We start from the raw sequence: 286,884 nt of genomic DNA, 5'->3' as shown, positions 1-286,884 counted from the left end.
TGGCGTTTGGTTCTTTGATCCTGGCTGTGGTCCAGTTCATCAGGTTTCTTCTGGAGTACATCGAGCAGAGGTTGCAAGGTAGTAGGATTTAACATCTCGACAAACTCAATCCACATGAATCATATTTACTTCTTTACACATTTGTATAAGTTTTCTGCAGTGTGATGCAAAGTAAGGCCTGAGGCCCATTAGCTGCCCGCAGCTTGATTTTTATTGTGCCGCATGTACACTAAAAGACAAAAGTTTGGATGGCCACAATCAGTCACATTCACTTAATGTCAGAATGGCGTGCCATCACAACTCCATCTTGAAAATGGCCTCATCATTCTGTGCTGTACGAAGCACTTGAACTTGTACAAGGAAGGCGGTCCTCCATTTGCAATTGATGGCCAACAACTTGTTTGACAACACAGTGCAAACAAGACAATGATACATCGAACAGGTCAAGGCAGCTTGATGGCGCTTCAGCTGAACCCCCAGGAAAAACTTTTTTTCCTCCAGTCTGATGAATCCAACCACTTTTCGCCCGCCTCTCCCGGGCCCCTCCAGCCGCACTTGACCCCCTCTTCTGTGTCCTCGGCATCCCGGAGACCAAATTCCAGCATTTATCCGGCAGCTTGGACCCACTGCAGAAATCAGTGCTTGCAATGCGTCCTCCTGCAGGGCTGAAGCACTCAATCGGCACAGTCCACGCAAGCTCTGGCGCTCATTGGACAGCCTGACTGGGGATGGATGCCGTACCCACCACGTGGTTGGCCGTATGCTGTGCACTCAATGGCTGCAGAGGGCCAACCGCAGCTTAAGTGTCTTCTGTACTAAAAGTGCTCCCAAATCCGTAATGAGGCAGTACTCACAATGAATTTTGCCCAGTTTTGCAAGTCAACAGCACGTACTTGAAAGTACAGCGGGTTGGAATAGGTTCTTTCGCCGCCGCTTGATGGATGATCACATCATGACTCTCAAACCACCACACCATGCCAAGTGCCTCCCTAAATGCCACACCAAAATACGACCGGTAGCTTGTCATTGACATAACGAGCACCCCTGATTTTAAACCATTAATTGGAGTTCTGACGTAAAGGAGCTGTCATGAGATTAGAGTTCAAAGTGTTTTTTTTAAAGTAGCGGCTTATACACTGGAAATTATGATATATTGACATTAAAATGTTGATTTGTATACCAACATATTCTAACCTCTGGTGTCACTGTCCCCTTGTCTTAGGTGCTGAAAACAGGTTTACTAAATTTCTACTCAAGTGCATGAAACTTTGCTTTTGGTGTCTGGAGAAATGCATCAGGTTCATAAACAGGAACGCATACATCATGGTGAGTGTGCAAAAGCAGAGAAAACTGAGCTGTGAGAGGTGTCAGTGTCACAAGGAGGTTCATAATATGTGTCTCCAGGTCGCCATCTATGGGAAGAATTTCTGTTCAGCCGCCAAAGACTCCTTCTTCCTTCTCATGAGAAACTTCATCAGGTTGGATTGTATTAGACATGTGTTTTTAGACAAATGAAGTACAGTAAACCTCGGATATATCGGATTCAATTGTTCCCACTGGTTTTGTCCGATATAAGTGAAATCCGTTATATGCGTATACCGGAAAATGTCCGTTTTACGCATATATCGGATTTATATCCGGTATATGCGTAAATCGGATTTTATCCGTTATAAAAAGGCACTTCCTTGACTATGTTTCCAATGTACCTGGACGCGCAGGCAACGCTGCAAACGCTGCAAATGACGTCGTATAGCGGCCTGTCACGATTCGGCGAATCGGAGCGCCACGATGCGGCCATCCGATATATGTGAGGGAAATATAATGGAAATGCATTGGAACGGGACTGGAGATTTTGTCCGAAATAGGCGAAATCCGTTATAAAAAATCCGATATATGCAATGAATTTTTATTGGAAATGCATTACAGAAAAATCGGTTCTTTTTTATCTGTCCGTTGTGAGCGAATTTCCGATATATCCAAGTCCGATATATCAGAGGTTTACTGTACATCTACACCATCGCAAAGATTCAGTAGAAGAGCTGTATCAACATTTCTACCTTTTACGAATATGATGCTCACTTGATTGACATCACATATGAAGCACAAACTGTACATAACATACATATTGCACTGCTCATATTGTACTGAGAAGACACTTTCCCATTCTGTTACTGCTTCTATGGTTAGCATCACACGTTTTTTTGCCATCACTGGTACTCTTCCGTGATAGAATCACATTAGACACACAAAAAAAACCTTTCATAATCCTTTAAATGGTGAGTGAGTATCATATAAAACGATGCACAATAATGCTTACACTAAAACAATATAAATGACATGTTCCCTTCACTTACACCCCCCCACTCCACTCCTTTTACTCCAATTTACTTGTTTCGACACAGGGTGGTTGTGTTGGGAGGAGTGACCGACTACCTTTTGTTTCTTGGAAAACTGCTCATTATTGGAATTGTGGGTGAGCAACAAGTAACTGTTGTATATTTCCACAAGTGGCACATTATAAACATACTGAAATTAAGTACTGTACTTTTTCCGCGCAGGCATCTGCTCGTTCTACTTCTTTACTGGAAAAATGAAATACGCAGAGTATGCAGCTCCTTCTCTCAACTACTACTGGGTGCCAATACTGGTGAGAAATTCATATTTTCAGACTTCTGCTATGGTTTTGACACTGGCTAAAATGTTTTGTTTTTTTGATGGTTCCAAATCAACTCAAAAATGTAAGCATATCCTATAAAACACAGCCTGAAGTGTATACTCACAAATATACCTCACAAAAAATGAGTAAATGTACCTCACAAAAGTGCAAATACTATGAACTCAAACAAACAAAATCTAAAGTAGTGGGCATACAGTTTTTAGTTCAGTGTAAATTTACCAAGTGTGTTAAACGGGAGGGTCATGGTCTGTGGCCGCATGTGTGCTGCTGGCACTGTGGAGCTATGGTTCACCGAGGGCTGTCATGACTATGTCATCGTGACATACTGAAGCAGAACAAGAGACACCACACCTCCAAGGCAACCACTGCGTTGCTAAAGCAGTTGAGGGTGAAGGTGATGGTAGTGGCCAAGCATACTTCAGACCTAAACCTTATTTAGCAGCTTTACGGGAGGTCCAGTGAACTCCCAAGCCCAAAGAAAGTTACGTTTAATTTCCGCAATACAAAAATTAATGTTAATGAACATTTTTTGTTAGAAGTTAGAACATACAAAGCAAGTTTATGACTTTGTAAATATAGGTTTTAACATCATTAGATCCCTGTGGACATGAAATAACACCCCAATAGTTACTCTCATGATCCTATTTTTTGTATCCATCACATTGCTCAGCCGGTCAGAGGAGTGAAATACTTCGTAGGTTGACCTTTACAAACAAGAGATACTAAATGTGAGAAAATGTCCTGGGAATGCCTGTCTGAGAAAAGTGTATGAAATGTATAACGATGGGTTTAATATAATTGGCTACTTTGCGGATTTCACTTATTGTGGGCTATTTTGTCCCCTGATAAACAAGGGAATGCTATATTTGTGTTCCTTCGTTGTGTACGTTTGTGAGGTACAGTACCATGTAGGCCTCTGACATCTTCTATCATTATCACAGGTTAGCATAAGTGGTGCATAAGTGGTGCAACATAAATAACATAAATGGAACTGTTGACATAAAGTCGCACACAAAGGAGACGAGTGTATTTGTGTTTTAACGTGTGTTTTAAGCTTTTAACGTGATTTTCTGTACCAAGACGGTCGTAGTTGGATCCTATCTCATCAGCACTGGCTTCTTCAGTGTGTATGCTATGTGTGTGGACACACTCTTCCTCTGCTTCTGTGAGTAATTGACATCAACCTGGTGATTAATCGTCTATATTCCTCCTCCTTCTAACATATCTACTAAAACTGAGTGGCTTTCTTCTTTTCAAACTCACCACACTCACAAGGCGAGGACATGGAAAGGAACGACGGCTCCGCTGAAAGGCCTTACTACATGTCGCCCGAGCTGCATGAAATCCTCTCCAAAACCAAAAGGCTGCCGAAACGTACAGAACCTGCCGCCAAACCAGACGACGTGGTGGTGGAGCTGGAGGAGGGAAGTAATGTTCAACATCAACCAGACGGAATGATTCAACTGAGGCAGCAGCCTGCGCTCAACCAGATGAACCTGGCCCTTTAGGGGGAAACCAAGGAGCGAGTCGTTAGTGAAGGAGAGAAAGAGGTGTAGGGGTGGGTAGTTGCATTAGAGCAGGAGGAGAGCATGATGGAGGAGTTTTGAGAAGATAAAGTAAACGGGGGAATGCAAAGGAAATAGTGTCTTAAATAGGGCTGCACAATATTTTTTTGCTTCAACAATATCCATTATATAAATTTATATAATTTATAATTTTTTTCCATTTAGTCTAGGTATTTTGTAAAAAAAAATCAGATTTTTTTTTCTTAACCAAATAGTACAAACAATGACTCCAAGGGGTTTACGAGCCGTGTCCAATGTCCAAGTCACAGCACTTTCGGTTTGAATAAGATTTGATGCATTACTTTTTTTGTTGCTAAACAATACAAAATCCCACTCCCACTCGTTTGTATACGAGTGAATTCGCACATGTCAGAGGCAGGTGGAAAAGAGCGCTTGATTTGCTCATAACCTAATCTATAGCACCTTTTTTTTTTTTAAATGGAGCTATTTTTTTTTAGCAGATTAATTGCATGATGTCATCATTTTGCAATATCACCATCAATGATTGTTGTCTACTGGTGTCATTTACATTTAACAGAGATTTTTTTTTTAACCCCACTTTACGCAAAAACGCTCCACACGGTTGATATACTTTATGAATCGTGGATTTTTCATGTATTTTTTATCATTGTATTGCCACCGATTTGCCTTAGTATATTTGACACAGCCATTGTGACCTTTTGGACTCCACTTAGCCCACCTACCTTGCTGCACCCACACAAAAATGTATATATATATTACTGTATAATGATGTATAAAAATTGCTGGCTTTCTAAAAAAAAATGATACATGTATCCTGTACAATTTACCTGCGCTGTTATCAGATGTAAATGATGACCTACTTAGGGTGAATGACATGTTTTTGGAAATCACTGCTATGTATAGCGAATGGAATACGAACACGAGTGATGAATTTTGTGTAAATATCTTTTTTTTTAAGTATGCACAGCTAGCAGAAAGCTGCATCAGATATAGTTGTCCCTCACAAATGAGCGCCGTTTCGTGATAGACATGGCCTATTGATGAAAATATTGATATATGTTGTATTCTGTTCATGGGACTTGGCCTATTGATGAAAATATATGTAATATTCTGTTTATGAGACACTATCGTGGCGAAGTCTAAAGGTGACTATAGGCGTGTTATTTCATGTCTACAGGGCAAAGTTAACCAGTAACTGAAAATATAGCATTTATTGTTAGTGTTGAATGCTATTATCGCAGAAGCAGTCTGGTCTTGAACAAAGTAACCGCTATCAATGAGGGACAACTGTACATGTTAAAAGCTGTACAGAGTTCATTGTTGATAATTTAAATAAATGCATGTTTTAAAAGGCATGAATATGTATTTTTGTATCGAAAAAATACTGAATTGACAACCATTTTCTGAATTGCACCCCCAGTGTGCATAGCCTTGCTGAACCAGCCTAAATTTGACTTTCAATAATTAAATCATTAAGCCACAGGATCAGGAAGATGTGGATACTCCGGTTTCCTCCCACATTCCAAAAACATGCTAGGCTAATTGGCGACTCCAAATTGTCCATAGTTATGAATGTGAGTGTGAATGGTTGTTTGTCTATATGTGCCCTGTGATTGGCTGGCCACCAGTCCAGGGTGTACCTGGCATCTCAGCTGAAGTCAGCTGGGAACTTAATGAAGATAAGCGGCATAGAAGATGGATAGAACCTTTCTAAATCAGTCAGTGGAACTGTCACAGAACCTGCTAAGGAACAATGAACTACATCCGCAGACCAATGGACGCCACACGGGAGGCCCTGTCCATTCATTTTCAATGGAACCTGAGCGATCGTGCGTTATGAGTCACCCACGCTGGCTTGCGACGCAACAATGTTCACCTTTTCATCACTGTCCCCCAGACGAGGACCAATAAGTGGGGTATAAAAAAGCCACATGGGTGCTCATTGCTCTGGTAAATTCACATTCCTTTCCACAGACATGTAAGTTAATCTTCAAGTCAAGCATTTTCCTACTCCGAACTACTTTGATATTCCCAAAATTCCCTCCACATCTGACAGCCAATTAAAACCGTGGGAGACTCATACAAAACACCTCCTGTGTTCATAGTTTGCTACATGTTGGCGATGAGTTACGCCGAGTGGGGTGCCCATCATCGTGTATTGCATACTTGAGATACTCAAATGCACCAGATTGTTAATAGTTAATGTACACACTGCATACAGCCATGTACAGTACCATTTACTTTTGGGGCTGCCAGAGGTTAAACTATTTACATCTTGGGTGTCATGGGGTGCAAGTTGCCGTCTGGTTTGGTAGTTTTGACTGATGGCGTTTCCGGTATGAATTGGTAGTGACCATGGATTTAACTTGCCTTGTACACAAACTACACTCCCAACCTGACTGCTTTATGGGCCCCCTAGTGTACACCAAAATATCAGAAATGTATCAATAATAACTTTGTGAACACATTTGTGAAAGTAAACAGATGAGATAATTCCCACCTTCAAAAAACAACTCAAAACCCACCTCTTTAAATCTGTTTTTAATGTCTAACCTTCTATATCTGATTGCTGTGCCCCGCCCCGCTTTTTTAACTGTGTACTAACCAATGAATGTTGTATTTTGGTGTGTCTTTTATTCTGTTTACTTGTTCTATTCAACTTCATTCTTTTGTAAAGTGTCTTTGAGTATCTTGAAAAGCGCTATACAAATAAAATGTATTATTATTATTATTATTATTATTATTATTATTATTATTGGAGTTTTACCCCACTGTAGTGAGTGATGGCCGTAAAGGATAGCTAGCTTAGCAGTTAGCTATTCATTTCATTTTATTTTGGCACTTCCTGTGAAAACTGAAGTTTATTTTGAAAGAATACCGGGAAATTATATTAGAACGATTTTATTTAATTCACATAATTGACGGGAGATTAAGAAAGAATGAAACACTGTAACCCTTACATAACATAGCCTGGTTGAAATTGCCATGAGTTTGTGTTCATGTTTGCTTTGGAACTTCCGTTATATTTATGGGACAATTGTTTTTGTGTAGGCAAATACTAGCTAAAACAGTTACAGAAATAACAGAAATAATTCATTTTCTGTTTTAACGGTGATTGTATTTTCTTTGTGCAGCGTGCAACAATGTATACGTCATTACAAAGTATTGTCATCAGAAAAAAACACCATCAAGGGACTGAGCTTCGCCGTGAGTTGACTCGTTGCTAGGCAACGTGCCTCCAATTCCAAAGCTTGCTTTGACGGCGGTCAATTTTTGCTCAATGGGAAGTTCAAACGAAAAATATGTTGTTTGAATCGGATACCAAACCTTCCATATATGACCAAATAGCGGATCTGCAGCGGAAACTTCAACTGTTGGGTAAGTTTGCTCCGATTGATCAATCGATCGATTCCATCCATACACATCTTAAAAGTTTCACTGATGTAAAAAAATTGTTCATGAACCAAATGTGCCTCTAAGAAAGTGATAGGAGCGCCTACTATGAGAGCTCTCATTCCGCCCTTGAGAAGAACCGCCAGGCCATCTTGCAGCTGAGGGAGGAGAACAGGGAGCTACAGAAAAGAGTGACAGATGCCGAGGCCGTAAGGACAATTAAATCAACCCACTATACCTTTTTAAACCTTGGAACCGAAGCCCAATCCACTCTGGTTCTCTTTTAGGGTGAACAACAATTGGTCCAGGCAGCCTTACATGGCCGCGGTGCTGAGAAGGACACTGGCTCCCAAATGTCAGGGAAGGTTGTATACCCTTCATTCCTGCATTGGCTTAGCTACTGTATGCAGCTACAATTTTTATTTCAAGTTGACATGTATGCAAACGTAACTCAGAATTACTACGCTGGTCGGGTACCTGAATGTGTCACGGCAGCCATTTAGCTTCGGGAGTCGTTGTATTCACACTGACTTTAGGTTGATGCTATATATATTTGTGTGCGTCTATAAACGTGAGTAAGTCTTATTCACACTTGTTTTTAATGTTAGCCGGAGTTTGATCCATATTATTGTGTTGTATAGTTTAATGTGCCTTCACATCCAACTACCAAGCTGGTTGCTAACTGCTTGGCTAGTTAGCATCGCCACTAGACGTGTGTTGCTGTTTAATTGTGCTCATGTTGCTAACTAATGTGCACTGTTGTAGGCTTTGTGCCCCTGTATATACTGTAATGACCTTTAGAGGTGTTATATGATACGTGTTTTTAAATATTTATATTTTTAAATGTGTTGCCATGGAGAGAGATGTTCCGGGTTTGGGGACGGAAAAGGGGTGACGGACAGGAAGTGACGGAGAAAAAGGCATGTGTGAGTTAGTTGTGGCGTGGGTTATATCCGCGATAGTAGCCCTTGTAGGAATTGTTTCTTCTTGGACATTAATAAAAAAAACCTGTTGTTCCGCCTATCTTGTCTAGTGTTTGGCTAAGCGCAGAGTGTTACATTACTTATTGTGAAACCTGGTCGTGTTTTCAGGACGCCCTAGCCAAACTTGAGCATCGGGTGGCGTCCAAGATGAAGCGTCTCAATGCCCTCAGGCACACAACTCAGACCCAGCAGCGCCGCCTGGATGACCTGAAGAGAGAGTGCCTCAGAATGGAAGCAGTGGGCTCCAATCTTGCAATGACTGAAAAGGAGGAAGTTACAATGGTAATGAAACTATACGGCGTCCTATACGTACAACCAGTGCCAGGTGACGTGTCTGCACTGTGCGCCTGTCAGCCAATTGACCATTATGCAGGCTGCGCTTCGCCTGCGCCCCGAATAGACCAGGTCGGACTGGTGATTTTTCTCCGCACCTTTACCGAGCTGTTTTGTCACGAAATTGTCACTGCGCCAAAATGAAAATGTGGACTCCTGCACTCGTGCGCCGCCACGCTCATCTCGGCGCAGTCTAGTCTACCAAATTGGCTGCACACAGTGGTGCACTGGACCAAATTCCCACTGTGTTGGCTGCGCCACACTCCGACATCTTGCGCTGCGCCACGAATTTAGAGCGCTGCATGTTCTCCCCGTGCATGCGTGGGTTTTCTCCGGGTACTCCGGTTTCCTCCCACATTCCAAAAACATGTTAGGTTAATTGGCGACTCCAAATTGTCCATAGGTATGAATGTGAGTGTGAATGGTTGTTTGTCTATATGTGAATGTAGGTGGGATAGGTGACTCTAATGAGGATGAGTGGCATAGAAAATACTGCAGGTGGATGGATAACCCTGTTCTGGTGATCACTTCTCACATTCTAGCGACATCAAGTGGCCAATGTAGAATACTACATTCACAAGTAGAATGCACCTTATGCCTTGTATTTGTATTTTACTTATTTTGGTTTAGTGTTTGTTGAATGCCATTTTTATGCTTGGGAAAAAAAAGCATAAAATTACATTCATACTGTTGGATTGAATTTGGCTCATTTGAGAATATATTACCAAATGAGCATCACATGACTCAACTTATATTGATCAACGAATATGACAATTCTTATCATTATGATGCCTTTCAAATCTGATAAAAATATGCAAAATCCAATTTTGCTGTCAACAATATCTGACTGTGTGTGTACATGTGCATGCACTTGTGTGTATTTGCAGAAGTTGAGGTCGCTACAGAACTGTCTGGAGAAGAACCAGCTCAAATGCAAGGAGGCCGCGAACATCATGACCAACTATCTGAAGCTTAAGCGTCACTTGCAGGTTAGTGGTGGTGAACCTCAAGCTCTACTCTTCATCCTGCCAGCACATTGTATGAATGCGAATGAATGAATGAATGGTGGAGAGGCCGTAGACACAAATTGGCAGCCACGTTTCAGTCAGTCTACCCCAGGGCAGCTGTGGATACAGATGTAGATTACCTCCACCAGTGTGTGATTGAGGTGTGAATGAGTCGTGGGCTTGCTTCACTGTGAAGCACTGTGGGTACCTTGAAAAGCACTATATAAAATCCAATCCATCATTATTAGTAGGCGAGAGCCCAATGTTCATGTTGACTGTTGTAGGCAATAAAAATACACAGAAACATTACCAAGAGCCCAATACCAACGTCTCTTCCTTTACAGCAAAATGACATTTCCCAGTTGAACATTTCCATGTTAGGTTAATGGGGCTCCACGGCAACCAAGTGGTTAGCGCGGAGGCGTTTGTAGTTTTTCCCGTGCATGCGTGGGTTTTCTCTGGATACTCCGGTTTCCTCCCACATTCCAAAAACATGCTAGGTTAATTGGTGACTCCAAATTGTCCATAGGTATGAATGTGAGTGTGAATGGTTGTTTGTCTATATGTGCCCTGTGATTGGCTGGCGACCAGTCTCGCCCGAAGACGGCGAGGATAAGCGGTAGAAAATGAATGAATGAAAGTACAAATACACACAATCAGTCCCAGAAAAGTGATGACCAATTTGCTGTAATGTTGATGTTATGGTACCCTGTACATTCAATGATAGCTAAACTTGTGATAGCCACATCTCCACTGTTAGCGGATAATACACATAACTAGTTGGGGTGTCATACTTTTGAGCCAATACCAATCAATATTGCAACATTGAATATTGTCATCGGGAGAAAAAATACATACTTATTTAGTAGTATGGAATATTGGAAAAAAGCATGATCAAGTGATATTTCTCACACAGAACAATAATCAGCGACCTGTTTACTTCTTTAAGCATCAAGTTTTTTTTTATCCACAATGCAGTAGCGGCTAGGCACATAATAGCAAGGATGGAGGTCCTGTGGTAATGAAAAGCATATTTTTGTAGTTTATTTTTAATGGTAGCCCATAACCAACCACCAAACAGAGACCATTTATCCATGTTTTAAAAACCACGATAGTGAGGGAGCAATGTTTGAATTGTGATGTCGCGAGGGACGACCTCGTCATTCTTTTTATGTGTTTATAATCACCTCTGCATCTCACCCATCATTTGACAGGAGGAGAGCTTGACTTTCCAAGGTCAGATAGACGGTCTGGAAGCAGAAATTCTGAAGTACAAGAAGGAACTTCAGGAAGTGCAGGAAATGAACAGCAAAGCCCAGCTCTCGAAAGAAACCGCTATTGTAAATTGTCTCATTTTACATTATTACCAATTACATCAGATAAAATAACCATAACACCACGTTCATGTACTAGTTCCTCTGACTATTTTATGTCCTGCTTTTGTTGTTGCTCATCTTCCCAGACTGAGTTACAGCAGCAGGAGGAACTCTTCTACAAGGAGCACCGAGAAAAAGATTTACTTTTAGCCATCTATCGAAAAAGGGTGCAGGAGATCAAGGCCCGGGCTGAAAAGTTAGATGTGAGTCCCCTCAAAAACAACATATAAATATCACTTTATTATCGAGGATCTTAAGTTTGGAGTGCTCACCTAGATCATTCTGACCTCAAGGCCCAGAGGAAAACAGTACAACAGGATGAGCTAAACAGCGAGGCAGAGTGCTACGCTGCCAGAATGGCTGCTGAAATGGACAGGAACATCAACGCCTTTGAGGAGACCCTACAAAGGATGAAAGAAGCTACTGGTTATACGAATACAGAGGTAAAAATATGGGAAAAACTGAATATATGCTTTTGTTTGAATTTTGTACAACCATGTTTGTGTGTGTTTGCATAGGAGGTCATGGGTCGTTACATCGCCCAGAAGGAGACTCACAAACATCTGCAGCAGCTCAAAGCAGAGAATGAAAATGTTCTCCTGCAGCTGAAGGAGCAGAAGGAGTGCCTGAAGCAGCAGTTTGAGGACATGAAGTATTCGGGAGAGACACAACTGTCCAGGTCAGTTAGGCAACAAACAGGAAATACTAGCACTATACAGTAAACCTCGGATATATCGGACTCGGATATATCGGAAATTCGCTCACAACGGACAGATAAAAAAGAACCAATTTTTCTGTAATGCATTTCCAATAAAAATTCATTGCATATATCGGATTTTTTATAACGGATTTCGCCTATTTCGGACAAAATCTCCAGTCCCGTTCCAATGCATTTCCATTAAATTTCCCTCGCATATATCGGATGGCCGCATCGTGGCGCTCCAATTCACCGAATCGTGACAGGCCGCTATACGACGTCATTTGCAGCGTTTGCAGCGTTTGCAGCGTTGCCTGCGCGTCCAGGTACATTGGAAACATAGTCAAGGAAGTGCCTTTTTATAACGGATAAAATCCGATTTACGCATATACCGGATATAAATCCGATATATGCGTAAAACGGACATTTTCCGGTAACGGATTTCGCTTATATCGGACAAAACCAGTGGGAACGTTCATTCATTCATTCATTTTCTACCGCTTTTTCCTCACGAGGGTCGCGGGGGGTGCTGGAGCCTATCCCAGCTGTCTTCGGGCGTAAGGCGGGGTACACCCTGGACTGGTCGCCAGCCAATCACAGGGCACACATAGACAAACAACCATTCACACTCACATTCATACCTATGGACAATTTGGAGTCACCAATTAACCTAGCATGTTTTTGGAATGTGGGAGGAAACCGGAGTACCCGGAGAAAACCCACGCATGCACGGGGGGAACATGCAAACTCCACACAGAGATGCCCGAGGGTGGAATTGAACCCTGGTCTCCTAGCTGTGAGGTCTGTGCGCTAACCCCTAGACCACCGTGCCGCCCCCAGTGGGAACAATTGAATCCGATATATCCAAGGTTTATTGTACTAGCATATTTCTAGTTTGCAGTGGCGCATGATTGCACTGCATCATACTGAAGGATTGTTGGAATATTTTGGTTACATAATGTAACACTTCTGAAGTGTAATTCCTTTTCACCATTTGTAGTGAACAGAGGTTGCTGGAGGAGTGCGAACAGGGTCTGCTGGCTAAACAGCAGGCCTGCGAAGCAGCCAAGGAACGTCTGGCTTCTCTGGTTAAAACCTTAGGCACCATCCAAGCTGGAGTGGAATACCTAGCAGACAAACTCGGTCACATCTCCCTGGTAAATAAAAAAAAACTTGCTTTGAAACTCTGCGTGCCTTAAAAATGAATATATAAACATTTCTATGGCGCCTTTTCCTATCCTTGAAGAATCAGGCACCGTCAGATGTGTCTCCAAACTCAGAAGAGTTTGTGGTGGAGCTGCTGAGCCAGTGTCAGCGAAAGCTGCAGTTACTGCAAGATAAGCTTCACGGAAAAGACCTCAATGAGATTGCGAAGGACATGGAGGAAGAGGAGGTGAGACAAAACACTTGGTACAGAATCGTGTGCAGGTTTGCGGAGATCATAATACACTGGAAGTCGTTAAAGATGTCCCATCCTCCTCCGATGCACAATTATAAAGTCACCTTTAACCATAACATGCATATTTTTGGGATGTGCAGGAAGCTGGAGATGGTAGAAACAGTTTAGTTAAGTTCCCCATATTCAGTGACAGGACAAAGCCAAAACATTGAGAGAAATATACAACCATGTCTTCACTCATTTCTTCTTGTCTTTGAACTAGTTTTATTTCATGATTGAGAAACAACTGCCGGCTTACAACAAACGAGTCACCGCGTCTGAGGACCAAGAGATGGACCTCCAAAATATGGGTGAGTTATAAACACACACACACACACACATACCATTATTTCTAACTGGGAATGTTGGTTTTCAGAGGACGAGAGCGAAGAGGATGACGGTGTGCTCTCTCGAGAGGCACTGAAGCGCCGCTCGCAATTTATTATTGACTCCATGTCCAATAAGAAGTCCTGGAAGATGAAAAAGAAGTGATGAGATCCTGAGAGCCCGGTGATAAACAAATGGCTGGTGAGATTAGAAGACAATAAATGATCTTTTCCTGTTCAGGCATCATTTAACACGGCTCTTCAAGGAACCAAACAATCCAAAATATAGCTACACTAGTAGGTAGGTAGGTAGGTAGGTAGACAATTGCAAAGGTATACACAGGTTATCTAGATCACTAGGGAGAGTTCTAGAACAATGTAAAAAGGAATTCCATACCCGACTGAGGTAGTCAACCAAACAGACAAGTTTTTACAGTGAACAAAACCCTCATTGACTCGCCCACTGAGTCGCTGGTTCACTTGGATGCTTGGATTTGTGCATATGTACTTTACAGGGCTCCAGACTCAAACGTTTGTTTTTTTTTCCTATAAACACAGTGGCTCCTAACACAAAATTTACTTTTGCAAAGTAAATCTTCACATTTCCTCCCATTTTCACTGCATTACTGATAAAACAATTGAGCAATAAATGGCAACTGTCTTCTCTCTAACCATCCTGTGTCTGTCCTTAGCTTATAGCTTAGCTTATAATAATTAGCTTATAATATCATTACACATTTTTTAAAAACCCGGTTGGACCATTGACTGTGTGGAAAAAGGCTATTAGCAACTCCTGTCTTTTGCATCGCAGTCCCTGTATGCACACGCTATAATGCTACACAGACCACATAAACAAAATAATAAACACAGGACACTGATACATTTTTACTTCCAGCTTGGCGCCTCTGACTCTTTTTCTTGGCCAGCTTTTTTGACAGCAGCACCACCAGCTGGAGAGTAGTCAAATGCATTAGTTCTGTCTATGCGGCTGTTGAATGATTGACAGCTAAGATTGTTTATTACATATCCAAATGCAACACAAGGGGATGGGTTTTACAAGTATTCAGTATCAAGTATCAGAAGTAGAGAAGGTGGATGTGCAGGTGTTTCATATACAAATAAAAGGTAAGATGACAATATTTGTGTTATCCTGTTATCCTTGTTTGAGCAAATCTTCTAAAAAAATGTCAGTTTCTCACCAGCCATTCGACATGTTTTTTTGCAATAAATGTGTTTGCATATGATGTCACTTAAGTCGATTCACTTCCCGTAAGTATATTTACGGCTTATGGAATACGTTTTTGTAAGCAATTAGTTATTTGTGTGGCCTATTGCAGCGTTTTGCAACGTTTTTTAAAACGTTTTTTTAACGTCGAAAAAATCTTGCGGCACACCACTAACCAGTAACCAATAAGTCAATTGGAGGAACGAAACAATCGGCTTCGTTTTAATAACAAAAATGATTTTGGATAATTTCTCACCGCACACCTGACGAAATCACTGGCCTATTACAACAAACGAATTGTATAAAGATAATAATCCATTTCTGAATATTTCACTGATTTCATTCATATATTTCATTTGGTGAAACTTAGACTTCAGTATCAATAGAATGGGAGTTTATCGACCAATCAAAATAAGGGATGTCTCACAACACGCCCCCTCACTTCCTGGTGCTGGGTGAGGAACGAATGGGAGTTTATCGACCAATCAAAATAAGGGAATGTATCACGACACGCCCCCTCACTTCCTGGTGTTGGCTGAGGAACGAATGGGAGTTTATCGACCAATCAAAATAAGGGATGTCTCACAACACGCCCCCTCACTTCCTGGTGCTGGGTGAGGAACGAATGGGAGTTTATCGACCAATCAAAATAAGGGATGTCTCACGACACGCCCCCTCACTTCCTGGTGCTGGCTGAAGAACAAATGGGCGTTTATCGACCAATCAAAATAAGGGATGTCTCACGACACGCCCCCTCACTTCCTGGTGCTGGGGATGAGCGATTCTGAAAATGTTGATATCAATCTGATACCAAGTAATTACAGGCGAAGCAATACTGATACTGTTTTATCCAATAATATTTTGAACCTTAATTGAATGAAAATTAATTGAAAAATGAATAAATACAACTCATTTGATAGTGTAGAAGAACAATACGACTAAAGTCCCGAATCAATACTGATACTATAAATGGAATCACTATTTGAATCGATCCACCCGCCTCAACTACTACCACTACTACTTGGTGTAGCACAGAAATTAGCGTTTGTGTGTTCGAAACATGCAATACAATACATCCGCATTGTGCTTTTGAAATGACGCTTGACTTGAATCCACGATATGTGATTAAGATGGACAGCCACTGCTTGTTCTTCACATTTTAATGAGGAATGACGCCATATGAAGGGGAGCATGATGATGATATTGATGATGTAGGCAAGCAGGGAGGAGTATGGGAGGCCATTCCAGCACTGAGCATCATCACCCACCCACAGTCTAAACACGACACTCCACAGTCGTCCTCTCCATACAGGATCCACCAGAAGTTGATTCGACAAACAAATGTAAGTTGCCGGCATGTTTTATTTCATTTTTGAATGCCGCTTTAATTTACACAAATGTATCAGTAACTAAAATGTGTACTCTTTACATTTGAACAGACATAATAGTTGTGTACTATTTGAATGAATGATTAGAAGTAAACCTAATCTGATGAAACACGTGTCGATTATTTGCAAACATTACTGCAAAATCTAACACTGGGAAGTTAATGTTTTATTAAAAGAGGTCCTAAACTTAAGTTAGTAATAAAACTATATTAATTAAGTTGCTTTTCTCTCAGTAAAAGGTGAAACTTAACTGTATGTTATGCAGATAAGTTCAAAATCATGCACAGAAAAGATGTGATCATGAGAAAATCATGCTGCTGATGAATACACCAGCATTCCAGTCTTCACTTTATTTTCTTTGCTATTTCAGCTCTGCAACAACATGTAATGTACAAGTATTTTGCATCCAATTAATCTACCAATCACTTGTTTTTATGAAATGATTTATAATAAAGTAGTTGCTGAAGCCTCTCAGAACAATATGCGTTCAAAAGAGTAATATATTTGTGATTGATTTTGAATAAACGTTGAACTAAAGCAGAGAATCGTGTTAGGAATAGTGCCGCACTCTTTTTTTCACACTATTTGAAATGGTGATGAATTGAATGATTAGAACTAAACCTAATCTGATAAAACACGTGTCGATTATCTGCAAACATTACTGCAAAATCTAACACTGGGAAGTTCATGTTTTATTAAAAGAGGTCCTAAATTAAAGTTAGTAATAAAACTATCAATAAAACTACCAATCACTTGTTTATATGAAATTATTTCTAATAAAGGGGCGGCACGGTGGGCGAGTGGTTAGCGCGCAGACCTCACAGCTAGGAGACCAGGGTTCAATCCCACCCTCGGGCATCTCTGTGTAGAGTTTGCATGTTCTCCCCGTGCATGCGTGGGTTTTCTCCGGGTACTCCGGTTTCCTCCCACATTCAAAAACATGCTAGGTTAATTGGCGACTCCAAATTGTCCATAGGTATGAATGTGAGTGTGAATGGTTGTTTGTCTATATGTGCCCTGGGATTGGCTGGCGACCAGTCTAGGGTGTACCTCGCCTTACGCCAGAAGACAGCTGGGATAGGCTCCAGCACCCTCCGCGACCCTTGTGAGGAAAAGCGGTAGAAAATGAATGAATGATTTCTAATAAAGTAGTTGCTGAGTCCTCTCAGAACAATATGCGTTCAAAAGAGTAATATATTTGTGATTGATTTGGAATAAACGTTGAACTAAAGCAGAGAATCGTGTTTGGAATACTGCCGCGCTCTTTTTCACACTCTTCTCTCCGACACAGATGACGCAGCAGGTGTGGGCGAGATGTGCTGAGGCGAGCCGGCCTGTGTAGTGTCGACACCGTGTGGGAGATGAAGACGGTTCTTCCGGTGAGCGGAGGTAGTGATGGCGGGGAGTCCCACAGGCTCCGCTCAAAGGTAGGCAGGATGAAGAAGCTGCTCGGGCTGAGGCTGAATCGTTGCGTGGACGCCCATGTGGACACGGAACCTGGCGTGTGGCTTCGGAGCTTCCAGTTCTTGGATACCGATGGGCAGTGTGAGGTGAGCTTAAAGTGAAGCAACCAACTCTGAGGTGTGTGTTCAGTTCACAATGTCACATTGGCTATATTCAATTCAAGCTAAATGTTATCCATACTACAAATATATAGTGTATCCTGTATGTATGGGTGATTATCCTGAAAGGGGTGCTGAAGAGAGGAAGAGATAACAGACTACTACAGTTATTGGCAGCTCTAAGCAAGTAAAAATATACTGCAAGTACAAGGAATAAACACAGGAAACTGTCAAATAGTTTATTCGGATTTAATTGGTTAATTGGCAACTCCAAATTAGGTATGAATGTGAGTGTGAATGGTTGTTTGTCTATATGTGCCCTGTGATTGGCTGGTGACCTGTCCAGAGTGTATCCTGTTGTCACGAAATATACCAAAATGTGATATTTTCTTTGCAGTTTTACTTCATAAACAGAAGTACTTTGTTTTAATATGCATAAAAAACTTCAATTTTTACTTGCTATGTCCCACTTTTGGTACCCATTTTCAGGAGATTAGCCAATATAAATGAGAAATTGAGCTAAAATTCAGTGTTTTTCTTCTGGAACTCTCATTGTTGAGCCCCTTGAACGCAACTTTTATTTTTCACACACCTATTCTTATGGTGCCATGGTTTTTTTTCAGCTTAAGTAAGCAGTTAGAGTTACTTCCATGAAGTTATTTGGGAATAAACGTGTTATCCTCCTGTCACTTTGTCACCAGTCATGTGACTAATCGGGAATAATTGCAATCTTTTCTGCACTTTTGTTCCTATTAGCTGAAAAAAAAAAGGGTGCATGGGCAAACTTGAATACGTGATGCTTGTTTTGCTGCCATTCATGGGATGGAATCTCATTAGGCGAACAAAAAGCTCATTCTTGGACTCGGTGGTTGAGTGCCTAATTATGTTTGTCTTCTCTGTTCATTAGTGTGTTGATGCAGTCTACCGGCTCAGTTATGCACTACATGTAGTGTCATACAGTTATAAGATGAGTTTTTTAAAAAATAGTTTATTAAAGTTTGTTAGTTCACACAGAACTGTAACAAAGATGATGCCCGGGCAGTAATTGGTAATGTCACTTTAATAACAAACTCGACTCAGAAAAGTGAAATGCGTCAGATTTCAGCAAACGTTTTTATTATATATGTTAGCATAGACCAGGGGTGCTCATTAAGTCGATCGCGAGCTACCGGTCGATCGCGGAGGTGGTACTGGTCGATCGCTGGTCGATCGCGGCGTGACATTAAAAAAATATCATCCTCGCATCAATGCCGTCACTTGATTGATATACAGGGCAGCCATTCAGATGACAACTGAATGTTGCCCTTCGGGCGACCAATCAAATCAAACAACGTCTCTAAGTGCAGCAGAACTTACGATGTCAGCCTATCATCCATCCCCGTTACTTGATTGACATACAGGACAACCAATCAGATGACAACTGAATTTTGACCCTTAGGTCACCGCTCATGCGTAAACAACGATGCAAAGTGCTAAGCTAGTCGGCGAATTGCGAGATTTTAAGCCCTCGCTAAAGTTTATGGTCACTAAAATGAGTGAAGTAGCTGGACCAAGTAAAAAGGCAAAAACATATCACTTCCATACGGATATGGAATATTATGCGGATATTATGATACGGATATTATCCATGACTGATAAACATTTGGAAGTGTGCTTGAGGCTGGCTATCAGCAGCTACTGTCCGGACTATGCATCCCTGGCTGGTTCAATTCAGTGCAAGTCATCAAAGTAAACTCAGGTAATTACAAAAAATGTTAATAGTTAATTATGTGTGTTTTGCAATATTGGCTCATTTGGTTATGTAAGGTACATCAACATACATTGTACGTACAAACAATCCTCAATACATTTGAAAATAAATAGATGTTTTGCATTTTTGTAGTGGGTAGATCATTTTGACTCGGTCATTTTAAAAGTAGCTCGCATGCTGAAAAAGTGTGAGCACCCCTGGCATAGACATTTTACCATAGAATACCAAGATACTGCATGACTTCTGCCGTCATAAAAACATGAATTTCAACATATTCTGCGACATTCTGAAGCAGAGCATGATTCCCTCTCGTGGCAAATCGGGCCAGAGGGCGGAGTCAAAACACAATCAGTTCCGTTCAATTGCCTCAGTTGACTATTATGTCAACCCCTACAAAGGACACAGTCATCAGAGCACAAAGCCGATGTTACGCACGCAGATGGTAACATACCTTTTTCATGCAGTATGTACGTCCCCGCCCTGACACGAGGAACATAAGTGTCCCAACCGGATTCTTTCTAGGCAGCAGTGCTGAAATGATGCTTGCTTCATACCACCCTGTCACTGAACCTTGCCCTTTTTAAGATGAATTTCTCCCTCAATCTTCACTAATATACACTGTAAGGACGATTATTGTACTGCAAGGTGACTGTTGACATGGTGACCCTAATGGGTACAGTGTATTTGTAGTGAAGGTATTATTATTTAACTTCAAATTGTTCATAGTTGAGCATGAATAACTGTAGTAGTTGCTGGGGTCTCTTAAGTCAAAAGGTTGGCCTCTCGAAACAATATGCGTTCAAAAGAGCAATACGTTGCTAATACAATCTCTCAGTCACTCTGCATTACTATTTCCTCCCCATTCTTATGACTACGCACTCTCACCTGTTTATTGTCTATTGTGCAAAACACAAACAATGGAGATAAGAATGCAAGACAAAAGTCCAGATGTACTTATTATGCTGTCTAGAGGCGCTGGCCTAGATAAAATATTAGAATTCAAAGAAGTCAATTGAGGCCAATTTGAAATGAGCAAACAGTTTATTTGTACTTGTACACATAATTTGTGTTTTTACTCACTTTTTTGTCTGGGGAAAAAAGTGATTGAATAGTGACAACATATTTTCTCAGTATTTCTCAGTTATAGTTTTTTTCTCAGTCTCCATATAGTTTTTGCTGGAGCCTATCCCAGCTGTCTTTGGGCCAAGAGGTGGGGAACACCCTGGACTGGTGCCATGATGTTGATGAAAGTACACATTCCTATTACATATATTCACCAGAAGAGTGTACTACTCACAAACCACACCGAGTCGTGTTAATGTGAGTCATAGAATAAACACAGCGTAATCTGTTATCAGTTTTGATAATTTAAAAAAGCAAGATTTTTGAGTGGCGCTGGTTGAAAATTTATTTTATTTTACTGAAATGATGGTCAATTTTAAATTAACAAAGCAAGAATCGACGTTTTTGTAGTTTTTCCTACGTTTTACAACATAATATGCAAATGATATGCCAATTAAACAGTGACGTCATTGCTGACCTCCATTACAGCCAATAGCTACTTTTCTTACTGAAAGGTTCGCCACAAGGCTGCCAACACCTGTCACTCCTACCTCGCGCTGACTTCCTCATTTGGACACTACCTTCAACGCCTTTATTATTACCTATTTGCACCAGTAAACACATTTTTTAAAAAGACTGAACTAAGATGAAAGCATATATTTCATGGCTTGTAAACTATCCGAGGACAGACTCGACTCCTAACTGATCATCCGACGCCACAATGGGAGAGTGTCAGTTTGCACTGGTAAGTTAAGCTAACTGTCAATCGGCAACTGTGATTCATTGTCAAAAAAGGCTCTGTCGGTAAGACAATTATTCACGTAAATGCTAAAAAACGTGCTAAATCCACTACTGCCTGGTTACTATAGCGGTTTTATTGCTGATGCTTGTCACTTTTTTCTTCAGCGTACATCAGACGTGTCTACAGTACAGTGACCCTCAGCAGACAGTAAAAATTCAAATAGCGCAAAATGAAATATATTAGTATATTACACAAATTTTATTTATCACTTATAACACAAAATTAAAACGTGGGTGTCTTATTTTAACGGCTTAGCATACTGTATATTACATTGGAATGGTTTTAGCATATTTAATATACCAAAATGTGCCAACAGCGCCCCCTGTTGGCTTTAGCATGTCACGATCCTTTTGGGTGTGAATTTTGAGCTTTGACATTGTTCTTGTCTCATAACAACTTGTTTTTCTGTTTTGTCAATGCACACATTATTCATTGGACAAGTGGTGACAGTGCTGAACATTTAATACTCTTTTACGGTCCGGTCGTAGTCATGGTTTCAGGACGAGGCCACAAGCTGAATGACAAGAATTTGTCTAAATGTGTCAGTTTAAGCAATGTAATGAATGGGTCAGTTTGTCATGAGGTTTGTATCGCATATATGTGGCATTGTCACCGTAATTCAACCAAGCAGAAGGTTTAACTGAGGTCCTTTTTTTAAATTGAAGCCGACAATGATTGTATCCACAGCAAGTATCGGCAAAATATAGAAAAGCATGTTTTGTATTTCGATGTTTGTTATATACAGTGACATGTTTTGTATACACTAATATGAACTCTTGAATTTCCTCTCCAGGATCCAGTGCAGGAATGGGGGGAGGAGGAAGAAGATGGTGTTGTGTTTGGCATCACACTGCGTCGGGAGCCTGCCCTGCCAAGCTTGGACATGGCGGATGCCTGCGTGGGCTTCAGCAATTCCCAGTACCGCACAGTGAAGTTGCGCAGAGTTAAAGCCGGCACCCTTGAGCGACTGGTCACCCACCTGCTGGATCCCAAGCATCGGGAGCCTGACTACGTCCATGTTTTCCTGTCCACCTACAGAACCTTCACCTCTCCAAATAATTTCATTCAGCTACTCTTTCAGAGGTGAGACTTTTTTTCATGACATAAGGGTTAGATACAGTAGCTTTTCAACAATGAATGTTTGTAGCTCCCTGGTACCCTGGTAAGCCCTGAAATGGAACCCCCAAGGAAAAAACAAAGCTTTTAGAGGCAGAAATGGCAGAAACTTGACTCAACTGGGGAGCGCTGGAGCGAAAAGCCATAAGAATGGAGGATGAAATGGAGGATATTGGTCAGCCAATATCCACCCAAGTGGAGCAAATGATTTAAGTTAAATTAAATTTATAGTTTGAAATATTTCCCAGATTTTATTTTCCTTAACTTACTTGTTTTCTGGGTGACACGTGCTATCGCTGATGATATGTTATTTGACAAACAGTCACCCTCATACCAGCGATACTGGTGGCAACAGGCTTGCTGTCCATTCAAGGACACTCTTGAAACAGGACACACAGGATTCTGTGTAGGATGTTGTTAAATTTAATACCAACTGCGTAATATCTTCCTCATAAATCAATCTTGAATTAATTCCCATTCTTCCAAAACCACATGGTCTGCCATTATTGTTTTGTATGGAATGGAATGGCCTTTATTGTCATTATACAAGATGTACAACGAGATTGGAGAGCTTCTCCTTTCAGTGCAGTAGTCATATATACAATATATACAAGATATACAAAATATACACATAGTATTGCACAGGAGCAGACATATTGCAGATATATTAATTTTAGTGCAATGATAAATTTGGATGTCATAAAGTAAGACCACATTGTAACACGGGTGCGGTTTCATTGTTATGATGACACTTATTCCCGAGGGGGACATTTGTCTTTTGACACGCTCAAGGCCAATGTCGCTGCAGTCAGTAAGGAATCAGAGTGTTGCAGGACATTTCCGAAGAACAAACCGTCCTAGAGGATCAACACCTGGCTTCATTTATTACTGTTGTCACCATACACACTTCCGCAAGAAGATGTACAAATGCTACTTTGTACTTCACTTTAAATGTAAACTATCTACATTAAAGTAGTCTACTTGACTAACAATAGGTTGAGCCTGCACATCTTCAATAATGAATGTTAATAAGTTTAACAATGTACATAAACTGGCAACATGTGATGATGATAATGTCCAAAGTAAGCACCACTGCGTATTTTGTGAGAATAACAAAAATTGTGTTTTTGAACCTAATAGTGATTGTTTCCCTTTTCTCACAGAGATGACTCAAACACCAGTCATGATAAAATTGTCTCCTCGCAAAGGTGAGTGTACTTCTTAAATTCGACTTTGGCTTAAATTCACACTACACAAGCGTGAAGTGGCAAACCCTACATGTCTGCTCTGTTCATAGGCTCGCCAACTGATTCATAACATGTTTAGAAACACGGGACGGAGCTGATAAGGGCATGCACTTTGTCCCGTATTGCCATGAGAATCAAAACCAGTCTGTAAAATGTCAATGGCTTCAGTTTGACAGCTTGCCACAGGCTATGCCACTCGATGCCGGCGTGTCTGATCACTCCCCTGGACGTTCAACTTTTCTGGCATATTTGAACGTTTTTCCGATCTGTTATTCAACCTTACATTGGCGACAGCGAGCTAGCTTGCCAAAGTTATTCACCTAGCTTCTGGTCTTCTGACTCAAAATGTTTTTTTTTTTAAACAAGCAATGCAGCTGGTTTGGAGCTTGTTTTTGTCCCACGAATATCACATTCATGGGGTACATACTAACTGAACAGCTTTACTCTCTTGTTATTCTAATTATATCTTGTCTTCAAGACACTGGTAGTGTGTGATTGAGTAGCTCGTCAAAGGGTCAAAGAATATTTGATGATGATGGCCTGACATGTTGCCAGTCACTAATAAAACACAAATGGCTGACAGCTCTGATAATGATATTTGTTTATATAGTTTTATTATGTATAATTTTATCCTGTTAATTTTGTTATCTTGAGTTAAACAGTTTATTTCCCATCTATTCCCATTACTACAAAACATGCATCAAATTCAATTCAGGTTTGTGTCAAATAGTACAAATATCGTTTCAAACAAATAATGACCCAAAAAAAGCCGCCCAAATGTTGTTTTTTTTTATGCTTACCCATTCTCTAGGGACCCTTGGAATTAATTGTCCAACATTTCCCTGCATATGGCGCCATATACTGAATATCAAAACAAATAATTGGAATATGTACAATTAATCCATGTGATCGTTTATCTGAATTGGCAGCGTAAAACCCTGATTGGAGCATCCCTTCTTTTTCTCACCCTCTCTTCAGTGCTTTACTCCCAGTGATCAAAACATGGCTGATGGAATACAGCGCCGACTTCAATGAGCCTCCTCAGTTCCAGGCCCTGCGGCAGTTATGTGTTCACCTGCGACGTCGCCTCTGCTTTAGACGCTTGGCTCAGACTGCGGAGAGCCTTCTCAAGTCGCTCCAGGAACAAGGTACCAGGGTCTCATTATTTAGATTTCTGTACTTTAGAACTGGCTGTAACAGGCCATCTACGTATTCACCGTTACAGTTGGCATACAGCGCTTGCACAAGCTAATGAAATACCATGAAAAACTATCAATTTTGTTTTTGTTTTGGGATGTCACTGTTGGTGAGTCATTATGGAAGCGCATCTATGATGATGGGTATCTTTGAAGCTATACAGCAGGGGTCGGGAACCTTTTTGGCTTCGAGAGCCATGAAGGTATTTTCTATATTATATATATTTATATATTATAGATATTTTAAAATGTGTATCAGTGAGAGCCATACACATTTTTTTAAACATTGAATGCAATAAAATGTGTGCATTTTTATGTAAGACCAACAGTTTTAGATATAATGGGCTCTAATTACGTAGACCGGGCACACTACCCCACGCCAAGGGGGTGTGGCCAGCACACTTTAGTGAGCAGCGCAGTGTCTAACAATAAATCAAATACTTGCTGCCATTAATGCAACTTCTGCTGCTGCATGGTTTTGCACCGTACTCAGTATATTTCATTCTTTTGGCCATCTTCACCAGAAGGCTTGGTTCTGCAGCTTTAGCTAGGTGACTATTTGACTAAAGGAGGAAAGTTTACATTTACATCTTAATGACCGAGGTACACTACCGCATTACCCAGTAATAATCGAGTTTTGGTGTTTGACCTGGAAAATATCATGAAAGATAGATATGGTCGGCCGTATTGCAGTAGAAAATGGATGGACGGATTAAAATGCATAAGAAAGTTGTTGATTTTTAATATTTTTAACAGTGATTTCTGTGTTGTTTACTTTAAAATGTTAGCAAACATACATTTTTATTGTGGTAAATGCTTGAGAGCCAGATACAGTCATCAAAAGATGACTGTATGGCTCCCGAGCCATAGGTTCCCTACCTCTGCTATACAGTATGGCGCTGTGCCAGATATGTGTGCCCTATTAAGAGACCATGGAGTTACTTCTTTAACGCCTACAGGTCTGGTTACCATTACATTGTGCTGGTGTATCGAATGCTATGTTGTCAGGATGATGAATAATTGTCTTTTCACACTCTTTGCTTGACGTTTGACATTGTGTGTGTATGTCGTTCATATGTGTGTGTTTGATAGATTGCAGCCAGTCTGCATCAGTGGACGACACCGACTCACTGCAGCGGGACCACAGAGAGCTGCTCTGCAATGAGGAAGACAAACACATCTTTATGAACTTCCCTGTCAGGGACTTAGCGGAACAGCTCACCAGATTGGACATGGTGAATTTTCTCACCAGTCATTTCTGCCCCCCTTGTGAAATCGCTTATATTCAACCTTCTACCTGACTATTATTGTTTCTTTTACAGGAACTGTTTGTCCAAGTGGTGCCTTTCCACTGCCTGGGCTGTGTGTGGTCTCAACGGGACAAGAAGGAAAACCGGAATCTGGCACCAACCATCCGTGCCACCATCTCCCAGTTCAATGCCGTGACCAACCGTGTCATCACTTCACTGCTTTGCCCGTCCTCTCTGTGCCCCTCCACTTCCTCTCCAATCTCATCACCTGGCTCCTCTTTGAGGTTCCTTTACCCTTTGAGTGGTCCAGGTTCACCTCAGCCCCCTCACACCAGTCCTTCCCGTAGAGCATGCATCATTGAGTGGTGGATCAGTGTTGCACAGGTCAGTATAGTGGGGGGGGGCAAGTGAGTGCCATAAATGTTTATTTTCAAAGGGACAGAAGCTTATGGTGATTTTTCTTTCCTCATACTGGACTCATGCAGGAGTGCAGGCGATTGAAGAATTTTTCTTCCTTGCGGGCCATCCTCTCAGCCCTGCAGTCCAACGCTGTGTACCGCCTCAAGAAGACCTGGGCGGCTGTCAGCAAGTAAGCTGCTTGCAAAACACACCCTGGGGTTCATCTATGGATTTTGCACAGCGTAAACACAACACATAAACAGACAAAGCGGATTGATTTGATTGGAGTTCTCCAGAAGTATTGAAACATTGAGGTCAATTCTCTTATTTTTGATGAATATGATTTCAGCTTGTATTTCCATCTGGATTGGATGCACAACGTAGAAGATAGTACCTTTTCTTTTTTTATAGGTTGATAGGTTTTGCCTTTGTAGACTGCATTCAGAAGTAAAAACAACATGAAAACCAGAGGATGGGAAAACATCCATCCTTTTTCTATACTGCTCGTCCTCACTAGTTCCAGGTAGGCTGGGGCCGGTTACTGGTTTCAAGATATGCAACAATATGAAAAAGTCACGGTTTCAAAACTGCTAAAATTGTCCGTCAGTTGTTTGGCCAGTCATCCCGGCCATTTTGTAGTTCATATTTCCCAGCTTCACTCTATCACAGTTTTGAAAATATATTAATTAATAAATTGCAGCAGGTTCGAATTATCTCACAACAGCACAGCCTCCTTGGCGTAGGTTATTGCAAACCTTTGCCCCTCAAAACCCGATTACAGTAAACCTCGGATATATCGGACTCGGATATATCGGAAATTCGCTCACAACGGACAGATAAAAAAGAACCGATTTTTCTGTAATGCATTTCCAATAAAAATTCATTGCATATATCGGATTTTTTATAACCGATTTCGCCTATTTCGGACAAAATCTCCAGTCCAGTTCCAATGCATTTCCATTAAATTTCCCTTGCATATATCGGATGGCCGCATCGTGGCGCTCCGATTCGCCGAATCGTGACAGGCCGCTATACGACGTCATTTGCAGCGTTGCCACGGCCTAGCTTAATTAACAATTTGTTATGCTCAGAGTGCAATAAAGTGAAATTCTCATTACCTTACGTCTCTTTTCATTGCCCAGTCCAGGTACATTGGAAACATAAACCTATTGGAAGTGCCTTTTTATAACGGATAAAATCCGATATATGCGTAAAACGGACATTTTACGGTATACGCATATAACGGATTTCGCTTATATCGGACAAAACCAGTGGGAACAATTGAATCCGATATATCCGAGGTTTACTGTATTTCCATTTTCAGCTAAGGTTGCGCAGATTATGTCAAAGGACGTACCGTAAAGGCCATTCTGATTCCGATGGACAAAATTAACATTTGTTTACAGGGGAAGCATGGCCGCCTTTGACCATCTGTGTGAGACGTTTCCTGATGAGAACTGCGTGCTGGCCACCAGAGAGATCAAGAAAGAGGTAGTAACACTGTGACCTTGGATAGCTATAAGAATGGCGCTTTTTTGTTGTGGTTTTAAAAATATATAGATTTTTCGGTTTGTTTTTCTGCCTGTTGACATGCTAGCCGGTGGTGCTTTTCTAATTCTAGAAAATACGTAGAATTATGAACCAATTGCATGTTTGTCACACTCCCGTAAATGTTCCATATCATCAAATACACTAGTCATTACAACAGAAAATGCAGTTTTTAAATGAAACTTTTAAATATTAAGGGAGAAAAATCCAAACCTATATGGCCCTGTGTGGAAAAAGTGATTGCGCCCTAAAATTAATAACTGGTTGGGCCACCTTTAGCCGCAACAACTGCAATCAACCGTCTCTTACAGCGCTTTGTAATTCAGCCACATTGGAGGTTTTTCCAGTCCAATTTGACTAGGCCACTCCAAAGCAGCAGTCACTTTTTCACACAGCGCCATGTAGATTTTGATTTTTTCTTCCTTAAAAATAAAAAGTTTAATAAAAAAAACTGTATTTGTGTTCAATTCTGTTTTCAGCGCCTAATATATAATTTTGTTTGATGATCTGAAACATTTAAGTGTGACAAACATGAAAAAAAAAAAGAAATCAAGGGGGCCAAAAACACTTTTCACACCACTGCATGCTGGTGTATTTAGCGAGGACAGCCTTTATCAGCAGCCAATAAAATAACCAAGACTGCAAACATTGGGTGTGAGTCCCTTTCCTGTCCGAGACAGACACCTTTTTCTAAACTGTCAGCAGAGGGCTCAACCAAGGACGTTTATGTAATATAGGTCTGCTGTGCTGTCATGTGCTCCATGCAGCACTCACTGTCACATGGACATTCTTACACCCGAAGTTGACTCGTTACTGTGTTTTTTCTACAGGATGGGATTCAGTCAGAGGGTTGCATTACTCCCAGCTCAAAATCACCACCTTTCTGTTCCAAACAAATGGTGAGGGACAATTCTTCACCAAAATGAATGAATGTTGACCTGAGTCACTAAAGTCGGATGTGTTTATCCTATACACTTTTTCACATAATGACAAATTGGTTATGGCTAGGCGGCACGGCGGTGGAGTGGTTAGCGCGCAGACCTCACAGCTAGGAGACCAGGGTTCAATTCCACCCTCGGCCATCTCTGTGTGGAGTTTGCATGTTCTCCCCGTGCATGCGTGGGTTTTTTCCGGGTACTCCGGTTTCCTCCCACATTCCAAAAACATGCTAGGTTAATTAGCGACTCCAAATTATCCATAGGTATGAATGTGAGTGTGAATGGTTGTTTGTCTATATGTGCCCTGTGATTGGCTGGCGACCAGTCCAGGGTGTCCCCCGCCTCTCGCCCAAAGACAGCTGGGATAGGCTCCAGCACCTCCCACGACCCTCGTGAGGAAAAGCGGTAGAAAATGAATGAAATTAATGGTTATGGCTAACATACGAAGCAATCACACGGTCTACAAAGTTTATTTTTTTTTATTTGATCTAGCAGGGAGATAGATAGATAGATAGATAGATAGATAGATAGATAGACTCCCTTTATTGTCATTGCACAAAAACACAGTAGTGAAATTGCCAACGAAATGTCGTTGCCTGGCTACCATATAACAACAGACACAAAAGAAGATAAGTAATAATAAATAATAATAATAATAATAATGTGGAGAATAAATAGATAGAATAGACACCAAATATGAACAACATAATGTAAAGTGCAGCGTGAACAGTAAATTGCCCAAATAATTTAAATAATATAAATAAATAATAATAGCGTAAGTAAAGGTAGAGGGGCTTATTTGGCATTGTATGTTAAGTTAACTTTGTCTTTCACCTTGAAAGCAGAAAGGTGGTATCATACCTTACCTGGGCTCTTACCTGACTATGCTCATGATGCTGGACACAGCTTTCACTGACACTGTGGAGGTGAGTAAAAACTACACACACAAACCCCACTGCTAGTAGTACTTATCATGTGTACATGCATTTGTTTAAGTCCTCTTTTTTCTCTTCTATCCAAAGGGTGGACTGATCAACTTTGAGAAGCGCAGGCGGGTAAGTACAGCCCCCTAGTGGCAGCTCATTTAAATGCCCTTTTTTTTCCAACTTGATTTTATTCCCTTCTGTCCTGTGTGCTTCAGGAGTTTGAGATTCTCGCTCAGATTCGACAGCTTCAAGCTTCCTGTTCCCACTACCAACTTCCCGTCGACCCTCACATCACCAACTGGCTGGAGACACACACACTCCTCACCGATCAGGAGAGGTTAGAACGCCGTTTGTGTGTCAGTTACATTGCTAAGGAAACAACTGTGGCGGCAGCATAGCGTTGATTAAGCATCTTGTTTTTAAGCTACGAACTGTCTCGTGAGCTGGAACCTCCTATTGATCCTTGTCCCAGCTCCCCCAACCTGTGGAGCAGTCGACTGCTGACTAAGAAGCTCACTTCGTAAGTATGACAATATTTAGAAATACAGTAAAGTCTCGTTATATCGATATTGTCGGGAGTCGGAAAAAATATCGATATAACCGGACTGTCGATATATCCGATCCTGCGCCGAACTGCATTAAAAGTGGGCAATAATGCACACGACAGCTTAAATCAATCTTTGCTTAAGGATTTCAATACCAAAAAAGAACACGGCGAACGGCTGCTTCCAGTCAACTTTATTTTTCACACTTCCACCACCAGAGCACAGCACACACACCGATTCCCGCACTTCCTGGTTCACAGGTCATGCTCAACCCGCCCCACATAGCTGGCCAAACACATGCCTGCAACAGAAGAACCAACTGCGTTCGTGGTTTCTCTCGTGTGTATAGAATAAAAAGATATCTGAATACAACACAATTAAATACATGTATTTGTACGCTTGTGTCTTCGTTGGAATAGGTGTGTATGCTATGTCAGTTGGTTCTTCTGTTGCAGGCATGTGTTTGGCCAGCTATGTGGGGCGGGTTGAGCATGACCTGTGAACCAGGAAGTGCGGGAATCGGTGTGTGTGCTGCGCTCTGGTGGTGGAAGTGTGAAAAATAAAGTTGACTGGAAGCAGCCGTTCGCCGTGTTCTTTTTTGGTATTGAAATCCTTAAGCAAAGATTGATTTAAGCTGCTTTTGTATCGATATAAGCAGACCAAATTGGCTGGCGGGAGATGAAAAGGACATCGTAGTAACCGGGTATCGTACTAACGGAACTAATTATATCATAAAAGACTAGAAATTTGCCGGGAAATGAAAATAGTATCGTAATAAGCAGTAATTCGTTATAACCGATATCGATATAACGAGACTTTACTGTACATTACAAAAATATTCAAAACTTAAAAAAACAAATCCAGGATTCTATTTTGCAATGCAATTGCAACTGGTACATACAACTGGATTGAATGAATTTGACAGAAAATGTTTTTCAGTTAAGAAAAAGTAAATAAATGGGACTAAGAAATGTAGAAAACATGTTTTTAACAAAGCGAAATTTGTTGTTTTTTTTGGTTAATCTCTAACTGACTAACATGAATTACAGTATATTAACAAAAACAACTCCTTTGGAGTCTGACGCCGCCATGAACCTCACTGAACATCACATGTTGGTATCATTCTTGAACCGATATGGTCACGTGTATTTAAAAATACCTTTCGGCTCGGTGTGCAGATTGCGCAAAAGCAGCGACAGTTCTCTGGAGAAGACTCACGCCGACCAGATCAGCGTGTCATCTTCCAGCTCCAGCAGCTCAGACATGGACGACCTCAGCGCCTCCCCACTCGGACTCAAACTCAAGGTGTGAATTTTTTTTTATTACTTCAAGTACACACACACATTGTACTGCATTACAGTCATCACAATTCAGCCTCTCCAGAACGAAATGTTTAACATTGTACCTCGTCCATAGTCCCTCTCCAGCTCTCTGCACAACGTCACCGAGGGCTACGCTTCCATGTCCTCCTCCTCCAGTCTCTGCAGCTCCCCCTGCAGCTCCTCTCACCCGGACCTGAGTTGCTCCTCCATGGCGCCTAGCCCCGACTCCCCCGGTATCTCCACGCTGTCTGTGCTGCCAGTCTACAACAAACAGCTTGCTGACTCGTGCATCATCAGAGTCAGCGTGGAGTGCGTCAGCAATGGCAATGTCTACAAAAGCATTCTGGTAAGCAAGCACATGTTCACATTGACAAAAATATTGCTTGCACTATTTTGGTTACATTTTTTCTGTAACGTAATCATGTAGTTACAAAATTGTACAAATTTTTCACTCCTTTACATTACTGTGCAGTAAAACAGGAAATATTAGCAACTAACAATAGTCTGTGTATTATCCTTTATGACCCAGAAAGACCGATGAAGCGGCTCCAAATAACCCAATCAAAGAGATATTTTTCTCCATTGAACAGGGGCTCACAATAGCGAACAAGCTATAGCAGTAATACTGAATTCAACCTAAATTACAGGATGTCTTTGAGCGCTCATAATAACACGGTTAAAGTGTGATGCTAAGGTTCGGCTACTGTAAAGAAGCTAGTGTTACAATTGGTAAATAGATATTTAGACATGCGTGGTGTCTTTTAGCTTGATTTAATTTTATAAATTTAAACACAATTTATGTCTTCTCTGTGTTCGTGTATGTGTTGCGTGAAAGATTCAGTATTCCAGTATTGTAGTCTTATCTGTGCAGCATGGAAATCTAGAAGGTGCATTTCAGGACTGTCAAATAGCTGTTGGCATATTCAAAATTCGAACATTGTACATTCAAAAACTAAGGGATTTCTAACTATGTTATTTTTGAATAAAATACTGTCCTGTATTTCCAAAATTTATATCCCTATACATAAAATGTTATGCATGCGTATCGAATCATTTACTATAAAGAGATTTACATCTCTACGCTATAGATAAAAACAGAAGATGTGGACTTTGATGGATTTGAGGGAGAAGATTAATTAAAAAAAATACACTGAGCGTGTTGTGTACAGGGAGTGTGTAGACTAAAGTTCAACTAAACTTGCTGTTTAAGTACAGAAATAGACGCCATATTTGAGACTGTACCTTATGGTGTAGAAAATGGGGTATATCCTTGTGATGTTTGTTTTTGTCCCTCAGCTGACCAGCCAGGATCACACACCTCAGGTCATTCAGAGAGCTCTTGACAAACACAACCTTGGCAATTTCAACTGTCAGGATTTCAGCCTCTGCCAGATGCTCAACAACGGAAAAGGTAAAATATACTCAATACATGAAATATAGAAATGGCATAGATAACACTGTATGATTTTTCATTTTTGTGATTCAGAGCTCCACATTCCTGACAAAGCCAACGTTTATTACGCTATGTGTACGAAAGCCAACTATGACTTTGTCCTGCACCAACGCTGGAGAAGCCACGGTAGACATCAGGGCTCCTCCTCCAAGCCCTGGAGCGCAACCCAGGTTCCGCCACACTAAGTGAAAGGCATGCGTCCTAGCTAAAACAGAAAACCACACCCCAAAACAAAAACAACCTGTTCTGGATCTTTTCTTCTCGACTATTTTTCATGGATTGGAAGAACAGAACATGGATTAAAAGTACACACAGTGCTTGAATGAATGGATGTTGGTGCAACTTCCTAAACCTTCACTGCAGCTTCATCCAAGCAACCATGGTAACGCCAGAACTGCGTCACCTCAGCAAGCTTTAGGCTGTCTTTGTAAGGATGGATCAGACTGGACCTTTTTGCACAGGTACACTCAAGTATTCTCTCAAGAGGACAGGAAGTAGAAGCGCTCTGAGACATAGCTCACAAGGCAATGTGCAATATCTGCACGCTTTCTTCGGATTTTAATATTTAGTCACCTGTCTTTCTTTTTAAATGTTAATTTATCAACTAAACTCTCATGTTGACGTCAGTATTCTGATTCACAGCATTATTTGTTTTAACTATGTATTTGAAATCTCCATGAGACAGTTTTAGTACAAAGTCAATGTTGAAGTTCATGTGTGCCATTGTCACATGAAGGAGACCATGTGGATGATCAAGGTCGTCCGTTCAATATGAAGAACGGTTCTCGTATGTGAAAGTGCAAGTGTCCGAGTATGTGTGTTGACATGTCAAATGATGCGGAAGTGGAATCAGTGCACCGTGATTCACATCGCTGGTCAGCGTTGTGTTGTGTGCACGGGTCAACACGGGGTCAGGCTTGACAATGACTCATGTGGAAGAGCTAGAAATGAAACAGGAAGTTGTTTTGTTTCTCTCCTGTCTGTGTTTTATATATGTAGTGACGTCATATGTGTTACTGTTTGCACATCTTTTTATTTAAGGTCATCAAATGATATACATTTTTATCTATGCACTTACTGTTTTGATGTTAATATGAAACATCTGCTAATAAAGACATTTTATTATTTATCATAATGCTGGGAATGGAATTTGAAATTAGGTCAAAGTGCAACATTTTTTTATTGAGCCTCTGAAAATCTCATTGTTGGATTATGAGAACACTACGGTTGTCAAATGATTAATGTTTTCAGTTAGTTTAATCACCATTTGCAACTGTTTGAAATATGTCCATTTTATGAACAGAAATATTATTGATATTGGTATTCTTGAACAGCTCCAAATGACCTGAAAATGAATCTCAAGCTGCAAATACACACAAAGTCTCTTTAACGGTAGCACAACATTTGAATCACACTGTAAACGGGTTATTATGAGGTGTTGTGTTCAAAGACACTGCGTAATTTAAGTACAGTTTCCATTTTGAATGTATTTTGAGGGATTTCTGAGCATACTTAGGCGCTGATAAGAATGTCCACTTAGTCCTTTATTTTATGACAAGCAAATGTTATGCAAAACCTGAAGGTGTTATGCGCTAAAAGCAATAAATTAGAACCCAAACGCATGGAAATGAATGTCTATCATTAAACACATGATTGATAAACAAAACGCTAGTTTTTTTGCTTATCGAAAACTATAAGTGCACTCACAACCCCATTGGAAAACAGACGAGGTCATTATATATAACAGTATAACAACAAAATAGTAAATAACAACAAATAACACTGAGTCATCTTACCAAAATCACTTTACTAACAACAATAAACTGATCATGTACTCGAAAGGACCTCAGAAATATGCAAACATGTGTCAATACAAGTTTTGAAATGAAAAACAACTCTTTTTTTTCCCCCATAATGCATTACATCCGAGTAACCATTCATTGGGGCACTGCAATGACTTTAGCCTCCCACTGGGCTCCGGGTCTTCTGGCTCCCTCTAGTGGACCAAGGCAATATTGCAGTGCCAGCCACCATTTTTTATGCTCCTTGTCCTCCAAAGAAATTGTTTTCTCAAACAAAATGGGGGAAAGGATCCCCGTTTTTTAACTTGTGTTTACACATGTTTGACGGCCATTACTGTCCTTCAATAATAATTTTAAAAAATCAAACGTCTTCTGCGAGGGAAGGGCTTCAAAAAAACCTTCATATTAAATGATCACATGAGAAAGTGTGTCCAAACGTTTGACTGAATCTGTATTTCCTTTTGTTTTTCAGAATAAAACGATATCTGTGTGTGCTTCTTCTCCACAAACATTACATCTGTCATATACGAGGGACAGTGAATGTGTCTTAATTATAATAACAACACGGACAAATGACATTTCATGAATGTATGCTGTTGCTGTTGGTGACAGTGAAAGCAACATCAATTTCATGTTAGCAGGTGTGACTGCTCACGTGATGTCTACACGCTTCCAGTTAGTCACGATGACGTCATCAGGAGGTTAAAGACTTTGACCACAAGAGGGCGCAATCTACCGTAGTATGGCTTTCCATGCGGGCAAAAGTAGGAAGAGATGAGCTAGTCGATACTAGCCTGATAGTGAGCGATATTCTCTTCTGTGTTTATTTTTTTTTTTTTTTACAAATATCTGTGTACTTCCAAGAAGTATTCTGGCAAAATTAAGTCGAGTCGTAATGTTCTTTTTGTTCAGCAGTAGTTTTGGTCTTGGAACGTGTGTGTGTGCTGTAACAGCAGACAGATGGGCTAAACTAAATGGGTTAATCCACTTAATGACTGCAGGTTAATTACCTCACTCATCTTGTTGTTGTTTGTCTGCCTTGAGGGTCGACATGATTAGTCATACCTAATCAATCGGACCCATACATGATGGAGTCAAAGGTCCAACTCAGTTTGTTCCCAATATAATATAATGGAAGGTGCTTGTCAATGCCGTCCTTTCATAGAGAGGAAAAGTTGGCGTATTTAGAGCAGCTTTTTATCAACAAGTCAAATGCATGACATATGTACGTATATTGTATGCTCTGCTGAATGAATGAATGAATGAATGAATGAATGGATGATCTTGACTGCCAAGATGGTGGATTATATACCCAAGCTCAACAGAAGGCATTCTGACTTTTACAACAAAGTATCCTTTTCCTGGAGAAGGATCGGGTTCATTTTTTGTCTTTGAGTATTTTGAAAAGTGCTATACAAATGAAATGTATTATTATTATTATTATTATTATTATTATTATTATTATTATTATTATTATTGTTGTTGTTGTTGTTGTTGTTGTTGTTATTATTTTTATTTTTATTTTTATTTTTATTTTTATTTTTATTTTTATTTTTATTTTTATTTTTATTTTTATTTTTATTTTTATTTTTATTTTTATTTTTATTTTTATTTTTATTATAAATAATAATGTTAATATTATTATTATTATTATTATGTACTTCATAGACACCTAAAAGAAAATGTCGCCGGTCCTGAGCTGGAGGATCTGATTGGCTGTCCGTCAAGACAAGGGATGATTTTCGGCCCAAATTACGGGGGAACAAGGGGAACTGCACTTTTTTTTTTTTTTAATCTTGCTCATCATTCACAATCCTTATGTGAAACATGAACACATATTTCTTTCCTTTTTCTGTGCATTATAAGCGAAAACATGTCAATTTCAGCTAGCTTACAATGCTGTCATTGGAATACACCACTTTTCCACTATGAAGCCCGATAAAAAAAAACTAAACCATGGTTTGATATACATGATATGCTACTACACTGATAATAACATGTACTTGTTGCAGTATCTTGCTTTATTTTGATGATTTAAAACACTACCAAAACTTTGTTTCTAGGCTCATTGATACAAGTACTGGATGGCTGTGTCTTCCAGCACAAGACGTGTGCTCCAGTCCTCAGGTAAAAGCGACCATCTTGTTGAGTCGTTGTAGCGAAATGGCGAGCTAGGTATCCACTTGTCCATCTGTGACTAGTAATTCATTCATTCATTCATTCAGAGGTGGGGTACACCCTGGATTGGTGGCCAGCCAATCACAGGGCACATATAGACAAACAACCATTCACACTCACATTCATACCTATGGACAATTTGGAGTCGCTAATTAACCTAGCATGTTTTTGGAATGTGGGAGGAAACCGGAGTACCCGGAGAAAACGGGGAGGGAACAAACTCAGAGAGGGTGGAATTGAACGACTAGTTATTCAAATAACGTTATGTTTGTCCGTGAGCTAAAAATAGTTTTTCATGCTAGCTGCAACAATAATAATATCTCTGTAGTTTAGTTAATATAGTGTTTTTATGTGGGTTCTAGCATCAAAATAGATATTTCCCATGACGCCTTTTGCTAGCTAGCTTATATAAACTTGTTTTTTTTACGCTAACATGCACAGAAAAAGGAAAAAAATATGTATTCATGTTTCGCATGAGGATTGGGAATAATGGGCACATAAAAAAAAAAGTGCACTTCCCCTTTAAGATCTTTGTGTTCATTCATTCATTCATTTTCTACCGCTTTTCCTCACAAGGGTCACGGGGGTGCTGGAGCCTATCCCAGCTGTCTTCGGGCGTGAGGCGGGATACACCCTGGACTGGTCGCCAGCCAATCACAGGGCACATATAGACAAACAACCATTCACACTCACATTCATATTTGGAGTCGCCAATTAACCTAGCATGTTTTTGGAATGTGGGAGGAAGCCGGGTGGAATTGAACCCTGGTCTCCTAGCTGTGTGGTCTGCGCGCTAACCACTAGACCGCCGTGCCGCGGATTGAAGGACTAGTTATTCGAATAACGTTATGTTTGTCCGTGATCTAAAAATAGTTTTTCATGCTAGCTGCTACAATAATAATATCTCTGTAGTTTAGTTAATATACAAGTCTGTTATGTAAGTGTTTTTTATGTGGGTTCTAGCATCAAAATAGGTATTTCCCATGATGCCCGTTGCTAGCTAGCTTATATAAACTCATTTTCTCACGCTAGAATGCACAGAAAAGGGAAAGAAATATGGAGTGGGAATAATGGGCATTTTTTAAAAAAAGTGCACTTCCCCTTTAAGATCTTTGTGTTCCGCTCATGAAAAAAGGAACAAAAGTGTTGCATTGATATTTTGTTAAAAATAAGAAAAGTGTTTGAAACCAACAATGAATGTAAAAAGTAGCATAAGATGAATTGCGTGCCACTTTCCACTCGTACTCCCATAGACCAGCAGGTCACTTCCTGCAGCACAAGGCCACAAGATATGCTAATAGGGGCCCCCGGGGGTGGTTTTGGTATTGCATAACATGACGCTGATTCATCTCTCACGCACGCATACACACACAGACTTATTCCGAGTGGCCTACTTTTTATTGTACATGTGCACAACATTCATGTGGCCTATTTTTATGTCTTGCATTTGAAGAGGTCAGTGTGTGTTTGTGTGTGTGTGTGTGTGTATGTGTGCGTGTCGGTGAGATCACGCTTCCTCAAATGATTGTTCTGCACACACCCTGAGTAGTGTATAAACACACACATCGACACACTGACCTATTTTACAGCGGCGTGTGCGGAAGCGATGCGGCGCGACGGCATGGGTCACGACAGGCAAACGTAACTCTCTGCTGAAACGCCGCCAAGCCTGATGAACACGTAACTTATGTTACATTCACTTTCAATCCAGTGTTTGTTCGACTTGGAACGTACGTATGTTGGCAAAAATCACAGATAAAAAAAAATATACATTCATGGAGCCGTACTAAATGTGTTAAATTAGACATAATTAGGTCAACATTCTGCCTTGCATAATTAGTATTTAATGTAAAACTGCACGACATCATACGTTTATGTCCATCCACTGTAATGGTACAGTCATATCCTATATATTGTAAGGTAACCCAAATACAGTCCGGATGCACTTTTTGTGTTTCAGTAATATTTTTCACATTTTTTTTAACCAGCATATTTGGTAATGGTAATGGTAATGGTTTTATTTCATTTAAACATGCATCAGATTACAATTGAATGCATCCCATAATCAGTTCCCAGTTCCACATGTCCAAAAGGAGTAGGAAGAAGCAAAGCTTATTAAATCCTACCCCTCCATCTGGTACTTTTACAATCAGTAACTGTTACATTTGTTCACTTCCTGCTTTCTATAATACAGTTTAAGTTTTTTTTGTGTGTTTTTTTTTAAATAATGCACCTCGTACCGTATTTGTAAGTATTTGTGATTTTAGAAATAAGGAGTTAGTACAGGGGTGGGCAAACTACGGCCCGGGGGCCACATCCGGCCCGCCAAGTGTTTGAATACGGCCCGCCCAATCTTTCAAAAGTATTTAATTTAAACTCAACATACAACCTGGCATCATGGCCTGAGCCAACCTTTTGATGGTTGTATCAATTTCGTTGTTTGACATGGTCTGTTGTTTACAAAGTGCTCCTGAAAAAAGAGACACAAGCACATAATAATAATAAAAATTAAAATAATAATTATTATATTATTATTATAACTATTATGATTATTATATTTATTATATTAATGCTAATTATTATATTAATTATATATAACAATATTGTTATAGTTGCATATTTTACATAATAATAATATAATAATTATTATTTTCTTTTATTTTAATTATTATAATATTTTATTATTAAAATATTTAAATATAAATATAAAATAATAAATAATAATAGCAGATTGCATGACAAATTGCCCAGAAATTTTGTTATATCAATGCGGCCCGCGAGTCAAAAAGTTTGCCCACCCCTGAGTTAGTATGTTTTCTGTAGGCGGCATTATGAATTATCCTGACTGACCTTTTTAGCAGTACATTTAGCGAGTGAAGATATTTCAAGCGTGACAAATTTTACGAGTATAGTAATCATCAACATTTACAGTTAATTAGTACCAGAAAAAAAATAGAGCTGGGATATTTTACATAGGAAAATCTGTTTATGACTTTTTTTCAATATGATTTGTAACATTCTTAGAGCCCTCCAGACATAAAATAACACCCCTATAGTCACTTTTACACTTGTACTATCAAATTTAGCCAACATAATAAGAGTAAATAAGGAATTTAAGGCATAAATAAGACTGATACTGATGTATCTGTATCTGTATCTGTATGTACTGTGTGTTGCTATAAATGTGTGCCTTGCGGGCAGACAGGAAGTGAAGTCGGGGGCTCTGAATTGAGTTTTAACGATTTCAAAAGTAGTTTGTGTTTTTATTAGGGATTATTCTAATTGTGAGATAATTGTGAGAGAATTCAAACCTCCAATAAAAGCCTGTTGTTCTCCGGCTAGCAAGTCTGGGCCAACATTACAGTAACATTACTGACACCTAGTGACCAATTTAGACTACTACATGCTTTTGCTTCTGCTATACCCTACACTTTTTCAGTACTTTGGTTCCGGTTTTCCACACCAAAATATCTGATAAAACATTCCACTGTTCTCAAATATCTTAATTTTTATTTTTCTATACACAAAATAAGATAAAAATAAATAAATAAACAAATTAAGAATAAAGACAATCAATCAATCAGTAATAAATAAGTAAAATAATAATAAAACAGCAAATAAGAAAAACGTAAGAAAACACATACAGTTGGTAGAGAAATTATTTTTTTCATATACAAATGTACAATATTAACAGTTATTTAACCTTTAACATGAACATTAATGACACTTAATAATTTGACCCAATTAGCAAGTTAGCATCGTAGCATCTCAGTTCCATCTGGGAGCAGCGTCGTAACTTTAACAACATGTTTTAATGAGATGCTTTATCTTGACGTGTATTTATCATTTCCTGCATTTATTTGTACCCGGCGTCATATAAGCCTTTAGCTTCATTGCTAATCCAAAGCAAAACAGGGGGCGGGGTAACAGAGTAGGGTAACAGTATGGGCGGGGCAAAAATCATGTTAATTGTGTCCGGTGTGCACACAGCTTTAAGCTGTCATTTCAACATTAAACTTTGGTATCAAGGTGGGGACCTCAAAATAGCGTCTCGTGGGCCGCGTTTGGCCCGCGGGCCGCGAGTTTGAGACACTATTTTTTTCAGTGGGCACATAGGGGGCATACTGTAGGGCCTATTCTCTAGCATTCCCTTAAATTATTGACATCACAAATTAATTTTGGTCTTGTAAACATGAGACTCATCATGTCATCATGTCCACGGGCCGCAAGTTTGAGACCCCTGTCCTAAATGCATGATGTGCTTGTCTAAATCCGGTGTCCAGATGAACTAATGGGACATTGAAGTCATACAAGGGATAATATGTTCTTTTGGCAATGCAATGGCATTCACAGTCTGTTCAAGACGTTTAGCTTATATGACACACACACACACACACACACACACACACACACACATGCATTCTTTTACACACTCTTACCCCATCTCTGCGTCTCTCCGTGCTGCTGACCTACATACAGCAACATCCGAGTTACATAACCGGGTTGTTGATGACTGCAGGCGATGCAGGGCAAACACACAATACACACACACACACACACACACACACACACACACGCAAACATACACACTTTTGGTTACACAAACTTTATTCTTACATTGTGAATCTCATCATCTTAACAATCATCATGACATAACACAACTCAGGACTCGCTTCTCAATTATTTGCCTGACCGTTTACTCTCTAGAGTGAAATGATGTAACCCCCCCCACCCCCCCACCCCCACCTGCTCCACCACTCCTCTATTTCGTCCTCTTCAATCCCTTCTCACTGACCTACTTTTACTCCCCTGGCCCTTTTTTTTTCCATCAGCCTCGACATAAGTACACAACCACGCATGGTCGCCTCTAGCCAAATTGGGACATTAGTTATAGAATATCATTTTACAAAATGACACTAGCATGAACGTAATCACACTAGGGATCCCGGGCGCTTAGAAAAAAAAAATTCACAATTGCAGAATGTGTATCATTTCCAAGATACAGTATTGCAGGGGTCTCAAACATGCGGCCCGCGGGCCAAATGTGGCCCGCAGGACACTCGTTTGAGGCCCCCCGCCTTGATACGAAAGTTTAATGTTAATGCGGCCCCGCGCAAGTTTGATATGGATGCTGTATGGTATCATGTACCCAGAAAAAATTATTACGTTTGATTAATGTTCATGTTAAAGGTTAAATAACTGTTAATAGTTATCCTCACTATCCGTGTGGAAGTGGTAAGTTTTTGGCTATTTAAGTTTAAAGGAAATAACTTGAAGGCTACCGTTTAGGTCGCTTAGCTCTCTAGTTTGCGAGTTAGCATGTGTCTCAAGACCCTGCAGTTGCGCAATATGTTGTAAATAAAAAGAGTATAAATGTGACTATAGTCGTGTTTTGTCATGTCTACAGGGCTCTAATAATGCTTTGTTCATTTTAATCTGAAAAAAATAATTTGTCTACCCACCAACTATATGTGGTTTCTTAAGTTTTTTATTATTTGCCGTTTTATTATTATTATTATTATATTTTTTTTTACTGATTGATTTTCTTTATTCTTGATTTATTTATTTTTCATCCTATTTTGTGCAGAAAAATAAAAATTAAGATATTTGAGAACAGTGGAATGTTTTATCAGAGCTTTTCTTGTAGAAAATCGGAACCAAAGCACTGAAAAAGTTTGTATATTTTTCTGTTTTTAATAAATGCGTTTTTTGTTTTTTTTTAGAAAACCTGATGTGGCCCAGCCTTGCCCAGACCCTAGCTCCAGTGGCCCCCAGGTAAATTGAGTTTGAGACCCCTGCAGTATTGGGTCAAAATAAGACATGTATGCAAAATAAGGCAAATACTGTACTTTATCAGAATGTACAGTGTGTCTACAAGCAAGCAGTTCTACCGGAAAGCCTGTCTGAACATTCCAATACATTCATTTTAATATGTATTTTATGTTTTCATATCATTTTTATTTACTGAACACTCTCTTGGAAGTGCATGTAATGACATTAAAAAAAACGGTATTAGAAATTGACTTTTGCATCACAGTTTCTTAGGCTGATAATAATAAGCAGCTGGTGGCAAACCTCCTGAAGTCCTACAAAGCCCTTGGCTGCAATATGTCACTGAAGACCACCACCAACCTGACCCGGGTCACTGGCACCTCAGGTCCTTGCCATCATCTCCTGATCCATGAGAGCCAGTTGGACGCTTTTATCATCAGAACTGTTGTGTAACTGTTCCGGTTGCTCAGTAACAATAAAGTTATGACGTTGCACTTGGGCAATTCTTTCAGTCTTACTTATGCGGAAATGAGTTTTCTTTGTACTCACAAGGTTGTGTAATTTGCATCTAATTACATTCCATGTGTGTTTTTAAGGACTGCACAGTGGATAGTGGTTAGCACGTAGGCCACACAGCTCGGAGACCGGGGTTCAATTCCCCGCTTGGGCATCTCTGTGTGGAGTTTCCATGTTCTTCGGTTTACTCCCACAACTCGAGTTCTGTAAATTTCTGTATTTATTTTTAATCTCAGTTAATGGATATTTTTGCAAACCTTTGTAATGTTAATCACATTTATAGCATTATTAGCTTGAAGAGAATGGTATTTGAGTTGCTGTGATTGGCTGGCGACCAGTCCAGGGTGTAGCCTGTCCAGTTGGGATAGGCTCCAGCGTACCCCCGCGACCCCATTGATAGAAAATGGATATTTGAATGATGGTCAGTTTACCTTACCCATGTCTATTTGTTGTACATTGTGTTTATACAGTGAGGTCCATTATGTGTTGGCTTGGGTCTTTCAAATGAAATTTGAAATAACTTGAGATTGTGATTACTACTAAAAAATTAAAACTACAAAAACGTGATTAATCACAATTAAATATTTTAATCGACGGCCCTTATGTTAGTCCTACAAATGCCTACTTCCAGTTTTTAAAGGCATTTTAAACATTAAAGCAATAGTGCAGATATTTTGACATGAAGTTCCCCATCAGTAGTGTAGTGATCAAACAATATGGGTTCAAAAGAGTAATACATGTGCATTAGTGTCAAATGACTGCGATGCCTGAGTATTCGGACGCTAAGAAGTATCAGGAGTCAAACCAGAAGAAACATTTCAACAACCTTTTATTTTCTTCCCCCTTTTCCAACCTTTACAATCAAAAATAAGGTTTTTTTTTTCTCCCCTCCGCAACCATTGCTCAAACCCATGTGAAGCATATCCATAAATGATGATAACATATGGACAAGCTTATCTTCTGTCTCATCTCATGTCAACGATATACGTAATACAGTAACACAGAGTACAAATAGTTGCATGGGGGGGTAGCATGGGGGGGGGGGAAATTACACAGCACAACCAGGAAGAGCATCGATCAAAAATGACAACAAGGACAATAAAATTACATGTAATAGACAAAAAAAAATAATAAGCCAATATAATAGAAAATAATAATAAAAAAAAATAACAGCAGTATACAAGTGATAGAGACAACTTTACATTTATACAGTGGCCAGAGGCAGGCACCAGGAAGTGAAACTGTCGACTTAATATTGACGTAGACCGCTAAAAAGCTCAGTGCACGGGCGAGTGGGCTTGATAAGACGTCGGCCAATTTGGGGGGGGGGGGGGGGGGGGGGGGGGGGGGGGGTGGGACAGGAAGAGACGACACAGATTCAAAAGAGGCACCTTATGAGAAGCGAGAGCAGCTTTGCTGGTTAGCGATGGGAGAATCATCGTTTTATTAGACACCCGGCGACGCAAAAGGTGTACGGATTCGAATGCGGCAAAGGAGGCGGGGCTCACCTTTTGTGCTTGTCAGCATTGTAAGACTGCATAGTCTTGACCAGGGGTGGGCAAACTACGGCCCGGGGTCCACATCCGGCCCGGCAAGTGTTTGAATACGGCCCGCCCAATCTTTCCAAAGTATTTCATCTAAAGTCAACATACAACCTGGCATCATGGCCTGAGCCAACCTTTTGATGGTTGTATCAATTTCGTTGTTTGACATGGTCTGTTGTTTACAAAGTGCTCCTGAAAAAAGGGACACAAGCACATAATAATAATAATAATAATATTATTATTAGATTATTATAATATTATTAGAACTATTGATTATTATAATTATTATATTAATGCTAATTATTATATTAATTATATATAATATTATTGCTATATTTGCATATTTTACATAATAATATAATAATTATTATTTTAATTTTATTGTAATTATTATAATATTTTATTATTTTTAAAATATTTAAATATAAATATAAAATAATAAATAATGATAGCAGATTGCATGACAATTTTACAGATACAATAATACCAGGTGGACTGTTACGTGTAAAATATATAGTCTGCCCCCCCCCCCCCCCCCCCCCCCCGTAAATTTTGTCATATCAATGCGGCCCGCAAGTCAAAAAGTTTGCCCACCCCTGGTCTTGACTGATATGACAACCGGACTCAGTTTAGGATGTTTTGTTTTTTTTTTTTTTAGTGTTGAGATTAAATCTTCCCAAAACAGGAAGCCAAAGGGGTCGGTTATTATTTAACATAAAAGTTGTTTTGAAATTTTTGAGGCATTTTACGAGTTGTCTGAATAACAAACTGAGTGCTTTAAAACTTTATTATTTTTTTTTGTGTTGTTTTTGCCACTTTTTCTTTGTAAAATATATACGTCATATGTCACAACAATATACAATCTAAGTGCTTGAGAGGTGAAGAGGTTCACACAGAGGAACAATGGTATATGTATTAAAAGAAAAAAAATGAATATTCTTTGGTCAAATAAATGTTCTTATAATGCCACAATTAAAATGTGAGCGCTGGCCAGAATCAAAAAAAAAAAAATATTCCAAAAATGTAAATATTTCTTTGTGTTCGCTCCTTCAGTAAATGATTCAACTGGAGGAGTATGTGGGAGGTAGGAGAGAATAAAGGGAAATTGATGAAAGTGAAAGTGAAAAGGGTCGACTACTTGTTAACTGGAACTGGAGCACCCCCCCCCCAGTTTTTAGTTTTGTTTTTTTTTTTTAGACACATCTCTTACTGCCTCTTCCGCCAATGGAGGACTTCTCCGACTCCAATGTCTCCTCCGATTGAGCTTTAACCTCCTCGGTGTACTCCGCTTCATTTTCTGTCTCTCGGCTCTCATTGCTAGCTTGGCCACTATTTGGCAGCGCCAGGTAAGGGTGCTGGGGCAGGGTGGGCGACGGAGACATTGATGCGGCTTCCATGTGTGCTTTCGTCACCATGGTGCTCAGCGCTCGGTTCTTAAGGCGCAGCTTGTGGGGCAGTGCTGTACCTTTGACCTCGGTCGGGCATTCTGCAGCTTCTGAACCTTTCTGGTGGTAGCTGCTGATGTCAGAGGACGACGACGAGGGGGATTCGTCGTCAGTGGAAGCCTCCTTGTCGGAGCTCCGAGGGTCCCCGTCGCTGGACGATGTGTCTTTAGTGGAGGAATTCTCTTGGTAGAAGGCGTCGTCAGCTCTGGGGCCTCCTTCGTAGGTAAGAACTGGAGGTTCTTCATCCAGTGTGTTGAGGTAGCCGTTGTGCTGCGTGAACACCGACATGCCCTCCTCGGTGCTGTGGATCAGATTGGGGGCAAAGGGGTTCTGGGTGTCGGCTCGCTCGAGGATGTTCTCCTGAACCCGGTAGCTGTAAGGTCCGTGATGGTTCTCACGCTGCTGCTGCTGCTGCTGGCTATTGTAGCGTTCTTGCAGCTCCTCGCTGGCGTAGTCATACTGCTCACAGTCTACAGTCTTTGTCCTCTGGAGCTTCTCCGCGACCTCCGTGATCGTCGCCGAGCAGTCAGAGAACTTGGAGTGCTGCGGCCTGATCTGCTGTTCGCTCGACCTCTGGTTCTCCATGGGGTAACAACCGCTGCTAGAACGATACAAGATGACACTCCTTTGTGAGGAAGTGCTTTGGGGCGCGGAGATGGGGGCTTCCATGTACCCCTGCTGCTGCTGCTGCTGCGGCTGCTGGTAGTCTGAGTTATCTTCAGCCAGCGACACGGTCTGCTGGTGAGGGGACACCAAAGCCGGGTGGTTGCCGTGGTAGACCCGACTGCCCCCATTGCTTTCCATTCTAACCATCTCCATGCTTGAAGGTTCCTTCTTTATATTGTAGCCCAACGGTTCCGGACTGTCCCGGGAGGAACCGTCAGACATGTCCGACACGGAGCCCCTCGGAGAGTACTTGTGGAGCGTATTGTGGCGCTCGCCGCGGACGGACTGCTCCGTTTCAGAAGAGTCCGAGTTGAGCATCACCTGCGAGGCACTGGAGTAGCCGCTACTTGAGAGGTAGGCGTTACTGTTGGGGGTGCCGTTGGTGCTGCTCAGATTGCTACTCGCGTTCCCGCCGGCAGCGCCGCTGGAGATCTGCTGGCTTTTCTCCACGTAGGACGCGGTGCTGATGAGGCCGAAGCGCAACTTGAGCTGAAGTAGTTCCGTTTTTAGACGTACATTCTCCTCGTTCAGGGCCATGACACGGTTCTCCAGGACCATGTCATTTAGGCGCCGCTTCTCCCGCGAACGTTTCGCCGCTTCGTTATTCTTCCTCCGTTTTTCCCAGTACGAATCATCCTTTTTCTCATCGGAGATGAACTCCCGCTTGCGACGAGACGTCACAGTGGGCTTGGAACCTTTACTCGGGCGGCTGGCCCGCGCCCCGCCCTCGGGAGCAGGGGATGGGAGGCCATTGCTGTAGGTAGTATAAGTGTCCACTTCCATGGCGTTGTTGGTGCTGGCTGATGGGTGGTGTAGACTCTGGTTTTCCATTTTTGCCCAAGTAGGGCCAGAGTGAAACTCCAGCAAGGTGACGAAACGGAAAAAACAGGAATAGCAAAAAGTTTTGTTATAAAGAGCGTTTCAACTTATGTTGTGGGACCAGCAAAAACTTCAAAATGAGGTATATGTGTACTTCTGAAAGACAGCCTCATTGATATTTATGCGTTTATGCCAATTCTTTTTCTCGATTGCAATGCTCAAGTATCCAAATTTGCCAAGAAGATTAAAAAAAGATGGACTTCCATGAACATTTTAGACATTGAACTAGACTTCAACAAAAAAGCTAAGAAAAATAAACTTTTATATTTGGAGTTCCAAAGGTTGTATCGCCACACACACACAACTAGTCTCTGGGGTCCTTCAGGAGGTGAACTGGAGTTTATATAGACGTCTTCTCAAAATGTTCTTAGACAGCTTAGAAGCTCGTCAGCTCCTCACAGTGTCTTGCAGAGGAGATGTAGGTCAGGATGTCTACTTCTTAGCTCCCTGAGGATCCAGCGTCAGTGCTGCTGCACGATGGAGGTACTGTGAAGAGACACATGGAGAGGAGGAGAAAGAGTCAGATTTGAGTAAAAGTTGGATTTTGAACATCTGGAATAATAATTATGTTACGTAGAAGCTTCATCACTACGTCTATCAAGTCTTTATGTTGTAATATGCTAAAAGATATGTGGATGCAAAGCGTAGGCAGCAGTATAAAAAACGTGGTTCTGGTTTTTCCGGCTCCGTCTCGTCACGTAAGAACAGGGAATCTGACCTTGGTGCTGACAGAATACAATAAAAAGAACAACAGGCAGTATTTTTTAAGTAATTACAGTACGTGTCGTAACAACTGCTGTATTTCACGCCGCCGTTGCTTTGTCCTGACTGGCATTCGATCACAGGCTTCTGAACAACTATTACCATAGGTGCTCGACAGGAAGTCCCACCCTGCACGCAATACATCTTGTGGCAATGTTAATATTGTTGCTGAATTGCAGTCCACGGTTATGTAACGCCTGTCTTACATGAATTACACTAATAACATATCAATAATAATCGACAATAATCAAATAACTGAAAAAATCTGTTTTTAATGTCTAACTTTTTTTATACAGTAAACCTCGGATATATCGGATTCAATTGTTCCCACTGGTTTTGTCCGATATAAGCGAAATCCGTTATATGCGTGTACCGGAAAATGTCCGTTTTACGCATATATCGGATTTATATCCGGTATATGCGTAAATCGGATTTTATCCGTTATAAAAAGGCACTTCCTTGACTATGTTTCCAATGTACCTGGACGCGCAGGCAACGCTGCAAACGCTGCAAATGACGTCGTATAGCGGCCTGTCACGATTCGGCGAATCGGAGCGCCACGATGCGGCCATCCGATATATGCGAGGGAAATTTAATGGAAATGCATTGGAACGGGACTGGAGATTTTGTCCGAAATAGGCGAAATCCGTTATAAAAAATCCGATATATGCAATGAATTTTTATTGGAAATGCATTACAGAAAAATCGGTTCTTTTTTTATCTGTCTGTTGTGAGCGAATTTCCGATATATCCGAGGTTTACTGTATCTGACTGCTGTGCCCCGCCCCGCTTTTACTCATGTTTTAACTGTGTATTAACCAATTAATGTTGGATTTTGGTGTGTCTTCTATTCTGTTTACTTGCTTTATTCAACTTCATTCTTCTGTAAAGTGAGTATTTTGAAAAGCGCTATACAACTAAAATGTATTATTATTATTATTATTATTATAGTGGATATCTGCACACTTGTGTTTCAGCATTCAAAACACCACAAATTCAGATATTTTTGGTCAAATCTTTTTTTTTCCCCTCTGAAAATTTGCCATTTTCCCCATAGAGAATACATCACACCCTATGTTGGTAATCATTAAAAATTAAGTGATAATAAAGGTAAATAAGGTACAGCATACATGTACCGCTGTTATAGAAAAGTCCACCACGCAAAAAAAGAGGAGAAGTGATGGCGACATGGACGACTATTGGTTCAATTAAGGCCCTATTCTATGACTGCAATGTCAAAATCGGCCAATATAAACTAAATTTACTGTTAACCCGGCAAAAGTTAGCGGGAAAACTGCTCTTATAGAGCGTGCCTGGGAGCTAGCCGTGTTAGCTTAGTTTATCAAGGCATGCTTGTGCTGCTATATGCGAGCGACTCGGGCTTTGTGTGTGTTTTTTTACTGCTTTATTGTAAGACGAGAAGACCTTTTTTGCAGCTCGTCTTAACCGTCAACACGTATAACGCACACATCCAGCCTTCAAAAAAAAAAACAGCACCGTTTGCCAAATCTTGTTTAATTGTGTAAACAAAATCGAGGGTGTCATAAAAAATATCTTACATGAATAATGCAATTGGAATTGTGACTTAATCACTAGCATGGGCATTACACTGTGTTGGGGATGTGTGCCCTGTGATTGGCTGGCAACCTCGCCTCTTGTCCGAAGACAGCTGGGATAAGCTCCAGCACCCCCGTGACTGAAAATTAATGAATTAAAAATGGAAATTGGAGTAAAATAAAACATTTCATAAGAGGGAGGCACTGTTCTAAAGCAATAGTTTTTTTTTAACATTTTAATAATGAAGCAGGGCGGTCTAGTAGTTAGCGCGCAGACCTCACAGCTAGGAGACCAGGGTTCAATTCCACCCTCTGTGTGGAGTTTGCATACGGGTACTCCGGTTTCCTCCCACATTCCAAAAACATTCTAGTTTTTAACGTTAATTAGCGACTCCAAATTGTCCATAGGTATGAATGTGAGTGTGAATGGTTGTTTGTCTATATGTGCCCTGTGATTGGCTGGCCACCAGTCCAGGGTGTACCCCGCCTCTCGCCCATAGACAGCTGGGATAGGCGACCCTCGTGAGGAAAAAGCGGTAGAAAATGAATGAATGAAAGAATGAGCTGGGTATATTATAATAAATATTTCATATTAAATATCTCAGTTGGTGATAATTTATTTTTAATATTTATGATAAATTATTAGTTTAAAAGAAATATATGTGCCCTTGAAATGACATCGATATAACAGCGTCTATGCCACGTAAGTATTAAAACGCACGCTTAGTTCCTGCCTTACTCGGCTTAAGCTTGAGATTCAACGAACATGTTACATCATCTAGCAGCGGAAAAGAACAGTAACATGACGTGACCTTGAAACAGCAGCAGCAACAACAACAACAACAAGAGCTATGCCCTGAATACCGCAGCATAGCACTCATGTACACACACTGTTTTTATTATAACACAGTAGGGGGGTGGGGCTTAGACTAACCAAACTAGTATGACTACTGAAGTGAAGTAACGCTACGCAGACAAAATGGATTTGGATACCTGCCAACGGATGTGAATCCCCCCCGCCCCCAGGAATATTTTCAAATATTTTCATCAAGACCAATGAGGGAGGAGGAACGAACAAAGGCAGCTGGGTAGGAAACACGCGTGTACGTCTGCGCTGTCCCACTGACCTAGAAACGACGCTGAGCAGTAAACACTCCGCCCGTCTTTGACAGTGCGCCATAAAATAGGTCAGTGGGACTGCAGGAGAGGGAGGGCCGGGCCGGGCCGGGGAAGGTAGGAGAGTATTAGAGTGCATTCTATAAATAGTCCGATAGAAAGAGGTGGGGGCGGGGAGGGGGTTGAATGACAGGAGGAACGCAAGAGCTGGAAATGAGATTCCTCCTGCGGTAAGAGGAGAAGACACAAACCTGGATGCGTCATGAGCCTAAAAAATTATAATTTTTCACGCGGCAATCAATCTCTAACGTGCTCGAGACGGAGCCTGTAAAGCTTCACAGAAAAATTAGCATCATAAAAATATGAAAAATTATAGCGACGGTGTTGACGTCAGAGCGCACACCCATCGCTGCAGCCAAACTCACACATAACAGCCTCTCTCTAGACGGCGTGGGGAGGGGCTGTGCCCCCCCCCCCCACCCCCTTCTCCTTATGTACGTGCTCTGAATTACTTCTGTTGCACTGCAAAGCTTGTGTAACGCTCACATTCGGTCACAGCGCAAGTTGCTGTTCGATTCCTTTGAATTGCTGCAACGTCTTGTCTGCGTTTGTCGTCGCAGTTAGCAGTTCCCAGACACTTTCTACTAAGGGGGGGTGTGTGTGTTTCACCTTTGACCCCAACTGAGAGCAAATGTGAGTCAACAGTCAGACACCCTTGCACCCCTCCTCCAAGCTTTTAAGCGATACAACCCACACACACACGTGGAGGGGGGCCCCTAGCTCGGAGCGTCCATTTTGCCGTATAGCTTTGTGTCAACTGAACAAACAGGGAGACTGGAATTCGGACATCCAGATCATTTCTATAGTAACAGTACAGTAAGCGGGCCTGCGGTTGCGGGTTCGCGGCAGGTTCTAAATTAAAAAAAGGAGAGTGTCTTTGCAATTTTTAATATGAATGTCCTTATAATGAAAGATTCAACTTTCGGTAACGAGATGTGGAATTTGTGTTTATCACTTTTTTAGAAAATAAGCGAATCCTACATAAATATGGCCGACTTGTGTTCTCTAGATCAGCCAGACTTTGCGCTCAAAGTCATCCAGAGTTGCCTTGGATGCCGTCACCCACATTCAGGTCTGACCTACATTCAGAAATCTGGCCTTGTAACGAGCAACGCAGATGCTCTGAACTCAGACCAGCTGGCAGCAGGTGGACTAAAAAAGGGCTCACCAAAAAACTGTCTCGCCAGATTGAGTTTTTTTGGGTTTTTTTCCACGCATCGCATCACATCACATCACATCCTGAATGTTTCTAATTTCAGTAAAGTCACAACAAGGCCATGGCGGGCATCTTTAGATGCTTCTCCATAGCCTCTGGGTTAAAATGTGGATTACATAAAATTTTGGCAAGCTTATTTATAAAAAAAAAAAAAGTGGGTGTGAGCAGGAATCAATTACAGTCCAGAACGTTTTGTCCCAGGAGAGAGATGCTGTTTATATGCAGAGCTCCCTGCTGTGTTCTGGTTATGTCATCCCCAAGCAACACTCTTGCCTTACTTAACAGCCATTTCTCATGGACATGGGCACCAGAATCGCAGTAATTATGACAAATAAACAGTTTCAGGCTTTAAGCGTTATCTTTATACGACCCCCTTTGTTGTTAATGCCATGATAAGCTAGTAGTATTTAAATGACCTCCATTGCGCTAGCTAAACAGAAGCTGCCATGTGCATAGCCGTAATAAGCATTATTAGCCTCATAACAGCTGGAAAACAACACCAGCTCGATTTAACATTGAGGATATTTCATTAATATTGTTTAGCAGGATTTTTAACCACAAAACTAAAAAAAAATGAGGTCTAAATGTACACAAGGCGTAACATTGTGTTACGCGACCAGCCTATGGCTAAGTCGCCATGTGAACAATAACCGGCCATGACCGGTGTGTCCTCGCCCCTAAACACACTCAATAAAAGTCATGAAACAGGAAAAAAAATAATACATTTTATGAATTATTACACGTATAGAAAGAAAAGAGTGCCGCTCCCGCCGTCAAACATACCTTCGATATGGTGGAGGAGGGGAACACAACGTTCAGGCTTCCCCGACACAAAAGCTGTCTCGCTGCCGTTTCCTCCTTCTCCGTAGACAAAAAGCTCCACAGGATAAAAAAAAAAGTTGCTATTTCTAAGCTCTCGGCGCTCGGCTAAGTCGATTTTGTGTGTCCGTGTGTGTCCACTTTCCGTGTCTTGGCTCAGGCCGCCCCGGTGTTGTGTGGTGTCGGACACTTTGCTCTACTTTGTGCTGCTGCCTTTCTAGAAATATGTGTTAGTAGGTCAATGGTTGCGTAACAGCTCCTCTGCTGCCTCGTCACGTTTGTGTCCTCTGTGTTCTCGCGAGACGATGCGAGGACCTGACATAGAAGTGGGCAACACTGCACATTTTGGTATCGATCCGGTAGCAAGTTGTTGATTATGTTAATCATGATTATAGTATTTTTTGAAAGCTAAAAAAAAAAACATTTTTGAACAACTCATAAAAATACAAGTATTATTTAATAATATAATGATATAATGATATAATAATATAATAATATAATAATATAATAATATAATCATATAATCATATAATCATATAATCATATAATCATAATAAACAGTAAAATAATAATATAATAATAATATAATTATTATATTATTATTATATTATTATTATATTATTATTATTATACGACGTATAAACGTGTTATTATTATAATCATATAATCATAATAAACAGTAAAATAATAATTATATTATTATATTATTATTTTACTGTTTATTATGATTATATGATTATATAATTATATAATCATATAATCATAATAAACAGTAAAATAATAATATAATAATAATAATAATATAATAATAATAATAAACAGTAAAATAATAAATAATAAATAATAAATAATAAATAATAAATAATAAATAATAAATAATAAATAATAAATAATAAATAATAAATAATAAATAATAAATAATAAATAATAAATAATAAATAATGCAATTATTTCCTTATTCCCTTTTTATCACATACAGTTACTTGAGCAAAACAATAATGTAAAAAAAATAAACTAAAAAACTAAAATGTAAACTATTGGCTCTCATTCAAATCCTTTGACTTTGTATGGAGTTTGCATGTTCTCCCTGTGTGTGGATATTCCGGTTTCCTCCCACATTGTATATGTATATGTATATGTCCATATGTATGAATGTGAACGTCAATGTTTTTTTTGCCTGTATGTGCTCTGGGATAGGCTCCAGCATACCTTCTCGATCCTAATGAGGAAAAATATCACAAATGCAATTTTGTGGGAAAATAACTATATAGCAACAATAACTATAGCAACAATAACAACTAATTATTTTTTTCAAGGAGATTGCCCCAAGTGGTTAATTTATCAGTAATATTGATGATTATGGCTTAGAGCTGATAAAGATAAATCTCCTATCTCATAAAATATAAAAAATTGTGAGAAAGTGGGACACACCGGGGAAAGCGTGTTACATATATACTCCATTCTCCTATTATTCAACACCACTATCCTCACCACCACTGGTTACATCAGCGCCGCTTCATCCCGCATTCTCTCACAAATCCCCCCCCCCCCTACTTTGTCTCCTCCCTCTCTCGCCGTCTACACACATCCACTCATTAGACCATGTCAGAAACAGTGGCCTTGAACTTGTCTCCTCCCCCCATTATTAGTATGTTGTTAAAACCACCAACCCCCAACACTCAGTCGACATTCCCATGGTTACCGTGATATGGTGCCTGCCTAGCAACCAAGCCTTTTGTAATGGCTTATAGTGGGGGGGGGGGTCGTTTCACTACACCCCATGAAGATGGATCACATAGAGACATGAGTATGAATGAACCAATGTGTCCAAGATACAAGAAGAAAATATAATATACTGCTTTTGCGGCATCTTATATAATTTAAACGTGTTTAGAATGCGTGACCAATACCTCACTCCTGTGCCGTCGCAATATGGACAAAAGTATCGGGACACTGGCCATTACGGCGACACACCGTGTCGGTTCACACCAATTGATTGATGATCAGGTTCTCCTCCAAGTATGCCTTTATCTACATTGAGAAGATAATACATTGGCTCTTGCATCAAGCTCTCAGAATGGAGCTGTCCTATCTCGTCTGACCAATGTGTGTCCTACCTAGTCTTTTAGCATATCGGTTCAATTGTGATTAATTCAATGCATACATTCGTATACATTCGTACCTTTCTCACTCTGGAATAGACCTCCTGCAGGGAGGCTGAGAAGTGTGACTTCCACGCAATGCTGACGAGACATTTCAACCAAGGTGTTTGGTACCTAAATCTGGATCTGGATCAGATAAATGAGCATAAATCGACCTAAATTAGAAGAAAATGATGTTGTCTTATGACTGATTGATGAATCGATGAAGTCTCTGAGAATTGGTGTCCTCTCTCCAGGTGTTAATATCTTCTCAAGCTGCATCCTTCCCATTGGCAGCCGGCACAAAAAAAACTGCTTGAAAGCTAAAAATAGCTTTTGTGCAAATGACGTGATTGATGACTCATGCAGTTTTTTTTTTGTTTTTTTTTTGCTCCTCTCCCTGAGTCTATGCTCCATTGCTTCTTTCTCTTTTGGTTTCAGCTGCAAGGATAGTTGAAAAACAGAACTTTGTTCCTGACAGTTCAACATGTTTGGTGATATAGGCTTTTTTAATATATTTCAATATACAGATAATACTACATTACAGTTTCTACTACAGTATTATCTAATGTGTACACTTATTTTACACTCCAAATGATCTAAAACCAAAGGAGCAAAAAACGTTTCCTATGTTAAACCAATATGGTTATGTGAAGTAATATGTACAAAAATAACTTGCCATTCTACTTTGGTAATTTTAAGTGATTTATAAGATTTTAGTATACACAGTCGTACCTTGTTAATCGCAGTTGATTAGTTCCAGACCCAACTGCAAGAAGTGAATTTCCTAAGTAGGATTCAATATTAATAAATGTAATGTTTTCGTAGTTACAGCATACAAAACCTGTTTACCACCTTCGAAATACTATTTTTAACATTCTTAAAATCCTCCAAACATGAAATAACATCCATATAGTCATCTTTACATTTGTATTACCCAATAAAGTAGATATAATCAGAGAAAATAAGACATATTGAGACTCACACGTTAGTAGTTCCTTGTTGTTTTTATTCCGGACAGCGTACTTCCTGCGGTGGCTATTGTCTCATCAATGTGTTATAATGGTGGCTTTACATGCCTGTACACTTGTATTACGCAATATAGTAGACATAATAATAGTAAATAAGACGTAAGATTGGCATTTAAGATGTAAATAAAACTCCTGCGTCTGCGTGTCACACTAAATGTGTTCCCCAGGTAATGTAAGTGGCAGGTGGGCAAACGTGTGTACGACAGGAAGTGACGTCAGACGTTCAGAATTGGGTTATGGTCCCAACATTTTATTGTTGTTATTATTTATTGTTGTTAACATGTTATTATTATATGATTATTATGTTATTGTGGGATAATTTAAACCTGGTTCCTCTCACCGAACAATTACTGGCACCTAGTGGCCAATGTAGACTACTACATTCACCATTAAAATGTTTCTTCTGCTTTGTATTTCTAATTTAGCTTCTTTAGTTAGTCCAGTTAGCCATTTTTTATGTTAGAAAATGCTTAATTTAGGCCACAAAAAGTACAATTGGTTAATAAAGTAGAGTGCAATTTAAATGTTGCCAGTCGCAGATAAAACACAAATAGTTGACAGCTAGTGATGAAAGTTGGAGACCTGGCCTGCGATTGGTTGTCAACCAGGCTATTGTGTACATTAGTTCTCGCACGAAGTCAGCTGGGATAGGCCCCAGCATGCCCCCGCCACCCTTGTGAGGAAAAGCGGTAGAAAATGAATGAATGAATGAAATGTTATTGTGACTGTTGTGGGATAATTTAAACCTGGTTCCTCTCACCGAACAATTACTGGCACCTAGTGGCCAATGTAGACTACTACATTCACCATTAAAATGTTTCTTCTGCTTTGTATTTCTAATTTAGCTTCTTTAGTTAGTCCAGTTAGCCATTTTTTATGTTAGAAAATGCTTAATTTAGGCCACAAAAAGTACAATTGGTTAATAAAGTAGAGTGCAATTTAAATGTTGCCAGTCGCAGATAAAACACAAATAGTTGACAGCTAGTGATGAAAGTTGGAGACCTGGTTGTTGTTGACCTGGCCATTGTGTACATCACCTCTTGCACGAAGTCAGCTGGGATAGGCCCCAGCACCCCCGCGACCCTTGTGAGGAAAAGCGGTAGAAAATGAATGAATGAATGAATGTTATTGTTTATTTATTATGTTATTGTGACTGTTGTGGGATAATTTAAACCTGCAATAAATGCCTGGTTCCTCTCATTGAACAATTACTGGCACCTAGTGGCCAATGTAGACTACTACATTCACAATTAAAATGATTCTTCTGCTTCGGATTTCTAATTTAGTTTCTTTAGTTCGTCCAGTTAGCCATTTTTATGTTGGAAAATGCTCAATTTAGGCCACAAAAAGTACAATTAAAATGTTGCCAGTCGCAGATAAAACACAAATAGTTGACAGCTAGTGAAAGCCTGCAATTGGTTGTCGACCAGGCCATTGTGCACAAAGTCAGCTGGGATAGGCCCCAGCATGCCTTCGCCACCCTAGTGAGGATAAGCGGCATAGAAAATGGATGGATGGAAGTCAGAGACATTGAAGTAAGAAAAAAAAAATTATTTAACAATTTATTTTCTTTGTATTTGTATTACTCCAAAACATACATCAAATTAAATTCAGGTTTGTGGCAAATAGTACAAAAATTGTTTCATTCACACAAATAAAGGCCTGATATTAATTTTTTTAAATAATTATCTATTTCCCAGGGGCCCTTGGAATAGTCTAACGGCGGCCTTGGCCAATACCACTCATCATAAATAATTTAAACATGTACAGTTAATCCCTGTGGTCGGTATGGGCAGATCTCGTTCATGGATGAGAATCAGCAGAATCATATCATAAAGTCATTGATTGGCGCATCCCTACTTTGGATTGCTACTAGCATCCGTAATGTAGATAACGTATCATAAATCAAAAATCATAAGTGCAAATGCTGACCTAGGTGGAAAAAGTTTGGGCACCCCTGCCATAATGAGCTGAAAGCATCAGCATGAAGATAGTGTCCAGCATGAAGATAGTGTCCAGCATGAAGATACTGTCAGCGTTCAAACGTTCTTAGTGAGCATCTGGTTGGAGAAAAGCTGCTTCAGTCGAGCGACTTCCTGAGACAAGCAGCTGATCTGAGACCTGAGACTGACGTTCTCTGCTGGATCACCTACTACACACGCCTCCTCACCGCACCAGACCTCCTGACCAAAATTTGGAGCACCCCGTGCTGAATGTTGGTGCTTCCTCTCAACGATGTTTGGCCCACTACACAATATCGGAGATGTTTCCCCACCAGGAGCTTTGAAGCGGAGCTTGAGTGGAAGGCTCCTTGGGTCTTGGATGTTTGCATGTTCATCTCCTGCAGATGGCGCTGGCTTTGTCTTTTCACATGTGGTGTCTTGCTGATGGCTGCCACTCAAATATGATGGCTCATCAGAGTCAAGTTGAGTCGACTGAGTGAGCGGCAGGATGGAAACGTCAGAAAAGTCTTTAACCAGGCCAAAGCGGAACTTGATGGCAAGCATCTCCGCTCTCAGACGGGCGTTCTCCTCCAGCAGGCTCAGGACACGCGTCTCCAGGACCATGTCATTGGCACGCCGCTTCTCTCGGGAACGCTTGGCTGCTTCGTTGTTTTTTCGCCGCTTGTCCCAGTAGCCTTCATCTTTCTCCTTGCTTTCGATCGAGTGACGCTTACGCCGTTCAGTGTTAACGCCGTGTTTATTTAGCTCTTTGGGCTTCAGGGCAGGGCCGCAACCCAGCAGGCCTCTGGTCAAGATGGCGTCACTGTGATCATCGATCGAGACCTGGTGAGATCGAGTGTGCGGTCCCTCCTCTCTGAGGCGAGATGGGGCAAACCTGTCACCCTTGGTGCCCCCCGCAGTGTCTCCTTTCATGCTCACAAAGGGACAGCTCAGAGACACCAATTCAGTGAGGACTGCAGGCTGAGGCTGGTGTAATGTCGCCATCTAGTGGCGATAAGAAAAAGTCACCACAAGGTTGTGAAAAAGTCATGTAAACTGATGTTGGTCAAAGTCAATGTAATATTCGTTTTATATGTCACTCAATAATAATCACTATAATGACTTAATACAGTGACTATATAATAATAATAATAATGACTAAATAATAATCAACACCAAGATGCCTTTATTACAGTTCATTACAACTTTGACTGATATTTACTAACAATATGGCATTCAATGTTAGCAATGTCTAATTTTAGAGGAACAACATTAAAATAATAAATTATTAATAAATAATAAATTGCTCATCTCCGCCACAGAAGCATGTATGATCATTATTACAATTACAACATACTTATTAATTGTTATTCATAAGTTTGTTTACATTTGCATTTAGTTATAAATGTATAAATATTTTGTATTTATTGGCACTTATTGAAGTCAATTTTATTTTATTTATCACTTTTTTTTATCACTACACAACTTATACCCTACTTCCATTTGATTTTTTTGGTATTTTAAATCTTACCTTTTCACTTTTATTGTTCTCTATTGTTTTCTCTTCATTTAGAAAACTGACACCTAAAGACAGGAAGTGAAGAAACAAAACTATCACATATAATGTACGCTGTTAAATTAGAGCATTAATTAATTAAATTAATGCAAAAACGGTCATTTCCAATCCCAACGCGTGAAAGATATCATAAATTCATAAACGTTTACTCACCAGTGACCCGATCGTTGGAGCTTGGGAAGGACTCTCCAGTCATGTGGAGACGTCTGCTGCATCGGAGTCTCCACATCAAACCTTCTCCTCCTCCTTCTCCTCCTACTGTTCTGCCCCTCAGCCCCACTCCTCCCTCTTCAACTCCCCCTCCTATAAGAACACAAAACATCCCATAGACTACTTCTAAATGATCATGAACATAAATGCACCTCAACATGTTATAATGTTTGCATACAGTATGTATGCATATATGGAAATTCATATTCGCCCCTTTCAGAATACATTGGATAAGATTGTGTAATGGCATGCCGTTGTCACAGCGATGGAATAGCACTTAATGATAATGTAAAGACTATTCAGACAAGGCTTCTATTAAAGAATTCAATGGAAAGGAACTGAAAGCCAATTAATGGTCTGAACAGGCCAGCAGTTACGTAACAGATAAAAACACAACGTGAGGGAAAGAGCAAGCGAGGACAAGGTAGTGTGGAAAGAGCATCTGAGGTTACACACACACACACACACACACACACACAAGCTTCATTGTTGTTCCACAAACAAGCAGCCGGTTGTCCAGCTCTAGTCCTCTGGTCGTGTCCAAACTGCGGCGCAGGGGTCATTTGTGGGCTGCAGCTATTTTTTTTTTTGGCTAATGACAAAATTAAGCACGGCCCACATTAAAACATTACAAATAAAAAACAGAAATAGTGGGGCGGCACGGTGGGCGAGTGGTTAGCGCGCAGACCTCACAGCTAGGAGGACCAGGGTTCGATTCCACATCGGCATGTTCTCCCCGTGCATGCGTGGGTTTTCTCCGAGTACTCCGGTTTCCTCCCACATTCCAAAAACATGCTAGGTTAATTAGCGACTCCAAATTGTCCATAGGTATGAATGTGAGTGTGAATGGTTGTTTGTCTATATGTGCCCTGTGATTGGCTGGCCACCAGTCCAGGGTGTACCCCGCCTCTCGCCCGAAGACAGCTGGGATAGGCTCCAGCATCCCCCGCAACCCTCGTGATGAAAAAACGGTAGAAAATGAATGAATGAATGGGCGGTACGGTGATCAAGTGGTCAGCGTGCAGGCGACACAGCTAGGAGACCTGAGTTTGATTCCACCCTCGGCCATCTCTGTGTGAGGTTTGCATGTGTGGGTTTTCTCCGGGTACTCCGGTTTCCTCCCACATTCCAAAAAACATGCTAGGTTAATTAGCGACTCCAAATTGTCCATAGGTATGAATGTGAGTGTGAATGGTTGTTTGTCTATATGTGCCCTGTGATTGGCTGGCGACCAGTCCAGGGTGTACCCCACCTCTCGCCCGAAGACAGCTGGCATAGGCTCCAGCATCCCCCGCGACCCTCGTGATGAAAAAACGGTAGAAAATGAATGAATGAATGAATGGGCTGCACGGTGATCAAGTGGTTAGCGCGCAGGCGACACAGCTAGGAGACCTGAGTTTGATTCCACCCTCGGACATCTCCGTGCGAGGTTTGCATGCGTGGGTTTTCTCCGGGTACTCCGGTTTCCTCCCACATTCCAAAAACATGCTAGGTTAATTAGCGACTCCAAATTGTCCATATAGGTATGAATGTGAGTGTGAATGGTTGTTTGTCTATATGTGTCCTGTGATTGGCTGGCGACCAGTCCAGGGTGTACCCCACCTCTCGCCCGAAGACAGCTGGCATAGGCTCAATCATCCCCCGCGACCCTCGTGATGAAAAAACGGTAGAAAATGAATGAATGAATGAATGGGCGGCACGGTGATCAAGTGGTTAGCGCGCAGGCGACACAGCTAGGAGACCTGAGTTTGATTCCACCCTCGGCCATCTCTGTGTGAGGTTTGCATGTGTGGGTTTTCTCCGGGTACTCCGGTTTCCTCCCACATTCCAAAAACATGCTAGGTTAATTAGCGACTCCAAATTGTCCATAGGTATGAATGTGAGTGTGAATGGTTGTTTGTCTATATGTGCCCTGTGATTGGCTGGCGACCAGTCCAGGGTGTACCCCGCCTCTTGCCTGAAGACAGCTGGGATAGGCTCCAGCACCCCCGCGACCCACATGAGGATAAGCAGTAGAAAATGAATGAATGAATAAATAATTGTAGGTCAGTGTTTCTGGTAGCGATTAGGCCAGCAGAGAAGCATTTGCTGGCCCTGAGTGCACACCAGTGATTAAAAAATATGATTATTAATTATAACCAAAGGGGTAATGTATATGTAAGAGAACCCAAAAATGTAACTAAAATGTTACTATAAAATTAAAATGGCCTTTCAAATTGCAACACACACACAGATCCTGTGTCATATCAGCCTGTGAATGTGTGTCTGTCTGTGTGTGTGTGTGTGTGTGTGTGTGCATGTCCAAGTTCAAATCAGGACACCCCCCCCACCCCCACCCCCACCCCCACCATGTAGCTCCCCATGCACTTGGGATCACAGTTCCTGTCGTCTCACTGCTGCAGCTGCTTTTAGCGCTCTAATCCTGCCTTTGACATCTGGCCAACTTTCCCATTACATGAAATTGTGTAACAGCACTAAAAATATTTAGTCTTCTGCCCATGAAAGCGACTTTTAGTCTGTAACACAACCTGGAAATATCATAATTTAGGATAAATGAATGTTTCACGTGCATCTGTACCGCCACACAAAATTATTGTTGACATTTCTTCACTATGATGCAACAAATTTTACAAACAGGTGACAAACAGTGACAAATACATAATAACGAATGACTAGTAAATGACTAATGGAATGGATAAATGATCATTTTCCTTCATTGAAAAGTCATATGGAAGATGTCAAGGAGAGGAGAATAAGGAGAATAGTTAATGACTTGGAAGGGGAATCCTATTCATAAGGACTTTTCAACATCAAGTAGTGACATTTTTTATTGGTTTGGGTCACTAATGCAGATTGGCTATACTTTCCAATATACAGTATTGTCTCAAAATAGAAAATGTATACAAAATAAGCAAAAAATAAGCAAAAAATAAGCAAAAAATGAGCAAAAAATAAGCAAAAAATTAGCAAAAAAAAAAGCAAAAAATAAGCAAAAATTAGCAAAAAAATAAGCACAAAATTAGCAAAAAATAAGCAAAAAATGAGCACAAAATAAGCACAAAAATAAGCAAAAAAAGCAAAAAGTAAGCAAAAAATAAGCAAAAAATTAGCAAAAAATAAGCAAAAAATAAGCAAAAAATTAGCAAAAAATAAGCAAAAAATAAGCAAAAATTAGCAAAAAATTAGCAAAAAATAAGCAAAAAATAAGCAAAAATTAGCAAAAAATAAGCAAAAATTAGCAAAAAATAAGCAAAAAATGAGCACAAAATAAGCACAAAAATAAGCAAAAAAAGCAAAAAATAAGCAAAAAATAAGCAAAAATAAGCAAAAAATAAGCAAAAAATGAGCAAAAATAAGAAAAAAATTAGCAAAAAATAGGCAAAAAATAAGAAAAAAATAAGCAAAAAATGAGCAAAAAATGAGCAAAAAATAAGCAAAAAACTAAGGAAGCGGTTCCATCTGTAAGCCTGTCAGCACATTCCAATACACTCATTTAAATATGTCTAGAGTTTTGATATAAAATGTTTTGTTTTTATTTACACAAATCTCTCTTATATATCTCTTTCATCCAAGTTTTTAGTAAACTAGGTGTCACGCCCTGTGTGGGTTCGTGCGTGACAGTTTATGTATGTTCCCTGTCTGGGCTTTGGTTTCCCTTTTGGGACACTCTTATTTTGTATTGGACTTCCTGTTTTTGCCCTGTCTTCCTTCGTTGTCCCAATCATCCACACCTGTCCCTAATTTGTGTCTATTTAGTTCAGGTGTGTGCGTCTCCCTGTGTTGGATCATTATTGTTTGTCCGTCAGCTACCTGAGTTGCTTTGTTCTTCTGTTGCTATTAATGCACAGAATAAATATTATTTACCTGCACTTGGTCCTGTTCTCTGCATCCTGGGGTCGAACCGTAAAGCAATGAAGCCGAACCGTGACACTAGGCAGATAATTATAAGCAGCTGGTGGCAAAACTCCTGAAGTCCTACAAAGAAGATACACTTTTTTCCTATCTAGATTTCTTTCCATTGAACTGTGGAGAAGTAAGTGATGAGTACGGGGGTACGGATTCCAGCTGGACATTGCAGCTATGGAGAATAGAATTCCGGGAAAGTGGAATCCATCTAGGCTCGCTGACTACTGTTGGAATCTGCCACTGAGTATAAGAGACAAGCCAAAAATCATCTTAAATCATCTCAGTTTATTTTAAGTGATACTTAAAATCAATCTATTCAATCATCTGATATCTTAAGATTTTTCTTCTTTATTTTTTTGACAGACAAAGAGATTCATCAGGGGTCCCGGCAGGAACCAAAAATGGAAAAAAAAATCCCACTTTTCCAAGAGGTCGTGTTTTGCCCGTTTTTCGGGTCCACGACGGTCGCAAATTCTCATTTTTAGAGGTGCTGAAAGGACACTTTTCTGGTATCGGGAGGTGGACCAAATCCACTACACATTCATCACGGAGTCCGGCAGGACCCAAAAATGGCAAATAAATTAAAAAATTTCCCACAGGTTGATTTTGGGCTGTTTTTTTTTACTTGTTTTTTGAGGTGCTGAAATGACTTCAAAAATATATAAATTAATATAAATATGATTTTAAAGTAAAAATGCCAAAATCTGTTATATAAATAGATCAAGTCCAAAAATTAGTAGTCGAGTATTATTTGTGATCTTGGTTTCACCTTTAAACACCTTTACCCCTTTCACATTAGCGTTCATGTAGACTTCTTTCTTAGGTCATGATCGATGCAGACAAACAAAGAAAACACATTTTTCTTGAATTCAATCGTTTTTGGCAACTATTTCAGTCCAGAAAAATTATTTTTTGTTGTTGTTTGTTTTGTCAATTCAGTGAAATAATATGTAGGCAAAGACGCTAATTTGTTACCAGCAATTTGACTGTACATGTTTGAAAAACTGGGGTAAAAGTTTGTCCAAAAAATGGCTTTGAAAAACAAATTGGATGAAAAGACAGGAATACAAAAATTGAGGCTTACTTGTGGTGACATTTTTGTAATTATATATTTTTAGTTTAAAAATACATTTGGTGATGGAGTTAATCCCTCATTTAAAAGTCGGGTTCCCTTTTTATATTAATGCAATATGTTTGTCGTTAGAGGTGAGAACACCTGTTTACGACCTCCTAAAGACAATTTTTAACATTATTAGAGCCCTCTAGACAAGAAGTAACACCCAACACCCATAATAGCCAAGATAGTAAACCTAAACATAAATAACACTCATGCTCGTGTCTATAATAGGGATTATTGTGGGATAATTCCAATCGATGACAGTGTTATTTGCCCATTTTCTTGTCTTCCTACTCAAGCAATGCAGTTTTGTTCGGAGCTTGTTTTTATTCCACGGGCAAACTAGGAGTGGATATCATATTCATGTACTAACTTTTTCAAGTGAGAATAACTTTACTCTGTAGAAAAAGTGAAACACAGCTAGCCTGTTTGCTTTTTTGTGGGTCACACCGGGTCAAAACGCCTCCTCTGTCCTCGTGTCACCTTTAATTCCAATCCCCGATGAGCAAATCAGTACACGGAACCTTTTAGGGAGGAGTCATGAGGAATATTCTCCTGCATCAAACATTAAAAAGGATGTAAATGTAAAGATCTGCTATTCTTAATTTCCTTTCATGTACATATTTAGCTATGTGGTGCCGGTGTGCGTACTTTGGGTCACATGTTCACCTCGCCGCTTGTTTGCAAGTCAGTGTGTACAGTTCACATTTTTAACTGGATGCAATCCGTTACCAGTCAGTGGATGTTGAAATTGGCTGGCACAGTTGTCATATAGTTCTATGAAAAGTTGGAAATTAATGGGAATATATGGGAATTTATAGGAATAATGGTAACAGACTGGGGGTTACCATAACAACATAGTAGACATACGTATATATACAGTAAACCTCGGATATATCGGATTCAATTGTTCCCACTGGTTTTGTCCGATATAAGCGAAATGTCCGTTTTACGCATATATCGGATTTATATCCGGTATATGTGTAAATCGGATTTTATCCGTTATAAAAAGGCACTTCCTTGACTATGTTTCCAATGTACCTGGACGCGCAGGCAACGCTGCAAACGCTGCAAATGACGTCGTATAGCGGCCTGTCACGATTCGGCGAATCGGAGCGCCACGATGCGGCCATCCGATATATGCGAGGGAAATTTCATGGAAATGCATTGGAACGGGACTGGAGATTTTGTCCGAAATAGGCGAAATCCGTTATAAAAAATCCGATATATGCAATGAATTTTTATTGGAAATGCATTACAGAAAAATCGGTTCTTTTTTATCTGTCCGTTGTGAGCGAATTTCCGATATATCCGAGTCCGATATATCCGAGGTTTACTGTATTATATATATTAGGGCTGTCAAATGATGAACGCTTTAAATCAGATTATTCATAGTTTTCAAATTAATTAATCATGATTAATCACCATGTCGCACTATGTCTGAAATTTTTACCAATTTTTACCATATTATATATATATGTGTGTGTGGGCGGCACGGCGGTCGAGTGGTTAGCGCGCAGACCTCACAGCTAGGAGACCAGGGTTCAATTCCACCCTCGGCCATCTCTGTGTGGAGTTTGCATGTTCTCCCCGTGCATGCGTGGGTTTTCTACGGGGACTCCGGTTTCCTCCCACATTCCAAAAACATGCTAGGTTAATTGGCGACTCCAAATTGTCCATAGGTATGAATGTGAGTGTGAATGGTTGTTTGTCTATATGTGCCCTGTGATTGGCTGGCCACCAGTCCAGGGTGTACCCCGCCTCTCGCCTGAAGACAGCTGGGATAGGCTCCTTGTGAGGAAAAGCGGTAGAAAATGAATGAATGAATGAATGTATGTGTGTGTGTGTGTGTACTTTATGTTATCAAAATTACATTATCTTTTCTTGTAATATTACAAGTTTATTCTTGTTGATTCTTTTTTACCTTAATATTTAGATTTATTCTTGTTGCTGATTTTTTTTGTATTTCTGCTGTTTTGATTTTGTTCAATTATATATTTTTAATGTGCGACTAAAAAAAAAAAACCTGAAAATGTCCGTGGGCTGCACTTGGAACGTCCCTGATTTAGACAACAAAATGGCTGTTATTGTGGTTGTACAGTAAACCTCGGATATATCGGACTCGGATATATCGGAAATTCGCTCACAACGGACGGATAAAAAATAACCGATTTTTCTGTAATGCATTTCCAATAAAAATTCATTGCATATATCGGATTTTTTATAACGGATTTCGCCTATTTCGGACAAAATCTCCAGTCCCGTTCCAATGCATTTCCATGAAATTTCCCTCGCATATATCGGATGGCCGCATCGTGGCGCTCCGATTCGCCGAATCTTGACAGGCCGCTATACGACGTCATTTGCAGCGTTTGCAGCGTTGCCTGCGCGTCCAGGTACATTGGAAACATAGTCAAGGAAGTGCCTTTTTATAACGGATAAAATCCGATTTACGCATATACCGGATATAAATCCGATATATGTGTAAAACGGACATTTTCCGGTATACGCATATAACAGATTTCGCTTATATCGGACAAAACCAGTGGGAACAATTGAATCCGATATATCCGAGGTTTACTGTAGTTCGAGACGTTTATAATAATATTTCATCTGTATCAAAAATCAAAATATGCGGCTACATTAAAAATAACCAACAATTTATTGTCTTTTTAAAGTCATGGATCGCTCCGTCATTGGATGGCTTGCTGTTCCTAATGAAGTGTCTGGACACCATGCTGAGCTTTAAGTGTGTCTCTTCATATGCAGCGCCAAGTGATCGGAGCGGGAGAAGGCCCTCGGGCAAAGCACGCATTTGTAGGGTTTTTCACCCGTGTGCTTGCGGTAGTGACGGGTCAGCTCATCAGAACGGGCAAACTTCCAGCTGCAGCCCTCCCACGAACAGCGGTAAGGTTTCTCCCCTGAAAAAAAAGGACCAATTCCCTCGGTAAATAATCATCGGAATCAGTACGGCGTTGAGGTTACCTGTGTGTGTGCGGAGGTGAGCCTTGAGATGCGAGCTCTTGGTGTAGGTCTTGCTGCATCCTGGGTATTCGCAGCTGTGAATGGCCGCCTTTTTTTTCCCGGTCGACCTCCGCCCGCGCTTCACCTCCGCACCACTAGGGGGCAACTGCGGTGCAACTCTTTCTTGATGAAGTACCAAACGTGTTGTCGCTTGAGTGTTGGTGTGGTCACAAAAAAGGCTAGCGTTATAGTTGAAGTGAAACGGATAGCTGTAGCGGCGGGGGTCGGAGGTCACGGATTGGTTCGCGTCAAATCTGCCGTCGGGAAAAGACACCAAAGAAGGATGCTGCGAGGGGTAATAGGGGTTCAGGTCCCATGATGGTACCTCACTGAGGGCCCCTCTGTTGTGTCTCTCCTGGGGGAACCCAAACTGATTGTTGTAACTTTGGAGGTACGCTTCCTGCTGTGTTGTTGACTTCATGAACCCGGTCATCATGTGATCCTGGTCCACTTGGTCCCTAAGCATGCCTCCTTCCTGGTACGCTCTATCTAGGTCCACCTGTTGTTGTAATGTGTCATCATTGTGGTCCACGGAGAAACTGAGTTCAGGTGACGGGCTGCTCCACTCGGACAGAAGCAGCTCAATATCCCAGCTCGCCTGGCTGTCGTCATCCAGGATCTCCTCGGTCATCTGCTGGGGGGGCTGCAGCTGCTCAGGGCAGCCCTCAGAATTCCACTCCTAGCATGATTGGGTGCATGGGAAGGAAAACTTGAACCATACAGGACATCGTTACACACCACTGTTATATGTCATTGAAACATTTCTAAAAATGTTTTTTTTTGGGGGGGGGTGAAAATCATTGCTGAAGGGTTGTAGTCAGAAGCAGCGACTAACTTGCAACCGTGAATGTAACGTGTTGTATAACAAACGCCTCAGAAATGGAACTCATATGCCTCAATAAGAGGCAACTGTGAATGAGGGCAAAGTGCTGCTATGCCTCATCAGATCCAGCACTCTATTTTTTCATATTTTATATTTAATACAGAGCAGCGATTCAAACCAGAAAATATATAAATAACATTCATTCATTCATTTTCTACAGCTTATTCTCACAAGGGTCGCGGGGGTGCTGGAGCCTATCCCAGCTGTCTTCAGGCGAGAGGCGGGGTACACCCTGGACTGGTGGCCAGCCAATCACAGGGCACATATAGACAAACAACCATTCACACTCACATCCATACCTATGGACAATTTGGAGTCGCTAATTAACCTAGCATGTTTTTGGAATGTGGGAGGAAACCGGAGTACCCGGAGAAAACCCACACAGAGATGGCCGAGGGTGGAATTGAACCCTGGTCCTCCTAGCTGGGAGGTCTGCGCGCTAACCACTTGCCCACCGTGCCGCCGACAAACAACATAAGTATAATAATGTGTAATATAATATGAGTAAGGCTGCACGGTGGAGGAGTGGTTAGCGAGTAGGCCCCAGAGTCGGGAAAACGGGAAGACCTGGGTTCGATTCTCCGTGTGGAGTTTGCATGTTCTCCCCGTGCATGTGTGGGTTTTCTTCGGGTACTCCGGTTTCCTCCCACATTCCAAAAACATGCTAGGTTAATTAGCGACTCCAAATTGTCCATAGGTATGAATGTGAGTGTGAATGGTTGTTTGTCTATATGTGCCCTGTGATTGGCTGTCCAGTCCAGTCCAGTTTGTAGCTCGTTTCTCGCCCAAAGACAGCTGGGATAGGCTCCAGCAAGCCCATGAGGATAAGCGGTAAAAAATAAATGAATGAATGTTATTATTGTTCCTGTCTTTAAACCTGCAATAAAATCCTATTGTTTCGGTGATCAAGTCTGGTCACAAATTACTGACACCTAGTGTGCAAAGTGGGATACTACATTCACAACTTCAATGCATCTTGTTAATTCCTTGTATTTGTGTTCCAGTTCACTTATATTTAAGTTGTTTGCTCCCAAATATGTATTTATATGTCTTTTATGTTTTGGAGAGCACATTTTGTGTGTTTTTAAGCGGGAAAAATAGTAGTTCATGCTGTTATATATATAAATAAATTGGTATTCTCATGTAAAACAAAAATTTTTTGTGTTATGTATGTTGTAGCACAGGGGTGGGCAAACTTTTTGACCCGCATTGATATGACAAAATTTACGGGGGGGGGGGGGGGGGGGGGGGGGGGGGGGGGGCAGACTATATATTTTACACGTAACAGTCCACCTGGTATTATTGTATCTGTAAAATTGTCATGCAATCTGCTATTATTATTTATTATTTTATATTTATTTATTTATTTATTTATTTATTTATTTATTTATTTATTTATTTATTTATTATTATTATTATTATGTGCTTGTGTCTCTTTTTTCAGGAGCTCTTTGTAAACAACAGACCATGTCAAACAACGAAATTGATACAACCATCAAAAGGTTGGCTCAGGCCATGATGCCAGGTTGTATGTTGAGTTTAAATTAAATACTTTGGAAAGATTGGGCGGGCCGTATTCAAACACTTGGCGGGCCGGATGTGGCCCCCGGGCTGTAGTTTGCCCACCCCTGTTGTAGCATATATTTCTTTATATATCATGGCTAAATATACATGGCTAAATTTGTGTCAAAATCAAAGTTATGCATGAAATGTATCTTTTCACAAAAAATTCCCTTTTTTGTTGAAAAGTGATTTTTGCTGAAACTTACCGATGTTCTACTGCTGTTTACTAAAGAACAGAAGAAAGTAGAAAAAAAAAAGTTCTAATGAGAGTCTAATCTTTCTGCGATTAAATGAGTAAAAACGCTTGGTTTAAAAACACATAAAATATGCATATTTTTAAATAATAGTCCATATTCAACCACAAAACAGCATGATTTATTTATTGATATAGGTTTGAAAAACCATAACATAAACACGCAAATTCAAACCGCAATTTATATGCATTTATAAATGATTACTGACTTGAATGAGATGTGTTTTATGCGATAAAAGTACTATTTTGTACTTATTGAATTCATATCATATCAATGTTATTTCTTTAACGGTATCTCATAGCTCTTTCCACATGAAGCACATTCGGCATGGATAATATTAGCATTACAATTAATTTTGCTAATGTTTAATTAACAATAATTCATGGTGTTGTTCTGGGCTGCACCTCTCCTACTTGAATTCTGCCTAGCAACAGGCTGTCACCCGGCTTTATGTGAGTCCCCAGTCCCCCAGCTGGAACAAATACATATATTAAAAAAAAAAAAACACGTATTATGAGTGAATCTACTGAGTGAAATCCAAGCGATACTTACTTTCATATCAGTGAGGTTTGAGAAGGAGCTGAAGGAAGGGAGCACAGCTTGGATGGCGGCCATTGAGCAGCCACTTTACTTTTCCTTTTCCTTTTCTTTAACTTTTCTTTTTATCCAGTCGGGCCCTTGGCGAGAAGACCGCCACTCACAAGTTCACGACAAGACACCCTTCATACACTAACTAAAGATGCCCCTCCGTGCCCCCCCCCCCCCATCCCCCATTCCTCACTGCTATCTCTCCCTCCTTGAGCTTGTCTATCTCTGTCAGCTGGGTCTTCGATTCCAAATCTCTCGTTTTTACATCGCTGTTAACCGTTAGGAGGTGGAGCATCGCCGTGGCCAAGAAAACTCGAATGTAATTCTGCAGCCTTTACGCCACAAAAATGATCCAGCACTATTTTTCCATATTTTATATTTAATACAGAACAGCGATTCAACCCAGAAAATATATAAATAAGTATAATAATTCATTCATTCATTTTCTACGGCTTATCCTCACAAGGGTCGCGCGGGGGTGCTGGAGCCTATCCCAGGTGTCTTCAGGCGGGGTACACCGTGGACTGGTCGCCATCCAATCACAGGGCACATATAGACAAACAACCATTCACACTCACATTCATACCTATGGACAATTTGGAGTCGCTAATTAACCTAGCATGTTTTTGGAATGTGGGAGGAAACCGGAGTACCCGGAGAAAACCCACGCATGCACGGGTAGAACATGCAAACTCCACACAGAGATGCCCGAGGGTGGAATTGAACCCTGGTCTCCTAGCTGTGAGGTCTGCGCGCTAACCACTAGACCGCCGTGCCGCCCACACACACACATATATATATAATATGGTAAAAATTGGTATATTTCAGACATAGTGCGACATGGTGATTAATCATGATTAATTAATTTGAAAACTATGATTAATCTGATTAATAGTTTTCATCATTTGACAGCCCTAATATATATAATATATATATATATGTCTATGTTGTTATGGTGCCGCTGTGCCACCCCAAACTGTATATTATTTTTTGGAATAAAATAATAGCTCATATTTCCAAAACAGATATGCATTTACATGAAATTCAATGTAGTTTACCTTTTTAAAGTATTACGTTATTTATTGAGTTTATTACGTAAACATCAAAGTTTTCCGACCACTATTTTATCAGTAAATCAGCAGTTACAGATCACAAGCATCTGGCAACATGATTTCTACTACGTATTTGCAATAAACGTCACCCTCCCCCCCCCGCCCGATTCCTAAAAAATGTTATTTAATTCATCTTTTTTTTTTTCTTATGTCATATCTTTGAGGCAAGTGGATAAATTTTAAGCCCTATTTTCTTGGTTGCATGAATTATTTGACGTTTTTGAATGAATTGTCTGAACGTCTGAAACAAATAAAGTTGTTTTTGGAGGTGCTTTTGGGCTCCTGAGTGGAGCTTGCGGGTCACCTGGTTGGTGACCCCCTGTTTTAAGTCGAATATTCATTCGAATATGAAAATGAAAAGTGATCAAGATTGTACCATTCTGACGACACGGGGGACTACCGAGTCAATAACTACGTCTTTCAATGTGTCTTCTGAATGCCTTTTATATGCATTTCAGTTGATTTAGCTATAAAATGCTCAATTATGGCTACAAAATAAATGTTCTAAATGTGCTTAACCATGCATATTATTTGACTAATAGGCCATATCCATTCACAGTATAAGTACTACAAAAATATTGATAATTAATAAACACACTTAATGGGAACGTGTACTGTGGTGCCTTTTCTAGTATGAAAATATCAATGAATAAAGGATAATTTGAAGTTTCGACATTCAGGTAGCCCACATGAAGACACGTAGACTACCGAGAAGAACTGTGTGTGAGAGATGATTATGTTCTCTCTAATGTCTATCTTCTGCTGACATGGAGTCAAGGTAAGCAGCTGCCTCTATACAGATAATGGATGTCCAGCCCTTCATTGACTACAGATAAAACACACTCTGCCTGCCTCCTCCTCAACACACACACTTTTATTATTGACTTATTTGCCACAGGAGAACATCTCAACGAGATTATTGTCGTTTCCTTGTTTTACCTCACAATTAGCGACGAGAGATATGATAATATATATATCAACATAGTGCACTGTGTCTCCCTCTAGTGGTTATGTATAGCTCTGCTAGGCTAAAACATAACCAAGTATAAATACTGTAATGCACTGAGTGATATTCAAATTTTGTAATATTGTGATTCTTTTTAAAAACACAGTTCGAAACAAAAAGTGAAAATATTTATGTTGCATTATTGTCTTGTTTATTGGTTGCTATGGTGACGACTACTCGGCTGTTGTGTACGTACAGCGACAGCAGAAAACCAAAACAGGTAAATTACAGCATTACTGCAACTGTATTGTTATCTTTGTTTGTTTATTTCTGTGTTTTTCCTGATTATGGAGTCGCCACAGTGGACTTATCGTATTATAATTCAATATTTGGGCTTTGGTCAACTTTAGTCGATTAGTCAACCTTGCATAAAACAACATAACATAAAAAACGCCGATATTAAGCTATTATTTATAACTGTGGTAGTACTACTATAATCATTTCTAACATTATTTACTGTAATTTTGCAGAATTAAATTGCAGTATAGAGTCTAGTTTGGAGACGTGTTCCGCACAGATGGACGGGTCCTCACAGTTCACCGTCAATGGCGGACGATGGAGGAGACCAAGTTGCAGCCAGTATAGCAAGAACACCCAAGACCTGCTGAGATGTAAGATGCACACAGACACAAATAAGAAGGTTGGGACGTTACTTGTACTTGTCTGTAACAGAAGTGTATCATATTTGATAGTACATCTGTTTACAATTTACAATTAATGTTTACAATGCAATGTTTCTGGCTTCCGCTCACCATCATGGCGGCCAAACCCGTGCAGGGCAACCTACGGATAATGTGACCGTAATTATGCAAATGTATAGCAAGACAACACATTTTCCCACCGAATCTGCTTCATTGAATGCATCTGTTAACGTCCAATTAGGTTCAAGAACAAGTAATAAGGGCGTGGCTTACATTTCTTTGCTGCCAGACTGCTGGGTAGCAAAGACACTCATTGATTAATACAATGACTTCTGTATTATGCCCTGCACGGGTTTGGCCGCCATGATGGTGAGCGGAAGCCAGAAACATTGCATTGTAAACATCAATTGTAAATTGTAAACAGCCATTAAAAGAACGAGACAAGATGAGATTAATTAGTAAATTAATGACACTGAAATTAAATCAGTAAAAGTTGTGAAAAATTATTAAAAAGTACAATTAAAAAATATGACTAGGAAAACTTTTTATTTAACCACGTCACAAAACAATGCAGGTGTCTTTTGAAATGTTTTGAAAGACGTTTTTCAAATGGTCTTAAAATTCAGCAGTGTAGTGCAGCTGTAGCATGTAGCATGTAGCATGCACTTGGTAGTATGCACTAGGTCAGGGGTGTAATGAGGGTCACATACAGACAAAGTAAACAAACGCTTCTTGAGGTAGATATTCAACTTGGTTCAGTATATTTTTAATCAAAATAGTACTCATGCCAAAAACATCGTGTTGCTGCTGGATGTTTACAGTATCCAAGTGATGCTGAAAGTTTGTTTTCATTTCCTACACAGGAAGGTTTCATTTCACTAATGACTGCTATGAAGGAACATCTTTACAAGAAGAATTTGTCTTGAAAGTAGTAAAAATTTGGGATGAAAAACTTGAGCACTGACATTCTCCCACCTTGTTTGTATTACTTTGTATGTGCACAGCAATGATGCGGGACTTGAGCCTCACCAACCTCCAAAGAAAACACATCGATGAGTGCTTAAAGAGTAAGTTTGAAACTTCTTTTAATTATAATAATTACCATAGAGTCACTTTATGTTGCCGGGAAGTATAGTCATTGGGGGTGTCACCAGACACACGGTACATGAGACGAGATGATACACAGATTTTTACTTTGTACTTAAGTACAATGAAAAAAAGTATATCACCGTATATGTAAGTAAGTAAGTATATTAAGTAAGTATATTAAGTAAGTATATTAATAAGTATATTACAATATTTTGATGTGTACTACTATTAATGGGACCTAATGACTATTGGGAGTGTCACAAGATTTCACAAGATTAAAATATGACAAGATTGTTGTTCAGAAAAAAAGGCCAGGGAGGATAATAAATGAATTAATCACATAATAAATAAAAATGAAATTGATCATTTTTCCCACAAACAGAGTAGAACAGCCCCATCTTAAATATTGCTGCATTAAAAACACGGCCTTCCACCACAGATGGATCTGCTTTGCCACGGACCACTCAGCCCGCAGCATCAATTTCCCCCCGTCAGCCGAAAGGCAGCAAATGCATCCCTAAGCTTCTTTCTGGTCGGCCGCAAAGACGCAGTGCTGCTTCCTGCCGTTCTGGGAACAATATCAGAGAAAAGTTCTGCCCTGCACCGACAAGTACGCTACTATAATGTAAATGCATTTTCAAAGCTTTTTTTTTTTTTTTTTTTTGGTGAATTCCTTGTAAAATTGTTGCATTTTATCTGTATTCTCCCGTGATGTAATTTAGGAGACTTAGAAAAAGAGAAGAGGAGGCTTCAAAGTATCTTGGCCACAGGACAAGAAGAAGCAGCAGATGATGCGCCTTCGGAAAATGTTATGTGTGTGAAAGCTGCAGTGACAGAGGAGAGGGACCGTTATCAAGAAGGTAAGGCTAGAACTTCAATTGGGACACATTCATGACAAACCGACATGGAACTGTCAAACTGGTTGGGCCACCCTTAGTACCAACAACTGTTTGCGATAACTTATAATAAGTCTCTAACAGCGCTGTGGAGGAATATTGGCCCACTCATCTTTGCAGAATTGTTGTAATTCAGTCACATTGGAGGGTTTTCCAGTATAAAGTGCCTTTTTAAGATCATGCCAAAGCATCTCAAAAGGGTTCAGGTCAGGACTTTTTTTTTTTATTTGGGCAAATATATGAAACAGTACAGTGCATTTCTTACATCAATCAAAATATAACTTTCCATTATTTACATTTGGGGTGGAAATATGGGCTATTATTTTATTCCAAAAAATAAAAAATAATATACAGTTTGGGGCGGCACGGCAGCACCATAACAACATAGACATATATATATATTATATATATTAGGGCTGTCAAATGATGAAAACTATTAATCAGATTAATCATAGTTTTCAAATTAATTAATCATGATTAATCACCATGTCGCACTATGTCTGAAATATACCAATTTTTACCATATTATATATATATATATATATATATATATATATATATGGTCTAGTGGTTAGCGCGCAGACCTCACAGCTAGGAGACCAGGGTTCAATTCCACCCTCGGGCATCTCTGCGTGGAGTTTGCATGTTCTCCCCGTGCATGCGTGGGTTTTCTCCGGGTACTCCGGTTTCCTCCCACATTCCAAAAACATGCTAGGTTAATTAGCGACTCCAAATTGTCCATAGATATGAATGTGAGTGTGAATGGTTGTTTGTCTATATGTGCCCTGTGATTGGCTGGCGACCAGTCCAGGGTGTACCCCGCCTTACGCCCGAAGACAGCTGGGATAGGCTCCAGCACCCCCGCGAATTATTTACATTTGTATTCAACTATCTGATCACAAGCCCTGAAGCAAAAGCTTATTAATGCCTACCCCTTTTTACTAGATATAATCATGTTCAAGGATGTCCTTGTGGGGTCTTTTGTGACCCCTTGGATGAGTCGTTGCTGCTCTCTTGGTGGCATTTTGATCGGCCGGCCACTACTGGGAAGGTTCACCACTGATCCATGTTTTCGCCGTTTCGCTCTGTGGTCCGATGGAGTCCCAAAACTTAAGAATGGCTTTATAATCTTTTCTATATGGATCTCTGATAGCTCTCAATTATTTTCTTTTTAATTTGTTCCTCTGCATGATTTTGGGAACTACTGAAGTAGAGTCTTTTTATTTTGCAGTTCTGGATGAGATTGAGGAAAGGAGACAATTCCTGGCAGATATGGCCTCTGTAGGACAGGAGAAGCAGTACATCCACATCATCAACACGGAAATATCACAGGTAAATAATTTGGATGGAATATAATGATATACCTTTGGAGTTGTTGAACACATTGATGTTAAAATAATCAAAATATGTAATAATATAGGGGAACAGAAGCTGTGATTATTAAACCGTTTTTTTTTCTTTTCTGAACTCTAATTTAGAAAATCCGTGAACTGGAGAAATTAGCTGAAGCCCAAAAACCAAACAAGGAAGTGATGGCACCTGAGAGGCCCGTGGATGCAAGCTAGTGCTAAAAGGTTAAACAAAGAATAAACAACTGCAGTATCTGTATTAACTTGTTTTATTTACCTGCCTTAGACTGTAAACATTTCTTATAATCCTATTTTTGGGGGTTAAAAACCATCTGACAGGCATTGCAGAAGTTCCTTGATATGTTTTAGAAGGAAGACGACATGATTGAGGACAAATCCAGTCAACACATAAAATGAGTCACACAAACAAATTCCCACTTGGAGGTGAAACGCACATGTATAGTAAAATATAAATTAACAAAGTTTTTTTATCTTAAAACTTCTATTTCGCCATTTTTAAAAACTGCAAATGCAGCCTTCATGAATACAATTCTCAGGCAGGCGTCTCTGCAAATAAATTATGTCTCTCTTCTCTGCGAACACAAAGAAAACAAGGCGATATAAAGTATTACAGTATACTCGGTATACTACAGAGTATCTTCGCTATGGATTGTTTTAAAACATCCTCTCAACGTCGGGTATGAGGAGTTCAGGAGTATTGGAGGAGAGCCATTCAGGTTCACTGGCTTCAACAAGGCAGTCATGAGAGTCAGGACACATCATGTTTTTACAAAAATCCCCATTGTCTTTTAGCGTGTTTGATCCTTTGTGTGGATCAGCTGTGCTCCTTACGAGGACTTTTACCAGGTTCTCCTTTCTGGCTCAGTCTCTTCAGAACCTTCATGGGTTTGAACTTTGAACCTTTTCTCTTTTGTTGTCCTCCATCCGATTCCTTATGGAAGTCTGATGTAGAAAATTGACAATGAGTGACATAGGCTTTCGTAGAGGAAGAATGACATTTTATATGTTTTATGTATAAATATCATGAACTGAAAGTGCTCTTTTATGATATAAGAAATGTTTGTGCAAAAAACTTTCAGGAGTATAAACTGCAAGCAAAAAATTTAGAGGAAATACATGATATACATGACATATTGTAGTATGTGAAGACCAGGCAGCTCATGAAAATACTCATGGCGAGCTTGTCAATCTGCTGGAAATTGCAGGAGGTCATTAAAGAACACTAAACTCATCACACAGCAGCTTAACACTCAAAAGATATACCTAATATATATGTAAAAATGTACCAATAAGAGTTTAAAGAGTTTGAGGGGGAAAACAACTATAGATTTCCACAATGCATTTCATCTGAGCAAAGCATTTCATTGGAGGATAAGTGACATAAAAAAGATGGATGATGCTGCAATGTTGCCTCTGTTCACCAAAGGGAGCCCGGAGGGAAGCTGATGTCATTGCAGCGCCCCGGTGCGTACCAATAAATGCGATGCGCAATGCAGTATGGGAAAACCTTAAATGTGTTTTTATTTTCATTTTAAACTCGGATTGGTACACGTTTGCCAATTTTTAGGTGTGCCTTTTGAGTGTTAAGTTGCTGTGTGATGAGTTTAGTGTTCTTTGTAAGATGACACCATGAGTGGGGTGACAATTGTTGATTGTTGAGTGGATTCACTCCTGCCAAAGAAAGCGCAACTATTTCCTCAGTGACTCGTGAGCGGTACAGTATTTAAACAATTAGTAGTAGTTCTGAAGTAAGGGGGATGTCACGAGATTAGAACTTACAACTTAGCCGTACAGCTGCATAAGCAGCCGGGTTCAATATTTAAGAAAAAATTACCGCAAATCACAGTAACAGACTTGTTGTCCTTCATTGATAATCAGTATTCAGATGCAAATAATCTTAATGCAATAAAAAATGGAGGAATTGTGGCATCCAACCTTTTTTCTTCAGCACAGCTTCCATGAACTTATCTTCCTCCTCCTCCCTGTGAGAGAGGTGTCGTTAGTGTTGACAATGGTAAAAGACCATTATGGAGGTTTTAAGGTGTTGAAAATGAATTACCGTTGTCTGTCCTGGTCCATGTTGTTGACTATTTGGTTGCGTTGTTCAATGATGGTGACCAGCTCGGCCATCAGCTGCTGCTCACGGCTTTTGTCCTCCTCTGTCCAGTCTTTCTCTGATGGAAGTTGGTCAATTACATTTTTTTTTCTTACAATTAAGACAATATTTAAATTAAAATGACAGGCAACTAGTAGTGAATTTGGTGACTGAAAACGGTGAAAACTGATATATATACAGTAGATCCCTGTTTTTCACAAGGGTTGCTTTCAGGGAACACAAGCAAATGGTGAAAAAAAACGCATTGATATGGCAATTAAAAAGGACTATTTTTCACACCCAGCTCACTCCCCCTCCTGCTACCTTCATGTTGACATCCTCCTCCAATTTTGCATCAACATTTGCACAAAAGATTAGATTAAGCTCTAGAACAGGGGTGGGCAAACTTTTTGACTGGCGGGCCGCATTGATTTAACAAAATTGACGAGGGGCCAGACTCGATATTTTACACGTAAGAGGCCACCTGGAATGATTGAATGATTACAAATTTCCCCACTGAGGGACAAATAAAGGCATATCTTAAAATATCTTAATTGTATCTGTAAAAGTGTCATGCAATCTGCTTTATGGGCACTTTGAGATCATTTATTGGATGTAAAGTGCATTATAAATGTATAATAATAAATGCATTATTATTTATATTATTATTATTTATTATTATTAATTGTATTATTATTATTATTATTATTATATGCTTGTGTCCCTTTTTTCAGGAGCACTTTGTAAACAACAGACCGCATCAAATAACGAAATTATTATATCTGTAAAAGTGTTATGCAATCTGCTATATGTGCACTTTGAGATCATTTATTTGATGTAAAGTGCGTTATCAATTTATAACAAGAAGAATACATTTATTATTTAATATTATTATTATGTGCTCGTGTCCCTTTTTTTCAGGAGCACTTTGTAAACAACAGACCGCATCAAATAACAAAATTGATAAAACAGCCAAACCATGAAAATGTCGTCTCAAGCCATGATGCCAGCTTGTATGTTGACTTTAAATGAAATACTTTGGAAAGAACGGGCGGGCCGTATTCAAACACTTGGCGGGCCGGATGTGGCCCCCGGGCCGTAGTTTGCCCACCCCTGCTCTAGAACCACCCCCTACTCTCTTCAATTGCCATTGCTCACCTGCAGCACAATCAAGTTATATGTCCGAAACGTGCGTCACGCATCTATTAAACACATTTCAATGATTAAATGTACCCAATGCACTAATAAATTATTATGTAAGATGATCGATTAACAAACTGAATCAAAGTCAAGCTGTTGCCAGTCACGGTGCACGGCTATGGTGCGTTCAAGTACCACCAAACAAAGTGAGAAAACTCAACGCATTATGAAAAAAGCATTAACATTCATTCATTCATTCATTCATTCGCTTAGTGAAGCATAATGAGAGAAACATGTAAAAACATTATTTCTGCCAAAAAACATTTTGATTATTTTAAGAGAAAAAAAAATACATTTTTAACCAAAAATCAGATAATTTTTGGAGCCATGAATGCTGAATTGCAAAAGTGTTGGGATCCACTGTACTGTAAAATAAACAAAATTAGGCTTAAGGTTTTTGGGTACAGTAATACCTTATTTATCGTGGTTAATTGTAGACCCAAACACTGTGTAGAATTCAATATTAATACATTTATTATTTAGTTGGAGCATAGAAAATCTGTTTATGAAATAAACATAAGTCACCTTTACATTCATATTACCCGATATAGTAGATACAATCAGAGAAAATAAGCCATTTAAGACATAAGACTCATGTTTGAGTCTTATTTTTGAGTTGAGTATGTGTTATGATAATTATGTTGATTATTATTATTGTTCTAGCGGTGAGATAATTATAAAATAATATAAAGGCTGTAGTTGTCTATCAAGTAGTGACACCTAGTGGCAATTCATAAAATTTTTGTATTTCCTTAAACTGTGTTTTTGTTCATTTAGAAATGTTTTTTGCTTGGATGCTTAATTTAACCCAAATTTGAAATTTGCTTAAATATATATTTTTGATCATGAAACAAATAATTTATTAATACATTTTAAAAAACCATAATGGAGTGAGGGAGAGATATTGTAACCGCAATGTGGCGGCATAAATGCAGTAGGTGATACAGGAACTTCCTGTGCTTCTACACAGGAAGCCTGTGGTCAAGCTCTACTGGAGCACATGAGCACACCCCAATTTTAGGTTAACACATGGTGGTCTTCCCTTGGGCACCTCAAAACCAACCTGGTTTATTGAGAAGACACCTCAGCTCATACTCCACATCAGCCTGCCTCTCCTCAAGGTTCTGCTGCTTCGCTCTGCGGGGAGCATAAAATACACGTTGTGATGTGTTGTCTTATTTGCCGCTGAGGTGACTTGCTGCAGTAGACTCACGTGTAGACCAGCTCAGCTTCTCGTCGGACTAACTGGTTTTTCTCATGAATGAGTAGGAACCAGTCGACCAACAGGCGCTCCTCATCCTCATCTGAAAACACAGGCAATGGAGTATTGTGGTTTTATTCCACTTCATTTGCATAATAGTCTGCAAACAAATTGCTTTGTTTCCGTTTAGGAGGCACCGTGGGTTTCATACCATTTGGGTTGTCTCTGAGTTTTTTCTCCATCCCTACGCCTCTTAGCTCCAACTCATCCAGCTGTTTCTCCAGCTGACTCATCTCCCAGTGGATGTCGTCCACTGGGATGTACTGGTCTGACTGCACCTGCATCAATGTTTGCACATGAAACCACTTAAGTACCAGAAGCTGGAATCTTCTATTTCAATTCCATCATCAAAAGGTTTATTATACCTTGCGTTTGATAAGAGGGAAGCCATGACCTGGGGCCGGAGGTCTAGAAGGACGAGGACCTTTTGGGGGTTTGCTTTTGGATTTAGCAGGGGAAGGAGACGCTTTCCTGTTGAATGGATTTTCCTTGCAAATTCGCTAAAATGAAAAGAGATCGTAATAAAATCCATTGTTTTAATTCATGCTGAATGTTTGTGGTTCTGTCACCTTGTTATGTGAAGAGGTGGCTCCCACGGCTAATGGGCTGGGGGTGGTCGTGGGTCGGGGCGGAGAAGGTCCACTCCCTTTGGTGTCATGGCTGCGACTGATTTGTGGAGTAGCAGGGGCGGAGCTTGCATTTGACGATTCCGACAAAGAGGGGCCGAGGAACGATTGAGGCAGACGCTCAGCGGAAGAAGAGGAAGGTGGAGAGGCGGGAGACGGTGTGCAGATGGAAGGCTCCGATAAGCTTTTGGAGAAGCCGAGTTCCTGGTTGCTGCCTTCACCGGTGGCCGAGGGGCGATGGGAGGAGCTGTGGTCGGACCCAGAAGACAAGCTCTCCACACTGAGAGCCAGAGAGCAGGAAGACTGCTGAGAATGAGGAGGAGCTGAAGAGGGAACATACAAAATAACATCAATGAAATCATGTCAATCATGAGTTTCCGTTCTTAGACGGTGATGTAAGTTGTGTTTTAGTGTAAGTTGGAACTTATACCCAAATTTAACTCTTTAAGTCACACACAGTGTACTCATAAATTGACATCTAAAATTCAGTAATAAACAAATGGAATGAAATAAACAGTAATAAAAAGCGACTCCTCACTTTTCTTCCACGCACTACAACTACTTCTCAAATGAGTCTCATGTTTACAAGACCAAAATTAATTTGTGATGTCAATAATTTAAGGGAATGCTGGAGAATAGGCCTTACGGTATGCCCCCTATATGCCCACTGAAAAAAATTGTGTCTTAAGCAGGGGACTCAAACTTGCGGCCCATGGGCCAAATGTGGCCCGCGAGACGCTAGTTTGAGGCCCCCGCCTTGATACCAAAGTTTAATGTTGAAATGACAGCTGTGTGCACACCGGACACACCGGACACAATTAACATGATTTTGCCCCACCCATACTGTTACCCCGCCCTGTTTTGCTTTGGATTAGCAATGAAGCTAAAGGCTTATGACGCTGGGTACAAATAAATGCAGGAAATGATTTGGAATAAAACGGAAAATACACGTCACGATAAAGCATCTCATCAAACATGTTGTTAAAGTTACGACGCTGCTCCCAGATGGAACTGAGATGCTACGATGCTAACTTGCTAATTGGGTCAAATGATTAAGTTTCATTAATGTTCATGTTAAAGGTTAAATAAGTGTTAATACTGTACATTTGAATCTGAAAAAAATAATTTCTCTACCAACTGTATGTGGTTTCTTACGTTTTTTCTTATTTGCTGTTTTATTATTATTTTACTTATTTATTACTGATTGATTTATTGTCTTTATTCTTAATTTGTTTATTTATTTATTTTTATCTTATTTTGTGTATAAAAAAAATAAAAATTAAGATATTTGAGAACAGTGGAATATTTTAATCAGATATTTTGGTGTGGAAAACCGGAACCAAAGTACTGAAAAAGTGTAGGGTATAGCAGAAGCAAAATCATTGAAGATAGTTTTTTTTATTGATTTTTTTCCCAGTTTTTAATAAATGCGTTTTGGGTTTTTTTTTTTTTTGAAAACCTGATGCGGCCCGGCTTCACCCAGAACCTAGCTCAGGTGGCCCCCGGGTAAATTGAGTTTGAGACCCCTGGTCTTAAGGATACTGCGTCTGCATTAGTGTTATTTCATTTCAAAACATGTTGTGCAGCGACATTTTCTCACCTTGGTTTGCTACACGTGGCTGTGGGACACGAGGTGCTGGTCGCTTTTTGCTTTTAGCACTTCCTGGGCTCGCCGAGCGGGAGGAGCTTCTTGTGCCTGGGGGCGTGACCGCACCCGGGACATCCGCCACCTGTGTGATACTGTACCACGGATGACTCGCCGCCATTGTGGCCGGAATGGCATCGGCTTCCTCGTCTTCCTCTGCTTCGTTCGGTTCATCGTCATCATCCTCAAAGGGGTTAGAGGGCAAAGGAGGCGTAGTGGATCTGGAGCCCTCGTCTTTAAGAGAAGACACAGAGCCTGTATTGGGAGGTGTTGCCACTCCTGCAGAGGGAGGGGGAGGAGCTTTCTTCTTCTTGGTCTCTGATTGGACCAGGGCAAGCCAGGGTGGGTCTTTGGGTTTATGTGAGCCACTGGACAAGCTGGACAGTGAGACAGACATATGGCGGTGTCACAGAGGGGAACAAGACACATCCCAACAGAGGCATGGAGTGGCGAACATTTAATATGATGTCAACAGGGAAAGCCAGGGATGTGACGATGAAGGAACAACAAAGTGGGTTACATAGAATTCAGCTACCTTCTCGGAGACTGGGATCTCTCTCTGGGTTTTGGAGGGGTGGGCTGCTTCTGAAGGTCACCTGTGATTTCAGATCAAATGTAAGCCTCACTCATCTTTTATCACCTTTACAATAATTTTCACCTGATAGTGATAGCGCGCCAGCCGCAACGCGGTCTGCTGTTCGGGGTAGTTTCACTCGTGGGGAAGGCCGAGGTGGTGGGGTTATCTCAGCAACTCGACGAGGGGCTGGCACCGGTCGGGGCGCGGCTTCATTTTGATTGACAAGTGTACAGGAGAAGTCACTATTGGCTTCATTGTTATTGGTTAGTGATTCTTCTGCCTCAGTTTGCTCGTCATCTTCATCGTCACTCTCATCAAAAGGATTTGGAGGAGACGAGGAACGGTCTTTCTCTTCTGTCTGTTCACCGTCATCAAGTTTGTCTGTGTCTTCTAAGGAGACCTCGGTGTTTGTTGGCACAGGAGTGACTAAGACAATCGGGTTGGTGGGCATGTCAGCATCATTCACTTTGCCTACTGGGGAAGGGGTCTTTTGTCGGTCCGTCTCAGGGGTCGAGGCGTAGGGCGTCTTGCTGCGACCGTTCCGAGCCGACTGCACAACGACAGGTCCCTGGCTAAGATCTGTCCGGCCATTCTGATTTGCTGAAACTTGCCGTGTAAGGTGGTGGGTGCAAACCAAGACCCCAGAATCACTTTCTAGTTTGTAGGATCCGGGTAGCAAAGTGCTACGACACTCTGTGCACCTGAAAGTTCAACAAATGGAGAAAGGAGAAAGTTATATCATCATCACGACCTGTTCGGTATACAGACCCAGATCTTAATCTTTGCAAAACTTCAGTGCAAAACCCCAACAACCCCAAAATAAGATAATACATGGTTAAAGGCCCAATCATAAATATCCATAATCAGTGTTTGTGTCTTATGACTGTGCTCACCTGAAGCAGTTTCGATGGTACAATTTGCCGTCCACCAGAAATCGCTGCACCAGATGGACGTGCTTCTGACAGGCGGTGCAGGTGCTACTAAGCGTGCTGCGCTTAGCCACTTCTAGATCCCCTTCCTTGGCCCGGCTCGGCTAGAGCAAGTGACCGGGACGTCATTTCCACAGGGAGAGGACAGGGAGGAGATGTCAGGGGCGGGAGGGAGATGCAGAGCAATGAAGGAGGGGAAAATCAAACATGGAGTCAGGATTTGAGGATGTGGATTCTTCATTGTGTTTCACTAATCATCTATTTGGTCACCAAAAGTAAATAGCAACAGCGACAGTACTTTTCAAGCTATTCAACACATCATTATTGATGTAAAGTCATTAAGTCATTTTAAAACACTCCTTAATTCATGATGATAACATTTTAATTCATTTTTTTAAGTTCACATGGATTTGGTTAGTAATGGTAGTTCCCTATTTTCCATATGTAAGACAGATTTTCTGTGTGAGCTTTAAGCTTGTGGTAAAGCAGATTAGTGGTTTAGCAGCAGCTACATACGTATATGAAATCTTGGCACGCAGTGTTATGGGAGTACAAAACTTAGTATACTGTGGTATGTACAAGGGAGTGTTAACATGGCTGATCTATCTGCTTTACTTCCACCTCCTAACCCCCTAACCTATTGCCTCGGCTCATGACCAGAGGGGAGACGGGGTTCAGATGTGGGGGAGGAGGGAGTACATAAAGAGGGAATGGAATGGCTTTCCATCTGAAGGAGGAGTGAAGATGCCAGTACATGGTTGTGTGGGGACGGAGGTAAGAAGATGAAGGCCGGCCAAAAAGAAGAGAGACAGGATACAGATGCTATCTTTGCAGACTACGACTGCTGTTTCACTTCTTTTCTGATGTTTTTTTATCCCCACCGTGCAACACAAAACCACAGATATTAAATACTTACTCATAAACTGAGAAGGAAGGACAATTTTTTGTGTTTTGGGGAGCTCTAATAACTTTGTTCCCCCAACTAACACATGCAAATACTACAAGGCTGTATGATCCACCAAAATATTCAACAATTAGTAACATTCAGGCATGAGATTACCAACTGACCTGGAAAGTAAAACATGCAGAAGAGAAAACACCAGGCATCAGAAATTCAGAATCAAGACATGCATGAGGAGAATAACAGAACCATCGGTCTTGATTACTTTGTTCTGGTGCCAAATTTAGTTCTTACCTCAGACTCAACGTCTCTGTCCTCAAGAGGGGTTGAAGGCCTTTTCTGTGCCGGCTCATTGGGACTAACAGAGCCTAGTCTCTTCAGAGAGGGAGGGTTTGCTGTAGAAATGCAAGAGAAACACTGTACTACCTTGGTAACTTGTCACAAAACGTTGCATTGGGATGTAACAGTTGCTATGGATACAAACATACAACACAATTAAAACAGTGAAATATGATGGAGACTACTGATCGCTGCTTTGGTCCAGTGGATGCACCGCTAGTAGCGGCATTTCGCACATTTCCGCCATGTTTGATTGAATAAACATCCTACCAGCTGATCACCGTAGTTGACCAAAAATGTATCACCAGTACCCAGTACTAGTCAGTAGCTCTTCCAATAACGCCGTGGGCAGAAAATTTGGACAGTATCAGACTGATGCCGAAGTATCGAATCGGAACATCCCGAGTACAAACCTTGACACTTGTTGTTAAAGAAGTTGTAGTACTGAGAGACATAGGTGATGATGCTGAGCCTGTCAGGAACCTTCATTGATACCATGTCTTCTGGGTCCAACAAGGCTGGAATCCCCAGCTGTGTCTCAGCCACCTCGAAGGCCTACGGTGAAGCAAAAGGAGAACACTGAAGAAAAACAAACCAATCGCCAACCCGCTGCAGACATGTACTTCCTATACTACTTCCAAAACCACAACCATATAAAGAAGTGCTTTGTTCCTTTGTGTCAACCAGCCCTACTGGAGGAAATTAGAAGTCACCGTTATAGAACAATAAATCCTGGGCAGACGCACGCACAAGAGCACATATAATCCAGCAAGTATAGCTTGGATAAGGCACAGCAATTCCAAACCTGATTACACACAGTCAACTTGTCAATGTTGGGGGCAAAGGGGGCACTAAGCTATTATGAAATGTGGTAGTAGTATGATGAAGTACGATGAAAAGAGATTAACATGTGACAGCAGTCTTATGAAAAGGCTCAGATAGTGTATGATTGCTTGTTGACAAGAATGGGGGAATAAATAGCACACTACTTATTTGCAGCCCAAATGGCTTACTTGCGCTTAACCATTAAGGATATAATGAACTATTTGCTGGGACTGATTAGTCAGCAGATTGTTTTGGGGTTTTTTTTTTTTTTTGGTCTTCAGTTTCTTGTAGGCTGGGCGCTAAAAAGCAGTCCTGCCAAACCTTTACTTTCTGAACAAGAAAAACTTGAAGAAAAGTGTTTAAATGTTGGTTTCACGGTCTAATCTTCTGTACCTCCAAACAGGCATTAAGAAGGTTCACTCTGTACTTATTTTCAACCCCAAGCCTTTGCACCATGAAGCACAGACTTGAGCAAAGTGAGCCCTCTTATTAGTGCAGTAAACCTCGGATATATCGGACTCGGATATATCGGAAATTCGCTCACAACGGACAGATAAAAAAAGAACCGATTTTTCTGTCATGCATTTCCAATAAAAATTCATTGCATATATCGGATTTTTTATAACGGATTTCGCCTATTTCGGACAAAATCTCCAGTCCCGTTCCAATGCATTTCCATTAAATTTCCCTCGCATATATCGGATGGCCGCATCGTGGCGCTCCGATTCGCCGAATCGTGACAGGCCGCTATACGACGTCATTTGCAGCGTTTGCAGCGTTGCCTGCGCGTCCAGGTACATTGGAAACATAGTCAAGGAAGTGCCTTTTTATAACGGATAAAATCCGATTTACGCATATACCGGATATAAATCCGATATATGCGTAAAACTGACATTTTCCGGTATACGCATATAACGGATTTCACTTATATCGGACAAAACCAGTGGGAACAATTGAATCCAATATATCCGAGGTTTACTGTAATACAGTCTCCTTTGCCTCTGTGAGGGGAGACAAGGCAGCTAGCATAGCAAAGAAGGCTGTCTCATGAGGAGCAATGCAAGATAACAGAGGTGAGCCTATCGACGTTGTTTCGCCAGTAAGTTGAATTTGTCCAAATGTGGTGGCAACAAAAAAGGCAATGCAAAGAACTTCTCTACTGAAAACAATACCACCGGTCGGTTTCGGTCCTGGAACTCTGCCATGCAGGACGTTTTTGCCCAGTATCTCAAGAGCACTGACCTTGACTGAGGCAAATGAGGCCTGCAGGTCTTTGGATGTTGTTGTGGGGTGTTTTGTATAATTAAGTAAATTATTGTATGACTGCAGCATAGAATACCCAACTAACACAAAGCTCTAAAATTAACTCACCAGTCGGTTGTTTTCATAGACGTCATCTTTTGACAGCGAGTCAAAGTCTCTGCAACAACACACACACACACATAAAAAAGTGGGTGAAGAAGTGATCATATTTTTGGAGAACATTTGAGGTAAGGATAATTGGCTATAAGTGTAGTTAGCTAGTTAACCCGTTTCTCTTACAAACCATCAAAATGCTAATGTCCAGATGAACAGGCAAGCATGATTAGCAGTAAAGATTCTCAGCTGACAAACCCCAAACTACACCCAAGTATTTTAAGTAAAAAACCTCATAGTACAACAGGAAAGAAGCTTTGGAACACAACGTGCGTGATGATTAACAGCTTTGAAAGGGCCTACGGTGAGGAACTAAAGCCATGGTCCAACCAGTAAACATCCTGCAGTCAGCCTGGAAAATCTGAGGCGTTCCAGGTTGAAAATGTTGTTGCTTGCACATCTGCAAAGGTATGTTGGAAAGTGTCCAGATGTTTAAAGAACACTGCAGTGGGAAACACACCTAGAGGGGGCTTGCATGGACGATGTGAAATGTGAAAACCCCAGGAAAGCAAAAACCCAAAACAAGCCCCTGTGACCCGTGCTCTCTCTAATCTGGTTCCCAAAGTCGTAAACACAATGAGCAGCAGCTCTAACTTAATGACTGGTCCTGCTGGGTCTTATTCCGTCACTTAGCTGGCACAGGATAATTTTAGAGCGTCACTGAGCTTGCACACCATCAGACAGATGATGAATAGTGAGGAGTCCACCATGACTGTGTTTCATTCCATGGTTTATTTTTGGGCAAGGGGACAACTGTGAAAGGAAGATCGTGTATGTCAGGGGTCTCAAACTCAATTTACTTGGGGGGCACTGGAGCTAGGGTCTGGGTGAGACTGGGCCACATCAGGTTTTCCCAAAAAAATGCATTTATTAAAAACAGAAAAATATACAAACTTTTTCAGTGCTTTGGTTCCGATTTTCTACAATAAAAGCTCTGATAAAACATTCCACTGTTCTCAAATATCTTGATATTTATTTTTCTGCTGAATAGAAATTTTTTCTGCTGATAAGATGAAAAATAAACAAATCAAAGAAAATCAATCAATCAGTAATAAATAAATATAATAACAATAATAAAACAGCAAATAATAAAAACTTAAGAAACCACATACAGTTGGTGGGTAGACAAATTATTTTTTTTCAGATTAAAATGAACAAAGCATTATTAGAGCCCTGTAGACATGACAAAACACGACTATAGTCACATTTATACTATTTTTATTTACAACATATTGCGCAACTGCAGGGTCTTGAGACACATGCTAACTCGCTAACTAGAGAGCTAGCGACCTAAACGGTAGCCTTCAAGTTATTTCCTTTAAACTTAAAAAAAAAAACTTACCACTTCCACATGGATAGGGAGGATAACTATTAACAGTTATTTAACCTTTAACATGAACATTAATCAAACGTAATAATTTTTTCTGGGTACATGATACCATACAGCATCCATATCAAACTTGCGCGGGCCGCACTAACATTTAACTTTCATATCAAGGCGGGGGCCTCAAACTAGTGTCCTGCGGGCCACATTTGGCCCGCGGGCCGCGTGTTTGAGACCCCTGGTGTATGTGCTTGCAGATGGTTCAATGTTTACAAAGGTTAAAAAATGTTACCAAAAGTATCCACTCCCGTCCTGTGGGTGGGAGAATTGTGCATATTCTTCTCAGGGTACACCATCCATTTTCTATACTGTTTATCTTGATTTAATATGATGCCGTGACCAACTCCTCTCTACAGGCAAGTATGATGATGTAGCAATCTGGAAATTCGGTGTCCAATTGCGAGTTTGTAATGTCTGACTGTTGTGTGCGGCTGTGAACGAGCCAGGCAGAGCTCACGGCTCATGGATCGTTAATCTCCACATCTCTACGTGTTTTATGCTGGTATCGGAACCCGATACACACAATGAATCGTATCAACCTCATCCCTAGTAACTGAGTTGTCATTTTAGTGTCATCCTTGTAGCAACATTTAAAAAATGCAACATGAACCAAAATATTGAAAAGCATCAAACTCTTTACATTTTGTAAGTGCGCTGTCATATTGATTTTGCAATCTCTAGGTCGCAGGGGATTAGTGAGATTTCCATGAGAACACACTGGCTGCAGAATAGCAGTACAATGACTGTGCCCCATATTAGAAAACTAAATCCAGTTTGACAGGCGTAGGAATCGGCTGCAGATTACTCTGACAAACTGTCTGTCTGGATCAGAGCGAACTGGACTGTCTGGTTGACTGCAGCTACTGTACACAACAATGGGAGCTGAATGGAGAGCCACGCTGGGAATCAAACTGAAAAAATAAGACCCCAAACACTATTTAGGGTTTATCCACTGCGCTACTTGCGGCTTTACTGCTGCGCAGAGTTCTGATATTTTCCACTTCATTTATTGCCAACTCTATTGTGGCAGGGCTTGTATGACACATTAAATAAACTCTATTTGTCACGACTCACTGACTTGGTCCTCATTTCTGTCTGTCCCGCTGTTACCCTACCGTTACATTTTTGTTTCTATATAATGCCATATAACAGCAGAAATCATTTGAGAATACCATTCATATTCCTTGTCCTTTGATGAAACAAATTATTTCCTTATTTACACATGTCATTTATGTCTCTATATAGTCGTGCATTAACAATTTATTTTCTACTTACTGTAACAGGTGCATTAATTACATGACACGTACTGTAATCTGTAGTCATAAGGTTTTCCGCTACATTTAAGACTGTGGTGCACCGCCACACCTTGAAAATTAGTTTTTTAACTTGAAAACAATATTAAGTAAATAAAGTGCAATTAAAATGTTGGCAGTTTTATATTGCTCTTGATTCATGTTCTGCTAGTTGTTGAAATTTTTTATAAACAAGTTCATTCATTCATTCATTTTCTACCGCTTTTTCCCCACGAGGGTCGCGGGGGGTGCTGGAGCCTATCCCAGCTGTCTTCGGGCGTAAGGCGGGGTACACCCTGGACTGGTCACCAGCCAATCACAGGGCACATATAGACAAACAACCATTCACACTCACATTCATACCTATGGACAATCCGGAGTACCCGGAGAAAACCCACGCATGCACTCCACACAGAGATAGCCGAGGGTGGAATTGAACCCTGGTCTCCTAGCTGTGAGGTCTGCGCGCTAACCCCTAGATCACCGTGCCGCCTATAAACAAGTTAATACAATTTGTATTCAATTTTTTTTCTGCAGAAGTAGCAGCGGCAATCCACCATCCCATACAGCCCACCACCACAGCTTCCTGGGGGAAACCCAGTTCAGGGTTAGCGGAACATTACGGTAACGTTAAAATAACCCAGCATGGAATCAACACATACATTTGAAAAGTTGCCTCTGCAACCAAAGTGTAGCCAACTGATAATAATAATAAAAAAAAAACATTCCCAGAACTGGCTAGTAGGGATGTGGCATAAAACTAACTGTGTGAATGCTGAGATTTAAAAAAAAATGCTACTCTATGCCATTATCTTGCCATTTTGTAAACACAAAATTGTTATTGGAGATGGGTGACTTTATGAAATATTGCTAATTGTTCCTTTAAGAGTTCAAATGTGAGACAGAAAAGCTATGATGCAAAAATAACGTCATTTGATGTCAATGATGCCACTTAGCCATTTGGGTCATATTTGCTGTCACTGACATTCTGTCATTTTCTAGTTTTAATAAAGTGTGTCTTTCTTTATTTCATTGTCTGCATAACACTTATTCTGGCTATTTTAGGTTACGTGTTAACAACATATCTCATTGGAAGTATCATAATTCAAAAAGTTGAATCACTTCATTCCATAGCCACAGTAATGTGTAGTTACGAGATAGCGATGTTACTTACATCAACTCCGGCCTGTAGCGATGTATTATGGCACAGAACGCCAAGCCGTCCCGGAAAGACCTCGACATGTCCTTTATTTCCACATCGTGGTAATCTTCACATTGTAACCGACACCACTCCTGGAGTGCCTTCAGAGAGCCCATCATGATGTTGTGGAGTTCCAGAGGTCTGGCCGAGGACCATACGTCACTTTCTAACACGACGCTTCGCAAGCTAGCCAAATATTAGCCAACTTTTCCGCGTATAAGTTGCATTGTAGTCTTACATGATATCGCTCCGGGGTCATTCAAGAAGGATGATAAGTAGAAACGGAACTTTGACCAGAGCCATCAGATGGAAAAACATCTGATATATACCAAGTTGCTAATTACAGGCTTGGCAGTAAACTTCATAGAGTAGCCAACTTTGCTAACAAGCTAGCGTCCCGCTTTGCATCTGAAAAATGATGCTTTTTTCTCGTTAATGGAAATAAAATCCAATTTCCACGCAAGCAGAGGTAACAATTCCCTCCTGGTTTGAGGTGTGGACCGCAACACGTTTTCTGTGCGTCGGTAGCGATTCCCGTTAGAAGTGGAAGAGATACAAAGAAAAGTCCATTCGTATGGTACGACACGGTGTTAAAATCTAAAACTCAATCGACGACAAAGCTTGTCGCCGATGATAATCCATCCTGAATGAATGCGTTGACCACACCACCCCTCTAACCTCCACAATGTCACACTGTCGTTTGAATCCGCAGCCCAACCGGGGCGCTGCGGAGGCACGCTTAGAGAACACATACGCCCATGGAGCGTTCACGCGATAGTTCAAAAGCACGCGAGATTTGACCTCTTGTTTGGAATTCCCAAAAGATGGCGACGGCGCCTCTAGCTGAGGAGAGCCTACAGTCGCGTATCAGTAAGTCGTTGTTTGACAATCAATGCTTTAATTTTAAACATAACGAGGTGACATATTAAGTATATAGGTTTGTTTTCTAGCATTCTTTCGGAATTATTTTTTAGCTAATCAAGAAGGCGAGTCATCAAAAAGTGCTTTCGGAGACCTAATACATACTCAGAAGCATTTTTGAGTGACATTGTTTACAAGCATTTTACACGACTTTGTAATTCCCATTTACCGATTTAAACACGTTGGAAAGGCGATTTAATTTAAACTTTGTCTCTTTCCTCAATGCCGGTTGAATGGAATCAAATAATGTGCTGTCATATTCTGCATACTTGACAACTTGCTTTCGAAAACAAAACTATTAAACAATCAAAAGGAATTACAAACATTACAGCAGCGTCAGTGTTGGTGTTTAACTTTGAGTTGAACAACAGGAAGGTGGGTATGGCTTAATGTAAATATTATTAATTTTTTTTTTACAGACAAGGCCACCAATCCTCTGAATAAGGAGACTGATTGGGATAATATCAAGGTTTTTTGTGATCAACTCAACAATGAACCAGAAGGGTGAATATGTTAACTAATCACAGTGGTGTGATCAAGTTATTAGTTACCTCGTAACAATAATTATTCAACAATTTTAGTCTAAAAGATATAATATCTATGTTTGCATTTACATGGTCTCATCTCTCAGGCCCCAACTTGCTACCAGACTTCTGGCCCACAAAATCCAATCTCCTCAGGAATGGGAGGCCATGCAAGCACTTCTGGTAAGACCTGACCTTTCCGTATTGACTTGATCTAATTCTCTAATTTCTACACACATTGTACTAACAGGTTTTGGTTGATCACCAGGTTCTGGAAACCTGTATGAAGAACTGTGGGAAGCCATTTCACAGTGAAGTGGGAAAGTTCCGCTTTCTCAATGAGCTCATAAAGGTGGTCTCACCCAAGGTAATGATTGCTCGGGTTCATAACGTAATGATTGATTTCTTCTATGTATCAATAGAAATATGAATAGGAAAGTGGCGTACCCAACTACTGGCGTGGAATTCATATTAACTTCATATGGGTTCAGGCCAGATGTTGACATTGCTCATAAAATATATGAAAATAAAATGCAAAGAAAAACATTTTCGTGGGTATTTTTTTAAAGTAATGATCATGCAACAACGCTGTTGCTGTGCATTAGGTAGGGTTAGGCGATATGAACCTAAACACACACTATCTTGATATATTTAGTTTGAATATCAATATACTGACACAACACAAAACAATTAGCATTTCAGTTAACACAATTACACTAAGCGGAAAGGGAATATAGCAATAACAGTGCACGTCATTGAAAACAAGGCTAACTAATAAGCGGGGAACTTGTCCTCCGCATCAGGCGTAATAAATGTAGCGGATGAAAATGGCGCTACAAACTTGTCTACCTACGTTCTTACACCAAATCAGCCTGCCTGAATACATATTTGCATGTCCTTCATTGTGTTACTGCACCGTTATTCCATTGGTTGTCATGTATGAACATTAATTTGTTGCAGAGGACGCCATCCCGATCGTTGATTCATTAACTTGTACTGCTTTGTGTAGAAGATATGTCGCCTCGTAGTGTAGTGGTTCGTGTCTAGAGCAACTTTATTATGTGTCACGGGTTAGATGGGATATGGCTGTTGCACTTCCCATACCGAATTGATCAAAAATATCGCTTCCTGACCAATGAAACAAGTGTATAACTTTGTTTTTTTGGAAAAAAAAACTCTTTATAGTACTTGGGAAGTCGTGCTCCAGAGCCAGTGAAGACAAAAGTTCAAGAAATGATGTTTAGCTGGACAGTGACGCTTCCAGAAGAGATCAAGATCGCTGATGCTTATCAGATGTTGAAGAAACAAGGTGAGAACCGTACTAGAAGTTGTTTTCCTTCCAGGATACTTAACTTATTTTCAAAGTAGGGGAAGATGCCATGTTGTAATTCCAATAATTCCCCGTAGTTTGTGCTTTCATATCAGTTCTCCCTTTTGGTAATGGTGAACCACAAGCATTAGACCAGTAATCTTTGTTTATTCATGGTATGATACAACAGTTGAAATAACCCATCTGTAATGTTTGGTAACAGCTGTGTTTATACACAATAACAAGTCTAGATGGTTGCAGTGTAAAAATGTTGAGAAGGTTTCTTCTGAAACGGGGTAGGTGTAGATAGAGGAGCTGTACTAAATGTTTATTCCACTCGGTTGACATACGTCCTTGTTCTCTTCCAGGTATTGTCAAACAGGATCCCATTCTTCCTGATGACAAGCCCCTTCCTCCCCCTCCACCTAGAACCAAAAGTGCCATCTTTGAGGATGAAGAGAAGTCTAAGGTATGTAACTTGAAGAATAAGAAGAAGTATAGATCCAAAAAGAAAGAAAGAAACATTGTGATGAACAAGTGATGTGTGAAGGTGTTTAACCTCCCGTGAACTTTAATGAGTTTTTGACTTCAGGGACCAACAGTTGACAAAGCTGCCATCCTCTTCCCCTCCGCTGTCCTATCCTGTCTTTGTAGATGTTGTCTCGCTTATTGAATAGCTGTCACCCTGAAGATCTAAGAGCCGCAAACCAGCTCATTAAGGAAATGGTCCAGGAGGTGAGTCATTGTTGCTTTGCACCTCACGCAGCGTATCTGCACTTTTTGTATTTGTGTATTTATTGGAAATAACATGATTCAGTTTTAAAAGGGGCTGCTCTATTCTTCTTCTAGGACCAGAAGCGTGTAGAGAAGGTTTCAAAGCGTGTAAACGCCATTCAGGAGGTGGAAGAGAGTGTGAGCCTGCTGAGCCAGCTCTTGGAAGGTTACAGCAAGGAAGGCAGCTCACCGTGCAACCAGGAGCTCATTAAGGTTGGGAAAACTCAGCACGTCAACGAAGGTCACGGACACAAATGTGAGAAGTGTGTACTTTGTTTAATTAAGCATCTGTATTTTTTAAAAAGGATCTTTACCAGCGTTGTGAAAAAATGAGACCCACGCTATTCCGGTTAGCCAGTGATACGGAGGACAACGATGAAGCTTTGGGTAAGCATACGAGCAATGCAAGGTCCTCAGAAGCAGAAGCGCTAAAACCATATGGAATAATGTAAAAGCATATAAATATGTGTGCTTCCAGCGGCTATCTTACAGGCCAATGACAGCTTGACACAGGTGATTAACCTCTACAGGGAGCTGGTGATGGGTGAAAAGCTGGCTAAAGATTGTATAAACACACACTCGCAACCAGGTATCTTTCTTCAGCTCATTGGCAGATTTAGAAGCATCTTCTAGACAACTCTTGATTAGCACGTTGTTTCTATTTAACCCAGGCAGCAGCGGCTCAGCCCTGTTAGAACTGGCAGAATTGAGTGCACCAGCAGCCAACACGGCACCATTCAACGCAAAACCCTCCAACTTGGAGATCCTGAGTCAAAACATGGGCATCAGCCTCCTGGACGATGAGCTCATGTCACTCGGTAAGCACAAAAGCCTCACCTCGCTTATACAGTAAACCTCGGATATATCGGATTCAATTGTTCCCACTGGTTTTGTCCGATATAAGCGAAATCCGTTATATGCGTATACCGGAAAATGTCCGTTTTACGCATATATCGGATTTATATCCGGTATATGCGTAAATCGGATTTTATCCGTTATAAAAAGTCACTTCCTTGACTATGTTTCCAATGTACCTGGACGCACAGGCAACGCTGCAAATGACGTCGTATAGCGGCCTGTCACGATTCGGCGAATCGGAGCGCCACGATGAGGCTATCCGATATATGCGAGGGAAATTTAATGGAAATGCATTGGAACGGGACTGGAGATTTTGTCCGAAATAGGCGAAATCCGTTATAAAAAAATCCGATACATGCAATGAATTTTTATTGGAAATGCATTACAGAAAAATCGTTTCTTTTTTATCTGTCCGTTGTGAGCGAATTTCCGATATATCCGAGTCCGATATATACGAGGTTTACTTAAATAACAAGCTAGAGCAGTGATTTTCAAGCACTGTGCCACGGGCACACTAGTGTACCTTGAGAAACCGTCAGGTGTGCCGTGAGGAATTATCCAATATCACTTTTTATAATTAACATTTATTAATCATCATTTGCAATGTTATGTCAATAGCCATTATGTCAATAGTATACATGGACCCAAATATTCCAATTGAATTTGGTTTATTTGCTCAAACGGAAAGAATTGAACAGGGATGGAATATTCCTTTAACCAATCCGATTGAGGTATCTTGTACCCGCTCAAACGGAAAGTTGTCAGACTGCGTTCTTCTTCTTCTGTTGTTTATTGGCGGTTGGCAAGCAGCTTTCGTGTGCATTAGCGCCATCTGTGAAACAGAATCTAAACCCTTCTATACTTTATTCACAAGTGCAGTTTTATTAAAAAAAGAATATATATATATACGTATATATATATAAAACATGTCCTGAGTTTAATTATAAAATATACTTTTCCTGTTTAAATTGATCCCGGGTGCGTTCTTTCAGCGCATGCTCAGATATGACGTAACACGCAGATCCAGACGTTCTTCACTTTTAAAAATGGAGGCCAGCAATCGGCACTGGACTAAGCAAAGTTTGTTTTTGATTCAAACTAAATTTCAAGACCGGACAGACGAAAAAACTGGCAATAGAAAAACTCGGGGAAGCCGGTATCACTTGATTCTTGATGTTTACGTTTTACTGGGCATGCCCTATTGACTATTCTGTTTTGATTTTCACGGCGCATGTAGACAAGAGATTGGAATATTCCTTTCCATGGATACCATTGTTTCCCGAAAGGTCATTCGGAAAGAGAAAAAGTGGTGATGTAAAAACATGGCTACTGTGGAGTGTCTGTGGTGTAAAGACCGGCAGAGCAATGTAATATTGGTCCGTGTGGCAACACCTACCTTGTTCCTCCCATAGACTTATTGATGCACGTGTGAGGTCGTGGTGACATTTTGTAACATTTTTGATTAGTGGTGTGCCACAAGATTTTTCCCATGTAAAAAAACATGCCATGGCTGAAAAAAGGTTAAAAAAAACCCTGAGCTAGACTACTCCCCAGATCCAAAACAAGGTGAATCAGCAGGTTTGTCTTGTCTTCATCATTTGGGTTGTAGCCCTGCGGTTAACTAATTGGCTGCAACCCAGGATGTTGACTCACACCATCAAGCCTAATTAACGCTCTTTGTTCCTGATCTCCTAGGACTGAATGTTACAGAATCATGTGAGCCTCACAGCACTTTACAGGTAATGCATATTCATATTTCTGTCAATATTTGTATTTCTTAATGAAGATGACATCTCGTACCTCACAAAGACTTGATGCAGCTTGAAGTCATCAACAATCCACAATAAGAGTCGAATGTGGACCATCGAACTGGTTGGAAAGTAGCACGAAGTTGACCCATATCGTGGACTTCATCAGACAACACGGAATTCTGTCAATTTCTATTCCTAGAATATTGAAAAACACCAATAGGTTTATATCCGCATTCGGTCCCGCCTCTCTTTTTCTGGCAGATCCTCTCAGCAGTCGCTATTGAGTTTTATAGTTTGACACCCCTTCTCTACAATAATAATATTAGACCAAATTCAGTAATATACACTTCATTGAACATGACCAATAAGATATCCAGAAATTATAATATTCAGTGAACATTTTTACTACCGTTTTTATATATGAAGAGCTTGCAACCAAAAGGCGCTAAATCCATTTTGACTGATTTCGAGAAAATCAATGATTTTTAACTACGCACATATCACTCTGGTTTTTTTTCCCTTTATTTGGGCAAATATGTGAAACATTACAGTGCATTTCTTACATCAATCAAAATATAACTTTCCATTATTTACATTTGTATTCAACTATCTGATCCCAAGCCCAAAAGGAGTAGGCTGAAGCAAAAGCTTATAAATGCCTACCCCTTTTTACAGGATATAATCATGTTCATGCCACTGTCTTGTTTCCCCTGTTATTATTATCATTGTAATATTATCATTATTATCATTATTGTTATAATCTTTATCATTATTACATCATTATAATCATCATTAATATTACCATTTTCATCATTATAGTTAAAAATTGTGTATTTTTTAATTTTAAATTATTTAATTTTACAGACATCATTGCTTGTAGAGTGCTGTATCATTTCATCTGTTATTTTCTGAAATCCGCAGTCTTTGTGTGTCAATTTATTAGCCCACTTTTTTTGCGACATTTACTTATTTTCTAAATTGCATGTGTCTAATCTTATGCATTAAAAAACAAGAACTTGAGACTGTGTCTGAAGAGGTGACCAACCCAAACATCAGTTTCTTCTTGTTAAACCCTACCTGAGGTTTTTAGACGTGTTTATTAGTTTGTGTGTGTCTAGTCTTGTGCATTAAGAAGCAAGGTTTTAGGTCTGTGCTCAAACCAATTTTTGAAGCAATGATGTCTTGCTGTCCATTATTACTATTTAATAATGGTAATAATTAATAATAATTAATGGTAATAATAATGATAATCACTACCTCTATATTTATGTATGTTAGCCTAGGTAACTCTAACAATTTATAGTTACAAAGGTATTAAGGTAATATTCTTACATTTCTCATATCAGTCAATCAGAGATTCCAGCAGAGATGACAAGACAGTAGAATGATCACTATTAAAATACCATTCCCACTTATATTTATAATCAGACACTTATCTTGTACTGTGTCACATTTCATTGAATTTACAACTAAATTAAATTCAGTAGTGCCACCAATGTAGACAGCCCCCCCCCCCAAAATCAACAATATTTTTTTCCTGTGGCTACCGACAACCAAGCAAACAAAATAATGAGTAACATTTAATGAGTAACATGGTCATCAAGTCTATATTGCAAATGAAAGAGCTATCAATATAGGTCATAAAAATGCATGCTATAAAAATCCTGCATCCTGTATTTTATATATTTTTTTTAATTAATTTTTTTTTCGGATTTAGCGCCTTTTGGCTGAAATAAATTTGAAGTCACCTTTAACTTCTTCAATGGCATTGTTGTAAAAGAATGTAAGGTGCTTTAATGTGCTATGCTAATACAATAATTACAACACAGAAGCCATTCTCAACATACAATACAAAATAATTATTATTAATTAAATTAATACAAAATTTATTAAAAGCAGTGCTCATATTTGACTGCACCATGAAGGTGACAATGACAAAAATCATCTCATTCCAAACTCTTTACATTGTATGTTTTTTAGTACAAGTAAAATAATGTTTCTCATGAAAGTTGGAGGTGTCAAGGTAGAGACATGCCTTTTATGGCGTAAAAAAAAAACTTCCATGTTACAGAATACTGTAAAAACACAATTTGTGTTCTCCTGAATTGCATAACATACCGTAACTATCATACGTGTACTTAATGTACACAAACAAAACAGGATGCGCACTGATACTGGCTTTCTGTATGTGCAGTGCCAATTGTATTCTTCTCTCTGATTGGTCAGATTATCAATAGATGGGAAACTTGGGCCAATCAGAATAAAGAAAGGGATTTAGCTCCTTTTGGTTGAAATCTGAAATGGAAATAGCGCCTTTTGGTTGAAAGCATAAATTTCATATCACTTTTTTTCATATTTTTTAAAATGATTTCAAGACCAAAATATGTGATTTGGATACACATGACAGAGGTCTATTAAACTCATGAAAAACATGCAACTTAGTGAAAATTGGATTTAGCGCCTTTTGGTTGCAAGCTCTTCATATTTATTAGGGCTGTCAATAATGTTTGGCAGTCTGAGGCCATGTTCACCCATCCTGGCCAGACTGTCATGTCCATGCCAAAGCAGCAGGTGGTGCTATAACCTCTAATTCATCCATTTTAGCCAATGAAAAGCTTGAAGAAAGTTCTTTTCTTCAAAAGCCACAGTAACCTCAACGGTAAATCAATGAAAAGGTGAATCAAAGTGACCCCATTCATGAATATTCATAAATATTCATGAATGAATATAAATATTTTATAACATAAATATAAAAAGTCTTAATGTGTACACGCCTTCAGTGGAAATTCAATTTTACTCCAATCACAATCTCGCTGAAACAAACCGTGTACTTGTTTTTTGTTCATTCCCTCAGTCTTCTGCTGTCCAAGACTTCCCGTCTCCGACAATCCCAACTCCAGTGTTGCATCCAGCTGTGGCCCAGACTCCGCAGGTTGTAGGCGTGGCACCCAAAGTCATGGATGAGCTGGACCTCCTGGGGAAGACCTTGTTAGAGCAGTCCCTCCCACCAGAGAACCAGCAGGTCAAATGGTGAGAGCGATTCTAGTGGGTTTAGTTGACTTGTGTAGTACTCATAGACAGGGAGAAAAAAGTAGCGAGAAGAATATCAATATACCGATTAGTGAGAGTGATGTAATTCAATTCAAACACTACAGTATATATGTATCATGCCGATTGCACTACAATAATTATTTTTTTGATAAAACGTGCGTCTACTGACAGTATGAAACATGTAGTGGTTGAATTGAATATGAGTGAATTTAATTGAAATTTTCCCCAATATATAATAATAATACATTTTATTTGTATAGCGCTTTTCAAAATACTCAAAGACACTTTACAGAAGAATGGAGTTGAATAAAAGCAAGTAAACCGTGGATTTTTGGTCAAAATCTTATAATTAATTAATTAATCATGATGTCTATGCCTGACCATAGTTTTTTTGTGAAGCATTGGGGTTTTGTATGTTTTCTGCGGACCTTGAACGCACCGTAGTTGTGCGCTCAGCTAGTGATGAGTACATCACAGGGGCGGGCAAAGTTTGAATCGCGAGCCACATTGGGTTAAAACATCAAACCGAACGAGATACAGCACTTGCTCACGGTGCAACAAAAACTAAACTCATCCACATAACTCAATTACTACTACTACTACCATGTAAAATAACATTTATACTCTTTTTATTTACAACATATTGCGCAACTGCAGGGTCTCGAGACACATGCTAACTCGCAAACTAGAGAGCTAGCGACCTAAACGGTAGCCTTCAAGTTATTTCCTTTAAACTTAAATAGCCAAAAAACTTACCACTTCCACATGAATAGGGAGGATAACTATTAACAGTTATTTAACCTTTAACATGAACATTAATCAAACGTAATAATTTTTTTCCTGGGTACATGATACCATACAGCATCCATATCAAACTTGCACATTAAACTTTCATATCAAGGCGGGGGCCTCAAACTGGTATCCTGCGTGCCACATTTGGCCGCGTGTTTGAGACCCCTCTTCTACATGATGTGGAAGCGGTATTTCGTATGGTTGGTATTTTTTTAAGTTATTAAAGTTATTTATTATTTTTTTTTAGAAGTAAGATTTGTCTAATATAAGGGACCAAATATTTTTTTGTTTTCTGTGGAGCTAAAGACCGACCTCATGGTCGTGGCTACTTCTCACCACTTGATGGACAACTGTGAGCAAATGTAAATAGTCAGTGACAAAAAAAATGCTGTTTAAGTCCTGAGTTGTGACATAATTGAATGACATCCCCATTAAAAATGCCCCAAATTATTTAAAAGCACTTAACTCCATCCAGTCCATTACATTGGTACCAGAAGCGGATATTTGGTAGGCTACTAAACTGGATTAGCCCCATCCCTAATTGTTATTACTGTCCTGTTGCTCCTGCAGGGGTAAACTCCAACCTCAGGCTCGGGTGACGTTGCGAGAGCTCCAGTCCAAGTCCAACTACAACTCTGGACCCGCTCCACCATTCCCATCGGCTCCCGCGCCCTCGTCCAACTTGGCTGTGCAAGAACAAGCTAACAATCCTACGCCTGTTGTTGACAAAAAAATGTTGCTAGCTTCTATCTCCTGCAACAACATCTCCCTTGCTGATGTTGCAATGCCTCTGGAATTAATCCACCCAAGTAAGCCAAAGCCGCCACACCCAGCATGATGCGTTCAAAGATCCAAATAAGCTTATGTTTTCATTGTCTGTTTCGTTATTGAAAATGTTTTAGGCAGCTTGCTACCAGTGACTGTATTCGACAAGCACAGCCTCCGCGTTTTGTTCACGTACGCCCGTGACTGTCCGCCGTCACGCCCGGATGTTCTTGTGGTGATCATTTCCATGCTGTCGTCAGCGCCAGTTCCTGTCACAAAAATTCGCTTTCAAGCCGCTGTACCCAAGGTAGGTTGACGCTGTGCGTTCGTAAACAAGAAGGGGGGGGGGGGTGCATAATGTGGGTAATGTGTCTTGTGTGTTGGCCAGGTAATGAAAGTGAAGCTTCAGCCGCCATCGAGTACTGAACTCCCAGCGTTTAATCCCGTCCTTCCTCCGGCTGCTATCACACAGATTCTTCTACTGGCTAATCCTAATAAGGTTTGCTTTTCTGATGTATCCTAGTATCCTACTTTGTTTCCTTTTTCTACATCAGGGGTCTCAAACTCAATTTACTTGGGGGCCACTGGAGCTCGGGTCTGGGTGAGACCCAAAAAAACGCATTTATTAAAAACTAAAAAATTAAAAAAAATTCACTTTGGTTCCAATTTTCTACAATAAAAGCGCTAATAAAAAATTCCACTGTTCTCAAATATCTTACTTTTTATTTTTCTACACAAAATAAGACGAAAAATAAATAAACAAATAAAGAATAAAGAAAATCAATCAATCAGTAATAAATAAATATAATAATAATAATAATAAAACAGCAAATAATAACTTAAGAAAGCACATATAGTTGGTGGGTAGACAAATTATTTTTTCAGATTAAAATGAACAAAGCATTATTAGAGCCCTGTAGACATGACAAAACACGACTATAGTCACATTTATACTCTTTTTATTTACAACATATTGCGCAACTGCAGGGTCTTGAGACACATGCTAACTCGCAAACTAGAGAGCTAGCGACCTAAACGGTAGCCTCCAAGTTATTTCCTTTAAACTTAAATAGCCAAAAACTTACCACTTCCACACGGATAGGGAGGATAACTATTAACAGTTATTTAACCTTTAACATGAACATTAATCAAACGTAATAATTTTTTCTGGGTACATGATACCATACAGCATCCATATCAAACTTGCGCGGGCCGCACTAACATTAAACTTTCATATCAAGGCGGGGGCCTCAAACTAGTGTCCTGCGGGCCACATTTGGCCTAACCCTAACCCTAAATTCTGTCTACAAAAAAACATGTCCGGCCATTTGTTTGCGACCTGAAACTGAAACAGACTCGGGTCCTGTAGCAGAATAATGATCCAAAACACACCAGCAAGAAAAAACTAAATGAAGACTTTGGATTGACCTGGTCAAAGTCCTGACCTGAATCCTATTCAGATGCTGTGGCAGGATCTTAAAAAGGCGCTTCATGATGGAAAAACTACAATTGTGCAAAGATGAGTGGGCCAAAATTTGAAAAAAATTTGAAATTTTGAAAAAAAATTGCAAATTTGAAAAAATTTTGAAAATTTGAAAAAATTGCAATTTTGAAAAAAATTTTGAAAAAATTTTGAAAACATTTTGAAAAAATTTTGAAAACATTTTGAAAATTTGAGACTCATTGCAAGTTATCGCAAATGCTTGATTGCAGTTGTTGCTGCTAAGGGTGGCCCAACCAGTTATGTGAGGGCAAGATTCCCCCCCCCCCCCTCATTCAAAAACTGCATTTTCATTCAGGTAGCTGAATCGGCCATTACCATAAATTCATGTATTTATTTATAGGATATTTTCTAGTACTGCAAGAAAGTGTTCATGCAAAGATAATATGGCCGCCGACCGTGTCCTCAAATGTGACGTAGATGTGTTTTTCCTCACATTTCAGGAAAAGGTGCGTTTGCGTTACAAGTTAACCTTCAACCTGGGCGACAACTCTCATGATGAATCGGGTGACGTGGACCAGTTCCCTCCTCCGAGCACCTGGGGTAATCTTTAGCGGGAAGGATTACCGATATGTCTTCTATAGCTTCCTTTCAATTTGGGTTGAAGACGTCCCACACGAGTGACTGGTTCAGGCGTCTTTGTTAGTTAAAGAGACCAGTTGTGTTGTGTGGGAAAAACGTTTCTACCTGGTGCCTTCCTGTCTGTCACGGTTTTTTTTTTTTTGGTCTTTTCCACCGTTTCCTCTTCTTCACATGTATATCGAAACCAGGGACCTTCCCGGGGAACAAATGTAACCTTTTTAAATGAATGTTTGCTTTGGGATGAACCAACCTTGAAATTGCCTGTTCTTTTTAAGAAAACAAATGGAAGCATGTGATGTGACAGTGGCAGCACTACCTTTTTAGTATTGATGACACGTCATGAGTGTTTTAAGTGGGACAGTAAAGCCGTTAAACTGCAACACACGCATTTGAATGAACTTTCCCAGGTGACATCAAACCACATGACATTGTGATGAATATGTCATCAGACAGGTTTACATAGTGTTAAATCCAATGTAAGTCATGCTATACTTCATGTCAAGAGAACGAATGAATGGGCCTACGTTAGCTCGCATATATTCCCATTAACATGAGCATTGTATTATTATTATTATTATTATTATTATTATAAATTCTCAATGTATTCAAATGATCACCCTTGATTGGAAGTTAGAAAAGTATACGTTTCACAGTGTTATTATGATTGTAGCCATGCAGAACTGCAGCGAAATGTGGTTTTGAATCCTTTGCCCCTTTTGGGAATATAGGAATTTACAATACAGGAATCATCAGGAATTAGCGATTAAGCCTTCCCGGGAATTTATTGGTCAAAATCTTATCTCAGAAAATAGGCCGCTTCTACAGGAAATGTATCTCATTCACATTAAGTCGGTATAAATTCATAGATTATGCCTGACTGATGTTTTTTTGTGAAGCATTGGGGTTTTGTATGTTTTCTGCGGACCTTGAACGCACCGTAGTTGTGTGCTCAGCTAGAGTTTGAGTACATATTCCTTTTTCTATTTTAAATCAAGGGGGCGGGCAAAGTTTGAATGGCGAGCCGCATTGGGTTAAAACATTTGGCATGGAGGCGGTCATCAAACAGAACGAGATACAGTACTTGCTCACGGTGCAACAAAAATTAAACTACTACTACCGTGTAAAAATAACATGTAACTTAAAACTCTTATTTCCAAATGCCCGCAAGGCATGCCGCATTGGGTTAAAACATCAAACAGAATGAGATACAGTACTTGCTCACGGTGCAACAAAAACTAAACTACTACTACTACTACTACTACCGTGTAAAAATAACATGTAACTTAAAACTCTTATTTCCAAATGCCCGCAAGGCATGCCACATTGGGTTAAAACATCAAACAGAACGAGATACAGTACTTGCTCACGGTGCAACAAAAACTAAACTACTACTACTACTACTACCGTGTAAAAATAACATGTAACTTAAAACTCTTATTTCCAAATGCCACGCAAGGCATGCCACATTGTGTTAAAACATCAAACAGAATGAGATACAGTACTTGCTCACGGTGCAACAAAAACTATACTACTACTACCGTGTAAAATAACATGTAACTTAAAACTCTTATTTCCAAATGCCCGCAAGGCATGCCACATTGGGTTAAAACATCAAACAGAACGAGATACAGTACTTGCTCACGGTGCAACAAAAACTAAACTACTACTACTACTACTACCGTGTAAAAATAACATGTAACTTAAAACTCTTATTTCCAAATGCCCCGCAAGGCATGCCACATTGGGTTAAAACATCAAACAGAATGAGATACAGTACTTGCTCACGGTGCAACAAAAACTAAACTACTACTACTACTACCGTGTAAAAATAACATGTAACTTAAAACTCTTATTTCCAAATGCCCGCAAGGCATGCCACATTGGGTTAAAAACATCAAACAGAACGAGATACAGTACTTGCTCACGGTGCAACAAAAACTAAACTACTACTACTACCGTGTAAAATAACATGTAACTTAAAACTCCTATTTCCAAATGCCCGCAAGGCATGCCACATTGGGTTAAAACATCAAACAGAATGAGATACAGTACTTGCTCACGGTGCAACAAAAACTATACTACGACTACCGTGTAAAATAACATGTAACTTAAAACTCTTATTTCCAAATGCCCGCAAGGCATGCCACATTGGGTTAAAACATCAAACAGAACGAGATACAGTACTTGCTCACGGTGCAACAAAAACTAAACTCGTCCACATAACTCAATTACTACTACTACTACCGTGTAAAATAACATGCAACTTGAAACTCTTATTTCCAAATGCCTGCAAGGCATGCTGGGTGATCAAAGGCAACAATATGAACTGTGAACAATATTGGATTGCAAGAGTATGTTAATTCCTTCTTGCTGAATTTAATATAATTACAATTTTACTGCAAATGTTCATCCAGAATTGCAGAACATCAGCGTCAGGATGGTGTATCAATCGTTTTTCATGATTAGCTATATCAAACGACAATTATTTTCATTATGAAACCTAATCGTGTTGCTGGTAAAGTTACACAAACAGCTGTGATTTCCTGACATGAAGACATTCTTAACGTTTCAGCACTTTAGAAATATTCTAACAATCTTTACATTGGATTTGACTCAGGATCAATAGAATGATATCACATGCACTTATTTGATTTTTTGCACGAGACATGTCCTTTTGACAGAATGTTGTCTTTCCTCGTTTGCTGCCTTTCTTGACGTTTGACCCAAAGAGGGACACCGCAAAGTCCTAAGTTGACATCGCTGACATCTGATCAGTGATTTTCTACCACACGTGCCTGAGATGAAGGTCATTCTTTTCATTTGTGCATACGTTTTATGTACTGTGAATCTCTTGTGATGTTTGTCTGCATCAAATGGTACATGAGAATAATTTACAGCATGGGTCGACGGCCGCTGAGATTATACAGATATTAAAATAAAGAATATGGTGGCAGATTGGTTTCATTTTCATTCTTAAGTGTTACTAGTCAAGAACCAGTAACGTGGTTACAAAACATTTTTAATGTGTTCCATTGAATTCATATTGTACATGAAAACAGTCGGAACCTACAATTGTACAGGTGCAGCTTTATGAAATGGAATATGATTACAGCTGGAAGCTATAATCAACCAAAAAAGTACACATAACATACAATATGTGCATTCTTGAAATATTTCTATCTAGTTTTTTTTTTCAAAGATTGTCAAGGCCATCTTTTTGAACATTTTTTCATCAATTACAAGCAAATACTAAAATAAAAATATGCACCAACAGATATACATTTGTCAATAATTCCAAGCCAAACAGTTGACAGGCACATACTGTATACTGACCTCACCTGGACATTGTCCCAAACCCAAACAGTCCCACTATAGTGAGGCCCAACAAGAGCAGAATTCCAGCTAGCCCTAAAGAGTGAAAACACAGCGTGTGCAGAGCTTGTATCAAATCATCTCATTAGAGAAATGATGAATGTGGCATACATTGATTTAATAAACATATGTGCATATATTACATACTGTATAATAAAACACCAATGACGGTGCATGCTATCAAATTGTTTTATCAAAAGTCTATAAGCCACATAGCGAACTATTTTTAAAAAGTGTTATGAAGAACTGGTGCAGTAACTTGCTAAGACCCGCGAGGGACATGGAATGTCAAAGTGTCTTGAAAGGGCAACCTCCACTTTGTACAACAGGTGGTGCTCAGAAATATGACGATATCATCTTCAAAAATAGAAAATATTCCCCAAGGATGAGACTTTTTCCTTTCCGTGTCCTTTCCCCAAAAGCCATCATGACCCCCAGATAGTATAATCCCAAATAGAAATACCTTTCCAAAAAATAACTGGTGACAATGCCCCGACCCTCTGCAAATAATTTATGCTTTGCTTTGTAATAACTGCCTTGCTTCCGTCTTCTCATATAAATATCTATAAAAAAATGGCCTGTAGACCAAAAAAGGTCATTCAATTTACGGTTAGATCATTATCGTTTTGTCCTTTCTGTTTTGTCAGAGACTGACCAAGAGTTCAGATGTTCCAAAATACTTAAAAACTGAATCAATAAATGCACAGACAAGTGAATCTCATTTGTGTGTATGCATGCATGTTATATTAAAAATATGAAACCAGCTGAATGTAATGCTGACGTAAACCAGACACATACATGACGCAGGCTACCATAGCAAAAAACACACCATTGGAATCTAGTATGTATGTTTTTGTCATATCACTACTAGCGGGTTGAAGGGCCAGGAGGGTTAAAACGGTAGGGCGGCTGCCCCATGAAGCCCATTAATGGGGGCTGCGGTGCGGGAAACTGCTGAGCCATGAGAGGCTGAGGCCCCCCCGGCGGCACAGACGGAGGAGGAGTAGGAGGAGGAGGCTGGGTGAACTGACCCTGAAGCTGACTCGACTGATCCATGCCTCCGCTACTTGCAGACGGGACTCCGCTGCGGGACTTGTAGCCGCCACCGTAACCCTGGAACTGATCCGAACTGAGGCCGTTTCTGGCATCGCGGCTGTGGTCGCTGTGGCCGTAACCGGAGCGGCTGTCCCTGCCGCCGCTGGTTCCCTCTCCGGGGTGCATGCGGCGATGACACTCGTCCTGGTACATCAGGTTCGGATTGTTGGAGCTGCCGCCACGGTAACGCATTCTTCCACCTGTGATGTAGCCTTACTTCATTTTTTACTCAAAATTCAACATCCCATAATGACAACATAAACAATACTTACCGCCTCCTCTTCCGTGGCCTGAATTGACCATCTGAAGCAGCTTGGGGTTGATAGCCTGATTGGCCTCCTCCAAAACTCGGACAAGGTCCCTCGCCTGACGAGCGTTCCCGGGCGTGAAGAAGGTGTAGGCGGTGCCCTTGTTGGTGCTGCGGGCTGTACGTCCGATTCGGTGGACATAATCCTCAGACGAGTGGGGATAGTCGTAGTTGATGACAAATTTGATGTCTTCCACATCTTTTGAATAAGAAGCGGTCGTTTTTAGAATTCGACAAAACGGGCGTCTTCAGACATGAAAGCTTCAATCAAGAATCGTCTCCATTGGTTCCAAAGATGATGATTACTGATTTGATGATATTTTGCATCAGATTGCCGATATCTTACCTTTTACAGTTTTTATCAATTGTTTTTATACACAATTTGTGATGCCTGAGACCCAACGACCACAACATAGAACCAAAGCACCAACTCCAGGAACCGAGTCTGCTAAACTATAAGCACAATTCAGACTGCAGATCTACAACACACTTTTGTTCAAAACACTACACACAATTGTGTGAAAAAAAGTTTTGACACAATTTTCATGAAGTAAACTTCTTGTTTTCACAAAGAACACAATGCCACTCAAAAGAGTCAAATTAATATTCCTATTATTCACACTGACAATCAGAGCTTTACACTTAGACCCTGGACTGGTGGCCAGCCAATCACAGGGCACATATAGACAAACAACCATTCACACTCACATTCATACCTATGGACAATTTGGAGTCGCCAATTAATTAACCTAGCATGTTTTTGGAATGTGGGAGGAAACCGGAGTACCCGGAGAAAAAAACACTCATGCACGGGGAGAACATGCAAACTCCACACAGAGATGCCCGAGCGTGGAATTGAACCCTGGTCTCCTAGCTGCGCTAACCACTCGATCGCCGTGCCGCCTGGGAGAGAACGTGCAAATGCTTTTAAATATTCTAACCTTGATGTGTTTACGTTTTAGTCTTAAGCCTAAACCTATGTGATCTGTATATTTTATAACATTTGAATGTTAGGAAGGAGACCAGGGTTCAATTCCACCCTCGGCCATCTCTGTGTGGAGTTTGCATGTTCTCCCCCGTGCATGCGTGGGTTTTCTCCGGGTACTCCGGTTTCCTCCCACATTCCAAAAACATGCTAGGTTAATTAGCGACTCCAAATTGTCCATAGGTATGAATGTGAGTGTGAATGGTTGTTTGTCTATATGTGCCCTGTGATTGGCTGGCCACCAGTCCAGGGTGTACCCCGCCTCTCGCCCGAAGACAACTGGGATAGGCTCCAGCACCCCCACGACCCTCGTGAGGAAAAGCGGTAGAAAATGAATGAATGTTAGGAAGGAGACCAGGGTTCAATTCCACCCTCGGCCATCTCTGTGTGGAGTTTGCATGTTCTCCCCGTGCATGCTAGGTTAATTAGTGACTAAAAATTGTCCATAGGTATGAATGTGAGTGTGAATGGTTGTGTCTATATGTGCCCTGGGATTGTTCAACATTTTCTACCGCTTATCCTCACGAGGGTCGCGGGGGTGCTGGAGCCTATCCCAGCTGTCTTCGGGCGTGAGGCGGTGTACACCCTGTACTGGTGGCCAGCCAATCACAGGGCACATATAGACAAACAACCATTCACACTCACATTCATACCTATGGACAATTTGGAGTCGCTAATTAACCTAGCATGTTTTTGGAATGTGGGAGGAAACCGGAGTACCCGGAGAAAACCCACGCATGCACGGGGAGAACATGCAAACTCCACACAGAGATGGCCGAGGGTGGAATTGAACCCTGGTCTCCTAGCTGTGAGGTCTGCGCGCTAACCACTTGACCACCGTGCCTGAACAAATATATTAAATATTAATTTTCGAAATTTTTCTGATATTTTGATGTGGCTTTTGAATTTTCATCCACAAGACTCCAACCGAGACAAAATTGACCTGTCATATATGATTGCAACTGGCCAAACAGTGGCAACACAAGTCGTCTGTTTCTCATTACGGGAGATGTGGGGCTCTGACCGCACTGCTGATTCCGATAAGCCTCCCTCCCATCATGACACATCGACATAACAAACAATAACAATAACAATAACAATAACAATGCACCATGACACTTATCTATTGTTTCATTCACACAGAAGATAGATGGCGGAAACGGCATAAGCGCGTCATATGGAGAAGTTAAGAAAAAAAATGGGGCGATGCAGTACTTACCCCCTTTTTTTGTGGTGCTCAGTCCTGGTTCAGAGGGAGGGGCTTGAGGGTGAGGGAGACCGCATCCCTCACCTTCTACGCACACCGGCAACGTCAAGACGGGAGCAGAACCGCTTTACCTCGATGCAACGGCAGGTTCTGTTGCTCTCTCGTCACATTGCAGGAAACCTCCTCGGGCCCTGGCCAGGACTGGATCCAGACGAGCCCGCCTCAACTCTCTCTCTCTCTCTCTCTCTCTCTCTCTCTCTCCCCCTGTCTGTCTGCTTTTTTTTTTTTTTTTTTTTATGGACGGATCGGCAAGCAGACAAACGGGTATCTCAGGTTGCTCCCATGACAGGCTCGTTGGACTTACACAATATCAGGCTAGGGAAACGGGGGAGGGGTGGGGATCTAAGGTCACCACAGGGGTTTGAACTACACGAAAACTAGACAAAGTTCTACTTTTAAATGGGAGTGAGGGGGCAGCAACAGTGCAGATTGCTTTAGCTGCTGCGTGCTGCCAAACCCTGAGAGGAGAAGAGGGGACAAAGAAGAAGAAGAAGAAGATAGTGATGGGGTTCTTGGCAAGTCAAAGACACTTATCCCCCCTTCTCATATTTACAGCCATACACTAACCAAGGAGGTCATCATCCGAGTCACGTTCTTCCTATGGCGGTGTCACTGGACATGCAGTCACCGTCCTCGACACCGTATACATACTCAGTACAGTATGTATGTATTTATGTATGTGTCGTGTTTGTCCAATACAGACACTCCATTCAGGTAGCGTGCCAAAGAGCCCCGATTGATGGATGCTTTGTAACGGGAGTAACAAGAAACAGACCAGTGGACCAGCCTCCATACACTATCAACTTCCTATATAATGATTGATTCCTTGTCATTCAAAATGTATACTCTCATATATGCTAATGTATTTTGTGTTTTCCCTGTGCAGTAATAGAATTTCACTCTAAGAGAGTGGAACGTTGAGGGTCCTCAGATTCTCGTAGACATGATTAGTTGGGAGACAGAACCTACTACATCAACATTTCATACTTTTTCCAGACTCAGTAAAAAACTTATATATTATAATTAATTTCTTAATTTCGTTATTTACATTCAAACACATCAGCTTTGACTTTTGTGATATGTTGTGAACTAAACCACAGGCTGTTTGTATTTGGTTCTTGGTGACTTGGTCCGTATAGGGCAGGGGTCTCAAACACGCGGCCCCCCCGCCTTGATATGAAAGTTTAATGTTAGTGCGGCCCGCGCAAGTTTGATATGGATGCTGTATGGTATCATGTACCCAGAAAAAATTATTACGTTTGATTAATGTTCATGTTAAAGGTTATATAACTGTTAATAGTTATCCTCCCTATCCGTGTGGAAGTGGTAAGTTTTTGGCTATTTAAGTTTAAAGGAAATAACTCGAAGGGTAACGTTTAGGTCGCGAGATCTCTAGTTTGCGAGTTAGCATGTGTCTCACGACCCTGCAGTTGCGTAATATGTTGTAAATAAAAAGAGTATAAATGTGACTATAGTGGTGTTTTGTCATGTCTACAGGGCTCTAATAATGCTTTGTTCATTTTAATGTGAAAAAAATAATTTGTCTACCCACCAACTATATGTTGTTTCTTAATTTTAAATTATTTGTTTTATTATTATTATTATATTTATTTATTACTGATTGATTGATTTTCTTTATTCTTGATCTTATTTTGTGTAGAAAAATAAAAATTAAGATATTTGAGAACAATGAAATGTTTTATCAGAGCTTTTCTTGTAGAAAATCAGAATCAAAGCAAAGTTTATTCATTTTTCTGTTTTTAATAAATGCGTTTTTTTTTGTTTTTTTTGGAAAACCTGATGCGGCCCAGCCTTGCCCAGACCCAAGCTCCAGTGGCCCCCAGGTAAACTGAGTTTGAGACCCCTGGTATATAGATTGCAGCTAGGTCATGTAGCTCATACAAAGAGTTGAACGAGGATAAGAGCAGAGGGCTGCCCACTCAACTTGTCAATCTTCCTTCGCTCAAGATATTCTTTTGTCGAAAAAGCAACTGGTGATAAATCTAGTATGAGACTTTTGCTGACTTGTCATTGAGTAGCGGGTGCTGCTGTGGGCCTCTCGCCCATCTAAAAGCACTCACATGCTCAAGTAAACAGAAAAAAGACCGAAAAAAGTTAATTGTACTTCTAAATATTTAGCTTGTTATGTTTTTTTATTCACTTTTTGAAAATGTGGCATGGCCAATTATGCAAATATGATGATGATGTCATTATGTGACCCCCGATGCAACCCACCACTGCCACAAATAGATTGCAGCCCTGCCTTAAACAGTGGACTATGTACTTAATTTAATTGCCTAATAATAAACACAGTAAAGTCAACAACACACTGTGTCAGAGTGGAGTATTTTTAAGAAGAGAAGACATACCCAGACCCCGAGAGGCAACATCGGTGGCAATCAAAATGGGAGCTTTCCCGCTTCGGAATTCTGTAGAAAATAAACATTTTCCCACATAAGTTTCAACAATGACGAAGGATTGACTTTGACAGTTGTCTGCATCTGACCTGTGAGCACCCAGTCTCTCTCTGGCTGACTCTTGTCTCCATGGATACACATGGCTGGCCACCTACACACGGAGAACAACCGCGGGATTGAGTGTGATGCTGTTAAAGAGTAGCCGCATCACTTACCCATCCCTCCTCATCCTTCTCGTCAGATCATCACAGCGTTTCTTGGTCTCCACAAAGATGATGGTTTTGTTCTCCTTCTCTGCCATAATCTCCTCCATCAGCTGTATGAGTCTACACACAGGCAGGCGTAGCAGCGGCGTTACTTAAAAGTTAAAATTGTGTGCTCTGCAGTGCTATGAAGTGGAGTTACTTGTGGTCCTTTTCATCCTCCATGCAAACGTCGACAATCTGCAGGATGTTGTGGTTGGCACTGAGCTCCAGGGCGCCAACATTTATCTGAATGTAGTCTCTTAAAAAGTCTTCAGCAAGTTGACGGACATCTTTGGGCCAGGTTGCGCTCCACATTAGGGTTTGTCTGTCAGGCTTAGATGGCGACCAGAGGAAGATCATGTATATGACAGTAATCATGCAGTAAAACATAGCCGAGGAATCCTCTTACCCGGATTTGATCAACAATCTTGCGAATCTGTGGTTCGAAACCCATGTCCAGCATGCGGTCAGCTTCATCCAGGACAAGGTAAGTGCAGCGGCGCAGGTTGGTCTTTCCTGACTCCAGAAAGTCAATCAGGCGACCGGGCGTGGCAATGCAGATCTCAACACCTGCAGATAGCAAAGTCAAAAGGATGAACAAAATTCACATGGGGTTGCTTGGCAACAACAGTGTACGCTTTGATCAACATAGCATAGCATATGTCCATGCATATGCTATGTCCAGCAACATAGCTGGACATAGCAAACAGCCGGTGTGTATCTAGAGCCCATCGGATCTGCTCTGACCCCACACACACCCCCAGCATGGACTGTTCTCTCGCCTGGCATCGAGGAGAAGGCTCTGCAGCATCCGCTGTAGGACGACCAGGTTCAGAGACAGCTACTTCCCCCTGGCCATCAGACTGCTCAATGCCAAATAAGCCCCTCTACCTTTACTTACATTATTATTATTTATTTAAATTATTTAAATTATTTGGGCAATTTACTGTTCACGCTGCACTTTACATTATGTTGTTCATATTTGGTGTCTATTCTATCTATTTATTCTCCACATTATTATTATTATTTATTATTACTTATCTTCTTTTGTGTCTGTTATTATATGGGAGCCAGGCAACGACATTTCGTTGGCAATTTCACTACTGTGTTTTTGTGCAATGACAATAAAGGGAGTCTATCTATCTATCAGATGAGAAGGTTTTTAGGGCTGCGACCTACAGACAAGAATTAAAATGCTGAATTTTCAACTTCTCCCATCAGCAGCCATTACTAGCGATGGGCAAATGAACCTTTGAAGAACTGAACCACTGGAGCCAACTATTTTGAAGATGGGTTCATTCTTTGAAGCTTCAAATTACTGTATAGCGATCTCTCCTGCTGTGGCATGTCAGGTGCAATCCCATTATTATTATTATTATTATTATTATATATAATAGTGAGGCCGCACATGTTGGCCAAACAGTCATGGGAGTTGAAATGTTCTCCCTGTGTGTTCCTTATTATCCAGTATTTTTAACGAATCAAGCTTTGCAGCGGTATTTCAAGGGTTCTAAGCACAAATCGAAACCACAGTGTGGAACTGCCATCAGCAGCCATTACTGACTGACAGCATACTCACCTCTCTCAAGGTCTCGTATCTGTGGTCCTTTGGGCGCTCCGCCGTAGACACAGGTGCTTTTGATTCTGGAAGACTTGCCGTACTCATAAGCCACCTGTTGGACCTGCTGGGCCAGCTCTCTTGTTGGTGCCAGGACCAAACACTATTAGGCAAGAGGGCAAAGAGTTAGAAGTACACTGGAACACAGAGAGTGTGGAGATCAAAGCACTGTAAACTGTAAAAGTTGGATATAATGGCAAACAGTCCATCTTTGGGAATCTGTCGGTCACTCGCGGGAATATTAGGAAAAAAAAATTATTACATCAGTTCCCCCAGAAGACCAGGAATCTTAGGCTCAAAGAAGTTGGTGACCACTGCTATATATTATGGGGAAATTATTGGAAATCTAAACAACCTAAACAACAGACTGTGTTTCACCTTCAATTTAGAAAGAATATGAAAATATGAACTTACAATAGGTCCATCTCCTCTCTCCAGGTAGGGCTGATGATTAATGTGCACAATAGAAGGAAGTAGATACTGCAGATACAAAGAGTAGTTTAAGAGAACACAATTATTATTGATAAGGACCACATTCACTAATCAATCACGTATATCATTTCTGCATTAGTAACTGATTACTGATTTAAAAAGTGGAACCTTGGTTAGTGTCATTAATCCATTCCAGAAGGTCCGACTCTAACAGATTAATTTTTCAAAATTCCAGAAACCCAATAATGCTAACCCAAAAACTTTTACAATTATAGTTTAAAATGCAAAAAAAAAAAACACTTTGAAATGTACTCAAATGGAGACAGTTTGGCGTTAATTTTCAAAGACAACCAAAAAACAAGCTAACCTGGACGTACACTAACTACACGAGGTTCCACTGTTGAATTACTTGGAACTGCCATCAACATGCATGCATTCTTACAGCGAGAGTCTTTCCAGATCCGGTCTGTGCGATGCCCACCATGTCCTTGCCACTCAGAGCCACAGGGAAGCCCTGAGACTGGATTGCTGTCGGCTCCGTAAAGTTCTGCTGCATCAACACCTCCATCACATATTCTACAAGAGGGAAGGAAGCCATCAGTAACCAAGACCACATTTTTCTTTTGTTTTATTTTGTCAAATGATTAAATTTTTTTAATCGAATTAATCCATGTGAGTGTAGTGTGAATGGTTGTTTGTCTATATGTGCCCTGTGATTGGCTGGCGACCAGTCCAGGGTGTACGCCGCCTCTCGTCCGAGACTGGGATAGGCTCCAGCATGCCGGCGACCCTCGAGAGGATAAGCGATATAGAAAATGAATTAGTTAATCACCATTTGTAACTATGTGTGAAATATACCATTCTTTACTGTATTTCATGAAGCGATAGATAGGACACAATTACATATATTTGTATGTACAGTAAACCTCGGATATATCGGAAATTCGCTCACAACGGACCGATTTTTCTGTAATGCATTTCCAATAAAAATTCATTGCATATATCGGATTTTTTATAACGGATTTCGCCTATTTCGGACAAAATCTCCAGTCCCGTTCCAATGCATTTCCATTAAATTTCCCTCGCATATATCGGATGGCCGCATCGTGGCGCTCCGATTCGCCGAATCGTGACAGGCCGCTATACGACGTCATTTGCAGCGTTTGCAGCGTTGCCTGCGCGTCCAGGTACATTGGAAACATAGTCAAGGAAGTGCCTTTTTATAACGGATAAAATCCCATTTACGCATATACCGGATATAAATCCGATATATGCGTAAAACGGACATTTTCCGGTATACGCATATAACGGATTTCGCTTATATCGGACAAAACCAGTGGGAACAATTGAATCCGATATATCCGAGGTTTACTGTATGTATTACTTTTCTGCTAGCCCTGTGATTGGCTGGCGACTAGTCCAGGCTGGATCCAAAGACAGCTGGGATAGGCTCCAGCATGCAAGCGACCCTTGCGAGGACAAGTGGTAGAAAATGAATGAATGAATGAATGAAATAACTTTTCTGTTATATTCCGAGTGTCCATGAATGCATCTAGCGGTCATCTACTGACAATGAGCGAGTATTGTACTGATGACGAAGGGACTGTGACGTGTTTGTGATCTCTCGATACATATATGGTGCTGGTATTGCACTGCTGCTGATGTGTTCAGGTCAAAATAAAGCTACGTATAAAAGCGTCAGACTACGTGTGACCATCGATAGGGAAAACGTGCTGTTTAGTGTTCCCCATATCAACATGCTAACTTTTGACTAGTGTTATCTTATAGCGATGCACTACACACATAATGATACATGTTGGTTTACTCACGTGGAAACTGTGCCTGTTGAAAAGTGATAACAGCTTTGGGACAGTCAGAGCCTTTAATGGTGATCTCCTTCTTACTCCGAAACTCTTCCATTTCATACTAGAAATGTAAAAACAGGATTGACATTGTCCACACACTATTTTTCATCTTGCTACAATAAAAATGCAAGAGCTATCTGCGATGTAGTTGATGTAAATACAGTCACCTGAAAAGGCTCCATTTGTTAAATCATGTGGGTGATTGTGCAATGAATACTGTATATACCTGACTCAAGTGTTGGACTTCTGGGTGCTCAGTGTAGAAGTTCTTCTCAAATTTTGGCAGCTCATCCATGTTCCACTTCTTTTTCCGGAGACGGTCCCCTGGATTCCCAAACCTCATAGGCGAGGGGCCACTATTGCGAAGACCCACAGGCGCAGAACGAGGCCTAATAAGTAGTATATGAAGAATCAGCCATGCAGGATTCAATTTACAGTGTTAACATACTGCAAAACAACAATTGCACATTAAGGAAACAATTGTTTGCATACACTCAATTTTTTTCTTTGCTGTCTATAATAAATGTCAAACAGCACTGTAACATATCACATACTATTAACAATCCTATTATATATAGCAAAATAATTTAGTACTGTACTATACAGTAAAACAACTACAAAGTAAATAATAAACTGTGCAGTAACAAGAATAAAATACTAGTTGGTTAATTACTGAAATTAATTACCACGAAAAACAAAATCAACAGCAGTAGTAGTAGTTCTCACAAACAGAAAACGTTGCAGGCTGATTCAAACTACGCTCTGTTCGACGTTCAACATTGAACGCGATCATATATGCACAAAAATAAGTTACCTGTCTCGTCCACGGTCCCTGTCTCTGTCGCCATAAGAGGAGCCCCGTCTCATGGTCACAAAAACAACAGTACTTTATGTGGGCCACTTAGCTACTTCGACTCTTTTCGTCCACAATTTTCCAATTGACCACAGACACTCTTATCTTCCAGCAAACACAGTCAACTTACTCATTACACAAATACCTTTCTTTGTGACCAAAATTACGATTAAATTCAAATGAGCCAAGCAGTTTGTGACGCGTAACATAAACAGGCTAAACGAAACTTAGCGCTTTCGCTGTTTATTTTCCCTGCCCTCTTTTACGGCGTAACTGAAATTTGCTATTCAGCGTAACTGTCGTGTTATTGAGCGGATGCTGCGTATGAATATTTGCGTAGTGATAATGGTGAATATTATATATTTGCGAGTATTTTTTGCCAGAAGATGGCGCTGTACTAAAAATAAATCTATTGGGTTTTAGCGTACAATATATACACAAGAATCGATTTAGAAAGGGGAAGAAAGAAGCAGTAATGGTAGGTTTTTTTTACGTTAATCAGACTTATTAAACACTATATATATATATATATATAAATGTGTGAAAGTATTAGTGAACGCTGACTCACGCTCCAATGCAGTAGGTGACGGTAATGCAGCTTTGCCACCCGCCATGAAACAAAACAAAAAGCGTAGAAGAAGAAGTTTTTTCAGACGAAGAAGTGGTCGGTACCGACATTAGTTTTAGATATCAAGCTAAATATGTAGTAATGGGAATATAAAATAATACAAACTGTTAGTTGAAAGGACATGCCTCTGCTTATTCGAAATAAAGGAGTAGAGAGTTTAACCTCGACCGCAGAACTGTTCGACAAATATCCTCATTTACAGGTGGGTTTTCAGGCTAGTGTTGCTAGTGTTAGCATCGGGAGTCAACAATGATGCCAATCATTCATCATTTACTGTATGTGTATGTTCAATACTTGTATTGCTAACATATAATCAATTTTCATTTTTTTCATCTCATCTCTCCAAACAGTCAGCATTTGACATGTAATTACAAAAAGTGATCTTCCCTGGGTTTTAGTTATACAAATTGTAAACTGTTAAGGACTATCTTTCCCTGATTTTTTTGTCTTACAATGCAACTGATATAGTAAAACCTACTAATTCATTCCTTGATATGATTTTTCGAACAACAGGAAAATGCAAGAGCCTTTCGTTCCCTGCCTCTCACTGATGTTGACCCCAAGTGCCTCCTGTATGTCCAGCAGAGAGAGTTTGCTGCCACGACACCAGAAGACAGTAAGCAGAATCAAGTCTTGAAATATATCAGGGTGTTACCAAATTATTTTCTATTATTTTCCTGTCTGCAGTTTATGTGTAACCATCTGATTCAAGATTTTGATCCCATATTAAACTTTTGTGTTTCATGTACGCCAGATAGTGTTTCAGTGATTGGCTCTGACGATGCCACCACCTGCCATTTGGTTGTGCTGCGGCATACAGGTAACATTTGCTACCTTTGTTTTTGTTTTTTACAGTAGTCCCTTGCCACATAACAGTTTGAATTTTGCAGCTTCACTCTATCACATTTTCAAAAATATATTAATTAATAGATGATGCTATTTTATGGTTGTATACATGCTATTCCTGGGCTCCAGACTTACTGATTTTTTTTTACCAGGAGACACTGGACAGACAGTGGTTACTCAGAAATGTTGTTCAAATGAAAGCAAAAATCGAATGACTATTGCAGGACCAGTGTGGTGTACACTCGAGACCCCGAGTGGTCAGATACTGCAGATAGACCCTGCTAGTACTTCTTGTTGACAGAAAAGAGTCACTAGTGAGTGGATCTATGCTGTGACAAACTTGTTGCACAATTTCCTGTCACATTTGGAACACATTTATTGCGAATCACACTAGCACAAGTTTAAATTAGGTATTTTCTATTATTATGTCTACTACATTGGGTAATATGAATGTAAAGGTGACTATAGAGGTGTTATTTAATGTCTAGAAGTCACTAATAATGTTAAAAACAAAATTTAAAAGGTCGTATTCTATGCTCTAACTACAAAAATATTTATATAATATTTATTTATGAATAAGGAATCCATCTTAGTCGGGACAGAAACAGATTAACCGCGATAAGTGAGTGACTGTATATACTGTATATGAGTTTAAATCAGATTTCCCTTTTGTTAGGAAGTGGAGCAGCTTGCCTTGCACACTGCGATGGGTCCAATACTCGATCGGAAGTCCCACTCCTTGTCAAATCTGTCACATCACTGACTAACTGCAGTAAGGAGGGCAGGTACGGAACTGGCACACATTACATGTACTAAAATATACATTTTGTGAACTTAAATCAATTTATTCTGCTTTCATATCTCCTCCACGTAGACTTGAACTGCATCTTGTTGGTGGATTTCAGGATGAGGCAATGACATCCCATGAACTGAGCCTTAACATTCTAGGTAGGTTGCACTGCTACATTATGGGAATGCAATTCTGTGAAACTCACAGAGGAAACTTTTCACTTTATAGTGGCCTTCCAGCAACTGAAAGAGGATATCCACCTGGAAACATGCTGCATTACAGGTGACATGATGTGACTGTTCAGAAGTCTCTAACTGTCCCTACATGTGTGTCATACATTCTGTGGTGCTCCCCCCGCCCCCGCAGAAATGAACGATGTGCTCATCAATGCTGTTCATAGACCTGCAATTTATGGTGTAGGTATGTGTATACTACCCGGGATGTTATGCTATTCTTGACATGCGAACCACTTTTTGATGATTGTGTTTTTTGGAAAGGTATAAATGTTAAAACAGGGCAAGTGTTCCCTGCAGCTTTCCCTTGTAAAGGACCGGTAGAGGAGCTGCGGTCAGCACGCACCTTCACGGGTGGACAGGTAACTGCGAGATCTTCACTGGCAAAATTATGTTGGTCCTTTGAGGTTTAACTCAAAAATCTTTCTAATGTTTTGTTTCAATATTATTTGGCAGATGGTTGACATTTATGACTCACGTCGAAGACTTGTTAAAATCGGGCCTTGCAAGTGGTCTCCCAATATGGATATTGCCTTTTGGTTGTCTCAAGACGACAACATAATTTTAAAGGTAAATAAGTCATAAACGCCTCCTGCTCATCTTTGAAGTTTCATAATTGTATCCTCATATTATAAATGGGTTCAAGGGGTGTCTGTTGTGATATGTGGTATATACTGTTAAGTGATGATTATTATTATTTTTTTGTATCCTGCCTAGTACTTGTCCACATCGCCAATGGCTGAGCCACCGCACTTTGTCCACCACATCAAATCCACCATCCAATACCTCCTGGAGCACCCAGACTCTGATAGTCTCTTCCCTGGGGGTCAGCCACAGCTCTATCACAGGTCTGAGAGCGGGGAGTGGGAGAGGTTTGCCCCCCTCACGCCATCGTCTACACTTTAACATGGAACACAGCTCTTTTCACCTCTTTTGATTCTTGCACAGAGTGGCCCTTCCTATCACCTATCTGCTTTTATAATCGTGTCTTAAAATGGACATTACGTCTATGGAATGGCTGTCCTGACTCATCTGGCTGGCCCAGCACAGAGTAGACACTAAAATACATTTGGTTCTTATCTGAAACAACTAATGTGTCTCTAGGGTAATATCTGCACCTTCTATATCTTGTTATGTTGTACTATGTTGATGTCCTCTATGCCTCAGTGTTTTCCTTTCAATGAAAATGTAAACATTGTCTTTTTTTTTTTTTACCCATTTAATGGGTTAAAGCAAGGAAGTAAAAAATCTGGATAATGAATACTGGATGTATTAAACAATTAATGTAGAAATGAAATCACAGGGTAAATACAAGCAGCCCATCAAATAAATAAGTGCTAGATCCCTGAATTATCTTATTGTGAAAGAAATAAACTACTCAATGACAAATTTGTGTTTTTGTTATTCATTCTGAAGGAGACTATGTGTGTGAAACCTATTTTAAATTGCAATTAAATTGTTAACAGGCACATCACTTTGATTGATGGATAAGGCAGTCTTAATGCCTAGGTATGTGTCCTGGAATATGCACTCAAATTATTACAAATTAACAAATAATTTGTATTAAATGGACAACAATTATGTATTTTCTTCCTTACATTAATACTGTTAAGAAAAACATGTTAAGACATGTCATGTCTTGTGTGGTAGAATTCAAATTAATACTACCCATGCTTTTATTTTGAACCTGACTTTGCCCTGAACAGGAAGTCATTGCACAATGTATGCTGTGAGCACACATTTACAGTCTGGTTTATTGATAACCAAGATACGACAGCTGGGTCCTAATGGTCACCTGGCCATGATTTTAATCAAATAAGTACTTGTTCTAACACGTTTGACTCAGGGGCTTAAAATAGAAGTGGTTATTCAATCAATTTTACTTTGAGTTAAACTGCTATACTGGATGTGTATGAAACGTCTCATAAATCAATTAAAGCCACGTCAAACTAAGCAACCTGACTGTTTAATTTCGTTCCTCCCATTTTTCCAGTTGAATAATTTGGGTCTGTATTATCCCGCCCCAAAATGGCGGAACCAATCAAAAACAATCATGGGCGGAGCCACAAACAAACACTCCCCTTGAGTATTGCCCCCCCCTCTATGCCGCAAGGAGGCGAACTACCTGGTGTCAGTCGATGGCCCTGTGGACGATGCTCTATGCAAGTATTTCCTTTCACACTTCCTGACATTGATCGAGACAAATAACATCGACTGTTTTGTTTTGTTTGTTTTTTTTTTTTGCTTAGAGTGTTGCCCATCGGAAATCATTTTAATGTGGTGAATCTCATTGGGCAGATATGACGCACGTCTGAACCGTCTTGACAGAATATGACAGAATATAATTTAGCGAAATAGAGATGCACATGATTTATCTAACCGTTCTTTGATAACGCCGTGTTGAATTAAGCAGTGCCGAGCTACAAGAATGATAAATAGGTTTGCTCGCCATGTCCGCCGGTTCCCCTGGCTCACCAACGTCACGTTGTACGGTTGCCTGTTCGCGGGAGGGGACTTTGTGCACCAGTTCTTTTCCCACAGGGACAAAATGGACTGGAGCCACACACGGAATGTGGCTGTGGTTGCGTTCAGTTTCCATGGCAACTTCAATTTCTTCTGGATGCGCTTTCTGGAACGCACATTCCCCGGGAATTCCGCCGGGATGGTGATGAGGAAGCTGTTGGTGGATCAGACCACGGCGGCACCCTTCGCCACCAGCGTTTTCTACACAGGTCAGTCAATGGTTGACTTGGTGGGTACTTATCTGACTAACCTGTTCTAACCTTCTGTCCCGTCTTGTGGTGTAAAGGTCAGCGATTGTTCTTTGAGAATGAGCCTCACATGGCAGACATGTGACGCTAGGCATCAAGTATGACGTCAGAAGAGAAGATGAACTAGCTGCTCATTTGTTGTTATCGTGTGAAAAATCTCCCAGTACTAATTCATCTATTCCACTGTGGTGACTTTACAGTGTATCCACAAAGTATTCACGGCGCTACACTTTTTTCCCAAAACCTTATTCCAAATAGGAATTAATTCATTAATTCATTCACTTTCTACCGCTTATCTTCGCGTGGGTCGCGGAGGTGCTGGAGCCTATCCCAGCTGTCTTCGGGCGAGAGACGGGGTACACCCTGGACTGGTCACCAAATGATTACTGATGATCAATATTTTTACTAGAAGGGGTGTCTATCCTGCTTCGTGACTGAGGTATGCTGGAGTCCATCCCAGCTGACCTCTGAGCAGAGGCGGAGTACACCCTGGACTGGTGGCCAGCCAATCACAGGGCACATATAGACAAACAACCATTCACACTCACATTCATACCTATGGACAATTTGGAGTCGCCAATTAACCTAACATTCATTCATTTTCTGCCGCTTTTTCCTCACGAGGGTCGCGGGGGGTGCTGGAGCCTATCCCAGCTGTCTTCGGGCGAGAGGCAGAGTACACCCTGGACTGGTCGCCAGCCAATCACAGGGCACATATAGACAAACAACCATTCACACTCACATTCATACCTATGGACAATTTGGAGTCGCCAATTAACCTAGCATGTTTTTGGAATGTGGGAGGAAACCGGAGTCCCCGCAGAAAACCCACGCATGCACAGGGAGAACATGCAAACCACCGGGCCAATGGGCGAGGGTGGACTTGAACTCGGGTCTCCTAGCTATGAGGCCTGTACGCTAACCACTCGACTGTGCAGCCGTTGACATACTATGTTTAAATATGTTTAAAAAAAACGACTATGTTTTAGTTAAGCCTATCCCAGCTGTCTTCGGGCGAGAGGCGGGGTACACCCTGGACTGGTCGCCAGCCAATCACAGGGCACATATAGACAAACAACCATTCACACTCACATTCATACCTATGGACAATTTGGAGTCGCCAATTAACCTAGCATGTTTTTGGAATGTGGGAGGAAACCGGAGTACCCGGAGAAAACCCACGCATGCACGGGGAGAACATGCAAACTCCACACAGAGATGGCCGAGGGTGGAATCAAACCCTGGTCTCCTAGCTGTGAGATCTGTGCACTAACCACTCGACCGCCATGCCGCCTGTTTTAGTTATTTAGAATGCAAATATTTGAGGGGAAAAAAGGAATTTATTCCGTTCTGATTTCGGAACAACACTAGCGAACGCGAATACTTTGCGGATGCACTGTACTGCGAAGTGATACAATGATAACATGACAGGAGAAGAGCTTCAAAACAACAGAAGAGATGTATCCTATCTCGTACGTTTTACCATTATTTCTTTCTTTTATGCTAAACAGGTGTCAGCATCTTGGAGGGTAAAGATGACATCATGGAAGACTGCAGAAACAAATTCCTGAACACTTACAAGGTCAGCGTTTAGAGACAATATGTCACATTGTAGTGAACCTGTAACCACGTGGCGACGACTCTCAAGAGTCGGTAGCTTTATGCCAAATGAAACACACCCTGAAGGTGCGTATCACACCCTCTTTCTATCCTCTTGGTCAGAGCTTGGTGTGCTAAGTACCTATGGGTACTACGGGGCGACAATTCACACTCACATTACTTTATGAGTAATTTGGCCCTAATGTGGTTACCTGGTGAAATAATACTGAATGAGGGAAGGCTGGTTTACACATGTAAATATGGTCACGTGAGGCGTGGCGCACATTCACGAGTATTTATTTTGGCATAATGTTCCCATCTCTCGAGGGCTGTAGTCATATGGCTTCATATGTAAACTATGTTTACATATGAAAAATATTGTGTACCCCGCCTCTCGCCCGAAGACTGCTGGGATAGAAAATGAATGAATGAATGAATGAATGAACGAATGTTGACATTTTTGGCTGATAACTGGATCCGCATTATTTCTGAAAAGTGAATTTTCGCAAAGGATTCCTTGTTTATAAATGGAATATTTCGTAGTTAGAGCATAGAAAAACCTCTTTATGAGCTTCTAAGCACATTTTTAACGTTATTAGAGCCCCCGAGACATGAAATAACACCCCTACAGTCACCTTTAGACTTGTATTACCCAATATAGTAGACACATAGTGATAATAAGACATAAAGTAGCATTGGGAGGGTGCCTTGTTTCTTTACTTTGATGTTGTCTTTGTGTACAAAATATGCATATTTTGACCAATAATAGGCCTTGGTCAACCACAATTTAGTTAAAAAAAAGATAGAGAGATAAAGATAGAGTGAAAGGATGGATGGATGGATGGATGGGTGTGTGATTCACTAATAGACCAATAAATGCCCTGGTTGGATTAGTATTGCTCTTTAAACAGTCCTTTTCATCTGATCAACATTACAAGGTTTTAAACATGAACTGGATGAGTCGGTTGTGTGATCCATCCATCCATTTTCTATGCTGCTTGTCCTCTGTCATGTTTTTAATTAGTCTACATGTAATATAATTGTATTGGTGGAATAAGGTGCAAGCTGTTAAAAAAACAAAAAAAAAACAATGGTCCCCGAGCCCCACCTTGAACACCCTTGGGCTTTGCTCTTCACGGTGTGACGTCATTGCCAAATAATTACTTTCCTCTCTGAGGAAAAAGTTCATTCATTCATTTTCTACCGCTTTTCCTCACAAGGGTGGTAGGGGGTGCTGGAGCCTATCCCAGCTGTCTTTTGGCGAGAGGCGGGGTACACCCCGGACTGGTCGCCAGCCAATCACAGGGCACATATAGACAAACAACCATTCACACTCACATTCATACCTATGGACAATTTGGAGTCGCTAATTAACCTAGCATGTTTTTGGAATGGGCGGCACGGCGGACGAGTGTTTAGCACGCAGACCTCACAGCTAGGAGACCAGGGTTCAATTCCACCCCATCTCTGTGTGGAGTTTGCATGTTCTCCCCGTGCATGCGTGGGTTTTCTCCGGGTACTCCGGTTTCCTCCCACATTCCAAAAACATGCTAGGTTAATTGGCGACTCCAAATTGTCCATAGGTATGAATGTGAGTGTGAATGGTTGTTTGTCTATATGTGCCCTGTGATTGGCTGGCCACCAGTCCAGGGTGTACCCCGCCTTTCGCCCAAAAACAGCTGGGTTAGGCTCCAGCACCCCCGCGACCCTCGTGAGGAAAAAGCGGTAGAAAATGAATGAATAATTAACCTAGCATGTTTTTGGAATGGGCGGCACGGCAGTCTAGTGGTTAGCACGCAGACCTCACAGCTAGGAGACCAGGGTTCAATTCCACCCCATCTCTGTGTGGAGTTTGCATGTTCTCCCCGTGCATGCGTGGGTTTTCTCCGGGTACTCCGGTTTCCTCCCACATTCCAAAAACATGCTAGGTTAATTGGCGACTCCAAATTGTCCATAGGTATGAATGTGAGTGTGAATGGTTGTTTGTCTATATGTGCCCTGTGATTGGCTGGCGACCAGTCCAGGGTGTACCCCGCCTTTCGTCCAAAGACAGCTGGGATAGGCTCCAGCACCCCCGCGACCCTCGTGAGAAAATGAATGATTTTGGAATGTGGGAGGAAACCCACGCATGCACGCGGAGAACATGCAAACTCTACACAGAGATGGCCGGGGGTGGAATTGAACCCTGGTCTCCTAGCTGTGAGGTCTGCGCGCTAACCACTCGACCGCCGTGCCGCCCAAAAGTCCTACAGTTTTACGTTTTAGTCTTAATAAGAGCTAGTTGTTCACCTTTCACATAAGATATAAATTGAAGTGGGTTGTGGAATGGCAAACACTCCAAGAATAGTCTATTGTGAATCCTTGACTCGATTTCGAAGTCTCTTTACTCACATTTCTTTCAAGCTTTCATGATACGTCTCCACCACAAATTGCTTCTTTTTGCTTTTGGAGTAAGCATGCTGGGTTTATCTTGTGGTATTTTTTCTTTTCAGACGGGACTAATGTTCTGGCCCTTCATGCAGGTAAATATGAAATCTCCCTTTTGAGGCATATATTTTCATTTTTGCTATTGGGTGCTCAATGCAAATGATTTACAGCCTCCAGTTTCCATTGACTTGTAGTTAAGCTACAAAGGTTCTTCATGATTCCTTAAAATATTAATTTGTCTGTTGAATAGTACAACTGGTCAAATCAATACTTGACTCTTACTACCGCTTTATCTCCACACAGTTACTAAACTTTGCCTTGGTGCCTCCATACATGCGGACCACCTTTAGTGGCTGCTGTGCCTTCGTCTGGGCCACATTTCTGTGCTTCTCACGTCAGAGCGGTGACGGCACCGCCGGCGCTGCCCTCGCATGGATGTTCCCCCCCAAAGAGGACATAGAGGAGCCCATAGTGAAGACAGAAGAAGTGAAAAGTCAGGTAGTTTCTCAGGAAGCAGCAGGATCTCAACAAAAGTAAAAAAAAAAAATAAAAGACAGGAGAAGCAGCTGGAGTCACAAGAGACAAGAGACAAGAGTGCAAGCTCATGTGTCGCTCAGGGGTCAACGTTCAGGCTACAACTGCCGAGGTCATTCCTAAATCAAAATAGACTCATCGGCCTTGACATCAGCTACACTTACATATTACATCTAATTGTGTACCTAATATTATGGCCATTGAGTAAGAAGGTGCTCCTCAAGACAGCCATAACAGCGAGAGGTTATTTAAGCATTGTCTTCCACGTACCACACAGTGAATATGCATCGTGTTTGAACTGATCTTGCACAAAGTGAATAGAGGTTATAAATGGCACAGTAGATTCCTTGCCTGATTTGCTGCCCCGCATATTCACTGATTTATTGTTTCTGCTTTAACTGTACTTATTTTTTTATGGTAACCTAAATATAAAGTAGTTCCATGGCGAAATGAGTGGTGCAGCTATTAATCCAGCAGAGGGTGCTATTTCACAAATCAATTCATTCAACATTTTCCAGTGTGAAGATGCTTTGACAAGACGTGATGTTGTATAACTGCACATTTAGTAAGTATAATATTGGACTGTGTGCCTGAAAAAGAGAATTTAAAATGTGTTTAATAATCGGGATGCATATTATACCATTTAGTATCCAAGAAAAGTAGATATAGGGGTATCCACAATTCGCGGTCTGACATTTGCAGGGGGTCTAGGAAGGTAAGCGAAATAATAGTGACCAACTTATCATTGAACCAACCACTTGATATGCTAAATGTTATTATTGCCCCTCTGCATATTCAAAAAATACAATTAATTGTTAATAAGATAACCTATAGTAACCTATAACAAAGTTCCGATGTTGTTTTGTTCAGATAGCTTAGCATATATTGACCTACAGTGTATTGCTTTTAGCATCTTTAATGTACGAAATGGTCACTCCAGACTACAAAGTCATTTCAGTTGTGCACAGGCATTGCTCAAGTTTGACAGCATGGAGTCTGCAGAAAACAAAATAATTTAATTGATGCCGCATCTCTGTGACATCTTCTATATCTATCCAACAGCTGAGTTTGAAAAGTACATGAAGTAACGGGCATCTGCACCTGCAAAATATTTATATTTATTATTTATTTAATTTTATTATCGTTTGTAAGGGGAGCAAAGTCAGAGAGAAAAATATATTTTACTGTTGCGTTGTATTTGCTCTTGATTCTAACCCTCATTGGATTTCATTGGAAAGTGGAAACTGGGAAATAAGTTAACCTGAGTTGAAAGGGTTGGTGCTAATACTACTTTTCATTATAGCTACTGAAACCAAGCATAAACTTTACTATAGACAAAAAAAACAATACAAGCAGTACATTTTCATGTTAACAAAATACCAATTTTCTGTGAATATTAAAAGTATAGGGAATATTATGTTGAGACTTCCATTTGCTTGATGCCAGATTCTGCTAGATATGAATGTGATGTCATCGGTTTTATCATTTCCATGTTGGTTTCAGTGAACATGTTTCTTTATTATTTTTAGTGCATGCTTTTATTTGGAAATTTTGGGTGGTGTCAAAACATGTAGTTCGATAGATGGATGGATGGATGGATGGACGGATGGATGGTATGTCAAACAGGTGGGATTTTTTTTATTGGTCTCTGAAGAGAATGTAACCATACAATCATGTTTTTAATCGAGTAGAACAGACTAGATATCTCATTTTCAGTTGCACTGTAACTTATTTTTTAGGAATCATGAATTTAGGAAATTATTATACAGGTGCGTGTGAGTAAATCCTAAATTTCACTTGTTGAATTGAACTACTGAAAGAAATGAACTTTTCGAAGATATTGAAATGTGTTGAGGTGCCCCTGAAAGCAAACAATTTACTGACCATATCGGCAGATTGTGTACTCAAGACCGGATGGTGAAACTGTAACATTTGTAACACTGATTTTAATATTAATATCATTCAGAGTATTTGACAGTGTTGCAAATACGAATGTGAGTGTTGATATGTTGTTGCACTTCATTGTTGTATTTTTAAAGAAAAAACAATTATCCTGGTTTCTCAGCCGGGCCTGCCAAAGGCTTTTTGTGTCCCTAAACAGACATACATTATATGCTGCATAATAAAGATAGTAATGAAATGGTTTAGTATTGTAACTGAACCAATAAACACATATTTGTTGTAAAATGGGATTTAATAAAGAGCAGAAAAACTGTTATTTTTATTTGTGCTCTCTTTTTTATATCTAATTTTGCCTTTTTCCACCCTTCAGCACCACTCCACAACACATTTTCTTTTAAGCCCCATGTCTGTCTTCTATATTTCAAATGAACCCTCCATATTCCACTAGTCATATGCAGGACTCGTCTACAGAGGGGTCAGCTAGATCGGGGGTTCTTAACCTTTTTGACAACGAGGCCCAATTTTTTCAGTTCAATATTAACACTGTGTAGATTAAATTGATCGCATTAATTTGTTTTCACTAATAAATCAAATCCACTCACAGTTTAGCAAGCTAACAAGCATTTTATATTGGTGTTTTTATCTCCTGTACAGCGACCTTGGGTGTCCTGAAAGGCGCTTTTAATAAAATGTATTATTATATTATTATTATTATTAAAACCTTGAATGAATAATAACATATGATAAAAATGTGATCATCACAAAGATTTTTATTAACCCATCTTAACTTTTGCTAATAATTCATGGAACAAATCAAGCAAGAAAAATGTGAAGGTTTAAGTCAGGCATATTAATAAAAAAGACCAATATTTAGATTTTACTTAAAGCGTTAGATAGCGTCAGACCACACACTGGGCTGTACTTACAAAGCCGTACTTGTCAGGATTGTACCTAAGTAAAAATTAAAAAATAAAATAAAATAAACACCTGACTGACACATTACCACCACCATCTGGTCGGAAGCTGCACTACAAGTGAGCGTCTCATGGATAACATACAGTAGCATAGCGGCTAGCCTATCTCTGGTGTCTTCAGTTGATAACCTACTACGCAGTCCCACGGCCCTCGCTGCCCACTCAGTTTTTTGCGGCCCAATGTTTAGGAATCACTGAGCTTGAACGTGGTGATCACCTGCTGCTTTGTGGTTAAACACGGCTTACGATTAGTCAAAACAGATACATATTTAAGTAACGTTTACATATTGTAACCTAATTTACACTTCTTTCAGGCAACTGTTTGGGGAGTGAGAGACAGGGACTACATTCAATATTTGTGCAGATCAAATATTAATCAGTTTGACTCTTGAGTATGCTTGTATGTTTCACAGCTTCCTGTTTTGTTGCATTTTCCTGGTTTCAGTTTCGAGTTCAGTCTGTACGGTACAGATAAATAAATAATAATTATCGATAGGTATATAGATATTAAATTTAATGCCTTATTTACTGTTATGTCTACAATAATGGGATAATGGGTAATTGGGAGTGGAAGCATGATGATAGGTCTAAGCTTGCACGGGGCCCGAAGTAAAATTTGATTTGGGGTCCCTTCACACAAAGAAAAAATAATAAATTTTTCTTATTAAGTTAATTGCTCTTGGGGCCTGTGGATGAGTGGTTAGCACGCAGGCCACGCAGCAAAAGGCACAGACCTGGATTCGATTCGCTCAGGCAACCTCATTGCTGGCTATCCAAAGCTGGTATTGCTGCCAAAGGAACTGCAACCAAGTGCTGACTATGACTTGATGCGTCGGTGTGAATACTTTTGCAACAGTGAAATTTATGCATTCTGTCTACGATAAAGAGTGCTTCTGAACGAAATTAGTGATTATTAATCAGTGATAATTAATCAGCTATTTCCTTTCATGTAAACAGGAGAAACACACCTTTCCTTTGTTCTGTGCCGATAAATTGAGTGTTGCTCATGGGTATGAATACTTTTGCAACTCACTGTACTTTGAAAGCCATGAACATGCTTTGTATGCCATCTATGAAAAAGATTCAATTTATAAATAAGAAATCCTACTTCACTGATAATTACTAGAATTTTGGTATGAACGATTATAAGAGTAGTTTTTTAGAGAATGATGCATGTTGGCTATTTTATTAACGCTTCCAAAACAGAGAATCTAACCTAAAACCTAAAACCACCCACGCTTATTTCGACGTCATCGCAGAGCCATTGGGTGTCTCCCTTCGCTCTATTTCCTTGCCAGCACTGCGCATGCTCCCTGCGTCTCGTCTCCATCCCTAAGCGGAGACTAAAAGGAGCCCGGATAAAGATGCTCAGCGTCGCTGGCTCAGCCGGCTGAAAACGTCATTATCACGGTGTCGGAGGCGCACATTTAGCGTCGGCAGTCATGGAAATGAGCAAGTCTTTCTCCGACACGGAGCGTGCACTCCGGAGCTACGGCGCCGTGTCACAAACCGCGTGGACGACGGACAAAGGTGAGCAACATCCACGGTGAAGAGAGGTCAGATGCGTTCAAGGCATGCTAGGATATTCGTACACGTTGTGCTTGTTTGATTTGACCATTTGCATCATGATATTTGGTAAAATAATCGCAGTATAATAGAGCAAAACTTAACATATTTAACTTGATTTTATTAAAGGTGCAGACCTTTTTGGTCGTGTACCTCTTATTCATGTATAAGAATAAACGTGCAAGTTTTCAGATTTTTTAAAATATATATAAATAAATAAGAGTAACACTCAATCTTCATTATGAAATGTGATTAACATTGTTTTGATTCCATTAACAACCCAGTTGTGTGAAACAAGCGCTTTCAAGTCAATTTCTCCGAGAATAAAGCTTTTTTTTTTTTTATCCCTGCACAAATTGTACACTGAAGCTAAATATGTCTATTCAAATTTGTTTTTTACATGAGCTAGTCAGAATTTGGAGACCAAAATAGAAAATAGTGTGTGTAAACAACACATATTTGAACACACTTGAAGAGTATCGCTTTATAAAGCTCATTACCTTATCAAAAAATACCCCATTGATTAAAAAAAAACAGAACCTTTAAGTTATTTCGCCTGAGCATCCCGCTTAATTACTGACACTGTATCTGGAATGACGCAAGCGTCGACACCAGCAACGAGGTGAAGATGCTCCCCCAAGAGGACAACTCACCACCAGGGAAAAAGGCAGTAGAAAAGTGCATGGTATATTTTTAGACACAGATCCAAGACCCTCTGTGTACAAACACACAAAAAGCCTGGAAAGATGGAGGCAGCCCCCTCCCCTCCTAACTGGCCTGTGTGTGGGGGGGGAGGGGGGGGGTATACATTGTGACTGCAGGATGTGTCATCAGCTGGGTGTCATGCAGATGCTGACATTTACCTGCTGTCGAGGCCCCAGCGTCCTCGCTGGGTTTTGACCTCATTAAATCCCAAGCTATGATGTTGAGGCTGTTGGCTTAACGAGGGCGGCGTTGGATGCAGGAAGTATAGTGACACTCTTCATCCCGTGTTGTGTTTGTGTTGAGAAGGAAGATGGTTTTCAGTGGTTCAGCACAAAGAAAAAAATGAGCAGACGTGCAAAAACGAGCCGTGTCTAAACTTTCATTTGCGAAGGGAACAAAACAAGCGCTCCTTTTTTGGTTTGAAGCTGCTGTGGTGAGTCAGCTGCGTCCTCGCTGACTGCAGTTTGGGTCTCTGCAGGTGCCTGAGCTAAACCAGTCCTCTATAGTCCTCTATATATATATAGGAAAAGCTGTCCATGAACCACAAAGTATCTGGAATATATTTTCTGAAGCATAAAAAAATGGTATGAACCCATAATTTGGCATCATCCTGAACGTACACCGTGTCATAAATAGCATATAGGTGGTGTTGTTTAGGTTTAGATAATAAATCAATAAACGTCACGATAAATGAAAACAAACTCCATAATTTTGCCGACCCCGCATATCTAACAAAAACATGACACCCCATTACACAGCATATTTGGCACACAAGTTAATGAAAAAAAGTGTATATGCAAATGAGCTGATGTATGCATTGACACAATGTGAACTTCAGACTACTATATCCGGGTTTGTTCTTAATTTTTTTTAGTCACTATCCAGACAATAATTTGTCATTAATGAAAAATTTGTCTCAAAATAATGCTTCATCTACTGCCTTGTTCTTGTGCGAGTGAATGCTGCTGATTGCAGAAAATGGTCTTTTGCCACAATGCGGTCATAGAAACAAACACATCGATCTTTATTTGTTGACATGTCAACCTTAGAGGAGGTGTGCATTCTATTGAGTACTATTCAAGTATGATTTAATCAGCAAAACCTATTAAAAACTTTACTTTTGGAACCGTATCAGACATTCCCAAAGACAAAATCCACACACATATCAATTCAAATGTGTAATTTGGTGGTTGTCTGTCTGTTGACTGCGGTGGGTGCCCTACTGAGGGTCATAAACTAAAGATTTGTTGCCTAAGAATAGACATTACAAGATACAAATATCCATGAAATAAAAATTGCTGACGGATGCTGGGCAGGTCAGCAATAAGATCATTGCTGCATGTGGTGCCGCAACATTTGATGTAATGATTGCTTGGTTAAGTGTTTCGAGGCTGCAGTGTCTGGTGAGGGGGAGAAATACGCCAATCAGCAACTAGACGCAGCTGGTCGCTCAGTCGGCAACATCAGCAAGCCGCTCTCTTGTGCGTCAGGAAAGGTTGACAAGATGGTCCCTAATGATATCATGTGTCTTTTCCTTCATCATGCCATGCACACATATTGTTGCTATGGGCAGCAGGCGGCTGACAAGGAACCAACTCGCTAACTTAATCTTGTTTTAAACAAAGATGAAGTCCTTGGCTGGGAGGAGTTAGCAGGATGCTCAACAAAAAGTAATAGGAAGCTGACATACTGGCCTGCCTGTTCAGTAGACACTTTTACTTCTATCTTTGAATTGAAAAAGAAATGATATGTTCCGGTTTCAAATAGTGCTATTATCATTACGCCATTATCTGATACTGGAGCCAATTTGGTACCTTTGACACGGTGCCGGTGCTGAAACGGTGTTTACATGGTAACAAACACATTAATCCTTCAACAGAACCCCTCATTGCTCATAATAATAAGTGGGATTCAAATGTTCAGCTATACTATTAAAGATACTATACTGTATTTTCAGACTTGGTATCTTTTAGCTTGTTTTATGGAGCTGTTGAAGGGGACCTATTATGCTCATTTTTTGACCCTTTGTATTATACCCTTTGTCTCCTATAGAGCAGCTACACACAATAACCCGCACAGAAACTTTTTAGCTTTTCCAGAATCTGCACCTATTCCTGCTGTCTTTCCTTTGATGTGATTTGTCTGTTTGCCCACTTCCGCAGTGATTGGTCACACGCCCAAAGTGCTTCCCAATTATGAACCATATAAGGAAGCCCGCCTCTCTGTGACATCACGAAGGGGCAGTTTTACCACACCTTTTGAAACGGAGCATTTTGAGCCATCCTAAACCTCTTTCAGGGCTCACTTCCAAATGCGCAACCTCATTATCTGAAACTTTGGCATCCAGGGCTCGACAATAACGTTGTACCGATGGCCCGGGGTAAGTTAAAACAAAATTCGGGCAAGTAAATCCAATCAGTGATATTCCCGTCGGGCAAGTGCACTTTAGCATGCCGTACTGCCAAGAGTTTTTTTAAAGCGGTTCAGTTGGGTGTTGGTAAAACACAGACTGCGTAATTCCGCTGGTAATTTGCAAACCAATCCTTGCAAATCTTGAAATGGACCAATCAGAATCGTTTTTTTAGACCGCGGTCCGTAATCCACAATCCGCGTTTTACCCACACCCGTTCTTGTTCGCGATCAACCAATCAGCGATCGGTTTCATTTCTATGTGTATTTTTCTCACCTTTGCTTCACAAATTATTGTTTGACCATTGAGCATTTTTTTCTGGATTAAAAACACTTTACTAGTACACAAATGTGTCAAATGTTTCATTGTGGTGCACAACTTATAAATATCACTGCTTACTATGACTACCATGTGTAAGGTAGCATGGCTTGCCATGTTAACATACATCTCCACAAATTTTCAGACATTCCTCCAAATACAATGCATCAGTACTATTATCTGATGAATTATCAGCATATATTGATATATGATATCATTATGGCAGTCTTTTCATTTTACATGGGGCAAGTTCGGGCAAGTAGTTCTCACCTTAAGGATTCCCCATGGGCAAGTCATTTTGGTTTTTAACGTAGAGCCCTGCATCGTTTAACAGGAGAATACAACATTCTAACTACATTTATAGGTCAGAAAAGTGGAAAAAGCACAATAGGTCCTCTTTAATAGATACCAATATATATTTTATCTTTTCTTGTCATGTATCTTAAGAAATACAGTAAAATAAGTAGTTTCAAAATAGTTTCAAATTATGATTAATCATGATTGATTGCAAACTGTGATTAATCTGACTTTAATATTTGACAGACTTTTTATTTTTCTGAAATTTTATGACATGCATTACAACAGAATAGTAATTTAAATTTGTTAATGATGGGATGCACGGTTAGCGTAGGCCACAGTCAGGAGATTGGGAAGACCTGGGTTCAATTTTCCGCTTGGTATCTCTGTTTGGAGTTTGCATGTTCTCCCATTGAAAGGTGCAAGACTTCTCAGCCGTTCTTTTACCTTCCTTTTTTGTAACTAGCAAAAACATCCACTATATGTTTGCACAGATGGAGGAAAACGTAAAAAAAACTGTTGAAAAATCCTTTGATATCGCCTATTCTCCTTACGTCTCTGGTGAAAGTGACAGGTAATTGCTATTTTTGGCTATGTAAGTTGACGTTAGACAATCCGAAGGATGTCGACTGAAACAGGTTCCACTTGTTAAATGTATTTTCTACTGCTTTTACAAATTCGTCCCCACTGAGGGACGAATAAAGGCATATCTTATCCTGTGAGCTGGAGCCTACCCCAGCTGATTTTGGGTGAGAAGCTGGGCACACCCTTTTCTCCTAGTTTCCAAGAAAAAAAAATGCTTGTTATGTCAACTGGATCAAATTTGAAAGTGAGTGTGAAAGGTTGTCTGTCACAGGAGCTGGGATAGGCTCCAGCTCACCTGATACACGGTGAGAATGTGTCAAAAAGCTTAGTCAATGTTTGCTTTCTGTCTCCCAGGCCACAGTGATGTGTCCATGGCAGAGAGCACCATCTCTCCTGAGGAGATTGAGGTGGAGATGGCTCGTATCCAACGTCTGAGGGAAGTCTTAGTGCGTCGGGAGTCGGAGCTGCGCTTCATGTAAGTTGAAACTTTTGGTGGTGAAGATTTGATCAAGGAATGGTCACACAGTGCCAGCAGCCGTTGTTGCCTGCTGCATTATCCTGTTGTTGCCATGATGTGCCACCTATTTGTGCCACCTATTTGTGCATTGATTATTCTGAGGGCTGACCATGCTGTAATGAACTTACTGCATCCTCATCAAGGATTACACGTATAGATTTATATCTGGCAGGCGTTTTCCCAGCATGACAGCTGCACTGCTTCAGTGTTCCGCTAACTCACTATTTCCTACCACATAAACAAAAATATATATCAGTATCCCTATTAGAGTTCATTGTTAATCATACACTACCCCTAGGAATACTTGAAGGCACTCAAGTTGGTAAAATATATATACATACATATATAATCCCTGGTTTATCATGCTTAATTGGTTACAGACCCCCCCGAAGAAGGATTCCTTATTTATAAATATAGTTTAGTTAGTTAGAGCATGGGAAAACAGTTTATGACATTCTAAATATGGCTCTAACATTATAAGAGACCTCTAGGCATGAAATAACACCCCTATAGTCACCTTTACACTCCTATTACCCAATACAGTAGACATGATAACAGAAGATAATTCATTTAAGATGTAAGTAGGACTCATATGGATGTGTGTTGCTGTACATGAGTTCCAGTGGGTGGTTTAGAATTTCTAGTTGGGGGGTACTTGAAAAAAAATTGACAGTGAGTACTTTTTTAGGGCATATTACTTTAGACACAAAAATGCTCAGTACAGATTATTAAGGATTAAGGATGGGACATTCCATTTCATATTGGACTTATTATTGTCAATGTATTTCTTTACAGTGCATTGTTTTTATATGGAAAAATATTAGAGTGTTCATTGTCTTGGACTGCAGGCTAAATGTCATACTTGATGGCGCCCACTGTGCACAAGCAGTCGCTTGATGTGAAAGTTTGCACACGACAGAGAGTTTTTTGGTTTAAATGAATACATGTCCACCATATTGATGAGTTAGTGTCAAGTGTGTGGAGCTCACGTCATTCAAAGGCTCCACAAGGCGGTCGCCATGCCGGTTATCGCTGCTGTCAGACTGTATGCGACACCACCAAATGCCTCTTGGTGTAAAACTAGCCGTCAGAGGGCAGACGCTTCTGGAATTTACTGATAGTGCTGAGAGACTTTAGCACCAGGCTGCTGTGAGAGAGGGAGGTTGAGAAGTGAGCAACGTGGATTAGTGCAGAGGTGATGGGAGGAGCGGGTCTGAGTGGATGAGTCATCGGGCTGATCTATTGCCAGATGAATCCATGTTGCATGTTCCCCATCTGCCGGGCGTTGGGATGCCTTCATGTTCATGACAAATTCAACCGGGATTCAACCTCACCTGTCATGTCAGCTTTGACGAGACTGATGTCTGTGGTTAGCTAATAATAGTATAACCCAACTGCAGCAAAGGAACACTGTGGCTGTGTTTCAGTTGGCACACTTCCACACTGAGACGTAGCATTTTGGTTCACATTGAGAAGTACAGTAAGCTAATTGATTTCAGACGCTGTGATGGTACCAGGGAGAGTGCCGTCACTTCTAAGGGCATGACACACAGATTACAGTTATCAGTACACTCAATCAATAATTGATTCTCGGTTGAAAGAAGTAGGACGACGACGGCAGAAGCAATATGTTTTAACGTGGATACAAAAATGCTACAGTCAAATGGAGCCAGGACGAGGAACGGTCACTTATTAATTTCTTGTGTCCAACCTAGCAGGTTGATCATTAATATTCTACCGACATTTGAACCTTGACAGTGTTTTAACAAGAGAGAAATGTTAATACTAGGGGTGCGCCGATCAATTGGTATCGGCTGATATCAGTGGAAAAAGTACGGTATCAATATCAGCTGATACTTGCTCTAGAATGCCGATCCCCTCCGCTGATCAGTTGTGATATAAAGTTTTGTGGTGAGCTTTCGAGGCTCGCATTGTGATCATCCGTTGGACAGCAGCTAAAGCCCCGGTCCCAATCCGCTGTACTTGCAAGTGTGGACACCCCTAATATAGCCAGTAATACATTTAAACATTTACACTGCATGTATGTGATCAGTATTGGTATCGGCATTGGTCGAGTTCACTCAAGGAATGCACAGGGGAGAACATGCAAACTTCACACAGAAATGCCTGAGCAGGGAATCGAACCCGGGTCTCCTAGCTGTGCGACCTGTGCTAACCACTCGTTCAACGCACAGTTTTTGGCTAACATAATGAATAGAATACTGCAATATGAGGTATATTAAGAAGCACTGTGTTACAATGCCATCTACTGTACAGAGTTGGAACATCAAGCTACATCACAAGCAGTCCCAGTATAATGTGTTTATGAGCCTCCACACATACAGTAAATGTGACTGTAACTTACTTCACATGTTCCTTGAAGGTTCGCCCCGCAGGATGGAAAATGTGTTCTCCATCCGTGGTGATGATTGTGATTCTTGTGTCGCAGGATGGACGACATCCAGCTGTGCAAAGACATCATGAGTTTAAAGCAGGAGCTGAGGCAGATCGTTGCAGTGCCAGGTACATCTCAAGCCAATGCAAATATACCCTGATCATGAAGAAAGCCTTCATAAGAACATCTCTTCATGTTTTTTTGGAGCTATCCAACCAATATGTAAGCACGCAACATTATTTAAGTACATTTTCGGCATATTAACGTGAATACCACAACCTAATAAGTTGCGAATGGCATTGTTTGATCTCTTGTAATGTAAACAAACACATTTTAACAATACACGTTGCAGCTTAAAATGTCTAGTTAAAGTGACAAAATACACTAATATAACATTAAGTGAAAACATTGTACTCAACTGAATGATTCCTTACAACCGGTTTCCTTGTTTATGCATTTGCAGACATGCTAGGTGGTAGAGCTCGATGAAGGCCCTGGTGTCGCCATCCCATCTGTACAATTTTGCTGTTTTTTTTACATTTTCCCAAACCGTGACTTTATTACTGTAATAACTTTTTCAACAGCCTAATTTTCCACTGAAAAATAGATACAATATATACATTAATGTACAAAATGAATGCTAGCTAGCAAGCTAATGAATATGAACTAGCATATATTACAGTACTAGTGCATGACTCAGCATAAGACCATACTAGCTAGCTCTCATTAGCAGAGAAAGAATATCTAACACAGTTAGTTTACCTTAAACATGACGTTACAGCAATAAAGGGTAATTAGACAACATGTTTAAACACTTACAGATAATGTTTTGCCAAGGATTACAAAAGAAGTAGCATATGAAAGCACTTGTGCCGTTCTTAAAATGGCGCATGGGCTAAAGTGCCTGCTGCTTACACTGGGAGGCTGCTAGATGGCGCTGCCACGCAAATCCAATCAACAAAGAAGAAGCGAGGGTATTCGTAGCAACAGTGACATCTAACGGAAATACAGCGAATTACACCAAAACACAATGACTTCATTGTGAGCGGCAGAGCAAAGACTGTAGTTTAATGTTTAAAGTTTTTCCTCACATGAGTTTATTCTTGTAAAATTTCAACTTTTTTCTTCTTAGAGTAATGCTTTGTTCCCCTCTTAATATTCTGGCGGAACATAACTTTCTGCAACCTAATTTTCCAAAAATCACAATTTTATTCATTTAAAAAAGTAACACTTAAATATTTGAATTTGATGCTACTAAAATGACAATATTCTCATAACATTCTCTAATTATTCTCATTCAACATCTCGTTATTTAAAAAAATCTATTTTCTAAATATTTATACTTTCTTCTTGGTTTTCTCTTGTAATATTATGACTTTATTTCCATTATATAGTAACTTTCACTCATCCTAATTTTTCAAAAATTCCAACTTCATTTATTTTTAATGTTTCTCATATTCCAACTTTGAAAAATACACGGTTTAAAACTTAAACTCCATGCTAAGATGACATTTTTCCTCACAAGTTTATTCACATTTCTTTTTTTCAAACTTTTTTCTCTGTAAATATTGTGATTTTATTCTCATGAAATTACGTCAGTTTTCCTTTCTTCTTTAAATTGCTCTCTTGTAATTATGACATTATTAATATTTAGAGCTTTTTATTCAAATATTTTCACTTTATTCTTCTAACATGACTTTCCGCAAACTAATTTTCTAAAAATTACAACTTTATTCACTGTCGATTTCAAATGTTACAGCTTTAAAAAAGTATTTTTTCTTCAATATTTCAACTTTGTGCTAGTAACATTTTTTCTCCAAATATAGTATTTTTATTCATGTAAAATAACCGGATTTTTTTTTCCCATTTTGACTTTTAAATGTAATAATTGACTCATGCCTGTCCCCATCAAACATGCTGGTCGGGATGGCAGCCATTTTGAGAAGACACATTTTTATATTTCATCGGACAAACCCCAACAAATCACATGTGAAAAATTATTTTGCAATATTTTCATGACATTATTTGCTCAAGAAATGTGAGGTTTAAGATAACGGAGTGACTTAACGCACTACTGTGTTCAGTTTATAATCACCTTGTCCTGCCATTTCACTTCCTGCAGAAAAAGACAAAAGCAAGAAAGACAGGCAGCAGGAAGAGGAACTGATCCTGAAGATCCATAAACTGGTGCAGAAGAGGGATTTCTTGGTCGACGATGCTGAGGTGGAGAGATTAAGGTAGAGGAGTAGTTGAGTGGACGATAAATGTTGACGCTTATGACACCGTGGATGTTATCATGACTCAGGGAACAAGAGGAGGACAAAGAGATGGCAGAGTTCCTCAGGCTGAAACTGATGCCGCTGGAGAAGAAGCTCACGGTAAAACAAAGTGAGTTGCCATATTTGAAAACACACCAACAACTAAACGACCTCCAACGTATAAACTTCGCTTGTTCTTTTTTTCAAAAGATCCTCCGAAGCCCAGAAGACAAATCTTGGAGCCGCCGCCCAACAAACCCTTCATCTCCAAATCAGGCGTGGCCATCATTAAAGATTGCTGCGGCGCCACCCAGTGTGCCATCATGTAACTGATGGACATGCTTCAAGGGCCACGCCCACATCCCCTTGCAAACACGACTTCCATCATCACTTCCTGTGTATCGGAGAATCTGTTCTGCTTTGTGTTCCACGGTAGAGTCCATCAGATCATGTTTGCAATCCAACATGGATTCACACATTAAAAACATTCACAATATTACAATTAGAAATGAAATTATGTATAAATGTAATAATTCCATACATCCTTTTTCTTAAAAGCAGCATTAACATCCACAATTATGAATTGGAACCACAAGCACAATGTCCTACTGGGGGTTCTCTGATGCACACCAAATTATGTGGTTAACCAATAACCGGTCCAGGGTGTACTCTGTTCACTCGCCCAAAGAAAGCTGGGATAGGCTCCAGCATATCTGCCACCCTAAGTGAGGATAAGCAGCATAGAAAACGGATATGAAAGCAAAACAGATGTTTAGAAAGACAAATTCACTTTTTTATGCCACAAACGGGCTGCACGGTGGTCAAGTGGTTAGAACACAGGCCTCACAGGTTGGAGACACAAGTTCAATTCCACCCTGGGCCATCTCTGTGTGTTCCAAAAACATGCTAGGTTAATTGGCGACTCCAAATTCAATCCATTGGTATGAATGTGAGTGTGAATGGTTGTTTGTCCTGTGATTGAACATTAATGAATGCCACAAACAAGACACAGTAATTGCTCATCGATTCTTGAAATCTGGAATCCATACCAGGTGTATGAGATGTGTTAAGTCGCCATTTTATTGTACAACGTTGCAACGACAAACTACAGTCCCGTTAGGATGTGTTCATCAGCAGGCCAAATTTGTTTGTGGCGGCCTCAATGTATTGGTGGCGGTCTGCTTTAAATGAATGGGTGGGAAACACTGAGCATACATGCCACTAAAAGAAAAGAATACTTCTTTTAAGTGGGGCCATAAGCTATTTTTTGATGCTCATGATGATGATGATGATGATGACATCATCATCATCATCGTACCAGCGTACCAGATAGATGGGGGACGCAACAAAGAATGAAGTTCTACTTCTCAGGTGATGAACAAACACCATAAAGACTCACTGAAGTTTAGAAATATGATTATTATAATTACGGCAGATTTTAAAATCATATACGGTGGTGTGTAAGTGTTTGAACACTTCCTGATTTCTTTTTTTTTTTTTTTGCATGTTGGTCACACTTGAATGTTTCAGATAATCATGACAACACAACTGAATACAAAATGCAGTTTTTAAATGAAACTTAAGGGAGAGAAAAAAAAATCCAAACCAACATGGCCCCGGGTGAAAAAGTGATTGCCCGCAATTAAAAAACTGAGATTGAGAAGTATCAATCTAAGTGTCTGGAAAAAGTTATAAAGCCGTTTCTACAGCTTTGTGACGCCGAGGAACCACACTGAGAGCCATTATACACAAAGGGCGAAAAAAAAAATTACGCCAAGAGTGCAGCAACGACTCCTCCAAGAGGTCACAAAAGACCCCACAACAACCTTTAAGGTTTGTGTTGATGTCTGCATCATAAGACACTGGGCAAAAACAGCCTGCATGGCAGAGTTCCAAGACAAAAAGCACTACTGAACAAAAAGAACATTAAAGCTTGTCTCTATTTTGCCAGAAAACGTCATGATCCCCACATTTGGGAAAATACTCAAAAGTTCAACTTTTTGGAAGGTACATCTGGCGTAAAAGTAAAGCCACATTTCTGAAAAAAAAAAAAAAAAAAGATCATACCAATAGTAAAATATGGTGGTGGTAGTGTGATGATCTGGAGTCTTTTTGTTGCCTCGGGACCCGTAGGCTTATTGTGATAAATGGAACCTTGAATTCTGCTGTCGACCAAAAAAAAAGTCCTGAAGGAGAAGGTCCAGCCATCGGTTTGTGACTTCAGGCTGAAACCAACTTGGGTTCTGCAGCAGGACCAGCAAGTCCACCTGTGAATGAACACGTTGGAGTGGCCTAGCATTTTGTGCTCAGTTATATTAGACTAATATTTACTTTTTGTTTCATCTGAAATATGCAAGTGTGACAAGCAAAACAACTCAACTGGGAAGGAGGCTGTATGCTTTCCCCAAATATATTCCACGTGTATTCATGGTAAACTGCCAGCCACGTTAAAAGTGTATATGCACTGTTAGCATAATCATTCAAATTTGATTAATTTTTCTTTTTCATGTAAGGTCATGGCTCAGTCTTTGTGTTTATCTTGGCTGTGCAAACAAAGCTAAAGGATACTTTGGCTTTGCTTGTTGATACGGATTATTGCGACACGGCTGAGAAGCGGCAACTCCATCCTCCTTTGTGTTTTTGGGGTGAATATTTAACCAAAAAAATAAATTAAAATGCAATCTTCTAGTTAATGCTAACATTTCCATGTATGTTTGAGTGTCTTATAAAGATCTCACCTTCTTTCTGTAGTGCTAGTTCATTCATGAAATGTTGAAAATGTAAAAAAAAAAAAAAAATGCAGAAAATAAGCTGAAACTACCTGTATATATATGTTTAAATAAAGAGCATCTTTCAGAAAGCAGACAGTGGATTTATCTTTTAGTATCAAGCAGGAAATGAGGCAAAAGTTGATGCTTAGTGAGGTTTATTAACATAAATGTTGTTGGTCCCTTCGACAAATAACAGATTAATTAGCGGTGGTTGCGGTGTCACAAACTGATTACAAGGCAACAGTTTTACAAACAAATGCATGTTTAAATTTTTTGAAAAAGTAGAGAAAGCAGTACCGTGTTGTGAATGCAATACTGCTGAGTAAATGGGTGAAAAAAAAAAACAAAAAAAAAAACTTGACTTGCAAGACGAAGTGGGTTAGTAAAAAGAAAACGAGGCTAAGAATTAGTTTCTTTCTTCAACTTCATACGCAATGATTTCATGAACCACGACTATGCAGAAGTGCATATTTCAAGTGGTACAAAAGCAACCGTGAGTTAGATGCCACCAAGCAGCAAGAACTTGGCTTTACTCAAATAGACAAAGTTTAAAATAGATATTTCTTGGGAGAATTAAAAGCTCCTATAATTATCATCATCGTCGTTGTCAATTCCTTGAGCTGCATAGTATTCTATAGGGTAGGAGAGGGTATACATATTTGGCGAGTGAACAACAGGTGGAGACACAACTTCCAAACGCAAACTTAAATTCTCGTCGTGTAAGTGACGACAAAATTGAACGAGTAAACACGGCAAGTGGATCCTGCTGATGGAATGGGCTCTTAGCCATTCTCCAAATGTTTTTTTTTTTTTTCTTCTCTCTGAACAAAAACAGCCACTTGAGACATCCATGGTGCTTGTGTATCATGTTCAACTCAATAGCAAACCCACAGCATTTGGCGGCAGACCGGCAGACCACAAAACAGCAAAAAAGGGAACAAAACGGACACACGTGGGTAAGGTAAAAAAACCAGGCATGGCTGGGGAGGGGGGGGGGGGGGGGGTGCTGATCATTCCTTTGGCGCTGTGGCAAATACAAGCCATTGTAAATTGCCAGGCAGATTCCAGAGAGCCACGGCGGCTTCTCTATGTGGATTCTACGCTCTTGTGGAGCTCTTGTGGAGCTCTTGTGATGCTCCACTAACAAGACCACTATCCTGCCATAAAAAAATAAGCTTGGAGCATTCCACCGCTTCCCCATGACCCATCAAAAAAGGACCCCCCCCCCCCCCCCACGATCACACAGACACTACCTGCAGCAACAAGGTTGAGCCAAAAAAACTGAAAACCTTGAATATTTTAGTCGCGGCTGCAACAGGTGGCCTTGCATCCGAGAGGTCGGAAACTCGTTTTCTCGTCTGCTGCTGCTGCTGCTGCTGCTGCTGGGCTTACACCATGCATCAACTCGTGTATGCACACCGTGCATATGTCACACCACCGGAGAACCACCGAATACAGCTACAAGGTTCTGCAGCCTTGGTCAACGACACACACACACACACACACACTTGGTCCGGAGAGACCTGCGGTTCAGGCTCATGACCTTGTGGGCACACGTACCAGCGACTGCGTCACAAACAATGGCCATTATGTTCGATGTCAAAGAGGCAACCTCTTATGCCACCTTCAAAAGGGGGATATGGAGGTCTTTGAAGCATCAAGAGATTGGAAAGGAGCAAACAAATTTTGGGCCCAACTACAACGGAAATTCTGTATCTTGAAGTATAAACAAGGGGTTCTCTTTATAAATGATCAGTAGCCCTAAAAACTGTATTTTAGTCAAAGCATATGAAGCGAGAAATGACTTTAAGATCCTAAAACACAAGTGTGTTGTGCCACTCATCTCTGGCATCTCTCCAAATGTTCAAATGTTTGCACGTGGTGGCATCTAACTCATGTTTTGTTATTATCTCTCGACACCAGTGTTCCGATTGCATCTGGGAATAACATTTAATTTCCTGTGGGATGCAAAAAAAAAATTCCTGTAACAATGTAGGAGTTTAACATTTTGCAAACTGCAGAAAATCTGCAAAAGGCAAACAGATCAAAGCTTTTGAATAACTACGGACTGAACGAATGTGTGAAAGAAGAGTGCAAAAAGAAGAAAAAAAAAAGCCGGTTTGATTATGCAATGTCATGAAGCAGCAAAGCAAAAGACTCTCCGGGGTTAGTTTCTCTGCAACGTGATTAGTGCAGCCACTTAACTCTTCTGCTTAGAGTTGCACAACAGCTCAACTGGCAGGGCCTGATGTGTTTCAGAGACCTGATTTGAATGCAAAGTTGGCAGCTAGCTTGATTCGATTGCGGGGGCCTTTTCTGCCGGGACTGTCCAAAGTGGACAAAGTGGTCTTGGGGTCCGGGGCTGGAAGATGCTCACTAACTGCAGGTTGCGCTGCATCGGCTGCCATGTTGGGTTCTTGACTCTCTGAAAGCACAAGCATAGACTGAGATGGCACCAAATGGAAAGGTGGCCAATAGTATAAGTGTTCATTAAATATATTATTTTTCTCGCTTTAGTATGCAACGTGAGCTTGTGGACGATTTGACAAAAATGGAGGCTGACCTGATGTTTGTGGCGTAGGCGTGGTTTTCTCCTCGAAGCGTATCAGATCCGCCTGCTGCAGGACGACGGGGTCTGGGTGGAGTGGAGGTGACGGCAAGGAGGATGGTACCGGACCACAGAGAAGGTCGACAGGGGACTTCATAGACAGCAGCGCCGACTGTGGTGCCAAGTTGGCACCTGGAAGGTAAATGTGGAGGACAATTTCGCCCGTGTGAGTTAAGGCACACAAGAAGAAAACCTCTGTTCTTTCAGTGAGGACCCAAAGCTCGTGACCCCCATAGGTGAGGGGGGAACATAGATCTTTATAGATATAGATCAGGGGTCTCAAACTCAATTTACTTGGGGGCCACTGGAGCTCGGGTCTGGGTGAGACTGGGCGCATCAGGTTTTCCAAAAAAAAAAACGCATTTATTAAAAAAAACACATAGTTGGTGGGTAAACAAATTATTTTTTTGAGATTAAAATTAACAAAGCATTATTAGAGCCCTGTAGACATGACAAAACACAACTATAGTCACATTTATACTCTTTTTATTTACAACATATTGCGCAACTGCAGGGTCTTGAGACACATGCTAACTCGCAAACTAGAGAGCTAGCGACCTAAACGGTAGCCTTCAAGTTATTTCCTTTAAACTTAAATAGCCAAAAACTTACCACTTCCACACGGATAGGGAGGATAACTATTAACAGTTATTTAACCTTTAACACGAACATTAATCAAACGTAATAATTTTTTCTGCGTACATGATACCATACAGCATCCATATCAAACTTGCGCGGGCCGCACTAACATTAAACTTTCATATCAAGGCTGGGGCCTCAAACTAGTGTCCTGCGGGCCACATTTGGCCCGCGGGCCGCGTGTTTGAGACCCCTGATATAGATCTTTATAGACCAGTATATTGAGAGCTTTGGCAGTATAGTGACTGCATTACTACAGAAGCTGCTCCATCTGTCCACCTCCCGTTCCAACCATCCCTCCCTCCCTTGAGAAACTTCAACTCCTCCACCTGGGGCAGGACCTCATTCCCCACCTAGTGGATGCAATCCATCATTTTCCGACTAAGAACCATGGTCTCGGAGTATTTTTTTTTTATTTAAAATGTGTGTGAGGCACACTTAGTGCTTCAACTTAGATTGTGCATTTGGCATTCAGCTTGGTAGAATCCATCGCGAGTGAACATTGGCAATTGGAGAGGTAGGGATGAATCTAATTACCACAGTCAAATATGAAATTGGAGGCAAATGTCAACATCAAGATAACAGGAGGGTTTGGAGGCAACTGAGCCAGCTGGGTGTCAAAAAACTATATTCTTATGGGTCTTATTGGTCTTGGAAAACCTAGAAGTAAAACAGGGATCTACCATAGTATCTGATCAACATGCTATGGACCCCGCTAGTTTTTCCAATAGGAAAAAATAATGAATATCACCGGTTCCATAACCCCCCCCCCCCCCCAAAAAAAAACCCCTCAAACTTATATAAAGCAATCTTTTACTTGGACTCTGGGCTTCAGAACGTGTGGTGCTTGCGGGGCTGTCTCTGGGGCTCGCCACATTTTCTTCAGACAGGGGGCTGCTGGGGACTGAAGCGCTTGCCTTCACTGCATGACAACACCCAAGCCTGTTATTTCTCATGCGTGGAGATCACATTACCACAATGAATGCCGGCACTAAAGCATATTACCTTTCATATCGTTCTTCAAAACGATAATCCTCTTGTGACCGTGCCCTTTGATCCAGACCACCTGGTGACGACAGCATGAAGTAAAAGCTTCTGGCGTTGTGCATAATGCAATAACGATGCATCTCTAAATGAGCAAGCTCTGCCAATAGCGTATGTATTGACTGGAATCTTTTCAATATCTACTTATGAGTGCTATTGGTCAGGCAGGAGGTATGGGGGGGGGGGAGGGTTAGGTTAAAAAATAATAAAATCTCTTAATTCACTCTTTACCGCTTATCCTCCACCCTGGACTGGTGGCCAGCCAATCACAGGGCACATATAGACAAACAACCATTCACACTCATTCATACCTATGGACAATTTGGAGTCGCTAATTAACCTAGCATGTTTTTGGAATGTGGGAGGATGGAAAACATAGGTTACACAAGATTGAATTACTTTACGGCTTTTTGTAGAGCTTCAACTTGAGCACATCCTGCTGTCCCTTTAAGCATAACGGGCACAGCAGGAGGCTATCTGTAGCCTGGGGTTACAAACTGTGTCGGAGGAGGTCATTCTTTGATCAAAAGCGCCCCATTCACGGGACAGGGGACATCAGGAAGTCCCACCAAATGGTTGACCTCTCAGGCAGGAGGTTATCTAGCGTGGGTGCGACAAACCATGCCAGAAGAATGGGTGTGTAGGCTAACCCCCATACATCATTTGCATGCTCGTATAAGAGTTCCCTCTTGGCCCGACACCTACAGACCTCCGTGTGTCGTCTGACCCCTTTGTTTTGCAAAAGGTAATAAAAACTGCCAAAGTTGTGTATTCATCCGAGTCAAACTGGGGTTCTTCTAACTGTAAAAGTAGCAACAGAATTGAGGACGCACCTGCGGAATGGAACTGAGCAGTTCATCAGTGTTGGTGTATCCATAGTAGCGAGCCTCAAGGCTGTGGCCAGTGAACTTTGCATATGCTCCTTGGAACTCGGACAGGAAGATCTGGTTGTAATGGTAGGTGTGGAGCAGAGCGCGTACATTCCGAGCAAACTGGTAAAGCCTGGTCAGCCTCACCCACTCCTCACCGGGTTCACTTGCGGCGCGAGTAGCTTGAACTCCATCACATTCTTCGCGGTAAAGCTGTGAAAGAGGAAAGGTCAATCGCTGCCTCGACCACGGACCGCTCATAAAGTCCACTTCTCACCTCTACAAGGTAGGGCAGGCTCCTGATTAGCTCGCTGAGGGACAGAAACCCATATTCACAAGGGTTGAGAGGGACTCCGTGGACAGTCTGGTACTGCAGGCTCAGCACATCCACCTTGAGGCCTTTGTCAATGTGATCCTCTTGAGACATAAGCAGCGCCAGAAGCTGTGACGTCAGCAATCGTAGAGACTTCCTGTTTATGAGCTGAACTTCTCGGCCTTCTGTGCCATCCACGACCTTGAAATGGACGGAAAACAACTGCTTTTTCCCGCCACCAAAGACCAAATGATGAAAACATCAGATTGGAAGAGGTTTCTGTACCTTAACAACATGGCAGAGTTTGCTCAGCAATGCAGGCAGGGAGCAGGCGTCATAATCCTGCAGACGTAGACCATAACCAAAGGTCTTGGTGTACTCTGTGAGCAGATGGTTCACAGGAAGGCTGGAGTTTTTCTGGGCTCGCAGCAGCCTGACGAGTTGAGCCGCCAGAGCCTTGACGCGCTCCACCTCTGTTAGTGTCAGGATCTTCTCCTCTCCGCACTCCAACACCTAACAACGCGGTGGTGGGTTCAATCCCGAAAGCGGACTTGAAGCATGCGCGCATTTGTACTCACCATAAGGACTTCGGGGATGCCCTCAAAGAGATCCATGAGCTTGGTGAACCCATAGTAGCTGAGCTTACACTGGCGACCAAAGTGGTGGTGGTAGGTGGGGATGAATTTACTGAACGGCATTCGGCAGTGTGGCTGGTGTCGGAGTAGGTCCACAACCTCCTTCCCAAATTGCTTTGTGCGCTCTATTTCATCCCCAGTACGCTCTGTGGTTAAATATGACACAGGTTAGTCACATGCAATTGAGGATAAAACACATACTGACGGGTCATATTAACCATCAACTGTGTTTGTATAGCTGTTAACTGTGGTGTAATAATAATAATTATTATAATGATTAATATTATACCACAACCACCACTGTATAATAATGAATATACACATCATAAAGTGACCTTTTTTCATGAAATACTCTACTTCAGGGGTCTCAAACACGCGGCCCGCGGGCCAAATGTGGCCTGCAGGACACTATTTGGAGGCCCCGCCTTGATATGAAAGTTTAATGTTAGTTTGATATGGATGCTGTATGCTATCATGTACCCAGAAAAAATGATTACGTTTGATTAATGTTCATGTTAAAGGTTAAATAACTGTTAATAGTTATCCTCCCTATCCGTGTGGAAGTGGTAAGTTTTTGGCTATTTAAGTTTAAAGGAAATTCCTTGAAGGCTACCGTTTAGGTCGCTAGCTCTCTAGTTTGCGAGTTAGCATGTGTCTCAAGACCCTGCAGTTGCGCAATATGTTGTAAATAAAGAGAGTATAAATGTGACTATAGTCGTGTTTTGTCATGTCTACAGGGCTCTAATAATGCTTTGTTCATTTTAATCTGAAAAAAATAATTTGTCTACCCACCAACTATATGTGGTTTCTTAAGTTTTTATTATTTGCAGTTTTATTATTATTATTATTATATTTATTTATTACTGATTGATTTTCTTTATTCTTGATTTGTTTATTTATTTGTCATCTTATTTTGTGCAGAAAAATACAAATTAAGATATTTGAGAACAGTGGAATGTTTTATCAGAGCTTTTATTGTAGAAAATCGGAAACAAAGCACTGAAAAGGTTTGTATATTTTTCTGTTTTTAATAAATGCGTTTTTTTTTTTTTTGAAAACCTGATGGGGCCCAGCCTTGCCCAGACCAATGCTCCAGTGGGCCCCAGGTAAATTGAGTTTGAGACCCCTGCTCTACTTTATTGCAGACAAAATAAAGTTCCATCAGCAGTACCTCTCTTGGGAACAGAGATAACTGTATCCGTGTCCAGATGTGTGATGGTAATGGTGGTGTCTGGGATCTCAGTCAGCAGGTCGGTGAGGTTGCACGTGCCATAGTCTGTTACACTCCAGTCTCTGGAGAAGCACCTGAGAACATGTGGAATGCGTCCCAAATTTAATTCATCTGAATTCTATACAGTATAAGACCAATACGTGTTCATATGTTGACTGACCAATGGTATGCCTGCATGAAGTCCCTGATGGCAACTTGCTTACTGGCTTGAAATTTCAGGAGCTTGAGTAGGTCTTGAGTGAAACGCTTCACTTGAGCACGATGAGTGAGAGTCAGTAGTCGCTTAGTACCCATGCCCAAGATCTGAAATTAAACAAAAAAAAGAGATAATTCAACTACAAATCTTGATCACTGAAACTTCAGTAAAATGAATTACATTTTTACACCACAGCGTACATAAAAGTAATGATTTACAAACTATGTAACTTCACAGACTGCATATTTTATGTTACTCATTTCTGATTTGCTTGATTTCTCGTATTATTTCATAATCAAATAAGTTTAATACAATGTTTACCAATAGAAATTGCGCGTCTATGCACTTACAAATGGGGCAAAGAAAGACCACAAGATAGAAGCAATCAGCTAGCACACATTCATTGAATACAACTCTGACATTTTAATTTCCAAAAATGTTAACATTTTGCGATTTGTAGTGGCTTTCAATAAACTGTACATATGATCTTAATATATGTATATTAAGTGTAGGGTTGCTATTCAACAGCACAAATACGATTGTCAACATGGCATGAAAACTTCACAGGAAGCACAAGGAAGTCAGTCTGTTGACAACATTGCAATCCCAGCATTCAAGTACCTGTAGGACATGTGGCACAGCCTCCAGCAGCTCAAGCAGCTTTGAGTAGCCATAGTCCGAGACTCTGCATTGCTTGGCAAAATGATGATGGTAGGAGGGAATAAATTTGTTGATAGGTATGATGCAGGCTGATTGACACTTGAATAGGTCAATGATTTCTCTGCTGAATTGAATAAGTTGAGGGTTGCCCACTGGACTCTTGCATCGGTGGAGCCACGGTTCTGCAGAAAATAGACGGCATTTCCGAGAAGGGATTATCAGACACAGAAACTCTCTAAAATGATTTTATTTGTTCAACGTTTTTACCAGAGTTGGGCGCTGGTGGTTTGTTATGAATCCATTTGATGATTTTGAAGCCGTTCTGAGCAGTGACGATGGTAATACCAGGGACGCACGTGATTAGGTGTTCCAGAGGAACACCGCCTTCCATTGTCTCGCTGCCCAGCTGGAGCTGGCTGAACTTGGCTTCATAGCAGTCTGGAAAACTATTCGAGATAAAATAATTATCTCATCCGCTCTGATTTTGAGAGTTTACCCACTAAGAAAAACATGAACAGTCCATATTTATATGGTGTTATTTTAGCAGACAGATAATTATGACATGGTGGGAAAACCATGGAGCTAATTTCTAGTATTGACAATGCTATGACTGCTGTTCAACTTAATAAAAAATATTCATAATTAAAATCATTATTAATAATACATTTTATTTGTTGGTACTTTCAAAACACCCAAGGTCACCGTACACGCAAAAATAGAACAATCGATAGTCACCTGAGGAGAGGAAGTGTCCCTTCGTGTGATTGCAGCAAAGTATGGACTTCGGAGGCTAAAGTGCTTATAGACATGACCACAAATGGAATTTTGTAGGAGTCTGGGTCAAAGTCTGCCTCACTGGGAAATGGAAAGAATATAAATCAAGGCTGGATAGTCAGCATGAAAACATGGTTGACAGCACAACAAACAAATAAGCCAATATTCAAAATGCATAAAGGTCTGCAATTAAGATCATTCTAAGTGAATGCAGAATCAAGCAAGATGCAACAAGACTTCACATCTTGTCACCATATTCCAGTAATAAAAAAAAAATTGACACTTAAAAACAAACATCAGGGCTCTACGTTAAAAACAAAATTACTTGCCCATGGGGAATCCTTGTTCACCCAACAAGAACCGCTTTAAAAAAAAACTCTTGGCAGTATGGCATGCTAAAGTGCACTTGCCCGACGGGAATATTAATGATTGGATTTACTTGCCCGAATTTTGGTTTAACTTGCCCCGGGCCATCGGTACATCGTTATTGTCGAGCCCTGAACATTTGACAAGCAACTCACGTGTGCGTGTGTGGAATGTGTGCCACATTTGTACCTGAAGGCTTGCTGTATGTAGTGTTGTCTGCAGACAGGTTCATGGTACTCCAGCTCTTCAAACACCACAGGGCTGCCGCTTGCTGTGGAGGAGCACTCCTGTGACTGGGACGATCCCAGTGGGCTCTGACGGACTTGGCTGCCGGGCAGAAGGCACACAAGCCTTGAGCCGCCCTGTTCCCGAACTGCCACTACCTCTGGTAACTTGTAGAGATCGCTTATCACAAGCTTACGAGTGTATCTGTAAACAGGAAGAGGGTTGGAGGTACATGCAGTTCATAACATCATGTTCTTGCATTTTGGTTATGGTTCAATGGCAGGAGGTGTGAAACCAACATACTTCTTCTCATAGACCTCAATGAACTTGAAGAGAGGAAGGCAGCTGGCAGGTGCTTCCTGAAGAATGTTGATGATCTCTGAGCTGATAATTTATGCATAAAACACACAAAAAAAGCCAGATCAACCACCATGCAGTTCCAAACTACTGGTAACACAGCAAACGAGTTGTACCTCAGGTTGGCCAAGGCTTTGTTGTGGCCACCAGTGATCAGAGACACCTGGATCCGTTTGCTTCCCACTTTGTAGCGATGAAGCCCGCTCACAGCACTGATGGCCTGCTGCAAGGACAGCATCTGGATTGTGGCTTTTAGTTGATAGTCTGTATGGGGACTAAGCTCCACTGTTTTTACCTAAAAATACAAAACAAATAATTAAATTAAATTGCCCTGTGGATGAAATTACTTCAACTTTTTGCTACGATATGGCCAGACAGAGTGGTTGTTGCAATATGTAAATATTGTGATACAGCTGACATTCAAAGACATACCCGCCCATATCGGGAGAAGGTGTCACGTAGAGTTTGTTGTACTTCCTTGCGGGACATCCTGTAGTCAAGATTGGCCACCTGGATTTCCGCTCCTTCTGAAAACGGCTCAGTTGGACCTTCGGCACATGGGCTGCGAGAAGGAGCAAGTAGGGGAGAAGAGCGGCTTGACAGGCAGGGTGATGCAGTCCTTTTGGTGAAGGGGAAAAACATCTTAGGAAATAAGCAACGGTACAACTATATCAGGGGTGGGCAAATATTTTGACTCACGGGCCGCATTGAGTTAATAAAATTGTCCTGGGGGGGCCATATTTAACACACACGCACTCTATTTTATGCTTATAATTTTCCTTGATTTATTTGTCAAATTTTATCTATGAAAGTGTTATACTATAAGCTGTTTAAAGGAGCACTTTAAACACCAGACCCCATCAAAATATGTTATTTAATTTTACATTTTTTTTTTGTTTTTTTTTACTAAATAAGACATCCGACTTGCAAGTCAGGTTGCCAGTTTGTATGTTAAAAGATGGAAATACTTAGAAAGCAACTAGCGGGCCGGATTCAAAGGCTTGGTGGGCCGCATGTGGCCCCCGGGCCGTAGTTTGCCCACCCCTGAACTATATGTATGTATAATTACTGGTGCTTTATTTCTCTAGTGTGTGTGTATTAAATCAGGGAAGTCACCTGGAAGACCAAGAACCCTGAGACAAAACAAGTGGGCTGAAGCTTCTGTGTAGGTTCAGCTTGCTGAATGCAGAGGGTGTGCTTATATGAAACTCAACCAAGCCTCTGCCCCCTTGTTCCACAGGAGACTCTGTCCCACTGCGAGGATTTGAACCATCCTTTCTACACGGACAGATGAAACATGAACATTTGTTTAAATAAACAATCTTACAAAGACACGGTTCATAGACAGTAATACTTAATACTGATCCGTTCTCAGGATGCAAAGTTCAATTTGAGGTATTTTGAAACGTAATCGTGATAAGTATATATTATTACCCATAATGAAATCAATGTTAATGAATCACTTTCCCCTTTCAATGTGTGTACCTTCTCCTGTAAAACGATTCTCCACTGAAGCCAGGTTTTGACAGCTGCTCCAATGATCTTGCATCAACGTCATTTGGACACCCCTTACCCATCTGGTGGAAACCAACCTTAGGTTTGTCGTCTGTATTATCCACCTCCTGCATCAAAAACACAAGTGTCTGATATTAGACATTGAATGACTATAGTGGTTGTGTGGGTGGCGTATTTCAAAAGCAGAAAGGTTTAGCCACCAGGGGTCAGGCTTTTCATCATGAAGAGCTGCAGGCAGTAGTTGCAGGCAGAGCGCATGAAGCAAACTTTGGACAACAGACAAAACAAGTCGCACATTGAGCGGCGGCGGCGGCATACAGGCTCAAGCAGAGCTGGTACTATTAATTGCTTGGTTAGTTGCAATTAACTCATGCATTAGTACAGAAAACATGCAGCACATGAGGTAACGCACAATGCAACAACTATTACAAGCCAGCAAACACACATGCTTAATGTTAAGCAAGCAGCAACTACAAGCTTAGTCAAGGCAGCAATTAGGAGGACACTGGAGGGAAAGATGCAACTGCAAAGCAGCTCGTACAGGGATAGAGCGCAATGGAGGTAAACCGGGAGCAGGCACTGACGAGTCTGCTGACCTGATGGGGCTTTGCTGGAGCGCCACCGGGAGGCCCTGAGCAACCCCTCTTTGGGCTGTAAGGCCTTTCAGGCACTGGGCCAGGGGTGGAGCATGGGCGGGTTGCTCGCCGTGCCCTCCTGGGCGACCTTGGCTTCTCCAGTGGCAGAAAGGACGAGGAGGATGTTGCTACAGGTGGCGTTAAAACCCCGCCCTCGCTTTGATAGGGCAGGGGCAGTGTCTGAGTCAGGGTAAAGTGACGGGGTTGTGGCTGAAGCTCAGACTCTACACTTGCATCGTCTTTGGGCCGTGGAGAGACAGAGAGGCTGATTCGGTGGCCAAACACGTCCTCGTTTTCCATTCGCTTGCGGGCACGTGCCGCTGCCTCGGGGCTGCCAAAACGGAGGACAGCTGTGCCCTGGGACATGCCCAGCACCTTGCCCCCACAGTTGTCTGACAGGCGGCGAAGCCTGAGTTTCACAGCGTTCCACAGGCTCTTGTCACAGTTGACAGGAAGGTTGTGCACATAGAGCAGGTTGTAACTGGGCTGAAGGAGGGGAGGAAAAGACGGGCCTGTCTTGGGTTTGTATGCTTTACACTGAAATATTGTTGTCCTCCTTTTTAGTAGAAGAAAATAAATTACTGCTGTGTGGCTTATGATTAGGAAAAGTTCTTATGTCTAAAATAAAATTATGTAAACACATTGAACCTAACCTTTTATAAGTGTATACTAACTAGCGCCGCATTCATTGAAGCCATCCCTTTCCTTTATCGAAAGGAAACAGTTGTGTGTTTTCTTAAAACTCCTACCTGTGTTTTGACAAGCATGCGTAGCGGCAGGTCAGCTGTGATTTCTTGAAAAGACACATGGCAGTGGGCGTGTTGCAGCAGGGCCTGTGACGTATGGTTACCGTGGACCAGGATTACTTGGAAACCATGGCGATGGCGCAGGTCGCTCAACTCGCTTGCAAAATTCACATCCGCTGTTGACAGGAAGGCATGGAAGCGGCTGTAGAATTATTTGTTAAAAAATAAGGCCATATGATGTATGAGTATGAGATTAGAACACACATGATACTAGAACCACAGTTGCGGGTGCAGTGTGGGTCTCAGCAAAGCGCCGTAAGCTCTGTCGAAGCTTGTCATCAGCAGCATTCTTGGCTGTTGCATTGATGTGTGCCACAGTCACCTTTTCATACAAAATAGGATTACATGATTTTATGCTCAGGTGTTTTCTACCTTATGAACATTGTTGATAATCGCTTACCTGGCAGTTGTTGAGCTCTTGAATAACGGCTTTACTCTCCTTGCTGATGTCACAGACGCATATGAACTCTGCCTCACGGTGGCCCTGGAAAAAACGGCTACGGATACGCTCGACCACGACCCCGGCTGACCGTCCACTTGGCACGCTGCAGTTCTCAATGTCCCAAAATACTCCCACTGGGGGGATGCTCTCTGTGCCACCACTTTCTGGAGAACCTGACCAACAGAGCTGAGTTGAGTGTTCTGTGCATGCACAGGGAAATGTGATGTATGCGTTGTCCTGAAAAACTAGCGGCTTTCATATTGTATCCCGAGAAGGAAATAACTTACTAATTGAAAATTTAAAGCCGTCGGGTAACATGCATGACTTCAAAAGTGTACTAACCATACTTCTGGCTAGTCTTGCCCAGGCTGAGCGGCACACTATCAGATGCGGTGCCACAGCCATTACAAATGGGGACCGACACAGGGGCTGTTTGGGGAAGAGGAATATTGGGCCACACCTTTTCTGATTCAGACACCAAACCATTCATTGGCTGCAAACAGGCACAAATATTACAAACGTATGCATCAGTCACAAGTCTCAACAATACAAAAGTGTACAAATGTCCAAGTCAACTTAAGAGACGCTCATCAAAAGAAAGATGACCAGTGTACAAGAATTTCACCAACCTTCAACAGGCACTCGTGGCAGTAGTGCACCCCCTTGACACAAACCGTGTGCTCAACATTTAGATGCATAGGATTAGAGCAGAGACGTGCTGATGTGGTTGTGGTGGTGATGGCGGCGGTGGCGGTGCTAGTGGTAGGGTGATCATAGAGTGCTGCCCTTCTCTGGCTTCTTCTGACCATCGGACCGCAGTCCACACCACAGATATAACAGCCAGACGAGGCCAAGCGAGAGCCATGCAAGGGAGCAGGGACAGTAGAAACAGGCGGAAATGAAGGAGCCAAAGGGGCTGAGGAGGAAAACAGTCTGGGCTGATTGCATGGAGGAGCTGCAGCTGGGTAGGTGTGAAGGAGCCCTGAGCAGCAGGGGGGATGGGTCTGTGCTGAAGAAGCAGGCTGGGAGGTGGTGACAAAAGATGGCCTTTGATGTTTGTAGCCACAACTGAGCTGCGAATCACAAGCGTAGCCGGGGCCACAGCTCCAGCTGTGCTTGTGCTGATCAACAGTCGAGGCTACGGAGCAAGGTCCGGACCTACCAACGCTACCGCTGCTGTAGATGGGTGTTGCCAATAAGTCAGGGGCTATGTAGCCCGAGACGACACCAGCTTTACTACTACCTGCAACCACTCCACCTTCCGATAACCCATAGCCCTCTGTGATACAGTAGTCACAGTGAGCGCATGCGCTTACTTTCGGGCTAGCCCCCTCTTGTTGCTGGTGCAGTGGACGCTGTTTTTGATGGGGGTCATGTGTAACATGGGGAGGAAGCATACACGGAGGGGGCAAAGGGACAGGGGCCAGAGAGAAGAGCTGGGATTGCTGGGATGATAACACATGGTGCAGAGGGGGAGGAGGGACATCCTTCAATTCCAGCACAGTGTTTCTGCTGTCCATGTCATTGTCCTGGAAGAGATAACATCAGTACATTAGCAAAAGCAGGATATCTGACAAAATTAGAGTTACTTTATTCGTTAAACATTCCGAAAAGATAGTGATGGATGTATACTGTTGAACAAGCATTACAATAAAAATGATTGATGAGTATCTTGTCAGCCTATGTCCATATAAGGTCTTTCCCAAATTCTTGGAAGACTCCCTTTTTTGGCATATCCCGTCTCAACTGGGTGAAAAGATGGCATTTCTCAGTTTAAAAGAAAGCTGTTACTGCTGTTAATGCTGAATTTCTTTACATTCAAATATCATGATACTTTTGTTTTACATTTGTTTAGGGCTGCAGCTATTGAATATTTCAGTAATCGAGTATTCTACCGAATTGTTGGTCGATTAATCAAGTAAACTGATAAAACATATTTTTGCTTGTTTAAAGCGAAATAATAAATTCACAAGAATTCATTCATCCGAATAATCATTAGAGCCCGACATTTGTTTATTCTAAATAGGAGTTGTTAACAAGTTATTGTCTAACATTAGAAAAATGGGGTTTACCGCCTCTTTACAGATTGCATTGCGTCTGGGACACAGGGTCCGTACCGATTAACATCACTCATCAATAATGCATACATTACACATTACAGTAGATCTGCTTTTTGACGCGAGTGTTACATTCCGGTGTACTGTACTGATTCGGTATTATTTTGATATACCTTTTGAATAATTAGCCAATATGCATTGATTATGAACAAATATTGGGCATTAGAAAGCAGACAAGCTAGATAAAATGTCTAAGTTTTCAATAATAAAACTCAAACAACTGCAAAAAATGCGAAATCATCGCCCTGAACTTGACATTCGTACAGCAGATCAGAACATACCTTTTTATCTGTTTGAGAAGGGACAGGTGCATCATTGGTCGTGAAGCAGTCTTTGAGTTTCCATAGGGTCGAGCCTTCTGTTTTACGATGATTGAGCCATGGTGACGTTGTAGGGCTGCACTTGGATCTGTCCTTTCCCGGTCCTTCCATCATACAACCCGGAGAGGTCTCTCACCATTCTTTTATCTCCTCCCTCGCTCATTCTTTCCCACTAGAAGAAACGAAAGTGCAGTGTTAGCGGAGAAGACCTTGGTGAGTCACCTGCCTTTATTATACAACAGGCTGTAATGTTCTTGTGCAAGTGCATTTGAGTGACCAATGTGACAATGTGAAAAATTGCAAACCCAAAAAAAGTGTTTCCAATTCAACGTCTTATCCCTCACTGTGCGACTAAATTTGCCTGTTAAAGTGGAACTATTATGCTTTTCCCAATTTTCTGACTTATAAATGTTATTGTGTTGAGTGTTGTGTTAAACAATGCCAAAATTTCAGATAATGAGTTTTGCACATTTGGAAGTGAGCCCTTAAAGATGTTTGGGATGTAAATTGTATTTTTAAATTGCTCGCTATTGAGGGGAGTTGATACTCAACTGTACTTTTGCGTTCATGTTTTATATTAGCTATGACTTATGTAGTGCCACACTAGTGCACCAACAATTCTAATGGTGAGATATTATTGTATTCAACATACATATTCAGTATCAATGGTGAGGAACTGAGCTAAATAAAATATGTAAACAACATAGTATTACTATACTACTGTTAGTATGATCATTGTTTACATCATGTCTTAATAGTTGTACCCCAGCTAAATGGAGTCAGCCCTCCGCTACACCACACAACACTCCATGACGACTCAAATGCTGCAATACAAAATTACATACAACAAAATGACATTCTTTCTTACAACATAATCTGAGAGAGAATGTCAACGATAGGGGACTGAGGCCAAAACAAAGGATTTTAAACCTTGAAATAATGGTTGATAAGGTTTAAACGTTTGTTGATGTTCATAAACTTTGTTACAATGGCATTTTCTATTTCATATGTATATTTGATACAATTTATATTTTTTTCTATTAATGTTACAGTATTGGTTGTAAGCTGTAATGCATTAGAGTTGTTTGGTATTAAATGTCATTTTGTAAAAATGTGTTCCTTTCATTTACAAAAAGGTGTTCTGAGGTATACAGGCTATAAAAACTGCAATAAATCTCTACAATAAATGTGCAATAACCATGCAATTAACAGTGCAATAACCGTGACCTGGTAAAAATGTACATGACTGTATATGTTTTATATCATTTCTGATTTGTATTTCTATTACACTGTTTTTGCACTTAATCTGCTCTTGTGTGCTACTGTAAAGCTGAAATTTTCCCTTGTGGAACTAATAAAGTCGACATATCTTATTTTATATAACATTGTAATAATTTCTTTGTGGCTTCTGCCCCTTGGCCCTTGGTTTAAGGGTTTATGGGTGGGTAAAATGTGGGGGAAGTGCTAAGGATTGGAATTGGGATTCAGCCTGTGTGTTACATATGTGAAAAAAATCATTTCATTATGGCGAGACAAACAATGCAGGTCAAAATATGCTATACAGTTAAATATATTCAAGGGAAACATAACCAGCATCTCAGCTTTGTATTATAGCTGACAAAGCAAATACTGTGTACTTGTTCTGATGTGAGGCTGTGTTTGATTGTGTATCATAGAATCACCCCAGGGCCAATGATAAATGGACGCAAACCCCACATGACCCCGGGGATTTTTGGCCGGCCTGAGGTAAACAATATTGACGTAATGTTTCCAAGCACGTTAGCGACAAGCTAACCATTGACTAACTAAACGTGTAACTTAAACGACGTAGCCTAGCTAAAACTCACATCAATTTCAAGTCACCCGGTGGTGCTATATCACGCTACATTCAAGCTAACAATGATTACCCTAATTTTCTAACGTCCACGCAGCCGGGCGCACCAGTGTCATTTATAAGACTTTTTGGTTAACGCCATTCGATAATATCATGCGGTGTCTAACGTAAATAGTAGTTTAAATACCTGAGGCCTCGTTCGTCACATCCTTCTCAAATTGTCTGCTCCACTCCTGCCAACGGTTTATGAAACCCCGCACCTTTTTGTAACCTACATCTGCCAGAAATCACCGACAACTGTCGTAAACACCAAAAGTCTTATTTTGCTGTGGTGCTGATCGTGGCGGTTACGTCACTTCCGGTGAACAGAAGTGGAGTAAACTACGGCCGGATATACACTTTTCGAGATTAAAGCGAATAACAGTGTATGTTGCTGAAATTATTTGCTCCGATTATATTAGTGTGCATGGTGTAATTCATGAAAACATAAAATAGTTAAAATAGAACACAAGACGATCGAAAACAAGTGTCTCTCAGCGTAAGGCATAAAAAACAACGATTGTCACGAGTCAATTTGCTGATTATTTATCCCCCATCTCTTTGGGGTGGGCGGATGTGACGTCATCTGAGACCCAGCAATCGTAAAGACAATATTTTGTGATGAGATAACACAATTTATCTATACAAAACACTGAGCTATCTAACAAAATATACATCTGTCATGGTGACTCAGGTTTTGCTTATTTGACAAAACGATTCATACAATTACCCCAAACTTTCGGTTGTCACCCATTCATTATTATAATTGTTAGACGTTTTGTGCACAGCTTTTTGTATATTTCACTTTATCTGTTTGTCTATTGTACACATCACAAAATGGACGTGCAATGTAACGCTGTCATTTTTTGTGATGAAAATGTGCTTGCTATTAAACAGTCCTACACAGTCAATTATTTGAAAAATAAACAATTGGCAGTGTTCTCTCGGGTTCGCTGTGGCTGGGAGCCACTAGCGCCCTCTGGTGGCCACCGTGTGAGTGCCGCTGTAACGGCACAGCACTGCAGGTTCAACCACCATCCAACCAGTGAAGAGCTGTCTGGACAATAGCAGCTCATAGTTCCATGCATTGTTGCTCTACTTCTGCTCTCGTCACTTCATTTGTAGTAAATTTAAAAATATATATTAATCAAATAATTATTGTTTTGGTGTCCTCACGTCATGGCAATTGCACACGTAGCAACAGAATATGTTTTTTCGGATTTTTTGTTGAAGGACCCCACGGAGGCTAAGTACAAAGGGATGCGCCTGGAGCTGGCTGTGGACAAAATAGTAACATTTCTAGCCGTGGGGCTACCTTTGTTTCTCATCTCGCTCGCTTTTGCTCAGGAAGTATCCGTAGGTGAGTTGGTGTGAATATGCAATTATCGGCCATCCTCCAGACACAATCCACGCTTACATGTGAAAAATGCAAATTCTTTAATGTAACTGTTATGCTGGATTTCCTTTTTTAAAATATATATAGATAATACATGCATGAAATGTGTGCATGACTTTATAGAGGTTTATGAAAGGCTGACAGCATTGTAATGGCTCCACCCTTGTACTTTAAATCACGCCCCTGTCCTGCAGCTGTTGCTTGAAGATATGAAATAATGAAACATGCATTCTTCTTCTAACTTAAAACAATAAATATTAGCTTTTAAAAAAGATGTTTTGCAAAGCGACATTTGAGATGACTTTAATATATCTATCCATTAGTCCACTATATAACCTGGTCAGGGTCACAGGGAAGCTGGAGATTGTCACTCAATCACAGGGTTGACAGACTATACACTCATATTCCACATTAATATTATGCACTGTGGGGCTATAGTGTGGTTTGCCACTTTGATATTATTATTTGTATAGTGAATACACTGCATTTCTGGAGGAGTATGTGGCGACCTTTAGAACCAAATAAAAAAGCTGCCAGGCTTTTGAGGTCATTTGTGCCTAAAGAGCCTCCTTTTGTGTGTCCCTGAGATATTTAATGCTAATGAGCTAATTTGCGAATGAGTGACATTGCAATAACTGTATCAGTAGTTTGGCAAATAATGACTTTTGATTGAAACTGTGAAAAGGGTATTGAACTTATATTATATCATAGCTTCCATATTATTATAGTTTAGAGCAGGGGTGGGCAAACTACGGCCCGGGGGCCACATCCGGCCCGCCAAGTGTTTGAATACGGCCCTCCCAATCTTTCCAAAGTATTTAATTTAAACTCAACATACAACCTGGCATCATGGCCTGAGCCAACCTTTTGATGGTTGTATCAATTTCGTTGTTTGACATGGTCTGTTGTTTACAAAGTGCTCCTGAAAAAAGAGACACAAGCACATAATAATAATAAAAATTAAAATAATAATTATTATATTATTATTATAACTATTATGATTATTATATTTATTATATTAATGCTAATTATTATATTAATTATATATAATAATATTGTTATATTTGCATATTTTACATAATAATAATATAATAATTATTATTTTAAATTTATTTTAATTATTATAATATTTTATTATTTTTAAAATATTTAAATATAAATATAAAATAATAAATAATAATAGCAGATTGCATGACAATTTTACAGATACAATAATACCAGGTGGACTGTTACGTGTAAAATATATAGTCTGCCCCCCCCCGGAAATTTTGTTATATCAATGCGGCCCGCGAGTCAAAAAGTTTGCCCACCCCTGGTTTAGAGCCAATACAGTAGGGGCATCACAAGATCTTGCGAGATGAAACCGTGAAAATATTTCTCACAAGAACAGGGCGGCAGAAACGAAACCAAAGACAGAATTGAAACCGCAGTATTTACGCACACTATAAAACCTGCAATCCACCGTAACTCTGTGTTCCCAGTATAACTCACTTGTGACTCTTTTTTCCATGGGAGTTAGAGAATTGCCGCCGTGTTTAATTCTAAATTTGATCAAAGTTAACCAGTAAGTAACCAGATCAAAACATGACAGCTGGCATCTATTTTACTACATGTTGGCGGAGCATGCTAAACATTAAAGGAAGTGTAATATAATCTCATGCAATCTATTTTACATAAACACCTCTACTGTGTAGATTAAAAAACAAAAACAATTTAAACATCAATACTGTGCTCCTTCAGGTACACAAATCAGCTGTTTTGCCCCCACCAATTTCTCCTGGAGACAGGCAGCGTATGTGGACTCCTTTTGTTGGGCAGCAGTGCAGCAACAAGCTGACAGTTCACCGCTATGGCTTCACAAGGTACCTTTTAAAAAGCATTCACTGCCAGGGAAAACAATACAGTATATAAAGCAGGGGTCTCAAACTCAATTTACCTGGGGGCCACTGGAGCTAGGGTCTGGGCAAGGCTGGGCCCCATCAGGTTTTTCCAAAAAAAACCACAAGATGAAAAATAAATAAAAAATCAAGAATAAAGAAAATCAATCCATCAGTAATAAATAAATATAATAATAATAATAAAACGGCAAATAATAAAAACTTAAGAAACCACATATAGTTGGTGGGTAGACAAATTATTTTTTTCAGATTAAAATGAACAAAGCATTATTAGAGCCCTGTAGACATGACAAAACACGACTATAGTCACATTTATACTCTTTTTTATTTACAACATATTGCGCAACTGCAGGGTCTTGAGACACATTCTCACTCGCAAACTAGAGAGCCAGCGAAAACTTACCACTTCCACACGGATAGGGAGGATAAGTATTAACAGTTATTTAACCTTTAATAAATAAAAATAAAATCAAGAATAAAGAAAATCAATCAATCAGTAATAAATAAATATAATAATAATAATAACACAGCAAATAATAAAAACTTAAGAAACCACATATAGTTGGCAAATTATTTTTTTTCAGATTAAAATGAACAAAGCATTATTAGAGCCCTGTAGACATGACAAAACACGACTATAGTCACATTTATACTCTTTTTATTTACAACATATTGCGCAACTGCAGGGTCTTGAGACACATGCTAACTCGCAAACTAGAGAGCTAAGCGACCTAAACGGTAGCCTTCGAGTTATTTCCTTTAAACTTAAATAGCCAAAAACTTACCACTTCCACACGGATAGGGAGGATAACTATTAACAGTTATTTAACCTTTAACATGAACATGAATCAAACGTAATAATTTTTTCTGGGTACATGATACCATACAGCATCCATATCAAACTTGCGCGGGCCGCACTAACATTAAACTTTCATATCAAGGCGGGGGCCTCAAACTAGTGTCCTGCGGGCCACATTTGGCCCGCGGGCCGCATGTTTGAGACCCCTGATATAAAGTGTGTGAGGCGTATTGAAGAGAGAAGGGTGGCTGACTCATGTTTTTTTGCTATTCGATCGACTGTACAGTAAATTACACAGCAGTATCGTCATATGCAGATCATGAAGCCGCAAGAACGAATCAATGCAATGATTCTCTTAGTTCATCGTGTCCCCACTTTGTTTACAAAACACCATTTCAACACAAATCTATCCTCTTGTCTCTTTTTTCATTCAGTTCTTTCCATACATCCTGCTTTCACTGGCCATTCTTGTGTACATCCCCGCCCTTTTCTGGCGCTTCTCCGCAGCCCCACATCTATCCTCGGACCTCAGTTTCATTATGGAGGAGCTTGACCGCTTTTATAATCGTGCCATTAAATTGGCAAAGAATCTTGCGTCCTTGAATACTAAAGATAAAGACGGACCCAATGACACAGCGAGGTAAAAACACCCAAGTACTGTACTTTTCATGTTTAAATTAGGATTTTAGTGGGGAGAAGGATGCTGTTTTTGTAATGTGTACAAGCAACTAACTCCATTGTTGTGGTGTTTTTTTGTTTTTCTGTGTAGCAGTGCTCTGGAGTTGACAGAGAGTTGCTTCAAATACCCCTTAGTTGAGCAGTATCTGAAGACCAAGCGCTTCTCACACCGCCTCGTAGTCACGTACCTGGCATGTAGGAGCTTGACTCTGCTCATCCTGCTTCTAGCCTGCCTGTACTTGGGATACTACATCCAACTGGCCTCCCTCACCGATGAGTTTCCTTGTGATCTGCGGACAGGGGTGCTAACGAACGATAGCGCTGTGCCCTCGGCCGTGCAGTGTAAGCTCGTGGCAGTGGGCGTCTTCAGGCTGCTCAGCTACATCAACCTGGGGGTGTATGTGCTTCTCGCTCCGTTGGTGGTATACGCTGCCGTCGGGCCGGCACGCCAGAGTTCCGGCTTCCTTCGGCCTTATGAGATGCTGCCAGGCTTCGGCGCTTTGGGCGTTGTCACGCCCTTCTACAACGACCTTAGCATCTATTTGCTCTTTTTGCAGGAGAACCTGAGTGAACTCAAGTCCTTTAAGTGTCTGCAGGTGAGCAACAGTAAGCAAATACAGAGTTACATGCTTTTAATTATCACATCCAATTAACAGGTGCTGGAGTTGTTGCAAGAAGCCGGCGATGAGGGCTTTGACGCCATGTGTCTGCTGCGAATGCTGGGTCAGGTGAAGACAGATGTGATAGATTGTAAGAAGGCATGCCCACGAAAGAAAACTAATGAGGTCACGGCATAATTAACACTGAGGTAAGGGTGTTATAGTCGCTCAAGTGACATTCATTTCATTTACAGCAATAAGGGTGTGATGTCATTTCTGCTCCCTCATGTACAAGCTTCAATAGGGATCTCTTAAAGGGGAATTGCACCTTTTGGGGGGAATTTAGCCCATCATTCACAATCCTTATGTTGAAACATGAATACATATTTATTTCCCTTTACTGTGCATTATAACACAAGAAGATGAGTTAATATGAGCTAGCTAACAACGTATATATAAAAATACAATATTCATTCATTCATTCATTTTCTACCGCTTTTCCTCATGAGGGTCGCAGGGGGTGCTGGAGCCTATCCCAGCTGTCTTCGGGCGTGAGGCGGGGTACACCCTGGACTGGTCGCCAGCCAATCACAGGGCATAATACAATAATACAATATATAATATAATATATATATAATATATAGTATATAATATAAAAAATAAATATATAAATATAATATAATACTTATTTTTTATTTTTACTTATTTATTATTATTATAATAATAAATATATAAATATATTATTATTATTAATAATTATTATTTATTTGTTTTTTTACTTATTTTTTTTTTTTTTACTTAATTATTATAAATAATAAATCTAAATATAATATATATAATATATCATATAATAAATAAATATATAAATATAATACAATACTTAATTATATTATTTTTTAATTTTTTTACTTATTTATTATTATTATTAATTATTATTATTTATTTGTTATTTTTTTACTTATTTATTACTTTATTATTATAAATAATAATAAATATAAATATAATATAATACATATTATAACTATTTTGACACTAATGCCCTCACAAAGAAAACGCCAGCAGTATTCCGTTTATATAACTGACTTGTATATTAACCAAGCTACAGCGATATTATTATTGGAGCAGCTAACATGAAAAACAATTCTTATCTAATCTAATTATGTCTTATATCTATATTATAATATATAATTCTTATCTGGCAAACGAACACAACGCGTCACTAACCGCTCGTCTCAGCATCTTTCACAGAAGGAAGAGTGGATACCTAGTTCTCCATTTTGCTACAAAAACTCAACAAGATGTTTGTTTGCTGTCAGCATTTTTTTTCCCACACGTCTTGTGCTGGAAGACACAGACAAAGCCACAGCAACAGCCACAGCGGACATTGTAAGTGTTCTCGCTGTATTTATGCTGGTATTGTTATTGACGGAAGTAGAATAAGTATGTGTATCAATGCACCCGAGGAAAGAAGTAGTACGGTAAGATACTGCAACTATTACATGTTATCATCAGTGTACATGTACATGATCAATGCATGATCACAGCATGTATATCAAACAATGCAACGTTGTTAAAGGGCTTCATCGTCGAATTAGGTGTGTCCTAATGACGTGCATTGTTGGCTTGCTCATATTAACTCGGACAGAAATATGTGTTCATGTTTCACATAAGGATTGTGAATGATGGGCAAAATTCCACAAAAAGTGCAGTTCCCCTTTAACCTTTTCCATGGACGGCATGCTAAATAACCAAATAAATTTTACTTATATTTAGATATATAACTATTTTAAAATATCATATCATAGTGTGAGTATTTTGGCGACACTATTATTATTACTAGTATTTTGGTTTTCTGCAGGGGTACTCCGGTTTCCTCCCAAAAACATGCTAGGTTAATTGGGGACTCTAAATTGACCGTAGGTATGAATGTGAGTGTGAATGGTTGTTTGTCTGTACATTATATGTACCAGCCTCTTGCCCGAAGTCAGCTGTGATAGGCTTCAGCATACCCCCCGCAACCCTAGTGAGGACAAACGGCATACAAAATGGATGGATTAATAATTTTATATCTACAGGATGCTTCATATCTCTCAACTTACCGTACTGTAATTTCTTTCCAGATTTACTGTGACTGTGAATTTGTCTCCCATCTTTCTAGATCTTCATTAACAAAGTCCTGCCAAGAACAAAGACAGCCTGATGTGGTGTGTTGACGTACTGGATTGTAATATTGGGTTACTATTTCAATGCAATCTCTTAACATTTACTTATTTATTAAGGCTTAAAATGTGTAGTGATGTGCCTTATGTTTACCTGTATGTCAAACTGAAAGTACTGAAATTAAATGTTTAACATTTGGAATGCTGGCACATCACAAAATTCACATTAGTTACCCAACCATAGAAGTTTCTTATATTTTCCTATATGACAACACAGCCACAAAGTCAATCAAAAGAAAATGTGGGATTTTTTAATTTATTTGTAATTTATTTTAACAAGCTTTGCTGCTTTTCTCAGATGTACTGTAAAAACATTCCTAACATTTCAATTTGAGAATGTAAGTATTGTAACTAACTCTAACTTTAGCTCAGGGTTTATTTATTTTGTAGCATATTAAACCACTTGCCTAGTATGAGTGAGATTTGGCAAATTTTATTATTTGAATTTTATTATTATTATATTATTAAAAAGTAGTGGAGTTAATGGGTGTACTACTGACAGCTACAACGACATGCTATTGGTTATTAAACAGACTTCCCTAAGCATGTAAAAATGCAATTCACTGAATATGTATGTTGTAACAATTGCCTGATAATGGATTAATACAAATGACTAATATGAATAGATGCAATAAAACGCCAAATCAATCTGGTGTGGATGTCTAATACAACAATGCTATTCACTTTTGTTACGGTCTGTCCATTACAAAGATACAAGTAAATATAATGATACCTCGCACAGTTACAACATTTATTTAACTTCATAAACATACTATTTTACTAGTTTACTATTGTATTATATGTATAGGCATGACTATTTTTTTAAAACCAGACAAAGCAGAAGTTATTTACCAAGTGGCTCTGGAAAACAGGAAAGAAGCTCTACTTGGTTGTATCAGAAGGACCCGCCTATTATAGCTACATCGTAGCTGATTGGCTAATATTGAGTCGTCGTCATCCATCCAGACCAATAGTGTCTCAGAATTCAAGCTTTACTCGTAATTGATTGGCTACCAAAGAGTTTTGAGCTGTGGGCGAGTGAGCTAAGAACGTTTTTTTTCTAAACACTCATTGTCGAAGAAGAATAAGCCTAAACAAACTCTTAACGGGAATTTAAACATTCACCTAAAATGTTTTAACAACTTCCCTGTATACAGGTAAGTCTATTTTAACCATCGGTTCAAACTGGCTCGTGCTAGCCTGGAAGTCTAGCTTAATTGCTAAGCTGGCTAAAGTTTGCTAAGCCACAACAACGTTTACATGTAAAACTAGCGTTTGTTTTATCTTCAAATATACACAGACGTTGCCTTTAAGAAAATAGGATAATTGCATTTTCGAAACATAGTCTAATTTGGGATATGGTATGGATATTCCTTTATTAGAATTAGCATGTTAACATTTGCTAACAGACATGGTTTTGTGGGTTGAATGCTATGTGTCAGAGAAAAATAAACATCGCATCACATAAGCATTGTTTGTGTTGCACCTTTTAGTTTGTTCCTGTTACTGTAAACATCCCGAGAAATGGTGGAGCCAACAACACAGAAGTTTGCGTCTTTAGAGGAGGAGTTGGGCTTCTGGAAGGAGCAGGCAAACAGACACCAGCAGAGGTAATCTAATAAAAACATTATTACAACATATATTACTGATGCATATTTCACATTAGTGCTGTCATTAGTTGTCTTCAAGTGTGATGGTGTCTTCACACTTACCATGAAGCATGAGAATTCAAATGAATAATTTTTTGCATGTAAACTTTGTGCATTGTGTCATTAGGGCAGATGAGGCTCAGGAGGAGTTGCAAGAGTTTCAGCAGATGAGTCGAGACTATGAAGCGGAGTTGGAAGCGGAACTCAAGCAGTGCGAGGCTCGGAACAAGGAACTGCTGCAAGACAACAACCGACTCCAAGTGGAGCTGGAAAACATCAAGGTATGATTCATCTTAAATCAGGGGTCTCAAACTCAATTTACTTGGGGGGGCCACTGGAGCTAGGGTCTGGGTAAGACTGGGCCGCATCAGGTTTTCCAAAAAACCCCCACAAAAAATGCATTTATTAAAAACAGAAAAATAAATAAAATTGCTTTGGTTCCGATTTTCTACTAGAAAAGCTCTGATAAAACATTCCACTGTTCTCAAATATCTTTTTTTTTCTACACAAAATAAGATGAAAAATAAATAAACAAATCAAGAATAAAGAAAATCAATCAGTAATAAATAAATATAATAATAAAAAGGCAAATAATAAAAACTTAAGAAACCACATAGTTGGTGTGTAGACAAATTATTTTTTTCAGATTAAAATGAACAAAGCATTATTAGAGCCCTGTAGACATGACAAAACACGACTATAGTCACATTTATACTCTTTTTATTTACAACATATTGCGCAACTGCAGGGTCTTGAGACACATGCTAACTTGCAAACTAGAGAGCTAGCGACCTAAACGGTAGCCTTCAAGTTATTTCCTTTAAACTTAAATAGCCAAAAACTTACCACTTCCACACGGATAGGGAGGATAACTATTAACAGTTATTTAACCTTTAACATGAACATGAATCAAACGTAATAATTTTTTCTGGGTACATGATACCATACAGCATCCATATCAAACTTGCGCGGGCCGCACTAACATTAAACTTTCATATCAAGGCGGGGGCCTCAAACTAGTGTCCTGCGGGCCGCGTGTTTGAGACCCCTGCTATATGCACTGAAGGATACTTTTAACTTGGTCATGGTAGCTTTTTCAGGCTTCTGATTGGCCAGAATGTGCACGTCAATGTGTTTTTAATGTGAGTTGTGTCGAGGGTCTTGAGACACATGCTAACTCGCAAACTAGAGAGCTAGCGACCTAAACGGTAGCCTTCAACTGAACTAGCGTCATGCGGGCCACATTTGGCCCGCGGGCCGCGTGTTTGAGACCCCTGTCTTAAATGAAAAGTGGACAGGCGTGTGTGTGTGCAGTCATTCCTGAATGTCCTCGATCAATAAAATGCTTATAAGCTACACTCTCGCTAGCTATAAGACAGATCACACACAGTAATATTTGTTTGGAGTGCCTTTAGCTTTGATTAAACTTCCTTTTTTGTAGGTGGCATTCCGCAATTTCACAACTTTTATTTCCAGAGTTGCATCCATTTTCCGTCAAGATCTTGTATCATGACGCTACTTTCAGTTGATCGCAATCAATGTAACTGGCACGCCTTCTTAAAGCTTCTAATTCAGTCAGTTTTGTGCTAAAACCAGACAGGTAAACACTAAAAGACTTGGCTAGAACATGTCACTGCAAAGAATGGAATGTCAACAAAAGATATGTTATCTGAATGATTTGTGCACTGATTGCAGGAGAAATTTGAGAGCCAACACTCTGATGCTTTTAAGCACATCTCAACCCTGGAGGAAAATCTAGCGGAAACTACAGCAGTCCGAGATCACCTGCAGAAATATATCAGAGAGCTGGAACAGTCCAATGATGACCTTGAGAGGACCAAAAGGTTTGCATATGCTGTATGTGTGTGTGTGTGTGTATAAGCAATAAAAAATGCAATAGCGTGTAATCATGCCTGTGACTCTCCAGGGCGACCATCATGTCCCTAGAGGACTTTGAGCAGAGGATGAACCAGGTCATTGAGAGGAATGCTTTTCTTGAAAGTGAGCTGGACGAGAAAGAGAACCTGCTCGAGTCTGTTCAGAGACTCAAAGATGAAGCCAGAGGTAAACACGTACACGACTTACTTTAGAAGGGTTGCTTGACCAGACACAACGTACTTTTCTAGCTAATGCGGTAGATGCATTTCATTAGAACATTAAACATTTAAATAAATACAGTGGAACCTCTGAGGGAGGGCTGAGAGATATGGCATCAGCATGCACACGTTCCCTTTAAGGCTTGGGTCTCAAACTCAATTTACTTGGGGGCCACTGGAGCTAGGGTCTAGGCGAGTCTGGGCCGCATCAGGTTTTCCAAAAAAAACAACAAAAAACGCATTTATTAAAAACAGAAAAATGAATAAACTTTGCTTTGGTTTCAATTTTTTTCTACAATAAAAGCTCTGATAAAACATTCCACTGTTCTCAAATATCTTACTTTTTATTTTTCTACACAAAATAAGATGAAAAATAAATAAACAAAAATAAATAAAGAATAAAGAAAATCAATCAATCAGTAATAAATAAATATAATAATAATTATAAAACGGCAAATAATAAAATCTTAAGAAACCACATATAGTTAAATTATTTTTTTCAGATTAAAATTAACAAAGCATTATTAGAGCCCTGTATAGTCACATTTATACTATTTTTATTTACAACATATTGCGCAACTGCAGCGTCTTGAGACACATGCTAACTCGCAAACTAGAGAGCTAGCGACCTAAACGGTAGCCTTCAAGTTATTTCCTTTAAACTTAAATAGCCAAAAAATTACCACTTCCACACGGATAGGGAGGATAACTATTAACAGTTATTTAACCTTTAACATGAACATGAATCAAACGTAATAATTTTTTCTGGGTACATGATACCATACAGCATCCATATCAAACTTGCGCGGGCCGCACTAACATTAAACTTTCATATCAAGGCGGGGGCCTCAAACTAGTGTCCTGCGGGCCACATATGGCCCGCGGGCCGCGTGTTTGAGACCCCTACTTTAAGGCATTAAGGCGTTGCTACACAACTCTTATCAAATGTACATTTTTTTCAGCTTAAAACAACACCAAATATGATCTGTCCTATTGTGGAGTTGCATCATCACCTCTTTGTGTCTCTTGCGCAAAAAATGTATAAGTAGGTATTTTGGCGCGAGCATTTGGATTTAAATACGCGACTTGAGTACTCACCATGACATTACTGCATTAACATCAAAACCTGTACTACTTTTATGGACTGGTAGGAGCTGCTGCCCCCTAGTGACCCACCAGAATAGAATCCCGTCACTAAAATCTTGATGTTCTTCATACTGACACAAATTTGTCGCTACCTGTTTACCCTCGCTTATAAAAACATTTCAACGGCACTGCAGGGCTCTTGATCCAAACTCTTGGGTCTTTATCGTTATCATTTGAATATAATCTTTGTGATGCAGATCTTCGTCAAGAGCTGGCAGTCCGTCAGAAAGAACGACGACCATCCAGCAGCCTGGGCAAAGATTCAGACCGACCAGACCTGCAGTGTCCCTCCAGCAGCATCCCCGTCACCCCCTCCAAACCGCTTGGCTCGTTTGCCACGCCTCCTGCATCCAGCATCCGACGAGGTGAATGGATGTACTTGAAATACTCGGGTATTTATATACAACGACTACAGGAATTATTATCATGTGTTTTTGTGTCAGGTGATGGACTAACAGGAACTCCGCTCACAACATCCGCTAGAATATCTGCGCTAAACATCGTCGGGGAGCTGCTGAGAAAAGTCGGGGTAAGAGTTGTCGACATGTTTGGTCAATATCATGATTTTTTTTTTTTTTTTTGCAAGCTAATTCTTGTTTACATATCATTGCAGAATCTGGAATCCAAGCTGGCCTTGTGTCGAGACTTTGTGTACGACACATCGGTTACCAGGCCCGCACTGCCCGCCGCCCCTGGTAGTCCATGTGGGATAGATGGAGGTGCTGAAGTCCAAGCCAGCAGCATAAGCCCTCCGCCTCCTCAGTACGACAGGTGAGGGAGATCATAGAAGCTATATGCCAGGGGTCTCACACTCAATTTACCTGGGGGCCACTGGAGCTAGGGTCTGGGCAAGGCTGGGCCGCATCAGGTTTTCCAAAAAAAAACAAAAAAAAAAACGCATTTATTAAAAACAGAAAAATATACAAACTTTTTCAGTGCTTTGGTTCCGATTTTCTACAAGAAAAGCTCTGATAAAACATGCCACTGTTCTAAAATATCATAATTGTTATTTTTCTGCACAAAATAAGATGAAAAATAAATAAACAAATCAACAATAAAGAAAATCAATCAGTAATAAATAAATATAATAATAATAATAAAACAGCAAATAATAAAAACTTAAGAAACCACATATAGTTGGTGGGTAGACAAATTATTTTTTTCAGATTAAAATGAACAAAGCATTATTAGAGCCCTGTAGACATGACAAAACACGACTATAGTCACATTTATACTCTTTTTATTTACAACATATTGCGCAACTGCAGGGTCTTGAGACACATGCTAACTCGCAAACTAGAGAGCTAGCGACCTAAACGGTAGCCTTCAAGTTATTTCCTTTAAACTTAAATAGCCAAAAACTTACCACTTCCACACGGATAGGGAGGATAACTATTAACAGTTATTTAACCTTTAACATGAACATTAATCAAACGTAATAATTTTTTCTGGGTACATGATACCATACAGCATCCATATCAAACTTGCGCGGGGCCGCACTAAATATTACACTTTCATATCAAGGCGGGGGCCTCAAACTAGTGTCCTTGTTATTTACAACATATTGCGCAACTGCAGGGTCTTGAGACACATGCTAACTCGCAAACTAGAGAGCTAGCGACCTAAACGGTAGCCTTCAAGTTATTTCCTTTAAACTTAAATCGCCAAAAACTTACCACTTCCACACGGATAGGGAGGATAACTATTAACAGTTATTTAACCTTTAACATGAACATTAATCAAACGTAATAATTTTTTCTGGGTACATGATACCATACAGCATCCATATCAAACTTGCGCGCGCCGCACTAACATTAAACTTTCATATCAAGGCGGGGGGCCTCAAACTAGTGTCCTGCGGGCCACATTTGGCCCGCGGGCCGCGTGTTTGAGACCCCTGCTATATGCACTGAAGGATACTTTTTAACTTTTTGTGTTGAGAAAGCAGAGTTACAATGCCATCTACTGGATGCAGTTGTAATGACAAGGTTTGTATCTTATTTATGGCCATCCATATTTATTATCCATGGCGGGTCGCCACAAATAAATGACTTATACTCCCTAATACTGGCAGTATATGTACAGGTCAGGCAGCGAGGCTTAGTTGACCGTATTAATTGTGCCATTTTTTAATGCGTAAACTGAAGTTACATTCAAGTACAGTACACCACATGTTTACACTTTACATAATTCAACATGTCTGAAAAATGTTGAAGATGTATACACAATAATTCACGTTGTCATTAAAAAAAACTTTGTTCACTTCCTGTGTTTTTTTTGGTATCCCAATTTTTCTACTTGTGCCTGTCTTGCAGTTTAGTGAAGCGGTTAGAATTTGGACCAGCACCCCCACGAGGTATCTCCCAGGGGGCTCAGTCGCCACAGGGAGGAGTCAAGCTGCTGCTCTGAGGAACACGTCCCCTCCGTCCCCCCCCCCCCCCCCCCCCCCCCCCCCCCCCCCCCCCCCCCCCCCCCCCCCCCCCCCCCCCCCCCCCTCACACCAGGCACCCACCCACCCACATCATTACAACTTTTCGGAAGTTGTCTTCCAACTGAAAACCCCACTTTCTCAGACTCAATTGTAATGGGATGCAGTGCGTAGTATTGCAAAACTTTTTATTTATCTGATGTGGTTGATATTGAAAAAACAGTGCTGCCGAGCCGAGGGGGATGGGCGGGGGGTTAGTTCTAAACCATTGCTGCCTTCATCCACATGATTATTTAGCTCTTTCACTGTTTAATTTGTGCAAAGAGGACTAGAGGACTCCATCTACTGAATGTAATAGTCATGATAACTAGGATCTTATACTGTGGAGCAATAATATAGCTGATCAATAATATAGTTTTTGAAGGGATTGTAGAATGGGAATTAGAGGAACATTTTCATTGAAGAGGTTTCTGGTTGTTTTTCCAGCTAAGCTCAGCGCTGTGATGGCCTCTGTTGATGCTGCATTCGGCTGCTTGTGTGATGTAATACATCCCTCTTGGTTTGCAGTGTTTCTCCCATTAAAAACATTAAAAGGGCAAAACCACCATATTTCTTTGGTACTGATGTTTTTTATTTTTGTGCAAGTGGTTCAACAATTAGTAGAAAGAAAAATGTGCAAACGTAAACATCTGTCGGTAATACAATTGAAGAGGAGTGGAGTGTGATGACAGGGAGACACACACTTTAGTCAACAATTAGTTCCAAATTGTGCATGAACTAAGCCTAAATTATGGGTAAAAGTATGAAACAGTGACCATACAGAAATGTTATAGCTTTCAATGAGTTTAGGATACAAAAAGCAGACATTTCCAACCTATTGAAAACTGCTCTAAAACATTAACAGCAGTCACAGGCAAGACAGGAGTAGCAGATAGTAGTTCCATGTTACACAAGGTGACATACCATTGGCGCGCTCATCAATGTTGCGTTCAAGGCGATAAAAATTGTGTAAATGACGGAGTCCGTTTGGTTGATTTAGTTTTTTTTTAGTTTAGTGCCTAGTTGTGCACGTGTGAATGTAAAAAACGAGAGCCATTAACTTCGATTTATTTGTAGAAAGGCGCTTAGATAAATCATTTACTTGTATTCGTTTACACAGGATATAGCCTTTACACATCCAATATGGCGGCGACGTTTTCATGGGGGAATTCTACCCATAATTAAGACTTACAGGTACAGTATGACGTTTGGCGTTTCATGCCCATTCGAAGTAATGGACCGCTTGTTGTTATTATTAAACGTACCTAGTGAGTTAAATCAGTTAAATTGCTAAATGTAAATATTTTTTTATTGTGATTTTTGTTTATCTGAGGAGTAGAATCAGAGCTAAGGCGGGATATAATGGTTGCCAGATGTTCAAAAGTTGGTGCTTTTTATGCAGCCATGTAATTTTTCTAAACATTCATTCATTCATTCATTTTCTACTGCTTTTTCCTCACGAGGGTCGCGGGGGGTGCTGGAGCCTATCCCAGCTGTCTTTGGGTGAGAGGCGGGATACACCCTGGACTGGTTGCCAGCCAATCACAGGGCACATATAGACAAACAACCATTCACACTCACATTCATACCTATGGACAATTTGGAGTCGCCATTATTTTTATTAAAATTATTATTATTTTTTTTTTTACATTTTTTTTTTGGAGTCGCCAATTAACCTAGCATTTTTTTTGGAATGTGGGAGGAAACCGGAGAAAACCTACGCTTGCACGGGGAGAACATGCAAACGCCACATAGAGATGGCCGAGGGTGGAATTGAACCCTGGTCTCCTAGCTGTGAGGTCTAACCACTCGACCGCCGTGCCGCCCGATTTTTCCAAACAGTTCCTTTAAATATAAGATATTTAAGAAGTAGCAGTTTTCCGCATTTCGAGTCGTCACTTGTCATGGGGGGGGGGGGGGGGGGGGGGGTGATGATGATGATGATGATGATGGGTGCTGCAGTCAAACCAGTTGAGAACCACTCCTCTAATTGTGTTATCAAGAAAAGGTGCTTTGAGGAAACCATAATGGAAATGGCAGGAAATATAAATACACCGCCTGCCCCCCCCCCTCCCAATTAAAACTTGAAACTGCTACACTCGTGAAAATTCTAGCTGGTGGACGCGTTAGAAGCTGGAATGCCAGTGGTGAACTATAATGTGCTAGAGTGCATCAGTACTGGTGAGCGATGGAAAAATGCACGTGGTAAAATGAGCACAAATGTTCTTGTTTGGGTTTTAAAACTGACAAATGGGTTAGCTTTATTTATTTACTATACCGCTTCTTGTCATTATGTTACACTTATGGACAATGGCTTGAAAAAATAAATGGTGAATTTAGTGTGTCGGTGCAGTGGCATGGGCGGATTGATCACATTCACTCAGCAGCATCTCTAAACTCTTCGGATTGATGTGATCATGTGACGGCTAAAGGCAGCCCAACCAAACAGTGTGTGGCTTTTCTTTGGCCAGGCAGTGTATATTTTCACGTGACATGGATTTTTAGCAAGGTTGCAAATAAGAATCGGGTTAGTCGATTAGATTTCACGTCACGTCTCAGTCTGAAGATTTGGTTCCATTGAAGTCGCTTTGGGAGTCCGCCTCCTCCTCAGATGCATCCTCAACCGCCCTCCGGCCTCCGGCCATACGGCGTGGAGCGCTGGCAAAGGAGGGCTCATTTCCCCGCCTTCAGAGACACAGATTTAAGAAGGCAGTGAGAGGAGTCTGGACATCTCACTTTGAAATATTTGATTTGTATAAGTTCTGATACTTTCACATTGGAAGAACCATTTTCCTGTACATATATTTATACAATAATAAGTAACGAAATCAAACAATGCACAACGATGAGCCAATTCAAGAAACAATACAAGCAGTTGATGTTTGCTAAATACAAGGATGAAGAGTCTTGAACCAGTCATGATGTGCTATATATATCATTATATTGACACTTACTATGGTACCCATTATGTCATTGGATGCTCATATCACCTCCTACTTTGGTATGGGACAAAAACAAAATATATATATTTTTTTAAAAACCAAAAAAAATTAATAAAAATTAATCAAATAAATTAATAAATAAAATAAATTTGCTAAATACAAGGATGAAGAGTCTTGAACCAGTCATGATGTGCTATATATATCACTATATTGACACTTACTATGGTACCCATTATGTCATTGGATGCTCATATCACCTCGTACTTTGGTACGGGACAAAAAATAATAATAAAAAAAAACATAAATAAAAATTAATAAATAAAATAAATTAATAAATTAATAAATAAAATAAATTTGCTAAATACAAGGATGAAAGATAAAGGTCACCATTATGTCACCGTATGGTCATATCACCCCGTACTTTGGTATGGGACAAAAAAAAAAAAATAATTAAAAACTAAAAAAAATAAATAAAAATTAATAAAATAAATAAATAGAATAAAATAATAAATTAATAAATAAAATCAATTTGCTAAATACAAGGATGAAGAGTCTTGAACCAGTCATGATGCTATATATATCACTATATTGACACTTACTATGGTACCCATTATGGCATTGGATAGTCATATCACCTTGTACTTTGGCATGGGACAAAAAATAAAAAAATCAATTTTTTTTAAAAACTAAAAAAAAAATTAATAAAAATTAATAAAATAAATTAATAAATTAATAAATAAAATAAATTTGCTAAATATAAGGGTGGAGAGTCTTGAACCAGTCATGATGTGCTATATATATCACTATATTGACACTTACTATGGTACCCATTATGGCATTGGATGGTCATATCACCTTGTACTTCGGTACGTGACAAAAAAACAAAAACAAAAAAAAAACGTAAACTATATTAGGAAAGCAGGAAGTGAACAAATGTAACAGTTACTGATTGTAAAAGTACCAGATGGAGGGGTAGGATTTAATAAGCTTTGCTTCTTCCTACTCCTTTTGGACATGTGGAACTGGGAACTGATTATGGGATGCATTCAATTGTAATCTGATGCATGTTCAAATGAAATTAAACCATTACCATTACCATTACCATTACCATTACCATTACCATAAACATAAGAGCTTGATAGGAGGAACAGACGAATGTATTTTTGCATATGTCCATCATCATTTCACTGTTCCATACAGTGTGAGCTCCAGCTATAACTGCAATAAACGAGGGCCAACTGTACAGTATTATTAGCAAGTAGTATTATATAAGTAGTATATAAGAGAAAGTATTGCTCTTATATCACAAGGTTTGCCTCCCAAACACAAAGATAATAACGCAGCCTCGACCCTTTTCACTCTTTCTTCATCCTTCTCACCTGAGTTTGCTCTTCAGAGAGTTGACCTCGCGACTCATGGCGTCGTTGGCCTCGGTGGCTTCATCCAGCTCACGCTGGAGCTTCCTGCGGGCGGCCGTCGCTCGCTGAGACTCCTCCTCCGACTCCTCCAGCTGCCTCTTCAGCTGCTTCATGCGGGTGTTGGCCTTCTCCGCCTGAAATTGGTCGAGGGAGGAGTCAAGTCAAAGAGGCTCCTGTGATGGGTTCCACGGGTTGCTTGAGGGTGAGAAGGAGGCCTACTTGGTCTTTGTACTGTTCTGCCTGTTTCCTTTCATCCTCCACCTGCATCACTAAGTCTTTGAGCTTCTTGTCCTTCTGGCGCACGTTCTTGGCAGTAGCCTGCTTCTCTCTGTTAAGAAATAAAAGCCATCAACCTGGAAGGACTTGGACTTGGATTTGTGAGTGTTCCCCCGGCTTTGACCTGTTCTCCTGCTCCAGCTGCTCCTCCAGCTGGGCCACTTTGGCCTCCAACGCCGTGATGGACGACTTGAACTTGGACTTGACCTGGTTCTCCATTTCACTGAGCTTGGCCTTCAGCTCCTTGTTCTGGCGTTCCATCTGCTGCCGGGCGCTCTCATTCTTCTGGGAGGCGGAGCGCTCCGTCTGCAGCTCGCTGTTGAGCGTGTCCGCCTGTGGAGACAACGCACCGGTTCAGAAGATGGTTAGCCGAGGGTGCGATGTGATCTCGCTGCATATGGCAACCTGCTGCGTGCTCTTCCTCAGCCGGTCGTTGAGGATCTCCATGTTGCTCTGCTCTTCTTCCAGCTCTTCCTCCAGTTGGGAGATCTTAGCTTCCAGGCGACGCTTCTCATCTGCTAAGGCAGACCTTCAATCAAGAAGCACAGGAATCAGAATCAGATTTATTGGCAAAGTATGCTTACATAAACAAGATATCTGATATTAATTATTAATCATAATTATTATTATTAATGATAATGCATGTACAAATAATTACTGATGATCAATATTTTTATTAGAATATTTTCTGGACTATGCCGGAGTCCATCCCAGCTGACCTCTGAGGAGAGGCGGGGTACACCCTGGACTGGTGGCCAGCCAATCACAGGGCACATATAGACAAACAACCATTCACACTCACATTCATACCTATGGACAATTTGGAGTGGCTAATTAACCTAGCATGTTTTTGGAATGTGGGAGGAAAAACCGGAGTACCCGGAGAAAACCCACGCATGCACGGGGAGAACATGCAAACTCCACACAGAGATGGCCGAGGGTGGAATCGAACCCTGGTCTCCTAGCTGTGAGGTCTGCGCGCTAACCACTCGACCGCCGTGATGTGTTTACGTTTTAGTCTTTTTTTTTTTTAGGTGAAAAAAGTGTCAAATGCAATATGTATATTTTATAACATTTGAATGTTGGGAAGGAGCCCAGGGTTCAATTCCACCCTCGGCCATCTCTGTGTGGAGTTCGCATGTTCTCCCCGTGCATGCGTGGGTTTTCTCTGGGTACTCCGGTTTCCTCCCACATTCCAAAAACATATTAGGTTAATGAATTGAATGTGAGTGTGAATGGTTGTTTGTCTATATGTGCCCTGTGATTGGCTGTCCAATGAATGAATGAATGAATGTTAGGAGACTATGGACAAAATCTAACAAATCATATTTGAGGATGAAAATACGAAAGAAGGTTCATGACTGACTTTCCAGACGAGTTGCTCGCCAACTCATCCGACAGCTCATCTCTTTCGGCCTCCGCTTGCTTCCGCGCCCTTTCAGCGGCAGCCAATTCCTGCAAACGTGATAAATAAAACACGAGTTCGAGTCCCATTATCGTCGTTGCCGCAAATCGCTCGCGTTACCTCCTGCAGTTGCATGAGCTCAGCCTCGAGGCCCTTAGCTTTCTTCTCACTCTCTTTTGCCGTAGTCAGCACCTCCTCCCGGGCGGCACGAGCATCTTCCAGCTCTCTCTGGAAGTCTTTCATCTGACCCTGGCAGAGGTCGATCACACGGTAAGACGTTAGAAGATGAGTCTTGGGATCATTTATCCATACGTCACATTTAGAGCAGTGATTTTCAAGCACTGTGCCGCGGGCACACTAGTGTACCTTGAGAAACCGTCAGGTGTGCCGTGAGGAATTATCCAATATCACTTTTTATAATTAACATTTATTAATCATTTGCAAATATTATGTCAATAGCCATTATGTCAATAGTATACATGGACCCAAATATTCCAATTCACTTTGGTTTATTTGCTCAAACGGAAAAAAATTGAACAGGGATGGAATATTCCTTTAACCAATCCGATTGAGGTATCTTGTACCCGCTCAAACGGAAAGTTGTTAGACTGCGATTTTCTTCTTCTGTTGTTTATTGGCGGTTGGCAAGCAGCTTTCGTGTGCATTAGCGCCATCTGTGAAACAGAATCTAAACCAGGGGTGGGCAAACTTTTTGACTCGCGGGCCGCATTGATTTAACAAAACGGGGGAGGGGGAGGGCAGAATATATATTTTACACGTAACAGTCCACCTGGTATTATTGTATCTGTAAAAGTGTCATGCAATCTGCTATTATTATTTATTATTTTATATTTATATTTAAATATTTTAAAAATAATAAAATATTATAATAATTAAAATAAATTTAAAATAATAATTATTATATTATTATTATGTAAAATATGCAAATATAACAATATTATCATATATAATTAATATAATAATTAGCATTAATATAATAAATATAATATATTATTATATTATATATTATATATAAATATTATTATTTATTATTTGATATTTATATTATTTATAAATATTTATAAATATTTTATATTTAAATATTTTTATTTAAATATTTTATATTTAAATATTTTTATTTAAATATTTTATATTTAAATATTTTATATTTAAATATTTTAAAATGTATTATTATTATTATCATCATTATGCTTGTGTCTCTTTTTTCAGGAGCACTTTGTAAACAACAGACCACATCAAATAACAAAATTGATACAACCATCAAAAGGTTGGCTCAAGCCATGATGCCAGTTCGTATGTTGAGTTTAAATGAAATACTTTGGAAAGAACGGACGGGCCGTATTCAAACACTTGGCGGGCCGGATGTGGCCCCCGGGCCGTAGTTTGCCCACCCCTGATCTAAACCCTTCTATACGCCATTCACAAGTGCAGTTTTATTAAAAAAGAAAAAAAAATGTCCCGAGTTTAATTGTAAAATATTAGCAAGATTGAATTTGATCTTTTCCTGTTTAAATTGATGCCGGGTGCGTTCTTTCAGCGCATGCTCAGATATGACGTAACACGCAGATCCAGACGTTCTTCACTTAAAAATGGAGGCCAGCAATCGGCACTGGAACACTGCAACAGAAGAACCAACTGCGTTCGTGGTTTCTGTCGTGTGTATAGAATAAAAAGATATCTGAATACAACACAATTAAATACATGTATTTGTACGCTTGTGTCTTCGTTGGAATAGGTGTGTATGCTATGTCAGTTGGTTCTTCTGTTGCAGGCATGTGTTTGGCCAGCTATGTGGGGCGGGTTGAGCATGACCTGTGAACCAGGAAGTGCGGGAATCGGTGTGTGTGTGCTGGGCTCTGGTGGTGGAAGTGTGAAAAATAAAGTTGACTGGAAGCAGCCGTTCGCCGTGTTCTTTTTTGGTATTGAAATCCTTAAGCAAAGATTGATTTAAGCTGCTAGAACAATGTCGAGTGCATTATTGCCCACTTTTAATGCAGTTCGGCGCAGGATCGGATATATCGACACTCCGGTTATATTGATATTTTTTCCGACTCCCGACAATATCGATATAACGAGACTTTACTGTATACTGAACGTGGTTTTTAACATCCACGCCCAAAGAAAGACCTCGAAAGAATCACGATGTGTAGTCTCACTTGGATCTTTCGGAGCTGCTTGATGGCCTCATCTCGTCCCTTATTGGCCGTCTCAATCTGGCTCTCCAGGTCTTTCATGTCGGTCTCCAATTTCTTCTTGGCTGCTGCTGCAGAGGCCCGCTGCTTCCGTTCATCCTCCAGCTCCGTCTCCAACTCACGGACCTGCAATCATGGTGCACAAGCTGTTAGATTACCGATAGCGAGGCTTTCTGTGATTGATAATCGATAATCGATACAGTAGAATAGAAAGGAGGCCATTGTTTTCCTTCACCTGCTTGACAAGCTGTCTCTTCTTTTCTTCTCCCATCTCATCGCGACCTTGGAGATCCCGCTCAAACTGGGCTTTCAGAGCCTGCATGTTGACCTCCAGACGCAGTTTGGCATCCTCAGCCGCCTGCAGCTCGTCCTCCAGTTCCTCCAGCTGAGTCTTCATCTCCTCCACCTGGGCCTCCAGACCTCGCTTGGACTTCTCCAGCTCATGGACCTGCCATGAAATGCCATTTCTGTGATGCATTCAGGGGTACTGTGAATCAAGCGGAATTTATAAACACACATTTTTGCCAACGTCATCCTTTGAGCTGATCAGATCCTCCATCTCCATCCTCAGGGCTTTGTTGGCTCGCTCCAGCTCCTCTCTGGCATCCTGGGCCTCCTCCATAGCCCTCGCTAGGGACAAAGCCTTGGTCTCCTTCTCTCTGGCCTCGGCCTCAGCCTTATCCCGCTCCTCTGCGTATTTACTGGAGATACTCTTCTCCTCAGCTAGCATCTGGAGGCCAAACATGCTGATGTAGTAAAAACCACAATGAAATCATGACAAGAAGAATAACTTCACTAAACCTGATCAAACTTCTTCTGCTTTTTCTCGAGGTTTGAGACATTCTGCCTCTGGTTGTCAAGATCCATCAGTGTGTCCTCCAGCTCCTGTTGCAGACGATTTTTGGTTTTCTCCAATTTGTCGTAGGCTGAGGCCTTCTCCTCAAACTGGGTGTTGGCCGCCTCCAGATCTCTCTGCAGGCGTTTCTTGCTTTCTTCCAGCAGCTCGATGTTCCCTGACATTTCTTCAAGCTTTTTCTTACTGTCTGATAGCTGTGGAAGTCATTTGTCATTGATCCGAAACGGGACACGATATGTTTAAAAAAGCATTTAAAAGACCTGGACGTTGAGGGTAGACACGTGTCTCTCCACGTTCCTCTTGGCTTCCATCTCCTCCTCGAGCTGCTCCTGCAGGCTGTTCTTGTCATCCTCAGCCTGCCGAAGCTTTGTAGAGAACTGCAACTTCTGACGTGTCTCCTCAGCCAGCAGCTCCTAAGAACACCAAGAGCAATAACTTTGGGATTCCTATCAAAAGGTTTCATTTCCCACAGTGGTCACCTGTGCATCCTGGAGTTGGGAGCCGAGGCTGGAGACATCTTTGCTAAGTTTAATGTTCTTGCCCTCAGCTTCATTCAGTAGGTTTGTCACACTCTCCAGTTCCACCTGCGAGGGGGAGAAGATTTTTCATCCTTCCGCTTGGAAACACGGAGCACTGCAGACATTTCATTACAGTGATCTTGGAGCAGCGTTCTCCCAGTTCAGTCTTCTGCTTCTCGCTGTCGGTGAAACGGGACTGCAGATCGGTCACTTGACCCTCCAATTTCTTCCTCTTGTGCTCCCCATCTTGTTTGGCTTGAGCGAGCGAGCGCACCTCCATGGTTAACTCGGATGTCTCCTTCTCCAGAGCTTGTTTGGCCTTCTCCAGGTTGGATTTCACCTGGTGGCGAGGCGGAATGAGTTATGAATATTCATTCGTTCGTTCATTTTATACCGCTTTTTTCCTCACGAGAGTCGTGGTGGGGAAGGGGGGGGTGCTGGAGCCTATCCCAGCTGTCTTCGGGCGAGAGGCGGGGTACAGCCAATCACAGGGTACATATAGACAAACAACCATTCACACTCACATTCATACCTATGGACAATTTGGAGTCGCTAATTAACCTAGCATGTTTTTGGAATGTGGGAGGAAACCGGAGTACCCGGAGAAAACCCACGCATGCACGGGGAGAACATGCAAACTCCACACAGAGATGGCCGAGGGTGGAATTGGAACCCTGGTCTCCTAGCTGTGAGGTCTGTGCGCTAACCACTCGACCGCCGTGCCGCCCTGAACAAATATTCATTCATTCATTAATTTTCTACTGCTTTTTCCTCACAAGGGTCGCGGGGGGTGCTGGAGCCTATCCCAGCTGTCTTGGGGCGAGAGGCGGGGTACACCCTGGACTGGTCGCCAGCCAGCCAATCACAGGGCACATATAGACAAACAACCATTCACACTCACATTCATACCTATGGACAATTTGGAGTCGCTAATTAACCTAGCATGTTTTTGGAATGTGGGAGGAAACATGAACATGCAAACTCCACACATAGATGGCCGAGGGTGGAATTGAACCCTGGTCTCCTAGCTGTGAGGTCTGCGCGCTAACCACTCGACCGCCGTGCCGCCGAGTTATGAATAAAAGTAGGTCAACATGGTGTATAAACTGGGTGGAGTCTTACTCGTTTGGATTGTTCCAGCTGCTCTGTGAGCTCCTCTACAGCCTGGGTGTGCTTCTGTCTCATCTCATGTATCTGAGCCTCATGGGTCCGGTTCTCATCCTCTATGGCTCTCTTCAGTAGGGTCACCTCCTGCTCACGTTTGGCTCTGCAGAACACACAAAGAGAAAAAGTGATACTTTTGTTTTTTGGCTTTTTGGTCTGTGAACCTCTTATGATTTAAAATGTGTGACCTGAGTTCCTGCTGGGTGGCGGTACTGTCCAGGGTATCCTCGAGCTCTGACTTAAGAGCCTCCAGCTCCTCCCCCAAGTCCCTTTTGATCTTCTCTGCCTTATTCCTGGCTGCCCGCTCAGAGTCGAGATCTTCCTGCAAGTCGGAGATGTGGCCCTCCAGCTCCCTGATTTTCTTCAGGGCGTTGTTCTTTTGAGCTGTCTCATCTTCTAACCTGATGGAGGGAAACCACACCTTTTTTTTTTTTTTACACCGTTAACTGTGGCAACTTCATTCATTCATTTTCTAACGCTTATCCTCACGAGGGCGTGCTGGAGTCTATCCCAGCTGTCTTTGGGACAGGGCACATATAGACAAACAACCATTCACACTCACATTCATACCTATGGACAATTTGGAGTCGCTAATTAACCTAGCATGTTTTTGGAATGTGGGAGGAAACCGGAGTACCCGGAGAAAACACACAGGTCTCCTAGCTTTGCTAACCACCCGGCCGCCATTTTGGCGAGTTAATATTGTTAAATCAATGTTGCCGGCCGAGCGGTTAGTGCGCAAGCCTCACAGCTAGGAGATCCGAGTTCAATTCCACCCTCGGGCATCTCTGTGTGGAGTGTTTTCTGTGTTTTCTCTGGGTACTCCGGTTTCCTCCCACATTCCAAAAACATGCTAGGTTAATTAGCGACTCCAAATTGTCCATAGGTATGAATGTGAGTGTGAATGGTTGTTTGTCTATATGTGCCCTGTGATTGGCTGGCGACCAGTCCAGGGTGTAACCCGGCCTCTCGCCTGAAGACAGCTGGGATAGGCTCACTCTCGTGAGCGTGTAGAAGAGCGGAAATGAATGAATGAATGAATGATGAAAACCTCATTAGCAGACCTGGCTAAGGCATTCTGTAGCTCCTCCTCTTTCTTTGCCAGCTGGGCTTTGAGGTCAGCAATCTGGGCCTGGAGGTCAGCTATCTGCTCCTGAAGATCATTGGACTCTGCCTCCAGCTTACGCTTCACCTTATCCAACTCCTGGCGAGTCTTTTCCTCTTTCTTCAGGCGGACTGAAAATGCAGCAGGAAGAAAACAATGTCAAAGAAGTGTAGTGTATAGAGTACATACAGTATTTGCTATGTAGCTTACATAATGGTACATTTCGGTGTAGTGATATGTGAAAATGCAGTAATTACCTTCTAGATCTGAGATCATAGACTCGTGTTTATTTTTAAGCTTTGTGAGGTTCTTTGACTTCTCCTCTTCTTCAGCCAGGTTAGCGCTGAAGTCTGCAATCCTCTCCTCCATCAGCTTCCTCTCCTAGAAAAATGAAAATACAACAGTGTGGCTAAATTATGGCTAAATTCCAATACCATGGCATCTCCTTTACTTCAGAACTACTACTAATTGTTTAAATACTGCACCACTCAATACAACAGTCGGACTTACAGTGTCATCTTACAAAGAACATTAAACTCATCACACAGCAACTTAACACCTTTAATGCAGAAGAAATATACAAACAAGTACCAATATGTTTAAAATTAAAAATATATATATTTCAAAGTTTTCCCATATTTTTCTCATATTGCAATGTGCCTCAGCAAGGTGCAATGATGTCAACCTCCCTCTGGGCTCCTCTGGCTCCCTCTGGTGGACAGTATTAAGATTAAGATTAAGATATGCCTTTATTCATCCCTCAGTGGGGAAATTTGCAATTGACAGTATTATGGGAAAACGTTAAAATATATTTTTTTTCATTTTTTTAAACCGTATTGGTCCTTGTTTGTATATTTATTTGGTATTATAGGTGTTCAATTCCTATGTGATGAATTTAGTGTTCTTTGTAATGATGACACCGTGAGTCAGACTGTTCCATTGACTGCAATTTCATTGGGTTGACAAGGTGTGACTTATATACGTACAAATCTGTTTTTTCCTCTAAATTCATGCGGTGGAGTTTACATTAATTGTTACTCCCATGTACTGAACCCATAATATCTCTTTAACTCCAACTTAACTTAATTTTCCTTATTCACCTTAAGCAGCTTATTGTTCTGATCTTCCATCACAAGGATGTCATCTTCAAGCTTTTTGATTTTCCCGTCACAAGTGACCTTCTCCAGCTGCAGCTTTTGGCGTGCATCTTCCTCCTCCTCTAAATGTTCTTCCAATTCCTACACAATTGACAAAAAATAATGAAGTACTGAATAAAGTGAACGTTTGTATTGTACTTGTAATGAGTGACGGCGGGGGCCTGATTTCTTTACCTGCATTTGCTGTTGCATCTTCTTCTTTTCTACCAGCAATGACTGTGAACGTTCTTCTTCATCATCAAGTCTTGCCTCCATCTCATGGAGGATTTCCTCCAATTCCTGCTTCTTGGCCGCTAGACGCACGCGCATCTCCTCTGCTTCCGCGTAGAGCTCTGTTTCGGCCTGGAGCTGCTCTTGCAGTGCATTCCTCTCCTCCAAAATCTGAAGGAAATGGACATTACGTGAGCATACGTGAGTTGGGATATGCGATATACAAAAGATAAGATGAATATATTTGATGCACCCACATTAGAGCAGCAAAAACAGTAAAAATTTTTTGGTATCACTTGTCATTTACCGATGTGTGCTTCAAGGATATTTCCTTCAGCTCCGTTTCAAACTTTGCAGCATTTTCTTTGGATTTCTGCAGTTCCTCCTCCTTCAGGCTCATCTCTTCCTCCTGACGAGTTACTTGCAGTAGAGGCTTGACCTTTTTAAGACACGGCAAAGCGAAGTCGGTTAAATTATGACCATGTCTGTTATTTAAAAAAAAGTCAAATTAAACTGACAACTGAACGAGAATCCTGTATCGAGCTACGCTGACCTTTGTGAAGAGTCTCCACCACTGCCAGTTCCGAAGTTTGAGGTAGGCGGCACAGTTCCGCTGGATCACTTTCATGGCAGTGAGTTGTTGCTGCCTTTTGGCAAATGCCCTTAAAAAGATCAACAAAACAAATTTTATGCACATTTTATGCACAATAGCAATAGCGCTAGAACACATACAGATTAAAAAAATAATTCCATTAGCAGGTGATGTGAAAAATATTCATATTTCTTCACTAAACTGTACTATAAATGTATTTTCTGTATGATTCCAATCATTTAAAAAACATTTTCTTCAGTAAAAATCGCTGAATTAGCAGATTTTCTGATCAAATACTGGGAAGTCTCATCGACTCAGCCTACTGTTTGAGTGTGTATTTGTCAGCATATCACCAATAATATAATGTTGCAAAAACATTTAATATACACCATGACTTTCTACAGCCTGTATAATGTCTTTGATGTTGCATGGTCGTACTTTCTGGCCAAGAAGCCTCTGGCCTGGGCCTGGAAGGCAATGATAATCACAGTAATCTTCAGGTCTCTCTCCTCCTCCAGCTGGGCCAAAACTCCAGTGCGGAAAAAAATCTTACTCTGCCCAATTCTGTACAGGTTTGGATCCAGGTCTAGATGCTTGATCTGCACAGAAACATCAAATATTGATGATCCATAACTCAGTAGAAAATGCCATAAATGGACGGCTACTTTTACAGATGAATAATAAGTTTACCATGAGACAACAAGCTTGTTTTCCATCCATGAAACCTTTAGGAATAGCATTTGCTGCCAGAATCTCATAGCTGCAAGAGAACGGTTTACATAAACAGGATTAGAATACACAGTACACGTAATAAGAGTACCGGAGTTACGTATGTCCCTATCCCTATCTGACTCACCGTTGTCGGAACTCTTGGAAAACAATTCGGTTGGGGAATCCTTGTCGGCAGATTCGAATACCTTCCAGCACGCCGTTACACCTCAGCTGCTCCAGAACCAGGTGGGCGTCCAGCTTCCCTGCCTGAGGAAAATAGTACTTGTTAGTGGACTTGACGGATTAATTGCGAACAGTAGTTTTGATTAAAGAAGTACACGTTTTCTATGGAAAAAATAGCTTAAATTCAGAGGAATAACAAAAACATTTTGACCACAAATGTGTGCAGCTGGAGCCTATCCCAGCTGACTTCAGGCGAGAGGCGGGATACGCCCTGGAGTAGTCCGCCAGCGAATCAGTTATTGCTATTCTTGTACAGTAAACCTCGGATATATCGGATTCAATTGTTCGCACTGGTTTTGTCCGATATAAGCGAAATCCGTTATATGCGTATACCGGAAAATGTCCGTTTTACGCATATATCGGATTTATATCCGTTATATGCGTATACCGGAAAATGTCCGTTTTACGCATATATCGGATTTATATCCGGTATATGCGTAAATCGGATTTTATCCGTTATAAAAAGGCACTTCCTTGACTATGTTTCCAATGTACCTGGACGCGCAGGCAACGCTGCAAACGCTGCAAATGACGTCGTATAGCGGCCTGTCACGATTCGGCGAATCGGAGCGCCACGATGCGGCCATCCGATATATGCGAGGGAAATTTAATGGAAATGCATTGGAACGGGACTGGAGATTTTGTCCGAAATAGGCAAAATCCGTTATAAAAAATCCGATATATGCAATGAATTTTTATTGGAAATGCATTACAGAAAAATCGGTTCTTTTTTATCTGTCCGTTGTGAGCGAATTTCCGATCTATCCGAGTCCGATATATCCGAGGTTTACTGTAGTAAATGATTTCATTTCTTTACCCTCTTCTCGTGGTTTGGAATGATGCATCGGACAAAGTTAGGCTGGGTATTGTGCAGTGTGGTCATGAGTTTGGCGAGCGACTCCTTGTAGAGCTGTCCCACCGTGCGGAACATTCCCTTCTTGGTCTTTGAGCCGCTGGGCATTGAGGTGTCTGACATCTTGGCGATGGTGTCGAGACCAACCACTCTGTCGGCTGCAGCATACAACTCATCAGTCATTGACTCATACATAAGTACTGGATCACAATAGATCACAATAGAATCTTAACAACGTCATCGTGATAAGATAAGAATTCATCATAGCGGGTGTCAGTAAGCTCACAATCTTTCCAGAGGTCTTGCACGAACGAGCTGGAGGAGTTGTTCAGCAGTGAAGTGACATTGTCGTTCAGAGGGTCCATGTTCTTTGTCAGCCAGGCTGTGGCATTGTAGTCCACCTGTACGCAAAAACAGTTTGGCTTCACTTCCCTTGCGTATCACACAAAAAGCAACAAAGCCCAATCATATCTCAACTGATGTTCTTCCTCTCATCCTCACCTTTCCAGCATAGTGAAGAATAGAAAACTCCGTCTTGTCTTTTAGCTGTTTTGGTTTAGCAAATTTAACATGGTTTCCTTGAGTGTTCATGAGTTTCTCCACAAAGGAGATATCTGTGGCTTTGGGGAACCAACACTCTTCATCCAGCAAGGCAAGAATGCCTGGAGGGTTGTTCTGCAAAGAATATGCATAGAGATTGATAAGCGAGACTCTGAACGCATCATGTCGTCATTATCTTAGCGAAACTCACCGGCCTCTCAATGAGCTCGATGCAGGGCTGAAGGTCCAGGCCAAAGTCAATGAAGTTCCACTCGATACCTTCTCTCTGGTACTCCTCCTGTTCCAGGATGAACATGGTGTGGTTGAAGAGCTGCTGCAGCTTCTCGTTGGTGTAGTTGATGCAGAGCTGCTCGAAGGAGTTGTCCTGCAACAGATGTGAGATGAAGCTGTTCAAGCACATTAACCATAAAGCGTTCATCTCTTGAACTTTGATTGTTGAGAGTTTCCATACTTCAAATATCTCAAAGCCAGCAATATCGAGGATTCCCAGAAAGGAAGCCCCTTGTCGTTTGGTTTTGTCCAGGGCTTTGTTGACTCTGCCCAGGATCCAGCGGAACAAGCGTTCAAACACAGCCTTGGCCAAGGCTTCGATGGCAAAGTCAGCCTTGGAAGGAAATAAGTATATCAAGAAAGACACGTCCACACTACCACATTTTTGGATCCTTGTCTCGTGATCGAGTCACGTTACCTGCTCTTTGGTCTGTGCCTTCTGGACCACCTCTCTGCCCACTTTGATTCGAGGCGTGAGGATGGCACGGGTGAAGTCTGTCACATTGATGCCCTGCAGGTGACACACCTTCTGAGCCGCTACAAAGAGGAAAAATGTATGCATTATGTAATAATTAAAAACAGATTTGTTGGACCTTTCCTGTGTTTTGTTTACAATAAGTACACTGAATTTGTTTCATTTTTGTTTTTTATTGCTTCCTATTCCGTGGGGAAACTTGATTCCTTTTACTGACTTGAGTTCTTATGAGTCATTCACTGGGTGAGACTGGGCCGCATCAGGTTTTCCAAATAAAAAACAAAAAAAAAAAACTGCATTGATTAAAAACAAATTTTTTTTAAAAACTTCGCTTTGGTTCCAATTTTCTACAATAAAAGCTCTGATAAAACATTCCACTGTTCTCAAATATCTTACTTTTTATTTTTCTACACAAAATAAGATGAAAAATAAATAAACAAATCAAGAATAAAGAAAATCAATCAATCAGTAATAAATAAATAAATATAATAATAATAATAAAACGGCAAATAATAAAAACTTAAGAAACCACATATAGTTGGTGGGTAGACAAATTATTTTTTTTCAGATTAAAATGAACAAAGCATTATTAGAGCCCTGTAGACATGACAAAACACGACTATAGTCACATTTATACTCTTTTTATTTACAACATATTGCGCAACTGCAGGGTCTTGAGACACATGCTAACTCGCAAACTAGAGAGCTAGCGACCTAAACGGTAGCCTTCAAGTTATTTCCTTTAAACTTAAATAGGCTTAAACTTACCACTTCCACACGGATAGGGAGGATAACTATTAACAGTTATTTAACCTTTAACATGAACATTAATCAAACGTAATAATTTTTTCTGGGTACATGATACCATACAGCATCCATATCAAACTTGCGTGGGCCGCACTAACATTAAACTTTCATATCAAGGCGGGGGCCTCAAAATAGTGTCCAGCAAAAACTTCTCATGGCCGCACAGTGCATGAGTAGTTAGCATGTAGGCCACACAGTCAGGTGATTGGATCGCCTGGTCATCTCGGTGTGGAGTTTGCATGTGTGGGTTTTCTCCGGGTACTCCGGTTTCCTCCCACATTCCAAAAACATGCTAGGTTAATTGTTGACTCCAAATTGTCCATAGGTATGAATGTGAGTGTGAATGGTTGTTTGTCTATATGTGCCCTGTGATTGGCTGGCGACCAGTCCAGGGTGTGCCCCCCTCTCGCCCGAAGACAGCTGGGATAGGCTCCAGCATACCCGCCACGCAAGTGAGGATAAGCGGTATAGAAAATGGATGGATGGAAAAACATCTCACCTGTGTTATCAGGCATGGTGGCCTGCTCCTGATTCCTTTCCTTCTTGAACTCAATGTTTCCCAGCTGCATGACTGTGGAACACACTTTCAGGATATCTAAAACACAGTGACGGTAGAGGTAAACATTTATTATTTTGGTTTAAAAAATTATTTTTATATACTATTTTACAGGAGTCCCTCATGATGTACCACATCAGTAAGACTTATTTGAACCACCGATCCATCCTACTCCTCCTACTTCCAATTTAAATCAAACAAGGTCAGATGAGTGTGATGACTTGTACCAATTCGATCCTCTTCTGTAATGCCCATGATGGTCATGGCTTCCATTGTCTCTTCATACAACTCATCATCCTGCTGGCCTGGGATCTGGACGTGGCCCGCACTTAAGAAGCGGTAATTACTGAAGGGCTCCAGAAGAAGCTCCTCTGGAAAGAAAAGCAGTTAGACAGCAGTGAGTGTTTTTTTAATCAATTGATCTTGGCCTAACTCAATATGGTAATTTAAGAAGTAGCAATACTACGAGTGTGGCGTGTCCCTGCTCTTCCATTGACATGTTTCAAATACGTTCTATGTTACCTCTCAGCTTGTCCTTGGCGCCAGCAATCATGTAGTAGAAGATATGGAAGGCCCTTTCTGTCTTTGCCTGTCTGATACAACGAGACTTCTCCAGAAGGTCTGAAAACCCAGCAGTTAAAGGACACCAACAATCTGCTCATTTCATGGATGTTGGTCGACTATCTGAGGTCATTGGGGTCATTGGGAGTGACCAGGATGGATAGGATCAGGAACAAGTACATCAGAGGGACATTACATGTTAGAGGCCTTGGAGATAAAGTCAGAGAGGCCAGAGGAGAGATAGTGAATATATTGGTAGAAGGATGCTGCCAGGTAGCAGTGGTAGAGGAAGACCAAAGAGGAGGTTTATGGATGTAGTGAAGGAGGACATGAGGGTAGTTGGTGTGAGAGAGACAGATGCAGAAGACAGGGATGGATGGAGGAGATTGATTTGCCGTGGCAACCCCTGAAGGGAAAAAGCCCAAAGAGAAAGAGGAAGAAGCTTTGATGAGTCCAAACAATGGAGGATACAAGTCTCAATATTGGCTCCAACAATGTAGCCGGTCACATCAAAGTTGATGCGAATAAATTTACCCTGTGAGAGAAATGAAAATATGGTTATGCACTACAATGGCACACTTGGGCCTTAAAGCCTTAAAGGGCCAGCCTTAAAGGGCCAGCCTTAAAGGGCCATCCTTAAAGGGCCAGCCGCAAAGGGCCATCCTTAAAACTCCAGCCTTAAAGCTCCAGCCTTAAAGCTCCAGCCTTAAAGGGCCATCCTTAAAGGGCCAGCCTTAAAGCTCCAGCCTTTAAAGGGCCAGCCTTAAAGCTCCAGCCTTTAAAGGACCAGCCTTTAAAGGGCCAGCCTTGAAGGGCCAGCCTTGAAGGGCCAGCCTTGAAGGGCCAGCCTTAAAGCTCCATCCTTAAAGCTCCAGCCTTGAAGCTCCAGCCTTGAAGCTCCAGCCTTGAAGCTCCAGCCTTGAAGGGCCAGCCTTGAAGGGCCAGCCTTGAAGGGCCAGCCTTAAAGGGCCAGCCTTAAAGGCCCATCCTTAAAGGCCCATCCATAAAGGCCCATCCTTAAAGGCCCATCCTTAAAGGCCCATCCTTAAAGGCCCATCCTTAAAGGCCCATCCTTAAAGGCCCATCCTCAAAGGGCCATCCTTAAAGGCCCATCCTTAAAGGGCCATCCTTAAAGGGCCATCCTTAAAGGGCCAGCCTTAAAGGGCCAGCCTTAAAGGGCCAGCCTTAAACGGCCATCCTTAAAGCTCCAGCCTTAAAGGGCCAGCCTTAAAGGGCCAGCCTTAAAGCTCCAGCCTTAAAGCGCCAGCATTAAAGGGCCATCCTTAAAGCTCCAATTGTTTAAAGCCCTAAACAATTCACATGGCCAAGGTAAAAACTTACAAATCGGGAGGAGTTGTCATTTTTGATGGTCTTGGCATTTCCAAAGGCCTCCAAGATGGGATTGGCCTGCAGGAGCTGCTTCTCCAGCTCTCCCTGGTGACGACAACATAGTTACACTTGGACTTGAGGTGGGATGCAGACAGGCCAGAAAATACACAATATGATTGTGCGTGTCTAGGGAAAACAACGACAAAGACTCAAAAATTAAAAAAAATAAAAATCTTACAAATGGATCTCCAGCAAACTGTGTAAAAAATCTCCAGGATTCCAGTAAATGATGTAACGCAGACATATGACTTGAGGTTGTGAGGCAAATAAGGGGAAGCTGATATATAAACAGATAAGCAGGTTGAAGGTAGAGGTCATGTTGACGCTATCATAATGTTACCAGTGCATTGCTTCTGAGGAATCCTTTGCATTTGCATGTGTTTGCCGAACTGAAGCGATCCTGACCACAAAAAAGCCCTCAGGAGATGCAGTTTGCTCTCAGCGTGATTTCTCAGACTGCGGGCTTGTGGACACCTCATCAGTGTGCATTGAGCTAATCCGCCTGATCAAAGTGGTCTGTGTCAGCGCAAGTCAAGGTCAGATGCTGTTGACCTCCACCTGCTACAAAACACTGCCTCTATTAGCCCCGTAAATGCACGGTAAATGAGACCGGCGTTAACAACTCTAGCTTGATTGAAAAGAGTGAAGGGATAATAGTCATAGGGCATTGCTGCTGAAAGAAAAGAGAGGATACAGACCAGCTGAGGTGGTGAAGATCAGAGCTACTAAAGCAGAAAGGATTGCCTTGTTCATTTTAGCTGCTTGAAAGACACTAAAGAGAAGAGGGGAAAAATAGAGCACAGAAATGTAACAAGAAAAGGTATAGTAAAGATTTCCTTTTGGTATCATAATGCAGATATGGAAGAAGGCAGAAAGGAAGCAAGGGAGACCAACATGGGGAGAGAACATATAAACAATTGACCCAGTGAGGTCAAACATCAGCAGGTACAAGTCACATGTCATACACTCATTGGCCACAACAGTTGTCAATCTGAACATACATTCATTTATTCACTCATTCATTCATTTTCTACCGCTTATCCTCACGTGCTGGAGCCTATCCCAGCTGTCTTTGGCTGAGAGGCGGGGTACACCTTGTACACCAGGGGTTTCAAACACGCGGCCCGCGGGCCAAATGTGGCCCGCAGGACACTAGTTTGAGACCCCCGCCTTGATATGAAAGTTTAATGTTAGTGCGGCCCGTGCAAGTTTGATATGGATGCTGTATGGTATCATGTACCCAGAAAAAATTATTACGTTTGATTCATGTTCATGTTAAAGGTTAAATAACTGTTAATAGTTATCCTCCCTATCTGTGTGGAAGTGGTAAGTTTATGGCTATTTAAGTTTAAAGGAAATAACTTGAAGGCTACCGTTTAGGTCGCTAGCTCTCTAGTTTGCGAGTTAGCATGTATCTCAAGACCCTGCAGTTGCGCAATATGTTGTAAATAAAAAGAGTATAAATGTGACTATAGTCGTGTTTTGTCATGTCTACAGGGCTCTAATAATGCTTTGTTCATTTTAATCTGAATTTTGAATAATTTGTCTACCCGCCAACTAGTTTCTTAAGTTTTTATTTGCTGTTTTATTATTATTATTCATTCATTCATTCATTTTCTACCGCTTTTCCTCACGAGGGTCGCGGGGGGTGCTGGAGCCTATCCCAGCTGTCTTCGGGCGAGAGGCGGGGTACACCCTGGACTGGTGGCCAGCCAATCACAGGGCTATTATTATTATTATATTTATTTATTTATTACTGATTGATTTCATCTTATTTTGTGTAGAAAAATAAAAAGTAAGATATTAGAGAACAGTGGAAAGTTTTATCAGAGCTTTTCTTGTAGAAAATTGGAACCAAAGCGAAGTTTTTTAAATTTTTTCGTTTTTAATAAATGCGTTTTATTTTATTTTTTTGGAAAACCTCATGCGACCCAGTCTCACCCAGACCCGAGCTCCAGTGGCCCCCAAGTAAATTGAGTTTGAGACCCCTGCTGTACACAATCACAGGGCACATATAGACAAACAACCATTCACACTCACATTCATACCTATGGACAATTTGGAGTCGCCAATTAACCGAGCATGTTTTTGGAATGTGGGAGGAAACCGGAGTACCCGGAGAAAACCCACACATGCAAACTCCACACAGAGATGGCTGAGGGTAGAATTGAACCCTGGTCTCCTAGCTGCGTGGCCTGTGCGCAGCCGACTGTTTGTAAATTAATATTCTCTTTGTAAATTAATATTTATGATAAGCTCCTTTGCGCAACACTGAGACCACAAATCAAATGTTGTGACCACTGAGTGTATAATGTTACAGGGCAGCTCAGAAACAGGTAAAAAAAAAAAAAAAAAAAAGATGCCTGGCAAGTGAGTCATAACAAAACCACTAATAAAGACTAACTAAATGGATCAAGTCAGAACAACCAACTCTCCTGGGAACATTGGGGGCAAAGAGCAGGAGAACAAAGACGAGGAGGGGAGGAAGAAAATGTGTTTCAGAGACAAGGAGCATGCCCACACTGTGCGTACTGGTCTGTGAGAGACTCTTTCACTGCGGGGGGGAGCCTTGAGCTCGTCCCCACCGGCAGTGAAAGGGTTCTTATTGAAGACGTTTGACACCAAACTCGACATAAAGTACAGTTGTAAACCAGCAACACTAGATGTCGATCACTGAGCATACTGCAGGTTTGAAAGGTGACTACGCACTATAGTCATGCAAATTCACTCTCACTGGGTAACACAGGGAAGACTAATGTTAGGGGGGAAACGCTTTCTACCATAAGACTTAATTCTTAGTTATATAAAAATGGTTCTTTTGTGTCTGGGTGACACTATCTTCATGCACTTTTAAACCCCAGGAAGGAACAGCACACACAAAAAACACACTTCAGGCATTCCCCTTTACTCACGTAGGCCAACTGTGATCCTGATTGTTGCTATTTGGAGGAAATGTCAATATACAGAATTAAACTGGGCACTTTCCGAAATGAATCACGAGTGAGGGAGCTGGCTGACTGACATTCATTTTTCATGAAAACACAATATTTTTCCATGCATACTTACAGCACTGCTGTCTTTCTTGCCTTTGTGCGATGAAGCCACGACAGCCAGATACTGGATCACCTTCTTGGTGTTCTCTGTCTTGCCAGCGCCAGACTCCCCACTGAGGAAGAAAAACTAGTCAAGATAAGACAGTAAAGACTTTCAAAGAGATCTGGCTCACAATAAAATAACGATACCATCCTCAGACTAGTAAAAGCGACCTTAAAGCAATTCACTGTATAATTCTTTTTCAAACAGAAGCTCTCTCTCCATAAAATGTGGCCTGTGCACTTGGATCCTTAAAAGAAAGACGAGTTGAACAATCCCAGAGCAACCTGCCATCAGCGTGCGCACAGACCAACTCAAGTCTCGGGTCCATAAAAGGCATGGGAGGCTCTCTGGGTTCAGAGATGATTCAGTCTATTTTGTCCTGTTCTTTTCTGGCAGCAACGCACAACGTCCAGACTCCATCTGTAGACAGTTATAAGTGTTGAATAGATTCCAATGGAACTTTTTTCTAGATTTTTTCTAGATTCAACACTTCGATACATCAATAGGAATCAGTCTTGATCGACACTTTCAGAGACGTTGTAATGAAAAAAACGTGTTAATTATTGTGACTGTAGAACTCAGTATGCTGTTTCTAATATAAGTAATAACATCATAGACTCAATAAGAAACCAAAATGTGAGAAACCCCTCTCAAGGGTTGCAGAGCTACACCACCTGACTACGACCACAATAAGCTAAGACAGAATATGTCATTGATCCCTGAGGAAAACAGTCGGCCACAGTAGATGAACTGTTTTTGTTGATTTTATTGAAACGTAATGTTCAGGCTAGAAATGACACAAGAAAGTATCAAAAAGCTGTACAGTGGTACCTCGGTTTTCAACAAAGATTATTGCCTTTCTTTTTGTACACCGTCTTAGTTATCGGTGTGCCTAACAAACCAGTCAAGCGCTTGAACAAAGCATCCGAATGTTGGTGACTCAAGAGTTTTAGTGACTTTTAGAGTCGGGCCACTATGGACAGATTCCAGCCAGGGAATCTTTAGGCATCTTGATTATGTACAGTAAACCTCGGATATATCGGATTCAATTGTTCCCACTGGTTTTGTCCGATATAAGCGAAATCCGTTATATGCGTATACCGGAAAATGTCCGTTTTACGCATATATCGGATTTATATCCGGTATATGCGTAAATCGGATTTTATCCGTTATAAAAAGGCACGGGCGGCACGGCGGTCTAGTGGTTAGCGTGCAGACCTCACAGCTAGGAGACCAGGGTTCAATTCCACCCTCGGCCATCTCTGTGTGGAGTTTGCATGTTCTCCCCGTGCATGCGTGGGTTTTCTCCGGGTACTCCAGTTTCCTCCCACATTCCAAAAACATGCTAGGTTAATTGGCGACTCCAAATTGTCCATAGGTATGAATGTGAGTGTGAATGGTTGTTTGTCTATATGTGCCCTGTGATTGGCTGGCGACCAGTCCAGGGTGTACCCCGCCTTTTTCCCAAAAGACAGCTGGGATAGGCTCCAGCACCCCCGCGACCCTCGTGAGGAAAAAGCGGTAGAAAATGAATGAATGAATGAATAAAAAGGCACTTCCTTGACTATGTTTCCAATGTACCTGGACGCGCAGGCAACGCTGCAAACGCTGCAAATGACGTCGTATAGCGGCCTGTCACGATTCGGCGAATCGGAGCGCCACGATGCGGCCATCCGATATATGCGAGGGAAATTTAATGGAAATGCATTGGAACGGGACTGGAGATTTTGTCCGAAATAGGCGAAATCTGTTATAAAAAATCCGATATATGCAATGAATTTTTATTGGAAATGCATTACAGAAAATTTTTTATCTGTCCGTTGTGAGCGAATTTCTGATATATTCGAGTCCGATATATCCGAGGTTTACTGTACTATATGTTGGGATTAATAATTTCTTCATAGAACCCATGCAGAATGACAACTTTTCTCCTTCTATGAAGCACTGTGCGCAAAGTACTGATGAGTTCAATCGCGGTGCGGATTTCTGAGGGTGAGATGAATACGCTACAGAGTACATTTGCAAAATAACCCACCATGAAGCCAAAAAGTGCCAGAAGGTATAAAAAAAAATTGTTGAATACAAGAAATAACTCCTATACGTGTGAAGTTGTGTCTCTGTTAAAACAGGATTTTAAATGTAAACATTCCTACTTAACACATGTTGCAGGGGGAAAGGTTTCAAGGGGACACTTTTGGGCCAGTGTGTGATGATTGTATCAACTACCTGCTGCTGAACTTTACAATAAAGTCCAAGTGAGCCGGTATTCAGCTCCAAACATCCACTTTAAAAGTTACGTTTTGAATTAACGAGAGCGAAAAAGCATCCGTGTGACTATTCCATTCATCCCCCTGCCTCCACTCACTGTCGTCTTCACCAACAAGAGTCTTCAATAAAAGGTAAAAGTGGTGTTAAACGTGGTAGCATTATGCACAGGTTTGCAACACTGGATATGACTGTTTGAGAAAACACAAATTCATCAAATAAAAATCCAATTCAACTGAAAAAAACCCCATTGAGATTCAATTCACAGACACAGTTAAGCAGGAAGCACCCAAAACTACCCCCCAATGACTACATACCATATGAAGAATGAGACACACACACACACGTGCACTCATCATACATGACATTCCGTGTACTTCACTGGTAACATTTCTGCCATATAAGGCTTCATTCAACTGGCCTGCCGAGCTTCGGAGCAGTTGTACTTTTAACTGAAATGGTAATGTTGACTGTCGGGACGTTACTGGGCAAGCGTTCAGCTCTCATGTGTCGTATCACTTTTACTTTATCACTTTCAAATATTTCATTTCATATGTCACATTTGAGAAAACATTATACTTATAACCTTCCCAAGGCAATGCCGTGGAAATAAAACTTGGATATGCTGTAACCTGGAGTAGTCAGCGTACAGCTTGGAATGCAGGATGGATTTACTATCCATTTAAAAAAAATATATTATTATTGTGTAAATAACTGGTACTGTATTACCTTTTTCCCAAGTTATTCAAATACTGATGCTGATACACTGACGTGTTATATTTACAGTTAAGTCATTTTGTCCAAATAGGTTCGAACCTCTGAAAACGGAGTAATCCTGCAATGGCCTGAATGGTAAATGCTATTTATGAGATCTCTTAAATTTACTTTTGTTTACTTGATTGTTTTATTTCAATTGTTTAAAAACTAAATAAATAAGCCACATCCGGGATATACTGCACATTCAGCAGTTATACACATAAATTTAATGAAAATAAAATGAAACGATAAGTCAGTCAGACAGCTTGCCTCTCAATGGTCAGTTCAGCGGACAAAATTCTCAACAAACATCTTAGACCAAATAAACAAATAAACCAAACTCTAAGGAGGTTAATCTGATTTTCCGATCAGTATAAAGGCAGAAATTCCTGACCACGACTCTCAGAGGAGAGCTCGACCTCAGTCTTCTGGGAGTACTGTAGTTGCTTTAAATCAGGCCCACAGGGACTCTATGAATACAAATATAATAGCAATATATTGTATTTGTTGACTAATGTAAAGACCTTTTTTTTCCATTCTGTTATTTCATATTCCATATGGATTCGTCTCATTTGTTTTGCTTTGAATTTACACAGGCATTACGTAACAGTCCGCACACACAACACACACGTGTGGCATCTTGGGAAAACATTCGGGAAAAACAACAGTGAGTGAAGGTTTTCACTTACGTGCAGAGAATGGACTGGTCCTCACGATCTGTAGACAGACAGAAATAGAATTGGGTTAAAAATAAATACATAAATACATAGATTTAGTAGGGTTTCTGGTGTGAATGCCCCTTGCGCCAAATGTGGCCCGCAGGACACTAGTTTGAGGCCCCCACCCTGATATGAAAGTTTAATGTTAGTGCGTCCCGCGCAAGTTTGATATGGATGCTGTATGGTATCATGTACCCAGAAAAAATTATTACGTTTGATTAATGTTCATGTTAAAGGTTAAATAACTGTTAATAGTTATCCTCCCTATCCGTGTGGAAGTGGTAAGTTTTTGGCTATTTAAGTTTAAAGGAAATAACTTGAAGGCTACCGTTTAGGTCGCTAGCTCTCCAGTTTGCGAGTTAGCATGTGTCTCAAGACCCTGCAGTTGCGCAATGTGTTGTAAATAAAAAGAGTATAAATGTGACTATAGTCATGTTTTGTCATGTCTACAGGGCTCTAATAATGCTTTGTTCATTTTAATCTGAAAAAAATAATTTGTCTACCCAACAACTATATGTGGTTTCTTAAGTTTTTATTATTTGCCGTTTTATTATTATTATTATATTTATTTATTTATTACTGATTGATTTTCTTTATTCTTGATTTGTTTATTTATTTTTCATCTTATTTTGTGTAGAAAAATAAAAAGTAAGATATTTGAGAACAGTGGAATGTTTTATCAGAGCTTTTCTTGTAGAAAATTGGAACCAAAGTGAAGTTTTTTTAATTTTTTTGTTTTTAATAAATACGTTTTCTTTTTTTTTTTTTGGAAAACCTGATGCAGTCTCACCCAGACCCGAGCTCCAGTGGCCCACAGGTAAATTGAGTTTGAGACCGTTGGTCTAAACGGTGAGTTGTACACTGTATGTGCAAAAATCACCCATGAATCTTCCTTTGTCATCACAATTGCAATTGCTTCAGAGAATCTTAATGAGGTTCATTCATTTTTATGAATTTGAGGCCAAATATAAAATTCTGTATAGAAATATTTCTAACGAGACAACTCCCCTAAGGACAGCATGAAAGACTGAGAGAATAATTCTGTGAATGGGATCCCTGCCAAGCCGGTGGTACAAATGTTTTCAGAGCTTAGATGAAGCTCTGCACCGCTCTACTACTCTTCCGTGGAAACTGCTTGGCACTGGGTGCAAAAGTAGTAGGAGTAGGATTCAATATTAAGCAGTATTATATATGAACTGTTTATTCTTAAAGTATGATTTTTCCCATTATCAGAGCCCTATAGACATAAAATAACACCCCTATAGTCAGTCACCTTTATATTCATATTATCCTTTGCTTACACGACATCGTTAATGTCTATAGTATCAGTGCAGGGACACAAGAGATGGCCACGGCTTTAAACATAGCATGCTAGCAAACTAACTTGTTAGCCTCCAATTTATTTATTTTAAACTTTATTTTAAAATTGTTTCCAACAGAGTGTCAGAGAAGGACAAAGTATGATTATAGTATTGTTGATTACAGTATGATTATAATAAATGAGGAAGAATCCTCCCCACACCACAGATAGATTGCACCCCTGTAGGATACTGTGGCATACACTTACATACCAACTATTGCTTCCTGTATCACTATATTGCGCAAAGGCTTTTTGTACCGATGGCAATGGTGTACTTTTGCTGACAGAAACTGCTGTAGAAGAAGAAGAAGATGCCACCGTGTCTTGTTGTAGAGTAACCAAACACCCACACAAACAACCACGTGCAATGTTTGTATTGCACAGCTGTAGCGGTAAAAATCTAACCTAAACTCTTCCCTTGATTGCAACGTTGTGGCAGAGAGGGATCTGTTCTCTTAGGAAAATTGGACTATAAAATAGCATTCCTTCTATTAGTACAGGGGTGGGCAAACTACGGCCCGGGGGCCACATCCGGCCCGCCAAGTGTTTGAATACGGCCCGCCCAATCTTTCAAAAGTATTTAATTTAAACTCAACATACAACCTGGCATCATGGCCTGAGCCAACCTTTTGATGGTTGTATCAATTTCGTTGTTTGACATGGTCTGTTGTTTACAAAGTGCTCCTGAAAAAAGAGACACAAGCACATAATAATAATAAAAATTTAAATAATAATAATTATATTATAATTATAACTATTATGATTATTATATTAATTATATTAATGCTAATTATTATATTAATTATATTAATGCTAATTATTATATTAATTATATATAATAATATAGTTATATTTGCATATTTTACATAATAATAATATAATAATTATTATTTTAATTTTATTTTAATTATTATAATATTTTATTATTTTTAAAATATATAAATATAAAATAATAAATAATAATAGCAGATTGCATGACAATTTTACAGATACAATAATACCAGGTGGACTGTTACGTGTAAAATATATAGTCTGCCCCCCCGGAAATTTTGTTATATCAATGTGGCCCGCGAGTCAAAAAGTTTGCCCACCCCTGTATTAGTATCATGTTGGAGGGTGAGACGTAAACAAATATGGCGTCAAACATGTGGGACCTCCCCACTGCCTAAGACACCTTGCATGCGAGTTGCACCAAACGCTTAGCGACAAGAGAAAAAAAACACATGGAGCCTCAAAACTCACCAGGCACCTGAAACACCAGCATTGACACGACACTGTCCCGAAAGCGGAGTGTTACAGAGTGTTAGAGTGGCGCAATGTGGTGTAAACATAGCAGTGGTACAGCAGTGTCCATTATTTTATACATGTACATGTACATGTACATACTATCATACTATACTTTTTATACAGTCATAAAAAGGTGTTTTTACGTTATGTTCTACTTTGTGGATATTCACTTATCACGGTCGAAATGATTGTTATGCACAGGCCCGTTTGGTTTCACCAAGTGGAACCATGTCATTCTGATTTGTGTTTCCATTAACACTTTCTTCACGCTGGGCTGCACTACATCACATCAAAGATGGTCCGTCTCTGGAGTGAAGCCAACATTAACAGTCTCCTCCTGTGTTTTTTTTTTCTGGGCTTATCCCTCACTTTTCTCAGTTTAGCGTACGCCTTCTCGTCGGTCTTGTTTTGATTTTAGCACTGCTAGAGTGGTATGTGATGGTTGAGGTTTACGATTGAAGTTGAGTAGAATTGTTCTGCGTGATATTGAGAGTTGTTTGGTTAACTTTTATGGCTACCTGAAAGGGGCGCAATATTAATTTACAGGCTAATTTTAGACCACCGATAAACTGCACACTGTCAACAAACTTGAGATATATTAGCATATTTAGTCAGTATAATTTTTGGACGAGTGGTTAGCAGGTGGGCGGCACGGTGGTCTAGGGGTTAGCGCGCAGACCTCACAGCTAGGAGACCAGGGTTCAATCCCTCGGGCATCTCTGTGTGGAGTTTGCATGTGCATGCGTGGGTTTTCTCCGGGTACTCCGGTTTCCTCCCACATTCCAAAAACATGCTAGGTTAATTGGCGACTCCAAATTGTCCATAGGTATGAATGTGAGTGTGAATGGTTGTTTGTCTATATGTGCCCTGTGATTCCAGGGTGTACCCCGCCTTACGCCCGAAGACAGCTGGGATAGGCTCCAGCACCCCCCGCGACCCTCGTGAGGAAAAGCGGTAGAAAATGAATGAATGAATGGTTAGCAGGTAGGCTACACAGTCAGTAGATCAGGAAAAACCTGTGGAGTAGGAAAAATAGAAAATATATGCATGGGTAATTTTAAAAGTTATGAGAAGCACTGACATTAAACAACAATATTTCCTCGTTTGGTGCAGTTAAAATGGTTTTCACGTGATGGCACAGCCTTGCCTTAAGGAGATGGGGGACAAACAAGCGTACTTGTATTTAGAAGTCATATATGGTGTAAAAATACTGCATACAATTGCCGTTCTCACATGTGGAAACCGAAAATATGTATTTCGGAAAATGCTATTACTAAGATAGTCCATCATAACGGGGAAAGTTCAAGAAACAACCAAGCCACCTTTTTCACTTTCGCTTTAACTACTTTTCGATGGTCTTGTTTATTTCTTGTCCTCATGCATCACACCGCGTACACTTAAAATTGGAGCAAATCATTTCGACGACCACGTATGTGTACCTTCGCTTGCACCGTCTGCTCACCAGAAGGATTCCTTATTTATAAACGCAATATAGACGGTTGTTAACATTATTAGAGGCCTCCAGACATGAAATAACACCCCTATAGTCACTTTTACACTCATACTACCCAATATAGCAATATTTTGGACATAAATAAGACTCATGTCATGCTCATGTGTGTAAGTCATTTTATGCTTCAAAATGCTTAACTTAGGCCAAATCTAGGTGTACAGTTTGAGTTTGCTATAATAAAACAATAAAAATATATATACTATATATTGCAAATCATAGGCCAAATTTAAGCACTTTTCTAACTATATTTTTAAGCCGCAAAATTCAAAGAGCAAACTGGCGAGGGATCACTGTATAACCAGTTTTGAGTTTCATACCGCCACACATCAAAAAAACGAAGCTGTTACACCAAATAGTTCCGCGAATTTAACAAACGAAAGGGACACAGATGGGACAGGAAATACTCCACAGACCTCCGCTCCTCTCTCAACTCATATGTCAACTCCTCAGAGACAAAGTCCTCACGTCAGCAAGACGTCCAGTGGGCACGACCCCCGCGGCCCACCAGAAACAGATTCCATGGGAAAGCAGCTCATTTGAAGTCATACTACCATGGCCGAAACTAGCGAAGATCCATTTACTGTAAGCACGGCTCTACCACTGACACCACTACGAAACGCTGACTCGCAAATCGGTCATAAGTGACAGAGCTACTGCCAAGTTACGTGAGATCATGTTCAGCATTGTGGTAAGAAGCTGGAATAACTATACCTTGCATCATGTTCCTGTAGGCGTTGTCGGTGATCGAGTAGATATGTGGTGGGACTTCATGGCGCTTCTTCCCTTTGTACATGTCAATGATCTTCTCTGAGTAAATGGGCAACATCTTGTAGGGGTTCACCACCACGCAGAACAGGCCAGAGTACGTCTGAGAGCAGAGGCCACCAGAAATGATAAATTATGCTAATAATTTTTGAACATCTTTATTTTTTATCGATGTTTAATTGGGGATGTTTTTGTACGGATGAAGTTAGTTCATGCATACTTACATAAATAAGTCCCGAGAAGTACCTCTCGCGGATATTGTGCAGCACCGAGGCCTCGTTCAGACATGTGAGCTCCGCCATGTCTTCCACCTTGCTGAACTTGGGTGGGTTCATCTTCTGGATGTCATCCTTGTTGACTGTCACCTTCTTGCCGTTGTCGGCCAGCTCCACCAGGACCTCGTCTCCGTGCTCCTCTTTGACGCTTGCGGCCTCAAAACCATGCCTCTCCGAGGGGACCCATACCAGCTTCTTGGCCGACCAGTCGGCCTGAGCCATGGGGCTGTTCAGGAAGTCCTTGTCGACGTAGAGGAACTTCTCGTCCTCGTTAGGGGCCTTCTTGGACATTTTTGTGCCAGGTGGAGGCGCACGTAACTGTTGGGAGTAAATTCAAGAGTGTTAAAAAAAGAAACAATATAGTGAGGCAGAAAAGATTAGTGAAGGAAACCCTTGGCTGGGGCGAGAGGGTAAAAAAGATCCAGAACAATGTTGATATAGTCAGTGAAATTAAATCTTATGCAGCACTGCACAAATTAGCGTTGTTATTTTAACGATCTTCTGGTAAAACAGTGTGAGAAAAACAACTTAAATTGGGTTTTATTCAAGTAATAACGTGGAAAGGCGGCTTCATGCAACTTTAGAGTGTTGGGCAACTTGTTGTTGTACATAGATGTACTTTTTAAAAAATATCATAGTAAATTATCATGTATACCAGGTCTTTACTAGATATCTCAATCATCAGGACCACACTTTTTACAACCAAAAGTGGCACATCTTTTTTTCAACTGACCCAATCAGTTATTCTCCATGACATTTACTAACTCTAAGTCATTATTTCATTGACAACATCCATTTTTACCCCCTCCCTCTCTCTCTCTCTCTCTCTCTCTCTCTCTCTCTCTCTCTCTGTCTGGAGGCTTGAGTCTTGTGTTGTGATGACCATATAAGGGCCCCTTCTCCGGAGCGTGGCTCTTTTCTGCGGACCTAAACAGCAAGGCAAGTGAACTCCCAAACAAAGTCCATATAGGGAATAGTATGTCTTGAGCTGCTTGTGTAGTTTACTCCAAAATGATTATTGTAAAGCGGGGAGCTCGAGGGGGAGGGGGGGGGGGGGTGTGGGTCTTTAACCGTCATGCTTCACACAGGCCTCTGGAGGAATCAATTTTATATGCAGCGGTCATTCATTGAATTATAACATTCATTAGCTGAGAGGATGTACATGTAAAATACTTGAATCTTCTAGTATCACCAAGCCATGGTCTAGTGAGCAAATATAAGCTATAATGACTTAAACGGGATTGCCCTTTAAACTCTTGAGTAGACAATTTAGTGATTCCTGGATTATGTGCTAAGAGTCAGCTGCTGCTTTGACCCTTCTGCATTTCGCTGTACAAAACCGGCACTGTATAAATGAGAGTGGGAACTATGCTGGGAAAAAAAAAGCCCCTAAATCCTTCTGAGAAAACATATAACCAGACCTCAGGGACCTGCCAAAACAAACCAGCAAAAAAAAAAAAAAAAAAAAAAAATCATGTATAAATATTACCATGAGACAAAGACAAGCAATGACTCAGTCACTCAATGAACACGCTTCACAGGAAACAACGATGATGCTTTGAGATGATAAAACTAAACAGACCTTTCCTGTATGAGGCGAGCTTCTCACACACTTGTCCTCACCGCTGTGACTTGCGATAAAAGGCTCCTGTCACTCTCTCGCTCTCTTTATTGTGTCAACACAGCCATTATATGCTGAGGACACATGTGTGGAGTGGAGTTGACGGGATAATAATAACTGGCAGATTCAAAGACTCGGTTTGACTTCATGACCCCTTTGTTACGTATATTATTATTACCTTAGTCAAGGGTACATTTTTATGGCTGTTTGGGGTGGGATGTGGCAAAAACTAGATAATGACTTTGGTAATATTGTGAGCATTTTTCAATATTTAACGCATAAAAATGAGGCATATGCTAGTGGAGAATAACTATGACGTTTTCGGATGTGGTGCTGATCCAAATAGTTGGACTTTGGTAATATTGCATTATTCGTGCATTTATCACTATATAAATTCATCAGTTCACATTTTTCTCATGTGTGTGTGTGTGTTATTATTTTTATATGTATTAATGTATGTATGTCGGGACCAATGCACACAACAGGCAAAATAAGCACTGTTGTTTTATTCTAAAGCATTAAATGGACAAGACGTTTTGCCTCACATCATTAGCAGGCTTCATAAGTTCAAGTTCATAGACTAGGTGGGTGAGACGCCATTCAGACTAGATATGACAGCTCTAGTCTAATTAATGTTCAAAGATCCACCTCGTCTTTTCGAGAGCCAATTTATTGATCCTATAAAGGAGGAAATAGATTGGATCTTGCACCAGGCTCTCAGATTAGAGCTGTCCTATCTAGTCATACTGGCGTGTATCCCACCGAGTCTTTGAGCATGAATTGATGAAACCTGCTTGGATGAGAGGCGAACCTGTGCAGTCCAGTCGCGATCAATTGAATGCCCCGAAGTTACAAAGACCTGGTTGAACGAGAATATTCACAGGCACCCCTGTTGTATGTTATGGTATCTTATTTTTCTGGCAAATAAACCACATCGTGCATTGTTATTAAATGTCCAAGTTTGACCCCATAAAGTCAAACAATTTCTCACACAGCTCAATGTGTTCTGCAAAACTCCCACTAAGCTTGGGGTTCGCATTTAGGGGACAAGAACATGTCATCAAAACGTCTTTGCAGGGGCCATGCATGACTTTTTAACCAACTTTCCATAAGTTATTTACCACTAATTTAATTTCTTTAAACATTTTGCCCACGTTAATGAATGCATCACCAAATGCTGCATCACCCTCCAACCATTCGTTTTCTATGTCGCTTATCCTCACTAGGGCGGGGAGTATGCTGGAGCCTATCCCAGCTGTCTTGACTATTTACTATAGCAATTACTTACAAATACTTCACAGCTGATAATTTTTCCAATCACAACATAAATTACTGGTCAATATTAGACAAGTGATCTGTTCCTCAAACGCCCCACACACAGTTAGCTTGGCGCAACACAGTCAGTCCTAAAACTTGCAACACAGCATCAATGGAAATGAAAATGTATACTCACTTAAAGAGAAGGAAACGCGTTTCGAGGACAGCGTAGCAAGAGAAAAGTTGTGGTTTGGAGCATCCGGTTCTGAAGAGGTACTCCTCGCACGAACAGTCCAAAAGACCCCTGTCAAATGGCTATCCTTTCCATTTAAACCGCTCAGTGGGGCGCGTGGGCGGGGCTGCACGCGCTGACTATCCTCCACCAGGAAGTACCATCAACTCGGGAGGCAGTAAGCATGCGCAGTGAATGCTCCGGCAGAGTAGGGTAGTGACGCCTGATAAAATACAACGATATGGCTACAACTATCATCATTAGGCATCCTACTACTAATAAAAACAGTAATAACAATTCAGTAGATAGTGTAGGTATCGCTAATGTAATTGAGACCACTGCAATATTGTATTAATATATTATTCAGACATGCTTAACGAGTTATAATAAGCAATATCACGTGATTGCATTTGCACAATTCAGCACATGTTTATTTAGAGTCTTGAATCTTGAGAGAAGATAAGTGTTTATTTGGTTATTATATACCACCATTTTGTTGGTTATATCTATGGTCATTATTTATTATGGTTGTAAAAAAAAAAATCACCATTATGTTACTATATGGTTACATTGCCTTGCCAGCCAATGACAAGGCACATATAGACAAACAACCATTCACACTCACATTCATACCTATGGACAATTTAGAGTCACCAATTAAAAATGTTTTTGGAATGTGGGAGGGAAACTGGAGTACCCCTAGAAAACTCCACTCGGGAGAACATGCAAACTCCAAACAGAGATGCCAAGCGGAGAATCAAACCCGGGTCTTCCTGATCTCCTGACTGTGTGGCCGTCCATAACTATAATTTCAGTTTGTAACATGACTCTACTGATTTTTAACTCCACTCCCACATTAAGTTTGTTTTTTTAATGTTGTTTTTCACTATCACAGAAGTGAATGCCAGGAGTCTCAACATCATACAAATCTTCCAAGTTCATATTTTTTTGTATTATTGATTTATTATTTTGCTTTTTTTTTTAATTGAAAATGATCCAATCATGTCTGCCTCTCTAAGGCCACTTCATCATGTTTGTCAAGCTAGCTTACATGCAATCAAGGAACAGATATGAAATGTCATTACTCGATTGTGATTGGTTCATTAGGAGCCAATCATTAGCCAGAACTGCTGACGTCATCCAAATCCAGCATTTTCATTCATTCATAGATGCAAATATATCACGTCCACGAGCACAGCCTCCAGAAGTATATAGATTACGCAATTAACTCTCTCACTCCTCATAAGGCAAGTCAGCTGTCCCCTGCACAGGAATCCCCCTTTACTGTAACCACTCCAGCAAGGTCCCCCTTCATAAACAAACTCATAATTCACATGGTGACAGGCTCGGTCTGTGTGTGTGTGTGTGTGTGTTCTTTCAAATTCCACCATCACAGACAGCGGTACCCCAGCCCTCGCATTACCTCCCTCCCCACCGTCTTTCCAGTGGAACTTCCTATATAAGGACAGTGTACTATTTGCTCCAATAAATCAAGGTGAGAGTTGATAGCTGCGGTCTGTTCTGTGCCAGAGAGTGGAAAAGCCGGCATGTGTGTGTGTGTGTGTGGATCTACAATACATGTAGGACTTTGGCGCTCGCCCTCTGGCCAACATCAAAAAGGCAGTGGTGATGCTCTCAGATTTAAAAGGTACTGTAGGTCGACCAGTGCCGACCGAATGAGGGGGCAAGGAATAGGGAGTGATGAAGAATGAGATGAGGGGGAGATGTGAAGGAGGTGAAGGGAAATAAAGCAGGAAGATACACTGAACAGAAGTTGCAGTGTGTTCCATATAAGGAGAGAGGGGGGGGGGGCTGTCTGGAATCTTAGCTTTCTGTGTTACTGTCAAAGTGTAGCACAGACCAACGCTAGCCCCGGTGACTAAATATGGTCCATTAGAAATGGCTTTGCAGTAGAACTATAAATGATATTACATCTATGGGAATAATTGTTTTTTTTTTTTTCGGTAGCTGTTCGGTTCAAAATCTGCTTTCATTATACAAAGTTGAGTAAAACTTAAATCAGGAAAACCATCCCATAGCTTGCTCGCTCATTTCCTCCAATGACAATCATGTGACCCTTTGGCCTTGCAGACAATCACTCTCTTCCTCTCATTGGATAGTTCTTAATGACGATGGTACTTCCTGACACGTGGAAGCATCAAACCAAATGACTGCCCCTTTAAATTTAAGTGTATAACTTCTATTCCGCAAGTGTAGCCAATGGCGGGTTGCCAGGTGAGCTACTACTATGGAGAATAATAAACAACTACTGTATTCATTCATTCATTTTCTACCGCTTTTCCTCACGAGGGTCGCGGGGGTGCTGGAGCCTATCCCAGCTGTCTTCGGGCGTAAGGCGGGGTACACCCTAGACTGGTCGCCAGCCAATCACAGGGCACATATAGACAAACAACCATTCACACTCACATTCATACCTATGGACAATTTGGAGTGGCCAATTAACCTAGCATGTTTTTGGAATGTGGGAGGAAACCGGAGTACCCGGAGAAAACCCACGCATGCACGGGGAGAACATGCAAACTCCACACAGAGATGCCCGAGGGTGGTCTCCTAGCTGTGAGGTCTGCGCGCTAACCCCTAGACCACCGTGCCGCCCCAACTACTGTATGTTAACTCTAAACACGGCAAAACTTGCATCACTCCCAGAACTTGATGCCACCCCGCCTTAACCTCCCGTGGCCCCCAGGGAAGTTGAGTTTGCGACTCCTGAGGTAAGCCTTCACGATATTAGTCACTGGTTCATCAAGAGTCATAATATTCAATATGCATTATTATCAATACAACCAGGAAGAAGCTGGGTAACGCTTAAAATAACCAAAATACTACAAGTATTACATGTTATTATGAATGTACCTGTTACTATGGCCTTGGCATGTATGTAAAATGTTGTTGGCGGCGTTTATTAATAAAGGACACTATAGGCGGACTATAACTATAGCAGAAAAGTGAAAGATATGTGGGTTCACATCTCACATGAGGATTATGAATGACGGGCAAAATATTTTCTATTTGACAAAAACACGTCACCAGTGGTCCTTTATGTTTTTTCCTCACCCTTGCAACCATAAATGGCCATCTATTTAGAAAGAAAATACATTTGTTGATACGTTCGACCGCCACGGAATTCATTTGCATTCTAATTTGAGCCCCGGGGGGGCAAAGATGAACACAGTGTTTTATTTGTCAAAGAACACTACATTTAATATTTAAACAACTGCCATTTACACATGACTATTTTATAGTGAGGAGGAGCAGTCCCATCAATCATACGGCAAACTGCCAACTAAACCGACCACTGTTCATCTTCCTCCACATATATAGCCATTTACAAGAGAGCACTCATATCAACTGCAGTAAATTAAGCGACTACTAACGCTGCAAATAAGGTTTGGTCCAAAGCTACGGAGGTCTTCATGAGAAGCTTGCTGCACCTCTACAGTACATTGATACGGAACGGGATATGAGAAAAGTACACATCATATATGTGATGTATAAAAATGTGAGTAATTGATACACCCATAAAATACTTATTTTTAACACACAGCTCACTGCTCCTCCTTCCCCTACTAACACTCCTATTAGCTTGACGCTTTCCTCCGATTGTGGATCAACATTTGCAATAAAAGTCGCCATTTGCTCAATCAATTCTCACAAAACAATCAAATTTTAGGGCCTAAATATGCGTCACACATTTATTAAACACATTTAAAGTATACAATGTATAACAGTGCTGAAAAAGCTGCAAAATCTCAACGCTTGACAAAAATATCAGTGAACAGTACATGTAAGCTGTACATTTTATCTGTTTTATCACACACTTAAATCTGAAATCTGCCATGCTGGATGGCGACTGTGCGGGGATGTAAACAGCAAGAGGTGGATACAGCATAGATAAAAGGATTGTTTCAAAAGCAGCTAGGAGTTGGATTTGCGTGTTACTGAGGGCAAAAATGTAGTGTCTGTGTTTAAAAAAATGCAATAATAAATAATTAGTTCCAGATGTTAAGAGTGGTAAAAATTTCAGCTTCCCTTACAAGAGGATAAATATAAGTAAAAGTATAATTTTACATTTAAAAAAAAAAAATTAAACCCTGATTGCACACTTATTTGGACTGAGGGTAGTGAAATGAAGGATTCACCATTACAGTCCACTCTCGGCTATAGTATTTATTTTCAAGAAGGCACAATTGTTTTGGCAAACTGGCTTGTGGGAGCCAGCTGGGAAAGACTCCAGCATAGATATGTATAGAAAATGAATGTTATGGCAATACAATGTCTTTCTGTTAAGCCACCATGGGCGTTATACTGAAAGGCAGTCTCCTCTAAGGTAAGACCGCCACCGTGTGGTAATCCCTATGAACAGCACACTTAAATGCTTTAGAAAACATTTATTTTCAATGACAGAACTAACTAAAAAACATGACCATAGCAGTAGTGAAAAGACAAAAAAACTACTAAATTTTGGAATACAAATTATTCATTCACAAGAGTGTCGGGGTTCTCAGCAGGTAACCCACCTGTCATCGGGCGAGAGGTGGTCGCCAGCCAATCACAGGACACATATAGACAACCAACCATTCACACTCACATTCAATTTGGAGTTGCCAATTAACCTAACATGTTTTTGGAATGTGGGAGGAAACCGGAGTACCCGGAGAAAACCCACACATGCGTGGAGAGAACATGCAAACTCCACACAGAGATGCCCGTGGGTGGAATTGAACTTGGGTCTCCTAGCTGTGAGGCCTGTGCGCTAACCACTCATCCGCCGGAATACAAATTAGATAAATAAATTATGATTTTCACCTACAACACAGGAACATCTTTTAGCTGTCTGCTTTATGTCCTGTGTTGCCAACAGCGGGACCCCTTAGGAACACTTTCCTCTCGTCATCGCCACTATGCAGGAAGTGGGACACCAACCCGTACAGGAGTGGCCTGGAAGGTTATTGGAAAAATATAACATTAATATATTATATTTCAAATTATAGTATGGGGGAATATTGCATGATTCTGTGATATAACAAGTACAAAATGTAACTGAGGGGAAAACTCATGCAAAAACAAAGATGTGGTTATGTAATCTCTGTGTGCGAAAGTGTAATAGATCTGTCCAACAAATGATCAAAACTCCAAAATATGTGTGTACTGGCTATTCCCAGACAAAAACACTTACACGGACTTGGAGCTCATATCCTCTGTGACTCTCAGCTCGCTGGCCAAAAAGTGTCTATCCAGGGGAACTTGGGGTTGGCCTGACTCTGGGACAACAAACATTTAGAGCCCAGTTTAGAAATACATTTTGTTCAACAATGAGCATTGGGCAAGTAGGAAAAAAACTGTCAAATTTTGTTCCACTCTGTTAAAAAGGAAGACTTTTGACCACAGTGCAGAGTCCAATAATAATAATCTTGAGCAAAACAAGTATTGTTTTGTGCTTCTTTCAGTGAGTGATGGTGTGACGTTGCAATGTCGATTAGCAGACCTCCATTTTACTGTATTGTACACAGGTGTGTAAAATATAATGTAGTGTTATGAAATATTTTATATTTACCGTAATGACGCAAGAGACGACTTACCTGCTGTCAGAACCGACGCAGTGTACCGGTACTTGTTGAACTCCAGGTACTCTCGTATGAGCTCGTTGATGAGCAGGTTTTCGTGGGACAACGACGGACGCTGTTCGCGCTGGTCATCCAGGGCGCCGAACACCTCTGCGCGGATACGAGCCTTCAGCTGGCCCAGCACCCCGCGGGATTCGAGGGTTTCTCGGACGGCTAAAATGTGTGGATTTGAACCCATTAGCTAGTCTGTGTAGTCACTCTGAACTATCATAACTGGAACTGTGTTGGACAACTTTGCTAGCGAAGCTAGTGCTACTTATGCTAGCATAATCGTAGTTATTTACAGCGTACAAAACATCACCAAGCAAGACGACAACGAATTCTGTTATTATAACAATGGTTGCAATTTCCAGTTTAGTAATGTAATACTCTTAACCACAGTAAGCTAATAACTTACCACATTTCAGTTCAGTGATGGTCGCCATTGCAACAAGCGTAAACAAACCAATGGCTTTTCTTCGCGCAATTTAAATGACAATCTGATCGTTTCTGCCACCTAGCGACTATTCTTTAGTACTACATAAGATGGGACCAAAATGCAGAATATCTTTAAAATTTTCATTTATTTCAGTCTTTCAATTGAAAAAGTGAAACTCTTATATTCTATACCTTCACTAGCCACAGAGTGAAATATTTTAATAATCTATTTTTCAAATTTCTTCATAGATCTGATAACAACAGTTTACAGCTATTAAAAACAAATAGTGTTTTGTGCTGTAATCAGCAAATGAAGTGAATTAATTAAACGTGAATTGAACTCCTAAAACTCACATTTTTCTCCATTCACAGTTTATCACAAATAAAAACTCCAACACACCCTATTACAGTATTGAGTCAAATACATTTATTTTCATCCGGCATTTACAATACAATAATAGAAATTGATCAGTGAAAAATGAAATAGCTTGTTATAAAAAAAGTATAAATATAATACAATCCTCAGAATTTTGAAATACCACATAAACTACATGGTTTTTACTTGAATATATTGTCTAAACCAGTAAGACAAAATCAGTATATGACTTTTCTCTACAAAAAAGTTCATATAATTCTTGGAATCAAGGCTAAAGGTCTTTGAGGAGTATCTACACTGTAGCTTCAGCAAAAAAATAGAATAGTGAATTCTCTGTATATATACGCATTTATATATATATATGTATGGCCTGAGTTGTGCGGTGGTGGCAGAGAGACAATCACTCACCAAGATTTATTATTATTGTTTAGAATAGACATTCTCCTCATTCATGGCGGTTTTTCAGATGTAGGCATCAAGTTAAAACTAACCATGACGGTTTCTTTGGACTTCATGTGTTTACTTTGACATAAACAACAGCCTCTGAATGCCTTGGCCCACACTATTGTTTTCCCCCTATTCTCTGTCATATAAATATTCTAAATTGGTCGCTTCAAGCTCATTTCTGACGGTTATGAAAACCTCACTTCCCTCATGTTTGCCAGGCTGAACCCTCCGCAGGGTCAGTATGTCAGAGTCGATGCTCGTTTCTGGGACCACGAGGCCGACTGGGAATGGAAATAGTGTAACCTGTTTTTTGTCATTCAAGGCTGAAAACGTGAGAGTAAACATCAATGTTAAAGCCTGAGAAAAACATAAAAAATATGTTGTGCTTTATAACACGTAGAAAATTACAAAAATAATACTGTTCCCAAAAATTACAAAAAATAATACTGTGCCCAAAAGTCTTTTAAAATTCCGGTCCTCTTTCATTCCAGGCTTTGGCTTAATCCTCAAATAGAAAAATTCCATTTTCTTCATATACATTATTAATAGCTTGCACGCTTCCAGCAACCCACTTTTATAGCTTTGTTTGGATGTTCATAATCTGAGGTTAACAACTTCCGTGTGTGTGAGAAACCAAAGACTAGGCACAAATGTCGGCAGTATCTCTGGACAGTCAATCACAATGCCCTGGGGTTGAGCTGCCACAATGCTTGGAAGGGCTACTTCAACTTTTGTTGAAAAGCCATGCAAAAAAAAAAAGGTGCCAAGTTTGCATTGGAGCGCCTGAAAAGAACTACACCAGCCCGGCTTCCCGGCACATGCGGAAGAACTGTCCTTGCTGTGCAATTAGGTTGGCTGGAGAGTCCATCTCTGAGATGTGGCCACGGTCCATAACGATCACTCTGTGGAGAAACAAGAAGATTTTTTTGACTGCAGTCTAACATAATGGGAACATCAAATATTCTGTACATTCATTCAGTGTATTTATAGGTGTGGGTAGAAGTTGTTTGGACTGGGGAACTCCACCTAATAATGCATATTGTCATTTCTATATATGTCACCAACACTCCTTTAATGAAAAAAATGCTATAAATAAATCAAGTGATCAAATACATTTGCGATTCATTAGTGACATTTTTTTTCTCATATATTAGGCCATTTTTGTCCGCAAAAATAATAACTTGATAATGTTTTTTTTACTTCTTTTTTGTCAAACATAGACATTTTGCACCTTGTTTCATGGTCCTTAAACGCACCATAGATGTGTGCTGTTCATTGATCATCGTCCATTCATTAGTGGCAAGTACCTGTAGTACATTCATTAATTAATTTCTACCGCTTTTTCCTCACAAGGGTGGCGGGGGGTGCTGGTGTCTTGGTGCGAGAGGCGGGGTACAGCAGCCAGCCAATCACAGGGCACAAATAGACAAACAACCATTCACACTCACATTCATACCTATGGACAATTTGCAGTCGCCAATTAACCTAGCATGTTTTTGGAATGTGAGAAAATGCAAACTCCACACATAGATGGCCGAGGGTGGAATTGAACCTTTTTCTCCTAGCTGTGAGGCTGTGCGCTATCCACTCGACCGCCGTGCCGCCCCCTATAGTACATTTTATACTTTAAATGGGACCTATTGTGCTTTTTCTTTGCCTTTTCTGACCTATAAATATTGCTACAATGTTGTATTCCCTTTCCTTATATCCCTTTCCTTATTGTATTTCCTTATATGGGCATGCCCACGCACAAGCTGTGTGAGTGGAGCAAGTGTAGGGAGTCAAATTACACAGACCGTTTCAGCGGAAGTCAAGAGATACAGGAGACACTACAGGAAGAGGTGCAGAGTCTGGAAGATCTAGAAAGCTTTCTGTGCGGGTTATCGCGTAGTCCAGAACTGAGTTTAATAGGTCCCCTTTAATTGTGTCGAATAAACATGTTGGGCATATTTAGGGCTTAAATCTCAATCTAATCTAATTACACTTTTATTGCAAATGTTGATGTAAAAAACCCTGCAGGGCTGTACTGTACCGTATTAGACTTCAACGTATACCTTGTGTAATCCATGATGGTGTTAAGGCGGTGAGCGATGGTAAGAACAGTGCAGTCTTCAAACTGTGTGCGGATTGTGGACTGGATCAGCGTGTCGGTCTCCAGATCCACGGCGGCTGTTGCCTCATCCAGAACCAGGATTTTGGTTTTCCTCAGCAAAGCTCTTGCCAGGCACACAAGTTGGCGCTGACCCAAACTGGACACATTTGCGGAAGATAAGAAGCAATATTAGCCAGGGTCTCAAACTCACTGATATTATTTTTTGCCATTATGTTTTTCCAATTGCAATACAATAATTATACATATAATAAAACATATAAAAAAACACATATACAAAAAAATATATAATATTACACATGCAAAACATTGCCATTTTATGCAAATTTACCTTCTGGGAAGCCCAAAAACACAGCATGAGGTTACCCAGCATGCCTTGCGGGTTATAAATGAACATAAAATAGTATTGTTTTGCATACATATTAATAGTAAGTGTTTCTTTTGATACATTGTGTACATTTATTTCATCGTGGGTGAAGGAGGCGTTTGATGACCTCCTGTTCATGTCAAAATAGACATTTTTAAGGGTGTCTCAATTGTGGATGGTCTAAGAATGCATACCTAAGGTTCTCTCCCCCCTCGGAACATTCATGGTTGAGTTTCTCAGGCAGGCTGGACACAAAGTTCTTGAGGTGAGCGAGCTCGAGTGAACTCCAGACTTCTTCATCTGTGTAGGTGTCAAAGGGATCAAGGTTCATGCGTAGGGAGCCGGAGAACAGCACAGGATCCTGAGAAGAAGTCCCACAGATAAGTAAGTTGTAAGTATCAGTTCAAAGTAATCTTAGCAGTTTATATAAGGAAATCCAGAGTAGAGTATTTGTTGTAAATAACTTACCTGAGGAATGATAGTAATCCGTGATCGAAGATCATGAAGTCCAATATCGGCAATGTTGACGCCATCTATAAAAATGTTTCCTTTTGCTGCCTCTAAGATTCGAAATATTCCCAGGGCAAGTGAGGATTTCCCAGCTCCCGTCCTTCCAACAATACCCACCTGGAACATATTTGGGAGGTCTTATATATGAAAATAATTCAGTGTCTGTGTAAGCATCATTCCGCAATCAAAATGACTCACTTTCTCTCTTTCATGAATCTGCAAGGTAATGCCTTTCAAAGCCAACTCCAATCCTTTGCGGTACTGAAGTCCGTAGTCCTGGAACTCTATAGTGCCCGTCTGGGGCCAGGCCAGAGGCAACGAGCTGCCTTCTAGGCTCCAGCTGGCCTGTGTAACGTCAAGAGAAGGGAATAAGTCACTGAGTGTATAGTGTATTTTTATATTTGAAAAAAAAAAAATGAACCAATGAACCAAAACTTGCACAATGTGTGCATGTGTGTGTGTGTGTGTGTGTGTGTGTGGTGGAAACACTAACCTCTTTTGCAGTGTCAGCATACTCATTTACTCTTTCCACTGAAACAATGTTGTTTTCCACATCAGTCCAGGATCTAACAATCCAGCTCAGGATTCCAGTCACCTGCAATAAAGTCAATTTATTATAACCATGCGAGAAATATACTGGTGCAAAAACCTGGCAATAGATACAACTGAAAGAATACAACATTTTTATATTTGTAGAAATTCCTTTAACGTTCACAATATCTATAATAAGACACTTTAGTGGTAGAAAATCCATCTTTGTAAAGCTCGAGTTGCATAGAAAGCAGTCAGCGGTGAACCTCAACTTGTGTTTAGGAAGTATTCTTTATATGCAGTAAATCAGCTTAAATTGGTTTATGGTAGGGGTCTCAAACTCAGTTTACCTGGGGGCCACCAGGAGCTAGGTTCTGGGTGAAGCCGGGTTTAAAAAAAAACAAAACCCAAAAACGCATTTATTAAAAACTGGAAAAAAAATCAATAAAAAAAACTATCTTCAATGCTTTTGCTTCTGCTATACCGTACCCTTTTTTAGTACTTTGGTTCCGGTTTTCCACACCAAAATAGCTGATAAAACATTCCACTGTTCTCAAATATCTTAATTTTTATTTTTCTATACACAAAATAAGATAAAAAAAAATAAACAAATTAAGAATAAAGACAATAAATCAATCAATCAATCAATCAATCGATCATAAATAAGTAAAATAATAATAAAACAGCAAATAAGAAAACCGTAAGAAACCACATACAGTTGTTAGAGAAATTATTTTTTTCATATTCAAATGTACAGTATTAACAGTTATTTAACCTTTAACATGAACATTAATGAAACTTAATAATTTGACCCAATTAGCAAGTTAGCATCGTAGCATCTCAGTTCCATCTGGGAGCAGCGTCGTAACTTTAACAACATGTTTTAATGAGATGCTTTATCTTGACGTGTATTTTCCCTTTTATTCCAAATCATTTCCTGCATTTATTTGTACCCGTACACGTCATAAGCCTTTAGCTTCATTGCTAATCCAAAGCAAAACAGGGGGCGGGGTAACAGGGTAGGGTAACAGTATGGGCGGGGCAAAATCATGTTAATTGTGTCCGGTGTGCACACAGCTTTAAGCTGTCATTTCAACATTAAACTTTGGTATCAAGGTGGGGGGGCTCAAACTAGCGTCTCGCGGGCCGCATTTGGCCCACGCGCCGCGAGTTTGAGACCCCTGCTGTACATCATTTGACAAAACAGTAAATGCAATGCCGACTCTTGATTCTCATTGATAATAATATACAGTATAGTAGATGCATATTGTTACATGAATACAAATTGAGCATTATTGTCATTTTTAGGACAGAATTTTGAAAGTGCAAATAACCTATAATAATTAGGGCTGTCAAATGATTTTAAAAAATCTGATTAATCGAAACCCCCCCGATTAATCTGTCTTTTTAATCGTGATTAATCATGATTAATCATCTTTCCCAGCTGTTTTTCACAGTAACGTTTGAATCACAGCTTACTGTGTAATTTTGAGCAATGAGGTGTTGCATTCAAAGGCACCACATCATTGAGTTCACAGGTTTCGGAGCATACTTATATTCAGCAAAATTCACTTCCGCATTAATATAAGAGATAAGATAAGATAAGATAAGATATGCCTTTATTCGTCCCTCAGTGGGGAAATTTGCAAAAAAAAATATGCCAAGCCATATCTACTAGGGATGTCTGATAGTACCACTTATCAGCATAACAATGCGATATTTGGTTGATATCCGATTTTTTCTGTCCTTTAATCGTGATTTATCGTGATTAATCATCTTTCACAGCAGTTTTTCATCGTAACATTTGAATCGCAATTTACTGTGTAATTGTGAGAAATGAGGTGTTGCATTCAAAGGCACCACATCATTGAGTTCACAGGTTTCGGAGCATACTTATATTCAGCAAAATTCACTTCCGCATTAATATAAGAGATAAGATAAGATAAGCCTTTATTCGTCCCTCAGTGGGGAAATTTGCAAAAAAATATGCCAAGCCATATCTACTAGGGATGTCTGATAGTACCACTTATCAGCATAACAATGCGATATTGGTTGATATCCGATTTTTTGGTCCTTTAATCGCGATTAATCATGATTAATCATCTTTCCCAGCTGTTTTTCATAGTAACATTGGAATCGCAGCTTTCTGTGTAATTGTGAGCTATGAGGTGTTGCATTCAAAGGCACCACATCATTGAGTTCACAGGTTTCGGAGCATACTTATATTCAGCAAAATTCACTTCCGCATTAATATAAGAGATAAGATAAGATAAGATAAGCCTTTATTCGTCCCTCAGTGGGGAAATTTGCAAAAAAAAATATGCCAAGCCATATCTACTAGGGATGTCTGATAGTACCACTTATCAGCATAACAATGCGATATTGGTTGATATCCGATTCCCCCCTGTCCTTTAATCGTGATTAATCATGATTAATCATCTTCCCCAGCTGTTTTTCATAGTAACATTTGAATCGCAGCTTACTGTGTAATTGTGAGCAATGAGGTGTTGCATTCAAAGGCACCACAACATTGAGGTCACAGGTTTCGGAGCATACTTATATTCAGCAAAATTCACTTCCGCATTAATATAAGAGATAAGATAAGATAAGATAAGATATGCCTTTATTCGTCCCTCAGTGGGGAAATTTGCAAAAAAAAATATGCCAAGCCATATCTACTAGGGATGTCTGATAGTACCATTTATCAGCATAACAATGCGATATTTGGTTGATATCTGATTTTTTCCCTGTCCTTTAATCGTGATTTATCGTGATTAATCATCTTTCCCAGCAGTTTTTCATAGTAACATTTGAATCGCAATTTACTGTGTAATTGTGAGAAATGAGGTGTTGCATTCAAAGGCACCACATCATTGAGTTCACAGGTTTCGGAGCATACTTATATTCAGCAAAATTCACTTCCGCATTAATATAAGAGATAAGATAAGATATGCCTTTATTCGTCCCTCAGTGGGGAAATTTGCAAAAAAAAAATGCCAAGCCATATCTACTAGGGATGTCTGATAGTACCACTTATTAGCATAACAATGCAATATTGGTTGATATCCGATTTTTCCCTGTCCTTTAATCGTGATTAATCGTGGTTAATCATCTTTCCCAGCTGTTTTTCATAGTAACATTTGAACATAACACATAACAATGCAATATTGGTTGATATCCAATTTTTTTTCACAATCATGAAATCTGATATTAAAAAAAACACATATGTGTTCATTCCTCCTCAAGAGATATGTCATGTTACATATATCGGTATGGGCCGCAAGTTTGAGACCCCTGGTTTATGGTATTTATGGCGTTTAAAAGTAGACATTTGTGGGTGGGGATGGACTGCATGAAGACTCCTTTAGTGTACTGGCTTCTTACCTGTAGGGAGTGCGACACAGCCAGACCCACTATGCCTGGACTCAGGGTATTCTTTCCTATTACAGAAAGAATGGCAGCTGCTAACACCACTCCGTTACCGACAAACTCCAGATTGACAGCCAACCATCTATGGGTAAAACTTCAATGAATTCTCATTCTGCCGAGCAAATAATTAAAATATATAAATGACGATATCTCACCGAGTGGCCACAAATCTCGGGAAGTAAGCAGTCTGATTGAAGTCTACTCTGCCATTGGCCTGTAGAATAAACCTGGACTGATCACCAAAGGCTCTGATGACGCTGGCGCCCTGCACCGTCTCGTTGAAGTGGGTATAGATGGGGGAGCGGCTCACAGCTTCCAGCCTCCGCAACTGACAGGATGTGGCAACGTAGAAGCTCTGTTGTGGGAAAACATGAAACAGTTCTAATGAGAGCGGAAATTCAAAATCAATTTCCAATAACATTTTATATCACATAAGTCATAAAGTACGAAATCATTACGGTTTACCTGAACGAAGGCGTAGAGGAATGCGAGAGGCAGAATGACCACGACAGCAAAAGGTGTTGCCATCATCACGATGATGCACACCTCCATGAGTTTAAAGACGTAACTCAGCATCATCTTCAGACCCTCGGGTACCATGCAGTCAATGGCGTCAATCTCTTTAGCAAAGCGGTTGAGCAAGTTTCCGCTGGGAGTGCATTCGAAGAAAGACATCGGCGAACGCAACACGTTGACGAGCAGGTCCATGTGCAAGTGACGGGAGGCGATGATGCCGCAAATAGAGATAGCCATTGTCGTCCCAAAGATGGCAATGCCTGGATAGACCCAAAGTACAGTAAAGTCTCGTTATATCGATATCGGTTATAACGAATTACTGCTTATTACGATACTATTTTAATTTCCCGGCAAATTTCTAGTCTTTTATGATATAATTAGTTCCGTTAGTACGATACCCGGTTATTATGATAATCCGGTTACTACGATGCCCTTTTCATCTCCCGCCAGCCAATTTGGTCTGCTTATATCGATACAAAAGCAGCTTAAATCAATCTTTGCTTAAGGATTTCAATACCAAAAAAGAACACGGCGAACGGCTGCTTCCAGTCAACTTTATTTTTCACACTTCCACCACCAGAGCGCAGCACACACACAACGATTCCCGCACTTCCTGGTTCACAGGTCATGCTCAACCCGCCCCACATAGCTGGCCAAACACATGCCTGCAACAGAAGAACCAACTGACATAGCATACACACCTATTCCAACGAAGACACAAGCGTACAAATACATGTATTTAATTGTGTTGTATTCAGATATCTTTTTATTCTATACACACGAGAGAAACCACGAACGCAGTTGGTTCTTCTGTTGCAGGCATGTGTTTGGCCAGCTATGTGGGGCGGGTTGAGCATGACCTGTGAACCAGGAAGTGCGGGAATCGGTGTGTGTGCTGTGCTCTGGTAGATAGATAGATAGACTCCCTTTATTGTCATTGCACAAAAACACAGTAGTGAAATTGCCAACGAAATGTCGTTGCCTGGCTCCCATATAATAACAGACACAAAAGAAGATAAGTAATAATAAATAATAATAATAATAATAATGTGGAGAATAATGGTGGTGGAAGTGTGAAAAATAAAGTTGACTGGAAGCAGCAGTTCGCCGTGTTCTTTTTTGGTATTGAAATCCTTAAGCAAAGATTGATTTGAGCTGCTTAACATTGTTCTATATCATAGAACAATGTCGAGTGCATTATTGCCCACTTTTAATGCAGTTCGGCGCAGGATCGGATATATCGACAGTCTGGTTATATCGATATTTTTTCCGACTCCCGACAATATCGATATAACGAGACTTTACTGTATGTTAAAGATTATTGAAAAGTAAACATGATGAAATATTACAAATCTTTTGGTCTCACCTTGAACAAAACCCAGTGCTCCAAAGACAGCTAGTTTCAGATCTGCGTCAGTCTGGGTACCGTTAACGATCGGGTCATCGGCCCACATGCTGAGCCAGTAGTTGTAGGCCAGTGAGGCTCCTTGTTGAAACGCGTACAGGAAGACAATAGGGATGATGATGGCCAGGCCGATGGTCTTGAAGTACTTTTGGTACATCTCCAGCCTCACCTGCAGTGAGGAAAAAGTAAACATGACGATCATCCATTTAGTTTATCACGCCTGTTTGTCATCATATTAATTCTTACTCTTCCAGTGCGGGCCTTATCAACCACTGTTAGCTTGCCGAGATCCTCAGAAACCTGCTCCTCCTCGGTTTCAGACACAGGCTCCATATTCTGCAGGTTTGTATTAGTTGTGTCACCGCTGTAAGAAATGACAACAAAAGAGGAGTTATTGCTTGAGTAATTCCCGTCGTTTTCTTTGGGCCTCCCGTGTGCGTTAATGTACCCAATGAGCTGCTCTTGAGATAAATCTCGGGAGAATGGCATGAAGTCCACCATGCTGAGACGAGCATTGGACCTCCTGGAACCAGCTGCAGGAAAGCACATTTTGTATTATTATTATTAGGACTTAAAAAAAACTTTATTCTGACCTAAACACATCAAGAGCAGTGCAATTCCGACACAATATACCGTATGAACCTACAATGCACAAACTGGGAAAGATGATTAATCCCGATTAATCCCGATTAAAGGACAGAAGAAATCGGATATCAACCAATATCGCATTGTTATGCTGATAAGTGGTACTATCAGACATCCCTAGTAGATATGGCTTGGCATATTTTTTTCCCCGCAAATTTCCCCACTGAGGGACGAATAAAGGCATATCTTATCTTATATCTTATTTTATCTCTTATATTAATGCGGAAGTGAATTTTGCTGAATATAAGTATGCTCCGAAACCTGTGAACTCAATGATGTGGTGCCTTTGAATGCAACACCTCATTGCTCACAATTACACAGTAAGCTGCGATTCAAATGTTACTATGAAAAACAGCTGGGAAAGATGATTAATCACGATTAAAGGACAGAAAAAAAGGGATATCAACCAATATCGCATTGTTATGCTGATAAGTGGTACTATCAGACATCCCTAGTAGATATGGCTTGGCATATTTTTTTTGTGCAAATTTCCCCACTGAGGGAGGAATAAAGGCATATCTTATCTTATCTTATCTCTTATATTAATGCGGAAGTGAATTTTGCTGAATATAAGTATGCTCCGAAACCTGTGAACTCAATAATGTGGTGCCTTTGAATGCAACACCTCATTGCTCACAATTACACAGTAAGCTGCGATTCAAATGTTACTATGAAAAACAGCTGGGAAAGATGATTAATCACGATTAATGGACAGAAAAACTCGGATGTCAACCAATATCGCATTGTTATGCTGATAAGTGGTACTATCAGACATCCCTAGTAGATATGGCTTGGCATATTTTTTTTGGTGCAAATTTCCCCACTGAGGGACAAATAAAGGCTTATCTTATCTTATCTTATCTCTTATATTAATGCGGAAGTGAATTTTGCTGAATATAAGTATGCTCCGAAACCTGTGAACTCAATGGTGTGGTGCCTTTGAATGCAACACCTCATTGCTCACAATTACACAGTAAGCTGCGATTCAAATGTTACTATGAAAAATAGCTGGGAAAGATGATTAATCACGATTAATCACGATTAAAGGACAGAAAAACTCGGATATCAACCAATATCGCATTGTTATGCTGATAAGTGGTACTATCAGACATCCCTAGTAGATATGGCTTGGCATATTTTTTTTTTTGCAAATTTCCCCACTGAGGGACGAATAAAGGCATATCTTATCTTATATCTTATTTTATCTCTTATATTAATGCGGAAGTGAATTTTGCTGAATATAAGTATGCCCCAAAACCTGTGAACTCAATGATGTGGTGCCTTTGAATGCAACACCTCATTGCTCACAATTACGCAGTAAGCTGCGATTCAAATCTTACTGTGAAAAACAGCTGGGAAAGATGATTAATCACGATTAAAGGACAGAAAAAAAGGGATATCAACCAATATCGCATTGTTATGCTGATAAGTGGTACTATCAGACATCCCTAGTAGATATGGCTTGGCATATATTTTTTTTTATTTCCCCACTGAGGGACGAATAAAGGCATATCTTATCTTATCTTATCTGTGATTCAAATCTTACTGTGAAAAACAGCTGGGAAACATGATTAATCACGATTAACCACGATTAACCACGATTAATCACGATTAATCGCGATTACAAGGCAGATTGATCCGTTTTTTAAAAAATCATTTGACAGCCCTAATTATTATAGGTTATTTGCACTTTGAAAATTCTGTCCTAAAAATGACAATAATGCTCAATTCGTATTCATGTAACAATATGCATCTACTATACTGTATATTATTATCAATGAGAATCAAGAGTCGGCATTGCATTTACTGTTTTGTCGAATCATGTACAGTATTTTGCAGCGTCTGAGTTGTAGTGTGCAAGCCATATACTCTATACTGTACATTGTTTTCTTCAGGCTTCATTGACAGTATATGATAAATAAATATAACTAAGTTAAATACACGTCCGACTCACCTCTTTGTATGGCGCTCTCTTTCCTCTCCGCACTCGCAAAGGTGTGGATGAAATCCGCAAAAGCGCCACGGCGGCTGAGGAGTTCCTGGTATGATCCGCTCTCTGTGATTTCGCCGTTTACTAGAACGAGGATGAGGTCAGCTTGCGGCAGGAAGCTCATCCCATGGGTCACCAAGATGCGGGTCTGCAGAGCCACACGAGTCAGAAAAAAAAAATGCAATATTGTGGCTGTCTGAAGAAAATAAACGTCGCCAAAGTGACCGTTTCTGTCTTGTTACAACAACAATGCAGGCCGCATTCTTGTAAGTGGTTGAGGTGTCGTGAAACCACGTTTTCTTCTATGGAAGCACAGTTCTACTCTACCTTGTCTTGAAGCACTCCTTTGGGTCCGATAACTTTGTCAAAGATGTGCTGACCGACGTGTGCGTCGACGGCAGACAGCGGGTCATCCAGAAGGTATACATCAGCTTTTCTGTAGACGGCCCTGGCCAGGCTCACCCTCTGCTTCTGTCCACCTGAGAGGTTTAGTCCCTGCAAGAGATAATTTTCAGGCAATGCTCATAAAAAAAAAATGATCCTAACTCCTTACCTTTTCTCCAATTTCAGTTGCATCTCCAGCTGGTAGAATGTTAAGATCAGGCAGAAGAGCGCAGGCCTCCAACACACGATGGTACCATGTCTTCAGCTTCTCACGGCCAAATATGATATTGTCTTGGACTGTTGCATTCTGGATCCAAGCCTGCTGGGGAACGTATGCGGTAGAACCCTGCAAATAGACATATCCGAGTGATATATTTGTGTCTTTATTCGTCAATAATGAAGTTTTTTCATCAAGCGCTGAGATTTCCCACTTTGTCAGTTGTCCTTGAATGCACCATAGTTGTATGCTGTTTGTTTGTTTGGCTATGGAAACATCGATTAGTGGTCCTTGAGCCATCATAGTCTATCAGCTGCATTAGCTGTTCTCAAAACTCGCATTAATAATTTGAAAAAGTTCTTTTTTTAAGACCAGTTTGCTACTTTTTCATACTTGAGAGGGATTTAGATTAATTCAAACGCAGATAATCAGAGTTTACATTCTACCTTCATGCTGACATGGCCACTTCTCTTCTCTGTTTCTCCAAGCATGGCGGACAATAAAGAGGACTTTCCGCTGCCCACGTGTCCGACCACGGCCACAAGAGAACCCCGCGGCACACGGACAGAGATCCTGTCAAGAAAAGTCAGTGGTAATTGTACTAAAAATGTTTTTTTTTAATTTATTTTTTTAAAGGCCACTTTTTGACAGCTCGTACTTTTTCAGACATGGAGGACCCTCTGCAGACCAGCTGAAAGTTCCGTTTTCAATCACCACGTCCTCCCCGTCTAATCAAGACAGAAAGCATTTGAGTCAAACTAAATGAGGAATAAAACGCTGCAGATGTATCACAGTCTTTAAAGTCGCAAGTCACATTTTCTAAACAAAATTCCCCCTGAAAAGAAGAGTCAGTGAGTCAAGTGGATTTTCTTCATCATAAGAATTACAGTTTTTACTTTTTACAGGCAGTCTGAGCAAGTGTTGACAGAAAACTGTAACGCGTGTGTCTAATTCCTCCATAAATCATACATTTTAACTCTGATTTATGCTCAACCACTGAATAAGAACATCCTGCCATTACGCTATGCGTCTCTATCTGTCATTCTGTCATCCTGGCGGCCCAGGAAGTGACAGTGCACATCATTTATGTCAAACTCCAGAAAACACAAACTACTAAATCTTGTGGTATGACCGCATTTATTATGACATAATCTATTCATAGTCTATTCATCCAGTGTAATCATTGAAACATGGGTGTGGTTCTTACCAGAACTCATTGGAGCCTTTAATACATTGTCCACTTTGAGTTCCTCTGAACACAGATACTTTCCCAGGCGCTTTAGTGAAACCACAGCCTGGAACACAGAAAGTAGTTTATCTTCTGACTGTACGCCGACCGCATCACTGTAACCAACCACTTGCATAATCCCATGAGCTGTAATACAAGAGCGGCATCTATGTGTTGATTGACAGTGTCAAAGGGGTATATTCATTTAGGAATGACTTTATTATCATGGGTACGTTTGCAGTGGTGCAGAACTTCACTGTATGTCACTGTGCAAAAAAGGATGTTTGTTTGGCTACAAAAGCTTCAATCAAAAAAGCCAATCACAAGGCACATACGTATAGACCAGGGGTCAGCAACCTGTGGCTCCAGAGCCGCATGTGGCTCTTCAGCCTTTTTGTTGTGGCTCCCTTTGCAATGCTTGAATATTTTTGAACACCCGAGTGGGGAAAATACACGTCTTTGTAGTGAGTTTAAAAAAAAAAATCCAATTTTGTGTGTGACCATGAATGCATCCTGACTGATTTCTGGCAGAAACATGAAGGAAAATTAAGATAATAAAAAAAAAAACAGCTGCATGGGAACTTGTTTGCGGCAGAGCATCAGGTAAGTTTACAGTAGTTTACTGCTAGTTTACTAGCAAGAGTACTCTAACTCGTCTTTTGTTATCTGAACTACTTTGATAGCCCCAAATTCCCTCCAACGTTGTTTTAAACGTATGTTTTGCGGCTCCAGGGTATTTCTCTTTAGTGGGCTAGGGGGTAAAATAGCTCTTTTCATAGTAAAGGTTGCCGACCCCTGGTATAGACAAACAACCATTCACACTCACATTCATACCTATGGACAATTTAGAGTCGCCAATTAACCTAGCATGTTTTTGGAATGTGGGAGGAAAACGGAGTACCCGGAGAAAACCCACGCAAACTCCACACAGAGATGGCCGAGGGTGGAATTGAACCCTGGTCTCCTAGCTGCGCGCTAACCACTAGACCGCCGTGCCGCCCGCTATACATTTTGGCTTTTAAAATATGTTTTGATGCATTTTTAGCTTGTTAACTTTAGGACGATGGTAACTGAATTAGACAGGAAGCTAATGTAATAATTACAACAGTTGCTTTTATTGCAAATGTTGATCCAAAATCGGAGGCGATATGTGTGTGTGTGTGTGGGGGGGGGGGCATGCTATGTTGTCAAAATAAGACATGCGCACATGCGTCTTGTTTACCCGCAACATAGAGTATCTAATGGTAACTGAATTAGACAGGAAGCTAATGTAGTAACTACAACAGTTGCTTTTATTGCAAATGTTGATCCAAAATCGGAGGCAATGTGTGTGGGGGGGGCATGCTATGTTGTCAAAAATAGACATGCGCACGTGTGTCTTGTTTACCCGCAACATAGAGTATCTACTCTGAGTTTAGACGTACCTGCATGGTTGTGCTTATTGCGAATGGAAGCTGGCTAAGTGGAGTCTTCAGGATGTTGATCAGCGCCATCGAAACAAAAACCTTCTGAGCATCCAGGATGTTTCTGTCATCAAGCATCACGTAGACACCAAACATTGCAAAAGCAATCTGGAGGATGGCACGACATATGATAATTATTATCAACAAATCCTAAAATATGTAATGGTAATGCTAATGGTAATGGTAATGGTAATGGTAATGGTAATGGTTTTATTTCATTTGAACATGCATCAGATTACAATTGAGTGCATCCCATAATCAGTTCCCAGTTCCACATGTCCAAAAGGAGTAGGAAGAAGCAAAGCTTATTAAATCCTACCCCATCCATCTGGTACTTTTACAATCAGTAACTGTTACATTTGTTCACTTCCTGCTTTCCATAATAGAGTTTAAGTTTTTTTTTTTTTTAAATAATGCAATTTAGTTCTTCTCTGAGATCATATTTCTCCTCTCTTGTAGAGAAGTATTGGATGACATTTTTAGGTAATTGGTTGTTTTTAGCCTTATGCATTATTTTAGCTGTTTGATAATTAACTATACGTATGAGCAAGTTTAAGTATTTGTGATTTTAGACATAAGTAGTTAATATGTTCTCTGTAGGCGGCATTATGAATTATCCTTACTGACCTTTTTTGGAGTACATTTAGCGAGTGAAGATTGCTTTTATAGTTATTAGCCCATATTTCCACACAATAAGTAAGATATGGCAGAACCAATAAAGAGCAATAAAGAGTGTGGAGTGATTTCTGATTGAGAACAAATTTTGCTTTGTTCAATACTGAAATATTTCTGGCCACATTATGTTGTATATGTATCTCAAAGAAGAGCGGTGATAAGAAAGATATTTGTCAAGCGTCCTTACCATAAAAGACGAGGAATTGAAAGATGCAATAGAGATGGAATAAAGGATCTGGGATTTCTTCAGGGCCTTTAGTTCTTTTTCTCTGTGACCCAGAACCTGCTCCAAGAATGCCTTCTCCCAGGCGTAGAACTTCAAAATCTTTATTCCGTTCAAGATCTCATTCATGAGTCTGATGCGGCTGTCCATGAACTTCATTTGAATCTCCTATTAAGAAAACAAACATAAACATGCATAAACATAAATCTGCATATTCGGTGTCGCCAAATATAATACATGTTATGTTCTTTATATCACATATTGTAACAATTCATGCCAAGTTGACAAATGTGGTTCCAATTCAGTACTGGGTTTGATTAAAGTAGCATTCATAGTCCCTCTCTTTCCAGTTATTGTTGTTGTCACACTATTTGGGGCCCAAAAAAAAAAGACTAGTCACAATGAAACAATCATCAACAACAACAACAATAACAACCCACATGGCTCCTCATCATCTATTGAAAACCAGCTGTAGCCAACATGCAACTGTGGGCTATTCCCGACCATTTTTTTACCTGCAGTTTGCTTCTTTTCTTTGCTATCAGTCCATTCAGAGGGAAAATCAGGATGACTGTGGCGATTCCTGCCAAAGCTGATGGTCCAAGGTGCTGAATAAAAGAAAGAATTAGTGCATTTTTCATTAATTAGATCATCGATTTCTCAAACTTCAACTTGCTTCAAGAGGTGTTCTTTATATGCATTGCATTTACAGTAAACCTCGGATATATCGGACTCGGATATATCGGAAATTCGCTCACAACAGACAGATAAAAAGAACCAATTTTTCTGTAATGCATTTCCAATAAAAATTCATTGCATATATCAGATTTTTTATAACGGATTTCACCTATTTCGGACAAAATCTCCAGTCCCGTTCCAATGCATTTCCATTAAATTTCCCTCGCATATATCGGATGGCCGCATCGTGGCGCTCCGATTCGCCGAATCGTGACAGGCCGCTATACGACGTCATTTGCAGCGTTTGCAGCATTGCCTGCGCGTCCAGGTACATTGGAAACATAGTCAAGGAAGTGCCTTTTTATAACGGATAAAATCCGATTTACGCATATACCGGATATAAATCCGATATATGCGTAAAACGGACATTTTCCGGTATACGCATATAACGGATTTCGCTTATATCGGACAAAACCAGTGGGAACAATTGAATCCGATATATCTGAGGTTTACTGTATAATGAAATGTTTACAACCAAGTGGTTAGCAGTGGACACACAGATAGGAGACCCGAGTTCGATTTCACCCTCGGGTATCTCTGTGTGGAGTTTGCATGTTCTCCTCATGGAATGCGTGAGCTTTTCTTCCCACATTCCAAAAACATGTTTTTTTGACATCATAGCATGCCCCCCCCAAACACACACATATCGCCTCTGATTTTGGATCAACATTTGCAATAAAAGCAACTGCTGTAATTCTGACATTAGCTTCCTGTCTAATTCAGTTACCATTGTCCTAAAGTTAACAAGCTAAATGCATCAAAACACGTTTTAAAAGCCAAAATGTATAGCGGGCGGCACGGCGGTCTAGTCTACCAGGGTTCAATTCCGCCCTCGGCCATCTCTGTGTGGAGTTTGCATGTTCTCCCCCCGTGCATGCGTGGGTTTTCTCCGGGTACTCCGGTTTCCTCCCACATTCCAAAAAACATGCTAGGTTAATTGGCGACTCCGAATTCTCCATAGGTATGAATGTGAGTGTGAATGGTTGTTTGTCTACTTATATGTGCCCTGTGATTGGCTGGCGACCAGTCCAGGGTGTATGCCGCCTCTCGCTTGACGACACCACCCCCCGTGAAGATAAGCGTTAGAATATGAATGAATGAATGTTTACAACCAGCAGAAATGCCAAACTCACTCACTCAAGCAATAAGTAACACATGTGTATCAAAAATTGACGATTCCACACTAATATACACGCAAAACAGTACTATTTCATACTAATGAATTTCTATTGTGCATTTCCCCAACAGGACCCAGCATGCCTTGAGGGTTATAAATAGTACAAAATAGTATTAATTTACATGTACATATATTATTAGTGGGGCGGCACGGTGGTCTAGGGGTTAGCGCACAGACCAGGGTTCAATCCCACCCTCGGGCATCTCTGTGTGGAGTTTGCATGTTCTCCCCGTGCATGCGTGGGTTTTCTCCGGGTACTCCGGTTTCCTCCCACATTCCAAAAACATGCTAGGTTAATTGGCCACTCCAAATTGTCCATAGGTATGAATGTGAGTGTGAATGGTTGTTTGTCTATATGTGCCCTGTGATTGGCTGGCGACCAGTCTAGGGTGTACCCCGCCTTACGCCCGAAGACAGCTGGGATAGGCTCCAGCACCCCCCGCGACCCTCATGAGGAAAAAGCAGTAGAAAATGAATGAATGAATGAATGAATATATTATTAGTGTGTAAGTATTGTCTGTGTTGCACCGTTTTATTGTGTGCTCCACATGTGTTACTTGTGTTATTTTTGCTTGCAGCGTTTGATGACCTTTGTGTTGTGTGGATACGGGTGGAACTGTCAAGCTAATTCAAACAGACAGCACATAACATAGCCCAAGTGGCGAGAGAAAACACAACTATGACGGGATAGTACATACTTGCCACAGGAAGAAGAGACAAAGGGCGATTTCTATAGGCGCAAGCCACACCGCGTTGAAGTAAACCACAAAGTCCATGAGCTTCTGGGTGTCCGCTGAAACCAAATTTACAATCTCTCCGACGGTGCAAGTCCTCCTGGCAGCGCTGTTTATCACCAAAGACTGGAGTGACAATCACAGAGAGCAAATCATAAGAAATTGTATCAATTTCCATTAAAATACTATAGACACTATATGCACGGAGGTATATACCTATAGCGCAGTGCTAGAGTGCTTTTAGCATTAGCGCTGACCTGTCAATGTGTATGAATTTTTTTTTCGCAATATGCTTATATGCTCCACTGCTCTCCTTTTTGTTGCATTTCTCACATTTTAGTTATGATTTCAGTTTGCATCGTATAGATAAAAATAGTCTGTGGGCATGCAACACTTAGCATTTAGCAGTTATAGTGCAGGAGGAACATTTGTTGTGTGCGGGGACTGCATGGGGCTCAGGATGAAACGATGAAAAACGGGTGTTGTGCACACTGATATTTGATCCCCTCCACAGAAGAGGTCAGATAAAAATAAAAATAGTCGGTGCGCATGTAGCACTTAGCATTTAGCCGTTCTAGTGCAGGAGGAACATTTGTTGTGTGCGGGGCTGCATCGGGCTCAGGATGAAACGATTAAAAAATGGGCGTTGTGCACACTGATATCACACTGATATTTGATCCCCTCCACAGAAGAGGTCAGATAAAAATGAAAATAGTTGGCGGGCATGCAGCACTTAGCATTTAGCAGTTCTAGTGCAGGAGGAACATTTGTTGTGTGCGGGGACTGCATCGGGCTCAGGATGAAACAATGAAAAACGGGCGTAGTGCACACTGATATCACACTGATATTTGATCCCCTCCACAGAAGAGGTCAGATAAAAATAAAAATAGTCGGTGCGCATGTAGCACTTAGCATTTAGCCGTTCTAGTGCAGGAGGAACATTTGTTGTGTGCGGGGACTGCATCGGGGCTCAGGATGAAACGATGAAAAACGGGCGTTGTGCACACTGATATCACACTGATATTTGATCCCCTCCACAGAAGAGGTCAGATAAAAATAAAAATAGTCTGCGGGCATGCAGCACTTAGCATTTAGCCGTTCTAGTGCAGGAGGAACATTTGTTGTGTGCGGGGACTGCATCGGGCTCAGGGTGAAACGATGAAAAACGGGCGTTGTGCACACTGATATCACACTGATATTTGATCCCCTTCCACAGAAGAGGTCAGATAAAAATAAAAATAGCCGGTGCGCATGCAGCACTTAGCATTTAGCAGTTATTGTGCAGGAGAAACATTTGTTGTGTGCGGGGACTGCATCGGGCTCAGGATGAAACGATAAAAAACGGGCGTTGTGCACACTGATATCACACTGATATTTGATCCCCTCCACAGAAGAAGATGGAGTCGGCTGCATCTGCTCCTTCAGAAGGCAGCGGATGCGGCCTTAGGGACCCGGCAGAGGTGGATAAACCTGCTTTTCATTCAGGTTTTCAGTATGAGAAAACTAGAAATAAATGCATAAAAATGACAGCTCTTGGCCATTTTCTGTAGCTCTCATAAGAAAAAAAAATCGGTATAGGTATCGGAAGTATAAAACCCTGATCAGAACATCACAAATAAATAGATATTATCAGTTTCTCGGTAGTATTTCAAATCGGGTGTAGTGCAAAAATCATATATGAACGGCGACATGTGGACACATACGTTAATGAGCATTTAATTATTCATTTAATATGAACCTTATACACACCCCTTATTACTTCTGCTATTATTATTAGTGCCATTAGCGTCACTCACCTTCCGGTAAACCAAGCCCATAACTGCTGTCTTGACCCTCATTCCCACTGTGAAGCAAGTGTACATGTACTGATGGTTGAAGAGGGACTGGAGGCAAGACAGCAGGAACATCAACGTGGCGTAGAAGTAGCCCTTCCACAAGGGAGCATCTTCATCTCTCATGAAGCCCAGGAGGAGACTGCAGAAAAAAAAAAATCAAATTTTTTTTTTAATGTGTATAAAAACCGTGTCCAATGCCGGCCACACAAAGTAGTTTTGGTTGTGCAACGCTGCCTGGCCTCACACCACCCCAGAGGTCCTATTGTGGTCTGCACGTTTACTGTGTGCCTTACTGGGGCAAAGGTTCCTGTGGGTTAGGCTACTTCTTGCTTACAAATCCATGACCCTATTTAACACTTCCAATAATTGTGTGTTTGTGCATCAAAAACAACATTCCAGTCTGGCCAGTGGAATCGGTGCGGTGAGAGGTGGCCTTGACATGTTTGCATTGCTGTACACTTTTGAGTTTGCTTGGCATTGACACATGTGAGTAGTAAATAAAACAATGACCTTCACATCTGGGGTAAAATACTATGTCACACTTTAGTTTGCCTGTGACACTTTTGCTGTACTTTGAAATGACAGCAGTATAACAAACTGAGTTATATCCAGGTAGCTTCAGTCCAGCTTGAGGTTTGGCGATATTGGCAGCTTCCTTATTCTTTAGACCAGGGGTCTCAAACTTGCGGCCCGCGGGCCAAATGTGGCACGCAGGAAACTACTTTGAGGCCCCCGCCTTGATATGAAAGTTTAATGTTAGTGCGGCCTGCGCAAGTTTGATATGGATGCTGTATGGTATCATGTACCCAGAAAAAATTATTACGTTTGATTAATGTTCATGTTAAAGGTTAAATAACTGTTAATAGTTATCCTCCCTATCCGTGTGGAAGTGGTAAGTTTTTGGCTATTTAAGTTGAAAGGAAATAACTTGAAGGCTACCGTTTAGGTCGCTAGCTCTCTAGTTTGCGAGTTAGCATGTGTCTCAAGACCCTGCGGTTGCGCAATATGTTGTAAATAAAAAAAAGTATAAATGTGACTATAGTCGTGTTTTGTCATGTCTACAGGGCTCTAATAATGCTTTGTTCATTTTAATCTGAAAATAATAATTTGTCTACCCACCAACTATGTGGTTTCTTAAGTTTTTATTATTTGCCCTTTTATAATTATTATTATATTTATTTATTAATGATTGATTTTCTTTATTCTTGATTTGTTTATTTATTTTTCAGCTTATTATTAAATTTTATTATTATTATTATATTTATTATATTATTTTATTATTATTATTATTATCTTATTAAAAATTAAGATATTTGAGAACAGTGGAATGTTTTGTTAGAGCTTTTATTGTGGAAAATTGGAACCAAAGCACTGAAAAAGTTTGTATATTTTTCTGTTTTTAATAAATGCGTTTGTTTTTTTTGTTTTTTTTGGGAAAACCTGACGCGGCCCAGCCTTGCCCAGACCCTAGCTCCAGTGACCCCCAGGTAAATTGAGTTTGAGACCCCTGCCTTAGACATTACATTGCACTCTATGTCACTTGGTTTGTGGGATGAACAGCAGTGAAAGTGTGTATCAGAATCCCAGACTCCACATGTGCTACTTCTAAATATAATCTCTTACATAACTGTAATATGCCACAAACCTCTTTTTTGTTCTTGAAACCAAACAGCCTCATTTGTGTGTCACACTACATCTGTTTTTTTTTTCGGAAAGTAAATCACCTTAATCTTGTCAACATGTATAGTTTAACTAAACAGTAGCAGGTATAAACACAGCTACATTTAAACACTTTGTCTTACCTCAGCACCTGGGGAATGGCGAACATGAAGGCATCATGGAATATAATACACATGGTACCGGTAAGGAAGTACGGACCGAATTTGCGTGCCAGAGTTCTGAACAGGAAAAAGCCAGAGCTCTGCTCCTTATGAAGCTTCCTGAGGAGCTGAGCTTGGTCAGGTAATCTGCTCCCCAGGGCCACACCTGACGTCAAGGCCTTCTCCTGCCTGTCATGGAAAACATAAAAATGGTGGTAAGTGGAGTTATAGCTTGAAATGAGTTACGGTACATCTGTACTTTGGACACCGCTTTTCCTAATATCATATATGATTCTGTCCTGTGAAGTCTGGGAAAATATGATAATGTCATTACTGTTATGATGACATGACGACATTGTGGTTATCTAACCCAGTCCTTTCCGTCTTTTTTGAGCCACGGCATGTTTTTTTACATTGGAAAATGTAAAAAATGTTACAAAATGTCACCACGACCTCACACGTGCATCAATAAGTCTATGGGAGGAACAAGGTAGGTGTTGCCACACGGACCAATATTACATTGCTCTGCCGGTCTTTACACCACAGACACTCCACAGTAGCCATGTTTTTACATCACCGCTTTTTCTCTTTCCGAATGACCTTTCGGGAAACAATGGTATCCATGGAAAGGAATATTCCAATCTCTTGTCTACATGCACCGTGAAAATCAAACTGAATAGTCAATAGGGCATGCCCAGTAAAACGTAAACATCAACATCACGTGATACCGGCTTCCCCAAGTTTTTCTATTGCCAGTTTTTTTCGTCTGTCCAGTCTTGAAATTTAGTTTGAATCCAAAACAAACTTTGCTTAGTCCAGTGCCGATTGCTGGCCTCCATTTTTAAAAGTGAAGAACGTCTGGATCTGCGTGTTACGTCATATCTGAGCATACGCGGGATCAATTTAAACAGGAAAAGATCAAATTCAAATCTTGCTAATATTTTATCATTAAACTCAGGACATGTTTTATACAGATACAGTAAACCTCAGATATATCAGACTCGGATATATCGGAAATTCGCTCACAACGGACAGATAAAAAAAAAAAAACGATTTTTCTGTAATGCATTTCCAATAAAAATTCATTGCATATATCGGATTTTTTATAACGGATTTCGCCTATTTCGGACAAAATCTCCAGTCCCGTTCCAATGCATTTCCATTAAATTTCCCTCGCATATATCGGATGGCCGCATCGTGGCGCTCCGATTCGCCGAATCGTGACAGGCCGCTATACGACGTCATTTGCAGCGTTTGCAGCGTTGCCTGCGCGTCCAGGTACATTGGAAACATAGTCAAGGAAGTGCCTTTTTTATAACGGATAAAATCCGATTTACGCATATACCGGATATAAAGCGGACATTTTCCGGTATACGCATATAACGGATTTCGCTTATATCGGACAAAACCAGTGGGAACAATTGAATCCGATATATCCGAGGTTTACTGTATATATTTTCTTTTTTAATAAAACTGCACTTGTGAATGGCGTATAGAAGGATTTAGATTCTGTTCCACAGATGGCGCTAATGCACACGAAAGCTGCTTACCAACCGCCAATAAACAACAGAAGAAGAAAAACTCCACGAAAAAGAAGGCACCCTGACAACTTTCCGTTTGAGTGGGAACAAGATACGTCAATCGGATTGGTTAAAGGAATATTCCATCCCTGTTCAATTCTTTCCGTTTGAGCAAATAAACCAAATGCAATTGGAATATTTGGGTCCATGTATACTATTGACATAATATTTGCAAATGATGATTAATACAGTAAATCTCGGATATATCGGATTCAATTGTTCCCACTGGTTTTGTCCGATATAAGCGAAATCCGTTATATGCGTATACCGGAAAATGTCCGTTTTACGCATATATCGGATTTATATCCGGTATATGCGTAAATCGGATTTTATCCGTTATAAAAAGGCACTTCCTTGACTATGTTTCCAATGTACCTGGACGCGCAGGCAACGCTGCAAACGCTGCAAATGACGTCGTATAGCGGCCTGTCACGATTCGGCGAATCGGAGCGCCACGATGCGGCCATCCGATATATGCGAGGGAAATTTAATGGAAATGCATTGGAACGGGACTGGAGATTTTTGTCCGAAATAGGCGAAATCCGTTATAAAAAATCCGATATATGCAATGAATTTTTATTGGAAATGCATTACAGAAAAATCGGTTCTTTTTTATCTGTCCGTTGTGAGCGAATTTCCGATATATCTGAGTCCGATATATCCGAGGTTTACTGTAAATGTTAATTCTAAAAAGTGATATTGGATAATTCCTCACGGCACACCTGACGGTTTTTGACGGTACACTAGTGTGCCGTGGAACAGTGCTTGAAAATCACTGATGGACTTAAATGTTCTAAGTCTGTGTTCTACAAAAGTTCCAAGATATTTTTTTCAAGGTAGCGTTACGAGACATGTCTGTGTTTTTGTCTTTGTATCTGCGACACATTGTTGCTAAGCACGAAGCAATTGAGAGGTCTCACTTTTGAATTTTGGCACATTCGGCCGTCCAGTCGTCTTGCAGCTCAGAAATGATTTTATACGACGTGTCTTCCTCTCTCAAAGTCCACAAGTCCTCTGCTGCCAACGGAGTTCGATATCCTTTCACGGCAAGTCTGAAAAGTGAGTGTGGAGATGATTCACAAGCATAATTATCAACAGTACACACACACAAGCATGTAAACAAGTATAAAATGTTGCTGGGGTGACTCATTTGTGGGCTCAAAGGGTGGTGGTTTTTAGGGACCTTACCCAGTAAACCACCAGAAGAGGCTCTTAGACAGAAACGAAGCATCTTTCACAGGGCAAGGATTCTGCAACAGAATTAAATCCAGACTTATTCTTGTTTTTCTGGCGAATGCGTCTGAACACAACAAAATCGGACGATTTTTGACAGATAAACTCAGCATACGAGTGTATTATAAGAGTGTATTTATGAAACGCAAACATCAGGTGGTTCACGTGGAGACCACGAGCTCCCACAAGTCAGCGTAAATAGAAGCCAGTGTTAGCATAGAGTAAAAATGACGTTTTGAGGTTGAGAGCTGCAGACGGAGCGGAAATGTGTCATTGCAAACTATCCTATATATGCACACACACACACACACACATAAAACACACACATAAAACACACACATACACACAGAACGTATGTTGTTTCTCGACATCCTGCCACCCCCTCACCGGGCTATTTGCTCTTTTCATGACCAACACTCCACTTCTTCATCCTTCACTTCCTCTCTTACTGTGAGTAACCATAACCGGAGTGGAGGAAGAAGACGACACACGAAGGAACAACCGGTGGTGGGTGTATGCGCCACGCCAGTCTGTGGCTTTTGCGCCGCCGCACCACCGGCCAGGAATCTGCGAGGGACTTTTCCAGCTGTTTTTATAGTTTATCACCAGGGAAATATTACATCATAATTCTCTACGTGATTGATGAGGGCTCACTTTCTCTGCCCTGAAGAAGGCAGTTTAGCGGGTAAAATATCAGGAGGACCCGAAGTACGATGCCGTGCAGTTCCACACCACTGCATACAGGACAGTTATGCATACAGTACAGTTGAAAGATGCAGAATAATACATTTTGTACATTAAATATGCTAAAACCAATTCACTGTAGGCAGCAACGGTTCTAGGGAACCTGGGAACTGGCCCAGATCTTAAAGCCGCCGCTGAATGGAGGGTGATGTAAGCTAAGCTACATGAGCAAAACATCCACATCTCGCTTTACAATAAGGTACACGAAAATACCGAGGAACTAATGAGGAACAAATGACCGAGGCACTTAAATTTAGAGTACCGGTAGTTTTTTTAATGAGGAACTAATGAGTAGTGGTTAGGATTAGGGAGGTCCGTTCCTCATTACTACTGTCATTTTATGGAGTGTTACTCAAAATAGTTGAATAACTAATAGTATATCTCAATAATATTGAAATTATTTAATTTTTGTAATATGCCAAAAACTACTGAATGTTGCTGCTGGTTTTACCCTAAATTTGTTTTGCTTGTTTCTCAAATTACAACTTAACCCCCCCTTTGATATTTCAACTCTATGCTACTAATATGAACATTTTTCCTCATAATATTGCAAGTTTTTTCTCTCAAAATTGCTGCTTTTTTCTCCTCATTAGAAAACAACTTTAATATTTTGACTTTATTTTTGTAAAATTGTGTTACAGTTGTTTCTATTTCTGACATTTTTCTTATTCCTATAATATTTTGACTTTATTCTCGTAATTTTTGGGCGACCTAATTTTCCAAAAATCATGTTATTTGTTGTTTTGTTTGTTATTAAAATTAAAATTGTGTTTAATATTTTAACTTTATGCTATTAAAGTAAAGTTTATCCTCATATTAACCGTGCTATTCTTGCAAAGTTATTACTTTTTTTCGCTTAATATTTTGACTTTATTTTTGTAAAACTGCATTACAGCCGTTTCTATTTCTGACATTTTTCTTATTCCTATAATATTTTGACTTTATTCTCGCAATTTTTGGGCAACCTCATTTTCCAAAAATCATGTTATTTGTTGTTTTGTTTGTTATTAAAATTAAAATTCTTTAATATTTTAACTTTATGCTATTAAAGTAAAGTTTTTCCTCATATTAACCATGCTATTCTTGCAAAGTTATTACTTTTTTTTCCGCTTAATATTTTGACTTTATTTTTGTAAAATTGCATTACAGCTGTTTCTATTTCTGACATTTTTCTTATTCCTATAATATTTTGACTTTATTCTCGTAATTTTTGGGCAACCTAATTTTCCAAAAATCATGTTATTTTGTTTGTTATTAAAATTAAAATTGTCTTTAATATTTTAACTTTATGCTATTAAAGTAAAGTTTTTCCTCATATTAACCGTGCTATTCTTGCAAAGTTATTACTTTTTTTCGCTTAATATTTTGACTTTATTTTTGTAAAATTGCATTACAGCTGTTTCTATTTCTGACATTTTTCTTATTCCTATAATATTTTGACTTTATTCTCGCAATTTTTGGGCAACCTAATTTTCCAAAAATCATGTTATTTGTTGTTTTGTTTGTTATTAAAATTAAAATTATCTTTAATATTTTAACTTTTAAAGTAAAGTTTTTCCTCATACTAACCATGCTATTCTTGCAAAGTTATGACTTTTTTTTCCGCTTAATATTTTGACTTTATTTTTGTAAAATTGCATTACAGCTGTTTCTATTTCTGACATTTTTCTTATTCTTATAACATTTTGACTTTATTCTCGTAATTTTTGGGCAACCTCATTTTCCAAAAAATCATGTTATTTGTTGTTTTGTTTGTTATTAAAATTAAAATTCTCTTTAATATTTTAACTCTATGCTATTAAAGTAAAGTTTTTCCTTATATTAACCATGCTATTCTTGCAAAGTTATGACTTTTTTTTGGCTTAATATTTTGACTTTATTTTTGTAATTTTCTATTTCTGACATTTTTTTTTCCTATAATATTTTGACTATATTCTCGTAATTTTTGGGCAACCTAATTTTCCAAAAATCATGTAATTTGTTGTTTTCTTTGTTATTAAAATTAAAATCATCTTTAATATTTTAACTTTTAAAGTAAAGTAAAGTTTTTCCTCATATTAACCATGCTATTCTTGCAAAGTTATGACTTTTTTTTTTGCTTAATATTTTGACTTTATTCTTGTAAAATCCCAGCTGATTTTTCCATTTTTTCTGTTGTGTGTATGTATTTCCAGTTTTAAGCCCGAGGGTCATGTTGATGGTATGCAGAAAGACAAGGACAAACACGCAGTTCACACTTTGCTCATAGGAAGCAAAAGCAGGGAGGTGAGAGAGGAAGGAGGCGAGACCACGTTTATGCCTCCAAACGGCAAGAGTGTCCTGCAAACAAAAGTTCAAAACCACCAGAAAGACCCACAGGTATGAACACTCCTGTGTGCTTTTGGCACGAGTGGGATGCATTATTCCCTTCCTACCTTTTCCAAGATATGTTTTCCCTCTGGAGGTAGGTCAGCAAAGCAGCACAGAACAAGCTGGACCAGTTGGATGGTGAAGTAGGAGAAGAAGGCCAGATATCGTACAATATCAGAGGCAATGCCCTGCGGAGTAAGTAAACACCAACTTAGCGAGCGCTATGGTCACAAATGAGTCAGTGAGGTTATTTGCTCTAATCTATTCCAGGCACGTTTTGTTCGTCAAAGCCAAAAAGAGAATTAATTGGCTCTGTGGCTGGAAAAAAAATGACATTATATGATTGTCACTTTTAAGCTGCATCAACTGCTGTTTTTTTTTCTTTTTTTTTGGGTGCTTCATCTCCTTTGCTTCACGAATCACGCAATATCCTGTCACCGTCGTTCATCTTCATCGCAGTTTTATGTGCTTTCACCACAGTCACAGCCTTAAATGCACTTTATTGTTTTTCCCATACTTACACATCATATATCACAGGATATGGTTTATGCAACAATAACACAGACGCAATAAAGCACATTTTAGGCTTGTGAGCAATATCGAAGCAAAACCCCAAAGTCTTTCATGATGTTTTTTTATATAAATGAAACCCTCATTGACAGTCAAGTGTAAATAAGGAAACTATGGTTTAAATCAGGGGTGCTCATTAAGTCGATCGCGATCTACCGGTCGATCGCGGAGGTGGTACTGGTCGATCGCGGCGTGACATTAAAAAAATATCATCCCAGCATCAATGCCGTCACTTGATTGATATACAGGGCAGCCATTCAGATGACAACTGAATGTTGCCCTTCGGGCGACCAATCAAATCAAACAACGTCTCTAAGTGCAGCAGAACTTACGATGTCAGCCTATCATCCATCCCCGTTACTTGATTGACATACAGGACAACCAGTCAGATGACAACTGAATTTTGACCTTTAGGTCACCGCTCATGCGTGAACAACGATGCAAAGTGCTAAGCTAGTCAGCGAATTGCGTCAGATTTTAAGCCCTCGCTAAAGTTTATGGTCACTAAAATGAGTGAAGGAGCTGGACCAAGTAAAAAGGCAAAAACATATCACTTCCATATGGATATGGAATATTATACGGATATTATGATACGGATATTATCCATGACTGATAAACATTTGGAAGTGTGCTTGAGGCTGGCTATCAGCAGCTACTGTCCGGACTATGCATCCCTGGCTGGTTCAATTCAGTGCAAGTCATCAAAGTAAACTCAGGTAATTACAAAAAATGTTAATAGTTAATTATGTGTGTTTTGCAATATTGGCTCATTTGGTTATGTAAGGTACATCAACATACATTGTACGTACAAATAATCCTCAATACATTTGAAAATAAATAGATGTTTTGCATTTTTGTAGTGGGTAGATCATTTTGACTCGGTCATTTTAAAAGTAGCTCGCATGCTGAAAAAGTGTGAGCACCCCTGGTTTAAATAATATGATTTTAAATAATATTAACTACCATACGTCTGCACTGAACTGGAGTTAGATGTTATTCTTAACATACAGCAGCTATTTGTGTTGGCACATTTATATTCATTCAACTCCATAGCCACAGCTAGCTAAATTTTGCACAAGTATGAGTATGTATTGCAATCCACAGTCATGGTAAACGCACACAATTTTCCCTTAACGGTTTGGTGCTGTGCCCAGAAAGGGGACATAATGGGACCAAGTGGGTCTATTCACATATAGAAAAACAAGGTCAAGATGGTGTGGGTGGGAAAAATATAGGTCAAGTAAGACATGACTTCTATCAACTTCAGAATTTTAACATTTTAGCACTTTCTTATTGAATACTTGTATATTTCTTACCTTACTATATTTTGAAACTGGAATTGGCACTAGTCTTGTATATTTCTTACCTTACTATATTTTGAAACCGGAATTGGTACTTGTCTTGTATATTTCTTATCTTACTATATTTTGAAACTGGAATTGGTACCTGTCTTGTATATTTCTTACCTTACTATATTTTGAAACTGGAATTGGTACTTGTCTTGTATATTTCTTACCTTACTATATTTTGAAACCGGAATTGCTACTTGTCTTGTATATTTCTTACCTTACTATATTTTGAAACCGGAATTGGTACTTGTCTTGTATATTTCTTACCTTACAATATTTTGAAACCGGAATTGGTACTTGTCTTGTATATTTCTTACCTTAAAATATTTTGAAACTGGAATTGGTACTTGTCTTGTATATTTCTTACCTTACTATATTTTGAAACTGGAATTGGAATTGCTACTTGTCTTGTATATTTCTTACCTTACTATATTTTGAAACCGGAATTGCTACTTGTCTTGTATATTTCTTACCTTACTATATTTTGAAACTGGAATTGGTACTTGTCTTGTATATTTCTTACCTTACTATATTTTGAAACTGGAATTGCTACTTGTCTTGTATATTTCTTACCTTACTATATTTTGAAACTGGAATTGGTACCTGTCTTGTATATTTCTTACCTTACTATATTTTGAAACTGGAATTGGTACTAACTAGTCTTGTATATTTCTTACCTTACTATATTTTGAAACTGGAATTGCTACTTCTCTTGTATATTTCTTACTTTACTATATTTCGAAACTGGAATTGCTACTTGTCTTGTATATTTCTTACCTTACTATATTTTGAAACCGGAATTGGTACTTGTCTTGTATATTTCTTACCTTACTATATTTCGAAACTGGAATTGCTACTTGTCTTGTATATTTCTTACCTTACTATATTTTGAAACCGGAATTGGTACTTGTCTTGTATATTTCTTACCTTACTATATTTTGAAACCGGAATTGCTACTTGTCTTGTATATTTCTTACCTTACTATATTTTGAAACTGGAATTGCTACTTGTCTTGTATATTTCTTACCTTACTATATTTTGAAACTGGAATTGCTACTTGTCTTGTATATTTCTTACCTTACTATATTTTGACTGGAATTGGTACTTGTCTTGTATATTTCTTACCTTACTATATTTTGAAACTGGAATTGGTACTTGTCTTGTATATTTCTTACCTTACTATATTTCGAAACTGGAATTGGTACTTGTCTTGTATATTTCTTACCTTACTATATTTTGAAACCGGAATTGGTACTTGTCTTGTATATTTCTTACCTTATTATATTTTGAAACTGGAATTGGTACTTGTCTTGTATATTTCTTAGCTAACATTTGAGTATTAAGTTGCTGTGTGATGATTTTACCGTTCTTTCTAAGATGACACTGTGAGCCAGAGTAATGACTAAAAAGCATATTGTAAGTTCCCTTGTAGCTCACGATTGGATCCTGACAAAGAAACCACTTCCTCACTGATTCACAGTATTTAAAGTAGTATTTAAATGAGTTCTGAAGTTCAGGATATGGCCATAAATTATCCATAAGTATGTATAAGTCTCAGGGTTTTAAGTTTAAGAAAAAAGTAACCATTTATACACCAGAAATTATGGTACTTAGTACTAAATAATGATAATAGTTTTAGCAGGTCAAAGTACACAAATAGGGCACGTTCAAGGACAGCCGAACAAACACTTGATGAGAAAATCATTATCAGTGAGGCATAAATACATAAACAGGTAAAAACTGGGATAACCTCGTGCATGAGATGTGTTTTCCGTGGAAAAAATGTCCTATTTTTTAAAGTAGGACATTTTTTGTATAATTATATTCCAGGTAATTTTATTATCTCTGATTATGTGAATAAATGATGTGAACAAGACGGTTTTATTGGTGAGCCTGTGTTTTATTTTAGTGTGTAAAAGTTTTATGTGCGGATGCATAGATCTCCGTGTTTATGCTGCATAGGCCCATAAACGCAGCGCTGACGTTCTTTGGGCCTGACCCTTCACTGCCATGTCTCACCAGCATTTATCCTAGACCCATCATTACTCTCCCTCAAGCAGCGTGGAATGTCACACTCGGGGTGATAAAACAGAAATATGGATGTGTGTTTGTTTGCGTGATTTTTTAGAAATGCAAATACATCGGCCCCATGCTTTTCACGTACCAAAATAACCCCCCTTCCAACAATGATTGCAGGGTCTCACAGCAGGCGAGAGAAGAAAAGGAAAAAGTTAGAAACCAGAATTGTCAGTGTCATCGTCCTGTACTCGGATGATGTTCGGTTAACTTGGTTTAAATTGGAGGATAAAATACGGAATTATGCTGACTTAGCACTAACTCAAGTGGTGCTGGGTCAGGATAAAAAAAAGTGGGTCATGGAGCTTTTTTCACTGGGTCAAAGGTCTATGCCTGGGCAAAAAACACCCCAAAAAACCAATGACCCAATATCCGGAAATGCACCTCGGTGCATCTTAATAGTCGATTTTGTCGAGTTTTAGCTCGGAAAGTCATCGAGTGGGGCCTTAACGTCCTCTCCATTCGTTACAGAGCTGCAGTGAAAAACTTCCGCCAGCCATTCAAACACGTTCACATTTGAACTAATATAAAACCGATACATTAGCCAACATATTGGAATCAATACAGAACAATAAGAACATACCTCATCCAGGGCCAGCTGGATCTTTGCTCTGAGAGGCACCAGGGAACAAACAACAGCCAAAACCCAGAAGAGGAAGAGGAATACAGAGGACCGACAACCTCGTATTCTTTCCAACTGGATGATACATAACGTCAGGATCTGGAGAGAAGCAAAGAAAGGAGAATGATTTATAATATCAAATTAGTGGCTTCCATTGAAAGCCAGCAAATAAAGTGAGCTGTTATGATTGGTACAAGTTATCCATGCATCCATTTCATATACCGCTTATCCTCACTAGGGTCACAGACATGCTGGAGCCTATCCCAGCTGTCTTCGGGTGAGAGGCAGGGTACATCCTGGACTGGTCACCAGCCAATCACAGGGCACATATAGGCATTCACACTCACATTCATACCTATGGGCAATTTAACCTTTTACTAACCTAGCATGCAGGTTAACGTCCATGGGAGGAAGGAAAATGTTCCCATAATGCATCATTTTCCCAGCAAAACATTTAATTGGTTATGGCTGCTGAGGCACTGCAATGTTGTCTCTGTCCACCAGAGGGAGCCAAAGGGGCCCAGAGCCTAGAGGAAAGCTGACATCATTGCAGCCCCCTGACTAATCAAATGCTTTGCTATGATGAAATGCATTATGGGAAAATGTTACAATAGTTGTTTTTGAAATTTCAAACTCGTAATGACATGTTTGTCAACCCATTGGAAATCATTACTCAAGACACACGGTATTTCACAACGAATGCTAAAATCATCACACAGTAACTTAACACTTAAGGTAGCTACAAAATGTAAAATACAAGTACTAATACGAGTTTTATCCATTCATTCATTCATGGGGGTTCTGAATGAATTCATTCATTCATTCATGAATGAAACTCGTATTAGTACTTGTATTATACATTTTGTGGCTACTTTGAGTGTTAAGTTACTGTGTGATGATTTTATCATTCGCTGTGAAATACCGTGTGTCTTGAGTAATGACATGTTTGTCAACCCATTGGAAATCATTACTCAAGACACACGGTATTTCACAACGGATGCTAAAATCATCACACAGTAAATTAACACTCAAGGTAGCAACAAAATGTATAATACAAGTACTAATATGAGTTTTATTCATTCATTCATTCATGCGGGTGCTGAATGAATTCATTCATTCATTCATGAATAAAACTCGTATTATACATTTTGTAGCTACCTTGAGTGTTAAGTTACTGTGTGATGATTTTAGCATTCGTTGTGAAATACCGTGTGACTTGAGTAATGACATGTTTGTCAACCCATTGGAAATCATTACTCAAGACACACGGTATTTCACAACGGATGCTAAAATCATCACACAGTAAATTAACACTCAAGGTAGCTACAAAATGTATAATACAAGTGCTAATACGAGTTTTATTCATTCATTCATTCATGCGGGTGCTGAATGAATTCATTCATTCATGAATAAAACTCGTATTAGTACTTGTATTATACATTTTGTAGGTACCTTGAGTGTTAAGTTACTGTGTGATGATTTTAGCATTCGTTGTGAAATACCGTGTGTCTTGAGTAATGACATGTTTGTCAACCCATTGGAAATCATTACTCAAGACACACGGTATTTCACAACGAATGCTGAAATCATCACACGGTAACTTAACACTCAAGGTAGCTACAAAATGTATAATACGAGTTTTATTCATTCATTCATTCATGCGGGTGCTGAATGAATTCATCCATTCATTCATGAATTAAACTTGTATTAGTACTTGTATTATACATTTTGTAGCTACCTTGAGTGTTAAGTTACTGTGCGATGATTTTAGCATTCGTTGTGAAATACCGTGTGTCTTGAGTAATGACTCAATTCTCATAAACGTTGATGAAGAGTACAGTTGTGTGGTGTTTATATTTAAAAAATTTGACAACAGCCGAAAAGTCGGCCCAGTGGCGGCTGGGATTTTCCCTGGTCTGGCCGTACACGTATGATGATGAAGATGATGAGGTTCCTACACATGTCAAAGCCTCTTAACCGTGTTGTTTTCTCTAAAGAGTCATGGTTGTCCTTGGTGGAGTCATATGTTGCGGGTGCTGAACCGCTATATAATCCAGGAGGTTGGCCAAGTGAGATGTCACACGGGCCAGCTCACCCAGTGGAGAGAAAGTGGGTTTGGGTTTCCAGCAGAGCACCACATTGGTTAGTCTGGGATGAGCCACAGTAACGTCTATTAAAAACCGGTGGTTTGTTAGGAAGATTTTCACATCAACAACCTGATATGGGAGATTTCTGTTTGTTGTTGGCCTGGAGGTTGAACGTCATTAGGTGACCTCAACGATGTCAACAACATCTCTGGCTTCTCATTTGGAGTACTAACATGGTTGTTGTTTTCCGCTACAAACGGTACTTTTCAAGTGTTTCATCTGAGAAAACATTGGAGGACTTGAAGGTTCTGTTTTTCTCATAACAAATCTCGAGCAGATGGATCAATCAATATTAAAAGTAGTCACTTCACGCTTTGAATTTCAGGGCTTCACTTTATTATGTTTTTTCAAAATATATCAATTAATAAGTCATTGTTATTTTGTGTTAGAATACGACATATTGCAGGTTGAAAAAAAATGCATATTTAAGCAAAATTAAAATATATTTTTTTGCCTAAATTAAACATTCGCAAACCGGCTAAATGAACTACAATACAAATATATGGCATTCAGAAGACGCATTCAAAGACCTGATGATATGTAGTATTCGACAACGGTCACAAGGTCACAGTAATGTTACCGTATTGTTTGACGAGACACACAAGCACCAGACTTTAAAGTTTTAAATTTTTTCACAACAGGTATATTAATCCCTGGCTACGCCCCACGCCAAGCTAAAACTCAACTCTGGACCCTCAAAGTCATTTCCTTGTCAGCACCTCACTTAACTCCCCAAGCACCGGAACACATTTACAGCAACACATGAATGGCTTATATCTGTTATTATATCGGCTAAATTGAGTAACATAAGCATAAAGGTGATTATAGGGGTGTTACTTCATGGCTAGAGTGCTCTAATAATGTTAAAAACACATTTAAAAGGTTGTAAACAGGATTGTCTATGCTCTAGCTAGAGCTAGCTAGTTAGATATAATTTATTATGTGAATAATTACATACATTAATATAAATAATAATTTATTTTTAATTTATTTTTAAAAAAATAATTTATAAATAAGGAATATTACATTGTGGAAATTCACATATTACAATAGGCTCTCTAATAAATTAACCACAATAAAGGAGAGATTACAGTATTAGTATTCAATGGATATTTGTGTGATTCTATGTATACTTAATATTTTTCATGTCATTTTCATAACTTTCCATATCTACTACAAAAAAATGTTTTTCATATTGTAATATTGTAATATTGATTTTGCATGGGTTTATTGTTTACAAAGTCAGGGGATAAGTCCTTGGTGCAAGAAGCCAAAGGATTTTAATGACCCCTGAACCAACTCAGCGTGCAATCAGACGGTAGGCGGGGCTTGGCGCTAAGCAGCGTAGCTACGCTCACAGTGTCCTGACCTTTGGTTTCGTCCCTCTATTTGATCACGGAATCTGCAAATTCAGCGATTTGAACTGAAGCAAATGATATTTATAATACAGTGGATAAAAATGTATATTCATTTATGTTATTAAGTAACAATGGTGAAAAGTAAGTGAGGCCTGAAAGGCCCTGCTGTGACTCGTCATATTACTGTAAACCAGGGGTCTCAAACTCAATTTACTTGGGGGCCACTGGAGCTCGGGTCTGGGTGAGACTGGGCCGTATCAGGTTTTCCAAAAAAAGCAAAAAAACGCATTTATTAAAAACAATTTTTTTAAAAAAACTTCGCTTTGGTTCCAATTTTCGACAAGAAAAGCTCTGATAAAACATTCCACTGTTCTCAAATATCTTACTTTTTATTTTTCTACACAAAATAAGATGAAAAATAAATAAACAAATCAAGAATAAAGAAAATCAATCAATCAGTAATAAATAAATAAATATAAAAATAATAATAAAACGGCCAATAATAAAAACTTAAGAAACCACATATAGTTGGTGGGTAGAAAAATTATTTTTTTCAGATTAAAATGAACAAAGCATTATTAGAGCCCTGTAGACATGACAAAACACAACTATAGTCACATTTATACATTTATACTCTAGCGACCTAAACGGTAGCCTTCAAGTTATTTCCTTTAAACTTAAATAGCCAAAAACTAACCACTTCCACACGGATAGGGAGGATAACTATTAACAGTTATTTAACCTTTAACATGAACATTAACCAAACTTAATATTTTTTTCTGGGTACATGATACCATACAGCATCCACATCCATATCAAGGCGAGGGCCTCAAACTAGTGTCCTGCGGCCCACATTTGGCCCGCGGGCCGCGTGTTTGAGACCCCTGCTGTAAACTATCCATGAGTCAGTGTGTGGAAGATCACTGAGCCCCGCGTAAAAAAAAAAACCCTTCCTTATAATTATATGGGAAGTTTTCAGCCATGATGACGGATAGAGTTTTACAGTACGTCATTGGATGGTTTATTATAGTTATGACATTTGTGCATTTTTATCAAAAGCAACCACGCTTTGTACGTTTGCTGACAAAGTCTTGTCATAGCGATGCTGGGTGATTTCTGGTACTAACATGTTTGTTATCTCTTCTGCTACCGAGATAAATGATATACCTCCAAAATAAACCTCCGTTTCTGAAATTAACCCTCAATACAAGAGATGTCTTAATGTATTTTTACCCAAACACATGCTTGTGTTTACTCAGGAGTCTGCAAAGACCGCAAGTGGGCAAGGGTGTCTGAGTTGAAACCAAACAGGATTTGTGTAAGGCTTGCAGAGAGTGGGAGTATAGTGTCAATAACGCTATACATACATGAGTACTAATTCCATCATGGACAGATTAATGTTCAAAGTATTGTGAAGCCTCCATCAGTCCCGCTAAGGTATTAGCAGCCAAAATATTTTCCCAGCCGTTCCAGCTAACATCCATTTTCTATACCTCGTGTTCTCATTAGAGTTTACGGGTAAGCTGCTGACTTTGAGGGAGAGGCTGGGTCCACCCAGGACTGGTCACCAGCCAGTTGCAGGGCAAATACAGTACGTATAAAACAACCGCTCATACACAAGCTCACACCTATGGACATTTTAGGGTCTAACTTAATGTGCGTATTTTTGGAATGCGGTGGGAAGTTGGAGTACCAGGAGAAAACGCAGGAAAGCATGGGAGAAACATGCAAACTCCGCACAGACAGGGCCAGACATACGTAGATGCAAACCCTCAACCTCCTGACTGTGCAACCAACGTGCTAACCACGAGACCATTGTGCGGCCCCCTACTAACCGTTATCTTCTATAAATAATGTTTTTGAACACAGCATACTGAAAAGCAAGGGTCTCAAACTCAATTTACCTGGGGGCCACTGGAGCTAGGGTCTGGGTGAGACTGGGCCGCATCAGGTTTTAAAAAAAAACAACAAAAAAACGCATTTATTAAAAACAAAAAAAAATTTTAAACTTTGCTTTGGTTCCAATTTTCTACAAGATAAGCTCTGATAAAACATTCCACTGTTCTCAAATATCTTACTTTTTATTTTTCTACACAAAATAAGATGAAAAATAAATCAAGAATAAAAAAAATCAATCAATCACTAATAAATAAATAAATATAATAATAATAATAAAGCGGCAAATAATAAAAACTCAAGAAACCACATATAGTTGGTGGGTAGACAAATTATTTTTTTCAGATTAAAATGAACAAAGCATTATTAGAGCCCTGTAGACATGACAAAACACGACTATAGTCACATTTATACTCTTTTTATTTACAACATATTGCGCAACTGCAGGGTCTTGAGACACATGCTAACTCGCAAACTAGAGAGCTAGCGACCTAAACGGTAGCCTTCAAGTTATTTCCTTTAAACTTAAATAGCCAAAAAATTACCACTTCCACACGGATAGGGAGGATAACTATTAACAGTTATTTAACCTTTAACATGAACATTAATCAAACGTAATAATTTATTCTGGGTACATGATACCATACAGCATCCATATCAAACTTGCGCGGGCCGCCTCAAACTAGTGTCCTGCGGACCACATTTGGCCCATGGGCCGCGTGTTTGAGACCCCTGTTCTAGAGGCTTTGATTCAATAAGTGTGTTCAGTTTTTACGCCAGACACCAGCTACATTGTCCACTTCATTCCAACACAAACGTCCTCTGAGATGAATTCCCATAACAACATGGCGGCCATGGATGAATAAAATGTTCATTTCTTGACACAATGTAGCACCAAAGTATCACATTTTGAGTGAACGGCGTCCTGACGTATGCTCTCCTCACATGAAACAGCAATGGATGTCAGTACAAATGTACTCTGCACCGTCATGATTGATGGTCAAATACTGGCATGTTTACGGGGTATTGCAATATTTGCATTGCCTGCAACACTATAAATCTATCCTTAGTTATTCGGCTTTGCACCTCAGTGTCTTGCCAGCATGCGGCACAATCTATACACTCTTATGTATTTGCACATGGCCGTGTGAGACTCATACAGTATATTCCCACAACGTTTTTATACCTCGTGTACACACTGGAGGAATATCTGGTGAGTGGTTAGAAGTCGAAAATTCTCATTGATCACAGTTTTTTGTTGTGTATATGTAATGATGCAATGATGTAACTTTACGCAACAAGGCCAGTTTTTGGCAATGTCACTGAAAAGGGGTCTCAAACACGCGGCCCGCGGGCCAAATGTGGCCCGCAGGACACCAGTTTGAGGCCCCCGCCTTGATATGAAAGTTTAATGTTTAAGTTTGATATGGATGCTGTATGGTATCATGTACCCAGAAAAAAATATTACGTTTGATTAATGTTCATGTTAAAGGTTAAATAAGTGTTAATAGTTATCCTCCCTATCCGTGTGGAAGTGGTAAGTTTTTGGCTATTTAAGTTGAAAGGAAATAACTTGAAGGCTACCGTTTAGGTCGCTAGCTCTCTAGTTTGCGAGTTAGCATGCGTCTCAAGACCCTGCAGTTGCGCAATATGTTGTAAATAAAAAAAGAGTATAAATGTGACTATAGTCGTGTTTTGTCATGTCTACAGGGCTCTAATAATGCTTTGTTCATTTTAATCTGAAAAAAATAATTTGTCTACACACCAACTATATGTGGTTTCTTAAGTTTTTATTATTTGTCGTTTTATTATTATTATTATATTTATTTATTTATTACTGATTGATTGATTTTCTTTATTCTTGATTTGTTTATTTATTTTTCATCTTATTTTGTGTAGAAAAATAAAAAGTAAGATATTTGAGAACAGTGGAATGTTTTATCAGAGCTTTTCTTGTAGAAAATTGGAACCAAAGCAAATTTTTTAAATTTTTTTTGTTTTTAATAAATGCATTTTTTTTTTTTTTTTGGAAAACCTGATGCGGCCCAGTCTCACCCAGACCCAAGCTCCAGTGGCCCCCAAGTAAATTGAGTTTGAGACCCCTGATTTAGAATATTCATCCATTCACGGCAAACTAAAAATGGACTATAACGTTGACTGTGAACTGGGAGATGTCCGATAATTATCGGTTCCTATAATTATCGAGCCGATATTAGTATGTTTTTGGTCATTATCGGTAATCGGTAAATCGGTAAGCCAATATCTGACATCCCTAATGTGTACTGAATTCGACCTTACCTAAACTATTGAATGCACACAACTGTTCAGTGTTTCGGTACTTCTTGCAAAAACTTCCAGTTCTCTGACATGGAAATGAATGGTAAAATTCCCAACAGGCGTATGACCCATGAAGTGAACACGCATTCTGAGCGTCTTAGTCAGTACAAACATATAAAATTTGTACTAAGCAAACTCCAGACGTTTGAAAAAACGCAGCCCGAAATTCAGTATAACACTTTTACAGCTAACAAAGGACCAATAATGCTAGGTTATAACACTTATAATTATAGTGTTATACAATTTATATAAACATTTTATGACTCACAAGTCAAAAATTTGAAAAATACTGAATGTATTTACCACAGTCAAGCTGCGTATGATGGGGCCCAGAAGGAAGACCATGTGCTGCTCTATCTCATGGCTCCTCTCCAGTAGAATGTAGAAGAACTCCACAAAGCCGAAGGAGGCCAACAGAAACCCGAGCACCTAAGGTAGAACAGTGACATTGGGTTCAGAATGTACCTACCGTATATAAATGACCGTTCAAATACATCCTAAGCCGAAAGAATAACACCACAAGTCTCACCATCTTGGCGATGCAAAGCGACGACATTTGAATGCGTCCATGGTCGTGGCAGTAAAGGTGAAGGCAGTAAACGGGGGCCAGCAACCACAGATAGACGCAGGGCACCCACACGAGAACGGTGTTCTGAAAACACTGGGTCAAATCTGGGTTGGCTGTGTACCATGTGCGGTTCCAGTCCTGCAAACATGAGAACACAAAGAAATATTTGTAAAGGATACAAATGAAAGAAATTATTATTATTATAAAGGTGAAACTGTGAGATCATATCAATCATTTGACACTGTGAGGACTGCGGAGACTGGTGATATTTAAAAAAAAGATTAAAGACGCACCTTTTTAATCAGGCTTTTAACTAATATTTTTAAATTTTTCTTATGTTTTTATCTTTTAAGTCCTATTTTATGCTCTTAGTCTTCAGCTTTTAACTCCAGTGTTATGTTTTTATCTTTTTAGTCCTATTTTTTTTTGCTCTTGGTCTTCAGCTTTTAACTCCAGTGTTTTGTTTTTATCTTTTTAGTCATATTTTATGCTCTTGGTCTTCAGCTTTTAACTCCAGTGTTTTTATCTTTTTAGTCCTATTTTATGCTCTTAGTCTTCAGCTTTTAACTCCAGTGTTTTGTTTTTATTTTTTTAGTCCTATCTTTTTAGTCCTATTTTTTTTGCTCTTGGTCTTCAGCTTTTAACTCCAGTGTTATGTTTTTATCTTTTTAGTCATATTTTATGCTCTTAGTCTTCAGCTTTTAACTCGTGTTTTGTTTTTATCTTTTTAGTCCTATTTTTTTTGCTCTTGGACTTCAGCTTTTAATTCCAGTGTTATGTTTTTATCTTTTTAGTCCTATTTTATGCTCTTTGTCTTCAGCTTTTAACTCCAGTGTTTTGTTTTTATGTTTTTAGTCCTATTTTTTATTTGCTCTTGGTCTTCAGCTTTTAACTCCAGTGTTATGTTTTTATCTTTTTAGTCCTATTTTATGCTCTTAGTCTTCAGCTTTTAACTCCAGTGTTTTGTTTTTATGTTTTTAGTCCTATTTTTTTTGCTCTTAGTCTTCAGCTTTTAACTCCAGTGTTTTGTTTTTATCTTTTTAGTGATATTTTATGCTCTTAGTCTTCAGCTTTTAACTCCAGTGTTTTGTTTTTATCTTTTTAGTCCTATTTTTTTTGCTCTTGGACTTCAGCTTTTAATTCCAGTGTTATGTTTTTATCTTTTTAGTCATATTTTAATGCTCTTAGTCTTCAGCTTTTAACTCCAGTGTTTTGTTTTTATCTTTTTAGTCATATTTTAATGCTCTTAGTCTTCAGCTTTTAACTCCAGTGTTTTGTTTTTATGTTTTTAGTCCTATTTTTTTGCTCTTGGTCTTCAGCTTTTAACTCCAGTGTTTTGTTTTTATCTTTTTAGTCCCATTTTTTTTGCTCTTGGTCTTCAGCTTTTAACTCCAGTGTGATGTTTTTATCTTTTTAGTCATATTTTATGCTCTTAGTCTTCAGCTTTTAACTCCAGTGTTATGTTTTTATCTTTTTAGTCCTATTTTATGCTCTTAGTCTTCAGCTTTTAACTCCAGTGTTTCCTCAGGGGGGGTCCTCCACACTGGGGGCTGTGTCGGGTCTGCTGAGGGGGTGCCATCCTTGGGTCCCTTTTAATGTGGGGGTCCGCCCGTCTGTCGGAGTCGGGGGACCCAGGTCCTCCGATGGCACGGCCTGCAGCTCCTCCCAGTGTGGACGGCCCCAATGGTGGCGTTTCCTTGTTCCTCAGTGCTATTCCATGTCGCCTTACTGTGTGTGATTGTGTGATTGTGAATGTGTGTGTGCGTGTGTGGGTCTCGTATGGAGGGTGGGAAGTAGGGGCTTTCTTTAGTTTCTTTGTTTTTTCCTTTTAATTGTGGTAATTGTTTTAATTCTGTAAAGCACTTTGTGTTGCATGTCTTTGCAGGAAAAGTGCTCTACAAATAAAGTTGATTTTGATTTGATTTGAGCCGGATTCAGACTACATTTGAGCCATCATAGCACAGGAGAGTGAAACCACACAGAGTCAACAAAATGTGTGTGAGTGTTAGGAGGCCTTCTTTCTTTCTCAGAAAAGCTGAGTCAGCCTTTGAGTGTCGTTGACCTCGTCTCTGGCTCGATTCCGATGTTGAGTAGGACAAAGCAAGTCAAAGAGGTCAAAGAGAATATAGTGGCACGTTATTTATAGACGACACAACAAAAAGCCAAAACACAAGCGGCTACGTGGCTTGTTGTTGTCCTTTTACTTGTTTATCACCTCGGTGGCCTGCAGGGTGTCTGGCTACGCTAACAAGACACCGCAGGAAGCGGTTAAAAGTTCCTAGAATGGCGGCACGGATTGGCATTGCTAGACAAGCGAGCCACAGTGTCATTATATAACAAGCAACCATCTACAGCTCTGTCATTAAACCCTGGAAGGTGCGCCGTTGGGCCGTTTGCCATGATGCAGGAAGTGGAAAAAAGAAGAAAAGCTGGAGTTGTTTCTTCTGCGACATTTTTTTTTTTTGTGTGTCTATAGTGGATTTTTTGTCCATTCATCCAGAACATTTGCAAGGTCTGACTCAGATTCTGTTAAACACATTATAATGGGACTGTCTGCACAGCTCGTCTGTCTCTAATCTCACCTCATACATGTTCATCAATATAGTACAATATTAGATGTTCAGTCATGTCTGCATTATTTACTTACAAGAAGCCCAGGAAACATTATAAATGTTTTATTTGTTCTTTTATTCGCCCAGGCATGTTTTAAGGTGCACGCATGTGCTTCTACCACTGCATAAAATTGCAAAAAACACGTCTAAGTCAGCAACTTCATGTTCTATTGTTAGATAAGGTTTCAAAGTATCAGATACTATCACACATTTACAATACAAGCAGTTGATGTTTGCTAAATACAAGGACAGGGGTCTCAAACACACGGCCCACGGGCCAAAGGGCCACATTTGGCCCGTGGGCCGCATGTTTGAGTTATATCCAGGTAGCTTCAGTCCAGCTTGAGGTTTGGCGATATTGGCAGCTTCCTTATTTCTTAGACCAGGGGTCTCAAACACACGGCCCGCGGGCCAAATGTGGCCCGCAGAACACTAGTTTGAGGCCCACCGCCTTGATATGAAAGTTTAATGTTAGTGCGGCCCGCGCAAGTTTGATATGGATGCTGTATGGTATCATGTACCCAGAAAAAATTATTACGTTTGATTAATGTTCATGTTAAAGGTTAAATAACTGTTAATAGTTATCCTCCCTATCCGTGTGGAAGTGGTAAGTTTTTGGCTATTTAAGTTTAAAGGAAATAACTTGATGAGGGTTAGGGTTAGGGTTAAACCTTAAGTTTTTAAAATGTTTTTGTTTTTAATAAATGCGTTTTTTTTTTTTTTTTGGAAAACCTGATGCGGCCCAGTCTCACCCAGACCCGAGCTCCAGTGGCCCCCAAGTAAATTGAGTTTGAGACCCCTGTACAAGGATGAAGAGTCTTGAACCAGTCATGATGTGCTATATATATATCACTATATTGACACTTACTAAACAAAAAAAAAACCTTAAACTGTTTTATGGAAAGCAGGAAGTGAACAAATGTAACAGTTACTGATTGTAAAAGTACCAGATGGAGGGGTAGGATTTAATAAGCTTTGCTTCTTCCTACTCCTTTTGGACATGTGGAACTGGGAACTGATTATGGGATGCACTCAATTGTAATCTGATGCATGTTTAAATGAAATAAAACCATTAGCATTAGCATTAGCATTAGCATTAGCATTACCATTACCATTACCATTACCATTACCATTACCATTACCATTACCATTACCATTTCCAATCACACATGGCCAATTATGCAATGATGATGTCATCAACAACTCCTTGCCCAGCTAAATAACACCACAGCTGGATTGCAGTCCTGTGGCACATCTGGTTTACAATATCTCTTCTGGTTCACCCCAAAAGTGTTTGATTGGCTTGAAAAAAAAAATTCCAAGTATACATTTATGGACTCAACATTGTGCTGGAACAGAATTGGAACTGTTTCCACAGGTTTAGATCTAAAACGAACATGGGTGAACAAATAAAATAAATGACGAATAAACCTTTCTATAAGTGTAAAAAAACAAATCAAGTTCCAGCGTGAATGGTGATGAATTCCAGTTTACCATAAATTGCTACTGGTCATAGCCTCTGGAAGTAAAAGGGTGTGAATCACGGTCTGACTCGCAGCTACCTGTTCACTTTGCATATCCCGGCTGAATGTTTGTCTAACTTACCACAGGTCAAAAGTATTCCTACAAGTATTTCTACACACAAATTCTCAAAAATAGAACAAGTAAGAAAAAAAAAAAAAATCAAAGGGCACTGTTATGTAATGAAAGGCTTTGCACTCACGCTGCCTTTTGTGGACTCTGTAGGTCCTTTTAGGTTCATTTAAACTGGACATCTCTTGAGAGCCAGTGAGTGGGAGGAAACTTTCACAGACTCTTCTGACTCCTGCGGTCGATGGCAAAGGGATGAACGCAACACTTTGATGAAAACGCACACCAAATATTTCCTTGTATGTTTCACTTTTTATCTAGTTTCTCACCTTTGCAGCTTGGGTGCCACAAGGTATCTATTTTCACCCGACAAACACACCCGTGTTAACGAATGGGGTACAAAACTGCTGACTATATGACTATATGACTCCTGACACCATATGGATTTAATACCATAATAGGACCCAGGGACCATAATGTTGCAATGTTACACTCATATGTGACTTTACTCACCTGTATACACCAGTCATTATTTGCACTATGACCCATTTACCATTGCACTAAAATTAATATATCTGCAATATGTCTGCTCCTGCATATGCTCCTGTGCAATACTATGTGTATATTTTGGATATCTTGTATATATCTTGTACATATCTTGTTAAATTGTCTTTTTTTTACTATACTTTTATATACTTTTTTTTTAACTTGACTACTGCACTGAAAGGAGAAGCTCTCCAATCTGACAATAAAAATGACAATAAAGGCTATTCCATTCCAAAAAGTCAAAATAGACTAAAATGAATAGTGGACAAAATAACATGACACAATAAAGTAACTTTTTTCATGTATATTTATAGTTTCGGTTTCTGTGTCACCCTGCTTTATTCTAGGCTGCCGCCATGCGCCACATTTGAAAAGAAATCCCCATCACTACCTCAAGGCTGTGACCAAAGAGCCAGCAATGACGTTATTCTGAAAGTATGCGTAATGTTCATTACTGCTACAGCGAAGGTACTTTGTAACAAACATGTAGCAAAAAAAACAGTTGGAAAAAAACCACAACACAAGTCTAAACCGATTGCATCTTCACTTTAAAGTGATAGCATAAACACACAAAAAAATTGACTTTCATTTTCCAAACAGCATGTGGTGGCTGTTTGAAGGCTTGCAGGAACAAAAACAGAACACGTTGTAATGAGAACCAGAAACAGAGAGAGAGAGGGGGGGTGTGGGGTGGGAAAAAAAGGCATGTTGAGACCATGCACATTCAATAATTGTCTGCATTCCAGATGTAGCACGGACATTGTTCTGTTTTTTTTTTTTAAAGATGAGATACGGAATATGGATTCATTCCTAATGCAAATGTAATGTGATGCATCTCCACCTCTTAACCTTCTGTACCTGCAAGGTGCAACATGCACTGCTGTTCTCCTGACACATACTAAGGAGATTACAGTCAATGAAATCATATAAGTAAGACGTAATTTGGGTATTAACAAGTTTAACATGACCAAACATGACAAAACTAAAGTTTCTCTAAGACTCACCCACAGAGGGTCCAGGCCACTGAGTCTGCAGAAGGCGTCCATCCACTCGCTTGCTCTGTGATGCTCCACTTGTTGGGTTACTCCTCACAAAAGGTAGCACCCTCAGCACCCGTGTGTGTGTGTATGTGTGTGTGTATGTGTGTGTGTGATAAGAATTCACTCTGCGTCCTTACTGGACCTCTCCAGTACTTGTAGTGAAGCCTCGTCCTTGCTTATGTGTCTCAGTGGTTCACTGAGTGTCTCAGTGTTTATTAGCGAGCGTGTTGGAGTGTCTCAGTGTGACTTGTCTTCCCTTTTAATAGAACATGAGTCCTCAGTGAAAGTTTCTGTTTGAACCGCTTCTGTCCTGAGAGCTTGGTGTCTATCTGACTCTGCCCCAGTCCGCTTGCCTGTTTATGAGTGCGTCTCCTTGTTAGGTGGGTGGAAATATTCCGCTTTCTCTCTCTCTCTCTTTCTCTCTCTCTCTCACACCCCTCTCCTCTCTCCCACATCGGCTGGATTTCGATCAAAACACCAAAAGCTACTCCCCTCAACGGGATGGCAGTCCCCCACCCTGACGCACTCCTCCCACTTTCGCTGGCTGCCTCCTTTCTCACTCCTCCTCCCAGCCCTTTTCCCCCCACATCTCACACCTCACCTCATCTGACCGCACAGTTTGTGCAAAGTTATAGCATTTAAAAGTGCGAGTAGAGCATCACTCGAGAACTGTCGAGTCAATATCATCAACTCAGTCACTGGGGTACAATCGTGAACAATCTGACACATTTGTGCAGAAAAATACTGTTTTACTGTACTGTAAAGTTTATCAATCCAAACACATTTATCATTATTTATGTTTTTCTTATGTGGGCTTTTTAGTGTTGCATGCATTTCCAAGTAAAAAAAAAACCTGCTGATATATGGTGAAAAGAGGACGAAGTTCATTAATAAGTCAGCGCAGTCACTTTGAAAAATGCACAGTAAGTGGAAAGCATAGAATCATCATTGCAATGCAAATGCCAGGAATCGGGGAGCAACACATGTTTAAACAAAGACAGTCCTAAGTCTCTAAGTGTAACCCTAAACCCGAACACTAACAATAACTCCAACACCTAAACACAACCCACAAATGACACAAATTTTTGCTTGTCTTATAATAATGTGATCTCAAAGGATGACATTTTTCATGAATAACTCCCGAACGGTAGGTCATATCGACTTGGAACCAACGTATGCCTACCCAAATTCGGCCACAGGCTTACGAGTTGCAACTTCCCATTTCTGAGATAGGGCCTTTTTTGTAAATTCTATCCCATTTCGGAAGTCGCCGGTGGTCCCAATTTAGGTTTCAACTCAGTGGGACTTTCTGTTTATGACTTAGTTTGTTTTGATAGCAGCTATCAAAGCCTCCTTTACCACTAACCCTTTAACCTAAGCCCTTACCTAAGCCCTAAACTAACCCTAATCCCCTATACCTTACCCCTTACACCTTACCCCTAACCCTAACCCTAACCCTAACCCTAACCCTATCCCTAACCCTAACCCTGACCCTAACCCTAACCCTAACCCTAACCCAAATTCTAACCCTAACCTTAACCCTAACCCTCTAACCCTAATCTCTAACCCTAACCCCTAACCCTAACCCTAACCTTAACCCTAACCCTAACCCTAACCCTAACCCTAACCCTAACCCTAACCCTAACCCTCTAACCCTAATCTCTAACCCTTACCCCTAACCTTAACCCTAACCCTAACCCTAACCCTAACCCTAACCCTAACCCTAACCCTAACCCTAACCCGAACCCTAACCTTAACCCTAACCCTCTAACCCTAATTTCTAACCCTTACCCCTAACCTTAACCCTAACCCTAACCCTAACCCTAACCCTCTAACCCTCTAACCCTCTAACCCTAATCTCTAACCCTTATCCCTAATCTTAACCCTAACCTTAACCTTAACCCTAACCCTCTAACCCTCTAACCCTCTAACCCTCTAACCCTTACCCCTAACTCTAACCATAACCTTAACCCTAACCCTCTAACACTCCAACCCTTACCCCTGACCCTAACTCTAACCTTAACCTTAACCGTAACCCTAACCCTAACCCTCTAACCCTCTAACCCTCTAACCCTCTAACCGTCTAACCCTCTAACCCTCTAACCCTATAACCCTATAACCCTATAACCCTATAACCCTATAACCCTATAACCCTCTGACCCTAATCTCTAACCCTTACCCCTTACCCCTTAACCGTAACCCTAACCCTAACCCTCTAACCCTCTAACCCTCTAACCCTCTAACCCTCTAACCCTCTAACCCTCTAACCCTCTAACCCTCTCCCCCTATAACCCTCTAACCCTAATCTCTAACCCTTACCCCTAAACCTCACCCCTAACCATAACCCTCTAACCTTCACCCAAGAGGTTCATCTGCTGTCAGCGTCCAATTGAAGCTCTTCACTCCTGCTGGAGAGTACAGTGCCTCATAATTGTCTGTCATCCTCATGAAAGGAAGGTCAAGAGAAGGACATTTGATTCTCACAGTTCCTTTAAAGATGTGACTGTTCCCAAAGAACAAATGATGTGGCAGCGAGAGCAACACCTTCCTCTTCAACACCACCTTTCTGTTTTCTAGCCATCCATTTTGTACGTTGCTTGTCCTTATTAGGGTCATGAGGATGGGCCTATCAGTTCCACAGTTCTGATCGGGGCGCCGTGGTGAAAGTTGTTGGTTCCATCCTCTGTCCTGCCGTCATCATGTCGAAGGGGCAAGATACCGAACCCCCAGTTGCTCCTGATGCTGCCAAAAGTGTCAAAAGTGCTTTGAGTGTTTTGGAGGTGGAAGAGCTTTCTACAAGTACATGAAAGACAATTTAGCATCACAGCAAAACTGCTCAACAAGATAAGTTCCATGCACAATGGCAGACTGAGAAGGACAAAAAGAATTTCTGGGCTTTAACCATGTGACCTTGTGGCATTCCGCTTCACTTCCGGTGAGCCGACAGGGCGGGGGGGCAAGCATAACATACGGACACAAAGTCACTCAGTATGCTTGTGTGATATTTTGGAGATCAAGCTATTGTGTAATCAAAGCTCAAATTGTGTGAGTGTACATGGTGTGTTGCATGAAAACGATCAAAAAGCAGTCAAAGCAGGCATAATAAAAGTAATGCTTTCACATGTCAATTTGCGTTCTTACGGCCAATCAGTGTGCATAAATACATTCTTGTATCCGTCCATGGTTTTGCTGAATTCTTTGAACGTCATGGCTAATTTTCAGCCCGATTTTACGCACTAATTTTGGGCTGCTGAACACTGGCTGTCAAGCCTCACTTTAAAGCCTCGCTGAACATTCTTCAATGTGGCTACTTGTCACATGTTTGAGTTCCAACAATGTTTTAACTTTGATTTTAGTATAAATTGTGCTTGTTGTTGCTTTTCTCCACTTCACGATAGCGACGCTTGGTTAGCAAATGCCTTAAAAGGTTGCTTCTCTGCATTTTGTGGTTGTTTCCTGAACTTGTTTATGATTATGATTTTTATGATGGACTATCTTAATGATAGGATACCCGGGTTCGAGTCCCTGCTAGGGTATCTCTGCGTGGAATTTGCATGTTCTCGTTGGTTTCTATGTGTACTCCCATTTCCTCACACATTCCAAAACATGTTAACTCTAACTTAACTCTAAATTGTCCATAGGTATGAATGTGAGTGTGAATGGTTGTTTGTCTATATGTGCCCTGTGATTGGCTGGCCACCAGTCCTCTTGCCTGAAGACAGCTGGGATAGGCTCCAGCATGCCTGCAACCCTGCAATAAGTAAGTAAGTAAGTAAATCAGGCAGTAGTGACCATACACGTGTAATAGCTCATCTGCATTTTAAATGTTCTGTGTTTCTGCTTTTAAAGTGTAAATTAAAATAGCGTATCAATAAATATAATAAACAACTCCACAAATGCTGAGAAAAAGAGCGAATATCTTCAGTCGTCTTTATGGTCTGCTGAAAAGCGTCATCATATTGCGTGATCATGGTCACCCTGGTCAAAACACAAGGGAAAAGTACAGCACAGCAGCTGTGCAGGAAAATATGACACCGTCCTCGCTGGGACTAACACAAGCAGCATCATGGCCGCAGAGAGAAACATGGAAAGCTTGGCAGGGAAGACAACCACTACCTGATCCTACGTCTCGACATGTGCAAATAGGAGATTATTATTATTATTATTCTTACAGTGAGTCATCACTTTATGTTCTGACACCAGACAAGGGAGTTTTTATTTCTTAGAGCCTCCTGCTTAAAGTTGAAATGTATGTTGCATTGCATTGATTAAAATGGAAATTTTAAGTTATTTCATTGTATCCTTGTATTATATGTATATCCATGTATATCCTTGTATTATAATATATATATATATATATATATATATATATATATATATATATATATATATATATATATATATATATATTCATTCATTTTCTACCGCTTTTCCTCACACACATATATATATATATATATATATATATATATAATTTATATATTATATATTTATATATTATTATTGTATATATATTTTATATATATATACATATATACGTTTGTTTATATATATATATTATATATATATTTATATATATTATTATATATTATATTATATATATTATATTATATTATATATTATATTAATATTATATATATATTTTATATATACATATATACTTTTGTTCTTATATATATATTTATATATATTATTATATATTTTTTTAGATATTATTATTATTATATATATATTTATATATATATATATATATATATATATATATATATATATATATATATATATATATATATATATATATATATATATATATATATATATATATATATATATATATATATATATATATATATATATATATATATATATATATATATATACTTTTGTATAAAAGAACATTTGACCAGCTACGTGGGGTTGAGTGCAAAATTTAAAAAGGAAATCTTTTAATGGGGGGGCAGGAGACCAGGGTTCAATTCCACCCTCGGCCATCTCTGTGTGGAGTTTGCATGTTCTCCCCGTGCATGCGTGGGATTTCTCCGGGTACTCCGGTTTCCTCCCACATTCCAAAAACATGCTAGGTTAATTAGCGACTCCAAATTGTCCATAGGTATGAATGTGAGTGTGAATGGTTGTTTGTCTATATGTGCCCTGTGATTGACTCGCGACCATTCCAGGGTGTACCCCGCCTCTCCCCTGAAGACAGCTGGGATAGGCTCCAGCACCCCTTGCGACCCTCGTGAGGAAAAAGCGGTAGAAAATGAATGAATGAATCTTTTAATGAGTATAGTGTGCTGTGATGTGATAGAGTGAAAATATAAAAAGGTTCAAACTACATTTTCCAAGTTTATTACGTCAGGGCTTCGGTGTTAACCACTGCAGGATGAAGAGAAAATAAATATCTATCACCGGGTCTGATGTAGCTGTAAGACAGACCTAAACAAAAAGAGCATCAATGTTCTTTGTGAATGTTATGTCTCAGTTTGTCAAGTTGTGGTACAGGCGGCAGACTGTTGCTACCAGCAGGAAATGACCCACAACACCTCAGGCATGCATGTGTGTGTGCCTGTAAAAAAGGCGGCGTGTTTAAAGTATATCTTTTGTCGCTAATGACACGATGGGACACTGATTGTGTCTTGACATTTTACCTCCAGTCACTTATATACTTGCATTTCTGTGATGAATACTGCAAATAACTGGCTATAATTTGGCTATAATTTATTATTAAAGGGCAACGGTACCTATTTCTCCCTTGTTATTAGCAGCAAAGTAGATGGTTCTCAAAAATATATTCATTTTCTATACCGCTTATCTTCACGCGGCCGTGCTGGAGCCTATCCCAGCTGTCTTCGGGCTTGGTACACCCCGGACTGGTGGCCAGCCAATCACAGGGCACATATAGACAAACAACCATTCACACTCACATTCATACCTATGGATAATTTGGAGTCGCCAATTAACCTAAAATGCATGTTTTTGAGAACATTCAAACTCCACACAGAGGGTGGAATTGAACTCGGGTCTCGTAGCTGTGTGACATAACCACTCGAACACCGTGCAGCAGTTCTCAAACACATGTCTGTATTTTCCAGTAATTTCTTGACACTTACTAAGGTTGTGCTGAAGCCTACACCAGCTCCCAATTTCAGGCAAGAGGCAACGTACGTACACCCCTGGACTGGTCACCAGCCAATCACAGGGCACATACTATAAAAAGCTTGGTTAAATAGCAAATTAACCTAACATGAATGTTTTGCGCTGTGGGAGGAAACTGAAGTACCATTTTCGTGGGAAGCATGAAATCCCAAGAAATACACCTGAATAGGTGCAGATTCTGGAAGGACTATAAAGCTGGTTATTGTGTGGAGCTGCTCCATAGGAGTCTACAACTCAATACAAAAGGGCCGAAAAAGGAGCATATAGGTCCTTTTTAACTACTCTCGGACAAACTGCCACATAAAGCGATAGTGTAGTGGTCTTATGCAGTATTTGAAATAGAACGGTAGCCCATGCTTAGGCTTTCATGTTTTTTTTTTTTTTAAGACTGTTTCATTTAATTGCTGTATTTTTAGCGCTGTATTACTGTATTTATGTCCTGCATGTGTTCTGTGTACAGTGTGACTTAGGAGCTAAATGAACTATAATTTAGGTATAAAAGGAACTTGTACGTACTTGTACCCCCTATATACGTAAGTAGACATGTCACATAATCCTGATAGTGCTTTTTGGTGTAAACCCTCTCCAACTTCCTGTTCCTGCAGTGAGTGAGTGCCATTGTAGACCGTTGTTATTTTTTAAACTTTGACACACAAATTAATATGCACCGTGAATTCTGCCTAGCAACAAGTGGCTACACATATTGGGAAAATAATCAGTGTGTGTAGGGTTCTGTTATAGCAATGTGGTTTTCTATTGATTAATGTTACTGTTAATGTTGTAACAGTATTTATTGAAAAACAGTTTGAATTTAGAAAAAGGTATGTAACATACCTAAATGGTTGCCATTAAAAAAAAAAAACTACAAAATTCCACCGATTCCCTGCAGGGGTATTAGATGTCATTAGTGCATGTGTGCATAGTATATGATATATGTTTTTCTATTCAAATGGACCTATATGTTCCATCCAGAATAAACCGCACAGCAGGATCTAAGCCAGGGGTCTCAAACTCAATTTACCTGGGGGCCACTGGAGCTAGGGTCTGGGCAAGACTGGGCCGCATCAGGTTCCCCCCCCCAAAAAAAACGCATTTACTAAAAACAGAAAAATATACAAACTTTTTCAGTGCTTAGGTTCCGATTTTCTACAATAAAATCTCTGATAAAACATTCCACTGTTCTCAAATATCTTAATTTTTATTTTTCTGCACAAAATAAGCTGAAAAATAAATAAACAAATCAAGAATAAAGAAAATCAATCAATCAGTAATAAATAAATATAATAATAATAATAATAAAACGGCAAATAATAAAAACTTAAGAAACCACATATAGTTGGTGGGTAGACAAATTATTTTTTTCAGATTAAAATGAACAAAGCATTATTAGAGCCCTGTAGACATGACAAAACACGACTATAGTCACATTTATACTCTTTTTATTTACAACATATTGCGCAACTGCAGGGTCTTGAGACACATGCTAACTCGCAAACTCGAGAGCTAGCGACCTAAACGGTAGCCTTCCAAGTTATTTCCTTTAAACTTAAATAGCCAAAAACTTACCACTTCCACACGGATAGGGAGGATAACTATTAACAGTTATTTAACCTTTAACATGAACATTAATCAAACGTAATATTTTTTTCTGGGTACATGATACCATACAGCATCCATATCAAACTTGCGGGGGCCGCACTAACATGAAACTTTCATATCAAGGCGGGGCCGCGTGTTTGAGACCCCTGATCTAAGCCAAGACTCCTCAGCTGATCGCTCCCAGAGAGCTTCAGGATGTTTGTCGTGCAACTCCATAGCCAAAAAATACCACCCCCCGACCCAAATATGACACACTCTGCACGTGCAAAGAGCAAAAAGTGTGCAAACTGGCGGTGCAGACCCAAGAGCAGACAATGTAAAAAAAGCCAATGCACGTCTGGTCTGTAAATACAACCGAAATAAGGTTGGTGTCAGTGCATAGCTCGGCGGCAGACTGTTTACGCCTGCAGGGAGCGAGAGAGGGCGCAGCATGGAGCCAGTGGGAGGCTAGTATTAGGGCTTCTTGTGGTCGTGGCGTGTAGTAGTAGTAACGTGGGGTTGGCAGACGCTGGATGCGGAGGTTGTCTGCGGGGGTGGTAGTGCCTCGGCCAGCCTGTGGTCGGGCAGTGGTTAACCAGTCTAGGTCATCTACACTTCCTCTGGCCTCTGTTCCTGGGAGGAAAAAACAGTCTAGTCAAAATAATGGTGTCATTTTGGCTTCTTATACGTTTGAGCAAGGGAAGACAAATTTAGCAAGAGCGAAGCAAAGGGAGGGGCCTGAAACCGACCAACAAAATATTTGTTCTGTTTTTGCTCTCTCTCAAATGTTAAATAAAGTGTCTTAAATTAGTGCCACAACTTCACTAGATTGAGATCAGGCTCCGCGAGTAATTATAAACGGGCCCTGTTTTCCGCTTTTTTTACACATGGTTCCTGCTGTGTTGTACAAGTCTACTTAATTGAATGACGATAATACTGTTTGGGTACTGTGTACGTGTTTCATTCCAGTCTCTGGAATTCAGACTTGCCTCACATTACTTTGCCAGTGATATGAAGCCAAAGGTATTTACCACCTTTGTGGCCTGCGACCTGCCACGAAGACGCATATTTACACAGAGAGAAAAATTCTCACATAATGCGTCAAGCATTCCATTACTTTTAATGTTGGTTTGCTGATTAAGAACATTAGCTGAGCTGAACAGTGAAGGTGAAAGGTGACATTACTTTTTTATTTTGTATTTTGTATTTTGTATTTTGTATTTTGTATTTTGTATTTTGTATTTTTTATTTTTTATTTTTTATTTTTTATTTTTTATTTTTTATTTTTTATTTTGTATTTTGTATTTTGTATTTTGTATTTTTTATTTTGTATTTTTTATTTTTTATTTTTTATTTTTTATTTTTTATTTTTTATTTTTTATTTTTTATTTTTTATTTTTTATTAATTTTAATTTTAATTTTAATTTTAATTTTAATTTTAATTTTAATTTTAATTTTAATTTTAATTTTAATTTTAATTTTAATTTTAATTTTAATTTTAATTTTGATTTTAATTTATTTTCATTTTCATTTTCATTTTCATTTTCATTTTCATTTTCATTTTCATTTTCATTTTCATTTTTATTTTTATTTTTATTTTTATTTTTATTTTTATTTTTATTTTTATTTTTATTTTTATTTTTATTTTTATTTTTTATATATATTTTTCATTTTGTATTTTGTATTTTGTATTTTGTATTTTGTATTTTGTATTTTTATTTTTTATTTTTTATTTTTTATTTTTTATTTTTTATTTTTTATTTTTTATTTTTTATTTTTATTTTTATTTTTTATTTTTTATTTTTTATTTTTTATTTTTTTACATATATTTTATATATATTTTTATATATTTTTCATTTTTCATTTTGTATTTTTTTATTTTTTATTTTTTATTTTTTATTTTTTATTTTTTATTTTTTATTTTTTATTTTTTATTTTTTATTTTTTATTTTTTATTTTTTATTTTTTATTTTTTATTTTTTATTTTTTATTTTTTATTTTTGTCCCATCCAACCATTGGGGCAGATAGTATTGTTGATCCAAATGCCCTTACATGCTAAATAGATACTAGGCTACTTCCCTATACCATGATATTTTATTTACCGTCATTTGATGTTTTTGTTATGCGCATTTGGAGCAACCGGACCGCAGCAAGAAGAAACACAGTAAAGAAGAAGAGAAACTGGGATGGGGGGGGCAGTAGAGAGAGAGACAAAAACAGCAGCAACAACAGTTCCCATAATAACAACAGTGACAAACAGGACTGCATCAGTTAAATGTCAATGATGGCTAAATGTCACAATGGAGATGATATTTTGCGTATGGAATACAATACTACTCGCGGGGATTTCGTTCCCAGACCACCCACAAACGGCGATAAACCGTGAGTAATTTAGACGCCCATAAAAATAATATATTTTTGATACGCTCCAATCCCTCCTGCTAGCTTAACGTAGATGTTGTACTTATTCACTCACAACACAATCCAGGTTTAAACTCTAAATACGCTTCGTATTATTAAACGCATTTAAGGTATAAAATAGGTACTCAACACTAATAAATGATAATGTAAGATAATTCTTGAAAAGATGGAATCAGTGTCACGGGCTAGCCTTTAGCCTTTAGCCTAGCCGTCAGGTTAGTGACAGAGGCTACCAGGCTAGCCAAGAAGAACAGATGCTATATTCAAAATATTGCATTCTTGGAGCACCTCACGAAAATTAACTATTTATATTTATCCTTTGAACAACTGAAAGTGTCGTTACATTCTAGGAGTTTACGCTCCTTTTCTGTCTTGTCTTTGTCTGGTCGTCATTTGTCATTTGTGGCGAGCATGCTATTTGCTCTGTATTTACTGCAAATTTTGGACTTGACAAATTGGAACTTTCCGTCTTTGTATTTTGACCTCCGCCAACCACAAGCACGGAGATGATGTTTTTGTTTATGTTTATGTTTTTTAAAATTACAAAATATGTCTAAGAAGTATCTGTTTTTGGAACCAAAGTGACTTATTCTCCTTCTTATGATATTCCGCCTAATGAGAAACCAGTATTCACCCCCCCCAAAATGAGTCAGTGCCACACCAGCAATGAAACTCACCACATGTCACTGCTGTAGATAAATCAAGAAGAGGTACTTGTTTGAAGGAAGAAGTCTGGAAAAGCTTTTTTTTTTAATCTTCCTATCAAAAGGAAAGGAAAAGGAGGTGAAGAAGCGTGTGCAGGCAGGATGGAACGGGTGGAGAAAAGTATCAGGCGTGATGTGTGATAGAAGAGTTTCACCTAAAATGAAAGGAAAACTGTGGTGAGACCAGCCATGTTGTTTGGTCTAGAGCAGGGGTCTCAAACTCAATTTACCTGGGGGCCACTGGAGCCTTGGTCTGGGCAAGGCTGGGCCGCATCAGGTTTTCAAAAAAAAAACAAAAAAACACATTTATTTAAAAACAGAAAAATATTCAAACTTTTTCAGTGCTTTGGTTCCGTTTTTCTAGCTCTGATAAAATATTCCACTGTTCTCAAATATCTTCATTTTTATTTTTCTGCACAAAATAAGATGAAAAATAAATAAACAAATCAAGATTAAAGAAAATCAAAAAAAAGTAATAAATAAATATAATAATAATAATAAAACGGCAAATAATAAAAACTTAAGAAACCACATATAGTTGGTGGGTAGACAAATTATTTTTTTCAGATTAAAATGAACAAAGCATTATTAGAGCCCTGTAGACATGACAAAACACGACTATAGTCACATTTATACTCTTTTTATTTACAACATATTGCGCAACTGCAGGGTCTTGAGACACATGCTAACTCGCAAACTCGAGAGCGAGCGACCTAAACGGTAGCCTTCAAGTTATTTCCTTTAAACTTAAATAGCCAAAAACTTACCACTTCCACACGGATAGGGAGGATAACTATTAACAGTTATTTAACCTTTAACATGAACATTAATCAAACGTAATAATTTTTTTCTGGGTACATGATACCATACAGCATCCATATCAAACGTTAAACTTTCATATCAAGGCGGGGGCCTCAAACTAGTGTCCTGCGGGCCACATTTGGCCCGCGGGCCACGTGTTTGAGACCCCTGGTCTAGAGACAGTGTCACTGAGGAAAAGACAGGGAGCAGAACTGGAGGTAGCAGAGTTGAGGATGCTGAGGTTCTCATTGGGAGTGACCAGGATGGATAAGATCAGGAAGGAGTACACAAGAGGGACATTACATGTTAGAGGCCTTGGAGATAAAGTCAGAGAGGCCAGACTGAGATGGTTGGGACATGTCCAGAGGAGAGAAGAACATCAGGGTAGTTTGTGTGAAAGAGATGCAGAAGACAGGGTTGTATGGAGTAGATTGATTTGCTGTGACCCCTAAAGGGAAAAGCCGAAAGAGAAAAAAGATGTTTGATGCCATCATTTGAGTAGTAAGCCGAAGACAGACTCGAGGGAAACCATTTTTGTAGAGCACTTTTCTGATTTCTAGTACCGCCCATGAACATTATTACGGATTGTGCTGGCTTGGATGTAAATAGGCAGAGGAAATCAAACATGAGTAATTGAGTAACACCTGCTTTGGCACAAGGTTTTTTTTCATTTATGCACAACAACTGCCAGTGCAACACACACATGAAAGTGAATGACTAAGTCAGAGACCTGTGTGAGAATCGCCAACCTGTTGCATAACCAATTGCTGTTGACAAATTTTTTTCTTTTTCTTGTCTTTAATCTGAGCAGAACAGCTCCAAAACCTCAGACGCGCAGTAACGATGCTTCGGTTACTTCAGAGAGCAAATGCTTTACTGGTCTTTTCCTTACTGTGTTGGAAACACAGAGACTCTGAGTGGAAATCTGCTGTGCTCACCCAACACAGGGACACTAGACAGTAAGTCATACTGTACACACTCTCTCTTCACAAACACTGTCAAACATAATAATCATTATTCAGTGCAGGTTTCAGAATTGACATCATTGTGTCGAAAACATTAAAGTATGATTCAGTTGTGTTATGTAAGAATCATTTCGGAAAAGTCATTGGTTACGCGGAGTAGGTGTAGCAGTGACAAATGGAGTAGAATGTAAACAAACTTTCTGAAGCAGTGGGTGGTTCCTTAAAATAACACGCTTTCTATTTCTTCTTCAGCTATAATACTGGACTTTTTATTTGGTAGCGATTAGCCCGGGTCACAACCCACACTGCGTCTTTTTAGTCTGTTTTTTTTTTAGTCTGGCTGTGTTTTGGTGGCGTGGTTACGGCCGACAGTAGCCATTATTGTTTACAATAAAGAGCTTGTTATTGACCACAGTCGTGTTATTTCCATACAATACAATATGCAATATATATACAATATTATATATATATATATATATATGTATATATATATATACAGTAAACCTCGGATATATCGGAAATTTGCTCACAACGGACAGATAAAAAAAGAACCGATTTTTCTGTAATGCATTTCCAATAAAAATTCATTGCATATATCGGATTTTTTTATAACGGATTTCGCCCATTTCGGACAAAATCTCCAGTCCCGTTCCAATGCATTTCCATTAAATTTCCCTCGCATATATCGGATGACCGCATCGTGGCGCTCCGATTCGCCGAATCGTGACAGGCCGCTATACGACGTCATTTGCAGCGTTTGCAGCGTTGCCTGCGCGTCCAGGTACATTGGAAACATAGTCAAGGAAGTGCCTTTTTATAACGGATAAAATCCGATTTACGCATATACCGGATATAAATCCGATATATGCGTAAAACTGACATTTTCCGGTATACGCATATAACGGATTTCGCTTATATCGGACAAAACCAGTGGGAACAATTGAATCCGATATATCCGAGGTTTACTGTATATACAATATATACAAGACGCTCTCTCTCTCTATATATATATATATTCATTCATTCATTTTCTACCGCTTTTCCTCACAAGGGTTGTGAACTCCTATAGAGCGGCTACACACAATATCCAGCACACAAAGCTTTCTAGTTCTTCCAGAATCTGCACCTATTCGGCTGTATTTCTTTGGCTTTTGTGGTTCCCGCAAAAACGGTCTGTTTAACGTTTCACTCAAAAGGACTTCCGGTTTGTGCCGCTAGCTGCGAACGATATAAGAGTTGATAGTAATGGCCCATGTATTTTTTTTTTTAAATGTCAGCTTTCAACATACAGCCATATGTGTTGGATCCTGAATCCGATCTGGAAGTAGAGACTGGACAGTCCGAAGTTTCTCAAGAAAAGAGGTTACTTTCAAACATCTCTCGATGGTAAGTAGCTTTAGCATTACCAACAGAATGGGTAACGTTTAATGTGGCCTCTAATGTGCTGGTAAAGGGCTACTAGCAACGCCGCTCCATGTATGCACACTCCAATGCTAAACCAGGGGTGGGCAAACTTTTTGACTCGCGGGCGCATTGATATAACAAAATTTCCGGGGGGGGGGGGGGGGGGGGGGGGGGGGCAGACTATATATTTTATACGTAACAGTCAACCTGGTATTATTGTATCTGTAAAATTGTCATGCAATCTGCTATTATTATTTATTATTTTATATTTATATTTAAATATTTTAAAAATAATAAAATATTATAATAATTAAAATAAAATTCAAATAATAATTATTATATTATTATTATGTAAAATATGCAAATATAACAATATTATTATATATAATTAATATAATAATTAGCATTAATATAATAAATATAATAATCATAATAGTTATAATAATAATATAATTATTATTATTTTCATTTTTATTATTATTATGTGCTTGTGTCTCTTTTTTCAGGAGCACTTAGTAAACAACAGACCATGTCAAACAACGAAATTGATAAAACCATCAAAAGGTTGGCTCAGGCCATGATGCCAGGTTGTATGTTGAGTTTAAATTAAATACTTTTGAAAGATTGGGCGGGCCGTATTCAAACACTCGGCGGGCCGGATGTGGCCCCCGGGCCGTAGTTTGCCCACCCCTGTGCTAAACAGTCAACCGCTTTTGCTCCATTACTTATACAAAATAAACATGGTTAGGAAACTGATAAATTGTTGAAAATGAATGAACTAATTCATTCATTTTCTACTGCTTATCCTCACGAGGGTCACAGGGGGTGCTGGAGCCTATCCCATCTGTCTTCGGGTGAGAGGCGGGGTACACCCTGGACTTTTCAGTGATGAGGTCCAACTCAAATTGTGTCTCTCTTCTCCAGTAGCCATCTAGCTGTGTGTCGATGATACTTGAGCTCGGTTTTTACCAACTTATAGTAATGGCATTGCAAGTTAATAGCACAGAGACGACCCACTAGTTGGTTTGTACTGTAATTGTTCATCACTAATTGAATTGAACATGTTCAGACATTAGACAGATTCAAGCATTGACATGCAGGTCTCGGTGTAAATGCTGCTAAATGATTTAAACAAAGCACGTTAGGATACTTTAGCTTCTCCTTTAACTCAAAACAGAAGTGCCGCGATCCAAAAATAGCAACGAGTGGAAGCCCACGGGACAAGTTTCCCAATAATGTCAGCGGCTCGCTTCTTAATAGAAGTTGGAGCCAAACGCCCACTCAATCTCGGTTCTGACGCACTGTGGCACCAGATCATAGTCACCACGCTGAAGTGGTAAGACAGGCATCAACAAAAAAAACGCTTTTGCTGCCTTTCCTGTTGACAAAGCACTGCTAAAAATACCACCGAGGAAAACTGAGCAGGATTGCGGTTGTGACATTTATGCATTTATATACTGAGCTGTGAAACACTGACAGACAAATGGCGTGAGTACCATGTGGTCAACGCTGAAAGGAAAACTGCACTTTTTTTTGGAATTTTGCCTATTATCCACATTTCTTACGTGAAATTTCTGGAGTGACATTGCCTAAGAGTGCATTTGGAATACAGGAAGTGATCAAATGTTTTAGAAATTGATGTGAAACTGAGAGGGGGTAGGATTAAATAAGCTTTGCTTCTTCCTACTCTTTTTTGGAATTGTGAATTGTGATACAGTAAACTTCGGATATATCGGAAATTCGCTCACAACGGACAGATAAAAAAGAACCAATTTTTCTGTAATGCATTTCCAATAAAAATTCATTGCATATATCGGATTTTTTTATAACGGATTTCGCCTATTTCGGACAAAATCTCCAGTCCCGTTCCAATGCATTTCCATTAAATTTCCCTCGCATATATCGGATGGCCGCATCGTGGCGCTCCGATTCGCCGAATCGTGACAGGCCGCTGTACGACGTCATTTGCAGCGTTTGCAGCGTTGCCTGCGCGTCCAGGTACATTGGAAACATAGTCAAGGAAGTGCCTTTTTATAACGGATAAAATCCGATTTACGCATATACCGGATATAAATCTGATATATGCGTAAAACGGGCATACAACGGATTTCACTTATATCGGACAAAACCAGTGGGAACAATTGAATCCGATATATCCGAGGTTTACTGTATATGATGCATTCCAGTGTCCTTTTAGGCATGCTCAAAATTGGTTGTTGGTTCCAGCTTTAATAAAACTATCCATGTCGCTTTGATTTCCATTGTTCGCTCGGGACAAAGAAACCTAACAAGCTAATCGATCAAGGAGCTCATCTCCATTCTGAGGGAGGCAGCGGACATTTAGTTTGAATGGGCCATGTTCCGTGCCTCCATTGTGGAGGCAGCTGATCGGGGGTCGGTGCCCGTTGTGGCAGTAACGCCAGAACCCGTTGGTGGACATCATTGGTGAAAGATACCGTCAAGCTGAAGGAGGAGTCCTATCTGGCTTTTTTGTGACAATGTGACAGATACCGACTAGCTCTGACACTTGCAAAAACTCAGACATGGGAAGACTTTAGCTTAACTTTCAGACAGCTTTGAAAAGATCCTGGACCACAGTCCATCACATTCCTTAAGACCCTGGATGCTGTTGGGATGTCTTGGTTGACACACGTTTTTCATCTCTCATTCAAGCAAGTTTCGTCATTTCATGCTCAATAACTAGGTAGGACAGCTTAAGATCCAAATATTTATCACCTCAGGTTGAGCGCCCCAACCTGAAGATGTTTGCTAAATAGCAGTTGATGTTTGCTAAATACAAGGATGAAGAGTCTTGAACCAGTCATGATGTGCTATATATATCACTATATTGACACTTACTATGGTACCCATTATGTCATTGGACGGTCATATCACCTCGTACTTCGGTACGAGGTGCAATATTTAAAAAAAAAAACAAAACTTGAACTGTATTATGGAAAGCAGGAAGTGAACAAATGTAACAGTTACTGATTGTAAAAGTACCAGATGGAGGGGTAGGATTTAATAAGCTTTGCTTCTTCCTAGGCGGCACGGCGGTCGAGTGGCGGTCTCACAGCTAGGAGACCAGGGTTCAATTCCACCCTCGGCCATCTCTATGTGGAGTTTGCATGTTCTTCCCGTGCATGCGTGGGTTTTCTCCGGGTACTCCGGTTTGCTCCCACATTCCAAAAACATGCTAGGTTAATTGGCGACTCCAAATTGTCCATAGGTATGAATGTGAGTGTGAATGGTTGTTTGTCTATATGTGCCCTGTGATTGGCTGGCGACCAATCCAGGGTGTACCCCGCCTCTCGACAACTCCTTTTGGACATGTGGAACTGTGAACTGATTATGTGATGCACTCAATTGTAATCTGATGCATGTTCAAATGAAATAAAACCATTACCATTACCATTACCATTACCAAGACACAACTGAACTGAAGATATAAGGCTGAAGCTACAACAAAAGTAGAGCAACAATATTAATCTGTGATCATGACATTGGATGCCACAATGGGCCTCTAATAGTCTGCAGACTTGTGCAAATTTATGTCTTATGTCTTCCACCAGAATTTAGCAAAGCATAGTAGTATTTAACATATATTATACTATCCATAATTCAATCGCGTACCACTATTTGTCCACAGGTCAAAATCAATCTCAAA

General features: G+C 40.1%; 19 protein-coding genes and 1 long non-coding RNA gene across 37 annotated transcripts in view; 10 read left to right on the top strand and 10 right to left on the bottom strand.

The window, feature by feature from the left end:
- LOC131140475 (choline transporter-like protein 2) overlaps nt 1–5,569 on the top strand; it is a 16,440-nt gene extending 10,871 nt beyond the window's left edge. For 5 of the 6 annotated variants that reach the window (XM_058090958.1, XM_058090963.1, XM_058090971.1 and 2 more), the window contains 7 exons: nt 1–78; nt 1,223–1,326; nt 1,405–1,478; nt 2,403–2,473; nt 2,559–2,647; nt 3,758–3,842; nt 3,953–5,569. The exon at nt 1–78 is cut by the window's left edge and continues 17 nt beyond it. In XM_058090958.1, coding sequence (XP_057946941.1) covers nt 1–78; nt 1,223–1,326; nt 1,405–1,478; nt 2,403–2,473; nt 2,559–2,647; nt 3,758–3,842; nt 3,953–4,185 — 734 coding nt within the window. In that variant the 3' untranslated portion in view covers nt 4,186–5,569. Of the gene's footprint in view, nt 79–1,222; nt 1,327–1,404; nt 1,479–2,402; nt 2,474–2,558; nt 2,648–3,757; nt 3,848–3,952 lie in introns of those variants that run through there. The other variant, XR_009132423.1, reaches the window with a different exon arrangement.
- A 1,750-nt stretch (nt 5,570–7,319) lies between these two features.
- On the top strand, nt 7,320–15,003 carry odad3 (outer dynein arm docking complex subunit 3). Of its 2 annotated transcripts, XM_058077170.1 has the most exons (13): nt 7,320–7,602; nt 7,705–7,826; nt 7,905–7,982; nt 8,709–8,882; nt 9,821–9,922; nt 11,155–11,280; nt 11,403–11,519; nt 11,610–11,759; nt 11,835–11,995; nt 13,014–13,170; nt 13,260–13,406; nt 13,675–13,762; nt 13,828–15,003. In XM_058077170.1, the coding sequence occupies exons 1-13, from the start codon at nt 7,527–7,529 to the stop codon at nt 13,941–13,943; spliced, it is 1,614 nt and encodes a 537-aa protein (XP_057933153.1). In that variant the 5' UTR covers nt 7,320–7,526; the 3' UTR covers nt 13,944–15,003. The 2 variants fall into 2 exon arrangements, with proteins under 2 accessions (XP_057933153.1, XP_057933163.1); XM_058077180.1 differs by lacking the exons at nt 7,320–7,602; nt 7,705–7,826; nt 7,905–7,982 and adding an exon at nt 8,072–8,188 and having other exon boundaries at nt 13,828–15,002.
- A 1,019-nt stretch (nt 15,004–16,022) lies between these two features.
- LOC131139322 (ral guanine nucleotide dissociation stimulator-like 1) lies at nt 16,023–35,173 on the top strand. 3 transcript variants are annotated; one of them, XM_058088840.1, is made up of 18 exons: nt 16,023–16,345; nt 17,682–17,940; nt 22,360–22,649; nt 23,846–23,890; nt 24,908–25,077; nt 26,218–26,360; nt 26,448–26,759; nt 26,861–26,964; nt 28,181–28,265; nt 29,153–29,221; nt 30,106–30,186; nt 30,283–30,315; nt 30,402–30,523; nt 30,611–30,706; nt 31,910–32,036; nt 32,148–32,399; nt 33,350–33,464; nt 33,540–35,173. In XM_058088840.1, exons 2-18 carry the CDS (start codon nt 17,752–17,754, stop codon nt 33,689–33,691), a joined length of 2,385 nt encoding a protein of 794 aa, XP_057944823.1. In that variant the 5' UTR covers nt 16,023–16,345; nt 17,682–17,751; the 3' UTR covers nt 33,692–35,173. The 3 variants fall into 3 exon arrangements, with proteins under 3 accessions (XP_057944823.1, XP_057944815.1, XP_057944830.1); XM_058088832.1 differs by having other exon boundaries at nt 30,103–30,186; XM_058088847.1 differs by lacking the exons at nt 16,023–16,345; nt 17,682–17,940 and adding an exon at nt 21,291–21,509 and having other exon boundaries at nt 30,103–30,186.
- A 10,782-nt stretch (nt 35,174–45,955) lies between these two features.
- Nucleotides 45,956–54,124, bottom strand: nfil3-5 (nuclear factor, interleukin 3 regulated, member 5). Its single transcript, XM_058087384.1, has 2 exons — nt 53,802–54,124; nt 45,956–48,794 (listed from the first exon to the last, which is right to left on the bottom strand). Exon 2 carries the CDS (start codon nt 48,258–48,260, stop codon nt 46,512–46,514), a length of 1,749 nt encoding a protein of 582 aa, XP_057943367.1. The 5' UTR covers nt 48,261–48,794; nt 53,802–54,124; the 3' UTR covers nt 45,956–46,511.
- Nucleotides 54,125–58,595: 4,471 nt separating this feature from the next.
- LOC131134941 (uncharacterized) lies at nt 58,596–60,781 on the bottom strand. Of its 2 annotated transcripts, XM_058080668.1 has the most exons (3): nt 60,682–60,775; nt 60,484–60,536; nt 58,596–59,957 (listed from the first exon to the last, which is right to left on the bottom strand). In XM_058080668.1, exons 1-3 carry the CDS (start codon nt 60,755–60,757, stop codon nt 59,049–59,051), a joined length of 1,038 nt encoding a protein of 345 aa, XP_057936651.1. In that variant the 5' UTR covers nt 60,758–60,775; the 3' UTR covers nt 58,596–59,048. The 2 variants fall into 2 exon arrangements, with proteins under 2 accessions (XP_057936651.1, XP_057936657.1); XM_058080674.1 differs by lacking the exon at nt 60,484–60,536 and having other exon boundaries at nt 60,682–60,781.
- A 7,509-nt stretch (nt 60,782–68,290) lies between these two features.
- klf1 (Kruppel like factor 1 (erythroid)) lies at nt 68,291–72,210 on the bottom strand. Of its 2 annotated transcripts, XM_058079514.1 has the most exons (5): nt 72,038–72,180; nt 71,890–71,957; nt 71,438–71,457; nt 68,747–69,464; nt 68,291–68,682 (listed from the first exon to the last, which is right to left on the bottom strand). In XM_058079514.1, the coding sequence occupies exons 4-5, from the start codon at nt 69,414–69,416 to the stop codon at nt 68,507–68,509; spliced, it is 846 nt and encodes a 281-aa protein (XP_057935497.1). In that variant the 5' UTR covers nt 69,417–69,464; nt 71,438–71,457; nt 71,890–71,957; nt 72,038–72,180; the 3' UTR covers nt 68,291–68,506. The 2 variants fall into 2 exon arrangements, with proteins under 2 accessions (XP_057935497.1, XP_057935488.1); XM_058079505.1 differs by lacking the exons at nt 71,438–71,457; nt 71,890–71,957 and having other exon boundaries at nt 72,038–72,210.
- A 1,936-nt stretch (nt 72,211–74,146) lies between these two features.
- Nucleotides 74,147–78,561, top strand: c1h22orf23 (chromosome 1 C22orf23 homolog). The gene is made up of 7 exons (XM_058089043.1): nt 74,147–74,411; nt 74,662–74,802; nt 75,837–75,899; nt 76,361–76,531; nt 76,644–76,781; nt 78,049–78,149; nt 78,296–78,561. Exons 2-7 carry the CDS (start codon nt 74,709–74,711, stop codon nt 78,380–78,382), a joined length of 654 nt encoding a protein of 217 aa, XP_057945026.1. The 5' UTR covers nt 74,147–74,411; nt 74,662–74,708; the 3' UTR covers nt 78,383–78,561.
- Nucleotides 76,658–94,593, bottom strand: micall1a (MICAL-like 1a). Its single transcript, XM_058088965.1, has 16 exons — nt 93,852–94,593; nt 89,957–90,005; nt 88,174–88,315; nt 87,716–87,816; nt 86,485–86,624; nt 85,673–86,292; nt 85,550–85,610; nt 84,970–85,391; nt 83,313–83,692; nt 83,109–83,243; nt 82,895–83,021; nt 82,696–82,786; nt 82,546–82,619; nt 80,247–80,361; nt 80,123–80,169; nt 76,658–79,129 (listed from the first exon to the last, which is right to left on the bottom strand). Exons 1-16 carry the CDS (start codon nt 93,995–93,997, stop codon nt 79,002–79,004), a joined length of 2,778 nt encoding a protein of 925 aa, XP_057944948.1. The 5' UTR covers nt 93,998–94,593; the 3' UTR covers nt 76,658–79,001.
- Nucleotides 94,594–94,679: 86 nt separating this feature from the next.
- On the top strand, nt 94,680–109,770 carry LOC131139400 (ADP-ribosylation factor-binding protein GGA1-like). Its single transcript, XM_058089017.1, has 17 exons — nt 94,680–94,748; nt 95,219–95,303; nt 95,431–95,506; nt 95,592–95,690; nt 96,509–96,632; nt 97,001–97,101; nt 97,287–97,367; nt 97,482–97,619; nt 97,712–97,793; nt 97,885–97,995; nt 98,078–98,224; nt 99,960–100,003; nt 102,870–103,045; nt 104,429–104,667; nt 104,761–104,930; nt 105,012–105,122; nt 106,568–109,770. The coding sequence occupies exons 1-17, from the start codon at nt 94,703–94,705 to the stop codon at nt 106,676–106,678; spliced, it is 1,941 nt and encodes a 646-aa protein (XP_057945000.1). The 5' UTR covers nt 94,680–94,702; the 3' UTR covers nt 106,679–109,770.
- LOC131139384 (probable ATP-dependent RNA helicase DDX17) lies at nt 107,905–143,601 on the bottom strand. Of its 4 annotated transcripts, XM_058088995.1 has the most exons (15): nt 143,479–143,532; nt 143,079–143,171; nt 142,630–142,729; nt 120,536–120,698; nt 120,274–120,370; nt 118,887–119,020; nt 118,427–118,492; nt 117,974–118,115; nt 116,804–116,964; nt 116,555–116,727; nt 116,365–116,475; nt 116,239–116,300; nt 116,102–116,161; nt 111,446–111,679; nt 107,905–111,373 (listed from the first exon to the last, which is right to left on the bottom strand). In XM_058088995.1, the coding sequence occupies exons 4-15, from the start codon at nt 120,650–120,652 to the stop codon at nt 110,946–110,948; spliced, it is 1,785 nt and encodes a 594-aa protein (XP_057944978.1). In that variant the 5' UTR covers nt 120,653–120,698; nt 142,630–142,729; nt 143,079–143,171; nt 143,479–143,532; the 3' UTR covers nt 107,905–110,945. The 4 variants fall into 4 exon arrangements, with proteins under 4 accessions (XP_057944978.1, XP_057944960.1, XP_057944987.1 ...); XM_058088977.1 differs by lacking the exon at nt 143,079–143,171 and having other exon boundaries at nt 143,479–143,601; XM_058089004.1 differs by lacking the exon at nt 143,479–143,532 and having other exon boundaries at nt 143,079–143,244.
- Nucleotides 121,781–125,040, top strand: ntan1 (N-terminal asparagine amidase). Its single transcript, XM_058089030.1, has 10 exons — nt 121,781–121,992; nt 122,304–122,406; nt 122,545–122,610; nt 123,313–123,421; nt 123,511–123,584; nt 123,655–123,708; nt 123,793–123,846; nt 123,924–124,021; nt 124,116–124,229; nt 124,377–125,040. Exons 1-10 carry the CDS (start codon nt 121,912–121,914, stop codon nt 124,563–124,565), a joined length of 942 nt encoding a protein of 313 aa, XP_057945013.1. The 5' UTR covers nt 121,781–121,911; the 3' UTR covers nt 124,566–125,040.
- Nucleotides 125,739–133,226, top strand: LOC131139424 (mpv17-like protein). The gene is made up of 4 exons (XM_058089056.1): nt 125,739–126,391; nt 127,942–128,012; nt 130,522–130,551; nt 130,760–133,226. Exons 1-4 carry the CDS (start codon nt 126,088–126,090, stop codon nt 130,991–130,993), a joined length of 639 nt encoding a protein of 212 aa, XP_057945039.1. The 5' UTR covers nt 125,739–126,087; the 3' UTR covers nt 130,994–133,226.
- bmerb1 (bMERB domain containing 1) lies at nt 135,178–148,498 on the top strand. Its single transcript, XM_058089067.1, has 6 exons — nt 135,178–135,396; nt 140,102–140,222; nt 142,714–142,787; nt 144,782–144,896; nt 144,965–145,047; nt 145,128–148,498. Exons 1-6 carry the CDS (start codon nt 135,309–135,311, stop codon nt 145,244–145,246), a joined length of 600 nt encoding a protein of 199 aa, XP_057945050.1. The 5' UTR covers nt 135,178–135,308; the 3' UTR covers nt 145,247–148,498.
- On the bottom strand, nt 147,827–165,600 carry LOC131139369 (meiosis regulator and mRNA stability factor 1). 3 transcript variants are annotated; one of them, XM_058088932.1, is made up of 27 exons: nt 165,462–165,600; nt 163,402–163,612; nt 161,633–162,532; nt 161,346–161,496; nt 160,962–161,176; nt 160,766–160,883; nt 160,505–160,677; nt 159,717–160,241; nt 159,091–159,227; nt 158,722–158,883; nt 158,038–158,224; nt 157,722–157,900; nt 157,552–157,632; nt 157,213–157,452; nt 156,619–156,738; nt 156,151–156,329; nt 155,845–156,065; nt 155,188–155,330; nt 154,968–155,101; nt 153,740–153,942; nt 153,447–153,674; nt 153,126–153,362; nt 152,813–153,061; nt 151,941–152,001; nt 151,753–151,857; nt 150,252–150,428; nt 147,827–150,113 (listed from the first exon to the last, which is right to left on the bottom strand). In XM_058088932.1, exons 2-27 carry the CDS (start codon nt 163,552–163,554, stop codon nt 149,944–149,946), a joined length of 5,448 nt encoding a protein of 1,815 aa, XP_057944915.1. In that variant the 5' UTR covers nt 163,555–163,612; nt 165,462–165,600; the 3' UTR covers nt 147,827–149,943. The 3 variants fall into 3 exon arrangements, with proteins under 3 accessions (XP_057944915.1, XP_057944935.1, XP_057944925.1); XM_058088952.1 differs by having other exon boundaries at nt 162,320–162,532; XM_058088942.1 differs by lacking the exon at nt 159,717–160,241.
- A 771-nt stretch (nt 165,601–166,371) lies between these two features.
- LOC131119627 (pannexin-1-like) lies at nt 166,372–173,090 on the top strand. The gene is made up of 6 exons (XM_058064758.1): nt 166,372–166,673; nt 168,450–168,571; nt 169,841–170,046; nt 170,176–170,680; nt 170,741–170,892; nt 172,842–173,090. Exons 1-5 carry the CDS (start codon nt 166,493–166,495, stop codon nt 170,879–170,881), a joined length of 1,155 nt encoding a protein of 384 aa, XP_057920741.1. The 5' UTR covers nt 166,372–166,492; the 3' UTR covers nt 170,882–170,892; nt 172,842–173,090.
- Nucleotides 171,630–173,921, bottom strand: LOC131119918 (uncharacterized). The gene is made up of 3 exons (XR_009126613.1): nt 173,755–173,921; nt 172,783–172,859; nt 171,630–172,703 (listed from the first exon to the last, which is right to left on the bottom strand). It is a non-coding gene; the product is annotated as an uncharacterized LOC131119918 (long non-coding RNA).
- Nucleotides 173,893–180,830, top strand: LOC131119786 (nuclear distribution protein nudE homolog 1-like). 2 transcript variants are annotated; one of them, XM_058064781.1, is made up of 10 exons: nt 173,893–174,059; nt 174,396–174,512; nt 174,679–174,832; nt 176,247–176,395; nt 176,479–176,615; nt 177,991–178,158; nt 178,237–178,322; nt 178,407–178,564; nt 180,109–180,229; nt 180,289–180,830. In XM_058064781.1, exons 2-9 carry the CDS (start codon nt 174,427–174,429, stop codon nt 180,200–180,202), a joined length of 1,032 nt encoding a protein of 343 aa, XP_057920764.1. In that variant the 5' UTR covers nt 173,893–174,059; nt 174,396–174,426; the 3' UTR covers nt 180,203–180,229; nt 180,289–180,830. The 2 variants fall into 2 exon arrangements, with proteins under 2 accessions (XP_057920764.1, XP_057920753.1); XM_058064770.1 differs by lacking the exon at nt 180,289–180,830 and having other exon boundaries at nt 180,109–180,255.
- Nucleotides 180,831–182,211: 1,381 nt separating this feature from the next.
- On the bottom strand, nt 182,212–215,818 carry myh11a (myosin, heavy chain 11a, smooth muscle). 2 transcript variants are annotated; one of them, XM_058064728.1, is made up of 42 exons: nt 215,653–215,818; nt 212,528–212,896; nt 212,250–212,406; nt 207,349–207,376; nt 203,609–203,708; nt 203,455–203,481; nt 200,495–200,587; nt 199,625–199,688; nt 199,115–199,213; nt 198,820–198,963; nt 198,536–198,631; nt 197,173–197,291; nt 196,936–197,088; nt 196,675–196,848; nt 196,425–196,598; nt 196,210–196,324; nt 195,888–196,081; nt 194,973–195,094; nt 194,807–194,876; nt 194,555–194,715; nt 194,078–194,186; nt 193,832–193,963; nt 193,489–193,695; nt 193,258–193,395; nt 192,415–192,538; nt 192,117–192,288; nt 191,241–191,453; nt 191,011–191,155; nt 190,022–190,228; nt 189,850–189,954; nt 189,631–189,783; nt 189,316–189,564; nt 189,032–189,244; nt 188,750–188,962; nt 188,479–188,640; nt 186,422–186,550; nt 186,263–186,351; nt 185,302–185,425; nt 185,021–185,229; nt 184,840–184,948; nt 184,582–184,754; nt 182,212–182,945 (listed from the first exon to the last, which is right to left on the bottom strand). In XM_058064728.1, the coding sequence occupies exons 2-42, from the start codon at nt 212,867–212,869 to the stop codon at nt 182,816–182,818; spliced, it is 5,937 nt and encodes a 1,978-aa protein (XP_057920711.1). In that variant the 5' UTR covers nt 212,870–212,896; nt 215,653–215,818; the 3' UTR covers nt 182,212–182,815. The 2 variants fall into 2 exon arrangements, with proteins under 2 accessions (XP_057920711.1, XP_057920719.1); XM_058064736.1 differs by lacking the exon at nt 203,455–203,481.
- Nucleotides 215,819–220,084: 4,266 nt separating this feature from the next.
- On the bottom strand, nt 220,085–221,835 carry cep20 (centrosomal protein 20). The gene is made up of 4 exons (XM_058075476.1): nt 221,731–221,835; nt 221,289–221,486; nt 220,886–220,970; nt 220,085–220,647 (listed from the first exon to the last, which is right to left on the bottom strand). The coding sequence occupies exons 1-4, from the start codon at nt 221,756–221,758 to the stop codon at nt 220,536–220,538; spliced, it is 423 nt and encodes a 140-aa protein (XP_057931459.1). The 5' UTR covers nt 221,759–221,835; the 3' UTR covers nt 220,085–220,535.
- A 333-nt stretch (nt 221,836–222,168) lies between these two features.
- abcc6a (ATP-binding cassette, sub-family C (CFTR/MRP), member 6a) lies at nt 222,169–269,630 on the bottom strand. The gene is made up of 31 exons (XM_058070653.1): nt 269,152–269,630; nt 263,361–263,537; nt 263,135–263,260; nt 255,055–255,192; nt 250,542–250,664; nt 247,339–247,400; nt 247,071–247,202; nt 244,553–244,759; nt 242,712–242,889; nt 240,880–241,041; nt 238,782–238,874; nt 238,231–238,434; nt 237,330–237,476; nt 235,885–235,972; nt 235,336–235,405; nt 235,124–235,250; nt 234,630–234,806; nt 234,404–234,571; nt 234,041–234,224; nt 231,890–231,974; nt 231,688–231,805; nt 231,403–231,610; nt 229,986–230,296; nt 229,676–229,875; nt 229,476–229,602; nt 226,054–226,155; nt 225,759–225,905; nt 225,519–225,677; nt 225,245–225,411; nt 224,628–224,822; nt 222,169–223,475 (listed from the first exon to the last, which is right to left on the bottom strand). The coding sequence occupies exons 1-31, from the start codon at nt 269,191–269,193 to the stop codon at nt 223,367–223,369; spliced, it is 4,533 nt and encodes a 1,510-aa protein (XP_057926636.1). The 5' UTR covers nt 269,194–269,630; the 3' UTR covers nt 222,169–223,366.
- Between the last annotated feature and the right edge of the window lie 17,254 nt (nt 269,631–286,884).

The sequence above is a fragment of the Doryrhamphus excisus genome, chromosome 1 (genome assembly GCF_030265055.1).
Source record: "Doryrhamphus excisus isolate RoL2022-K1 chromosome 1, RoL_Dexc_1.0, whole genome shotgun sequence".
In the NCBI taxonomy this organism is placed as follows: domain Eukaryota; kingdom Metazoa; phylum Chordata; class Actinopteri; order Syngnathiformes; family Syngnathidae; genus Doryrhamphus; species Doryrhamphus excisus.
Note: the sequence above shows the minus strand (reverse complement) of the source record. Positions and strands in the feature narration are given on the sequence as shown.

Bases quoted from the DNA above. Each gene is read 5' to 3' on its own strand.
- myh11a (XM_058064728.1), bottom strand. From the start codon at position 212,869: ATGTCCAAGAAGGCCCCTAACGAGGACGAGAAGTTCCTCTACGTCGAC. The intron at 188,963-189,031 runs GTGTGTTTATAA...ATTTCATGGCAG, and splicing joins AGGATGACGTTGGCAAAAAT to GTCCATGAGCTGGAGAAGTC. The intron at 186,551-188,478 runs GTGAGACTACAC...GACCTCTGCCAG, and splicing joins AGCAGCTCCGAAAGATCCAA to GGTCAGATGAAAGACTTCCA.
- bmerb1 (XM_058089067.1), top strand. From the start codon at position 135,309: ATGGAAATGAGCAAGTCTTTCTCCGACACGGAGCGTGCACTCCGGAGC. The intron at 140,223-142,713 runs GTAAGTTGAAAC...CTTGTGTCGCAG, and splicing joins GAGTCGGAGCTGCGCTTCAT to GATGGACGACATCCAGCTGT. The intron at 145,048-145,127 runs GTGAGTTGCCAT...TTTTTTCAAAAG, and splicing joins GAAGCTCACGGTAAAACAAA to ATCCTCCGAAGCCCAGAAGA.
- nfil3-5 (XM_058087384.1), bottom strand. From the start codon at position 48,260: ATGGAAAACCAGAGTCTACACCACCCATCAGCCAGCACCAACAACGCC.
- odad3 (XM_058077170.1), top strand. From the start codon at position 7,527: ATGTTGTTTGAATCGGATACCAAACCTTCCATATATGACCAAATAGCG. The intron at 7,603-7,704 runs GTAAGTTTGCTC...TGTGCCTCTAAG, and splicing joins GCGGAAACTTCAACTGTTGG to AAAGTGATAGGAGCGCCTAC. The intron at 11,760-11,834 runs GTAAAAATATGG...GTGTTTGCATAG, and splicing joins CTGGTTATACGAATACAGAG to GAGGTCATGGGTCGTTACAT.
- LOC131139424 (XM_058089056.1), top strand. From the start codon at position 126,088: ATGATAAATAGGTTTGCTCGCCATGTCCGCCGGTTCCCCTGGCTCACC. The intron at 126,392-127,941 runs GTCAGTCAATGG...TATGCTAAACAG, and splicing joins CACCAGCGTTTTCTACACAG to GTGTCAGCATCTTGGAGGGT. The intron at 130,552-130,759 runs GTAAATATGAAA...ATCTCCACACAG, and splicing joins TGTTCTGGCCCTTCATGCAG to TTACTAAACTTTGCCTTGGT.
- LOC131139384 (XM_058088977.1), bottom strand. From the start codon at position 143,551: ATGCGCCATTTTAAGAACGGCACAAGTGCTTTCATATGCTACTTCTTT. The intron at 120,371-120,535 runs GTATATACAGTA...TTACATTTCTAG, and splicing joins AAGTCCAACACTTGAGTCAG to TATGAAATGGAAGAGTTTCG. The intron at 118,116-118,426 runs GTAAGTTCATAT...CTTGCCTAATAG, and splicing joins AGAGAGGAGATGGACCTATT to TGTTTGGTCCTGGCACCAAC.
- LOC131139322 (XM_058088832.1), top strand. From the start codon at position 17,752: ATGAAGACGGTTCTTCCGGTGAGCGGAGGTAGTGATGGCGGGGAGTCC. The intron at 26,965-28,180 runs GTAAGCTGCTTG...ATTTGTTTACAG, and splicing joins ACCTGGGCGGCTGTCAGCAA to GGGAAGCATGGCCGCCTTTG. The intron at 33,465-33,539 runs GTAAAATATACT...TTTGTGATTCAG, and splicing joins GATGCTCAACAACGGAAAAG to AGCTCCACATTCCTGACAAA.
- abcc6a (XM_058070653.1), bottom strand. From the start codon at position 269,193: ATGGACGCCTTCTGCAGACTCAGTGGCCTGGACCCTCTGTGG. The intron at 225,678-225,758 runs GTGAGTCATTTT...AATATGTTCCAG, and splicing joins AGATTCATGAAAGAGAGAAA to GTGGGTATTGTTGGAAGGAC. The intron at 223,476-224,627 runs GTATACGTTGAA...GTTTCTCCACAG, and splicing joins ACCATCATGGATTACACAAG to AGTGATCGTTATGGACCGTG.
- ntan1 (XM_058089030.1), top strand. From the start codon at position 121,912: ATGCCTCTGCTTATTCGAAATAAAGGAGTAGAGAGTTTAACCTCGACC. The intron at 123,422-123,510 runs GTACGGAACTGG...TCCTCCACGTAG, and splicing joins AACTGCAGTAAGGAGGGCAG to ACTTGAACTGCATCTTGTTG. The intron at 124,022-124,115 runs GTAACTGCGAGA...ATTATTTGGCAG, and splicing joins GCACCTTCACGGGTGGACAG to ATGGTTGACATTTATGACTC.
- LOC131119786 (XM_058064781.1), top strand. From the start codon at position 174,427: ATGGTGGAGCCAACAACACAGAAGTTTGCGTCTTTAGAGGAGGAGTTG. The intron at 178,159-178,236 runs GTGAATGGATGT...TTTTTGTGTCAG, and splicing joins TGCATCCAGCATCCGACGAG to GTGATGGACTAACAGGAACT. The intron at 178,323-178,406 runs GTAAGAGTTGTC...ATATCATTGCAG, and splicing joins AGCTGCTGAGAAAAGTCGGG to AATCTGGAATCCAAGCTGGC.
- micall1a (XM_058088965.1), bottom strand. From the start codon at position 93,997: ATGATGGGCTCTCTGAAGGCACTCCAGGAGTGGTGTCGGTTACAATGT. The intron at 86,625-87,715 runs GTAAGAACTAAA...CACTTGCTCTAG, and splicing joins ACAGAGACGTTGAGTCTGAG to CCGAGCCGGGCCAAGGAAGG. The intron at 83,693-84,969 runs GTGAGAAAATGT...TTCCCTCTTCAG, and splicing joins GCCACGTGTAGCAAACCAAG to CTCCTCCTCATTCTCAGCAG.
- klf1 (XM_058079505.1), bottom strand. From the start codon at position 72,100: ATGGCCGCCATCCAAGCTGTGCTCCCTTCCTTCAGCTCCTTCTCAAAC. The intron at 69,465-72,037 runs GTAAGTATCGCT...CAATCATGCTAG, and splicing joins CAAACCTCACTGATATGAAA to GAGTGGAATTCTGAGGGCTG. The intron at 68,683-68,746 runs GTAACCTCAACG...CTTTTTTTTCAG, and splicing joins TCACCTCCGCACACACACAG to GGGAGAAACCTTACCGCTGT.
- LOC131139400 (XM_058089017.1), top strand. From the start codon at position 94,703: ATGGCGACGGCGCCTCTAGCTGAGGAGAGCCTACAGTCGCGTATCA. The intron at 97,794-97,884 runs GTAAGCATACGA...GTGTGCTTCCAG, and splicing joins GGACAACGATGAAGCTTTGG to CGGCTATCTTACAGGCCAAT. The intron at 103,046-104,428 runs GTGAGAGCGATT...TTGCTCCTGCAG, and splicing joins GAGAACCAGCAGGTCAAATG to GGGTAAACTCCAACCTCAGG.
- LOC131139369 (XM_058088932.1), bottom strand. From the start codon at position 163,554: ATGATGGAAGGACCGGGAAAGGACAGATCCAAGTGCAGCCCTACAACG. The intron at 158,225-158,721 runs GTGACTTCCCTG...CTTCACCAAAAG, and splicing joins CAGGGTTCTTGGTCTTCCAG to GACTGCATCACCCTGCCTGT. The intron at 150,429-151,752 runs GTAAAAGATTGC...TTTACCTTCCAG, and splicing joins TTCTGAAGCCCAGAGTCCAA to GTGCCAACTTGGCACCACAG.
- c1h22orf23 (XM_058089043.1), top strand. From the start codon at position 74,709: ATGGACGGGTCCTCACAGTTCACCGTCAATGGCGGACGATGGAGGAGA. The intron at 74,803-75,836 runs GTAAGATGCACA...GTATGTGCACAG, and splicing joins CACCCAAGACCTGCTGAGAT to CAATGATGCGGGACTTGAGC. The intron at 76,782-78,048 runs GTAAGGCTAGAA...TTTATTTTGCAG, and splicing joins GAGGGACCGTTATCAAGAAG to TTCTGGATGAGATTGAGGAA.
- cep20 (XM_058075476.1), bottom strand. From the start codon at position 221,758: ATGGCGACCATCACTGAACTGAAATGTG. The intron at 220,971-221,288 runs GTAAGTCGTCTC...TTGTTGTCCCAG, and splicing joins TGCGTCGGTTCTGACAGCAG to AGTCAGGCCAACCCCAAGTT. The intron at 220,648-220,885 runs GTAAGTGTTTTT...ATAACCTTCCAG, and splicing joins GATATGAGCTCCAAGTCCGT to GCCACTCCTGTACGGGTTGG.
- LOC131134941 (XM_058080668.1), bottom strand. From the start codon at position 60,757: ATGTGGAGACTCCGATGCAGCAGACGTCTCCACATGACTGGAGAGTCC. The intron at 60,537-60,681 runs GTGAGTAAACGT...TCCTGTCTTTAG, and splicing joins CTCCAACGATCGGGTCACTG to GTGTCAGTTTTCTAAATGAA. The intron at 59,958-60,483 runs GTAAGATTTAAA...TATCGCCACTAG, and splicing joins AGAACAATAAAAGTGAAAAG to ATGGCGACATTACACCAGCC.
- LOC131119627 (XM_058064758.1), top strand. From the start codon at position 166,493: ATGGCAATTGCACACGTAGCAACAGAATATGTTTTTTCGGATTTTTTG. The intron at 166,674-168,449 runs GTGAGTTGGTGT...GTGCTCCTTCAG, and splicing joins TGCTCAGGAAGTATCCGTAG to GTACACAAATCAGCTGTTTT. The intron at 168,572-169,840 runs GTACCTTTTAAA...TTTTTCATTCAG, and splicing joins CACCGCTATGGCTTCACAAG to TTCTTTCCATACATCCTGCT.